Source organism: Actinia tenebrosa, unplaced genomic scaffold (genome assembly GCF_029948245.1).
Source record: "Actinia tenebrosa isolate PJP-AT-01 unplaced genomic scaffold, QUT_ActTen_1.0 PGA_scaffold7__59_contigs__length_16204524, whole genome shotgun sequence".
Classification (NCBI taxonomy): Eukaryota; Metazoa; Cnidaria; class Anthozoa; order Actiniaria; family Actiniidae; genus Actinia; species Actinia tenebrosa.
In genome coordinates, this window is record NW_028292584.1 from 2249222 (window position 1) to 2455620 (window position 206399).

At 37.5% G+C, this 206399-nt stretch overlaps 16 protein-coding genes, 1 non-coding gene and 1 pseudogene across 20 annotated transcripts; 8 read left to right on the forward strand and 10 right to left on the reverse strand.

The window, feature by feature from the left end:
• Window positions 1–32847: 32847 nt before the first annotated feature.
• Window positions 32848–150031, reverse strand: LOC116299709 (delta-actitoxin-Amc2a-like). Its single transcript, XM_089040505.1, has 4 exons — window positions 150007–150031; window positions 34240–34303; window positions 33983–34076; window positions 32848–33245 (listed from the first exon to the last, which is right to left on the reverse strand). Exons 3-4 carry the CDS (start codon window positions 34047–34049, stop codon window positions 33085–33087), a joined length of 228 nt encoding a protein of 75 aa, XP_088896631.1. The 5' UTR covers window positions 34050–34076; window positions 34240–34303; window positions 150007–150031; the 3' UTR covers window positions 32848–33084.
• Window positions 41366–42215, reverse strand: LOC116299701 (uncharacterized). The gene has a single exon (XM_031708418.2). It carries the CDS (start codon window positions 42061–42063, stop codon window positions 41620–41622), a length of 444 nt encoding a protein of 147 aa, XP_031564278.1. The 5' UTR covers window positions 42064–42215; the 3' UTR covers window positions 41366–41619.
• On the forward strand, window positions 48529–49786 carry LOC148905328 (uncharacterized; annotated as a pseudogene).
• On the forward strand, window positions 51119–52219 carry LOC116299711 (adenosine receptor A3-like). Its single transcript, XM_031708430.2, has one exon. The coding sequence runs from the start codon at window positions 51261–51263 to the stop codon at window positions 52152–52154; it is 894 nt and encodes a 297-aa protein (XP_031564290.2). The 5' UTR covers window positions 51119–51260; the 3' UTR covers window positions 52155–52219.
• Window positions 55413–56840, forward strand: LOC116299712 (dopamine receptor D2-like). The gene has a single exon (XM_089040454.1). It carries the CDS (start codon window positions 55438–55440, stop codon window positions 56365–56367), a length of 930 nt encoding a protein of 309 aa, XP_088896580.1. The 5' UTR covers window positions 55413–55437; the 3' UTR covers window positions 56368–56840.
• LOC116299713 (uncharacterized) lies at window positions 63513–64736 on the forward strand. Its single transcript, XM_031708432.1, has one exon. It carries the CDS (start codon window positions 63535–63537, stop codon window positions 64381–64383), a length of 849 nt encoding a protein of 282 aa, XP_031564292.1. The 5' UTR covers window positions 63513–63534; the 3' UTR covers window positions 64384–64736.
• On the forward strand, window positions 70835–75035 carry LOC116299707 (uncharacterized). The gene is made up of 2 exons (XM_031708425.2): window positions 70835–71169; window positions 73636–75035. The coding sequence occupies exons 1-2, from the start codon at window positions 70837–70839 to the stop codon at window positions 74434–74436; spliced, it is 1134 nt and encodes a 377-aa protein (XP_031564285.2). The 5' UTR covers window positions 70835–70836; the 3' UTR covers window positions 74437–75035.
• On the reverse strand, window positions 75120–83336 carry LOC116299706 (voltage-gated purine nucleotide uniporter SLC17A9). Its single transcript, XM_089040181.1, has 10 exons — window positions 82945–83336; window positions 82269–82494; window positions 81411–81510; window positions 80969–81226; window positions 80349–80445; window positions 79821–79908; window positions 79402–79436; window positions 78504–78675; window positions 77713–77742; window positions 75120–76483 (listed from the first exon to the last, which is right to left on the reverse strand). The coding sequence occupies exons 1-10, from the start codon at window positions 83155–83157 to the stop codon at window positions 76344–76346; spliced, it is 1359 nt and encodes a 452-aa protein (XP_088896307.1). The 5' UTR covers window positions 83158–83336; the 3' UTR covers window positions 75120–76343.
• LOC116299702 (solute carrier family 15 member 4) lies at window positions 83760–90288 on the forward strand. 2 transcript variants are annotated; one of them, XM_031708420.2, is made up of 5 exons: window positions 83760–83864; window positions 84179–84541; window positions 85433–86136; window positions 86668–87058; window positions 87665–90288. In XM_031708420.2, the coding sequence occupies exons 2-5, from the start codon at window positions 84244–84246 to the stop codon at window positions 87994–87996; spliced, it is 1725 nt and encodes a 574-aa protein (XP_031564280.1). In that variant the 5' UTR covers window positions 83760–83864; window positions 84179–84243; the 3' UTR covers window positions 87997–90288. The 2 variants fall into 2 exon arrangements, with proteins under 2 accessions (XP_031564280.1, XP_031564279.1); XM_031708419.2 differs by having other exon boundaries at window positions 83767–83864; window positions 84199–84541.
• LOC148905329 (uncharacterized) lies at window positions 88633–92889 on the reverse strand. Its single transcript, XM_089039951.1, has 2 exons — window positions 92776–92889; window positions 88633–92242 (listed from the first exon to the last, which is right to left on the reverse strand). The coding sequence occupies exon 2, from the start codon at window positions 91384–91386 to the stop codon at window positions 90652–90654; it is 735 nt and encodes a 244-aa protein (XP_088896077.1). The 5' UTR covers window positions 91387–92242; window positions 92776–92889; the 3' UTR covers window positions 88633–90651.
• Window positions 93247–100517, reverse strand: LOC116299703 (ubiquitin carboxyl-terminal hydrolase MINDY-1). Of its 2 annotated transcripts, none has more exons than XM_031708421.2 (9): window positions 100195–100517; window positions 99234–100029; window positions 98418–98524; window positions 97235–97428; window positions 96864–97006; window positions 95972–96180; window positions 94985–95104; window positions 94586–94766; window positions 93247–93389 (listed from the first exon to the last, which is right to left on the reverse strand). In XM_031708421.2, the coding sequence occupies exons 2-9, from the start codon at window positions 99951–99953 to the stop codon at window positions 93366–93368; spliced, it is 1698 nt and encodes a 565-aa protein (XP_031564281.1). In that variant the 5' UTR covers window positions 99954–100029; window positions 100195–100517; the 3' UTR covers window positions 93247–93365. The 2 variants fall into 2 exon arrangements, with proteins under 2 accessions (XP_031564281.1, XP_088896076.1); XM_089039950.1 differs by having other exon boundaries at window positions 99234–100093.
• On the forward strand, window positions 100921–147327 carry LOC116299704 (uncharacterized). Its single transcript, XM_031708422.2, has 76 exons — window positions 100921–101676; window positions 103238–103297; window positions 104433–104504; window positions 105293–105358; window positions 106175–106246; window positions 106928–106996; window positions 107096–107167; window positions 107680–107763; window positions 108028–108099; window positions 108570–108641; window positions 109084–109167; window positions 109271–109354; window positions 109598–109672; window positions 109856–109936; window positions 110450–110503; window positions 111124–111195; window positions 111414–111491; window positions 111991–112068; window positions 112581–112652; window positions 113208–113273; window positions 113556–113627; window positions 113818–113889; window positions 114495–114566; window positions 114684–114755; window positions 114988–115059; window positions 115181–115294; window positions 115699–115773; window positions 116017–116100; window positions 116395–116466; window positions 116974–117042; window positions 117373–117450; window positions 118484–118555; window positions 118995–119063; window positions 119973–120116; window positions 121063–121134; window positions 122207–122272; window positions 122426–122497; window positions 122842–123023; window positions 123273–123496; window positions 123716–123875; window positions 123944–124010; window positions 124986–125303; window positions 126155–126333; window positions 126813–126910; window positions 127166–127336; window positions 127770–127989; window positions 128575–128717; window positions 128955–129127; window positions 129744–129991; window positions 130178–130329; window positions 130543–130605; window positions 130845–130941; window positions 131210–131404; window positions 132004–132131; window positions 133886–134101; window positions 134618–134767; window positions 135268–135372; window positions 135737–135844; window positions 136259–136418; window positions 136764–136885; window positions 137837–137892; window positions 137982–138067; window positions 138744–138857; window positions 139276–139451; window positions 139878–139929; window positions 141114–141304; window positions 141801–141875; window positions 142117–142214; window positions 142955–143098; window positions 143435–143515; window positions 144130–144234; window positions 144602–144699; window positions 144870–144940; window positions 145033–145098; window positions 145647–145841; window positions 146445–147327. Exons 1-76 carry the CDS (start codon window positions 101375–101377, stop codon window positions 146535–146537), a joined length of 8412 nt encoding a protein of 2803 aa, XP_031564282.1. The 5' UTR covers window positions 100921–101374; the 3' UTR covers window positions 146538–147327.
• A 387-nt stretch (window positions 150032–150418) lies between the features above and the next one.
• Window positions 150419–153075, forward strand: LOC148905330 (melanocortin receptor 4-like). The gene is made up of 2 exons (XM_089040269.1): window positions 150419–150513; window positions 151577–153075. Exon 2 carries the CDS (start codon window positions 151662–151664, stop codon window positions 152616–152618), a length of 957 nt encoding a protein of 318 aa, XP_088896395.1. The 5' UTR covers window positions 150419–150513; window positions 151577–151661; the 3' UTR covers window positions 152619–153075.
• A 9067-nt stretch (window positions 153076–162142) lies between these two features.
• Window positions 162143–163036, reverse strand: LOC116299715 (adenosine receptor A3-like). The gene has a single exon (XM_031708433.2). It carries the CDS (start codon window positions 163034–163036, stop codon window positions 162143–162145), a length of 894 nt encoding a protein of 297 aa, XP_031564293.1.
• A 1184-nt stretch (window positions 163037–164220) lies between these two features.
• On the reverse strand, window positions 164221–165108 carry LOC148905331 (uncharacterized). The gene has a single exon (XM_089040270.1). The coding sequence runs from the start codon at window positions 165106–165108 to the stop codon at window positions 164221–164223; it is 888 nt and encodes a 295-aa protein (XP_088896396.1).
• Window positions 165109–170650: 5542 nt separating this feature from the next.
• On the reverse strand, window positions 170651–171694 carry LOC116299710 (uncharacterized). Its single transcript, XM_089040460.1, has one exon. The coding sequence runs from the start codon at window positions 171596–171598 to the stop codon at window positions 170720–170722; it is 879 nt and encodes a 292-aa protein (XP_088896586.1). The 5' UTR covers window positions 171599–171694; the 3' UTR covers window positions 170651–170719.
• A 4833-nt stretch (window positions 171695–176527) lies between these two features.
• LOC116299708 (neurotrypsin) lies at window positions 176528–183554 on the reverse strand. 2 transcript variants are annotated; one of them, XM_031708427.2, is made up of 9 exons: window positions 183424–183554; window positions 183063–183325; window positions 182240–182291; window positions 180750–181082; window positions 180133–180450; window positions 179224–179544; window positions 178078–178186; window positions 177679–177907; window positions 176528–177211 (listed from the first exon to the last, which is right to left on the reverse strand). In XM_031708427.2, exons 3-9 carry the CDS (start codon window positions 182286–182288, stop codon window positions 177143–177145), a joined length of 1428 nt encoding a protein of 475 aa, XP_031564287.1. In that variant the 5' UTR covers window positions 182289–182291; window positions 183063–183325; window positions 183424–183554; the 3' UTR covers window positions 176528–177142. The 2 variants fall into 2 exon arrangements, with proteins under 2 accessions (XP_031564287.1, XP_031564288.1); XM_031708428.2 differs by having other exon boundaries at window positions 182240–182332.
• A 3939-nt stretch (window positions 183555–187493) lies between these two features.
• On the reverse strand, window positions 187494–187566 carry Trnav-aac (transfer RNA valine (anticodon AAC)). Its single transcript has one exon. It is a non-coding gene; the product is annotated as a tRNA-Val (tRNA).
• Window positions 187567–206399: the final 18833 nt, after the last annotated feature.

The following is a 206399-nucleotide window of genomic DNA, read 5'->3' on the forward strand; positions in this document are numbered from 1 at the left end:
CTATCCAGCCTACCCCCAAAAGAAGTGATTTTGCCAGCCTCCCAAAAACGCTTGCAAAATTACAAAGCAACTATATCTTAGGAAATCTACTCTAGTTTTTTTAAGTGCACGAACGGAATTGCCCCTGGTACGTTACTAAGCGGACAAGTTTGTCAAAAAATCTAGCATCTCTAGCCGTCAAACTAGGAGTTCTCAGATGTTAAATATTCCGTTCCATAAGACAGCCACAGGTCAACGTTCCTTTTATTGTCAAGCAGTAAAGCTTTGGAACGATTTAAGCGATAGGCTTAAACTTTGTAAAAATGTGCAGTCTTTTGAGCATGCAATGCAAAAAAAGCATCAGTTAAAGGAATTTCTAAATAATCAAATTTTTACAAATGATAATTGTAATTATTACAACATTTTTTTGTACGTACACCTCTTTTTAAAGGGGTTTGATTTGAGATTTACTTGCATGAGCACATATTCTATCGTTTTTACCTATAGCCAGTCATGATGCTTATAGTTTAGGTCTTTAAAATGCATTTGCAAATCTAGATATATATTTTATCTTTCCTATCATACATAATAATAAAACTTGTATTTTCACCTGTTTTTGAAGTGGTTTGATTTAAGATTTGCGTGCATGAGCACATGTGATATTGTTTTTACCTATAGTCAGTACCTTGTTACCTTAGGTGCTGCAGTGGCACCTGTGTTTATGTACGTGTGTTTCTTATCACGGGCCTTTTTGAAGGCAGGTGTATATATCGTATATTTTATCTTAGATTTATATTCATATTAGCATTTATATTTAACTTTTATATCATATTGTAATTTTCATTTCTCAATGCTTCTGAAAAGCCCTGTAAAGGATGAAGTAATAAAGTATGTATGTATGTAACGTTGTATAAATGAAAACTCCTTTAGGAGGTAATGTATTTAACTACCAACCTTTCCCATAAAACCGTTTTACCTAACCACCCACCTCGCCGTTCGTTAATGGATGAAAACCCCTTAGGAGGTAATCAAAGTGCTGAAACTCCAACTATTAATATTTCATTAGCCAGTTGTACGTACAAAACTACAGCTATAAAAATGTATGTGACAATTTTTCCGACATTTCCGACGGTTTCATTAAGCCTCCATTAACTATTCGATTCTGATCGCCCATCCGCCTATCCGCCCTAGCATTTGATACGCGTCTTTATAGTTATGGTTTGACTTAGAGCTTAATGATCTTTCAATCAGAACGTTCAATGTTCCAGGTGTAATTTAGCTAACATATTTCTTGGTAATAAACTTTTACGATAGTAGTAGCTGTTAAGAATATCAGCGATGATAATCCATAATTTCTGATATACTTTTGATATACTTGTATATATGATGTACAAAAGGATCAGAATTTCTGCATATGCCAATATTTAGCATATACCAACTTGTGTACTTCCTAACCTCTTTGGTTAATTGGAGGTGAATATTGTACGATATTCACCTCTGAATCTCGGAATATTGGGTCGGCAACAAAATGGCATCTGCCGGCAATCGTTTTGCTACAATTTCCGATGAGGAAATTGAAAAAATGAAAGTAAATGCCATTTCTATCAATACTGAAAAGGTAACGAAGTATGGCCTAAAAGTTTTGCTAATGGTTTTGCTAAAGGTTTTGCGTGAAATTTGCCACGCAAAATGAAAGTTTCTGTTTGTTTGTTTTTATTGAATTATTGTATATAAAAATAAGTTACTCTGTACACAAGTTGGTATATGCTAAAACAATTATTCGCCTCAGGCTCAGTGAATATGGAGAATATTTATGTATTTACCTCGCCGCTCGAAGACTCGCGTCTCGGTGAATATTCCCCGATATTCACTTCGCCTTCGGCGAATAAATGCTATATATAAATATAAATATAAATACACACACACACACACACACACACACACACACACACACACACACACACACACACACACATACACACACACATATATATATACACTAATTCGCTAAAACTTTGACAATTTAGCGATATATATACATATATAAGTATCCCCTTTTTCCTATTGTCTTTCCTTGAAAATCCAGGTAAGACAATAGAAAAAAGGGGGATACACATATATGTATATATATCGTTAAAGTGTCAAAGTTTTAGCGATTCAGTATATATATATATATATCCCATAATTTCTGATATAGTTTTGATATACTTGTATACATATACAAAAGGATCAGAGCTTCTGCATATCACTGTGTATATATATATATATACATATATATATATATATACACTCGATTGCAGAAACGTTGTAGTATACATTTATACATTTATACAACTATCTAATGAGATGCATAATGCAAAATAACCATTTTTAACGCTTAAAATCAACTGATTTATAATGTGTACGATCTAATAGACAAAAAAAAATAAATTTTGACAGTCATTGAATGAAGCAAACAATAAGTAAAGCAATTTTTCTGTTTTGAATATTATTAAATTTACTGAATAAATTAGATATATGTATAAATGTATACTACAACGTTTCTGCAATCGAGTGTATGTATGTATATATATATATATATATATATTCACTTTCCCTTAATCACATGCGGATTTTTATGAAGGCAGGAAAACCGGAGAACCCGAAAAACACTATTCGTTTGGACATTGAACGCTGCTCTGGTTAAAATTAAGTATGAAGAGAAGAAATACAAAAAAATAAAGTGGCGTCAAAGCTCTTGTTAGTTATTTAGAAATTAACTTTTACCGCCACGAAAATACCGCCATGTATTTCATGTATTCTAAATCCAAGGTAGTGTAGCAGTAGTGCAAGCGCCTCTCACCTCTTGGCCTCGGGTTCCATTCCTGGACTCGGCATCACATGTCAGTAGAGTTTGTAAGTCGATACTCTACCTTGATTCGAGGGTTTTTATCCTCAAGACCCAATGCAATAAATTCCAAATTGATTTGTGAATAGCTGTCAATCATCAAAAAAGTCAACATCTTTACTTGAGAAAGAATTCATTGAAGTGGAAAAGTTTGTTTACAACCTTTTTTTATAGGTCGGGGAAAAATCTAAGTCACAATAATAATCATATATATAAGACATCTTTAAAACTGATTAACAGGTAAAATGGTTTATTTGGATGAACCACATACAGCCTCGTCCCCAGACTACTCCTTCGCTGCTCGGCATGACCTCACGCATTTATAGTTTCTCAGACGAGTAAGCTGGCCTCGATTTCGTTGAATCGAGCGGTCTATGGTCAATACGTACAATATACGATGTGAAGGTTGATTCTTAAATTGAAATAATGGAAAGCGACTCAAAACAGTTTTGTAAAGAAATAAATGCAATTTCTCTATTTGGGAAAATAGCTCCAGGCTTTTTGCCATACTTCGTGTGTTAGCTCTTAACCGTCAGCCATTTGGATTTGGATGAGCTTGCAATGAATAGCCTGGAGAAGTGGCTGAATCACGAATAAAGCGGGCAGGCACGATCCTTCATATATTAACAATAACCTGTCTAGAAACATAAGCGCATCGACTTCTTTTCTCTAATGGCCCTATGTGAGAAGTAAGTGTCGAATAACTGATGCGTTTAGGAAAAGCCTATTAGGCTTCTTATATCAGAAAAGCACCTGGAGATAGTCTCAGCCATGGTTTTTGATTCTAAAAGTTCAAATGCATTTAATTATAAAAGTTATTATTTTACATTTAATTTTTTTATGATATGTGAAATTCATTCTACAACTAAAAGTCATGAATGAACAATTCATGCGGAGAAAGGAAAGAATTTCAGTGCGCGCTCAAAGTTTTTTTCTTTGATAAATAAAAATCGAGTCTGAAAAGCTATATTAAATAGTTTGAATGAGATCCTTTCTTTCGCTGCGTTATCGTAGAGTTTGGTGGATATGATTTCGTAAAAAAAAAACTATGTAACGTTCTGCGTGGCTCAAGAACCTTCTGGAGGATGAGATGGAAATTGGTATTGCTCGTATCTTTATAGCGGAGGAATATGGGGTTTGAGGCACTTTGACTAAGATGATATATATTAATAGTTTCTCTTTTGTGTCAACCAACATAGCTATACCAGGTTTTTTTTTCTTTTCTTATCTTGGAATAAGTGCAAACCATTTGTCTGAAATTCGGCATCAATAGAACCGATATTGTGCAATTTGAGCAAGGGAATGAAATTAGGTGACTCCTCTTAATGGGCTTACATCTATATTGATGGCGAATCTTGTTTCGTATATCGATTGCGCACGCGTTTCTAAAAACATGCGCCAGAGAGACTTGAAACGGCTACAATTTTTCTCCGCTGCATTGCGTGTAACAACAGGTATTCTTTGGCAAATAGTTGACAAACAGTTAGTTAGACAAATAACAGTTTTATAAAGTCGTGATTTGTAAGAAAGGAGCTTCGTGTTGCTGTTTGGACAACGATTTCCAAAGGAACTGTAAAACATGATCAATATATCTCCACGTGGCAAAAACCGTGCTAATGATTTTTCTTGTTATTAGCCCATATGAAATATTACAGCTAATATGTGATGTAAACATTCAAATATTCTAATCGGATATAAGGCTAAATGGTTTATTCTGTGTTTGATAATAATCAAAATTGTTTTAGCTGATAACCAGTCTAGGGCTAGAAGTGCATTAAAAAGCTTTATAAATATAGGAAAACAAGAGCATTTGTCTGACATGCAAATCAAAGTTTAACTAAACCTGATATTGTATTGGATTATCTAAAGAAATCTTTCTTTTTCCAATTAAAGTCAACCAGAAAAACGTAACAAATGTCGCCCATGGAAAACGTTTTCGAAAGATTTTTTTTAAGACCAATACTATCCCCTGGGGTGCCTAGTTTGTTGTTGTGTACAGATGACAAAATTCTCCTAAGCAGGGAAAGGTAAAGTCAAAATTTACAGCAGGCGAAAATTTCGAGCACAGAACTGATTTGCGAGAGAACAAAATGGATCCCCCGTCCGGAGAGCAAATTGGTGAGTTTTTTTGAGGGACTAAATGATGGTGAAATCTTAATTTAAATGTGTGTTGTATTTGCAAGATGGCGGCTTTGACTTTCCTCCCTTGTAAGGGTATTTATACATATCAACAACCTGGGATACCACTGTAGAATTATAAAGGACTGAAAAGGTGTTTTTTTAATGTGAAGTTTTCACTAGATTTCTTAACGGTGTATCTTGGCCCCAAAATAAAAAAGTTAGTTTTCCCCGATTTTTATTTCACTTTTCAGCAAGTTTGTCTACATTGGGCTCCCTGTGAAAATACAAGAAAACTGAACGGAAAAAGTTAAAAAGAAAATGAAGTAAATCGAAAATTAACTTTCATGACAAGAAATTGTTCAACCTTCCATTCTCTCAGTAGCAATACGCTTCAGATATCTCTTATCACTTAAGAAACTTCCGTCAACTGAATACTGTCTCGTAACACCGCTGGACACGTTTCAGTCATGTATTTCAATGGACCAAATCCACTTAGGTGTAATGTTTTCCCATTTCAGACTACAAGCAAGTCTCATTCCCTAGAGTATCATTTTTCGTTGAGCAGTTGTGCATGATAAAACATATGAATATTGACATAACTCAAAACTTAACTTCTTATTCTCAAGGAAATAACACATGGTCTAAAATGGAAAACTTTAAGCCCAAGTGGATTTGATCCATTCACAACAGACAGCAAACATTTTATTCAAAGTATTTGAAACCTAAATTTTGATGACGCATGGTTTGGGAGCTGAATGGTACAGGAGGGATAGTACAACGAACGAATCAGATCACGCGTTATATTACAGCGATTTCGTGATCATACAAATTGCAATTGCAATTGTATCAACAAATATTCCACGAGTTATCATTAATGATCATTATATCAAAAGTCATGACACTCGGTAATGATAAATATATTAGTGTTCAATGAAAATATTATGATGCCCAATAAAGCTATTAGGATCTGATCAACTACTAAAAAAGTAATGAGGCATTATCATCATGGTAACTATGACAAAACTGAATTCTAGGTTAAAACAAACAATATAACCTCAGGTATGACAGGGGGCCCGAACCCCCCGACTCCTCCCCCTTCCCCCCCCCCCCCCCCCCCGACTCCCCCCACCCCCTTCCCCGCCCCCCCCCCCTCCCTGGATCCGCCACTTGTTGGTGCGAAAAAGGATGAAGAACGTGTTTAGACCTGATGCAAGATCCGTGATTCTGAGCGCGTAAAAGTCCGTGAAATAAACCAAGGTTCGCTGATTTTCATGTTCGAAATCCTATCAGCACAGTGTATATTATAGCACCATGCGTGATTCGTTAATGATAGAAAAAATCATTGCAACAATCAGAGAGTGACGTGCCCCACTTTTTTCTACCGAAAAAGGCTGACCTAGATATATTTAAATAGATGATATAAATAAATTCTACAACCGAATACTCACACAATATGGCCTGTTTAATTGATGACTCACTCCTCACTGCACTGCATTCATATTACAGAACACGACGCTTAACCATTTATTCGTTTTTTTATGAAAAAGAAAAAGTGAAATTCCGGGAGAGAAAAACCACATCGTTTTATGCGATATAATCGGTTCCCTTAAAATGATTTCGGTTGCGAATTACTGAGGTCTATCTAAATAACAACGAAGGAATACAAACTCGTTTTATGACGAATGATCCCCGGCCTTCTCAAAATTATTTTGAATGCGAGGGTAACATGAAAATACAAAAAAAACACACTTCATTTTTCAATGGAATTTGTGGCATTTCTCATGTCTTTCCACGATAGCCTTACATTCAAGATAATTCTGAGAAGAGTACATTCGAATGAAGGACTCACCTTTGATCAGCGATGGCTTTGAGGTTCAGACACATAGCGTCTAGAGTAGAAATACAGATTACATTAACCAATGTGTTTTCTAGTGGTCTCTATTTTAGCGCCTGAAGTTACAAAACATGGTAGCTTTAATCCGTCAAATCTATATCCTTGAGTAGGTGGAAAATAATCCAGTCCATTAAGATAAGCCTGTTAGAAAAGATCGATGGAACCACGGAAATGTGGCTCGAGTTGAAAGGGAAGTTGATAATACATGTACATACGTCAATGGTAAAGGTTGGTGTTTTGTTAGATGTTACGGCAAAAACGATATCGTCATTCATATTGAAACGAAAAGAGGCTAAGAAAAGAAGCGCTGATATATTGTTGTCGTGTTTGATGTTATCTTTAGTTGTTTTTAAAACAATTGCTAATAAATTTATAATGGTAGTTACAAAAACTGGTAAAGGGAATAACAAGAGCGATAACAGAAATATTAATAACTTCAAATTTAGGCGCTGCCTAATTAAAAGAGGAGCTTCTATTGTTTTAGGCACAGGGAGCCCAACTTCGACAAAGCTGAAAATTAAATTGGGAGAAAACATTTAATTGCACCCCCACCCTTGAAAAAAGTAAAATAACTACAGGTAATCCATAGAGGTTATCAGTTGGCTAAGCATCTAATACGGCTGTGTATTTTTACGTGTCACAGCCGGTAAAATACAAGTGACGAGTAAAAATGCACAGCCGAATCAGATGCTTAGCAAATTGTAAATTGTTTATCATTTAATTCCGCAAGCTCCCTCTAAACGCTATCGTACTCAATCGCGAGCAGATGAGAAGTGCTGATACGGTCTCATATCAGGCATAGTTTTTTCCCGTTTCAAGCACGTTCTTCGCAGAATTAAATGATAAAATACAATATCAGGTTTAGTGAAATTTACCTTGGATGTCTTTCATTCAAATTCAAATTTTGAAGATTCCCTATTTTTCAGGACAAAATGAGGCCCTCAACAGACTTGAAAACTGGTTAAAAATGTTGAACAAAATAAGCCTTATGAACTTTTACTTCTTTTACAGAACGATGTTTTAGTCCATACGAAGAGTACTTTGTTTTTATATGAACCGTATTTTTGCCGTAATGAATATATAAACTAATAAAGGCTTCAGTAGCACCAGCACCACAAAAACAGTTTAAAAATAATTTTGTTATACCAATTTTTCATTATTTTTTATTCCTGACTTTTACACTAATCCTTACCTATTATTTGAGAAGCTAAAGAAATTCCTTAGTGTAAATTTTGAGAATTGATCATTTACCAGTTTTCATCTCAGTGTTCCCTCATTCGTGAAAAAGTACAGAATGAGGAAGAATTTACAACAGTTTTAGAAAAACGAAGTTTGCAATCAATAAAACTTAGCAAGGACAAGAGACAGATTTCTTAAGGTGACTGCCCACTTTTTGAAAAAATATTAAGCTTTTTTAAAACTTCTATTTTCCGAATTGAAATTAACTGCTGATTCCAAATCTGGAAAGAAAAATTGCGTTTCCGTAATAATGTATAAACTGAGTATCCTTTGTAATAAGAACAGTACAAAAAACAGTAACTAAAAACAGTACAAATCACAATTTTCTATACTATACTGTGGTAAAGCTATGCCACATTGACTAACTGTATATAAGACAACTGACTATGTCATGTCTTTTTTGTTTTGCTTTGTAATAATTCTTCTAACTTTATGTTGATGATATTTAATGCTATGTCAAGGATAAAAACAGAAGTTCTGAACCAGCTCCTTAGCTTCCCCAATAAAACATTTCGAAGAAAGAAGATCCCTCAGGCAGGATTTGTCAGTTTGAGATCGTAAATGTTAGTAGAGTGTCCTCATCAATATTATCAATTTGTGGGATGCCATCTATCTCAGGGCTGTATTCATTTTGCTGAAGGATTTCCTCCTAAGGAATTAAATATAACACATGCCCTTTTCTTCCTAAAGTATGTTCTGTTGCCGAGGATTTGAGTTTATCAGCTTTTTTCTTTTTTTTTTTTTTTTTTTCTTTTTCTTTTTTCTTCCGTGAAACTGATGACTTCTGTTTCGATCCAATCATATAGGTAGCATAGTACTTTTCCATTGCTTTATCCATGTTATCCAACACATCTCTAATGTTTCTTTCAATACCAGTAGTAATAAAGTGCAGTGTTACTGAGTTGAATTTATGATGACAGCTCAGTACAGTTTGGAGTTTCCCACTTCTTTTAGAAAACAAGCTGTCATCATGATCAGTAATCTTTGTTTTTGTTTGTCCACACTTTTGTAGTCAATGGCCTCAGTTTTGCATCTCACAATATTTGCATTGTCGCGATGTATCATGATGTATGGGGATCGAGGGGGGGGGGGGTGGTGATAGTTTTTTCATTTCAAAAGGGGGAGGGGTGAGAAGTTATTTTACGTTTAGCACGGGGGGGGGGGGGGGTAGCTTCAATTAAAGCCGAATTTGGAGAATTTTAGAACCCCCCCTCCCGATAATTATTGCAGTGTCCCATACATTGATTTGTCATATTTTGTAGTTTCGGTGCTGATAAACATCTCATAAAGTCGAACAAAATTCCCTACAAAAATCAAATTTTCATGTGTTAGGATATTTGACTTTTTCTAAAATGTTGATATAACCTAGATTTTTAGGACTGAGTTTATTCAAATAAGCTATTAAAAATAGAAAGTCCCGTGCAAAATTTGAGGGTTTTGCCCTGTTGAAGCTCATGATCGAAAACGCGTATGGTTCTTCAATAACATCTTGTAGATTTTTCAGCGGTTTTTGAGCGCGCGCACATCGTGGGCTCAAATCGAACGTTCAAAAGTAGGCAGTCACCTTAATAAAAAGTAATATTTTTCTTTGTCAGTAATTACTTGTTCTCCTTGACCTTTGACTCTTTTTTTGTTTTTGAAGTTAGTTTTGGAATAACAGGTACTGCGCTGAAATGGTTTGAATCCTACTTAGCTGACAGATCCCAACGTGTACTTATATAAACGGTACATACTCTGAGGATTTCGTATTGCACATGGTGTTACTCAAGGCTCCTGCTTAGGTCCACTGTTATTCACCATCTACGCAAGTAAGCTTTTCGACGTCATTAAGTTTCGTTTACCAGATACATGCCTACGCGGATGATACACAGTTGTATCTATCTTTCGAGCTAGATTCTGCTACAAGTGAGATAGATCTGTTTACTCCTTACAAAAGTGTATTAAGGATATCAAAACTTGAATGGCAACAGATATATTAAAACTTAATGATGATAAGACTGAGTTGATCATAATTGGAACTCGCCCACAACTGAATAAAGTTAATAATACCGAGCTTACAATTGGTCAAACAAGCGTACCAACAGTAACATCTATTAGGAATCTAGAGGCGTGTTTGACTCCATTTTTAATAGTATGACAGTTCATATTAGCAAGATTTTCCAATCCGTTTTATACCATTTACATAACATTAGACCAAGAGAAAATGAACTAAGAGAAGGAATCCCCGTGCCCCATCATGTGCACACTTTGATGCTATTTTTGGAATCTATTCTAAAAATATCATCCAATGATATCATTTATTTGATCGTTTGATTTTCTGCACGCGCATAGTACGCGCGCGCTCTACGCTGTTTGCCAACGTTTTCTTGTGCTTTTCTTATGTTCAAATGTTCAAATCTGCCCTCAAGATGACGATGTAGGTCGAAAGCTTTGGAAAATAAATGTAAAAACACTCCAGAAAATTGAACAAATTACTACTTCAATTTTCTGTCATATTTGCCAAGCTTTCGACGTGCACATTCATATTCAGGGCAGAGTCGAAATAACGGAAAAACCCCAAAAACGTAATCAAAGAACGTAGAGCGCGAGCAGTAAATGCGCGTGTAGAAAAGCAAATGGTTTAAAAATAGCATCAAACTGTGCACATGATGGTTACAAGGCTATATAGGGGGGATTCCTTCTCTTAGTTCATATTCTCTTGATTAGACATATCAGTAAGTTTTTAAGTTATGATAAAAGGAAATATTTAGTACAAGCCATAATTATGTCACGCATTGATTATTGTAATGGATTATTGTTTGGTGTACCAACAGTTCATCTGTCTAAGCTACAGCGTTTACAAAATTGAGCAGCCTGTCTTGTTTGCTGCACTCCAAGGTACAGGCATATAACACCAGTTCTTTATGACTTATAATTGGCTTCCTGTTAAATTCAGAATGAGTTTTAATAATGGTATGTTTGCTTTCAATTGTATTTATGAAACTTATAAGTCTTGCAGTTGAGAAGTAAATCAGTTCAGTTTTTCTTGCTCAATCCGCCGTACAGGTCACCACAGTTGTCCAGCAAAACACCACGATGGTTACTCTAGTCCAAGTAAAGCAACTGATGCATTCTTTCGACCCAGTTTTCGAAAAATGTACGGGCCAAAGTGTTCCGACAATTTGTGATGCCGGCAAGCGCCAACGAAGATCGCTAAATCGACTTCTCCTCAGTCAAATGAACTTTAAAACTTTCTTGTGAATGAAAACGTTTAAGTAACACATTTAGTAACTGCTTCCCTTACATGAATTTTTCGAAAAAGTTTTAAAAATGAAGTTAAAGATACAAACTGAGCTGTTTTTGTTCCGAACACGAGACTTGACTGATTTCCGAGAATTTAGCTCGTAAAGTATCCTGCTCGCACCTTAGGAGAATCTGTGATTTGATCAGAGCGAAATAAATAAAAAAATTATCCTGAAAAGTTGTTCTTTATGTTATAAAAACAATGGTCAATACTATAGCAGTGCGTAAATCTATTGATGGTGCACTTGGATAGTTGGGAGAGCACTACTCTGGTAGCGTGTGTAGCGTGTGTAAATCTATTGATGATGCACGCGGATAGTTGGGAGTGCACGATGGTAGCATAAGAGTTCTAGCTAGAGTTGAACTATAGCTAGAACTCTTACGCTACCATCGTGCACTCCCAACTATCCGCGTGCATCATCAATAGATTTACACACGCTATGCATTGACCATTGCTTAAATACACTTGATTGTAAAAAGGTTGTAGTATACATTTATACATATATCTAATGAGATGCAAGATATCAAATGAGATGCAGAACGTAAAAAAGTAACTTATTTGGTGTTATTTATCTTCTATTGTATCAGAGACATAAGTATTGCACAAAATCAAGTTAAAAAAAGCATTTTCCACAAAATGTAGAAACCACATGACTTCCTTTCGCCACAACAAAAGAAGAAATGATGCAGAACTTTCTAAACACATTTGGAACACACTAGCAATAAGCTTGAAAACCTGTCCAATGAACAAAAAAGAGTGATACATTTAAGAAGAAGGTTCAAAAATTGTCATAGATGGTTTATATTTTTACGCGCGCTCTGTTCAAAGTTTGTCCATTTTCACTCCTCTTGAGCGTCTCTTGCTTGAGCTTCGGTCGAAACTCTTCTGTGGCCTTTTTCTCGTAAATAAAATTATATTTTCGAAAACCAACTACCCAATGATTCATATCTAATAATGGCCAAACTAAAAGAAGAGCGAATTTGATTTTTTGATCCTTGTCACGAATTCTCGAATTTGTTCGATTCTTGTGGACGTTGCCGGTCTCTTAAACCCGTTAATTAGCTAATAGGTTGATCAGAAAGTTTTCAAAGAATTTGGGTAGACGGGAATGGGTTTAATAATGAGTATCTTAAAAAAGTAATAAATTAAAAAGAATTTCAGAAACAGAGTTTGGTAACTATATATGTGTCACCCATCCAAATACTAATTTCACCTAAACGTGCTTGACTCAGTGTCTTGCAAGCCCAAGTTTTTTCCAGTGGGCCACGATTTCAGAAAATTAGCACAACAATAGCCATGAAAACAATGCACCAGAAAGACTAGATTATTTTCCACTTCAAATCAATGTGCCAGTGCGTGGCAGAGTGCAAGGGATTAGCTGTAGATATGGTCTGGGGGCCGGCTAGTCTCTCCCCTGATGCTTCGGCTAGAACACTATCCTGCGTAATCCGTACACCCAAGGGTAGAGGGACTTAATCGCCGTCATGTCCGAAGTCCATACGATGACCCAGCGGATGTCTCGGGGTATGGCATGAAGGCACTACATTTTTCCTTTTGTATTTTGGAATTAATTATCTAATTAAAAATGGTGGACGCGGGTTCGATTCCCATCGTATTAAGAGTACTTTTTCTTCTTCTTTATTTCCTCTAGTCTTAGATATTTCTAAATATTTGTTTATTTATGATTTTTTTAGAAACGGCTTTTATCAATTCAAAAAAATAAGGATTATTATGTTTTCTTTAGAAAGGATGCCTACTTTTTTCGCTAACATTAAGCATTAACAGTTAAGTGACCTTCATTTAAAAAAAGTTGAGCTGTGCTTAACTGGTTTATAATTAAGTGTCTGGGTCGACTGGGAGCAGTTGACTGAGAAGAGCTTTTACTAAGCATAGATTCTGAGTCATATTCTACACACTAAATTGATTTCGTCGTCGTTTACATGTTATAGCACCATACTAAAAATAATTGGTAACCCAATGAGTTTATTTTTTATGGACTGAAAGTGACTCCTGTCCGCTGTATTTCCGCCCGTCCTTGTACACAACGCAAGTAGTATAGGGAATGGGGGTTCCAGCGCAATCTCAACACGGGGTAAGACCCGCGTCAAAAATCCACCTACGGACGACCCCCACTCCAAGTGTGGTTGAGGGCAACAGCGCACTTAAATATGTTAGTCTATATATGGAGTGCGAAGATTGTAAGAGAACTTTTAAGAAAGAAGCGGATTTGAAAAAGCATTTGAAAATGAAGACGAAGTGTATGAGCAGTTATGATTGTGGATGTGGTAAGAAGTTTGAGACTAAGGTTAAATTGTTTTGGCATTGTCAGGACTGTGAGTACGACTACGACGACCTAAAAAGTGCTTGGTATTAGGTATAAAATATTTCCTATTATATAGATGGAATCCCAAAGCAACTTCAGCACGGTGTCAATACCCGGTAACGGTGAGATTGACGTTTGACAGTTTAGGCGTCAGTCAGAAAGGAAGGTTAAAAGGACTCTCCGAAAAGGTATAGAAGAATTAGGAGCCCTGAAAGCGAGCATAATGGTAGAAGTAAGTTTGTCAAAAGACGAGGTAATGACGACAGCAATGTTGCGATCAAAGTCGTTAGTGATATTAGAATCCACGAATCTGGATAGGTCACTCAGTGAAGCCTTAGAAGCAATAATGGAGTCGCTGTCTAACTACACGAAAGAAGGATCGGGTTGGACAGTAGAGGAGGTTGAAGGAATAGAGATAAGTATGGCCAGGTACGTACCCATACGAGGGGGGAGTTACGTACCGCTACCAACGTGGGTAGAAAGGAAGAAGGCTATTGTAAACGTGAAGAATGAAGACAATCGATGCTTTATGTGGGCAATCAGGTCTGCACTGTATCCAGCAGAGAAGGATCCCTGTAGGACAAGTAAGTATCCCACAGACGATTTAGAGTGGGATGGTGTGGAATTTCCCATGCAGTTGATAGACATCCCCATATTTGAGGAAATAAACGATCTAGCAATTAACGTTTACGGAGTCAGAGAGCAGACGATAGTACCGTTAGTTCTGTCAAAAAGTAAAGGAGAGCGCGTACATTTATTCTACCACGGCGGACACTACTCATGGGTTAAACACATTAGCAGACTATTCTACAGACATACTAAGCACAAAGGCAAAAAGTACTTCTGTGACTGCTGCTTGCTGTCATTTACATCCTTAAATGCCCTAAAGAAACACGATGAGATCTGCCGCGGAGTCGAAGAAGTGGCGCAACGGATCCAGATACCCACCAACAAAGAGCTTTCATACGCAGACCATCAAAAGCAGATGCAAGTGCCTTACGTGATATATGCAGACTTCGAAGCGTTGATAACTAAGGAAGAGCAGAAACGTGGTGCCACGAATAAGGTAGGATTACACGAGATCTGCTCCTTTGGTTACATAGTAGTCAGATCAGACGGTAAAGCAAACCCTCCTGTGATTTACCGAGGTAAGAACGCAGCTAATGAGTTTCTAGAAGCATTGCGAGAAGAGGAGGGGGAGATTAGAGAACAATTAAGACGTCCAAAGAAGATGGAATTTACCAAAGAGAACCAGGAGGCTTTTAACAAGGCAAAAAAATGCCACATTTGTCAACATACGCTTCTTCAGTTTGGAAGACGAGCCAAGAAAGCGTGGGATGAAGATGGAAAGTATCTAGGAGAAGCTCATTTTAAATGCGGGAAGTATGCTAAGAAAGGTGAGAAGCCGGGAAAGCCCTCCACGCACTGCATTCACTGCCACAAAGCATTTGTTGAGGATTTCTATGTGGATAAGGTTAGGGATCACTGCCACATCACTGGTAAATACAGAGGAGCGGCTCATTGGAAATGCAATATAAACTTCAAAGTAAATCCAGATATGGAGATTCCGGTGTTCTTTCACAACCTCCGCGGTTACGACTCCCATTTGCTACTACAAGGAACAGACGGCTCCGACGTCAAATGCATACCCAACAACAAAGAGCGCTACATGTCCGTAACTGTGGGATAAGCTAAAGTTCTTAGATTCGCAGCAGTTTATGGCGGACTCCTTGGCAAACCTCGTAAAGTATAACACCAACTTTCCCATTTCCAGTCAATATGGTGCGGAAAGGAAAGGAGTCTACCCATACGAATACATGGATTCCTGGGATCGATTCAAAGAGTCCCTACCACCCAAAGATCGCTTCTACAGCACCCTAAACGAGTCCGGCATAAAGGATGAGGAGTACCAGCATGCGTTAGACGTGTGGGAAAAGTACTCCTGTGAGAACATGGGGGACTACCACGACATCTACCTAAGGTCTGACGTAGTGCTGCTTGCAGACGTTTTCCAAAGCTTCAGAAAGATGGCTATGGAATATTACGGATTGGATCCCGCTAATTTCTACACGGCTCCTGGGCTCAGCTGGAGTGCTTTGTTAAAAAAGACAAATGCGCAGTTGGATCTCCTAACGGAATACGACATGTACCGCTTTATGGAAGACGGTATCCGCGGCGGCGTATGCGGGCCCAGCCGACGTTACGCCCGCGCAAACAACCCCTTAGTAGAGCACGACCCAGAGAAACCAACCACATACATTTACTACCTGGATGCGAATAACCTTTATGGTTGGGCAATGTCACAGTACCTACCTGTGAGAGACTTCGAATGGGATGCAGTGAAGCCGATAGACTTCTACATGCAGGTAGGAAAGGAGGAAGACAAGGGTTACGTTTTAGAAGTGGATCTGGAGTACCCAGAGCGCCTGCACGACGAACACAATGAGTTCCCCTTAGCACCAGAAGCAATAGAGATACCATTTAAGCAGCTAAGTCCGCTGCAAAAGCAAATGTGCCCTGGTTACAAACCGTACAGGAAACTAACTATGAACCTGATGGATAAGAAGAAGTATGTGGTACATTACCGCAACCTGCAGTTCTACGTGCGACACGGAATGCGCGTAGAGAAGATCCACAGAGTCCTAAAATTCACGCAGGAACCATGGATGCGCCCCTACATTGACTTTAACACGCAAAAGCGTACCGCAGCGAAAAATGACTTCGAGAAAAACCTCTTCAAACTGATGAACAACAGCGTGTTCGGAAAGACAATGGAGAACATCCGCAAGCGCGTAAGCGTAAAAATAGTCAGCACCAAAGAGGAAGCAGAAGCATACGTGTCACAGCCAGGCTTCGTTAGATACGTAGAAATGCTGAACTTCTACGTGATTCACATGAAAAGGGCAAATCTCTTACTAAACAAGCCCGTTTACACAGGCTTTACGGTGCTGGATCTATCGAAGCTGCTTATGTATGAGTTCTACTACGATAAGCTTAAGCCAAAGTACGGAGACCGCTGTCGCCTCCTGTACACAGACACCCACTCCCTAATTCTAGAAGTGCAAACGGAAGACGTTTACAAAGACTGCCTCCCCGACATAGACGAGTACGACACCAGCGGTTACCCGAAGGAGCACTTCCTTTACTCTGCGAAGAATAAGAAGGTAATTGGGAAGATGAAAGACGAAATGTTAGGAAAACCCATAGTAGAGTACGTGGGTCTGAAACCAAAGATGTACAGCGTGCTAAAGTTAGACGGCGTAGAAAAGAAAGCTAAAGGCGTAAAAAAGTACGTGGTTAAGAAGGACATTACGCACGAGTCCTACCTCAACGTATTACGAACACGTAAGGAACAGCGGCATAAGATGAACAGCCTGCGCAGCTATGGTCATCAGATACATAATGTCACGCAGGAGAAGGTATCCCTATCCGCATTTGACGGTAAGCGATGGATGTGTGATGACGGCGTGCACACGATAGCATTCGGACATCACACGATAAGCAGTTCTTCCATGACGAACCCACGCGTGGGACCATCATGAAGATAATACAAGATGGGCTGACCCTTCTTAGCTATTACGCTTCGGATCTGGTAAGTTTCCAAAGACCAATTAGGATCCGTAGCTCTTTTGGATCCTCCTTCTAATTCACCCGGTCCGTAGAGATATCGGACTGTGACATTACCTAATTTTTTTTCATGGGGGAAGACCGCCCTCGAACTTCTGACGAAGGACTTGTGTTCCACGTGTTTCTTTTTTATGGCATCCCTGGGTTTTATTCCCGTAGCCCTGGCCGCCTCGTTGTTCAAAGCCGCGACGACCTGGGGGAGCCTCTGAGTCCATTCCCTGTTGCGTTTGGAGGGATCTTCCAGCTCTTTCCAATACTGGTACCCAAAGAGGCGCTCGGCCAGGGTCTTATTGAATCTTTCGACGATGCTCTGACCCCTGTGGTACTCAGCTTCAGCTCTCCTAATCTTAGTGTCGTGGTCTTTCAGGGTCTTAGTAACGACGCCCATGAACTCTGTCCCCGCATCCACTTGCAGCAGCTTAGGCCATTTCAAGACGCGCTTATAAATCCTACCTAGGGCTTCTGCGACTTCCCCAGAATCCTTGCTGGTTATGGGTTCGGCGTCCTTGTATCTGCTTGCGATATCAACTACGGTCAAAGCGTACCTATAGGTCTTTTTTCTCACCTTGTCGTGCGGCAAGAAAAGCAAGTCCGCCTGATGAACTTCATTAGGGGTATTTACGGTAAAGCTGTGCCTGGGAATGTACTTCGGCACGGGAAGATAGACCTGCCAGAGGGTTTGTTTTCTTAGCCAGTTCTTAGCCGTTTCATCTGATACCCTGGCCGCGGTCGCGAGTTTCTTGATGGCCGACACTCCTTTCCAATAGCCTTCGGGTCCGTAGTAAATCCTTTTAAGTTTGTCCTCTACGCGGCCCATTATATGAATTCCAAAACGAGATTGATCTTGCGTCCGTTGAAATCCACCGTCTTTCCGTCCACTTTAATGGTGATGTTTATGCTTTCTACCAAATTAGACAAGTCATAGCTCAAAGAAATGGGAGTGTATTCTACTGGGTCAAATGGATTACCTTTGGGCAGAAACTTGGACATAAGAGAAGACTTTTCTCCATTGTTGTAACTATGGACCAAGTCGCAATAGACTTCATAAGAGGATGCGACTTTCCATTTCACGGGTATGGCCGCGTCGGTAATTGTCTTGCCTGAGGCACATAATAAAGATCCCAATGGGTCAGACTTTCCAAAAGTTACTGAATAGTTTGGCATATTATGTTTGAGGGTCATTTCGTGCGGCAATCCTGTGGTGAGCGTATAACCGTGTTTTGCTAATTCCTTAGCAAGGGTGATTGGTGTGTAATGTCCATCGGGCAGCAATACGCCTTGATAATTGCCGCCGCCTTTATGCTCAGTGACCAAGGCATTGACTAAATTATACCAAGAATTGTACAAAGAACAACTAACCAACCGAACTTTATGGGCTTTAATGGGGGGATTCAGATAAGTGGTAAAGTTATTTTCATCGCTTTCCAAAAAGACGATCATTATATTCTAGGCGCCAAAGGCGCCACTAGAGGCTAAGCACAGCTTAGACTAAATACGCCAAAGCTACGCCTCCCGCCAGCCCTGCGACTCCTACAAAGACCAACTCATTGTCGTTTTGTTTCTTAGAAGGCTGATAGTAATTCTTAAACTGAGGCTTTCTCAACCCCGTTAATGCCGAGGGGTGTGCCTGTGCATAAAGTTTAAAGGCGTAGTCTGTATTTTCGAAGTTCTTATCCGCCTGTATTTTGTCTTGGTAGTTCTTGTCCAACCAATCCCTGTAAGCTTGTCTTTTTTCATTCGAAGCTGCAACGTCTCGCTGATATTTCTCCAGCGCTAGGTCGTGTCTCTTCCTTTCGGCGGCTAAATCTCCGCTGCGATCACCTCTAACTAATCTATCCAAATACTGACCACCATAATTAGCTCCAGTGAATGCTAAAGCTGCAATAACTCCACCTGCGACCACGCTAGCCATTATATATTAGAAAATCACAGGGATTTTCACGAGTTATGTCGTTGGCAGGTACTTTTCCTTCCGTAGGTAATCCTTTACCATGATAGCCCCGCCTACGGCAGCGGTCATCTTAGCAAAGTTAGCGAAGCTCTTGCTTGGGTCTTCAGTAAAGTCTTCTTTGAGCACTTTCTTACCTACCCAACCAATACCCGCAACAATAGAAGTAATAATAGCTGCTTCTTCAACAGTTTTCAATAACGCGGTTGACATTATATTACAAAGCGAGAAGGAAAATCTAGGTCGCCACGGCACGTGGTGATAAATCTACTCCATTTCAGGGATCTTACTTTTTCTAACAGCTGGTTCCACAGGTGCGTGCGCGGGCGCGTGATATGTTGGTGGTTCTACTTTTGGCTTCGTAGCCCGCCATTGTAAGTAAAGGCTGCCTGCTGCTATAGCAACTCCTAACGCGCCAATGACGTACCCAGGATTAATGAAGGATTCCTCTTCTTTTTCCTCCACCTTTTCTTCTTTTTTGGCTTTGTTCTTTTTATTCATCTCCGCGAGCTTCTTTCCGGCAGCGACTCTGCCTGGAGATTTAACCTTGGTAATTTTCTGCTCCTCTTGGGGCTGCTCTACCTTCGACTCTGGTTCACTCATTTATATCTAAGGACTTGAAGGACTTGATAAGTACTTGAGAATGACTTAAGGACGACTTGGAAATAACCTGGGCGCGACCTGACCAAGTACTTAGGGATGACTAAACTAGGTACTTGAGGCGACTTGATCAGGTACCTCAGCAAGTGCCGCCTGGAAGACCTTTTCAACTTCTCTGTCCTTCTTGAAGTCCTTCCAAGACACCAGTACCTCCTTCAAGTCGACATGCTGAGCTACGTGAGGTGCCGCAGAGGCGACTGCCATTAACTTACCGCACTTCAAAGACAACCACCCACAGGTTATCTTAAGTTCTTGGGCGATGACATAGTCCTCGCTTATGTCCTTCCGCAGTTGCTCCACGTCGTCTATGGGCAGCGCAAGTCCGAGAAGCTTGGTGGCCAGCTTAATGGCTGAGTCTGCTACGGCGTCCGTGGTCTTACTTGCAAGGGCGGCCTCGTACCTCTTATGGAACTTCTTAACTTCCTCTTCTGACAACTTATTAACTTGCTCATGGGTAAGTTCCTTGCCTATCATTTCTTTACACTTCCCCGAAGACACAAGGATGTTAAGTTGTTCCTTAAGGTTACTTTCATCTAACTGTGTGGGGACTTCATCTAAGAGCTGCTCAATGTCCATATACATTAGGAATCATAGATTCCAACCGTGTAGGGAAACCTCAAAGAGAAGATCATCTTGGAATGTTGGTGCGTTTTTAAATGCCGCATGTATTCGTGTAACTGTTCCTTGGATATCTCACCGCCGTAGTCGCTTAAGATGGTTTCCAGGTCAGACTTACTTGGAGTATAAAATACTACGAGAGAGCCTATGTTTTCCCTGAAGGGTTTAGAGACACTGGTAAGCTGCTGCGAGAGCAACCAAACGCTGATATTGTCATGCCTACCGCTGAAGGCGAGTTTAACGAGCTCGGAGGTGCGCTTTTTTACGTCGTCCCCACAGGCAATGTCATCCAATATGAGGAGCGTCTGCGTATCTTTAGGGAATTGCTTGTGCCAGAACTTAAGATGGCTGGATAACTCGTTAGGGTCTAAGATATCTACGAAGAAGTCGTCGTCTTTCACTCCTATGCCCGTCCAGGTGCGGTTATTCACGTAGGTGGGGCAAAGCAGTACGATGTAGTCGAAGCGGTATCTAAAGGGTCCTAATAGCTGCTCTACCACGAACTGCGTTTTACCGCAGCCGGTGGGTCCTACGATCAGAGCGTTACAAGGAATATGGTTCGGATCCATTATATATACGATGGAGCCAGTGGAAGCAGTGCAAAGAAGGATTGCCACCGACGCAAAAGATAAAAGAGACACCATAGAAATGCAAAGGGAGGAGATAGACCGGTTAAAAGAGCGCGTGCAGGAGTTGTACGATGAAATGTGCGGTCTGAAGCGTGCAGAACGGTTTGGCGCGCTGATAACGATGGCAACGTGGGCTAAGGAGTCCGTTAAGGACTTCATGCGATATCCCCTGTAGAATGTTGACGTTTAGGTTAAATCTTTGTTAAGGATGCCTGGAAACTATTTAAAAAGTGTCTTAGAATGTTGACAATAAGGTTAAATCTTTGTTAAGTATATATGGAAACTATTTAAAAAGTGTCTCAGAATGTTGACGTTTAGGTTAAATCTTTGTTAAGGATGTTAAATGGAGGCTAAGATATTGTTAAGTATATATGGACTGCTTGTTGTGTAAGAAGGTGTTCAGCACCAAACAAAGACTTCAATACCACGTTCGTCGCGGCGTTTGTACAAAGAAACCCCTTAGCCGCGCTTGTAAGGATTGCGGTAAGGAATTCAGCACCGTTCAAAAGATGCAACAACATCAGGATAAACGCATTTGTGGGCTTTGTAAGGACTGTAATAAGGAATTCCACAACCCCTTCGAAATGCAGCAGCATCTGAAAAGGGGCGTCTGTAATCGAACCAGACAGTGTAGTTTCTGTAATAAGATACTTAGTAGTCGTCAACGTTTACAGACGCACCGGAGAACGCATTAAGTGAATTATCGATTTCTCTTTGGGGCGTATGACTTGGAAGGCGTGGATTGCTACCAATGTGCGGATTTGATGTGTCGCTGCCCGCATAAAGAGGATTACTTAAGGAATCGCATAGATTACCATAAGAAGATAGTCCGTACTTTCCCCTCTTTTGAACGCGCCGAAGGCATTCCGTGGACTAAAAGGGAGTATTGGAGGCAGGAGTGCGATCGTTGTGGTTGTGTTAGAGAAGAGGAACATATCTTCAACTGTCTTAACAAAGATTTAACCTAAACGTCAACATTCTAAGACACTTTTGAAATAGTTTCCGGGGTGTCTTAACAAAGATTTAACCTTATTGTTAACATTCTAAGACACTCTTTGAAATAGTTTCCGGGGTGTCTTAACAAAGATTTAACCTTATTGTTAACATTCTGAGACACTCTTTGAAATAGTTTCCGGGGTGTCTTAACAAAGATTTAACCTTATTGTTAACATTCTGAGACACCTTTTGAAATAGTTTCCACACATACTTAACAAAGATTTAACCTTATTGTTAACATTCTGAGACACCTTTTGAAATAGTTTCCACACATACTTAACAAAGATTTAACCTTATTGTTAACATTCTGAGACACCTTTTGAAATAGTTTCCACACATACTTAACAAAGATTTAACCTTATTGTTAACATTCTGAGACACTTTTGAAATAGCATTTCTTGGGGCCTTAATAGTAAAGCAGGGTTTGTGCAAAGAGTCTCAAATCCTGATCTTATTTTTCTTGTTGTTTGTTAGGGATCAACAATACAACAAGAATAATAGGAACCCCTTTTAAAGGTATATGCTAGCCTACGCAGCTGCCTTTCTGGGAGGCATTCTAATTACCCTTTCAATATATGGACTGTATTACTTGCGAACTACCTGCCGACTGCATTACCCCTCGTAAGCCACCGATACCCAAACCGCGTAAAAAATACACCTGCCTTCATTGCGACAGGGTATTCTCCGAAGGATCCTTTGTGGGGCATTGGTGCTCCGCGGATCCTAAAGCGCCGCGGACTTTAGCAGACGCGCTTAACTACAAAGAGGAGATGGAGTGACTCTTCTTTCAATGTCAAACTTCCATCGGCCATTTACCTTACCATAGCTGCGTAAGTGGGTGAATTCCTCGCCCTGAATTACGTACCGCACGCAATCCGGCGCCCAAAGGGAATATTCCTTACCTTCTAAGTCTTTGAGGACTAACCGTAAACGGTCGATGTCTTCGAAGACGACGTAATTTTTTATTTCGTATGCTTTACCGTGGACAAGATCACGCCAGTGAGTCAAGCTGAGCTTCATTATACCTATGGAATATCTTTAGGTGCGTTTTCAAAGTGGCGTAGGACTTAAACCGCTTTACACAGCCCTTACAGGGAATACGAATACCATCCGCGTAATCCATCAGGGCACGGCAGACAATGTCGTAATCGTTGCTAACCATCGTTAGGTAACCATTTACGTCAAGCTGTGAGATTTTCTTAGATTGCTTCGCGAATAAGACGCCGTTTCCTTTTGGGGTTTTCAACTCAATACACAACCCGCGGTATTTCTTATGCGCATTTAGGATTAAAAGGTCGGGTTGACCGGCTTGGTAGCCTTTTCGCCAGCAGGTTATTCGCTTGCTGTCTGAATCTTGAAGTTCGCCAAGACCCGGCGCTATGATGAAATCGGGGTAAAATCTACGTGTGTAGTCGACGACCTTCGCGTGTAGGTCGGCTTCATTTTCGATCTTGAATACTAACTTGTTTGGGCCGCCAAACCGCCTTTCTATTGCATATTTACCCGTTTTCCTTAGCGCGGGTAGGACTTCCTCAAAGACCCAATCACGAAACTCCACAGCTTTGGGTAGTTTGGAGCTAAATATCAGTTCGTACAAACCAGGTTCGGATATAAACACGGCATTTGGTTGCGTAGTAAAGGAGCGGTGATTCGCAGCCCCTTGTAGATCAACCCATTTTTTCTGGTATTTCTCAGATACGTGTGCTCTAATTGCATCTCTAGGGCGCTCATAACCCAACGCCAAGGCCACCTCCTTTGCTTTGAAGTACAAAGTTTCGCCTTGCATTATGCATTGCAGTTTGGTGTCGTTGTTTTCAAATACGCGAAGCATCGTATATCTAAGAAATATTTTAACACTAATACGCAACGCTCTTTAGCTGATTCATTTCTACGCTCAGTTGCGCGTCAGAGACGACGAAGACGTAGCAGTTTATTTTATCACCGTCGCCCGCGGAGGCATTCTTGGTGCGCTTGATCTCCAATGTTATGCCATCCTGCGTATTTACTAGACGTAAACCCTGACCATGTAGGTCTTCGTCGTTAATGGTGCGCATGTCAATCCACAGCGCATACTTATCCTTAAAGAATTCCTCAGGGCTAATTTGGTCGCCAAACTTGCGCATGGCCTCTCTGTACACGTCTGCGGGCTTTATCCCCTGGGAGTAGACCTTGTTTGGGACTCCGTTGATATTCACGCCGACGTTAGTAATGTTGGGGTTGTGAAAGGCTTCGGAGTCGCGCTTACCGGCCTCGTAGGGTTTGGCAAACACCAACATTAACCCCGTGAGACTTCTTCGGGGGAGGTTAATACTTTGGTTAATAACCTCATCCGTCTTATCCAGGAAGCTGAACGTCTTATACATCACTACGTGGTCGTATAAGAATGCCTTTCCGGCGCTATATTCCATGCCAGCGCTACGGGCCAGCTCTTCGCTGTACACCGTTTCGTACTGTAATTCTAGATTAGTGATAGAGTATGGGGTTGTCGTGGTAAGTGCACTACTTAGCCCACCAATGATGTTATTAGCATCTGCTAAAGTTACTTCAAGCTGCAGTTCGGCAAGCTGTCTTGGGTAATACACACCGTGATTCGTAATCACTTCAAAGTCCAGTGGTATGACATAGTTACTACCATAGGCGGTCTTTATTCGCTTTGCGTCTGCCACTGCGGTTTCTCCGCTGCCGTCAGTAGGTTGCGTTTTCGTAGGTGTGCGGACCTTACGTAGAATGACACTACCAATTCCTTGTTCTATCCTTTGCGCGCGGTCAAAGGCTGTCAACCATAGATCCTTATAGGTGGTATACAGATCGTACCTATTTAAGTCCAGCAAGGATTCCCCGGCGAACTTTACGCGCATCTTAGAAACGATGTTGCGACCCACGTTGTTAACGATAATCCTTTCATCTGTGGGGCTTGACTGCACCGCTAGGTCAAACCTCAAAGCCAAGGTGCCAGGAACTAAGACTAGGTTATCCGTTAGGCGGGGCACGCCTACGTACAGGGTTTCCCCTGGCTTAGCGCTGCTGGGGGTAAAGGTGACCCGGTGAAAGGTGCGTTCTGCTTTCAGCCCGCCAACCTGCTTAGGTAATACGTTGGGATTTAACTTTGAGCTTATCATATATAATGGAAGTAGAAGGAACAGACCCCGACTTCGATCCCACCACTGAGGAAGGTCAGGCTGACATTAACGACGGTGATGAAGAACCGCTGCTTCCCACCCAACAAGTCGACGATTCCCTAAGGGATAGGATTGCAAAGGCCCTAAGACATCCCAAAGCACGCGAGTACACGTTTCCGCGTGAGCACATAGAGCTTCAAAACATGGGCGAGCCGGAAGCAGCCGCGCGGGAAACCGTAGAGTGGGCAGCGCGGGAGCTAGAGCTGCGCTACGACAACTTTGATGCTGACGACGTAAAGCTCACGGAAAAGGGAAACAAAGTCCTCATAAGCGTCCAAGACTTAAGATTTCCCGACAAAGACCGCTGGACAAAACCGCAAAACCTCTTTGATGAGGAGGGCAACGTTAGGGGTGACGTCTTGAGATTAAGAGGCTTTCAGCGTGCTACTAGAAGCCTGTTAGAAAGGCTGCACAACTTAACCGAAAGGACCAACGCGGAAAAACGTGCCGCGGATCTGCAAAGGGAGTTAAGAGAAAAAGATGTAGAATATGCAAAGCAAGGTCAGCTACTTGCCGATGCTGAAAAGAAGTCCGCCCATCAAGATGAAAGAATAAAAGAAATAGGAAATCAGGTGGATCAGGCCCTGCGCGAATTAGACAAAGCACGGGAGGACTTAGGAGAAGCCCAAAGCTCTGGCGCCTCAGTGGAAGCACTGCGGGAAACGTTGGAAGAAAGGGAGGAGGAATACATGAAGCAAAACCAGCGGCTTGCCGACGCGCATAGGAGGGAGGTCGAATTTAAAAATCAAGAAATAAGGGAGCTGGTAGACCAAAGAACCCAAATTCGACGCGAAAGAAATCAAACTCAAAGGGCTCTTAACCTCGCCCTGCAGGAGTTGGATCTAATTAAAGACGATACCGATAACCTACAAACCACCATAGCCGGCTCTTTAGTGGAACGGCGACGGTTAATGGCTGAAATCAATACTAAGGAGGAGCAAATCCGGCAAAGAGATCAGGCTATCGAAGACCTGGAGGGGCAAATAGAGCGGCAGCAAGAAGTAATCGAGGACCAAACTCGTCCCGAAGAGGAAGGGGAGGCAGCCCAAAAGGAAGTAGATACGCTTGAAATACGCCTTGCGGAATTACGGGCGCAAAAGGACAACCTGGAAAAAGAGCTCGGGCTTACCACCAAGGAAAAGGTAAAAAGAGCCCTTTTGAAGTATGGCGTTCCACTGGCATTTGCGGTTGCTATTAGTACCGTAGTAGGAGTCATCCTATCCACGCTTAAGGCTACAGGCGCGGGCGTAAAGAAATTAGGCAATGGGCTGACGGACTTGGGAAAAAAGATGGCAGGCGGTCTTCCTGGGCTGCTGGGTAGCGTTTTAAGCCTGACACTGAAGACCGGCGGCGAACTGTTGAAGTTCGTGGGGAATAACATTTGGATCTTGGTCGTCGCTATCGGCGTGGTCCTTTTGAAGAAGATGCGGGGTTGATCTTATCCTTGTGTATTACTGGCGGCTTATAATCGTCGTCGGGTGCACGGGGTGTTCTCGACTGGGGATAAGTAAAGATAGTATTCCCACCGCCTTGATAATGCGGAACTAGCGGTATGGCAGTCATAGTAGAAATGGTCTTATGATTAAAAGTAGAATCGCTTGGCGCAGCTGATTGTGAAATAACAGCGTTTATCTTAACTTCGACATTAACGTTAGATGTTGCGTCAGTATTGATCTGAAGCTTTGCGTATTGACAATTAGCTACCATGTGAAAGGTTATTGGTACTATATCGTCTAGACTATTTGGCGGTTCATATGAAAAATGAGCTGACCGTCTAGTATTTTTCAGTGTTCTGTATGGTAACAATGGATCGTTATTCTCATCTACTACTCTAAATCCAATACCATATTCCTCCCTTACGCTAATACAAATTGTGCACATAATCAATCCCAACCCACCAACCTTCACCCACAATTCCGTGTCAACCCAATTAGCATTACGCAAGTATCTATCTTCCTCCAGAAAATAAAGGAATGAATCCTCCTTAGTATGTGGGTTCATATATACCAGCAAATAAATTTGCTTCTAGAGACTCATTACCGTAAGAGTGCAAATGGTTGCGTGGTTATATTTTTCATCTCTCTGATTTTCTATGCTATTTATGCAAACGCTCCCGGTGTCATCTACGCGCATTTGCAGCTTTACCTTCCCATGGCAATCGGCGACCATATGAAAAGTCCAAACCGATAAATTCTCAGCGCTGTCGGTGTTCGGCTCTACGGAGAAATGCACAGGCTCCCTGTTGTTTGTCTTCACACGCATAGGCTGCAGTACGCCGTTGTCATCCAGGAACCTAAAGCCGACGTTGGCGTGACTGCTCGCGCCCATGCAAATACTACAAAGGATCAATTTCTTTCCTGAGTAGTTCAAATTCACGGACATGCCCGTGACATCAACCCAAGATGCCTGGGTGTATTTTTTCTCGCCTGTGTAAGTCGTATAGACACAATCTACTCCAGCTACGTAGGGGTTGTTCATCGCCATATATAATAGCTCAGACCAATGCTTGCAGCTGCTAGGCCGGCTTTTAATAAGTTATGGTCATATTCCTCAGGTATCGCAGGCAGGACCTTCTTTTTGGGCTTCTTCTTTACGTTCTTTGGTGCGGGCTTTTCTACGTGCTCCTTCTTAGCCTTCTCCACGAAATGGGGGATGCTTCTAAGAGTGTCAGAGTTCACGTCATTCACCCCAAACTTCATATCCTTGGTTGCTCGCTGCAGCTTGTTGTTGTATCCCACGACGGAATCGGCGTTGATAACCAAATTACTTGGCATTAACCAACAACCAGGACTCAAGGCATAATCCAGTCGCACTTTAGACTGCTGCACTGCAAGTTGATATCTCTGCACCGACTTAGAGATCTCATTCTCGATAACAGCGCTTTCGAAGAGGACAAGGAATACTTGTTGCGTTTCCTGTGACGCACCGGAGGCATCTACGATGGGGCTGCGAGTGCTAACCTGGGCCCCTAGAATGCAGTAAACAAAGGCTTCGATGCTTCGATTAATCCTTGCTAGGTTTTTCAGTCCAATGCCCTTTGCGGCAAAGAAAGGCGCCCAAGGATACTTTTCTTTGCTTTCTATGTAGTAAATTAAATTACCCTTCGTTCCGCTGCCTCCTAAGTCCGAGAATTCGTAAGAGCTAGGATACCCCATGCCCGGCGTTTCTATGCTGGCACCAACATACGAAGCATAGGTGTAAGTCTCTCCTAAACCATGGGCGGTACCCTCTTTGTTACGAAAATCGGGGTTGGTAAGCTTAAACTCATTCCTTAATCGCTCCCATGCGACTTTGTCATATTTGTTATCCTTCGGGTTAAAGATAGTGTCACTAGGAAGCGGCGCTCCTAACTCAAACAATATCCTACGAATAGTAAAAGCAACATGAAATCGCAGGAAAGGAATATGGAACATATCCGCGGCTATACCGCATCCTTTAGTAGCAGCCCAGACGGCAAAGTTTAACTGCTGCGGCCAATACCGCATGTTGGGACCTGATAACCATTCTCTGGATTCTTTCCCTGAGGTATGTTTCATGGCAGTTTCTCTAAAGATGTCTCTGACCTTTGTCTTGAAAGTCGTAGGACCCACGGGGATTTCTAAGGAGGTAACCATCTTAGCAAAGTCATTCGCTCCACCTTTGTTGTCGTAAAATGGGTAATTCTGGGTTGCCGGCAATAGATTCTCTGGAAAATTAGGTTGCCTTTCTTTATGCTTAACGGTCGCCTTTGGCTCCAAGTCCGCATTGCTGTACATCCTAGAGCCGTTATAGTAAATACCATCGGGCCTTCTTTCGAACTTACTAGGGTCTGCATGCGGAAACATCTTCCTAAATGCTCTCCAATTCCAGTAATCCCGGTTGTCGTGATGTGGCTGCTCCTCTATGTTATTCCCAAAAGCGTCGTACATTAGTATATATAATGGATGTTATACCATCAGCACCTAAGTTGTACCCAGATGTTCCCTATACTACACCTAACGAACTAAACGCCGAAAACTTTCGTCTGAATAAAGCGAACTTAATCTTGGCTTACTTGGAAGGACAAGCAAAACACTACGAAAAAGTCCGAAAAAAGTACGTCAGAGCCCGGAGTACGCTACATAAGATTGCGATAACTTCAGGATCCATATCTGTTGTGTTAACGGGCTCCGGCGTTGCTACTTCGCTTACTGGACCGGGAATAATCGTTGGAGTTCCTTTGGCCGGCGTTGGGGCAGCCTGTGGTATTATTTCTGCTGTTGCTACGGGTATTATGAAACAGTTGTCAAGCAAGATATCCAAGCATGACACGACAATAGCTCTGTCAAGGGCTAAAGTAAATACAATTACCGATCTTGTCTCAAAGGCTTTGCGTGACAGAAAGATAGACGACGTCGAATTCTCGCTTATTCTGGCCGAAGAAGACAAATACGAGAAATTAAAGACGGACATAAGGAATAAAAAAACAGTCGTAAAAGATCTTTCCGAGGAATCTCGCAAAAAGATCTACCAGGAGGCAAAAGAAGAGCTTCAAAGAAAGCTTGCTCAGTAAACATCGTGACAGGATTCTATTTACATATCGAACGCCGGCTGTCAGGTTCATATGCAAATTAGTTTCACAAAATATTACACAAAATATTACGCAGCCTGCATCGTTTTCACAAAATATTACACAGCCTGCATCGTTTTCACAAAATATTACACAAATGTGAAAAAACTTGTGTAAAATCATCGCCTGGGAATCCATCCCAATAAGGGGTGGTTGGGGTCTATTTTGTAAAATATTTCGTAAATTACGTCAGGGTAATAAGGAATATCCTTATTCAGCCGACAAAACATCCACTCGGCTTTTGTCATATCAGAAACCTCAGGAATAGACTTACCGGTAATTTCAGACAAAATGTAAGAGATGTCTTTGTAATATTTCCCTAGCTTTAATTTTTTCAGCGTTTTCCGTAGACTTTGTGGGGTTGGCTCTTCTAAATGGTCTATGATTTTCTTCTTTACTTCGGTGTCTAAATATACCGGTCGATAACCTTGGATATGACTCATCCAGTCCCTGAAGTATTTTATTCTCTTATATGGCGTTTTCTTACGACCTCCATTGGCGTAATACTGCTCTCTGGTAGCATTTGGTACGGCATTATGAATATTCTTACCACACTCGTAACACTGTGCTGACGTGTCGTCTTCTATTTGCATTTTCTTACCACAACACCAAAAGGGTTCTGGCTTAGGTATGATAACTTTAGGTCTTAGACAAATTATGCAAAAGTCGTTAACGAACTTCTTACATTCTTCGCACTCCATATATAGACTAACATATTTAAGTGCGCTGTTGCCCTCAACCACACTTGGAGTGGGGGTCGTCCGTAGGTGGATTTTTGACACGGGTCTTGCCCCGTGTTGAGATTGCGCTGGAACCCCCATTCCCTATACTACTACGCATAATTCCGTTTCACGATTGATTTTTGCAAATGCACAAAAAAACGTAAATAAATATCCAGAGTTGGTCACGCTATTTCGTAAAGCCGAGTTACACTTGTCACGCATTTAGCATTCGATTTATTCTCAATAAGTTGCTCTAAGAGGGTATACTGTGTTGCCTGGCGGGTGGAACAGCTTCGAAACGTCAAAATGCTGTTATGTAGCAGCAGCTATAGATTTCGTTTGCACATTCGTGTGCTATTCGTTTATCTGCGCGCGGGCTTCCTTTGCTAAAGCCAATTTTCCAAACAAAAAACAAAACAAAAAAAAACAAAAAACAAAAAACAAAAACAAAAAAACAAAGATGGCGTTGTTCACCAAAGCAGATTTTTTTTTCATATTGTAGTAGAGCAACTTGTAAGCAAATGGAAAACATGGAAAACATTTTCAAATGTTAGCACTTTAACAAAAAACATGGATATACATGTACATTTGTCAACTTGGATTTAGTCTTAGTATTGACTGGCATTAAGTTCTTCTTTTGTCGGTTATTTTCTTGAACAAATCATTGTGTAAAGTTGATTTTTTTAAATAGAAAGTGATCAGAATCGGGTCGGCAGCTTGTAAAATAATTTAAAAGTCGAAGCCATTGATCAGGCACGTAGTTCTTTAAAGTGCACCTACACCCTATGTTTTACATTCTTAACTGTTTGTACTGAACATTTTAAAATGTTTTGTGTTATTTTGGTCACATTTGAAAAAAAAAAAAAATTTTGAATGCGATAAATTGTTTTAAAAATACGAAATGTGTGGGTCAGAATCAAAGCGGGAGTCTGGGTTCGAGTGTGACGTCACCGCAGGCCATGACTCTTTGCTTGGTGCCGGAAAGTTAGTAAACAAATCAATTACTTTTGAGAGACAGACGAGCTTGTTGAAGAAAAATTCGTGAAGATGAGCTCTGATATAGAATCTGTGGTAATCCGTGGTTGTGTTAACCTGTGGCCGAAGTCACACGTTGCTCGACCCAGTCTCCTCTGTAATTACGGCCATGGTCCACTTACTTCGGCTAAAATGGTCTATATTCCAATCTTTGACAAAACACCAAAATCTCCCGTTTTGATGGATCTAAAAAAATTTTTCAGAGAGCTTTTATTGTGACTTAAAGTTTTACCCCAGAACGGAAAAAATAGTGTGTAGGTGCACATTAACACCACTAGTTTATCTCTTAGAACCGATCTTCGATTACAGAAAATACTGCTTTCAATAAATAAATAAAAGCATGAATAGTTAAACGAAATGATCTGTTGCCCATGAAGTTTCATTATTTTTAGAAATCCTCGCTTCGTAGTCATTAACATCTTGCTTAAGATTCCTTGCTTACGATGGTAAATTAATATTTCTAGTTTGGCTGTCTTTAATTGGCTGACATTAATTTCTATCACGTGATATGTTAGCTCCGCCCTCTAATAATCACTTGACAATATAGTGACATTGATTGACAGCTGGCACATATAAACTGTCTGCCTGTAAACTGGAATCCTACAGCAGAAGCCAGCAAAGGTTTCTTGGGTTAGGTCCTGAAGAGCTCTGGGGTAAAACTATAGGGAATGCTCATCGTATCTCATATGGGTAAGAATCTACGATTTTGTATTCGTTTTGGGTGTCAAAAATTCAAATTAGAATTTCGTCATTTCTTGGTGTCTTTTAAGGTATCTCATGGGGATTAAAAATCATACAGCGACGCCCTTTCTAAAAGATAACTGATATTTTTAGTGGTGTTTTTATTGAAATACATTTTCTTGTCAATGTAAATTAATAATATCTTTCAATGGCTTTCCAAAGTTCTTTTCCCCCCTCAAATTTGTTAATTTCACAAATCATTTGGCGAGCTGTAAATATCTAAATCAATCTAGATCATTGCGAGCGACAGAGAAGTGATTCTAACCAAGTTGAAATATTCAATATATTAACATGCACTTCCTTTCTCAACCTTTTTCAAAAGTATTTCAAGAGATAATCGAATGAAATATAAGGCTTGAAGAAATAAGTCGAGTGATTTTAGCCGGTTATACACCTTTATTGTCACACAATTAATTGAGTAATACACATTTATCTAGTATGGAGTAGGGGAATTAATTTGTCGCGTTTGCAAGCAAGCAAGCAAGTAAGCTTGATGACCAAAATAAGTGTACTATATTTATTGCTATAGATAACAGGTTATTGTAGACTACACATCAATTTGACATTTTTGAGTCTTAGTAGATTCAGGCATTTTTTTTAGAACTTCTGCATGGTTCATTGTCCACCCGGAAAGCAACAGACACTACCCTTACTCGAGCACGAATTAGTGTAGTGATATCCTTTAGTTGGGCAGTTTTTTCGCCAAAACCACCAGTCGCCATACGGTCCACCATCATAACAATCACATTTCATGGCTCGGAGTTTCAAATGTACTTCTATAAAACGTAAAAAAATATCAAACAATTAACAAAGGGAACCGGAATATTAGTACTGAATTTGTTTAGAAACGGCAGATTATTTTTCATGTTTTATCGATACCCTGAAACAATCTCTGGGCTGATCAAGGCAAGGACACAACTAACAGTTATAGATCGAATTTGAACTGAGCAAATTGAGTTCTACGAAAGGAAAGCCTTCTAATCAAGGAAGAGAGTTAAAAAATTCTACTCACTTGTGATAAATGAGCAATATTTACCTAGTTTACCTTTCAATTCTAATGTTTACCATAACTTACAAATTCATCGCGCGCTGATTGGTTATTTTTAATCATCAATGAGAGGACAGACAGATAAAGCTGACGTTAACGAGCGCGCGCTCTTTCCGTTGGTTATTTTGATCCGGCGCTACTGAAAAATGAGAAGTTTTTATCGTTTTTGTTATGGTAAAAACAAATAGAGATCAGTTTTGTATGTGTCGGTCCTCTTATTGACGATAAATTTCGTCATCACATTGTCAAAGTAGTATGCGGATCCACGGCTACGCCTCGTTGATCCACACTACTTTGACACTCTGATGACGCAATCTATCGTCAATAAGAGGACAGACACATGAAAACTGCTGTCTATTCGTTAAGTACTCGGAATTTCGTCTTCATTCAAAACGGTTTGTGAACGCAAACCCATCTTTTTCTACAAAAGCCTTTCAAAAACATTTTAGTTATTATATTCAGTACCTTCTTTGGCCGCAAAGACAAGAGTAACACAAAGCACCAACACAGCCAGGAAGACAGTTTTCTCCATTTCGTTTGTTACACACCGAGTTGTTATCTGTCAAAGAAAAATTCAAAAATATAAATTCAACGTACCATGTCGGGCAATTTTAGCTGAAAATGTATTAGCACAACTTTGAAGACATGGGTTTTTCACATCGAAAAATGATCGATGTTTTCTTTTCTTGAACTGACTAAGATAAGAAGATGAAGTAAATTACCTTCTTAATTCTTAGAATCTTCTTTGAGGCAGTAGACTGTCTTGTTTCAGTACTTCTTACCAGTCTTTAAGATGGGTTTCAGGAATGAAAATCATGGCTTGGCTCGTCTATTTGTACTGTGATAATTTAGCCAAGGTCTTTGAGGGTGGGGAACAGTAGGGTTTTGTCAGGTGTTTATGTAGATCTGTTAGGGTGTGTTTGTGGGAGTGTTTAAATCATTTATATATATTTTTAATGTTTTGTTTATTATATATTGTAAAGTATTATTTATATTGCATGTTAACCAATTAAAGAATAGTGGGAAAAAGAATGTTCAAATATAATCTATTATAAATTGAGCGGTCCTTGTCAAGACTCCAAAGAGATTTGAAGGGCCAATTTTAACGACAATATAGACCTCGCCCCTATCCCCCCCCCCCCCCCCCCTCCCGATATTATGATTATACTAGTTGAGCTATAAAAACAAGTCAACGAAAAAGAAAAAAAATACTGAAATTATTCAACAAGGGTGGATGCTATATTTACCCTTTAATTATTCAGTTAGTATTCATTGGAAAAAATTGCTCATACATTTGGAATATTTGATCTTTTCGGTCTTTTTTCTCTCTTTTCAAAGCAAAAGGCTGTTCTTAAAAGTAAAGTTATATAGCACAAGTAAACTGCGTGACAAAACATCCTAAATGAACCGTACATCTTTTGTTCTTTCGCTAACTAGTAGTTAGCGTGTTTTCGAGGCTACAAAAACTAAGAAACCATAAGAGGCGAATGTATAGGCCAACAGATAGTATGAGCTTATAAAATCACCAAAAATACGGTTCTAAATTTTAACAAAATCCTATGAACTATATACCAACATGTTCAGGAAAGCCTGGGGTTTTTAAATTCATTTCTGTTTTTTTGACCGGTTCTGTTTTATTTCAAGGAGAGACGATTTTATGAATCTATGGAATTTATGGATTTATGACCAAAACATTGTGGGATAATTGTTATGTTTTGTTTGTTTTGTTGTTTTTTTTCGTAGAAGAACCACTGAGTTTTCGTATGAGTGGAAAACACGGTACTGACTTACTGCATGTATACATGCCATAAAATTGAAATGGCTTTCCATTGGTTTCCAGTATACAACAGTAGGGTTACGAAATCATATTGTAGTATCGTTTCCCGGGCACTTATACGAAAACCGCTCTATCTAGTTTTGCCGCCGACACGTATAGCCTGGTACCACACGGTATAGTGCGAGTTTGTTATTTTGTTAATCGTTTTCTTTGATGTCAAATTGAAGCTAAACGCTACACGAAAGTCAAAAGAAAATAATAGAAAACGAAATGTTTTATAGTTTGGGAAAAATTTAAAGTAATATCTCGAGTACATGTAGTTCTGCAACGTTTCAGAGCCTTAACTAACTATGAATAAACTTATCTTTCAATTGAAATTTAACAGTAGACTAGTCAAATGTTATATAAAAATAGCATATTTTTATCGCAGTGGATCAACTTAGAGATGATGTTTCAGGGTTCAATGATATTGAGGTAACCAAAACTAAAGCAACAACGAGAAAACGAAGGAATAATAAAGCTATTATTTCTTTAGGTTACAACTATTGATGGTCCATTTTTCTAGACTAGACTAGTCGTTGAAGATTTAATTTCAGTCCACGTGGACTAAGGGACTACTTTGTAAACAGCTTCATTATGACGGCGGAATTATTTTTAGATTAATACGAGTTTCATCATTGCCTTGCTAGTCATATGTTTTAGTTCTAAATGCTTACAACCAAAGTTCCAGTCAATATGGATTTCACTACAGCTGTGAATTTTCTCTCATTCAGATTGATCTTGAGTAGGGGAAATATATACCAATAAATTACGTCAGCAAATCACGTGCGCGATCGAAACCGCTTTTCTTTCAAACCTCCCCCTTGTTTTTTTTTTAGTAAACCTTTGGCTTTGCAAAGCTGTATCCATAACAACACACAACGATACGCGCCAGCTACATGAATTTCGAAATACAGACGATCTAAATTTAGGTAACCTTCAGGATTAGAAGTGAAAAGAATATAATGACATGAAAATTATTAATGATATTAAAACTAACAATAATAACGGCACTCTAGAGCGGGTCTTCCTCAGTCATGGTCAGCATCGAAGAACTCAGGCTCGTGGTTGGACAGCATTGCTTTCAATCTTGTAATCAAAGGCCTTTCTTACTGCGCATGCTCGAAGAGGTAATTGCGCTCTGAAACACTCCAATATTCCCTGCCTTTTGATTCAGGCGGTGGTAGTCACGCACCGCAAAGCCCGCTTGTACAAATCAAGGCCAATTTCCACCCTTTAAACAAAGGGGCCTCTATGGCCCTTTCACTTCTTCTTAACTTTTGCTATCTATAGAATGCCGGTAACTGTGCTAAAGACTTTTGTTTGCTGTATGATTCACTTCTTGTGTTGCTACTATATTCAATGTTTCACGAACAAAACAACCAAACTTGGAAGTAAAATATTTAACAATTGAGTTTAATACAATTTAATGTGAGATTACAAATCAATAGGGGGAAAATGGCATTTTCTGTCTTTATCTACTCGTACTGGCTTTACCGGAGTCTTCGGGGCAGAGGATGGTCACTCGTTCGCAGTCAATCATAGGAGAAAACCTAAAATTTATTCAGAACCGTCGAGAAGGGAAGAGCTCCGCCTTAACAGAGTCTAGTTTGTCAAGGAAAAGAGAGCGTGCCTGACTCGAGAAGGAAGAACAACAGATATATTGGATGGTCGAGAGGACGACAACGTTTATGCTTAAGGTGGCTCGATACAATAATTTTGAAGTACGACTCCTCGACTTGTATTGCAAACTGCGCGGCACCAGATATACCTTGGTATATAACAAACATTATTTATAAGCTAGATACCATCGGGAATTTATATAGGAATTAAACAAAGTAGCGCGCGAAAAAAAATGTTTTAGGTCATTTTTTATCGATTTTTATACTTTCTCGTATTACATAGGACATTATCTTGAACTCGTATTTTTTTTTTATGTGATTTTTTTTCCCGATTATATTTTTACCATTCACTTTTATTTAAATCGGGCTCCCTGTGTTTACGGAGAGAAAAGTTTTGCCTCCTGCGCTCAAACGGCGCGCGCATTGACATTAGGCAAAATGTCAAGAAAACGAGCTTTTCACTTTTTCATAGCTCTGAACAAATTCGGGACATCCTCGTGTAAGGTGGCTGCCTACTTTTGAACGTTCGTTTTGAGTCCACGATGTGCGAGCGCTCAAAAACCGCTGAAAAATCTACAAGATTTTATTGAAGAACCATACAGGGCAAAACCCTCAAATTTTTCACGGGACTCTATTTTTTAATAGCTCATTCGAAAAAACTCCTAAAAATCTATGTTATATCAACATTTAGGAAATGTTTAAATCAGTAACACATGAAAAAATAGATTTTTGTAGGGATTTTTGTTCGAGTTTATGACGGATTTTTTAAGAGCACCGAAACTACAAAATATGACAAATCAAAGTATCTCTTTGTCTTTTTGTCGAAATATCCATGTATTATTGTAGAATGATTGACTAGCCTTCATTCGTGCAGCCATATAGTTTGCAAATAACTATTATCTTATTAATCTTAATTTTTTTCTAATCACTTCCGGTGGCGCAATTTTTACTCCAAAATCTCGTGCGTAGGCTTCCATTAAATGCTGATTATCCCGAAAACAAGGTCGGGACACCCAATTGTCTTCCCAGATTTGGAATCAGCATTAAATTTTAATTCGGAAAATCGAAGTTTTAAAAAAAGTTTAAACCAATTTCCAGTCACCTTAATTCGTTTTTGAAACCACATTGTGATATCTAACTTAACAGGAAAAATCAGGAAAATCTGACGATTGAATTGAAATTACACATTTTGTGCCATATGCTATATGTCCACATTTGTAGCCAAATAACAGTTTCTTCTATTTTCAAAATTAAAGCAAAAATCCGGCCAAGCAAATCGTGGGTCATTTTCTAGAGTTCTATAAAAACTGGGGACGATTTATTAATTTTTCAGTAAAATAGGGCTTCTTTTTAACATTCTTTTTTACCACAAAAAGGTCATTATCTTCCACGCAATCTGACGCCTAAATAAAGTCGAGGAATCCCCCTTTTTTTATTAAGCCATTTCACTTCTAGTATTAATACTGCATTGAATGGCGACTTGACAGTTTTTTCTTCAACCTTAGAACGGCAAATTTGCATACCGCGCAAATATTATCTCCTGGTCAATTTTTAAAATTTTTCGGCTAAAATTTTGTACGGAAGAGTGTAAACGCAACCTCAAACTATAGATTCTTCTGTAGGCCACTCGCAATTTTGCACGTTTAATTGTCTCGATTCGCATTTGTAAAACAGCAAGCTAAATTAAGGAGGCTGGAAAGTGTTTTGTGCCTTCACATTATGAACTAAAAAAAATTAATATGACCATAATATAATAGCAAGTAAACCAGGTAAGCCAAAGACTATAAGCCAAAGATCACAATGAACATGAAAAAATGACGTTAGACGTTGCCATGACAACATCAGAACCCTTGGTATGCCATCAAAAATGTTTATTTAAAAAATCATAACTCAGGAACCAAATGGTAAAATTTTTTAAAAACCGGAATGTTTCCACTTTGTATCGTAATCTTCTTTTTGACAAAAAAAGAAAAAATTCTGTAAAAGGGAATTCGTAAAAATCAATAAAATTTGTTTGGAATAGTTCCCTTTTACATAATTTTTAAAAATTTTCCTTAAGTTTTTGAAAGCATAAACTAAAACCCTCTGCAAAATTCGAAGAAATTTCACCGCAGAATTTTTGAGTTTTTCAGTTTGAACATTAAAATTCATGACTACGAAAATTTTCCTTTTGCAAGTTCTACGTCATCGTACCTAAAGCGCACGCGCGCTCAAGAAAAACCGTTTCGAGCCTCCTTAAGAGCTAAAAGTGAGGGGCTATATATAGCTACGAATGGAGGGACGATGGAAGCGAGGAAAGAAAGGAGAGGGAGGCTATTTTTCATTTGAGCCATTTTAAAGGTGGCAGCTTATGTATGACAGCATATCATATTGTGATTATGATATAGAGAACCCTAGAAAATCCAAAACTGCCCGTATCAAATGCAATGCTTTCTGTGGCAGCTATACAAAACCTGCCACTTGTTGCTTTTAGCTGGACCACTACCATACTAATTTACACTACATGATATTGTTGATAAGATGTTTAATAAGACTACCAGTGAGTATGCAATACCATTAAAAAGTAATATCTATGGAATAAAATATTCATTTTTTGTGATCAAGTGTTGCGACGTCGTGCCCCCTGGTATTTTAAGGCTTGCTACGCCCCTGAAGATAGGGATTCTTGAGTTTATAACTGGGTTGCCTGTTGAAAACCAGTATAAAAATACGTTTTCTTTTAATCCTCAACAAAGTGGAATAATTTACCCAAGGCATTACGGCATACAACAGTTGCGGGCATATGATACAGGGAACCCGTGTAGTTTCATCTATCACTGAGCCGTTGCGACAGTTATCAATCCTTGTCGCTACATTACTGATATATTATTGACGGTAGATTGAAAGGACCTATGTTTTACTTATCAAAGTAGTGTTGTAAGAAGAATTGAAGTTGTTGAGAAGAATTCTACTCAGAAAGAAATATGCAGTCAACGGCTTCAGTGATTTCTATCCACAATCCCTTTTGGTCAAGTGGCGTAGGCTCGAACCGTTCACAAAGGTCAAAAAGAGGATATTTTACTCCCGCTTTTGAATAACTTAAGATAACTGCCTACTTTTGGAAATTGATTTAAGCTTTTTTTAAAACTTTCCGAATTGAAATTTAATGCTGCTTCCTAATCTGGAAAGAAAAATAGGGTGTCCCGAGCGCGTTTTCGAGATAATCAGCATTTAATGGAAGCCTACGCACGAGCTTTTGGAGTAAAAATTGCGCCACCGGAAGTGATTAGAAAAAAATTAAGATTAATAAGATAATAGTTATTTGCAGACTATGTGATTGCACGAATGAAGGCTAGTCAATCATTCTACAATAATACATGGATATTTCGACAAAAAGACAAAGAGATACATTGATTTTTTCATATGTTCCTGATCTAAACGTTTCCTAAAATGTTGATATATAACCTATATTTTTAGGAGTTTTTTCGATTGAGCTATCAAAAATATAGAGTCCCGTGCAAAATGTGAGGGTTTTGCCCTGTTGAAGCTCAAAACGCGTATGTTTCTTCAATAAAATCTTGTAGATTTTTTAGCAGTTTTTTGAGCCCGCGCACATCGTGGGCCCAAATCTAACGTTCAAAAGTAGACAGCCACCTTAAGAACCATACATCAGGTACCGTTCAAAATTTGTCTGCGACAAATCACAACAAGCAAAATTTAATTAAATTTGTGTTTCTATTGATTGATTTTGGCGCCAAAATTAAGAATAACAAATATGTTTCCTTAAAGCTTTCATATTCAATATAGGAATTGAAAACTGCACTTCAGTAGGTTAAAGTGGTAAAAAAATTATGGCGATTATTATCGTGCCCGACAAAGAAGTTTGACTTTGACAAAAAATAAACAATTATTCTATTTAATGACCAAGCGCGATACAAAACCTACAATCACCTTTTTCAGAACTTAGACATGACATTCGCGAAATAAGGAATTTGTTCATTGGCACATTACTGAGAACCTGAACAAATAACTTATTAAAAAATTAAGACTTTTCTTACAAATTACAAGATTTTGAGACCCCATTGTCAAGTCCTACTCAGTTCACTGCGCGCTCAAATGACAATAATGGTGCTTCGTCGACAACCCTTGCATTAAAGCAAAAAGTCTGAAAATATGCATTCGGAATCTGTAATGCGCAGCTTTCTTTTTCTTTTAATAATATTCGATTTTCGAAAATAAAAATTGCTGGTTGCGAAATTTGAGCCTAATGTGTTCTTTTTCACCGCACGAAACTGGTACCGGTACGATACAGAGTAACAGTGGGCAGCATACTGTATCTTATTTAATTTAGTTTTCTGGCCTTTTCCATCTCATTAAGACGCTCTGTCTGGTATTGGCGCAACAAATTTATGAACAAATTGAACAAACCTATTGCTCTTCAACAGTTTTATTTGTGGAATCTGAGCTTGTCTCAATAGGAATTACAGTTATCACATTATCTTATAACAGTACATTCTGCATGCTGAAAATGTACATCATAATTACACTGCGGCACATCCAAAGTGCTAGCAACTTGCTCTTATTTTTAGTCAAAAAGAGTATTACTTTAAAACAACGTTCCTTGTTATTTACTAGCTAGTTTGTCTCAGAATGGTTGAGAGCAGGAGGGGCCGCACAACGAGTGCCTACTTCCAGCCAGTGATAAACAGATTACTCCAATCCTCACCACACAACTTAGCTTGCATCCCTTGGAGACCTTTCGGCACTGGAGTCTTTACTTTGTGTGCTACACTTACGTCAGGTGGATAATACAGATTGACGTACACTGTCCTGTCTGACGTGATTGGCAACCATACATTAGCAGAAGTGATGGTGGCAGCGGTTGAAGTCGCGAAGTTCATATACATCGCGTACGTAATATCACCTTCTTTGGTGAAAATCTGAAAAAAACCTCGATGGAAACTGCACTGGTCAGTAGTTGTAGCAAAAGCGTACAGTAACACGCTTTTAGCTTCAGCTGGAATCTCTTCGGGTATAGCATATTGCTGTGGGATTTTACCGGTAGGCTTCTCAGGAAGGTGTCCAAGGTCTATTACCTCCGGGTTGAATGACTCATCCTTGCAGGACATGACGGAAAATTTCGGAAAGACTACACGGTGGATTTTATGTTGCTCTGGAAGTTTGACTTCACCAAACTGACTTGTCCTAGTCACTTGTTAGAGATCGAGCACCTTGTTTTATACCATTTGCGGTGGTAATGCATTACAGTAACTCTAGAAATAGATCTATCAATCTATCTGCACGCTCGATTTATCATACAATCATTACTGTCTCAAAAACTCTTTCACCCGGCAGAGCGTGAGAGAGCAGAATCATCATCTGCGTCGCTGAACACCTAGTGGTACCTACTATTATAAGTGATCAAAAGGTTGCACAACTATTTTTAGTCAGTGTTGATTAGAGGATTCTAGCACAGTACATTTAGCACCAAAAGGTAGTAGGGGAATACAAAATCTATCAAGATTTCCTACACGTTCGAATTAACATACAACCATTGCTCTATCGAAAAGTCTTTCACCCGGCAGAGCATGAGAGAGCAGAATCATCTTATGCGTCGCTGATCACCTCGTGGTACCTACTATTAAAAGTGATCAAAAGGTTGCACAACTATTTTAGTCAGTGTTAATTAGAGGATTCTAGCACAATGCCTTTACCACCAGACATTCGAGTATTATGGCACGTTTTATTTACTCGATTACGAGCACATTTCATTCAACTGCTGCTCTCAAAAACTGGAAGTGGAATCGTGGTTGCATTGCATGATTAAACAAATATATAGCAATTAGCTATCACTCTCTCGAAATGTCTTTCACCCGGCCAAGCATGAGAGAGTAGAATCATTATATGCGTCGCGGGTCATTCATCACTAGTGCTGAAATATTTTTTAATCTACATATTTGTCGTGGGTGTCTTAAAATAGCTAGAAGAATTTCTCATCCACTTTACACCCATTTGCCTCATTTCTTTACCTCTCTCCTCTCCATTACTTACTTCTTATGCTTCTATATACTATCTACTTACGTAATTAACTTTTTCTTTTCTTTTTACCTTGGACTTACCGTGTCTCGAACCTGGGACCCTTTGCGTGATAGTCTAGTGACTCACCAACTATGCCAACGAGGAATTTGCTGACAAATACTGAATTGCTCTACGTAAATTAAATAAAAAAGTAAAAATAGGGAAACTTCTTATCCTGCGTTATAAATTACTGGAAGGACTCAAACTGTTTGTGTAAATGGCTCCATTTCAGAAGTACAAAGTTAGCAATCTGGTGTTCCACAAGGGTCGGTATTAGGCCCTGTGCTATTCATAATTTTTATCAACGACCTACCTAGCTGTGTTACACAAAGTAAAGTAGCACTGTATGCTGATGACACCGCCCTTTTCTTAGTCCACAAAGATGTCAAGACAATAGAGAGTGTTTTCAACAAGAAATCGATGCTGTTGTTAACTGGTTTTCCCGAAATGGTCTGGCTATAAACTACTCAAAGACTAACGTTATTCTCTTTGGCACAAGTCAGCGACTGGAAAAAGCCCACAAGCCTAAAATAAAGATGAGTGATAGAGATCTACCTCGAAAAGTTTCTATTAAATATCTTGGTCTAATAATGGACGATAAATTGAACTGGTATGAACATATTGACTATATTGCTTCAAAGGCATCACGTAGATTCGGTCTGTTGGGTAGAATTAGAAAATTTATCAACGTGGACACCTGTAAAGAACTTCATGAGTCTCTAATTCAACCTCTGTATGAATATAATGATGTTGCATGGTCTAACACTGATACTAGCCTAGGTCGTCTTTTGAGGCTTCAGAAACGTGGCGCACGCATAATTGTCAAGAGAAAGGTTAGGGATTGTAGTTCAGCCAGTTTACTTAAAGAATTGGGTTGGGTTTCTTTAGCAGAGAGATGGGTCATAAGTGTCTTACAGTTTTCCGCTGCTTGAATGGTTTATATCCTTCATATCTAAGAAATTTATTTCATCGTAATTCAGAGGTTCATAATTACAATACTAGAAGGCGTAATGACATTCATTTACAGAAGATATCTTCAAAATCTGGTCAACGATCATTTTCGATTCCTTCGCTGCTGCTAGATGATATAATGATTTAAGTAATGTCGTCAAATTATCTAAATTTGTTCAAAGTTTTACAACTAATTATTGGCGAGGAAGAAATAATTAATTATTTATTTTATCATATATTACTAGCCATCACAAATCATAGATTTTATGAATATTAAGATTTTTTACACATATTATATTAATTTTAGAATTTTTAGAAAGTTTTAGGGATCTTTTTAGGAATTTTCTTTGCGCATTATTAGTGATTACTAATTAGTTTTTCATTTCTAATTTATATTTGTACTTTTTTTCTTATGCACAGCTTCAGTGTAAATAAGTGATTAGCTTTCTGAATTCTGTGTGAAATGAAATTATTCATGATTATTATTATTATTATTATTATTATTATTATTATTATTATTATTATTATTATTGTCATTACTAATTCATTAGAGAAGTAATTCCAAAAACTCGTGCTTCAGGTTTTATTAGGGTTTCCAAACACTCAAAACCAATAAAAGCACTCGGCCTCTCGTGTTTGCAAACCCTAATGAAAACTCTCACTCGTCTTTGAAATATTACATAAACTGATGCTGTTAACCAATGAATATTTCCACTGGATAAGAATTTGTCCGTCGAATAGAGCTATCTGCCCTTTATACAACTGAGCCCTGTTAAATTTATTTTGATTTTGGACTGCATTTATAAACACTTGTCACTGCAGACTTGTCGTGACTGGACCTTTTCATTGACAAACGTTTTCCTTTCAATTTTTCATATTTTAACATCACAGAAAAACATTTCTTTTTCAATTTTCAATTCAGTATCAGTATCAGTCTCAGTTCTGTTCCATTATTAACAGCAATTAGCTGAGCAACGGGGACTCTATTATTCTAGATTAAAGTTCTTAAGAAGAAGTCCTTTGAAGGCTTTCCTGTCTTTTGCTAATCTTCTGGCCTGATCTTTATCAATGTTAAATAGTTTTTCGATCTTTATCCATGGATCTCTGACATATTTTTTGGTTGGTTTGATAAAAAGTAGTTTTTTCGTAAGATTGGAGTTCGGCCGTCTACATATGTGTGCGATATATTTTAAATATCGAACATATAAGAAATCCCGTAGTGGTGGAGTCTCAATAAATCCTTTCAACATCAGTATTTTTGTATTTGAGTGCAAAAGTTTCTTCACCATCACTATCTGTTTTTCTCTTCCACCCATTTTTCATCATCCTTTTTAGAAGGCCGTACCAGCATGTTTCGAGTTTTTTTCAGTTCTTCCTCATTCGGTAATTGTGCTTCTGAGCAATAAAGAAGTCTAGATCTAATACAGGATTCTAAGATTTTCCTCTAGTTTTCATGGACACTTTATTGTCTGTGAGAACATTCTTTAGATCGTGAAATTTACCAGTTGCACTGATAATTCTGTTGCCAACAAAAGAATCTTTAGGGTCGCTGTAAAACATATGTCCCAGATATTTAAATTCCTTAACATTCTCAATATCGTTTCCAGAAATGTTCAGTATACTTCCTTTGTTTATGAGTTCTAAGTCATTGAAAACTTGTGTTTTTGTTTTCTTGAAGCTAATCTGTAGACCATATCTAGAACAAGTTGTGTGTACAATATCCAAAATATCCTGTAAGTTAGAAAGATCCTTTGAGAAAATTGCAACATCGTCTGCATATAGTAGCCATTTAATCATTTCAGTTAAGTGAAGTAATATATTATTGTTATTATTTTTGAATAGAAGCAATAGAGGGCGCCATTTCGTAATGTCAAATGTACTACTACCATGCTTTTTCCTAACCACAAATTTCTGATTTTCAATCGGAAATAAAACAGAATTAAAACACATCTTAGTTAAAATGATTTGATTTTCGAAAAAGAATGTTGGGTATGAAAGACGATTTGCATTTTCTTAATAAGAATCGTGGTTCCATATACTGTAGTAAGAGCAAACAAATTTAGAAACAATCATTACTCTCTCGAAACGCCTTTCTGCCCTAGAAGCATGAGAGAGCAGAATCATCATATGCGTCGCTGATCACCTCGTGGTACCTACAAAACGGTGTGACACCGATATAGAAAACCATCGAAACGGCTTCATAACAGTTATAGATAATGGTATTGAGAGTGGTTGTCTATAGCTTGATACTACAATCCATTAAATGATCTGGTTAATGACTTTTGATTATAATGGATTATGTCATTAAACCCCTCAGGGGGGGGCGGATCCAGGGGGGGGGTCGAAGGGGTCCACGGAACCCCGCTTGAAGGTTTGATCTTTTAGGTAATAAAAATATGTCTTATATAAATTTTAATTAAAAAAATATTAGTAGTTTTGCGTTGGGTCGCGTTATTATAGCTTGGTCCGTTACTAGATAGTAAATTAGGTGATTAGAGCCATTTTTTTTGTCAAAAATCGACTAAACAAAAGAGAATTATACACAGTTTAAGAAACGGAACCCCCTTTGAAAAATCCTGGATCCGCCACTGGATAAAAAAAAAAAAGTAAAAAATAGGCTCTTATAACTAGAGAAGAATACTTAAATAACCTTTTGTCTGAAAAGCACTCCAGGAAAACAAAAGAGACAACAAACTGGTCAGTCTCGACATTCAAAAGTATGATACATGTTCAAAATTTTTCATATCATGACCGATAAATAAAATGCAACACAATCATATCGTATTCTCGTATTTATTTTGAATCATTTATCAGTGAGTAATTAATATACATATGTAACAGCGCTCCCGGGAAGCGGAAGGTATTGTAATGGGTTTATAAGCCCGTGTAGGTCTCAAGGGAGAGGGTGCGGCATACTTAAGAACAGAGCCATGTGCGCGTTGGGGGCAGTTGGGGATCTTGGATCAAGCGGTGGTAGAAAGCGTTTTAAACTAAGTCAAATATATATATAGGAACAAATCTGTGAACCTGCCATGTCCTACGGATCCGAGTAATTGGAGTGTAGAAACTGTTAAGTGAATAAAACTAGAGGTTACGCATACATTTTAAGTTTCAACTTGGTGCCGAGAAAAGCAAATCAAAACTCAACTAGAGGCCAGAGGAGGGTGATCAAGTGGCACGTAACTTAATCGACCAATCACAATCATGATCACAGGCAACAAAAAATATCACAAGAATTTCATAGTCGTCGTAAAGAATCATTACTTTCCCCTCATATTACTTATCATAACCTCATAGCTTTTAACTGTCGCATGGATTAATAGCAGTGGTTCCTGTACACCAAGTCTCGGTCCCTGATAAGACATATTTCTATGTAAACTTATGACATTAAGATCGCCATCGCTTTCACACGCTGACACTGAAGGTTGAAATATCGTGCATCTTTATCGCTTGTCATCTGGTTTTACGATGGATAACATGTCTGTATTTATAAATATTATGAAGCTTTAATTCCTAATAATCAAAAATATCGAGGTGAACCCCGGTGAACCTCTTAACCGTTTTCGAGTCATTCTGAATGTTGTGCATGGTACTATGTTACCTATCAAGCATATCTTGTCAAGATGGCGGGAATCATCCGCGTAACGCTACTTCCTTTCACATGAAAACACGTCACCAAATCGTTTCAGATAAGAAATGAAATCGCAATTTTGTTATTGTTTTATTTCATTGATTTTTTATTGATTCAATGGGATAATTTATCGGCAGAATACTGAGAATTGTCAGAATCTGAGACTTGTCATCGACCCCGGCTCACAAGTCGACCGTTGTTTATGCTACTTTGTGTGCTGTTACTTTCTACATGTGCATTTTCAATAATCAAAACTTTCCTGTTTGAGACAGTTGAAATATATAATAAGGGAAAAAATACTGTCATGTTCGCGGAATATAAGTATAATAGAAACTAAACTATTAAATTTACAATGCAAAGTTTATATCAATTTATCATATAGACTTTAGACTTCCATATTGACCCTGAAACAATAAGAACGCTTTATAATTATTCCAAACAAAAAGTTTCAATGATAAGAACCTAAGCTTGACAAGAAATGAATTAAAAATGAATGTATGTAATGAAATGAATGGTTTTAGGAGATATTTTTGAAGAGAAAAATCGGTTCAAGGTTTGTCATCTTAGTCGCCGGGTATGTGATTTCAAGCCGATCGTTTGTTTGGACGCTCGATGTTCTAGCTCAATCAATCGCGCTTGTATAAAGGGCCACAGGTTTGTCAGCATATTGCTATTTATTGTTACCCTTGGTAAATAAAGAGTTTATTATTATTATTATTATTATTATTATTATTATTATTATTATTAAAGTTATCAAATCAAATATCCACCACTTAGCACTATTTTAAAGCAAGTAACAGCCCTTGTGGTCAAAGGCCATCTTTTCTCATTTAGTTATCGGATGTTTTGGCAGTGAGGAACCAAAACAATCCTCAGTCGTTCGGGAAGGTTGCCAATGAAGCTAACTTGGCCCCCACTAGTTTTATCGACATAAATGGCGGAGACTTTACCGTACAAGTATGTAGAAATTGAGAGTCTACACAGTGTAGATATAGGAAATTACCAACTGCAAGAAAATCCACACCACACCGGTGAGACATATTTGACATTCATAATACTTTCTCGCCAGGAGATGTTCGCGTCAACGACGGTCAAATGCAAAAGAAGCGTAATGAAACTTTTAACCCACAATGCTCCACGCGACTTGATCACCCTCCTCTGACTAGAGGCAATGTCTCTGGGTCAACTAGATTAAAATCTAAGGCGTTTTTACTTGGAAGCGAGAACAACACAACAAAAAGAATATAGTAAACCCACTTTACTTGGATTCCGTCATGCCATCGAGAGATATCTAAATGCTCCCCCTCTCCAAAAAGGTGTTAAGCTGACAACAGATCCGAAGTTTAGACGTTCAAACCAGATGCTATATATAAATACTTTTTAAAAAAAGAAACCAAATTTTTGATCGTTATTGAATGACGTCATTTTCCCGCCAAAAATACCGAAATTGCAAAATCAAAAACATACGATTGTTAGGAATTTACAAATGTACCTTGCTGTGAAGTTTGATTTTGATCAGTTAGATATTGAAAACGTTTTATCTAAATGACCCTTTTTTTGAGCCAGCTGAACCGGCGTAAACTTATCGACTTAAGACGAAATAGCAAAGAAAAGTCCATTCACAAAGGAAGGTGATTTGCAAAGCCTCAAATCCAGCGCAGTCTTCTTGTTGTCGAGTCCCTTGTCGCCGTTCAGAAATGTTTGTTTTCACATCGTCCTGTATTTCAGCCGACAAGGTCGTGAAGGTCAAAGAGCACTCACAACATCAAGTTTCAAGTTTGAGAGTGATGCAACTGGACGAAACTAAGTGACCATATATGGCACATCATGAAATCTCAAAGAATCATCCAGGTGGAAGCAAGGATGTACGAAACAGACCACCAACATGACGGCTACAAAGCTCTGAAGATCTATTTGTCCAAATTCAACCCAAAGTGTACTGCTTTCTGTCAATATCCTACAAAGTCATGGGAAGAACACGACGAAACATGGTACGACGCGAGACCAATTGGTGTAAATAGCTTTGCCTGTATGATGAAGAATATCAGTAAAGAACCTGCTTTGTCCAAGATTTACACGAATCACAGTGTGAGACCCACCGCAATCACTCTCTATGGTCAAATGCCGGAGTCCCCAATCGTCACATTATGGCAATTTCTGGTCACAGAAACGAGCAATCTGTTGCTCATTAAAATTCCGGCCCTTCAATCTCACAGCTGCATATAGCTGCAGTGAAGTTTTGTCCAAAGCTTTATCCACTGGCGATACTAATAGTCAATCGACCAAACCCATCTCCAAAAAACAGATGTCCGTTTTGGAGGTATAAGCTCCAGCACGACATCACTTAGCTCCATTTTTTCAACATTGCACAATTCAAATATGCAAATTGTAAATTCTTCAAAACGGGCAGTGACTTTTCTATTAGCCGGTTCCATACGAACAGAACTTTTACCAATAACTTTAACCGTTGCAATTTTTCTTTTCCCACTTAAAACAGCTGTGTATTTTTAAGGGCGGCTGTCTGTATCACCATAAATATCACCTTAAGGGTGTAAAATGAGAAAAATCACAATTCCTTGTTAGAGGTCTTGCTGGACTAATAAAAGAAAAAAGGGTCTAAGTCTTTGTAATACAAATATCCTACTTAGCAATAATACTTTACTCTTTGATGTTTCATATTTTACTCTAAGATATCTAGATCGAAAATGGCATAGCTAGCTAAAATGAGGAATAAGAAATTAGCTTTATTTTGTGTAATGAACTAAAATCTTGCGTTAGGGCTGCCATTGTTGACAGAGATGTCGCGGGAGGTTACCGCTGCTCTGATTGATCAAATATATACTTTGGTTATTTCAAGAAAGGTCATCGTTTTATAGTGTTTTATAGTGTTTGAAATCTGCGGACCTAAAGGTTATAATCTTCTAGCAGTAAAGGTGAAGGGAGACTCAACGTCTCTAGGCTTGATCCTATTTTTGAAGTCACATACAAAACAAACAAGATGAAGAAAAACATGCACATCAAAAGTTTTTCAAACGTTGCGTTTACGTTTGTTAACTAGGTTAGGGAGGTCCACGAGGAAAGGTCAGTCGTTTTTCATTCCGCCTGCATGTCGTACGAGCTCTAGACAATTGTTTTTCTATTTATGCAAGAAAATACAATTGCAAAGCTTATATGTTAATGTCGGTCAATCAAATCTCAATACCATATCATGTAAACACAACGGTTTAATGTCAGACCGTCTTCGGTTCCATCTTTATACAATCTCATGTCTGTGGTCTATCCTATCTCTCTATCTGTCTGATACATGCATCTGCATACGATTAATTATTCAGGTATGCGCTACGTATCGATATCTGTAGTTCTTCCTTGTTCTGCGACGTAACATTTATATGTTTAGTTTTAACCCACAGTATTTATATTCTTCTATAGCCCACAATACCTGGTGGCAAGTAACAGAACGTTTTTCTTGTATTCTAATTGGCTGTATTTTCTATCATACGGGATAAAAAACAATGCGCCGTCCTGTGAAAATACATTACGTCACAAACATTTTCATTGCAAGAGCTGAGAATTGCATTGCTGAGAACAACAAAGTCATTCAAGTCAAATGCAAAACGATTGCATGAAACGAAAACCAAAGAACAGTAAAAACCAACTAGCACGATAATGCAACATCCCTCTAAACACGAACAGTATATCTGGTCCATTGTCCTTCTTCTCGAAGCCTTGGTCATCCTAGTTGGTAATGTTGTAGCGCTTAAGATTTTCTTAAAACGAAAATTTCTGATCAACAAACCCTGTTTCTTGCTGGTGAATCTTACATTCGCTGACTTAGTTGTTGGGTTATCATCAACTGTGATTTGGTTTGTAAGAACAGTCCTTCATGGTGGAGGTCAAGATCGTATATTTCTTACTCTTAGTCGACTTTTGTTTTTGATTCCATTGGCTTCATTGTCCTCTTTGGCTGTCATTTCCATTGAAAGAGCTGTGGCTGTTCTTATGCCCTTCCGCCATCGTGTGGCCACTAATCGACATTATTTCGTTGCAATTGGATTGTCTTGGGTTACTTTCGCTATACTTACGATTGTTGGTAATCTTGTTCACATTAAGAAATTCAAAGACGCTATGTACTTCAGCGTGATCGTCTTTCTTCTTCTTATCCTTACAGCATCCTACGTGTCTATCTACATCAAAATGAAATTCTTTCCTGCCCTAGAGCAAAGTAGAACCAGGCAGTATCAGTTCAAGTTGTCAAAAACGCTTTTCCTTACCACTGTTGTTTCTGTTATGGCTTGGTTTCCTTTCGCAATAGTTCAGTGTTACTTCTATTTTTGTGACTATCGATGCAAAAGAGACATTCCTGACATTTGTTTAAAGTTAGCTTTGGTAGCACAGCTGAGTAACTCATTCCTGAACTTGGTTGTGTATTCATTTAGACTGCCTGAGTTTAGGAAAGAATTGAAGACAAGCTTCTGCAGATGTCCCAGAAGACATCGTGTTCACCCTATTAGTAGGGCTGATGCATTTTGCCTTGATACAAGAGTTTCGAATATTAATTGACGAGTCTCGTCTCGCATAAAAGCTACTAAACCAGATACTGAAAGCCCTAGAGATCAGCTATCATTGGATACGAGTTTTCAATTGCTGTATATTTATAGGAAAACAAATATGAAGAGTTCTTCTCTAATAAAAAGCCGATAAAGAAACCTTTTATACTTTTTACTGGCTCTCCCAGTCTGTATGAGTGATTTAGTAGCAACCTTAAAATTAAGCTATCATGATGAACATACACACGTAAAGACATAGGGACGCCAACTTTCGTTCTCATTTATACAGAACATGACTATTTCAGTCAAATCGATAGCCAGTATCAAGATTCTTTTTTACTCCTTTCATATTTAATCCAAAATTCACATTTAATTGCAATATAAAAACACTTTAATCATAGGCAGTTTGGCAACGACGGAGGCAGTTTCAAATTGTCTTTGTCAAATTCAATTTATTCAACAACATAAGGAAAAATAGCATATTCAATGATTGAGCTTATGGGGAGTATATCCGGGATCCAGAGATTTATTTTTACGCAAGCGTAAATTGTTTTGTGTTAAAGTGGCGAGGAGGATTCCCGCAGCGAAATCCGAATCAGTGGAGCCCAAGGTATAAAAGTAATATTATTTTGATATCATTACGCTAATGATCAGAAGCCAGGGAATTCGAGAAGAAGAAGAAGAAGAAGAAGAAGAAGAAGAAGAAGAAGGACAAGCAATATAGTTGAGTAAAAATGTAATATCTATTCCATTTTAAATCTCTTCGCCTATGTATTGAGCTTTTCTGCAGCTGTTCGATGTCAGTCTTTGTTTGATTGTCATCAAGTAACTTCGCAATAGTTTTTAATATCAAAATTTAATATTCCAATCTTTGTTATACAAATAAACATAGTTAAAAGACGGAAACATTAAATCAATATTTGCTTCGTTATCTAAATCATGAACTATATCAATATGACATCACCTGGACTCTACTTTTTCTAAAAGGAAAAATTTAATGAAGGATTGAGCTAAAATTTTCAACATGCAACATGGTTTGAAAACTTTTAGTTTCATAAGAATGATTTTCAAAAGGACCTAGGATTAAACTAATAAAAGAATCAAAATAAGCTTGAATAAAAAATATACTACACAAGTTGATTAAGTTAAACTACGCATGCACAAAAAGCAAAAGCTAAAATATATTAATAACTATTGAGGAAAATTATACTATATATATATATATACACACACACACACACACACACACACACACACACACACACACACACAATTGATTGCAAAAAGGTTGTAGTATACATTTATACATATTTCTAATGAGATGCAGAGCGTAAAAAAAGTAACTTATTTGGTCTTATTTATCTTCTATTGTGTCACAGACATTAAGTATTGCACAAAGTCAAGCTAAACAAGTTTTGACAAGGGAAAACGTGTCAGATGTACTGGGCACATTGGATACTTTGAATAGAGTAGAAGACTATTTGGGATTTAGTCATTGTAAGACAGAAGAAAGTCCGTGGATTCGGTTTGAATATTTTTTTACGGTCAAATTGAACCAGCATAAACGAGTCTTGGTCGCAAACCCCAAAGCAAGCCTCCGTCTCTCTGAGAACCAGTGTTATGATGGCCCCATCGGCTCAAAAACACCACACAAAACATTATTGAACAGAAGATTCTCCATCTATAGAAAAAGTTTGGCCTCGAAAATTTACCTCAGAATACCCTGCGAGCAGAGTCTCCTTTACCTTCCCCCGAGTGAGAGAAAGGAAAGAAGACTCTTTCCTTTCTCTCACTCGGGGGAAGGTAAAGGAGACTCTGCTCGCAGGGTAACCTCAGAATGGAAATATTACGAAAAATGTATCTCTTTCCCTACGCTTCTTAGTAAATTTGCCCCCCAAACAATATGGCGTCGGAAACCATGAAAGGAACTATAAATAAACTAATATAAAACTCGTGTGAGTACTCTTTTATGTAAATTATGACGCAGTAAATTCCTCGTCCACCCACTCGTTGAAGGTTTCGGCATGAAAATCCCTTTTTCATAAAAATATTCCGACTAGAAATAGATACGTTTAGCTAACCAAAACAAAAATCACTACTTAAGTTAATACAATATAACATATAACTCGTGCGGGTACTGTTACTAAAACAAGGAACGGCCTGAAACCACCTAAAACGACCTGAAACGACCTGAAACGACCTGAAACCATCTTGAAACCACCTGAAACCAGCCAAAACATTGAATCGTCCAGTTTGTGTATTTTATTGACTTTTATCGATCGATCAAGCGCTTGTTTTCCTTGAAAGGGATGTACTTCATGGTAGAATGTCATATAGTCGCTCATACGTATAGTCTCCCATAGAAGTATTCCACACTTATACCTCACCTCTCCCTACCTATGATCATCTGTTCCTAGCTATGATCAACCGTCCCTACCTATGATCAACTGTTCCTAGCTATGATCAACTGTCACTAGCTATGATCAACTATCCCTAGCTATTTTCACCATTCTCTACTAATGATTTCCTGTAGCTATATATAGATTAACTTCCCCTTATATACTTTAATGAACTTTAAAACGTGCAGGCAACATGGCTGAATTACGTTAAGCAGGGGTTTATCCAGGATTTGTCATGGGGGGGGGGGGGGGCGTGGGGGTTACAACATACCAAATTGTCACTATGACATCATATCACATACTGCATCAACGGTCAGATGATTTATCTTTGGTTTTGAAAGGGGTCACAGGCACCCCTGAGCCCCCTAGATAGGCCTATGTTAAGTATAAACGCCTATGTTAAATTTCACGCAATAGCAATAGCAATCGAATTAGTGTTTCTGTTGAAAAAGTTACTACACAAATACGGAGAGTCACTAAATGTTTTCAAATTATTATTTATCCAGAAAGTAAGATTTTACGAGTCTGTTTCATTTCCTAACATCCCGGCTTAGAACCATTTTTAATGTAATGTTTACCATCGATAATATAAAACTGTCAAATACTTTAAGATGAAATAGTTGACTATGTAAACATAAGGGATTTTTTTGTTTATAATTAAAAACCCAGACACTTATTAAAGCGTCATTTGCTGCTGCACAATTCCAGAACTTGAACGGAATAAGAAAGAACGTGAAAGAGGCTTTTCTGAAATATAGCTGTCTAAAAAAAGTTTGTTAAAAAAATAATTTTACAAGTTTAATTAGCAGGAAATATCATATGTAGTCGCTTTTGAAACTAGGGAAGATGTAGAAAACAAGACCCAGAATGATAAAGGGGTATTAGCTTTCTGGAAAAATGAAGGGAAAAATTTCTAAAACTGAACAAGTTTCTTGGACAGTGGTCTTCACATTTGAGGCGTTTTTCATCGTCCTCTGCAACTTCTTGGCTCTGTGCGTCTTTGCTAAGAGGAAGTTTCTTTTGTGCAGGTCGTGCTATTTGCTGATCAATCTTACGGTAGCTGATCTTCTTGTAGGAATCTCAGCAGTGTTTTCTGGGTATGAAATCATCAGCTTAGAAAGATCGGAGATAAAATCCTTTATGACCTGTGAAAATAAATTATTTGATGCCTTTGCAACGTTGTTCCTTTTATTCACTGTGGCCTCCTTGATGTCCCTCGTACTCATTGCCATTGAGAGAGCGTGTTCGATCTTTATGCCTTTTCGTCATCGTGTAGCAAAAACAAGGTACTACAACGCCGGGATTGCGTTCATATGGCTTATCAGTGGTATTCCTTCCGTATCCTTGCTTCCTCAGTGCGAATCGCTCCCGATAAACAACAAACTTGTTACATTATCTCTTCTGCTAATCTTGGTAATTCCTTCATTTGTGATTCTCGTATCATCGTACGTGGCCATCTACATAAAACTGAGATTTTTCCCAGTTTTTCAGCACAACAACTCCACTCAGAGGCAAATCAAGCTATGCAGGACATTGTGTATAGCAACAGTTACATCCATTATTGCTGTTCTTCCTCACAACATCGTTCTCACCACCCTTGAACTCTGCACATCCTGTACTCTCTCTGTCAACGCAGTATTGACAACAAAGGCCTTCATCTTTGGAAACTCTTTCATCAACTTGGCTATATATGCCTTGAAGATTCCAGAGTTTTGGAACGAGCTTAAGAAGATATTATGCAATTGCTTCAATAAAGGGGAGAGGCGACAGTCTCGAGTCGTTCCTGGCATGATACCACTGGACACACTGGACACTGGACACCCCTAACAGCACCAGGAAACAGCAAGGAGACACCGAAAACTGTGGCAACTGTAGAAGGTATCCATGATGTTTCCGGAAACTGAAGTAGAAAAGAAATTACGAGAAGCTATAATGATTGTTTATTTGTGAATTTTATAATCTAAGTATTTCAATTTATTTTTTGACACACTGGAAAGGTAGCCCGTTGGACATCTGATAGGGAATACGGACAAAAGTGAAACATGAGAAGATCATGATCACAAATGACGATGAAAAAATCGATCTAGAAGAACAACGACAAGGAAAAGAAGATGAAAAGGAGAATAAATTGGATAGAACAAAAATGAAGAATAAGAAAAAGCACAAAAACACTTGAGATGACAGTCAGTAAGAAAGAGGCAGAAACGCGGACCTTAATTAACTAAAAGATCCAGAATTAAAACCAGATGGTGATGATGACTATTACATATACATTTATATAACGTATTGCTTTAAATTTAGTTGGCATAGTCTGAATATAATGTTAGCATCAATCAAAAGAATATTATCCCAAAGTTGTATTGGTCTATACTCTCACAGTTTCGTTTGCTTCCTATATCGGTAAATCAAATACTTACTGAATTTATTTTAATGTTCAATGTAAAAAGGAATACATGTTACAATAACAGAATTTTCGCTATTATGATTAGAAAAAAATGAGTTAATATTTGTGATGTTGAGGGACGTGTTCTTGAACTCGTAATAAACCCCCCAAAAAATATATATTCTAAAGATATTAACGAAGCCAAATTACTGGGGCAAAGAAAGTTATTGTTTTTTATTCATAAGCATGTCTCTTGTTCTTGCGGAGTTAAATTGAACGTAGGCTAGCTTGTATCTGTCGATAACTTTTGCTTCTAGTTATTTTTTTTCGCGACCGGAAAAAAATATTTTATCAAGATGAGAACCCGTTATACTTTCAGCACTAGACTTTCAAGCTCAAAAAGTGTTTTTACATACCATTTGCTTAATCACTCGCTCTAAGACTCGCCGCCTCACAATTCGTGAATAAAAAACCTTAAGGGCGCACTTAGAAACCTAATTTGAACAGAATTTAACGCTGATTCCTGAGAGATCGTTTTTTGGGAACTTCAGTTAATTTTGAATATTGCCATCATAACAAGTTTACAACAGAACAAAATTAAGGAAACCAAGCTCGGAAGCTAAAAATGATATGGAAGACAAGTAATTTGCTAAGGACATCTACTTTTAAAAACATATGTTTATGTACTAAAATTAATTTCTAACCTAACCACAAAAACACACTCAACGCTTTTTGTATGAGTTTAAAATCATTGCGTTTTTTTCCTGAGGGCTCGTTTTTCAGAACTTCACCAGTGAATTTTGAATATTGCCATCACAACAAGTTTACAAAAGAACAAAATTAAGGAAACCAAATCGGAAACTAAAAATGATATGGAAGACAGGTAATTTGCTAAGGACATCTAGCTTTGAAAAAGTATGTTTATGTACTAAGAATGATTTCTAACAATAGTAGTTCAATAGTAGAAATCACCTGCAAGAGGAAATTGATCAAAATCTTTAAGAAAAAAGTCTTTCCTTGTTGTAAGTAAAATATAGTGACGTTATAAGTGCCTATAACCATTACCTCAATTTTACGGTATCAATTCTATATATGAAGGCATCGTTAAATGATGAAATATTGTTAGATGGTTTGAATGATACATCTTGAAAATAACAAGGTTTATTATTCCAATATGTTAATGAGTGTGATGTAAAAATTGAAAATATATATTGACTTAGGTGTTATATGCATGCACTTTAATTAAGCTTCACTATTTCTTTCAAATTCATGTGAGCATCCCTTTTTCCACGGCTTCAAATATATTTTAATTTATTGTGTTTAAATAAGAATTATACCTTATTTTGTGTTTTGCTCTTGGGGGTACGTTGTGATTAAATATGTTTAAATCTAAAAACATAGATTCATCAGGTATTAAAAACCCATCTACAATATGTTTGACACAGGTATTCGGACTCAAGCAGAGGGGGCGGTGGTGGTGGTGGTGTGGGGGTACGTATGTGAAAAATGATTGATTTTAAGAAAAAAGATGAAAAAGAAAAGATAAATAAATAGCATAAAATAAATAAATATTAAGGCAGTGGGTGATTGGAACAGTTGAGCGTACGAGACGTATATGAGAGTATTATGGATGTGTATCGTAGATAGGTAGCAATGGTACGGTAAACGATTAAGTACATCGTACAATGTATATCGAGTTAAGAATAAAAGTGTTTCGATTGAAGGCAACGTTACGAAACATGAGCTCATGCGTCGCGGCGGTGAAGTAGGGAATACAACACAAAACTATGAAAGCTCTGGGATAGTCGTTCGGTCTACCAAGTATTTATCATCAGGGGTTAAGAAACAAGGTAGAGGTTAGTATTCGACCTACGCGTTTGAAAATTTCTAGCGCCAGAAGCTTAACCCTACGTGTAACGAGACGACTGGGACGCACCAAGTTGGCCTGTGTATGTGTTACTACACTACGACGCGACGCATGAGCTCATGTTTCGTAACGTTGCCTTCAATCGAAACACTTTTATTCTTAACTCGATATACATTGTACAACATACTTTATCGTTTACTGTACCAAGTATTTATCATCAGGGGTTAAGACACAAGGTAGAGGTCGGTATTCGACTATTAGTTTAACTATTGGTTAGCGAAAGAAAAGATCATTTAGGATGTTTTGTCACGCAGTTGTGCTATATAACTTTACTTTTAAGAACAACCTTTTGCATTGGAAAGAGAGGAAAAAGACCGAAAAGAGCAAATATCCCAAATTTATGGGCAATTTTTTCCAATGATGTCTACCTTTTTTTGCGCTAACATTCAGCATTAACAGTTCATAATCTTTTTCTGAAAAAGTCGAGCTGTGCCTTCCTGGCTTAAACTACTGTCTGGGAGCAGTTGACTGAGAAGAGCTTTTACTAAACATGGATTCTCAGTCTTATATTCTATAACATAAATTAATTTCGTCGTCGTTACATGTTATAGCGGAGCACCATACTTGAGAAAAAGAAACCCATCGAATTGATTTTTCATGATGGCTTCAAGGCCACTTCCGTTCGTAACGTACGCAGGACCGTAACCAAAAAAGCTTAAGCTTAAAGCTTAAGGTCCGCTCATCTAGTCCTTCTGCTTTAAAATTGCATATAAATATGTGTAGTGTTTAAAAAACGAGTAGGAGTATTTTATCAGGTATAAAAGCACGAGGCGTAGCCGAGTGCTTTTATACCTGATAAAACACGATCTACGAGTTTTTTGAACTGCTTAAAACACTCATGAAAAATTTATAAGATTTTGGTTCAACTGGAGCCACCATACACGTCACGAACATAGATTTTTATACTTCGATAGAGATTTGACGTCACGGGCATGCGCAACCAGATTCAACAGAAGCTCCCACACGTTGGATATTGCATGACCTTGATGAAGTTCTATGTCTTCATCTAAACTTGGATGTATACTTCATCCCTGATGAAGTCATCCTCATAGTATTCGAATGGTCTTCATATAAAGATCACATGTGTCTTTATCTGTGTAAGTGTGTGTAAGTGTGTGTAAGTGTGTGTAAGTGTGTGTAAGTGTGTGTAAGTGTGTGTAAGTGTGTGTAAGTGTGTGTAAGTGTGTGTAAGTGTGTGTAAGTGTGTGTAAGTGTGTGTAAGTGTGTGTAAGTGTGTGTAAGTGTGTGTAAGTGTGTGTAAGTGTGTGTAAGTGTGTGTAAGTGTGTGTAAGTGTGTGTAAGTGTGTGTAAGTGTGTGTAAGTGTGTGTAAGTGTGTGTAAGTGTGTGTAAGTGTGTGTAAGTGTGTGTAAGTGTGTGTAAGTGTGTGTAAGTGTGTGTAAGTGTGTGTAAGTGTGTGTAAGTGTGTGTAAGTGTGTGTAAGTGTGTGTAAGTGTGTGTAAGTGTGTGTAAGTGTTAGTAAATGTGTGAAAATGTGTGTAAGTGTGTGTGTAAGTTGTCGTTTGCATATAAATATATATATATTTGATTAAATGAAGATCACTTTCCATATGCGTAATGTAGCATTTGCAAGAGTCATTAACCATTTTTTCCCAATTTGTTTGTACACACCACAGAATTCCCGTTCCCAGTTGATTTCAAAGCAATTGTTTTGTAGTTTTGAAAACTACTTGCAAATGCATAGAAATATTATTTTTTCACATTTATTAAAGGTACATTTTTCATTATCGAAAAGCTATATGTTTTGTGTTTTGATCATCGCAAAAAATAAAAATGAACAAATATAAATAAAAGTGAAAAACTAAAAAAAATTTAAATAGATAAAAAGAAACTGAATTGACTAATTATATATGGTTCAAAAGCCCATTCGGAGCCTCAAAAGTCCTTTACTGGATGTGAACTTCATGAGACCGCGAAACATCTTTATGTAAAAGTAGTAGTAGTAATCTTATATTTTGCTTAGTATAACTTACCTGTTTTCAAGTCTGTTTAGCGTTGTTTCGCCCTGAAAAAAAATTGGGAATTTCCAAAATTTGGAATTGAATGAAAAAGTTCTAGGTAAATTTCACTAAACCGGATATTGTATTGCATTATCTGTAGCTATCTTTCGGCGTTTCTCCAGTAAAATTAACCATCAATTCAAAGCTTGAAAATGTCGTCCATAGAAAACTTTATCTAAGGGTTTAAGATTCAAAGACAAAGTAGCCTTCTGGCATGGTTGGCAGTGGTGGGTTCTGTACACTTGTCAAAATTTCTAAGTGGGAGAGCTGGGAGTAGGGTGGAAAACAAGTATTAGGGAGGAAAAGTATGTAGTGCGTTTTGATTGATTTTTTTGCTGGTCTTCATTATGGGGGACATTATTATTATTTATAATAAAAGAAATTACATAATTTTTCCCGATTTTATTTTCGTCTTTAAGTTTTATTTTAATTGTGTCTAAAACAATGGGAGCTTCCCTGTTAGGCAGTGCCTAAATAAATTTATATTATTGATTATTACTTCATCGATTTTGAGAAAAACCCATAAATAGCTATCCTAAGTATTCCTATAGCCATATCCCTAGTCACAATAATACCTTCATACTTTACTATTGGGATAAAATTGACTGATTCTTTGTAATGTAATTATATCTGTATGTACTGTCGCACTTTGTAATAATTGTCGCACTTTGTAATACCTGTCGCAATTTGTAATAACTTTGTCGCACTTTGTCTTTTCCTAGCGACACCCTATCCTCATTAAAGTTTGTTTGCATTACTTCTCGCCAACTCGTTTTAAATGTGGTTGTTTAATTGTTAAAGATGCCTTAGTTTAGAAAGGAGCTTGGGGAAATTCTTTTTTTAGTTAATTTCGAATTTTAAATATAAAAAAATATAATCCTAATTCCAAGAAAATTATTTATCATTATTGCATTGTCATATTTAACAAATGGATCAAATTTGATTTCTTTTCTCTGCTGAAACATTGCTGGAGCGGCTCTTTTTGACACGAAAAGATTACTATAAATCATGAGCCATATCATTGTTTACTCTGGAAAAACATAAAATTTTCTGCCAATCAGAGCACCTCCTGATGAAACCTATATATGATTGTTGATTATCAAATCTTTCGCTTGTTCATGAGGAGTAAATTAGAAATAATATAAGAAACAAAGGCAAATTAAAAATATTTTTGCACAATCCGAGGTCAATTTTTTTATTTTTTTTAATTTTTTTATCATGTTCGTATTGTTTTTGTTTAGTTCATATATTATTATTATCACTATTATTGTTTGTTTTTTTTTGTTTGTTTGTTTGTTTTTGTTTTTTATTTTTCTTTTCTTTCTGTTCGTCTTAAACCAGATACCGACTTTAAAAAGAGAGAAATGGTGTTAAATGGGCCTGTTTTTATTTGAGTTTACAAAATCTGCCCTTCTTGTCTTTCATGTTCTCGCCAGATCGCCCTGATTGATTGTTTATTTGTTTACTGCCCTCACTGACCGAGAAAAAGCCAACATGGATGGCTCACAATTTAGAATATGATGGACTATTTTAGTATTTATAAAAATTGAGAGCGGCTTATACTTCAAAGCCACTGAATAACTCTTACACTTCAAAGTCACCACCTCCGGTCCGAACCTGACTTTGGCCGTGGATGCTTTGTATTCGGTTATCAAGGGCTTAGATGAAGACGAATTGTCACAGCACCTGCAGTGAAAAGAGCATTAATAATCAATTTATTTGAACAAGTTGAACGAAATTACGATCAACTACGATGATTTATGATTTGCATAGCGCCCTTTCTATATAGATATACCGAATGAAAGACGCTTTACATCGAGTGTGAATGTTATTTGCCGCTTACCTTGCTCTCCCACAAGCATGTTATGATGTCTTTGAAATAAATAAAAAAATTTGTTTTATTCTAAAAATATTTGTTATTATTCAGTTTTAATTAAAAATCACATATGTGTTTGATAATTCCAGTGCGAATCGAAAAACCGAGGGCACCTAGATATATTTAAGAATGTTTAATCAGCCAATCAGAAGCGTTATTGTTTTCTTTCCGTTATCTTGTGGCTAGAAAGTCAATTCTGAATGGCGAAAGAAGAATAAAACATTCCTGGAATATTTCTAGATGCCCACGCTTTTTCGATTCTCACTGTAATCAATTTCTTCGCAGCCATTCTTGAATAGCTTATTTCTTGCTAAATCGACTTAACTTCTGAGGAACCTGGCCAACGCTGGACGGCTGTTGGTGGTGAATCGAAGGGAATGAATAGGGAAAAGAGGACGTACAGGACTGAAGATCAGAAAAAAATAAAATAGAGCGGGTACAATCGATTCAAGAGTTTTTCTCTCTCCTCCATGACGGAACCTTATTAAATAATCTTTATTTTTAGACTGTTTACTTTTTCTTATTAGTATGAAAAAAAGTAAAATATGAAAAAGATTAATACGCATAAGACATAATTAAAAAGCTGTCATTTGAGAATTTCACATTGCATCCAGTTGATCTGAGAGAAAATGTTAGCCAATCAGAATCAAGGAAATTTGCAAAACTGAGGTGTCACTTTTCTTCAGTTTTACAGATCATATAGATTAGTTTTGAAGCTCATAAACCTCTTGTTAAATTAGAGAAATCCCATTTTAAGGACGGTTCACTGCCGACATCATCAGCAGTGAAATGGCTGGCAATATTGCTGACAAAGACTTGATCCAAAGTTTGTCGTGGCTTCGAAAATTGCTTCCACTTTGCATTTTGATTGTAGTTGCTAACCTTATCGCTCTTGCAGTTTTCCTGAAAAGGTCGTTGCTTGTCAAGAAATCCACCTACCTTCTGGTGAACCTCACCATCGCTGATTTGCTCGTTGGATTTTCGGGCGTTATATTAGAAGTTTTATGGAAAATATTTCCATCTCTTGAATATACATATATGCACATGATTTACGGGGGTTTTGTTGTGTTTAGCACATCCAGCTCTATCCTGACACTAGCTGTTATTTCTGTAGAGAGAGTAATTGCAGTGTTTTGGCCGTTTCATCATCGTCTTGCAAAACGATGGCACTTCCTAACTACCATTGGGTTTGTATGGCTACTTTCTGTTGTTGCAGGAATTACATATTCGTTTTTTTGCAGAGCGATTTCGAATAAACGTTTGAGTGCGGAAGTCAATTATTCCATTATATCAGTAGCATCACTTTCTACAATACTCGCTTCCTATCTTTCCATTTGGATCAAAATGACATTCTTCACCAAGTTTCGTCGCTCCCGAACAATCCAAGAGAACAGTAAATTAACCAAAACACTATTCATAGTGACTTTGGTTTCACTAGGAACCTGGATGCCAAGAACAGTAGCAGATATTGTCTTGCTTTTAGAAGTAGATACAATAGTTTCTAAAATAGAAGTTTACCAAGTCGTATACATTGTATTTCTTAGTAACTCATTTCTCAATCTTGCTGTTTATTTGTTCAAAATGCCTGAATTTACGAAAGAACTCAGAAATTTATGCATCTGCGGTAAATGTACGTAGTTAGAAAATATTATGCATTCTACGACACCGAAAATCATTATAGCTTTTACCGAATAATTGCTCAGAAGTCCCCCCGCTTTAAATAATGGCCCCGTCTTTTTCCGTGATTTCATTGTCACTAAATAACATCAGAAAGACATAAAAGAACCATTGAGGACTTAAAGAAACCCTAAAGTCAAGGATCATCTCAGTGTCTACAACTCGTACTAACCACTGCGTGTTCACTCCAATATATAATTCATAAAGCCTAAACCATAACTCGGCATTAATATGCTAGTAACGTAGGTTGTGAAGTTATAAATTTCATATTATGTTACTTAATTTCTTTTGCGCTAATTTCTGTCTAAATATTAAAATGCCTATCAAACCTACAGGATCTCTTCCTAAGATGAAAGCCCATATTAAACAAATAAATAAGAATGGCCTTTACTTTCTTTTTTAGTGATATCTCTTTTCGTTTCTTTTTGGATTCTTGTAAAAAGTCAAATCATTATGTAGAGAATATCTCTGTGAGAATTAGCTCAAAATGACTGAATCTTATGTTGGTTATAGTGCGCTATGACACCAAAAGTTAAGACTAAGGCTTAGCAACGGGGCAAACGATGGCATGGGCTCAATAATCCGGTGGTTGTCATAATCTTGGTTATCTAGGCTTCCTTGCTTGCTCCTAGCTTGTTCAAGTTTTAAAATTTAATTTTTTTTTTTTTTTCACTCGACGTCGTAATTGTTTAACTTTCTTCAAGTGGTCCGTTTAATTAGTGTCTCTGCACAGTAAATATTACTTACACTTTCAAATCTTTTAATTTTCAGATTCAAAGTAAAGCATTGGATTTATCTAAAATCATATAAGACCAATACTGAGCATGACTTTAATATATCAAATAATTTGAAAGTTTGATAATTTACGCCAATTACCCGAAAGGTAGCCGTACCTTTCGCCATCTTGAAAGGTAGCCGTGCCTTTGCATGACGATAACCTTGTGATGATAGACACCTTTTTTACTCCTTTGACAATTATTCACATGTCCCTATCATTGCAAGCTCACCGTTTCTTCTCGCTTCGGTGCAAAGGCACGGCTGCCTTTCAAGATGGCGCAGGGAACTGCAAAAGGGACTATTACAAATAGTGATATTTGAAGATGTATTCTGTGAAATAGTAGTCGGCATAACATGAATGACGAAGACCACAAATAGAGCGGTTTGATTGATCATAAGGAATCAAGCTTTTAGTAATACAGTTCAATTATTTTAATAATTAAAAATTCATTAAAAAAGTAAAGAATACTTGATTAAAATTTATTCTAATGAAATGTACTTTTTTATTTGTTTATCTTAATTTTTACTTTTATATGAACTTTTGATCATTCTTAGTTTTAATTAAATACTTGTGCAATACCTATGGTGCATGAGCATGAATATCTTATACACAAAGTATGAGTACTTACGCTTTTTCGGCTCCTCTAAAAATTCATATTACAATATATAATTTGGCAGTGATGCAAATATGTAAAAACTTCTATCTAAGTATAAAATTCTATGTTCGCGACGTATACAGTTATTTCAAAAAAGGTTGGTGAAGGTTTCGAGGCATGTTGCATACCAAGCCTGGCATGCACTATGGGCAATGTGAATATAATCAGCGAAGAATCAAACTTTGTCTGCACGTTTTTCCGGCTATTTTGTTGTTGTTGTTGTTGTTGTTGTTGTTGTGATGGCATTGTTTTCATATGAATATAATGCGCTTCGAGCTTAGTAAGCAAGATGCAAGATGCAAGATGCAAGATGCAAGATGCAAGATGCAAGATGCAAGATGCAAGATGCAAGATGCAAGATGCAACAAAACAATTACCAATGTTTTTTTACAGGCTGAGGGGGCACTTGGATGAAAACGCCCCGATTTTTGAAGTCTGAATAATTGAAGTATTCGAGGATAATATGACTCAATTATAATTATGAAAATCAGATTAGTGAAAATTTTATCCTGGGAGCCACTCGCTGTTGAGATATCTTGGGTTCAAAGCGAAAAGAACAATAGGGTTGAGTAAATGACGTCATTTACTCACAATTTAGATGCTGAATAAAATTGATAATTTTCCCCCGCCACTTTTGAATGTGTAGGAAACATGTTGCTTGGCTACTATATGGGCCATATAGATAAGTTTAAATAAGTTTCAAGTCATTTCCAATTTTCATTGATGTATGTTAAAAAGATGTATGGTCGCTCTAATTCGGCCAAAGGTTGTGAATTATCTATGAGTTTTTGAAGCAGTTAAATTAACTCGCAGATCGTGTTTTACCATATCTAAATGACCACTCGACTGCGCCTCGTGCATCTAAACCTGATGAAATTCTCTTGCTCGTTTATTAATTCGTATTTCTATCCGTTTTGATCAATTACTGAAGGTCATTTACTGTAACTTACGCACGACGCTGGATTTGTTTGTTCATCGCAATCATTTTTGCTGGCAATTTCTCCGCTTATTGTATAAACAACAGCATATAAGATACAAAAAGGCAGAGTTACCATCCTTGGACTTGGATTTGGAAGAAAGGCGTGCATCCATTTTGAGATCAACGTGGTCATTTCTTAGCTAAAATATAATATATATATATATATGTATATACCTTGCACAATATACACAATGCCTTGCATAGTTTATTTTATCATTTCAACGCTCGCTCAGATTCGGCCATTTTTTCGAAACCTAAAATTGCTCGAAGATCAGGGCTGAACATGGGTGAAGATCAGGAAAGGTGATTCAGTTACTGAATTCGTCGGAATTTATACAACTTGGACGAAACTCAAACTTAGAGACATTTTTACTATTAACTTGCAAACGACGGTCTTAATCACTTTAAAATTTGCTTATCAAACAACTGTAAGGTGCTGTCGAAACTTTCGAAGTAAAGCTATATTCAAAATATAATTTTATCTTATCCGTTTCTGTGCCGGAAGAGTTCAAAACCGTTTGCTCATGATAAATATTACATAATATATGATATATGATATAAATATTATTCATTTCTGTGAACAGTATAAAACATTTTGCTCATGATAAATATCAGATCACAATATTCTGAGTTTTACAAGGATGTGCTATAAGAAAGGCTTGAATACTTGACAGGAAGAAGACTTTTAAAAAAATCTCCATCGCATCCTTAGAACATCCTCGAATCATTTTAGATTTTCGAAAAAAAAACCTTGATGGCCGACGCTGAGCGATCGTGCCCGTTAGTTGACTCATTTGCATGAACCCAAGATGATTGCCAGTTCAGAAAAAGCTAAAATTTAATCAGCTGAGAAGGCTTATGGCACGAGAACGGGGTTGAAACACCGGATCGCAATACAACGGTTAGCGCTGTAAATCAAAAACGAACAACACGAAACTTTAAAAATGATCCGCAGCACCGAACTTGAATCTCAACCGAGCTTTGAGCAGCGCATTATAACTCAAGCCAAACCTGCAATTCATCTGCTTTGTTTTGCTTTGTTGTTAAAATACAAAATACTTTACACAATATGCACAGAGCCTTACATAGTTTATTTTGTCGTAGCCCTTGACAAAAACATGTGGCAAACCGGCGTTTGATTCTGTGGAAGGTCTTTGTTTAGGAAGGAATCGTTTACACCACGGCTAATTACGATCAAAAAACATGCATCATTTTTAAATCGAAAACGAATAAACACAAAACTTTAAAATGACGCAAAACTGAATTGGTGTCCCAACCCACCGTTGCACCGCGCATAATTTAAGCCAAACTCGTAAGAAAAAGTTGAATATTGAATAATATCTATTCCTTTGCATTCTTTTTGTTCTGTCTTGTTTGTTTTTTCTTTCTCTCTCTCTCTCTCTCTCTCTTTGATTTTTGATTTCCTGTTCTACTTTCTTTCTCTTTGGTTTAGTTCCCTCGGTGGATGTTTTTGAAGAAGAATACTATTTTTATTCATAACTAAAAGATGATGCTCTTTGTTACCGCATCCCCAACTGTGAATACTCTTTGTTACCGCATGCCCAACTGTGACAGTGTTATTTTCTGATTTTTTTCTTGAGGTTTAATAAAATGTCCTTGGTTAATAATATCATTGACTGCGATTATTTTAGTTCACTCATCCCCCGATACTGGAGAACTCCCCTATGAAATCCAATATTTTTTATAAGCCAAGCTATTTCTAACAAACCCAGACTTTTAAAACCAGGGACCACCCAGATTGTAGATTCTTCTATGAATTACTCCACATTCCAAAGCAAAGCGATGTTTAGTGTTGAGTAGATGATGTCTCAGACTCCGTTCAAAATTATTGCAGTAGACTTTCAGCTGCATGAATCAAAAAAAATTCGGACGAGGGTAATTAGAAGAGTGAAACAAAACCCCTGTTAAAAACTTTTTGAAACAATTTGCTCTCGAAATTTTATCACAAAATTGTTATCAGAGGTACGGCTAACCCTTAACCATTAGGCTAGGTTTGATGATCGAACGTCAATGCTACTAAATCGGCAAGGGTAAACGAGAGTACTCCATGCCGTATGGCGAGAAAAACGTGGAGTAAGAATCAATTTAAAGCGGGAGAGCACTCTTCTAACAAAAAGTTCATTAGGAATTTAAACTATAGAAAAGAGATGTTTTCAACTAAATTGGTTTTTTTTTTTTTCTGTTTTATTTTTGCGATTCCTCTTGCATGGGTTTTATTCCTTGATCAAGACCAGAGTATAGGGCACTCTTGCAAGACAAACAATTGTTCGCAATAATGAGAGTCGGTTTTGAATTTACTAGTAAAGAAATATCGAAGCAAATAGTAATTTAAAATCCACGGATGTACGGTACATGATATTCTCGCGGCAGAACGACTAGTCGCACTAATTTCTGTTTCGGCTTTCCTATCAATTGGATTGTAATAATAACAGATTTTTTATCCACAGATAGGATCTTTTCTGCTTGCTATGAGTTCCAAACAATTAATTTTAATTCACCTTTTGAATGCTAGCCATCACGTGGCTTAAAACGTGTTGGATTGTGTTATGGTCACCAATAATTTTATTCCGTAAATTCTTTCTTTCTCTTTTCCTTTCCTTCTTTCTTCCTTTTCTCTAAAAGCCAAAGAAAACGATTTAAATTCAATTTAATGTATCCTTTTTTCTTTTTCTTTGTTGCCTCATTTTCAAAATGAATGCCATGTGAAGGTTAGTTCATACAACGAATATAGATATAACCTACTTTCACCCTTTATGACCAAATATTTTGAGTTATCATGCGTGAACGTTTTGTTTATCTGACGAGTAACTTTTCGAATTGTTAATAATGGATGATTTTCATCAAAGCAAAAATAGCCTATGTTATGCTCAAACACCAGAGAACTACTTCCAAGCTTCTGAAAGCGTTTTATAGTTGTAATTGACTGTACGGCAATCGAACAGAGGTGAGTTGTCGTAAACCTTATATTTTGTAGTGAAACAAACAAGAATACACTATAATGTTCTTTCATGTGCGTATTTCACAATGACAATTACTTTAGGCTCCGTCGACACGTGTCCTTAAAGAATTCTCGTCCACGCGCAATGCTTTTGAATAGTTTTCGCGGTTTCAAGGATATATACGAATGGACGGAAGGCCAATCTGCAAAGAAAAAAATCCGTTCTCAAAAATCTCCAAAAGTAGTTACCTGTGTACGTCGCTGTAGTTGATTCAGAGAGTAAATCGGAGAGTCAGCGCTCAATTGATTGTGAAGTTAATAGGACTCAAAAGTTAATAGCGCTCAATCTTGTTTTAAAAATTGTAATTTTATGAAAATTATGGTTTTTAGTCTTTGCAAAATTGTGCATAACTCGTGTAAAATTCCAACAAATTTCAACGTATTCTATCATTCTCATTAAATTACGCGTAAATAGGATTAGTCTTGTCTTCCCAGTTTGGTGAGAATCTATCGATCACATTATTCTTATGATTAGTTTTACTCCCTTATTTTGGGCCTTTTTTGCCGCGCAAATACTTGCAATCGGCAACCGATAGGGGCTGTTTTCTCCAAACTCGCCAGACAAACCGATTTTTAAGCAAATAGGAGAAAAATATTATGAAAGACCACTGTTAGAATATCGGCCCGTAACGGCAAAAAAAGAAGAAGAAGAAGAAGAAGAGGAAGAAGAAGAAGAAGAAGAAGAAGAAGAAGAAGAAGAAGAAGAAGAAGAAGAAGAAGAAGAAGAAGAAGAAGAAGAAGAAGAAGAAGAAGAAGAATTAAAAAAAAAAAAAAAAAGAAATCGATTAAACCATTTAAAGCCTAAATGATTGAGCTACTATATGTGCTAGATATAGAAATATACGAATGTTTTGCTCCTATGCGAGCGAGTTAATAACATCCTAAATGTATAAATAAGATCTTAGCACAATAATTATTTTTTTACACCTCTGCCTGCCAAACTTGATTATAGCTTATGAATGTTTGATTATTTTTAGAAAGCCATGCTACCCCACGTGATCATCACGCTGTTATCATGTGTCACCCACGTGATCAGTGAGTTCCAATGTCAAGGCACCTGCTATTCGGGATCTTTCCCAAAGAACAACCAAGTCATCAAGGGAAAACATCTCAGAGGATACTCCTACAAGAACATTACCACTAATGTTCCACGCACGTGCTTCTCGTCCTGTATCAATGATTGTCGTTGTAAGTCGTTCCAGATGAAAGATGTCAGGTGTGAGTTGCTGGATGAGGACAAGGCTTCCAAGGCAGCAGACTTTGTAGATGAGACAGGATACGTGTACTATGATCTACAGCAGACACTCTATAAAGGGGTAAGTTTAGTGGTGTTGACGACTGATTTTACTGTCTTATAAGAGTTAGAATAAAAGTAAAGTACAGACAGTGAGTCTATGAAAAATCATTAACTAACTAATTAGCACTAGTAAAGAAAACCAAATCCTTTAAAATTAGGTTTCTAAAGAAAAATAGACGACTTGCATTAACACCAAATGAAAAAATAGCGTCGTTTATAAGAGGTCGATAACAGTGTCATAATAATTATTGAGCCGTTTGATTTTTTTATTTCAATGGTAGACAGGTTTTTATTTTTCGCTGGTCATTTTTCGCAGGCTTCATGACATCTCAGTTTTGCGTGAAAAAACAGGCAATTGTTTCAAAAAGAACGTCATAAATGAAAAGAGCACCTCAATATTAGTAACAGGGCGATGTTTCAGCCTATAGTGTTGAATATCATAGGAGAAATGGCCACGAAGCATGAAATCCAAATTTTTTTTGCGACCTATACACTGCTCCTTTATGACCCATAACGCATTTCAATTTGACTCATTTGCATTAAATTTGAGGGACACTTCGAATAATCATAATAGTTTTCATGTGCAGTAAAAGATAAAAAGATATTGTATTTTCGCAAAGAGCTCCTCAAAGTTGAGAAGAAGAAAAGAGTCAATAGCGGAGCTTTTGCTCCGTCCGTCGGTGTTGGCACAACTATATGGTATGCGTTTCTGGTTAATTGCAATGCAAAACTCACAAAGGCACAAAAAACATCGCTTTGGGGCAAATCAAAGTCGAAGAACGACAGCAATAAACATTTTTATGTATTGCAAGATGGATATAGACATAATCTTCCATAATTCGTTTTTTTTTTTGGGAACCATCGGATATTTCTACTTTCTAGAAAAAGCAAAAGACAGTTTTATCAACCTCGTACCCAGGGTATTCTCTTTTCGCTTTTTTTTTTCAAAGGCGGTGCCCGAAGTAGCCTTCTACGCAGGAGTTCTTAGGGATCGTTACGTTTACCTCCACAGGAACGTCTGCTTACTTGATCAGGACATTACTTTCCCAAAATTGAACAATTGAAGCTTTTAAAATCGAGACTGATTGCTCAATCTAGGCTGACTTCGCGACAACAAAAATGGCGTCCCTCGTGTGCAATCTTTTCAAAATTGATAACTTATGAGTTTTTATCAGAAACAAGCGATTGAAGTTTACTTTGAATCAGAAACGATATATTTTTGTAAACCTTCCGACTGGTTACAGTAAAACGCTCATTTATCAAGCCCTACCACTATGTTTCGATATTTTGAATATCAAAGAAACCAAGAACCACGTGACAACGTCGTAACCACAACGTCGGCGCTTTTAATTATAATTAATTTATTCATGGTTCATGCAAGTGGCTATAGCTACACTAATTATCGTCTCAAGCAGCATTGCTTGGAGCAATTTGTGAAGTCAATAAATGAAAATGCACCATGAATAAACTAATTACAGCTAAAAGTACCGGCGTTCTCTGCGGTCTTGGCTTGTTGCTTGAGACTTTTGGTGCGACAACGATTTCTGAAATAGGTGTATACAGTATCGCCGGAGTGGCCGTGTTTTATTAGATATACAAACTCGAGGCATAGTCGAGAGTTTGTATATCGGATACACTAACACGGACACTCATACTGTAGCTTGCTTGTCAAACGTCTAATTTAGTTCCTTTCTGTTCCACAAACTTTTTCAAAATCTAAGTGAATCTGGCCAAGAAAATCCAACCTAAAGTTTATGCAAATGACCACAATTTTGTATCAGATTTGCCTTAGGCCCCGTCCACACGTATCTGCAAACTTTTGTATCCGTAATTTTTTTTTTACGGATACGGGTTGCGTCCACACGTGTCCGCAAATTTTACGAAAACGGATACGTGTGGACGGTGAAAACGATTCGAATGCGCTGCGTGTAGACGCAAACATTTTCGTATCCGCGGAAAAAAAAAAAAAATATATATATATATATATATAAGTTTAACATTTTCATGTACTAAAGAGTTTTACGGGTCACAAGAAAAGAGTGACCCATTGATAATAAAAAAACATAATTACTTAACCGCCTCCCTGAATTATTGAAAATGAGAATTTTAGTTTTCTCAATATTTACATCTAGACCATTTGCGTTAGAGAATAGTTCAAGTTTATTTAAAAGGGCTTGAAGATCTGTATAGTTTTTACTGAATGAAATTAGATCATCAGCATAAAGAATACAATTTAATAGTGCATTATCGAAACAGATCGGATCATTTATATTTGTGTCTTTAAGAAAGTCTGGAAGGTCACTTAGGAAGAGATTGAATAGAGTAGGACTTAACATACAACCTTGTAATACCATGCATCACCGACACTAGGACAGTGCATACGAAAAGAGAATTGATAATGATGATGATAAAAATTTTGATCATAGACGTGAGGATACGAATGATAATTGTGGTGATAGTCATAATTCATGTCTTTTGTTGTCAGAACTCCTTCACCGTTCGGTCTTCGGATGTTTGTTACAATGGTTGCTGTAGAACTCAGCCTTGTTTAAACGGAGGAACCTCTGTAGAACACTGTGAGAAACCAAAAGTCAAGTTCAGCTGCAAATACCCAGCCACTTACAAAGGAAACATCTGTGAAAAGAGAGAGTTCAGTTCCTGCATTGATGTCTTCAACGGAACTGCACCAGGTACCATACCAGCAAATGGTACCTACATTATCACCCGTAGTGATACCAAGACTACTGTACCCGTCTATTGTGCCTTTGAAAGTCCCAACCAGGCCTGGACTGTCATCGAATCTTTCTCTCTTCAAAATAAAGATTATTTTAAGAATCAAGGCTTGCATCAGGATTACCCTAAAAATCAGGAATCCTTTAGCTGGAACCACTATCGTCTGTCGCTAGGCAACATGAAGTATTTTCAATCGAGGTCCAGCTTGTTCAGAGCTACATGTGACTATGACAAAAGGTCATCTCTTACTCCTGACTTTCTGCTTGGCTTGTTGAGGGTAATGGACATCACGTCATCAGAACCATTCAATAACAAGTGTAAAAAATACCTTCATATCAACATCAATGGAGATGAATGCTTTAACTGCACTACTAAGTCCTATAAGCCTGCCAATGAACACTTCCACATAGACCCCAGTGGATGCCAGTTCAATCCTACCAGTGACTTTCCAGTTGCCGATTATTTTGGGTTTTACCTTGCAATTGATCCAGTATTCAAATGCACTGCAACACAACAGTCTACCACACAGTGGTGGTTAGGGGAACAGCAATAGGGTGACCACACAGAAAAAATCTACTGACCTTGGAATATGGGAACTTATTACTATGGTAACAATAGTCCAGTATCCAAATACACTGCAACACAACAGTCTACAACACAGTGGTAGTTAGGAGAACAGCAATAGTGTGACCACACAGCACAATTACTGACATTGGGATATGGGAGCTTGTTGCTATGGTAACAATAACCCAGTATTAAAAAACGCTGCAGCATGCACATGTACACTAAACCACACAGTTTTGGTTTATAGGAGAAAAGTAATAAGGTGACCACACATCGCATTGACTGACCTTGAGATGTGGGAACTTGTTACTATGGTAACACTAACCCAGCATTCAAATACAACTGAGTGCAAGACATCTTGTATTCAAGGATGAAAAATTTGAACTTTCAAGGACATTTTCAAAACATTCGATTAATTAAAGATGTTTTGTTGTTGTTGTGCTCATAAAAATTGTATCCTTCATTTATTCGTGGTTACACATATGACATTCCCCACATATTTTTCCAGGGGTAACCAGAGGAAGCCCATTTAAATAAACAACATTTCCATAATAACACTGTCTTTTCAATAAACTAGTTTTTTCCTGATGTTCTATATTTATTCATTTTTTTTCTTCATTATTTCATTTTCAAACCTCACAGCGTTGACAAAGAATATTTTTACTTTTCAAGGAGCATTCAAGGACTTTTTAATGATTTTTACTTTTTCAAGAGCTTTTCAAGTTCCATTGAATTTGTATCATAAATAGGAAGGCTTTTCAAGAGCTTAAAATATTTGTTATTATTATTTTTTTGTTATCTTTTATTAATTTTATAGAAAGTATGGAGGTACCATGGCTTATTAGGCCTTATTCTGAGCACAAAGAGCAATGACCGTGTGGCGTTAGTCATTCCAAGGTTGAGTAAAAGATTGGGTCAAGTTGTATTCACAGTGCATTTTGGGGCTGTTTTAGGGGATGAAATAGACGCCATCTTGGTAATATGTCCCCTAAAACAGTCCCACAATGCAATACCACCTCGACCCAGTCTTTTCCTCAACTTAGGAACGGCTAATTGGAGCCATAAAATTACACTGAATCCAGAAAACTTGCACTTAGGTGTTATATCACTTGGATACTATTTGCCCTGAAATGCTGCACCATGTGTTTGAGTTAACCAATCATATCATAGAGTGAAAACTGTCATTAGCCAAACACGAGATGGTAGACTCAGTATTGAATCAGCCAGCAAAAGTGGTCCTGCCCTGCCTGAGTTAGTGTGTCTAATCTGCACTGTAATATGTGGGAGTGGTTTTACTTAGGACACGAAAATTAGTTAGTACTTAGACTAGAGTGCAAACAATTAATCCGTGAAACACTAATTACTAAGTAGTACAAGATAGTGCTAATTAAACAAAAAAACAATGGCATTTGCATGAAATTGTGCTATTTATTATTGCTAAAGTTTCACGGTTATATTGTTTGCACTCTAATAGAATAAATTTGACTATTATACACTAACTACTAGAAGCTATTTCACAGTCTGAGGAAAATCACTCTTACCAGGCTATTCAACTAATTTTATGATCTTCAATATTGACTAGAATTAGGGAATATTGACCAACTGACAAAAGCTGGCTATAGTCCTTAATTTTTCTCATTCTGGAAATAAGTTAATATTTAATATATTCAATCTGTGAGTTAGATGTGCCCTGACTTAGATGAGCCCAGAGGTCATCCAGGGTATCAATCTGTGAGTTAGCGTTTCCCTGACTTTTATCAGCACAGAGGCTGTTTCAGGGTATTGATAAAATTTGAATGTTTGAAGATTTTGAAGGTCATGAATGTGTTGTAAAATAATCTTGACCACAGTTCATTCATTTGTTCATGGCAGCTTAGCTACTGTGTATATACTAACTTAAGCTATTCTTTTGCTTGATCCAAATATAATATATACAGTGTTCCCAACAATACATATAACTGCTGTTAGCTGGAATACGACATGCCAGCTTTCTGTTGCATGTAGAATATAGCCTGTAAAATAAACACCGATGATTCCTAGAAAAAATAATGGAATGAAACATAAGATGAGATAAGAAAAACGAGACAGACTAAAAATAGACTATCAACAGGCAAAAAAATGGAAGGATGCACAACAACACGAAGGAATTAACAAAAATATAATGAAGAAAACAATTATTGCTATGGGAATTTTTCCATACAGCACTTTCTAATTCACAAACCCAATTGAAATTTAGATACCAAGATACCAAATCAAATCAGAACAGGGGGTACTGGAAAGATGAGGGGAGCAAGTAATCTTGCTTAATTATTCTTTCTCCCAACTCCTCCTGCCATACCATCTCCATTCTGTCTTTTAACCCTCCCCTACTCCGAGCATTAATTGACCTAATTCACTATGACGTTGACCACTGCTTGTTTATGTCGGGGATAGAATCGCCAAATCCAATAGAAAATTCAACTAAATTTGCTCCTAGCGAAACAGTTTAATCTAAAATGGCCTGGTTTTCAGATATAATGTGTGTTAATATGTACTAAAAAATATTCTGAGCGTTTGCTGGCTATTCTACTTCTCTTCGTGGAATGATACGGGATTTAGAACAATTTTCGGTTAGTTTGCGTTGATTTGACCCCGTCCGACGACCATGATCCTTTGCGTTTAAACAATAGATTGTCAAAATTTGTTTTGATGTGACGTCATAGTGAAGTAGGGCAATTAAATATAGACTATTATTTATAATTAAAAGACTCTACTGTCTTACTACTCTTTTACTAGAAACTTACTATGCTTATTTAAACTAATTTAAATTAATCAGTAAATTAATTTTTTTCATAATAAGACCTTTCTCTCATCCTGCACCAGAGGACCTTAAAAAATGGCTGGTCGGTGGTCGGTCATTATGATGGGCTAAATTAGTTTTAGCTCACTAGGGCCTCATTTCTGGCTCAATTGACTGGTCAAAATGACAGCAAGTGATATATTTGACCGGACATATTCTGATTCCTGCCGAATGTTAACTGATGACCGGCAGTTATCCTCGATCCACTTTTAATTAATTAAATGTAGCCCACTTTTAAATGCTACAGCATTATATTGTAGGTTATTTGCATAACTTCTGCTTCCACATAATTTATTTATTCATTCATTATTCTGATTGATGAAATGGGAACAAAATCCAATTCAAGTATAAAAAATGAAGCCATAATTTCAGACACTTTACTTAGTATTAAATGAATATAATGTAACCTTAAACAGATTAAATTACCTGGGATTGATGTTATTGTGAATACCATTCCTAGAAATAAGAAATAAATTAACAAATCAAGTCGCCTCTTTTATTTCTTTAATTTTAATATTTGATCTCATTTTGGGTCCCTTGCAAATGAACCCTTCGACAATGTATACTTTCAGTACTGATTCCATATGAATGGTAAAATATTTCTTGATTTGAGTGATGCGTTTCTAAGTTATAATGGTTTATACTTCCAATATGCTAATAAGTGTGACGTCTATTAAGGCTTAATTAAATATACAAAATCGAACTGGTTCATAGATACAGTATTTAAAAAGCATTATTATTTTACTCATGGTTTACATGAAAGCTATTTAAAATTTTTATTTTCAAAATGGTCAGCATTTAGTATTACTAGTTACAACAAAAACACTCAAATACCTTACCTGATGTCATCATCATTAACATATTGTAAGTATGAACCTTTGTAACTTAGAGATGCATCACTCAAATCAAGAAATATTTTACCAATCAACTATTTACTTTATGCAGAACCAGTACTGAATGTATTGTCAAAGGGTTCATTTGCACTTTAATTGTAACCTGGTCAGACAGAACTCTTATTCTTTATTACCCAAAGGTTTTCTTATCTTACAAGTGTTAGGTACTGACAGTACATTTTAATTCAGACAGGTATGCTTATGATCTGTAGATTGGCTCCAGCTAATAATGAAGTAAAAGAAAATGCTGTGTGCAGTTGTAAAGCACGCGGGGGTTGGCAGAACAAGAGTCTGGTATAACACTACAATTTGTCAAAGACTTACCACTAATAGAGCCAGAAAAATTGGGTGATAAATCTTGTATGTTACATATTGCTCCACTGGTTGTCAGTGATGACAAGCCAAATGCCAAAGAGACGCAAGCCAGTGCTTGCCAGAACTCTGTTGCATATGAGCACAACAGCATGATTAGTCCAGCACCAGCAGTAGCTAATGTCTGTTGAAATAAAAATACCCTGTATGAAGTGATTTATTTATAAGTTATACAGCCTGAATATCAGTAGTTTTGTTATGTCATTTTCATAACATGGTATTTAGGCCAGTTCATTAAATGTGTATGGTCGTTTCAGCACATGTGAGTATATTCATATAGATTTTAGTTACATGTCATTTTAGTATTCTTATAACTTCATCAAGCAAATCTAGGATTTCCGGGCTCACTAATTATCCCAAAAACAAATGCTTTTTAAATCTCGTTTTTTAGAAAATTGATGAAAAGACCCTTTTGTAAACGTAATGTAAGATTACATGAAATGGCACTATTCAAAAATAAAGTTTAAGGTGAGTTTTTTTTTTGGGTATGGATTAGGGTTTCAGGACACTGTGATCAATAATCAATAATTAATAATCCAATAGTGCCATTTCATGTAGTCTTATGTATGAGGTACTAAGTAAACCCTAAATTACCATGTTTTGTGAATATTTTATGTAAAATTAGTTGTAATTTTATTTAGAATCCACCACTTGTACTGGTTAATAGGGGAAAAAATTGGCAAGGGTCAATAACTGAATTGTGAAAGGTTTAAAACCACAGAGAGTGTGGATGCACAGGGCTGCAATATGGTGCAGGAGTTCCAGACCTTTGAATAAGATCCAGATGAAGCCTTTCAATGTACTTAAATATGTACTTATAAGGCACTGATCAGATCAATCACTGACTTACCTCAAAAAACTTTCTCACAAATGTAAGAGAATAACCTGAAAATCCAACATGACAAGATACATTGATGAGCTTGACAACAGGATGTTTTCTTGGTTCGTACTCTAATAGACCCCTTTCGAATTCCAAATTACCGCTGTGTTTCTTGATTACAGACTCATTTGCACAGGGTTAGCCTCAAGTTTGTGCAGAATATTCACGTGTTCCATTCAAGGTCCTTCGATTTTCAAAGTGTTTGTATTGTTAAAGTTGTGCATGAATTCTTTACTTTTCTGTTGGTATTTGAGAATATTTAAACACTGATACGAGTCTAACCCTGTGCAAATGAGTCTGTAATCAAGGAACACAGTGGTAATTTAGAACTCGAAACTGGTCTATTATTGGCTAAAAAAATATCATAATAATTTTGGCTAATTACTTACCCATATTTAGCATTTTGTCTGCACATTTACCTCCAATAATTTTTCCGGAAAAATTAAAAACATATGGTAAAACATTAAAAATCCAACCCTAAAAATTAATGAATAAAAAATAATTAAGATCAACTTAATATATTGTACAGCATGCTGTAAATCTAAAGCAATCACCAGAGCTCCAGCAGATGACAGCTTATTCTAAAAGCCCTGAATTATAAATAAAAGAAACTAATTTTTTAGAAGACTTTCTTAAACTAGGTAGAAAAACATATTAAAATCACATTTTTGTTTTTAACTTACTGCTATTTTCATGAACATGCGAACTCTGTGTCTGCGAGGTGCATGCTGAAATTTGTTTTTTTGCTGCCACCAGTCAAACATGTGAAAGTTAACGACTGATAAGGTTTGAATTGACGGCAGTGAACCAAATTTCAGCATGCACCTTGCAGATACAGCCTGAGTCAACATATATGTTTATGAAAATTGTAGTTTCAGTAATTTATAATTATAATTGACTATGTCTGTATTATTTACCTTGGCATCAGGAAAATTTTCATGAAAATATGTGGGTAACCAGGAAGATAAATTTAAATACATACAATTCTGGGAAAAGTGAACAATTATAATAGCCCTGAAAAAAGTTGAAAATAAGACAGGTTACAAAATAAACAATGGGAGTTAGAAGGAAGATTTTTCTATCAATATATAACACCTAATTGCAGAACATTGTCATATGAAAATAATCAAATAACAAAATAACAATAGATCTATCCCGAATGCGCTTGCCATGATATCAGGGATCGGCTGAGAGCTCTCGACCAATCAGATTTGAGATACTTAGTAAAATGTATAATAATAATAATATCACTAATCATTTGAATCATCATGCATGCCACCACCATGATTATCAAATCATTTACCATGCTATTATCAATGTTCAATTTTAATTTGTGCCATGAGTTATTATATTCTAAGTATAAGAAAACTGTTCATAAAACTTACATGACATATACTTCAACTTGTATTTTACAACCATCACTCCCTGTACAGTGCCCTTCAGCAAAGTTCACTCAACACACATCCACTACATTTTATTTTTACGACATACAATTATTTTCAAAATTACAGACATTAGAAGTAAATGATAAACCTACCATATAGCTGGCTGTCGTACCAGCTTGCCCCAAGGGATGATTGCATTTCTTGGGGTATAACTACGAGATCTGTTTGTCTTACTTTCAAATTTTTTGGACATTCTATACATGTCTTCTTCGATTGTTCTTCTTCTAAAAAGGAAGAATTCTTTCCAAATAACAACCCAAAGTAATCCAAGGAAACCAAAGGACAAAAATACCCATCTCCAGCCAAAATGTATCAACATTAGTGAGCCAACACTTCCTATAAACAATGAACTGAAAAAAAATATGGAAAAATTATTAAAAATTATTTCATTATTTTTTTAGTAAAAAAGGAACTGGAGTAAGTACACTGTAAAAAAAAAAAAAAAAAAAAAAAAAAAAAAAAAAAAAAAAAAAAAAAAAAACAAAACAAAAAACAAAAAAAAACAAAAAAAAAAACAACAACAAATGTACCTACCCTAAAGCTCCTCCAGAACTTATAAATGAATTGCCCATAGATCGTTCACTGGTTGGTAACTTTCTTCCAAGGAGGCTTAGCAGAGATGGAAAGAAAAGCCCTGCAGAGTAATCAGAATATTTATCATCAATTAAATATCAGATTATTAAGCATTATGACATTAGTGGGCGCATGGATGAACATGATCATTTGTACTTTTCTATTGAAGGTCATACCTAAGGGAATAGTCCAGTTTCAGGTTCCAAATTAATGCTGTGTTTCTTGATTACAGACTCATTTACTCAGGCTTAGCCTCGAATCAGTGTCTAATTACTCGCAAACCAATGGTAAAGTAAAGAATGCACAACTTCGACAATACGAGCGCACTTTAAAACTTGGCGGACCTTGACTAAAACATGTGAATATTCTTCACAAAATCGAAAATTTTGACAAAAGCTGCTTCTTGTAGCGCCGTATAGCCACTATGAGAAAAGCAACGCATGTTTTGCCTTGGTAAAAATGTCACAAATGCCCCTCAGAACTTCAATTGTAAATAACACACATTTTCAAGGGTCTTAAATTCAAAACTTTCATGGGGTGTATGTTAACCTGAAACAACCTAGTTACTCCCACCTTCACCCTTTGTTTTCCTTGGTTATCAATTTGGTCTGGCTATGGCCCTGTGTGGTTGATTTAAAAGGAGGGTCATGAATTTCTCACTGAGTGAAAGGGCAAGGCCACAACTATGTTCAAATTTAAATTCAATGCAATGGTTTCTTTTTTCTTTTCTTTCTTTTTTTCTTTCTTTCTCTTCTTTTTTTGGGGGGGGGGGGGGGGGGGGGTTCGAGAGGGGATCATTAAGTTATTTTGTAATTGTACCTTGTGAGAATCCAAGAAATACTCTTACAAAAAGGACCACAAGAATAGAAGGTGCAAAGTACAGTGTAAGCATTTGGGAAGTAATGACTGGAATTGCCAATGTACTAAGAGCACTTCCAAGTAAAGACCACATCAAGACAACATCTCCACCATAAGTATCACTGAGAAAACCAGCTGGCAACTGGGTAGCAAAATAACCCCAGAAAAATGCAGACAGCACAAGACCCTAGTATAACATAATAAATATACAATAAACATGTGAATTAGAGAACACAAGTTTAAATACATTGTGGGGATGAGCTACATGTAGGTACTTTTTCTCTTCATAAAGTACCAGTATTGGTTTATAGTCGAAGGATTTCGGTTGTACATGTAACTTATGAGATACAATGCATGGCTGCATAGTTAATATTAAATGATGGCTGTGAATGTTTATTGGTCATTTACATGTAGAACCACATCTACTGCGATCTACAACAAGACATTTTGACAAATCGAGAAAAAAAATCTAATAATTACTACAAAATAAGATGTTTAAATATTTGAAAAACAAAGATGTTTGACAACGTAAATAAGTACCAATGGACGATACCCAACACCCGTAAGCTTATTGTCAACGTGTTCAGTTTGATGTCTGTTGTTGACAAGTTTTTACGTGTAAGCGATTCGTACTCACCGTTTCGAGTTTATTCCACTCTAAATCCTTTGCAACCTCGACGACACACAACGACAAAGCTATTCTCGTTATGTCTATCAAAGAAACGGCTAAGAACAAACAAAAAATGAATTTGTAGCGGTCTTCTTTGGGCCAATACTCCTTTACTTTGGCCGAGATGGATGAAGCAACGTCTGGCAGACCGTCGTCCATTGAAACACGGACGGGTTTCATTCTATTAAAAAATAAATAAATAGGATCTTAAATACGATATCCACGGGTCTAGAATGCCATAAGGTAGCAACGAAAATGTTAAAGACCGATTGCTAACGATATATTTTCTTTATGGGCTAAGACATTGCGAAACAAAACACGACGCCCGAAGGCACAGATGCCAACGATTGGGTTGTTGTGCGTGGCCTGCCTGTGGAATTTGATGACGTCAAGGGGACTAGGGAAATAATTGCCATTACATTTAATTAATAAAACGTATAATATAGTTACAGGAGTTTAGCAAAAAAAAAAAAATCATATATTGCTAGGGAAAAAATCATATATTTTTAGGGAAAAAATTGACAGCCTTGATCGTTAAGAAATATTTTAGTAGTCAACAATTTGTGTTAATATTCTTCTATAATCCTCAGGTACTTTAGGAATTTACATTTTACATCATTCAACATTTTACATCATTCAACATTCAACATACTATTCAACATCATTCATTGTTTATCTTTTAAATATTATTAAGATTCTTGGTTTGGGCTTCCTTTTTTAATGACCTGTCACATTTCACACAGGAACCCCAAATTGCTTATATTTCGTTATTGTCACATGACGATCACAACCGGCTTTGTTTTTCTCTTTATAAGCCTTATAGGAAACGCAAAAAATTGCGGAAATTAGTCAAACTCAAAGAGACAAAGATCTGGCTCTTCATCAAGGTACGTTTCAAACCTTAAGTGTTTTTTCTTGTTATTCTAAAAAGAAGTTCTATATTTTTCAAGATCTGTTTACAGTTGTGTCTTTATTTGATCTTGAACACAAAGGTTTGTTTGCTCAAATTTTGTCTGGCATTACCTCACTATTACCAAACCTAGCTAGCCTAAGACTATTATAGGTTAAGTAGCTGAGTGAAAGCCTATTCTAGTTTAAATTATAGCTAACTTTGTATTCAAAAAATGCATGTATACGATATTGAACACCCTGCGATTATGTATTAAACCATATGTATGTATCCCAAACTTAAATTCAACAGTTGTTTGTTGAATAATGTAGGATGACATTGATGTATTAAAGAAGCAACAGAAAAAAAAAACAGATATGGATAACTCTGAAAATTCCAACTGTGCTGTGATGAATGATGATGACCAGCTTGCTCCTCTGATAAGAGGCAATAGCTCAAGTGTTAGCACCAGTACTGGTACGTCAAGCACTAAGACCCCTCGCACTCATCTTCCTGGAAAACCATCCAAGATTCATGTGACTCTGTGTATCTTGATAACAGAGTTATGTGAAAGGTTAACATTCTATGGCATTACAGCTAATCTTGTGCCATTTTGTCATGACATGCTGAATTTGGCAACACCTTTACCATCCACGATAAATCTTGTTTTTCAAGGTAATAATAATTATTAATATTACAAGCAGTACTCTTCTAGTTTTACTCCCGGGGGGAGGAGGGGGGTCCTCTGCCAGAATTTGGGTAGGGGTGTTCCACTGGGATTCTGAAAGGGGTACCCTGTTTATAATTAAAAAAAACTCAAATTTGTAGACCCTGCTTATGTAAAGGATATAATTTATTGACATTGAGTTCCTGTTTCAATTATCATGTCATCTCGCGTATCGTTTTTTTACGACCATAATAACCAGTTTCGGTCAATACGAAAACTAGAATCCCTGAATATGACAGGAAACTCAGGAAGAAATTGGAACTTGAGTGAAATTGCATACCCTGTTTATGACAACAAGCTCGAAAAACCTTACTCAGTGGATCATCACCGTATAGTCCGTATATGGGAGTAGCCCCCCCTCCCCCCTGGGGTTTTACTAATTTTGTGGAATTCCTAATTGTGTTATAGAAAAAAATTCCCTTATGTATGTGAAATTCGAATTTTAAAGACCCCCTTACCTCCAGAAATTCCAATTTTCTCCATACAAACTCTGTAATTTTGTTCTTAAAGTGCGCTCCGATTGGTTAATCAGTGTTGAGATTTGGTTAGAAGAACATTTTGAATTTTTCTCAATTAAGGAAGATTTTTTAATGATTTTGCTATGGTATAAAAGCATTAGTCATTGATGTTAGCATGCTTCCATTGAGGTTTGGCTGCACTTTTGTCAGTTGCTTAAGTACTCAAGAAGCTAGAGTAGCACTCGACAAAGCCTCCTGCCACTCTTAGCCTCCTTTATGCATGGCAACCTCCACCATGCACCCAAAACTTGATAGCAGCACGCTAATCAATAACCAATCCTTAAATCTGTGTTAGTAATGCTCTATTCCTTACTTCTGTAGGTACATGTTATCTCATCCCAGTGGTTGGTGGTTTGCTTGCCGACTCTTATATGGGTCGTTTCAATGTGATATACAGCAGCTCTCTTATATATGTGGTTGGAACACTCTTACTAGCTACAGTGTCACTAACAGATGATTCTTATTCAAAACATTTTGGAGAATCTCAAGTTATGGGAAATATAGCAAGGCAGATCTATTTTGCCCTGGCATTATTCTTCCTGGCTTTGGGTACAGGTGGGATTAAAGCCAATGTCTCACCATTCGGTGCAGACCAGGTCCGAGAGGAGGGTCCAGGTGCCATCCAAAGATTCTTCAACTGGTTTTACTGGTTCATTAACATTGGCTCATTTGTTTCCTTCACCCTTGTTGTATGGATTCAACAAGAAGAAAGCTTCTTCTTGGGCTATACTATTACAGCTTGCTCGATGTTTCTTGGTGTCTTGACATTTCTTATTGGTCGTAATAGCTATATCGTACATCCCCCTGGTGGTAGTAATCTGGCTGATTCTTTTAAAGTCATTGGACTTGCAATAAAGAGGAAAATGAAAAATATCCCCAAAATAAAAGGGGAAAGTTGGTTAGATCTGGCAAAGGACAGCAGAGGAGGAAGATTCTCAGCCACACAGGTGGATGATGTCAAGTCCCTTCTAAGAATATTACCTGTTTTTGCAATGTTTGTAATTTATTGGACACTTTATTCACAGGTATTCCTTACATGTATATATGTTTTACAAATGCATAAGGTTTGCATTTTGATTTGTAAAGTATCAAGTACTGAGTAACTTGTACCTATATATGAACATGAAAATTCGTGGATGAAATACAGCACTGCATGGGTGATTGGTTATTACCTAAAGCTTGTGCAACAAATTGATAAGATTACTATAGCAACACACGTTATATTATTTTAATTACAATTCTGCAATGTTATGTTCTTGCAAACATCCCCTACCTTGAACATTGTTGCATGCCTAATGTATTCCCTGCTAGCAGAGTCTCTCCTCTTTATCTCCGCCAAAACAATAGGAAAATAGGCTCTGCTAGCAGGGAAGCCTATGTACTGTATACATAATACATTTAATTGAGGGCTTTTGGCATTAATTTACTGGAGAAAATTGGATATGTTTGAATAAAAAAGGTTTCACAACCCCCCCCCCCCCCCCCCACTTCATTTCTCCTGTATCCCTCTGTATTATATATTTTCTTACTATTTTTGGTTTACTTTAATTCAACAGATGCAGACTAGTTACCTCATCCAAGCTCAATACATGAAAATTAATTTGGGATTTAATTTCAATCTTCCTGCAGCATCTTTATCAATATTTGATATTTCAAGTGTACTACTTCTAATTCCATTTATGGACAAGGTCATCTACCCTCTACTACGCTACATTGGGATTAAATTCACTCCACTGAGGCGGATTGGTGTGGGGATGATTTTTGCTGCTGCCTCTGTTGCTGTAGCTGGCTTTGTTGAGATAAAAAGGAGGAATTGCTATGAAAATGGCGAATTCATCACGCAAAATCTCTTCAATAAGAATTTCAATGCTTCAAACATGACTGTATTTTATCAAGTACCACAATTTGTCCTAATTGGAACGAGTGAGGTTTTTACAAGCATAACAGGTAATAGAATCAATTAGACAATTATATCGAGTAGCACGCTAGTTTATGTGCTAACTGTTTTTATTTGCTATTACATTTATGCACCTCACTAAATGCTATAGTAATTTTTAGGGACTCCCCTCACTTTTATTAGAGGTTATTTTTATTTTCTTATTAGTTGAAATATACTAGCTGGGCTTTAAACTGCAGTTTTAAAAATTCTGCTAACTTGGAAATTTCAACTGTTGGTTATAAATAATGTTGTTTATACTGCCATCAGTCAAAACTATATTAAGGTGTAGTTAACTAATTTTATTATGGACTGCAACAGCAGCAGCAGCAAAAAAAAAAAAAAAAAAAAAGAAAAGAAATTGAGCATACAGCTTGCAACTATGGATTTGAATATCAAAAACTGCAGTCGCTTAGTTAGCTGTTATGAGGGGAGAAGTCTAATTCTGCAATCATTAAATAATGTAAATGAAAGGAATAAAAAAATTTCAATGATCAGTTATTTTTTTAAAATCAAAATGTAGACTAGTATGAAAAACAGAGCACTGCTTGGCCAATCAGAATGCACATTTTTCAATGGTCCACTAGTTTCTTAATATATATATTTTATTTCCACAGGCTTGGAATTTGCCTACTCCCAAGCTCCAAGATGCCTCCAAGGATTGGTAATGGGGATTTTCTTGGTCACCTCTGGTCTTGGGAACTTCTTATCCAGTGCACTAACAAACATTGTATACAGTATCGACAAGAAGTGGTACCCAGAAGACCCCAACAATGGGAACCTTGAGTATTATTTCTTTCTCTTATCAGGGTTAATGTTTGTCAATTTTTTGATTTTTATTCTTGTGGCCCTTAACTACAAATATGTTGACCACAGGAGAGCAAGGAAAAATGTCATTCCTCAAAATTGGGATAACTCTCAATCTAATTCAAAGTCTTTAGAAGCTTGAATAATACATTACCAAATTGTAGGATGAGCATTGTTGGATGTGAGGACTGCAGAATACTCTATAAATACGTGGGTGTATAGGTGGAGGAGGAGGTTTAATAGGTTGAAAATATTTAGTAGATTACGGTGCATAAACGTACCATGAAATGACTATAAGTTCAAAGCTGGATGCATGAAGTTGATATTGGCCCAATAGTCCCTTCCATGGTCTCTTTGCCGCCATTTGAATTACTACGGGGCCACCCCAGACTAAATTACAATGTGCACTTTGCAATAGACTGCCGTCAATCAAACATGTTGACGTCATTTACACCTGGTGAGTGTGGCTCACAATACTTGTTAAAACAATCGATAAGTTTTGGCCCCTTTTGAATCACTCACGCATGTAAATGATGTCAATGTGTTTGATTGATGGCAGCCTATTGCAAAGTGCACGTCGCGATTTTTGTCTGGGGTGGCCGAGTAGCAAATCAAATGGAGGTAATGGAAAAAAATGGTAAAAAGAATCAAGAATCATTTTTACTAATATTTTGCACTGCTCAACTTAATAATGATCATTCATTATTATTGATTTTCCATTTCTCAACAATTGATAATAATTTATAATTATCACTCTACAGATACTGTAGGTATCATGTGAAATGTAATTGATATTTTATTTCTTCTACTGACTATGGGAATTATGGTAGCACATATGAAATTTCCCCCTTTTTTAAAAACCTGTCATTTAGTGCATTACAGGAATTCAAAACAAGGCATGTCCAGCATATCTCAAAACTTATTATTTTCTCAATTCATCACCTCCCTAGATTCATTATATTTTGCTTAGATGTGGAAAGTGTCGAAATTTGGTACTAAAATAATGGAGTTTTATTAAGTACAACTTGCTTTCATTTAAAAATAGCTATTATTAATTACTATTTTATTAGTTTTGTTTTATTAGGTTGGTCACCACTGTTTTTATTGCAACGTGCTGATCAAGACAAAATAAACCAAATCCACTGGCGCAATGTTTTCCCATTTCAGACCACATGTCCATATGTTGTATCCATATTCATGTGTCTTCTCATGCGCAACCTAATAAACAAAGAAATTATACTCAAGGGAATGACATGTGCTGAAATGGGAAAACAGTGGATTTAGGTCTATTTAAAATATCATGTCAAAAGGTTGATGGGCAATGTGATGTTCCAGAATATAATAAATATATATGTATATACCCCACCCACGGAGGGAATTGGGAATTCTGAAGGGGAGGGGGTCAGAGGAAGAACAACAATACAGAGCGTGTATGGAAGAAAATTGGAGGTCCATGGGGTAGGGGGTCCTTTTACAAATTCCCACCATGGTGGGGGTATGGATATTTTCCTGAACTACACAATAGACTACCAACCCTTATACATTCCCACTGTACACACATTTAGTTTTATGTTGTCTAGCAATTTATTTGATTGATGGTGCATTGTAGTCAAGAGAAAATGAACTGTGTGTAGGAGAAGGAAACTATCATGATATTAAGACATCAGTTGATGCTATTTTCAGAATCATTCATTTTGGGTTTTTTCCGGCATGCCTGTACTACTGCCCTGAAATGACCATTTAAGTGATCAAAGCCTTGGGAAATTAATATAAAAAACAAGGAATTTCAAGTATATCAAACTGAAATTTTGCAAATGTGACTTCAACTTCACGTTTTTTATATATTAAATTTTGTTTTATCTTTCAACGTATACAGTAATTTCAGAACAGAGTTGAACTAAGAAAAACTGCAATATAAATGATCAGCCACAAATGATTCTAAAGACAGCATCAATGATTCTAAAAATAGCATTAATTGTTTTTAGAGTGAAGGCATTTAAGCCGTGAAATAAAAATTATTAGTCAACGTGTAATAGTAAAATAGACACAAAAGAAAATGGAATTAGGGTCTACTAATGTGTATTAGTCTAATATGTATTTCACGGGTTTAATGACTTCACTCTACCACAGGGAACCCGGCTATATTTTTTTTTGCTTCTTTTAGAAAATTAACTTTGCTCTTTGTGGGTTTCCTGTGTTGTGATCAGTTTCCTTTTACATAAGCTGTAATCAGATCTGCGCGCTGTAATCAGATCGGCGCTGTAAACTGACAGCCCGTTGGTGTTTTGTTTCTTATGGGTTGCCTGTGGTGTGTAACGCACTTTCTAGTAAACACTCAAAAGAGGAGAAGGGCTGCAACAAAGCAAGTGTCCGATTCTAAAACCCCTGTTTAAATTATTCATGAAGGTAATTTATTAAAAAAAAACCAACGAAATGTTTGCTCAATAAATTAACTTTGGGTCGGGATGTTTTATTTTGTTGAACTCGTAAAAGTAACGATCCTAAAAAGTGATATTTAAAAGCTAAGTTTTAGTTATATGTTCACCTCCAGTTGCTCGGACCGCTTAGCTTATGAAACAGGATGTATCTGGTGTACGTCCGATTTGAAACAAAAGAATTTGACAGCTTGTTGACAGAGAGATCTAAATTTCCATATAATTTCTGGACATTTCCGGTATCGTTCAATATTTCTCGCGAATTCTAAGCGTGTGCCGCAAATCTGATATTATTATTCTAAAAAAATTGGAAATAAACTGTTTCGTTTATTGACGAAATGTTACAAGCTACGGTTTCAGAACTAATTCTCTTCGCAAGTTATATACGAGTTGGTTGTAGGACAAAGGCGTTTTGAGCTCTTGTTGTTCATGTTCTGTTTCAGTTGTACTTGTGCGTTTCTTATCCAAAACAGTTCAGCTTTCTCGATCTCTTCAGAAGATAGAGGTTTTGTGGCATTCTTGAAACTAGGTTTGCTTTTTGGACTTGCGTCCTTTTGATACATAGCCAGTACTCTTGCTGTCACTCTCGGCAATCTGATGTAGGATGAGAATCGCTCGATGTTGATTCTTACTTCTAACGTATCTGATTGGATGTTTTGTGCCATCATAACAGGTTGAACTGTCTCTGGGAGAATTATGCTTGTGGGTTTCTGGGTTATTGGCCATTCACTTACTGGTAACTCCAAGAATTCTGGTCCCTTTTGCCAGGCACTGTCAACATCTAGTTCATCAGGTTTCTTGCCACGTGTTAACCAGTCTGCGATGTTCAGTTCTCCGTCAATCCAATACCAATCAGAGGGATTTGTCTTTTCCTGAATTTCATCTATGCGCGTGCCAGCGAACGTATTGAATCCGTATGATTCTTTCTGGACCATAGCTTGCACAATTTGCGAATCCACAAGATGGTAGAATTTCACAAAGTTGTATCTTGATTCTTTCTCTATGAAGACCTTTAGACGCTTGTTTAGAACTGCTCCACACAATTCAATTCTATCAATTGACATCTTCTTTACTGGGGTCAGGCGATTCTTCGACATGATTAGATTACTCTCAAACGTAATAAATAGTTACTCAACAAAACACAAAATTTGAATTCCCTTGTTTACAGGGTTTTACATTTTGAACATTTTCGAACAACATGACGCAGTCGAAACATGAAAATCATCAAGACTTCCTGCTGGTTGTACTAAAGTAGCTGGTCCGAGCAACTGGAGGTGATGATCATACGATAAAACTTGCTTTGTTGCAGCCCTTCTCTTCTTTTGAGTGTTTACTAGAGAGTGCGTTACCAACGGTTATTGATTTGAATTTAATTGGCTATCAGTTTACAGCGCCGATCTGATTACAGCGCGCAGATCTGATTACAGCTTATGTAAAAGGAAACTGATTACAACACAGGAAACCCACAAAGAGCAAAGTTAATTTTCTAAAAGAAGCAAAAAATATATAGCCGGGTTCCCTGTGACTCTACTAGTCAACATGTAATAGGCAAATAGATACAAAAGAAAACAATAGAATTAGGGTCTACTAATGTGTATTAGTCTAATATCTATTTCATGGGTTTAATGACTTCACTCTAATATAGCATCAATTATTCTGAAAATAAAAGTCTATCATGCTTTGCTGTTAATTACTGTATCACTATTAATACTAGTATAATTTTTTTCAAATAAAGTTCAGAGGATTTTCTGGGACGTATGTCTTTATAGTGAGTCTTATTAATTTTCTATAATTTACAAGACTATAACTTCTGAATTTAACCTTGTGATTAACAGATTATACTCCTGTTTTGTGGTCGCACAATATTATTTTGTAAATTACACTCCACTCAAATCTTCAATAATTGGATTTCATTATCATATTTACCATTATTAAATGCCTATCAGTGATATCCTAAGAGAAGAGAATTAATAAAAATAAAATAAGTACTGATAGTCATGATTTTAGCAAAGTTTCAGAGGCCTGGTAAATTTATAATCAGTGTCAACTGTGTCTGTCCAGTTACATTATTTATATCTACTACTAGATACCAAAAGAGAGAGACTGTTGTAAACCCAAACATAAATTTCCTGAGTCCCTTTCATGAAACACACTCTCTATCACACTAACATAAATTACCCGGCTTGCTTTAATTTAGCTGTACATCAACGCACTTAGCACATATATAAACTCTTAGCCTGAATGGGCCATAGGTCCAGGGGGCAACTCAAAACAAAGATGAGGGAAAATATTTCAATTGAAAATATTATCATTAAATATAGTTCTGTGCGATTGTCTTTCTTTTATAAGTAAAGGTGATTGATGTGCCATCTTAATTCAGGCTTTTTTTTCTTTTGTGGCGAGCTACCCCCTAGATGTCCCATAATGTCTTGCAATCCAAGATTGCTGCCATATTGTTGAAGTAGTCAATTGTCAAGTTCTCTTACCACACATCTACCCTGGATCATCTGAGGTTGTTTTTCTTCCCTTCTGTAGGGCTAAGTGGCAGATGATCTAGATTGGAACTGGTCAGGATTACCATGACGTGACAATGTATTGCAAAAATAACAGCTATAAAATAATCATGATTATGATAATGAAAAGAGTGGACCTGGCCACTTGGAACATCTCTTGATTAGTCCTTATGAGATACAGACTGAAGTGTAGCTTTTTTCCTCCATAGACCCTTACAGAGTACAGCTCAATTGGAGGACATAATAATAGATTTCCAATTCTCATGAGATTGAAATTGTTTTGTTCTGTCCTCCAAAGAGCTTCTTTGACATCAGATGCAAGGGGTCTAAAGGCCATTAAACCCAATATTCAACAGTGTTCCATTTTTATGTTCCACATTTTTGTGCCTGCTATGGCTGCAATATAAATTTTAAATTATGTTACCTTTTATTTCTGCAAAAGGCATTTAACTGCTATTAATCATTCTTCAAAACCTTTCATACTGTAGATGAAAATCTCCTTTCAGGGCATACTTTAACCTTTCCATAAATATTTGAAAACCTTTCTTTTTTTCATTCACTTTCTATAAAATTCTACATATTTTTTCCTGAAAGCAATAGAAAAATAAGTAATATTTTAATACTGTAGTTGAAAAAAAAAATGAAATCAATATATGAATTCTGAGGAGTACTTAGTCTCCTACGCAACCGCTATTAGTGTCGTCACGCCATGCTCACTCCCCTAATAGCGGCTGCTTACCTGAGCACAACATTCGATTCCCTTTGTCTGTGGTTAACCAATCAGGGATCGGTGTGACATTGATTTACCGCTCCATTCGAAGCAGGAGAATAATCAACATTCCCCGAAAACTAACTGAAGGTGAGGATAAATGTTATCTCTGTTCTCAATCTTGTCTGAAGAATAACAAGATTTTTTTTTCGTTTTTAACAAAAGTTCTGAGATATTTCAAGTCTTATCATATCTGCGATTGACGTGGATTTGAATAATTAATCGCAAATTTTGTTCGTTTGCATAACAACGCTTGCTACAAAGTCCTCTTAAAGTTTGATAATTGTGCTCGCGATCAGCTCTAGAGGGGCAGCAAAATCTCTTCAGTTAAAGAAATGTTCTGCAGTTCTACAGTTCTACAGTTAAGATAAGTATCAATAATAGTAGCTTGTTATGAGATTGATCAGGAGTGACACAACAACAAGTGTTCTTGCTCATTCGTAAGGTCATCAACACGGATGGTTAAAGCTTGAAATACGAGAGATTCTCCGAAGCCTGTCGGCAGATTTATAAACACATCTCTTTTCTCTTATACTATGAAACATGTAGCTACCCTCCAATAATTGTTAAAAGTCGTTATTTGAAATGTTGTGCTCCCTTTCTCCAAATACTCTCTCAAAGTGCGCAATTTTGTAGTGATAATGGCGCGAGTTAGTTCTCGATTTTGGGACTAGAGCTGTGATTGGTTAATTTGAAGGAATGGAATGTTGTGCTTGGGTAAGCAGCCGCTACTTAGGGGAGTGAGCGTTGCGTGATGAAACTAATAGCGGCAGCGTAGGAGACTAAGGAGTACTGTATAGTAGCTCATTTGAATGGATGAAAAGATCAAATGAATGAAATTAATAAATGCAAGGAAGACATATAAATGGAGAATAAAGTCAAAAGGAGCAAGGTTTAATAAAATGAAAAAAAGAATGCATGCATGGATGAAAGGAAGGAAGGATAGGAGGATGAGTAGATGTTGTGTGAGTAAATAAATGATTATTACTACTAGATGGATGACAGCTGACTTACATTGCTACTTTGCTGAGCTGTACCCTGTGGTTGTGAGGCAGCATTTACATTTGGCCTTGGAGCTGCAGCACCTACTTGTCCCCTGGTAACATTACCCACTGGTCTTGCCTGATGTTGTTGTTGTTGTTGTTGTTGTTGTCGTCGCTGCTCTTCTTCTTGTAGCTGCATTGCCAATTGCATACTTAAAATAAAAATCATACATGATTGAATGCAATTGGGATTTCAATTTCAACTTGAAATTTATATACTAGGTACTGTAAGATGGTTAATAGAATTTCTCCTATGATTATGCTTTGGAGGTATTTTGAAAGGTTTCTTGGTCAACCCCTCTCCCACCTTCAACTATGATAATGTATTAAAGTATTAGATGTGTGCAAGAAGTACTAATAAGGTTCTTACTCAGACCATTCTTGCGTTGTCATCCCAGTAGGGTGTGGTGGCTGTTGAACAGGAGGTGTAGAACTTTGCCTTGCTTCATCTCTGGATTGTTCTTCTTGAAGGGTTAGAGCAACAAGATAACTAAAATGGAAAACAGTCATGAATACAATTAATCAACCATTTATTCAGTCCAAGGCAGTTAGCAGTCAGTCAGCCTCTAAGTCAGACAGTCAGACAACCAACTATACAATCAATTTCCAGCCTTTCTTCATCGCCCCCCTCCCTGCAGGTAAAGCTCCTCCTTTTTTCTCCTTTCTTGTCAGGGAGAGGACGAAAAAGAAGCTTCTGCCCTGATCGGTTAAATTATTTAAACTAACTGCTGCCCATGATTGTGAATGAAAAAAATTTGAACATTTAATGCATGACAAATGAAGAGTCTGCTGTAAGATTTTAGAAACCACACTACTAATGAGCATATCCTTTTACAGTTATTATAACTGCTGACTATTAAATGACCCCACTATTTCTGATGCCATCAGTTGCCTAGTAACGCTCGCTCATGTACAACAGAAAAGGTCATGGTTTGGGGCAGAGTCTCGTTTCTCTTGCAAATGATGATCCAGCAAAAGAAAAAGACTCTGTCAGCAATGAAAGTCTCCCTCTACCCCCCCCCCCCTCCTCAAAAAAAACAACTTATTCAGTCTACACCTCACCGTACCCCCGTAGAGAGACCATAGGAAACCCTCATCACAAAGGAGAGAACACACCAAAAAACTCAACTCACAGGTACAGTAGGTCATCTGGGAATTGAATCCAGGTGTGAACTACAAAGTGGTAAGAGGCAGCATCATAGCAGCGCAAGCCACCCATTATGCCCATTAATTTGTCTCCTAAGTTGTTTTCAGAAGACCAGTTATCTTTCAACAAATTTTAGTCTTGAAAGTGTGGCTTCACCTTAGAAAAGAGATGTCATTGGCAAACAGCAGAGTGTACAGTTATATAACTTACTCTTGGTCTTCCTGAGTAATACCAGCTGTGGGTGGAGGTTGTTCGGCTATGTTAGGGGCTGCTGCAGGCACTACTGGCTGCGAAGTGGATAGGGTTTTGAAATTTGCATCCACAAAATAACCATCTCCCTCAACATTGGAAAGTGACTCCCACATGACTTTATCTTCAGTTAGGAAGCCCTGATCAGTTACTAGAAGAAACAACTCATCCTAAAGAGGAAAGAATAAAAATTAGTAGATAGAAGGGTGAAAAGTATCACTTCAGTCACAAAATTAATGTTTGGTAACATAGGATGTGATATTCAAGACAACTGTGTTGAACTTCATAGACTTTCCATTTTAGGACAAATGCCATTACTTTAATTGATAAGCTATTTTTTCCCCCTTAAATCATATTCAATGGAGGGATTCAAACAAACACAATGTTACATGTACTTTCAAGGTGTTCAAAGTGAGATAACATTAAACCTAAGCATGCAGAGCCCTATAGACCTCTTGACTTAAAACAACTTTGCAGAGAAATTGAATAAAGGCATTTGCTCCTGTAATATCATTTTATTTATTATATACTGTAGTTAGGATTATACACACATGTCACTTATTGGTTGAAAACTGTGCTTTATTAGTGAACAGAGTACTGCTAGATCCTGCGACCATCTTTCTTTTTGGGTAAATAAATTAAATTCCCAAAAAAATAGTATCTACGTATGATAAAACAAATTAAAACAGCTTTTAACGGCTTTTTATGGCTTATGCTTCTCCTTACACTTCTTTCATGCTTACACCACTTCCTGCGTGCTTTATTACTGAACGGAGCACAGAAAAAGCTGTTTTATTTGTTAGTAAAAGTTAACATGACTGTAGACTGTACAATCCTTGTAAGTCCTACTCACCTTATGTTTAAAGAGAGTGTTAAAGTGGTTGTTCCTGAAGAATACACATAGCTCCTCATCACCTACTTGAGCATTAAGCTCACATAACCCATGATAGGTAAGCTGAGTAGCAGTGTGATTAAGAAATGTCTCAGCAGCAATTCCTAGAAACATTAAGTTTTATAAATCTTATATTAATGGTTATTACTGTAAGTAGTAAGTTATACAACTTGAACAAAAGCATGCTACCTTTGTTTCCAAAAGTGCCATGAATTGTTAGTATTGAATGATAAGTGTATTTGTTAAATTTACTGTGTTTATATCTAGGCTTGAATGACCTTCACATGACAAATGTATTATGTGCAGAAAACTTCTTATTGTGATAACCCTACCTTCAGAGACTAACTCACTGTCTGCTCCATCCTGTTTACTGGCAATGATCTTCTCTACCAGCTGATTATAGCTGAGGCTGTTGATAGCTTTGACAGCTTCTACATTTTGAGGATCTACTAACCAGCCATGCATGAGTTTGATGTTCAGCAAGTCAAATACAACACACTCTGGAGTGAATTCAAAGTCTGTCACCCTGTAAAGTAACAGATGCCATATCTTAGCTATATTATGATGGGGAATGGCGGTGCAACTTTCTAGCAACCTCTTAAAAGATAGAGTCAGCAAAAATATTAACTAGTGTATGACTGCACAACCAAGGGCTGCACATACAGAAGACAAGTACGCAGACTTCCCACTCTTCTGATAATTGTGTAGTTCCAGAAATTATCCATACCCACCCCACAAAGGAATTTGGAATTTCCAAAGAGTGGGGAGGTCTGAGAAAGCACAAAAATTACAGAGTTTGTATGGAAGAAAATAGGAATTTCTGGGGGGGGGGGGGGGGGGGTTGTCTTGAAAGAATTCCTCTGTGATGGGGGTATGGATAATTTTTGGAACTAAACATAAGAAAAAAATCCGTCTTTTTACAGAGCACATCCTATTTTTCGTTGCCTTCACAGGTATAACCCTTGGGCCAAAAAAGGGCTGCCTTTGCAATTACATTATGGAAATGATTAGACCTGCATGTGGCTCAGATGACTATTCTTAGTAATGGCTGTCCCATCCCCAACAAGATGATTTAAAAGAGAGCACTTGTTCATCAGTTGAATTACTGTCAAGAGTCATCCTCTATAGACAGAGTCAATAGATTGATTGATTTATAATTAATTTTCCCAACCAAATACAAAATTCCCTAAAAAATTCATGATCTTGCAAAATTTCTAGACTAAATTTTCTGTAACTTCCACATAAGATCACTACTTGCAACCACCTCACCAAGAATTTATCACATGAATACTTTTTTACACAATTCGTTGCTGACTTTCGTATAATGCTTATGCATTCTACAATTTTTCTCATGTTGATTACACAGTTTTTTAAACTTTCATTACTTTGCTGCTACAGGGAAAGCTGCAATATACATATTAGCAAACTGTATCAGTGAGCAGGTCTACCACATTTACCTGTACAGCAAAAAACAAAGGGATAAAGAATGAAAATGAATAAAAATGTGCTCTTCACCCTGTAAACTTGACATTTACATCTAGTCCTGTCTGTAGCTTGGACATAATTCCAATGGCATCATGCATATTCTGCTCATAATTCAACTGAGCTCCTTCTGGTAGTGTCTATTATGTAAATCAAACCAAAACAAAGTTAAGCCTGACAATGACTGTGAAAAGCTTGTCAGCATGAATAAGCTCATGATGCGATAGAGCAAGGTATATGCCAGTACAAGATCAAATTGTGCTAGATTTTTCTCCATCTAACTGATACCCAAAACATTGTGAACATGGACAAACAACGTCCTAAACTAAATCACTGCACATACATATGACACCAAGCTTTCCCACCACAGTCATGTGAAAACTGCTCTAATTATGCAAAAGTAAGTAAAGATGTCCATACTGTAGTTGGGTTTTCATTTTAGTTTTGAAATCATAGGGGAAAATTATGAACTGCCAGAGAGTCCTGCAGACCAAGTGAACATTTATAAATAACTAAGCTTTGATGGTATAGTTTAAGGCAGAGAAGTCTGCTCAGTTAACAGGGCACCCATTTTCAAATCCTGACCCTCAATGAAACTTGATAAAGTAAATCCACACCGGCAAGGTTCTCCAGGGGCAGATCCGGGGGTGGTGATCAAAGTGGGTGGCTAGTCACCACCCCCCCCCCCCCCCCCGTTTTGCTGAAACTTCTCAGTTTTATCATTAGTAAGCCACCCCCTTTTCCTCACATTCCTGGTAAAACCTTTGTTACAGTCACCCCCCCTTTTAAAATTCCTAGATCCGTCCCTGAACCCTCCACATAAAAGAAATAAGCTTAGTTCTTACGTACCTCAGGTGCTTGTATGAAGATACAATCACCAAGATACTCCATCAATTGATTGGCACTAATGATTTCCTGCATAGATGGAATGCTGATCTTTCTTTGCAGGACTAAAGCATTCATTATAGCTATCAATGGACATGGGCCATTTTCGTTTTGAGTAATAATTGGAGTATTAAGACCCTTCCATTTCATCCACTTTATATGGTACAGAGACTGTATTTTTTCTGGTTCAGTTGACGTTGAAGGGCTCTCTTTTTGTCCCACTTGCGTTTCATCTACTGATAATTCATTTTCTTCACTATTTGGTCGAATATCCTCAATAATTGAAGACTCTTCTTCTCTATTTGTATTTTCATCCTTTATAGCCAGAGAACCAACATCGGAAATTCCTTCAGAAGTTATATTTTGTTCTTGTTTAACTAAGTTCGATTCTTCATTAGAACTTTTGTTTTCAGGAGAAGATTCGACAGCATCTTCTTTGCAAATGGGTTTGGTTCCAGCGTCTTCCTCAGTCGAGCTGCATGCAACATTGTTATTATGCTCACTTCGTGACGAGCTCTGTTCTTCTTCTGTACGTTCTAAATCTGCAGAAACTGTCTCTTCTATACCCTCTTTCTCTAGTACTTTCACTCCACCGTCACCAGCATCGTCAGAATTTGAAGAGTGATTCACATTTTCGACAACGACAGTCTCTTCCTCGGCTTCTCTTGGCGACACATCAGCCATTTTTACCCCAATAATTAAATATTTTCGACGCCTTAACGAATTTTCTTAGCCACGAATTGAATAACAAACGAGTGTCCTAGCAAAGAAAAGGAGCTCTTTAAAAGCACACAGACGAATTAAACTCCAAGAAAATGTTCATTCTGCAAGTAAGTAAAAGAAAAATATGCTGAGCTGATCCAAAAATCACGCACCACATCCGCCTAACGTCACAGTCCTATTTTTCTTTTAAAAAAACCCTTACCTGCTACTACATGTCTCAAATTCTTGCCTAAATTGTCTTTTGATGTCAAAGCTGCTGTAAGGTTTGTGTAATTCTATTTTTTCAGCTTGAATATGTTGATAAGGTTCCTTTGAATGCGCTCCTTCACTCAGCCGAGTGTTACTGGTCTGGATTATTTAAGAAATGACCACAAGTTTTCCTAATGACGTAATTTAAGAATGTATTTTTATGCAGCCACGGTCATAGCGAAAACACCGACTTATAGAATCAGCGTAATAAGACATGAATAATTCAGCTTTTATAAGAGGTAGGAAAGGTCGAAAATCTACATATCTGTCCTTTTGTCCGCCATGTTGAATAACAAGTGAGAATTAGAATCCCCACAATGCATTGCATAAACAGATCTTTTTCGATTCCGCGCTATCAAACAACAATTTTTTTGCCAAAAAAATGAATTATGTGAGCTCAAAAATAGCCTTTTGTTAAATGGTTTGATACATTTTGCACTTTAACTTGCGGTCTAGAAAAAGATAATGAACGTTTATTCAGGTTTCAAGGACAGTATATTTTTGGAGGCTCAATATCTTTGAAGTAAGAAATATGTTATGCATGTTTAATTTTTTGGTTTTTAATCCTTTAAATTTAGGGATTTTATTTATTTATTTACTCTTTCTCAAAAATTGCCAGAGGTAATAGTGTAGGACAATACTATCCCTACCGAGAGGGGGAAGAGTCGCATATTTGCTCATTTCAAGATGGCGGCAGGAGATCATGAATATTTATCATTTGGCACTAACTTATCTCCAAGGAAGCAGAATAAACGGAACCAATGAATTTTATTGGTTCAGAATCAAAAGTCGAAATTTATTAAGCTGGGGTTGCCAATAATTGCAAAAATTACACCGTCCTTTATAAAGGAAATCGTATATTAGTCTGATTGAACAAGACAAAACTGCAAAAGTCACGAAAGAAAGATAAAATAAAGTGCTTCGACTGACGTAAATCTATCAAGACTTGTAAACAATGGCAAATGTAGCTCAACTCTTTACCTAAGCAACCTTGGAATGCCGAAGTTAATAATGGAAGGAAAAAGATTATTTTGGCTCTCGATTTCCTGGCGTTTCTAGGAGATAAAGAACGCGAGAAAAGAGGTGGCACACTACTGTCAAAAGAGCGTAAAAAGAACCACATCGAAATAGCCATGAAAAGCAACAGTCTTCGGTATTTATTTTCAACCCTCGTCTTTGTCTCTCTATTAATCACCCCGACGAAACTCGAGCCAAACCACGGCACTCAGATCTTCTCTGGTAACCAATACTGGAATACTCGCTACCCAAGCCTTGCACATCCATCTGACTGGGAAGGATTTTGGAACGCGCAAACAGATGGGCGCAAAATTTACGAAAGAAGTAACAGTTACACACAGAGTGTTCAATGCACGGGATGTTCTTGTAATAATGCCAAAGGAATACTAGAGTGCAATGGTTATACAGGGAGTACTTTGTAAGTATGATTGGGTGAATTGTTAGTGTTTTTTTTAGCGATATGAGCTTAAAGCTTTATATTAGATTTAAGAGTTTTATAAGCTTAATTTTAAAATACTCCTCGATACTAACAGGTGAGTCGAATATAATTTTTAAATAAATACATTATGTATTCGTTTGCAATAGTTTAACAGGGACGGCATAACCAGGGGGCTAGCCCCCCTCCCACTCTCCCACCCTCCCCACCACCCCTTCCCCCCACTTACAAGAATGGCATACAGTGGAACCCCGTTAATCCCGCCACCGAAGGGACATTCAAAAGTGGCCATTTTAACGGGGTGGCCGTATTAAGCGGGCTGTCAAAAATATGTTAAAAATGTGTTTTATTAATCAGTACGAAACTACTAAACAAATTAAGTGCAATAATGCATATTGTATTTTTAAATAATGTTTCTAAAACTTCTGATGCTATTGGAGCTCAGTTACAACTCAACTTCAGTTGTACTTTAAAACTTTAAATTATACAGTAGTACAGGACTGTAGATATAACAGTAGAACAGAGAAAACTGAGTACAGTAACAACTACTTTTTAAAATAGGCAGTGACTTTGCTCTGTACAGACGAATGAAGCTTCCTTTCAAGCCATACTGACTCGAGGCTTGATATCACACCAGACAGGATCAGTATCGGCATGGCTCGTTTTAATACTGTACTGCTATAAAATAGATGCGGACATACTTTAGCGCATCGCGCTGTACGTGTTTCTCTGTTTGAAGTTGTGGTGTTGATTCTGATTCTATAAAAAGCATTACTGTAGAATGTTAACCGAATGAATAAAAGAATCACAGATTTTGCAGCAATAACTTTACGGTATTTACATTAAAATCTAAACTGTAACCTATTTGTCCTGGCCGTAATATGGGGTCAAAAAGTATGGAAGTTTGTCAATCAGCCACAAAAAAAGTGGCTGTTGGCCGTATTAAGCAGTTACATTTTACAGTAAATGTATGGGCATTTCGTCGGGACCCAAAAGAGCTGACCACAATATCGGGGTGGCTGTATTAAGTGGGTGGCCGTAAGGCAGGGTTCCATTGTATCTTCTTTTCTTAGTTTGAGTTCTGTTATAAAGAAAAACAGAGATTTGCCCACCGCACTTTAAAAAGTGCTCGTAGCCTTCCCCAACTATTAAAGTGTGCCCTTGGCTAATGAATGCCTAGCTAGCTTGACCATCTGAAGCCCATCCCCTCTAGCCTTCATTCCAGAGGAAAAGTTGCGGGCCCCAGCCTCTCCAGTCCCTGGGTCCTGATGTTGTGAATCTGAATATTCTTTTACTTTGGAAGGTAGGTAGGACTAGTCTTGAAACTTGTGAACAGTGCAGTTGTCTTTAAGTCTGGATAACCGTATATCAATGATCCTCTAATAAGTCCCTCATCCTCCCCCTTCTTATAAGCTCCCAGTCCAAGAGGGGGGTCATTAAAGGAAATTTGGTATGTATATTGATATATCTACCAGGTGTTATAAATTATATATTTTTAGTGCACTTTAACTCTACCTGATCTTGTCTATTTATTCTTTATAAGGATTCTCAAGAACAAGAACATACCCGTAATAGATGAGCTTCCTGTTTCCTTGGTTACCATGTAAGTTACTGTATTGATTCATCTGCTTTTTTGGTTTTCTCTTATACTCTCGATCTTGTGTGAAGTTCCATATCCTTGTCACAATCTTTGTCTAACATCTTCATTTAATAAGAACATTAAATTAATTAACTATTATTAAAGTGAGTATTACAAACACTTTTCATTCAAGTGCAATTACTGAGTGGACTGTGAAGCACCGGTATTGCATGTTTATTTTTTTTGCTGATGTCAGAGTGAGAACATTTTTCCCTTTCCTTTTTGAGGCTCACATCATTGGTTTGAGTACAAGTAACAATTTATTAAACTGCTAGTTGTGTATTACAGCCAGATAATTCTACTCCTGAAGCTGTATTTTTTCTTGCCCCTGTGGAGATCATACAGCTGTAGAAAAAAATGGCTTCTTTCACTTATAAAATTATCTGGCTAATACCCTTAACTAGCAGTGTAATAACCTCTAATAATGAATTATTATAATAAATAATAATAAATAACCTCTATGCACAAATTTAATGGAAAGCATGGTTTGCATCTAGTCTTGAAAGTGCTTGCTCACCTCTTACCATTGCATTACCTATGTTTGATTTCCAAATTTGAATGTCATATGAGTTGAGTTGCTTGTTGGTTCTCTTGCTTTACTTCAAGGGTTTTCTCCTCCTTCTCTGGTTTCCTTAAATGTGCAAAAATCAAATTCTAGAATTTCAATTAAAATTTAACTGTTAAAAGCCATGCAGTGGAGATGCAATTGCTAAATCCACATATATACATATACATTTTTTTCAAATTATGCCAGCATTATTTTGTAAAATACGTAGTTACAGTATTTTAATTATACAGCTTCTCATTAATCCCATATAGGTAACTGTCCAATTATTTTCTTAGTTGGACAGGTCTTGTTGATATGGGATTAATTAGGTAGCTACATAATTATATAATAGGTAATGGGATTTCATGGCTCCCCAATCAAGAAATAATCAGACTCAAAAAATTCCTCTGACTGCCAAATTGGACTCAGCCTACGGCCTCATCCAATTTTGTTAGTCCTCGGAATTTTCCTCGTCCAATTATTTCTTAATTGGACAGCATGGAGTCCTATTACATATACTAATTATTTAATCTTTTATTGTAATATGTTTAGGAGTATACATTCCAGTAGTTTAACTACCCTTGGTGAGACTGTCTTCCACAACTTAACTTTACTTAAGAGTCTGTAAGTATTGGTACTCTCTTCGTTGACTATATTTACCATGGTGAGAAAGCCTCCATGGTGCCACATGCATTGTAGCCTACATGTAGCTTTGGTACAAACACCTTTTATTCATCATGCCATGTACTGTAGAGTTGTGTTCCTATCAAATCTTGACTACATTATGCATGCATCATACAGTATCTATTGAACTAGGCCATAGACTAGGCCTATAAAACAGTCAATTAAAAAGTACCATTCATGACAAAAATGCAAAAAAGAGTCCATGAAATCTACAGTCCTCTGATTTTGACTTTTTTTACTGTGAGAAGTACAGTATTGGCATCTTGTGGGTTCCAAAATATAGTCTAACATTGAAGCTGAAAACAAAATAATAGGTGCGAAGTATTTTATTAATTACTGTGTGGACACTCAAACCAAGGTTTTTTTAACATTTTTCGAATTATCCAATCAGAAGTTAGATTCCTACCTACAGTATGTTTCAACATTTTTTTTGTGCGATTCCACAGTCTGTTGTGTTGTTGTTGCCATTAAAGTTGAAAAAAAATTATTTTCCAACATCTACTTGGTCAATGAACACTATTTTAATTTGTTTTTACTTCTGTAAATTATTGCAGAATTTGTTACAGTTTTGCATACTACAGCTGTACCACGTACCAGTCTAACTTACACTGTTTTATGCTAATTTTGTTTTCTTTTTTTTAACTAGCACTATTTTGAACAATTTAGTAATAAGTGTTTCACAGAATATATTGTTTGGACTCTAATATTGTCTGATTACTTTATGGCAGATCAATAACACACAATCCTCTAAAGGATTTTCCTGATCTTTCCAAGAATTCTGCCCTACAAAAGCTGTAAGTCCTGTTTTGTAAATTTTCTACTGAACATTGAAATTTGATGATCATATTAATTTTAAATAAGTTATAATATTCCCAACTTTTCCTATCAATATATTACTCAACGTTTTGCATTAAAGTCAGTTCTAGTTATGCTAATCCATTTCATTGGTCCTTTTGATGTGGTCAAATAATGAATTGGGGACGACTGTTAATATTAGTTAGAGTAAAAACTGTAACTGACCCTGTACTACAGAGCACTTGGCAAATATAGACTTTTTAAAAGGAAGGGGGGCATCACTGATCACTAAGGATGAAAAACAATTTTAATCCTTTTTGGTATTAAAAAAAAATAAATAAATAAATAAATAAAAAATGAATTTTTTTAAAAAATCAGATAACCAAAGAAAATAAGATAATTTAGATTGCAGCTTAGTCTGTGCTTCAATATAAAATTTTAATGTCCTTCACTCAAGCTTAAGAAAAGTAGGGGCATAGATCTCCCTTACCACTCCCTATAAATTAGATCTGCCACACACATAATTATTTTATAAATTGTATTTTTTTAACAATCACTGTTTTTATTGCTTATATCATTTTTGCAGCTATACCTATTTTTTATTAAAACTTTTCTTGTTAAATGTGCCTTAAAGATGTGACAGGCATCTAATTTTGAGTTCCAGCTTAATAGGAACAAGAAAACCTGATGGCATGGTTAATGAACTTTACCAAGTTTTGATTATTTTTACATAATCATATGCACCCATTTCCTTCCCTGCTGGATGTGTTAACTAATGAGACATTTACTAGCTGTTAATTTATTGCGTGTTTTAGTGACTTGTATAATAACAAGATAAAACTGTGGAATCACAACTATACTGCACTACCATCATCCTTGGAAAGAATGTAAGCTTGCCAAAGTATATCTACATATTATCTTTATTTTATTACATTAGTGCTGACAATAGAATGATTGTCACAGATTATATTGACTCCGGGGGGGGGGGGGGGGGGGGTACTCCCCTATATTATCCACTATACATGCACGTGCTGCCTAACAGGGTATGGTTTTCAGTGATTCTACTCTGGAACAGGGTATATAAAATCGTGCTCGCTCTGGGACAGGGTATATGAAGTCACGCTCTCTCCTCTTTGGAACAGGCTATGTATTTTTGCACTAGCGGAAAAGCTTATGGTTTTCAGCTATCTTGCTCTGGAACAGGGTATGAATTTCAGCAATTTTACTCTGAAACAGGGTCAGGGTTCTGAGGGCTCAGCGGCCCATCCCTACCCTAAACGGGTAAGAGTACCCCCCCCCCCCCCCCAGGATATTGACATAATAATCATTTTATGAAATGAGGGTTCAATATTATATATTTAATGAATAGTCAGCAGCTTGCAATTTCCAGCCAGAATTGACATTTAACCAACCACACATCTCTGATAACGTGTTCAATGATCACATGTCTGGATTTTGTCAGCTGCCATGATAAGTTTTATTTTTGACCCTGCTGTAATGTGCATATTTAGAAATATTTAACTTTCAAAATATGTTATGTATTAATCTTATCAAATGGTTTTTTTCAGTATTTTGATTAAGAATGAGATTGACTGGATCCCAGATAACTGGTTTAAACTGCCAAACCTGAAATATATGTAAGTCTATGAATTGAAAACTATAAAATAACTCAAATACAGAATCCCATTCTTGAGGCAAGCCTCATCATGCATGGTATCAATATTTTTTATTTTTAGTGCTTTGAGCTATAACAAGCTTAAAACTTTCCCTGGACATGCATTCATCAACTGTGGACAACTGAAATATCTGTAAGTGACTAATAAAATTGATTCCTTGGTGAAATTTATTTGAAGTGATTTTTTGTTACCTGCAGCACGTTTTTTGAAGTCAGAATACATTCCAGCTGATTGTGCATTATTCATTATATTGAGGACACTCTGCATTATCTATCATGATTATGAATATTATATTAAATACTGTAATTCTAAATCTTGCGTTCTGATTAGTTGGGAGCGCCTGCTTTGTAAGAGCACATGTATTTTTTTGAAAGAAATAAAAAAAATTCTTGCTGTGCTGAACGTGTGGAGTTGGGGAGCTCTTGGGGATTGGCAGAACACTCGACAAGTGTTGAGAAGCACTCCACTATGGATGGTACTTCTCCTAACACTTCTCTCAACTCCTGCGGGCTTTATAACTGCACACAGCATGCAGTGCACCAGCATTTTCTATTTCTTCAACAGTGTATAGATACTATATAAAGATGAAATCAATTTATTAAAATGTTTACTATATTTTTGTGTTTGTGCTTGTGTTTGTGAAGGTCAGTTGACCACAACCAAATAGAAAAGATTTCATATCCAAACCTGGAACCTTTCTTTGGAAATAATTCACAGCTGGTTCACCTGTAAGTATGTGATATATAGTGGAGGAATAAGCAATTTAGATGACATATAAATGGCAGTTGGAACCAAACTTTGGTTTAAAACAAGTATGTAACTAGAGAGGATCGACATGCTCACATTATGAGCCATTAGCTATTTGCATGATAAAAAAGATGCAGCTTTACTATTGACTTAGTTCAATAAAAAATATTATCTAAACATAAATGCATGGAACTTGAATGATTGAGCTGAAATTCATTCTTTTTTTTTGTGTGTGTTACTTTTAGGAATGCAAGTAATAATGTTATAACATCAATTGCTGGAGAAGCCCTCCTTAACTTTATCCATCTAAAAGTTTTGTAAGTATGCAGTTTAAAAGGACAACTTGCATTTACAAATTGCATATTAGTTACCCTCTGCACCTGAGCAGTTGTCTCAAAATGAAAACTCCACATACGTAAAAAGTGTGCCTGGATTTCAGTATTAGAGAGTGAGGTTTCAGCTCCTAAAGTTGACCATTATATTGTATTGTAACAAGGGTCAGCTATGCAGGGGCAGATCCAGTGGGTGGTAAAAGCTAGTCACCCTCCCCTTTTGCTCAAATTTCTCAGTATAAGGTTAGTAACAGTTACCCCTTTTCCTCACATTCCTGGTAAAACCTTTGTACGATCATGTAATAGTCACCCTCTTCTAAAATACCTGGATCCACCCCTGCTATAAGGGATTATGCAGCAATGAATGATCCATTACCTGTGGTCAGGAATTATTATTATTAATGTTTATGATGATGATGATAACTGACTAATCTTTTCCACTTTATATTTTGTAGAGAGTTGCATGTTAACATGATTGAAACCATTGGTGCCAAAGTCTTCTACAACATTCCAGAACTACTGCACTTGTATGTCATTAAAAATGTCAAACAATTTGTGTGTTGCGGGGGAGGGGGGGATGGGTATTATTAGAAAAAAATACATTATTAATAGCAGTTATAGCAGACTAGTAAAGTCTTAAGTGAGGGAAGGGGCTGAAAATTTAGTGCAAATTTAGCTATAGCTATAACCTGCCAGCTTCTCTCTGTGTTGTCAATTGTTTTCTCGTAATACCCAAAATTACAGGTGGTCTTGTTATTTTTTTATTTACTTAATAATGCAATTAATATTTTTATGACTGGGGAAAGGGAAGGGGGTGGTCCTGGGGGTAAAAAGTGGTGTGATTAAAAGCAGACCAATTGCAATCATACTGTTGGCCACAGCCCTGATTTTGAAGAAAGTTTGAATCACGTACTAGAAGTATATTTACCAACTGGATGACTAAGAACATTCAAATTATACCTATACTAGGGATCTAAGAGGCAACAGACTTCAGACGATAACTGCTGATGGGTACAGCTCTCCCTTCATGGATTTGCCCAAGTTAAAGTGTCTGTAAGTTGAAAATTTATTTGAATAGTCACTTTTGATTTGGTCATAACATGTTTTCCAATATTTTTATATTTATATCATCATTCTGTGTTTTTGTCATGTTTAGAATTTTGATGTACCAGCAGAATCGTTACCAGACACAACATGTCATGTATAATGCATTCAATAATTTACCAGAACTTGAAGATCTGTGAGTAAAAAATCTAAATCTAAAATCTTAGTATTTTACCTGCCATATTTACTCGCTTCATTACATTGCTTGTGCTGGGGATGACGGTGGGGGGAGGTGGTTTAGGTGACAAAAGAGCCTTTCCACTCATCCCCAGCTCCCATGCCCAGTGAGCCTGACTATATACCAGGTACTGATTATTACTTCTTGTATTTTTTTTTCTGGAATAAAATCATTTGGGTTTGATTTATTTTGATTTCACAGTTGGCTGACAGACAATGAGCTAACAAACTTCCCTCATCCTGCCTTATCTGGTCGGTCAATGCCCATCAAGTATCTGTAAGTATATAAATTTTTTCTAAATTTAATTTTTCAAATCTTAGTTTCTTATTCATTCATTGATCGATGCATATTTATGCAATTAATTCTTACCTCGTTCTCTAACCCATCCATTCCATTTATCTGATTATTTATTTATTCATTGCATCCATTCGTTCATCCACTCAACATATTGTTTTGCAGGCATTTAGAAAAGAACAAAATAAACTCTTTGACAAGTTTTGCTAGCACAGCTTTTCCTCCTGACCTTCAGCCATTGCACGGGTAAGATTTTTATCTTTAATGATAATGTGCCAAACTGTTAAAAGGCACCAGTTCATACTATAAACCAAATCCACTTGCCTGGGTGTAATGTCTGAATTCCCATTTCATCACGTGTCATTCCCTTGAGAATAAGACTCTTTGTTGTTTGACTCGTTTCTATCAGCCACTCCGCAGTTGAGATTGAGTTGGCAATGCAGTGCATTTTTGGGCTTTTTAAAGGAAATACTTACGTTAATATTAATGTATTTTCCCATACACATCTGTTCAATCAACTCATACCCTAGAGAATGACACGAGTTCTGAAATAGAAAAATCTAATTCCCTATTGGATTTTGGCTATCAAAGATTCTTTTTGGGGGCTTTATCCTTATATCACACAATCGACTGAGCAACCATTCGGCAGTTTACAGTTTAGTACAACACATACCGTAAATGATGTCTATTGTAGGAACATCAAAAATGATAAGATTTGCAGATCTGGTATTAAATCTTCCTCTTGAATATGTTTAACAGTGGTCTCGAAGCAAGTCACAAACCATTTGAGAAGCTAACAACTATACAAAGACTGTAAGTAGCTGATACGCCATCAATCTTGTAATTAGCAGAAAAAAGGTAAATAGAGAGTTTTAGATTGAATTTTTTTTTCTCCCCGCAAGCGGCAAACGTGACCACGTTTTCATAGTTTTCCTGTATTTTACTTTACTATTTACAAACTTTCTCCCCAAGCGCAGATAATCTTTTGTTTTTCTACTACTTGGACTTTTTTGAGATTCTTTTTCAGTCATTTAAAATAATTTTTTACTGGTCAACTAACGTTTCACCTTTGCCGTGAACGTAAATCTAAAACTCTCTAATGTTGCGCTTGGGTACTTACTTTTTACCTCTGGGGTCGCGGGTACGATTTTTGACCTCGACATCTTATGACAGTATACGTAGAGTTCCTTTGATTTCTCCTTTGATTCGACAATTGCTCTCCAAGTTTTTCGGTTTTTTGCCTTCCATAAAACCTAACAAGCTAAATTCCAATTCCATCGGCTAGTTTACAGTAATATCCTGACTTTGACTATCCCAAAGGATTGCTTTAGAGATTACCTGTGCCCTGAATCACTCCAGATATTGCTCAGGGTTCAATAAACTTAAAAGGTTTTGTGCCATTGTCCAACTGATGGATTTTTGTTTTATTTCAGCTTCATACATCGTAACGAAATCTCCACTATCGATAAGGAAGACATATGGTATCTCAGTTCGCTAGAAGAACTGTACGTATCTTCTGATGTACTGGGGCATATCCTGGTGAAGGTCCTGTGTCCTTGTACCCACTCCTCATTAGCAATTTATTTTTAACCTACGTGCAGTTTATTTTTAAACTAGAAGTAGGGAGGGGTGAGATGTTTTGTGGTCGATCTACTTTAGAAAAATCCTAGATGTGCCCTCCAAGGGGTTCTTTAATCGGTTATTATCTGTTTGGTCTTGTTAGATATGCTGACGTCAATAAGCTTTCCAATGCAACTGTTCATCCTGACGCCTTCAGGAATTTAACTTCGTTGACGAGACTGTAAGTAGAAAAGCTTTTTTTACATGAAGTTTTACTTGTCTCTCTTTCCTTGCTTCTCCGTCCTTTCTTCTTTACTCCCTCAATTTTCCTTCTCTCTCAGGTTTTCCAAACTTTTCTTGTCTATGTTTCATCCGTTATCTTTCTAACTTTTATTGCCTTTTCTTCCATGCCTATCTTTAGTTCTTTGTTTTCTTTGCTCTTCATTCGACTTATCTTCCTTGTCTTCAATGCCTTCTCCATCTTTCTTTACCCCTCATGCTTGAAGATATTAAACTTTCATGTCTTCCTTGGCTATCATTTTCCTCTTCATTTAACCATCATTGTTTTCCCTGTCCTCCATACTTGTCTCCACACAGGTAGCCCAAGCCTGGTTTCTGTGGTGTCATGTTATAAGGAAATGTATGGGGATTCATCAAAAATTTCATTGAAACGTGAAATAAAGCCTCGAAATTTTACCCAATCATTGAGAAATAACACTTCTTTCGCTCTGTTTTCTTAGAGATCTAGAAGCAAACCAGTTCCATTACGTACCTCTCGCAATCACCACGAAGCAAAGATTACCACAGATAAGACACATGTAAGTGTGATCCATCCATTATTAGTCACGCATCCAACGAGTGTTCTATATATCATCAATGCTGCGTTCTGATTCTTTCTTTCTTTATTTTGCACTCATGATATATACTTTATACTTTACAATAACAAAATAGATGATAAATTAACAAGTAAAATATAGATAGTGAGAAAAATAATTATGAGGTGCTGGATGACCTACTACTAGGCTATAAGTTATATCCTCCTAGTAGCGTAAGTGTCGGCTTTGAAGACCAAAACATGAAATTTAACTTTGATTCAAAACTTGTTTGAATCAATATATTTGAGCAAGGTAATATGAAGTACTTCATATTCGCTTGATTTGACGGAGTAGTTGGGTTTGACTGAAACCATTATTCCTTTCGCCCTTATGGTCTATGATTCAATAGCACATTTGGGCTCAAGGATTAATTGCTAAATAGACGTCATCATTCCTATCACATATATTTATCAGTATTACATATAATTATCAGTTGAATTTTTCTTTTTTGCTAGTGAATTATCGTACAACAGGATAACCTACTTGTTAAAAAGTGTCTTCAGTGAACTCGACACCCTGACAGAAATGTACGTACTCCATTGAACTTCATTTACGATCTCGAACGTTTCGAAGCCAGAGCAAATATATATGTACATGTAACAATAATTTAAAATAGACTGCTAAAAAAATGCTAATTCATGAGCATTTAGAAAGTGTAAGGGATCCCGAATTTTCTTTTTACCGAGTTTTCTGGATCTGTCTTTATTAGGGATATTTCTGGAGTCACCGTCGGAAGCAAAATGACATCCCCAGGGCTTGGTTGTACGAAGGATTTAGCCGTATCCGGCGGGTAAATCCTTTTCCAGTGAATAAGTCGATGCTGTTATCCAATAAATTTATCTACTGGATAAGATTTATCCGTTGCATAGCGCTATCCAGGCTTTGTACAACCGGGCATAGTATTTTAGTGGTCTTGAAGATGACCACTGAAGTCGAAAGCTTCCCTTTTTCAAAAAGGCAGTTTACGCCCAATGTCTGGCTTTTTGTACTTTTTGTGAACCAGAAAGTTATACTTTTATAATTATACAACTTTTGATCTAGAGTAATTGTACTACTGTATGTTATTTGATTTAAACGTTCAGACAGCTGGACAGCAACAGGATAATAGCCATTGAAGATGGAGCATTTCCTCCAAATCTGAATCGAATGTAAGTAGGTGGGGTTGAATTGCTTCATGCAGCCATTTATTTGTTCGGTTTTTCTGTTGTTGTTTTTTTTTTGTTTTTTGCTTGTTTTCTTCCTTCCTTCCATTCTGAAGTCCTTCCTTCCTTCCATTCTTGAAGTCATTCCTTCCTTCCATTCTTGAAGCCCTTCCTTCCTTCCTTCCATGCTTTCGTTTCTTCCCTATTTTTCTCTTTACTTATACATGCAACGTTATCAGTCGCCCGTCTCGATGAACTATCAATGTATAATCATATTTTACATTTTAGATATCTCTTTAACAACCTTTTCAAGTTCAAGCACGAAAATCCATTTACGAACCTGTCCAAACTAACTAGCCTGTAAGTGAAATCATTAATATCCATGTCCTAAGTTAGTCGCACTTTTTAATAAGAAAAATCCATCACTCTTTTACACTGAACATGGGAGACTGACTCCCGAAACAGGTCTGTAAACTTAAAAGCAGTTGTCCTGACTGTAAAAAAATATACCATGAAGCATATTAACTTTAAAACGTGTTTTGATAACCAGGGAACTGGGAAAGAATGCTATTGATGTCCTTCCTAATACTGCCCTCCATGGTCTAACGAGCCTCACAAGACTGTAAGTACCACTATGTCACCAAACAGAAATATTAAGGATTTTGTTTTGCAACCAATGGAATAGGAAAAAACTAACCAATAGCATTGCTTTAATTGGGAAGGTATTTGCGAGTTATGACGGTTTTTTTTCCTCTCCTATGAACTGTGTTTTTCAGAGCGGAGCTTACATAACCATTTGTTTAGCTAGAATGGGCCTAAAAACAACCTTTGGGTTAATGGAAGTCAGGGTTCGGCTGAATAAAAAGTTCAAATTGTAAATTTTAATTAAATTAAGTTACAACTTGTTAGGTTTTACGGAGGACCCCCCCCCCCCCCCCCCCCCCCCCCTTCCCTCCGCCGAAAAAAAGAAGCAGAAAAAACTCGAACGAAGGGAGAGACCTAACAACTACATTTACATGTGATGTGTACTTCAGGAATAGAACACAAGACACCAGAGGTGAAAAACAAGTGCACTAAAACAACCTCAAATATATAGAAAAGCCAATCCACGAGTCGCAGGTTCCATGGATGTCCCTTCCTTCCTGGCTTTTGCCTTGTGGCTTTCCTTGCAAAGTTGCCGTAATTGCTGAAATTTTTGACTGAATTGTTGGTGGTTTATTTTATTAGAGATTTAAGCAACAATAAGCTTGGTCGCATCATGAAAGTAGCTTTCAAGGATCTAACAAGCCTGCGATACTTGTAAGTGATCATATATTAAATTAATATTTAGGGTAGATCTGAGCTTGCTCGTTCTTTCGTACATTCTTTGCGTCGTTACTATAATAACTTTGTAATAAACTTGACGTTTTCCACTAGATTATTGCGCCATAATGACCTGACATACATCGAGGATGGGACGTTTGCAGTAAGCACACATTACGATGAAATGTAAGTATTAAGACGGGAGAGGCCTAGTCAACATTGCAGTCACCCCCCCCTTCCCATATCTTACCTTATTTACCTCATTCTGTAGCCCCATCTAGCTCATTTTGTTCTGGCTTGAGTTTTACATATTTGCTATTAAAATATCTTACATACATGTGCCGTTGTTATGATGTGACTATCTTTTTGTCCCATGTAATATTTCTTCTTGTATTCATCCTAAAATATTTGATTCCAGACTACTGCATCACAATCGTCTTACTCGCTTGCCTGCAGGTGGAGACTTTTCCAACAAAAGGATAGATCGACTGTAAGTGTTGATAAGGCATGGCGTGGTTTTGTTATCATTAGTGGTCTGACTAAGACTGACTTTTAGTATGTACACGTTGAGATGTGGCAGAACAATCTTTCGTTTTTCTTATTGCTTGCAGGCGTTTGGACAACAATCGTTTGACATCAATTCCTACTAACACATTTATCAATACAACATGTGTTGGTAGCTCGCAATGTAGCTCGGAAGTCCGTGAAGCTTCTCAAAGAGTTTGGTGAGAGTAAACAAAATGCTTTAAGTAATATTTCAAACACGCGAGAGAGTTCTTCCTTTGATTTCCAAACACCGAAAAGTGAGTTGAAAAAACGAGGCGCAGTCGAGTTTTTTTAACTGACTTTGAGGTGTTTGGAAATCAAAGGAAGAACTCTCTCAAGTGTTTCAAATTACTTCTCAAACTCATGAATATTTCTTGGAGAAAATCGAAGAAAACGTTTACGAAATTTAATGCAAATTAAGAACACATTTCCAAACCACCGTCACAGTAGTGATTTGCTTCGTTTTCTCCTCATTAAATATGCATGAGTTTTAGAATTTACTTTACTTTTTTTTCTGGTGAGAGTGAGAGTTGTGGTGCATAATCTATAATAGACTGTGCTTATGTGTATTCTTTCCCCCCAGGAATTTTCGCTTCAATCACATATCAAAGATCGAATCTGGTGCTTTTAACAATGCAGGAGGGCTTTACTGTTCCATGTGAGTTATCGCATATCCTAAAATATTCATAATTCAAAATTCATCATGGGCGTGCTACGAATACGGTTGTTTAACTCTAGGCGTGCGTTTGAATACAACAAATTTCATAACGTAAAAACCTCATGCCCAAAAATTCTACTCAAATCTTTTATTAGGCTGAGTAGTGGTTTCGCGCGTCGTAAATGGTCCAAAAGATTTTGCCATTTCTGCAGCTGTGAATAACGATTATCATTGTCTGTTTAGCCTGTTCACCAATACCGGACCGCCTATCAATCCTCTAACTACCATTGAGAGCCGTGGGTTTGTCAACGTCAAGGCCTGCTACATGTATGTATGACACATATATTCAAAAAATATATACATGATATATATGCAGCCAACTCTCGCCTTGCGGATACCTCGAAATTACGGAAACGTCGCTATTGCGAAAAGCAGAAAATTCTCCGGCAAAAAATATTGACAAAGAAATTGCAAAGAAATTACCGTAATTAGGGCACTGGATGCCAAAATATTGGGATCCAAATTTGACCAGATATCTCATGCCCCAAACTCAAAAAAAATATTTCGCTGCTTTATTCGTTAATTATTTTAAAAGGTCCCTTACTATCATCCTTTTTCTAGAGAACTTATGAACCTGCAACTTAAAAAACTTCACACAGCCTCCTTTGTTAATACAACTACGACTAATGACATGTAAGTTTTTCTAAACCTTTGAAACCATAGATACATTGACTACAATGTATATTCCAAGATGTTTTTTTAAGAGGGCAGGCATGTTGGATTAAGTACTCTGGGAGGGAAGGGGGGGGGGGGGGGGGGTGGCATGCGGAGTATCCTTCACCTCAACCCCTAAACCTTAAGTTTTAAAAAAAATTTCAAGGAAGCTCTGGGCTGTTCAAAGTCAGGTTACGGTTAACTTACAGTGGGGATCGAATAATTTTGGAATTTATGGTATTATGTTTTGCGGTGGGAGAAAACCCCTCAAATGAAGGGAGAGACCTAACAACTGTAACAAACTCTACTCGCTTGTGTGATGCCTAGTCCAGGAATCGAACCTGAGACCCCAGAAATGAGAGGTGAGTGCAGTGCCGCTTCACCACCCTTCATATGAGCGTTCTTAGTGCATTTTAGGGGTTGCAAAAATCGAGTGAAAGTGAAAATAAAGTTAAACAAACCTAATCGTAATTTTCTTGATTGTAGTGAGTTGCACAACAATGTTATCGATGAGATCGATGAAGCAGCCTTTCAGAATGTTGTCGTGAGGAATTTGTAAGAAAAGGAAATTTTTTATTTCATTGATATTCTTATCGTGTACTAGGTTTGTCTGTTTATTTGTTTGTGCGTGTGCCTTTGTTTGTTTGTTTGTTTGTTTATTTCTTTGTTGTCGATTATATTTTTGTGTTTATTAGCTTTATGTACATTATTTATGTGTGTTTCATTGTTTGGTTGTGTATATCTTTTTGCATCCTTGATTGTTCATTGTTCGTTTGTTTACCCGTTTCTTATTTATTCAGTTACTTAATTAGTATTTATATCTGAGCCAGGTTGTTTTATACCATTTTCGCAGTAACTAATTCACAATTTGCCATTTTTCCTTAGGAAATTAGAAAACAACCGCCTACCAGCAATAACAGTCAAGATGTTTGGCGACACAGGCTCGCGAATTAACCGCAATTTGTAAGTATATAGTGCATTTGCTATGTGTTATGTCTCTCTTTCCTGTTTACTTTTTATTTACATAACAGATTCAAGGCCTAGTGGATTTTTCTTTTCTTTTCTTTTCTTTTCTTTTCTTTTCTTTTTTTATTATATGAGTTTCAATAAAGATTCGCCTGTACTGCACCCTATAAAATGCCTAAGAAGTTATTCATCCTCCAACGTTTATGTACTGTTTAATAAACGAGCAGGAGTGTTTTATCGGGTATAAAACACGAGGCGTAGCCGAGTGGTTTTAGACCCGATAAAACACGATCTGCGAGTTTATTAAACGGCTTAAAAAACTCATTGATAATTCATACGCTTATGGTCCAATTGAAGCCACCATACACGTCACGTGCATGAACCTTTATACCCGATAAAGTCCTCTTCATTAGTATTATATAAAGACCACTCGAATACTATGAGGATGACTTCATCAGGGATGAAGTATGCATCCAAGTTTAGATGAAGACATAGAGCTTCATCAAGGTCATAGTCAACCCTAATGATCTTTGACTAACGTGCCTGTCTTTGCCTTGGCACGCAATATCCAACGTGTGGGAGCTCTATTGAATCTGGTTGCGCATGCCCATGACGTCAAATCTCTATCGAAGTATAAAAATCCATATTCGTGACGTGTATGGTGGCTCCAGTTGAACCAAAATCTTGTGAATTGTTTATGAGTGTTTTAAGCAGTTTAAAAAACGAGTAGATCGTGTTTTATCAGGTATAAAAGCACTCGGCTACGCCTCGTGCTTTTATACCTGATAAAACACTCCTACTCGTTTTTTAAACACTACATAATAATAAATATGTCTATATGTGACCGAATATTGTAAATACGTGGTTTTTGATTTCGCTTCAGGCGCTTTCTCCTGTGATTGTACACTGCCGTTTATATTATAACAAAAGCTTGAAGGTCCAAAAATAAATTTCCCAAAAGTCACTAGGGATATTTCATGGTAATGCCCCTCAAAAGCAACCTATAACCTTGATTGATTTTGCTTTTCAGCCACCTTTCCAACAACAGGATCAAGACCTTGACAGAGAAGGCATTTATTGGCCTTACGTATTGTAGATACATGTAAGTAATATTACTTTTTTTTATTATCATGTTAGTATTCGGGGTCTCTTTATCAAAGGGAAACGGCTGATATTGAGGCGATTAGCCCATTTTCTTGCCGTTTGTTCGTTCTCGGTCCTCTTCAGTATTGTTAATTAATAATGTAGATGGTCAAAGAAATAATTTAATATCGGAGAGGCCAGTGAGAGAGATTTCTAAAGGAAACAAACAAAAGATTAATCTTAACATGGTTTCTAGTGAAGTAAACCATACCTTCGCCCACTAAAAGAAGAAAAAACATGGTCTTGTTTTAAACTTGCCTTTTGTTTAGTTGCCTTTACGAGGGTCCGGGGCCCGACCCTTGAGGGATACCTTTGAGGGATGCCTTGTGTTCTAATAAACGACTGTTCTCCAGTGGTGCAAAATCATATTTATTTAATGATCTTGTTTTACGTACTAGATACATGGCTCATAACCGACTTGTAGCAACGCCTTTCAAGCAGTTCAAACACATCAACCCAGAGACACTGTAAGTAATCAAACTGCCTTTGGCGAACTCGTGGATACTACCCTGTGCCCTTTCTGTGCATAGTCGTGTTGACGTACCTTCGTAATCATACAGATCAAAGTAATTCGCTCGATCAAAATGCTCAAATATATCAAATAATTGGTAACCAACTAACCTTAATGAGATTTGAAGCGAATTCCGTTATAAATCGATATTTCAGAACTTTACACTCGGTGTGATGTCGGTTTCGATCGCATATCACTTCTTTTGATTATCATGACTTTTTGTCCTTTGGCAATGGAAAATAAATTCCTCAAAAAACTAATTTTGGCTGTAGTATTTTTAAATATGTACTGAAGAGTGCTTTTTCACGAACCTTTCAAGTCGCGAATCTGCAAAAATCTGAACTGATATACAAATCGACGATACGATTGTATATCAGCGATTTCTTTCTTATATCAAATAAAAATTTGACCCGTTGAAACTCCAGTTTAGGCGATTATTTCTTATTTAACATCAACCTACATCTTTCATTGATTCCTTTGATATAAACAACGTCAGGGTTTATAGAAAATTAATAGCAAATTTGTTTTCTCATAGTTAATAGTCAGTTGCAAATTTAGAAACGATATTATATAATGACATCACACTCATTAACATATTGGAAGTATAAACCTTGATATCTTCAAGATGCACGTCACTCATAATTTATATTATTCACAATCTTATGATGGATGAAGAGTAAATTCTCGTGCAATGTGATTGGTCGGGCGTATGCCTTGCCGTGTCATAACCGTTATCGTGCCGTGAGCTTTTCACAGTCATACGAAAACTGCTCTGCTGAAAATATTAAGTTAGGTGGTATAGGCACTTTAAAGGTGCAATATTCTATCTTACTTAACTGACATGTCTCATATGATTTCCTTTTAGAGATCTACGAGATAACCAGATCCCAACCATTACCCCTGGTGAACTGGATGCCTACACTAATATACACTGGCTTTACCTTCACAATAACAATATCACAAGGCTGGATAAAAACCTGTTTAAAAACCAAGGCGCTTTGTATTTGCTGTAAGTATTCTTTTTGTCCTAGGGAAAATCATCGAATTTATTTCTCGGATATATGCGGTAACTAGTTGCTCTGAGGCTCTTGCGCTCCATCTACTCTGTTTTTAAACTTAAAAGTTGTATTAGCGCGAGAATACGGCCCAGTGCTTCTCTAATGGTGACGGGAACTACATTCGAGAAGAACTGGAGCAAACTTAAAACCAGAGTATACAGTATGTGCAACCATGTGACTCAAAGTCCCTTGAGATATGAATAACAATATGAAACAACCGCCATCTTGGTTGATCTAACAAGAGAAGCTAATGAAGAATGCTTTGTTATCGTAACCGAGAGGGTGTTTATGACGTAACGTCCACATGCTCTATATGTTGTAGACACTAGAGAAAAACGTTTGCGCATGCCTGCCTTTCATCACGTTTTCTAAGAATTTAGAAGAGTTTGAGGGAGAAAAAAAATGTTTGTTTCCTCCAAGTATGCAAAAAAATTCGCTGGTATACTTTTGTGAGGCCAAGATACACTCTTAACAAACACAATATGAAAGCATTGACACTAAGCATTGACGCTAAGTTTTGGCATTTTGTGTAGTCCAATTTATCAGGCATGTTTGAAAGTCATATTTACATATTTTTACGATAGCATGAAGACTAATTTGCATACGGACGCAGAGCATGAGCTGAGACGTCTTTCACTCGTTTCTATGTTGTACTGTTCTACTTATCCAATATCGGAGAGTCCGGAGTAAACCCTCGAATAAATAAAGAGACCCAACCCATCTTTATTAACGTGTAAAGTCGAGTCCAGAGATGGAAGCTGAGACTCAGTGTCGAGTGACAAGTGTAGTGTCATTACACCACCTTTCATGCAATTTTGAACGGGAGTTAAACATTACGGTAGATTCTTAATCAACGAATGGTATTCATGTCGTTTTTCCACTTTTTTTGGTTTTTAGCGATGTCAGTGGGAACGCCATCAGTGTGTTAGAGGAAGGTGCTTTTAACAACATGAATTCTCTCGATTATTTGTAAGTTTATCTTTATATCAAGTACAAAACCTTTTGGGAAATAACCTTTTTTATAAAACGTAAACTTACTAGCATACTATACTATACTACTCACTATCTATCCTGTGTTAGCATAAACCTATTAGCATACTATCACGAATCCTGCAATCTGATTGGCTAACGCACTAACCGGCTAACTATCCTGTGGGCAGTAGGGAAAACAAACGCGAAAAAGCGGCCGTCAGATTTCACTGAGATTGTGATGTGCAAACTAAAAACGGGAGAATAACTGACTACAAGATAACGAAGACATTTTAAAATGACTTCCTCAAAGAACAGAAACAATCCAGAAGACAACTTATTCACATGTATTCAAGAAGAACTTTAAACGGTCAAAACAGACAAAACACTAAAGAAAGTGCAAGTTTAACTGGCAAGAGGCTTGAGCGAATTGTAAACATGGCACGGCTTTGAGTGAGGTGCCAGACAACAAAGTGTTTGTAAATAAATCCGTTCAGTTTATCATTCATTCAATTAGAAAGGTTCCCAAAAACAGATAAAAAGGTGAACATTTTTGGAAAGACAGTTTTGACTGCAATAATAGAGACAAAAAGCTATAGAAATACAGCAAGTTTAAATTCGTTGAGCTCAAGTCGAGTTCGTAAAGATGAATGAAAACAGTGTCGCCGGTTGCAACCGTCGTTTTGTACAGTAAAGTTTTCAGTGTCATTCTTTGTTTTCCATACTATAACATTAGCTAGTAGGTTTATGCTAAAACAATTAGACTACTCGTTCTCGTTTTCTATGAGCCAATAGTCGATTCGGCGTTACGCGCTTCATCGACTGTCTATTGACTCTTAGAAAACCCGATCTCGTAGTCTAAGGGGTTTCGTATAGGATGGGGTAGGGCAAGATAGCCTTACGTAATTTGGGATAGGTAGGGTGGGTTGAGGTAAGATGGGATAAAATAGAGTTGGATAGGGTATAGAATTGGGTTGGTATGGGACGGGATATTATGCGGTATGTTGCACTATGGGATAGGAAGAGGTGGTAGTTGCGATTGGCTGATTTGGAAAGCTGTATTATTTTCTAGGTACCTTCAGAAAAATTCCATCGAATTTGTTCCTACATTTCCTTCCTTAAGAAATCTACAATTTCTGTGAGTATTCTTTAAAGTATTACTTGTAGTAAAATGGGTATGATATATGTTAGCATGATTAAGGAATGTTTAGCATTTCTCAAGGTCCGTATCTTACACCTGGATCGACAGACGCAGTGTATTAATAAATCAAGTATCTTTCATTAATACTAGATACCTATCAGACAACAAGATAACCAATATAGGGCAGAACGCCTTCGGAGAACTGAGCCGTTTGACAACTCTGTGAGTATGCGACTTCTGTTTTCTCTTCTTTGATAATGTTTAAATTGCTTTTTGCGGCGAAACTAACGCTTTTCTACAGACTGTGGTCGTATGCAATAGAAATATCACTTGACTAACGGCTGCCAATTTTTCACACAAACAAACCCCTAACTGCAACCGATTTGTCGTGTGCGAACAATTTTTAACTGTTGATTAACTCACTGCGCATGACCATTGAAATCAGGGAGATTTTTCCTCGTTTTTTTCCTATCTCAGTTTTGTCCTCTACTCTTTATCAAATTCGCCCTTGGTTACAAATTTCAGGGTTCCAAATTAGTAAACCACAATCTTATTGTTATTATTAGCGATATGAGTGGTTCGAATCAACTTCAGTGTGACTGCAATGTGTACAACTCGTTCGTCTCAGTGATTTCTTCCCTCAATGCTGGTCGGGCTGCGGTGTGTGCCGGACCACCTCGGGTAGCCGGCGTAAAGTTCTACCCCGGGGGAAGCTACGAGACTACATACCGTCAGGAATTCACTTGCTGTAAGTTTTTTCTTTCACTTGTCTGTCTGTCTGTCTGTCTGTCTGTCTGTTTGTTTGTTTGTTTGTTTGTTTTTGTTTGCTTTGCTTTGCTTCCGGTTTTGTTTTGTTTTGTTTTTTTGTTTTTTCGTTTGTTTTTTTTGTTTTTTTTTTGTTTTTTTGTGGCAAACAATTTTGAATATTCGTGGTCATGTTTATTAAAGGCTTATTTTATTTTAATGTATATTCATTTTCATTTACTTCTTGCTTTAGCACCAGTCAACATTACTGCGTCCGCACCGGCTGATTTCCAAATAAGGGTAAAGTGGGACAAGCCAGATGAACTATATCCCGTACAAAACACAACCGGAAACGTGACAACAGATACCTGGAACCAGACCAAAATTATCAACGTGACATATACTATCACTTGTTACAGCGCTGATGCCCCTAGCGTGACGGGTGTGACATCTGATACCTTCTACCTTTTTACTAAGGTAATAGTTTTGGTGCCTAAAAACCCCAGACATTTGTGGCTAAATGTAAGCTACAGTTAATTTAGTTTATCGTGATGATGATGATAGTGATTTAGATGAGAATGATGTAAAAGATGGTGATGGTGATGGTGATGGTGATGATGATGTTGGTGATGATATTGATAATGATGATGATGCATGATAATGATGATAATGATAATAATGATGATGTTTATCCAGGCTGACGGAGTCAAGGCTGGTACAGATTACACGTGCTACGTACAGATGACTGTCGTTGCCCACAACGGTACAGTAGAGGTGGGGATACCCCTGGGAGTCGTACTAACACGAACCACGCCCCGCAGTGAGGAAACCTCGTTGACTACTGTGGAGGGGAAGGGTAAGTTTGAACCTCAGTTGGTTGATATCGAGAGAACTTTCATAAGTCATTTATTTATTTCTCCCCAGCGCCGACAACAAACACTTCAATGAACCCTGAGAACTTCTACTTGAATGCAACTTATTATGACTTCCGGTAGGTGTTTTGATATCCATGGCCACGAGGAATAATAAATAATTCACTTTTATTTAAGTGTCTAGTAGTTCTAGCGCTTTCGCACTAATTGGGGACACTTTTTGCTCACGCGCACTACCACTACATTAAATATTCTATGCACACAACCGGAGAACCCGAAGAAACCCTCGTAGCATAGGAGAGAAAAACACATCAAACAAACTCAATTCACATTTGGCGACCGCAGGACTCGAACCAACGACCCGACCTGTTGGACTCACAGCGTTGAAAGACGACGCGAACGCCACCCATGCTACCCATAGGAAGTTGAAGTATATTTTGCAAAGAAGAAGTCCCCGTGGTAATGATTTTCAGCGAATTTCGCAGGGCAAGGTGCAAATTTCAAAGTTTTTAAACCGGTTTATTGGAAGATGATTCTCCGCTCCTGAAAATACTTTGACACACACAGGAGTGGATCTTTAGTTTAGCAACTGATAAATAACTGTAACTACGAACGAGTACCTACTGCAGCCAAACGTGGGTACGAACGTATGAGTATCAGCAGCACCAAATATCTTTAGTGAAATCCAACGAGTGGTCTACCATCAATGCTGCATTCGGAATGGATGAGCTTAGTAAGGAAAAGTGCCCTTTTTAAAAGCAAAAAAAATTGAATTTAACTTTAATTCAAGACTCGTTTGCATCTAAATATTTGACCGACTAGTTGGATTTGACCAAAACAATTAGTCCTCTCGTCCTCAAGGTCTAATAGTCAATAGCCCATTCGTGCTCGAACGACTAGTTGCTAAATAGCGACGAATACTCTGAGCATTTATGAGAGAATTTCAGTTTCTACATTTATTTAGCCTGTAAACAGGCTCTTGAGGAAGAGGTTCTCTCGGCCTTCTATTCCTCCTCCCATCTCCCCTGCCACTAGCTCTGTTATGCAAATCGTTGTGAAATTAAAAACTGAGTATACTACTGTTTTGATTGCAGTTTCTCGGATAGTGATTTTGTTGGTGTCAATTACCGTGAGGACTTCAAGAATCCCCGTTACATCCCCTCCCCTTTCGGCAGCTGGCTGGCGATCTCGTTGACTCCTTCAGCAGACTCATTCTCAACGTGGTTTCGTTCAGACACCGCTCGCAATCGCCCGTATGATGGAACTATTGAACTTGGAAAGACTAGTGAAAAGGATTCCAATGGACAAGCAATATATCGTTATTATAACTCAAAGTTCTTCCCCGTGGACGGACGGGGATTTGGTGCCGAGGGACAGAGAGATTGTCATTCTAATGCCCTGCGGAATTATGGGTAAGTTGGTCAAAAGTGCCAAGTTCAATATGAAAAGTATTTGTTTTATCATTTATGGAAGTTGTCATTTTGTTTATTTCCCATGCTAGCAGGATTTTCTCTTCAGGTGTATTATTCCCTCCCTCATGGACTGATAATCAGTATTATTATATACCAAGTGTCAAAGTTCTATTTTTCTCAATTTCTATTGGTCGAGAGTGTGTCACGTGAACGTGAAGAATTTCGACTGTTTCCTGGCGGCCATTCTGGGAGGGGAATATTATGTTATGGACCGGGAATAACAAAACCGGAAGTCCCGTGATTGAAAAATATAAAAACCGGAAACCAGAAAACAACACATTTGAGCGCTCGTTTGCAAAATTCATTCACACGTTTTCTTTCACGAAACATCAGATTAAACATGGAATCTTCGCGATTTTGTTGTTCTCTTTGACATTTGGTATGATAATAAAGCACTTATTTACTGGGACCTCGGGAAAGCAGTATGTTTTGTGGTCCCTCGACCGCTGATGTTTAAACATTAGCGGTCTCGGGACCACAATACATACTGTTTCCCTCGGTCCCAGTAAATAAATGTTAATTACTATCCCATGTTACCTAACAGCTAAAGAAATCCCGCTACTTTCATAAAACAAGTCCCTTTTGCTAGTTATCCTTATTTTCAAATGCTCAATACATTGTGTAAAGTCATTCTTATTGCACATTAACCAGCGAGCCAAATACCTAGTACCCAAAATTGGTGGTGTTTAGTTGTTATTTTAAAAGTCAGAAGTCAAAAACGTAAACGTTCGTCGATTAATGTATCGTGTGTTTATGAAAATGGCACTAATAACTTTGTGTTTTTTGTATAGTTTCACAACAGTAGTAAGGGGTACATTCACCTTTACTGGCAAGGAGGAGTTTTCGTTCGCTGGTGGTGAGGAACTATGGGTATTTATCAACAGACAGATGGTGGTGCAACTATTCCATAATCCTGGTACATCTGCCACACCCTGCAGAACACTATCGCTAGCCCCTGCTGCCACGAAAGGTCAGTTGGTATTAGAAGAAGATGGGAGCAAGAAAGACAATGTCATGTAACTCATTTGACACACTGACATGACTGTGATCATCATATCCCATGTGCCATTATCATCACAATATATGTACACCATCATTATCATTTATTAACATTGCCAAGTCCATGTGTCATCATAATCTTTATCTATCGTCATTATTGTCTTGGTTATTATTCATTATCACGTGCAAATGATTAGACCTCCATGTGGCTCGGATGACCACATTAATGACTGTCCCGCCCCTAACTAGCGACGTTAAAAGAGGACCACAAGTTTATCCGTCGAATTACGTGTCATCCTCTGTATAAGTTGGTATTAATTTATTTATCACGTGACTATGATCTTTCATCAAATTTCATCATTGCCATCAATATCCTCCTGCAACATATTACCATTGTTTGCCGCGATAATGATACGCATCGTTGTCAGTTGATTTCATTTCTCTATCCAGGCGGTGGTATAGTGGTACCAAAGCAAGGTACAGTCACAGGCGGCAAATGTGTACTTGCGGGCGATGCAACTGCTGAGCAGTTCAACATTTCATTGTTGGTAAGGCATCATTAGGTCTTATTATTCCTATTTCAGATTATCTTTTGTTCCATCAAAAAATAGTATTCGACGTTTATCCATATTATGTGTCTGCTAAAATGGAGGCGAAAATATCGATTAAATCACCTCTGTGCCTTTTTCTCATTTTTATTCTCATCTTCCTTCATTGCTTTATATTCCTCCTGCTTTCTTCCTGATTTTCCCTGTCCATTAGTTTGAAGTATGAGAGTGAACTATTACCTATTCATCCCACAGTTGGGTGTTTCGTACCGTATAGATGTATTCCTGGCTGAACGCTTTCCATGTGATTCTCAGTTCTTGTTTCAAATGAGTGGTTCTTCATTTGTTAATCCTGGTGAATCCATCAAACCTGTGGATTATGTTGTGCATGTCAGTGAGGATACACATGTTGGTTCGGTTATTCAGGTATTTATACTGTTATTCATCCATCCATCCATCCATCCATCCATCCATCCACCCATCCATCCCTCCCTCCCTCCCTCCCTCCCTCCCTCCCTCCCTCCCTCCCTCCGTCCGTCCGTCCGTCCGTCCGTCCGTCCGTCCATCCATCCATCTACATTCCCCAATCTCTTCCTCCTTCCCTCCCTTCCTCACTATTTTCCTTCTTTTCTTCCCTGCTTCCATCATTTCTTAGAACCTTCGTTGGTTGCTTTCTTCAATTTGTTTGTATGTTTCTTCCTATAATCTTTTCCATTCCTTTCCTTTTCTTACTCTTCACTGTGCAGTTTATCCATTGGTGCACTGCTTTGCTGATTTAATCCAATAAGTTCTCATAATTCACTTGCTTTGCATTGTCCTGTTTCCTTGGTTTATGGTTGATTAATGTTTTGTCTGTCAGGAATTTGAAATCGGCGATGCCTTCACAACAGGGTCATACTCGGTAGATCTGCTGACTGGTAACGAAGAAAGACGATTCGAAATTCTAGAAGCGGGGTACAGTTCCCCCGCAGCACCTGTTACCCCTGCCCCACCCACTTTTGTGCTGAATGGAGAGACAATCATATTGTGTGCTAATGCCACAAATGACACCATCAAGCCCATACCTACCGTTGGTCCAGGTATTGGCGACCTTAAAATTTTCAAAATCTACGACTGCGACGTCACCCGGAAGTGTAAATAACCTCGCTTTAAAATTTCGCTCATTCAAAGTATGTCGTCCCTGTGGATGAGTTGACCTTACTGACAATGTTTTGAATCCCAAATGAACAAAACCCCAAAAGAAAATATTTACACTTCCGGTTCACGTCAACGTCGTAGATTTTGCGAATCTTAAGCTCGCTATTAATAAATGGATATGTATCGATTAACAGTATTCGCTTGGCGGAAAAGGACAGTCATTCATCTTTAATGAAGAGGAGCAGATATAGATACGAAGATTTAAAGCGAACAAATGTCCTTAGAAAGGGGGAATCAGACGGACAGACAGACAGGCAGGCAGGTACGCAGACTGGCAGACGGACGGACAGACGGATGGATAAGCAGAAATACCTATAGCTTTGAACAAATTAGCTACAACGTGGACAGGCAGTTTTGAGATAGATAGGTCAAGTATGTTAAGGGATGTCGCAGGAACTTCTTAGATTATTAACCGTCTTATTTGTGACTAAAAGAACAAGGATGACTAATAAACATGCTTTTGTTAGGTTCAGAGACGTTCTCAATATCAACGGCTGTCGGTAAGATGGTACTAAAGGCTGGACTCGATTACGAGGCAACGAAGGAGTATCTGTTAACCATGAGTGTCACTGATAATGGCGCTGGTGTTAGTGGTGAAATAGTGATGAAGGTGAGTGTCATGATCAATGTTAGCTTCTTCATCATCATGGCAACATCGACATCACATTATACCACAGTCAATGTTTCTTCCGTCTTTATCACTATCACCATTACTTCCGTCATGAATCATCACAATCATCGATGTTGATTTAGGGTTTTGGGAGAAATGCAATTGTGACTTTTATTTTAAAATAACAATAGGCTTATTTAACGAAAGATTGTTTGTTTTTTCCCTGTTAACCTGCAGATTTATGTGGAGGATTATAACGACCACTGCCCTATCTTACCCAGTGTCTCGTACGACCTTTATCCCATACCACCACTGAGGAATGAGTCTTTCTTTACTGTAAAGGCAACAGACAAAGATAGTGGTGTTAATGGCCAAATTACCTACACAAGAAGTCAGATGATCTCGGCTGTGTAAGTATTAAATATCGATGGATATCGCAAGGCAGGTTGTAGACTGACTGCCATCACTACCCCTGGAAGGGGAGTTGATGTATTTCGTAAGGATATGGATTGTGTTAGGGCATTAGGAAGGGAATTACTATTTAAGAAGTACTGCATGTCTAGAAGGTAATCTGCAGCCATCAACGCTGCAGTCCACTTTACCCTGCTTGCAGTCTTTTTCTGTCTTCAGGTCTTTTTTCTACCCTCCGTACGTTCGGGCTTAAATGTTTAATCTTGTTCCTCGCAACATAGAACATTGAAAAGCTCAGTGCCTTAATTGGCTGATTTTTTTCTTCGCGCAATATGATTGGTCTGACAGTGCCGTGTCCTTGGCTTGACCGTGTCCACCGGTACACTGGTATGAATATAACAGAAGGCATTTAGAATGTATTTAAAGGGAAGAACCAACGTTTGCTTTAATTTTCCTCTAAGGAAAAAAAACATTGGGGATCGAGGGAGGAGAGGTAGGGCTCTATCAGAACAATAGAGAACCTATATAGTGCTTGATCTACCATTAGTATAAGGGAGAGTGGACAGGGAAATGGTAATGGTAATGTTTTAATTGATAATTTCGTTGTCTCTTTAGACCTACCATCATAGCCAAGATGTATTATGTCCAGAACGGTACAGCCACAGTCTGGTCCAACACTACAGTTGAATGGAAGCGCATGTATTATATCTTTGCTGTAGACAATGGCACACCCAAGCGAGGCGACAGGATACCCATGACCATTAAATTCAATGCCACCTGTCAGGAATTTGCTGATATAACTGTAAATCCATCCTCTGGTGAAGTGTTCTTCAGAGCACCTGGCATGACAGTATCTGAATATCGTAAGTAATAAGAAGACTAGGGACTTGGGGTAGGGCGGAGAAACCAGGGAATAAAAGGGGTAGGGTAGAGTAGCATAGGGTGGTTAGATTTCTGATATAAATATAAACCCGTCCATAGGTGAAGTGTCATTAAGAGCCCTGAGGTGCCATCATTATTTCTTTTCCTTTTTCCTCTTTCATTTTCAGCTAAGAATTCAACAATCAAACCCATGTGTCGTCGTTGTCGTACTGGATTCTATTGCCCTGGAGATGGACGGGAGCTTCCTTGTGGAAAAGCCTCCCCTACTGACTATTCCTTTGGTGCTGCTAAAGAATGCAGCCCCTGCCCTGAGGGATGGGTAAGTTATTCTTGGAGCGTGTGCTAAGGAATGTCGTGTTTAGTCTGGGGGTATTTGCGTTCCGAAGGATGGTAATTTTGCCCCAATGGCTCTTTGTTCTGAGGGATAATCATGAGTCCCGGGGGATGAGAAAGACAATATTTTGTGTTGCTTGTAATAAGTCATAAGATTATAAGTATAGTTTGACTAATAATTTTCGTTGTCCGTTTTCAGTTGTGCAAAAATGGGACTGCGTTACCTTGTCCTGCTTATACCTACGTCAAGTGTAACACAACGGTAAGATAACTCGCCTGTCACGTAAAACAAATTTGTAGGGGATGGCATAACACATAAACCTTATAACAAATGTCAATTGGTAGGATAAATGAATTAAAGAATGTAAAATCGAAGATATAGGCAGTATTTGGGTGGGAAGGGACGAGATGGAAAAATTGATTGGGATAAATTGATGGAATTGATTGATGGACTGAATAAATAATATTGTGAAAGGAATCTTTTCTTCTCTTTCCCTTCAGTGGTGCCCTGATCAGTGTTTTCCATGCGAGAAAGGAACCGTTTGCTTTGAGGGAAAGAAATACGACTGTCAACCAGGAACCTACAGCGATGGAACAGGTAAAATAAGAAACGAACTTAAATCAGCTGTGTTCATGAAAGACACATAAACCATCTAATAGCAAATCAAGTGAGCCCGCTGAACATACCACTGGTCATGATTTAAGGACAAATAAAGGACGTTTTCTGTGCTTCGTTCATTAGTAAAGCACACAAGAAGTGCCGAAAGCAAGAAGATGTTCAATGAATGAGCAAGCCAATATTGTAAGGCGCATAGGGAGGTGAAATATGATAGTTATCACTAAGTGTGGCGATTATACTTGTGCAGGATACCCATGCAAGATCTGCCCTCCTGGGAGCTTCAATAACGAGACCAAAGCAGAAACATGTTACTGTTGTCCTGATGGCTACAGTAGTACCGTCATGAAGACCTCTTGCCGTGCGTGTCTGTCTACAGAAACAGCCACTCACTACACATTCCCTAACTGCTCTCTTTGTCACACATGTACTTCAGTAGCAGAGTGTAAGTATTCCTTGTAATAGTCAATGGTTTCTGGGTTTGGTATGGTATTAACGTTTATACCGCACAGTTTTGGTCACGCATGGTCACTGTCACGCATAGCCAATGTCACGCATAGTTATGGCACTGACAGAATTCCACAATAGGCCATTTCACGGATCCCGTTACTCAGCCTCAGCCTCGTCAGCGTGTAATTATTCTTTATAATTTGACTACAGTCCGCAGTAATGAAAAGAATTTACACATCAACGAACAATTGAAACACCTAAAAATTTCACAGGTTGTAGGCAATTTCTAAAGAATATATTACACACTGACGAGGCTGAGGTTGAGTAACGGGATCCGTGAAATGGTCTATTCCGTTACGGTCTTAGTATTTTAAGAATAATTGCATGGTGCAACAGAACGCCATAATGCTGACAGGTGTACGGTAAGACGTTATTGTTCTATTAATCTTTTTTCGTGACACCAACTTTAGATTAATGAAATTAGCGATGAAGCTTCTTTTGGTTGTGGAAAATATTGACCATCTCCTCCAGGGTTTCTCCAACCAAACCATTTTTAGTAAAAGAGTGTTCTCTCTGTTGTATTTTGTTTACCAGGCCAGTGTCTCGCCAATCCTTGTGCTGAGGGAGTCACGTGCCGCAACAGAGGTGTTGGTAACTACACGTGTGAAGGATGCCCGAATGGATTCACAGGAGATGGGAAATCATGCAAAGATATCGATGAGGTAAGTAACATATGTTAAAATTAATAAACGATTATCGATATCCCCCAGCTTGATTTAGACATTAGCATTGTACACTGTTTCTCAATGACTATTTCATTCGGTAGTGTTTCTTCTTTTTTTTTGGCGTTGTCTGGTTTTCATCGCCGCCATGAATTTTACAAACAAGTAGGCGAAACTAGTAGATCTTTAGGTACAAGAAAGAAAGAACATCAGGCGGCAGTTCGCCTTCAAAAAGTGGACAAGTCTGCCTTGGCTGTCCATGTGAATGAGACAGGACATTCCATCGACTGGAACAGTGTAAAAATCCTATCAAAAGAGTCGAAATGGAATCAGCGGAAGTGGTGGGAGGCACGCAGTATAGCAAAGGATAAGAGCACCTTATTCAATCGAGATAGTGGTAGAATTTTACCAGGAAATTATATTTGCTTGCTAGATGATTGATTGTGACGTTTTTCATTTCCCTGAGGATGGCCGAGTAGGCCGAAAGCTCGAAACATATTTATTAAATTAATGGTTGATAAAACGAACTATTTAAGCAATAGAAAACTTTTTCCGTGTTTACATAGCCTGATAGCAACACGAGGGGAGGTTGGGAGAATTCGAGACAGTTATACAAACCCGAGACGTAGTCGAGGGTTTGCATAACTGTCGAGAATTCTCCCAACCCCCCGAGTGTTGCTATCAGGCTATGTAAACACAGAGAAAAAAGTTTTCTATCGCTTTTATAAAATAAATACTAAGGGAAAACATTACCACTTGTAAGAAAATAAATCTTTATTTGAATTTGATTCTCATATCAAAATACGAATTCTCCATACATCACGAACTTCGATCGTTAGCCAATCAAATTTTGTGTAATAAACGCCAAGGAGGCAAATGTGAAGCGAGAAAGAATCGCTAGCTATTTTAAACATTTATCATTCTAAAACTTTAAAACAAATACAAAGAAATGTCCAAAGATTGAATAGAAATCTTAATAAAAGATTTCAGAATTGATTATCTTTACAAAAGTGATCAAAAGTGGATAACAAGTGTCACTGTGAATGGAATTCTCGGTTGAAAGAAACGTGGTTTTGCTTAATTTGACAGCGAGAAAACATGGCAACGAAGTTGATTGTTTCGTCTTGCCTCGAGAAGATATTTTGTGGAGCTGAAGAGCTATCGCTGGAAAAAGTTTGAAGCTGCTGACTGTTTCCTTGAAATACTTGTATTCTTTATCGGGCGGTGAATTAAAATCATGAGAAAGCACGTAGCACAACCGCAGCTGTCCTGACGGAGGACGTGTGTTGTAGCTCCTTTGGGAATTCTCTTTGCGGTGACCAACGAGAGATTGTCATGATATTACGATCAGAAAGACCTGCATGAGACCATAGGGTTATGCCTGTGGCCCTGACCCAAGTCAAAATTTGGAACTTCGTCTTCAAAATACTTTTTTGGGGGCGTTTTTTTCCTCGAAAGAAACTGTAAATTTTTAATTTTTGAACTTGTACCGGGAAAACACGAAAGTTGTGACGTCACAACTGCGTTTACATACCCTCATGCAAACATGGCTATCAACCAATCACAGCGTGCGTACTATTTAATTTATTTTATAATATGAAGTTTTTCATAGTTTCTTTTGTTATATCAGCCAACATGGCGGCCTTGCCTTTATGTTGTTTCATTTTCTTGGGTTAGATTGCTCCATACCTCTTTCAAAAACAAACCTACAATGAACAAGTAACTAACCCATGTCCCCATTGTATCAATTCCAGTGCAGTATTGTATTTCCTTGTTACGATAACAACACGTGCGTCAACCTGTCTCCTGGTTACCGCTGTGGTGGTTGTCCAGCGGGTTTCCGTGGTAACGCTCCTTCAGGGATTGGTGTTGAATATGCACGAAACCATAGGCAGACCTGTGTGGAGATTGACGAGTGTACAGAGGGTGCACACGTCTGTGATCCCAATGCACAGTGTATCAATACTATAGTAAGTACAAAGGCTGCAATCACGATAATGATGTTGATGAAAATATATTACAATAATAATATGCATGATGGTGTTGAGGATGATGGTGATGACAATGAAAATGAACATCATGATGGGGATGATACATGATGGTGACGGTAATGTTGTAATTGTTGATGTTGATGGTGATAAGATTGAAGATGAAGGTGATGACAATGATGGACGATGGGTGATGGTGATGACGATGATATATGATGATGATGTTGTATGATGCATGATACATGATAGAGTGCATTTTCCCGTGAAATAGTATTAACTAACTGGTACAAAATAGCACCAAAGAAACAACTGAAAACAAAAGAAATAGATGTCTTTAGTGCTATTTAGTTTTAGTGCTATATATGGTTTGCACTCTAATGATGATTTGCGTAAAGACAGTGTTTATAATTATAACGATGATGGTTATCATTTTGGCGTTGGCGTTAATCTAATTATAAACAACATTACAACACAATGAAGCTGCTGTTTGTTTTTTAGGGAAGTTATAAATGTGGATACTGTAATCCTGGGTTTATTGGTAGTGGTTACGCCGGCTGTGTACCTGGTGACTTTTGTACCAATGGAACACACACATGTCACGTGAACGCCAAGTGTATACAGACTGCTGCTGGCAAATATAAGTGTGTGGTAAGCAACAAGGGGTCTTTTTTGGTGTAGCAAGCTGTATTGTAATCTGGGTTAGGGTTTTTGTTTTGCTGGGTATTATTTAGCTTCAAATTCACTATCCTTGGCTATTGGTTTATTGTCTTCATGCTTCAGGTGCACTGCAACACCAAGAAAGAGCAGTAAGAAAATTTAATAAGAAAAGAACTAAGACAAGTTATTCAAAAAATCATTTATTCCGAATCCATGTTTGATTACCATAGCCTTATCTTACTTCATCAAGAAAGGTTGGGTTCATACTGGTCTTTGTACCAAACAAATTCAAATAAGCCACGGGAGCAAAGGAATATAAAGTTAGACCCGAATTTAGCTGCCCCAAGCTTATGGGTTTTTGTAATCATTTAGTACCCAGCATTTATACACCTTTGTGGACAGATGCACCGTGAGGAGTTTAGCCCATTTAAAGCACTACCTAGCTCGCTAGAGGTATATTAACCGATATTTATATACATTGTGTTTTGTAGTGTAAAGACGGGTTTGGTGGCAGTGGAGAGGAATGTAACCCAGATCCTGATTTCGACATGATTCCTGATGATGGTCTAAGTTGTACGCTTCCTAACTGTAGACAGGTATTATATGAATCAGATTTAGGGAATCGTCAATGCTTAGCGTATGTAGATTGTGTTCTGGATGCACGCTTATAGTTGGGAGAGCACGAAGGTAGCGCAAGAATTGCACTTTAAAGCCTAAAAGGAATTTATTTGGGGGAAGAAAACGTGCGAATTGTCTCGCACGATTGTGGTGTTACAAGGAAAATTTGTTTGGGACGGCTTCCAGTACGAGAAACGTTCATTTTCCTGCTACTTAACAATGGTGCGTTAGTTTGCTCAAATTTGTGATTGCCCCAAAACAAAAACGTTATTAAACCGTATTCGCCTTTTTGATTTCAACTTTTTTTAAGAAAATGATCTAAAAAGCATTTCGTATTTTTAGGATAACTGTCCTGTAGTCCCTAACACAGGACAGGAAGATAATGACTCCGATACTGATGGCGATTCTTGTGATGATGATGATGATAATGATCTCATTCCTGATAAACAGGTAAATGTTATTGATTACGATGTACGACCTGCGATAAAGGGTGGAGGAGAAGAATGATCATGGAATTTTGGGAAAAGAAAGGTGTAGGTAAAGCAGTCTGTTGGGGGAAGTCGTGGTCTGTTGGGTGGGAGGTCGTGCTTCAAATCCTGGTCGGACCAGCACTTAGAATTACATCAGCAAATGATTAAATTTTCGCGTGGCCCGGATCGACACGTTAATGGCTGTCCCTTCCCCAGTCAACCAAAAACGTTAAAAGAGGACCACTAGTTTATCAGTTAAATTACTGTCAAGTGTCTTCCTTTAAAAACAAAGTTTGTATATAATTTAAGAAAGAAAAACTTTTCGGGCAAAAAAAGAAAACAAGCTCTTCCCAATAGCTTACATAACATTGTTGTATTTTGCTTTGTTTGGCAGGATAACTGTCAGTTTGAAGCGAATCTAGGCCAAGAAGACCTCGAGGGCGATGGCGTTGGAGATGCATGTGACAACTGCAGGAATGTCACTAATCCAGACCAAAAGGATACTGATGGGGATGGGATTGGGGATGCATGTGACACTGACAGTGATGGGGATGGTGAGTAGTGCTATTGAATTATTAAGACAAAAAGGATACTGATGGGGATGGAATTGGGGATGCATGTGACACTGACAGTGATGAGGATGGTGAGTAGTGCTATTGAATTATTAAGACAAAAAGGATACTGATGGGGATGGCGTGGGGGATGCATTCGGTACTGACAGTGATGGGGATGGTGAGTAGTGCTATTGAATTATAATAAGACAAAAAGGATACTGATGGGTTTGGGGGGGGGGGGGGGGAGAGGAGTGCATGTGACACTCAAGGTGATGGGGAAGGTGTGGGGATGCAAACTGAAATATTTACATTAAATAAATTGTATTCTTAATCTTCCCTTACTAGGAATACTGGATAAAGACGATAAGTGTAAGTACTTGAACGGTAGTGGAGATCAGGTGGATACTGATGGTGATGGTATTGGGAACCTATGTGATAACTGCCCGAACGTGCCTAACACAAACCAGGTAAGCTGGCGCTGCAAAAATGTGATATAACCAAGATTATTGACTGACATATTAAATGATGACGTAATATACATATTTATAATGACGTCATCTAAGAGATATTTTAATGCCGGACTAAGGACTTTAAAGGCTATGACTCTTCACTATGACTCTTCATTAAATTTCTTTTGAATAATGGAAACTGTATTCCCAAAAAAATCTGTTTACTGTGTTAGACATCTTCAGCTAAAGGAAATATTTGTTAACATGAAAAATCAGTATTGCTGGTATTGAAATAAGAAAAGACACGGCGGCTGTGCAAACCATCAATGCTTATTAACAACAATTTGATATTGGATTCGAAACCAAGAAATATACGTATCGAAGTCACCATGACTTCATGTTCAAGTATTTTAATGGTAGTCATGTTCTTAAGATCGGGGGTCTTTATGTTGTAGGCTTTCATCATGTGCTTACCAACAGCAGACGATTCGCGGGTACAAATGTAGAATACACTTCTAGCCATTTGTACCAGCGAATCAAAGATTAAAAATCGTCGCCTGTTGGTTAAGACCCCGATCTTAAGAGCATGTTCACAGTATTGAAGAAGTGCAATGGAAAACTTGACTGTTTGATATTTGAGATGCTATTCATCAGTGAACGTTAAACCAAATCTTAACACCCAGTCTGTTTCGATCCATGCAAAAGTATATATGTAATTTTGCTTGTTTATTAACGAACTTTGAACACTTTAGCTACTGTTCTTTTTTTTGAAATCACTTTGTAAAAATTGCCATTAAAAAGGACGACCATTCAAGTATTTGAAAATGAAGTCATGTTGACTTGGAAACATCGTATATTTGCGTTTTATATTTCTTATTTTGAATTTAAAATCAATATGATTGTTTTGTTATTATTTCAATTATGCTGATTGCATTTAATAATAATGTCTGTATTTACCGTATAATGTAGCTGGATTCAAATCAGAATGGTTATGGCGATGCGTGTGACGGCCCAGGGAAGGACAAGTAAGTTTATCCACACGATACGATACCAGAATGAATTGCGCGATACTTTGAGTGCCAAATATCATGTGATAATTGTACTTATTTTACAGAGACGGTGATGGGGTACTCAATGACTTTGATAACTGTGTTGATCTACCTAATGGTGACCAGGCAGACGCGGATGGGGATAAGATAGGTAACCCAATTCTTTTACAGTAGTACAAGGAAGGGGTTAGCCGTTTCTAAAAAGCCGTTAAATAACTTCCTTTTTACTGCATCTCTGTTCTTATATTTATCTTTATAAAAGGATGAACCACCCAATCTACCCCCTCCGCTTTCACCCTGATATCGAAGGAAAAATGCTCTAGTACCTGTCATTTGTTATGGAGAGAATGTCAAGAGAATGACACGTGGTCTAAAATAAGAAAAGACACGCCCAAGCTAAAGAGTTCTACTAACTAAGAAAAATATTTTTTTGTCTTATTATTATTAGCAATAAAACTTTATGAAAAAAATTCTTAACTAATCTTAAAATACTTTAGTAAATTGTTTGAATTCATTGAATGAAGTATGATAGTATTTAATTACTACGTGAATATCATGTATCAAAATTTTGAAGCGTTGTTGAACTCTTGGAATTAACGCTATATAAATTATTATTATTATTATTATTATTATTATTATAAAAAATCGCAACTATATAGAGTTCAGACAATTAATCCGTGAAACACTAATTACTAAATAGTACAAAATAGTGCTAATTAAACAATAGAAAGCAATGGAACTTGCATGAAATTGTGTTATTTATTATCATTAAAGTTTCACGGATTTACTGTGGACACTCTATAATAGATATTTTGTTGTTTTTTCAGGCGATGATTGTGATGATATCCAAGATGACGATGGGATTACCAATCAGAATGATAACTGCCCACTGGTCAAGAACCCGGACCAAAAACACGATCAAAGAACTTATGATGTTAAAGGTAAAAAAAAATGTAGTTGTGTAGAAACTGATAATGGATTTGTCTCATTGTTAAAAAATACGATAAATAAATAAATACAAATAGTAAGGTTTATTGCAATAGGGTTTTTAAGAAAGAAGTGTGACGTCGAAGGGCAAGAATACCTGTATGTGATGTCAGAGATAAACACATTGTTGTATACATTGTTAACAAGTTTTAGGCCTCCAGCAAAGATGAATACGTGGTTGTTACAAAATAGGTATGACGTCAATTGGGATACCTTGGCTACTTGAGCGTGAATAATCATGTGAAGATTGCCTAGTTACTACGAAAACAAATATAAAATCAGAATTGATTTCTAAGGAGATGTGTCCTTACCATATACCAAGAGATGTGTAAATGTAAGAGCCCTAACAACTGTCATCTCTGCCTATTTTAGCTCGACCTGTTGGTGATGCCTGCATGACAGATTATGATGGTGATGGCGTCGTTGATGATGACGATGCATGTCCACGTGTCAAACACATCAGCAAGACCAGTTTTCTGGATTATTTCACTGTAGACTTGTACCCAGGCCATGGTGATCCTGATCCTGTGTGGAGAGTTGGAAAAAAGGTACCAGCGATTAATGGAAAAAGTTTTTCGTGCAACCTTTTGTTATTATAATTTTTCCTGCTTTTTTGGGAGGTTGTGCTGCTGTTTTTTCGGCATGCTTCTTAAGCCTGGTCCTTAGTGCGACATAGCACAAGCATAAGGATAAGGATCAAAACGTTCCTTTCTTCATATTTTGCTTATGCTTAAGTCATTGAATTTCCCAGTGGGGACTTGCACTCTTATGCTTATGTTTGTGTTTATGTCACTAGTGAGGACCAGGCTTTATCCATACTTAGCTTGCATTCTTCCCAATGACTCTAGAAAGACAACAGCCGTGTCAGTCATATTCTTTAGCACAATATACTGCTTTCTTACGACACATAAAGCATTGGCTCATTTTCATCAAATTTTTGGGTCGCTTCACCTCTTTTATTATTATTATTTAAGGGGGTTGACGTAGAACACGTATCCAATACCACGCATCCCGGCATGCTCATCGGTAAGTAATATCCCATAACTCCTGTATTGTTTTTGTCCGTTTCGCTACGCGCAATTATTATTACTTCTAGCACTTCCCAAGTGATCACTTCTTTTAACGTTCTATTGATAATAGTGATGTAGTTTCATACAAGGGGGTGAATTCGAAATCACGTCGTCTTTCAAACGTATTCTTTAGATGTGGCTTTCCCTTGCTTTCCTTTTCTTTCGTTCCTTTCACCCATTTATTTCTTTAAACCTACCATCCAACCTATAGGCCCTCGCATTCCTTCGCAATGCAGCTCAGTTTATTTTGACACGGTAAAAGCATCTGGTCAAATATGTACAAAAAATATTAGATAATCTAATAATCTAATAAATACGATCAAAATACGTTAGTTACTTAAAAAATAAGTAAAAAAACCTGTTTTCCATGAATGCCGTGCTTAAATAATTAGATTGTGGATTTGTTTAAAAGTTGTCGAAACTCACTAAGCGATTGCGCTTGACGAACTTCGCTAGATAGGCTATTCCATAAAACTGTGCCACTATAGGTAAAGGATATTTTTTAAGATAATAGACCTTTCCCGAATTCGCTTGACTGACCACAAAACAATGGTTTGAAGTCGAGACTAAACTTCATTCTTTTATTCATCAAGTTCAACCTCGACTTGAAACCATTGTTTCGTGACCAGTCAAGCGAATTCGGGAAAGGTCTATTAGTGCGCGGCAGAGGAACAGCTAGTTTGTTAACGGATTTCCGGAGGGAGTAAGAGGTTGTATCATCCCTGCTAATAAATTTGGAACTCAGATAATCGGGAGTAAGGCCATTTAATGATTTGAAAACTAAAATGGCCTTATGTTTTTCTCGCTGGGTATTCAGAGTATTCCACCCTAAAGCTTCAATCAAGTCCCTTGCATGAGTTATCGAAACTGGAAAAAGTCAAAATCCAAAAGGAATCCAAAAGGGATCTATTCCAATTCTTCCTTCTGCACATTCGTCTACCCGTCCGCTCAGCAGTATAGACCCCTCACATGGATTAACTATAGGAAATGTTCGGGGGGGGGGGGGGGGGGGGGGACAATAGGCTGTCTCTTCTGATGCAAAAGAAATGAATATTGTTTTATTGGCCAGAACAATTCCTGTTGGGACAATGGTTCTATCTATCCCATTATTTTATTAATTCTGGTATATTTTATATTCAGGCGAAACGAGATACGGCCCAGTAGACTATAAGGGTACTATGTACGTCAAGGCGTCGTCAGGCTCTGATTACATTGGAGTCGTGTTTGGCTACCAAACAAACAGGAAGTTTTACGTTGCCATGTGGCGTAAAGAAAATATAAACTTCGCTGATGCCGATATTAACGCAGGAATCAAAGGAATTCAACTCAAAGTAAGAATTCTATGAAATTACATCAACTCGAACATTACAGTTTTAATTCTCTACAGAGCTTTTTCCTGTGACGTTCTCCTTATAAAAACTGACTTCGTTATCCAGAATGGGAAGCAGTTCTCCGAACATTTTTCTTGTAATTTTCCTTAATAGTAAGGTCTGTTGTTGAGAATTCCACTGTTTGCAGGTGGAGAATGAAGATTAGATTAGCTTGGCTTTATCTTAGTTGGTGGTGCATCTACACCCGTAGATGTTCACAAATTCAATCGATTAAGATAAGTGCGATTCTCAATATTTTGGGAACTCAGACATTGCAACGGCTTGTTGTAAAATTGGACTTTCACTGCCGCTAGTCAAAAAGATAAAATGTACGGACTTATTATTTCTGATTGACTGCTGCAAAAAAAAAGCATGCAGCTTGCAGCCACTGAGTGCGCATAACATTGGAAACTGCTAGAAGTTGGTTAAAAGTAACCTTGTTATTTGCATGTTTTAGTTGGTTGACTCGAACACTGGTCCTGGCAAGGCTCTTGCACAAGCCTTATGGCACTCTTCAGACACGACAAATCAGGTAAATATCTAACGTTTTAAACATAAAAGAATGAGAGTAGAGGTGGTATTGAGTGCAAATAAGCGTCACAGTCATGAAGCATGTAACGAGACATCTTGAACCAAACCCGTTGCGCGAATGACACGGTTACAGAACACTACTCTAGCTTACTCTGCAACCTTTTCCGCTCGGAATGTGCACGTATAGTGAGTTCAACCGTGCAACAAACTCCTTTTCGAATGTTGTTAATATTTATTCCTAGAGTACAGTTCTTTGGCATGATCCAAAGATGGCGGGCTGGCAGCATCAGACGCCATACCAGTTCCACATCAAACATCGACCATCTGTTGGTATTATCAGGTAATACTTTTAGTCCACGCCTAGCTTCTGGCTGGCTTCGAATTTATTGTCAAAAATATTACAAATGATAGAATATCGTATGTAAAATCCCTTTTTTGCAACAATGAAAACATCAAAACTGAGATCGTATTAAGATTTTCACTAAAATACATTGCAGGCTAGATTTTCACCAAAGTAAATGACCCGTGCAGACCACGCTTTCTTCCTTCATGGATTATTATCTTTATTTTGAATCATCGAAGCTAAGACCAAATTAGTTATTCTGGGTAAACAGTTTTAATGACTTAAATATTAGGCATAATGCAGTCTTGCCGCTTTTGAAAATTGATTCAAGCTACCAAACCAGGCATTTTGTTACTCTTCATGCATGTGTCTGTATGTAAACAATCTTCAAATGCCCAGGATATCGACTACCCAGAAAATTTAACGGTTTTAGCTTCGATGAATTAACCTTTTCAAGCCGACAACGTTTTTTCAATTTGCTGTGTACTCTTATTGATGATAGCTGGAGGCAAATCAACATACTTAATCAATAGTTTTTTTTAACTCTCCAGGTTACCTTTATTCCGTTATTTGATATTTCTTTGAAAATAAACCCTGGCAGTGACCATCCCCCTTTTACTAACCACCCGTATCCTGATTGTAAAGTACCTTTGAGTATACACATTGAAATGGTAATATACAAATTATAAATCAAAATTGCATTTATATAATCAATCTCCTATGCATTCTTATCCTAGGTTGAAGATTTACCAAGGACCAAAGGTCCTCTCAGACTCGGGGGATATCTTCGATACGCATATCACCGGAGGTAGACTGGGGATGTTTGTCTTCGGTCAAGAGGACGTCATCTGGTCAAGGCTGGAAGCCAATTGTGCTGAAAGGTATGACATTTATCCAAAAATATGAAAAAATAACGATAAACTACACACTTTCAGCCAGAATTGAAGCCAGTTCTCATGTGTCGTTCTGGTGGGCTTAAACTCGTGTGGTTTGAAATTATCGTTCTAACGAAAGACTTGGCTACCATGCTGGTTATATATCAAAAGAAACCATTAGATGTTGCGAAGTATGGAAAGACGTAAACGTATGGCAAAAGAAGTTTCCATTATGACCATGAAAAGAAGCTAATTATACACTTGAAACAAACCAGAGTATCGGCTGTGAAAATAAGCAGCATTGATTTTCTTTTTAATATTTTTGTATGACATTTATTTCAGAGCTAACAAAGCACTATTTTTCGACGGGACTGCCGATTACGTACAACTTCCTTCAATTGGTCAGTTAGGCTTATTAGAAAGGTATATAGACGTTTAGACAAGCGTATTTTCGCTGTAGCGTTCTTAATGAACCCAGAGACCTAATATCGTTATTGAGGGACCCAGGGACCCTTTATCGTTATTGTGGGACCCAGGGACCCCTTATCGTTCTTGATGGACCCAGGGACCCTTTATCGTTATTGAGGGACCCAGGGACCCTTTATCGTGCTTCATGGATCCAGGGACCCAATATCGTTCTTGAGGAACCCAGTGACCCATTTTTGTTCTTGAGGAACCCATTTTCGTTCTTGAGGGACCCAGTGACCCATGTTCGTCCTTGAGGGACCCAAGGACCTATGATCATTCTTGTGGAACCCCCAAATATGGATTTCATTATCCATTGTCAATTAAGGAAATGTTGAGCAAGTGAGCTTAAGACCCTTGATTTCGACTGAGAAACGAGACAGAACATCGACGACTTTTAATACTCCAGTGTATTTATGCTTAGCCTCACTTCTGAGGTCCGTAAATAACAGCAAAAATATCAAAACAAGCAACTCCTGGATTCGAGGCAAGCCCGCATGCACTGGATTTTTAAGAGTCTACAATTGGCTTTAATCAGTCACAGAATTATTGCATTTCTTGTATGTTTTCAGTTTTACCATCACAACATGGATCAAGATGGCTACCAGTTACCCTCTCACCAATCAACCTATTATCTGTACACTGGATGCTACATTGTGCTTGTATCTCAAAAACAGGTCATTCCTACTTTTTTTATTAAACAAAGCATTCTTTAACAGTATACATACAAAGTTAAAACAAACACATACAATTAACAAAGAAAAAGGAAAAAAACAAGTAAATAATTATTTATATAAGGGCACTACATCCAATACAAAAAAATGAATTAAATAAGTTAAATAAAAGCAAGGTGTTTGTCCCATTTATTGCTGTGAAATTCAGTTTCTTTCTTTTTCAATAGCAATCCTACTTAATAATGTAATTTTATTGGGGTAGGGATGGAATCACTGGACAGCTTTTTTTTCCCTCTCTCTTTAGCTTTTACTTTACTAGCTTACCCTTATTGCGTGACTTACTTTTGTTGCGTGACTTTTATTCCTGTAGACTTATCTATGGTAACGTGGGGTCCGTAGTCACGGCAGGAACAGAAGCCATCGAACCTGATGAATGGCATCATCTGGCCTTTAGATATGACGCACAGAGTAAGTATCATCTTTATGGGGTCTCTCCTCTGCCTCCTTTCATAAAATCTAACACCATCAATTTACAGGCTGTTTTCAGGATATCGATAAAATCGATGCTCAGCTTTACTTTTGTGATGTTAGATAATATCAATGTTTCAGTGACGCATTGTTGTCTTTAACTCGACCAGGAAATATTGTCACTCTCTTCGTGAACGGCTCTTCTGTAGGTTCAACCACTAATGTACAGAAGCCATCATTGGTGAGCAGCGTAAACTCTTCTACTTATTTTTCTGATTTACTGAAATGAATAAAGTAAAAGTAATTAATAATTTCGCCGTATGTTTTCAACAGACGCCAAGCGCCGCTCTTTACATTGGAAAAGATCAAACACATTACTTGGATGGAACTCTGGATGACGTAAGTAATTATAGCTGCCATGAAAATAAATGGTGACGTAATGACGGTGAAAATTGAGTATGATCGTATCAATTGTTATGTTATTAATGGTCAAGAAGGTGGTGACGTCATATAGCGATAATGATTACGTCTATAGTATAAGCCTTTTCATAGTTTAAGAATCGATCCCACTGCGCATGTGATTTTATCCCGAATTTCTCACCTTCTTTTGACTAAACCTTCTTTTGTTCTTAATTAAACAAAAGAAGGTGAGAAATTCGGGATAAAATCGCATGCGCAGTGGGATCGATTCTTAAACTATGAAAAGGCTTATTGTCGAACTGATGATGTGATTACTCAGTGTGTTACTATAGTGATCGATGTAATTCCGTGATATATCTATAAGGGCATTAAATCTCATGAATCGCATTACCAGAAGTCAGTGAAGCGCAAACACTGTCTTCCTGCTCATCCATCCAGGTGATGCCATTCAGCTTAAAAAAATTGCCCGCTGAGACTACCGTTTATTGATACCAACCCAACCTATCCGTGTCTTCTTTATATGATAGGCCACACTGTGGGGTATCCAAGTTTCTGATGAAGAAATCCAAAGCTACATGAAACTAGCAGGCCTGCAGTGGCCCATCCGCAACTACCTTGTACGAGCCCATTATGACATGGAGGACCTTAAGGATTCTGTCTTGTTGGACAGGTCAGGCAATAACTTCCGTGGCAACCTGTTTGGAAAGCCAGACCTAATACCGGTAAGTATGCCCTGAGATTTGAGAATATTGAAGTGTAACAGTCTTTTCACGATCCTAGTTGAGTGGGTCACGTGATTTGTACTGTGAAACTGGACTCCTCAAACTTTTCCAAGAATTTTTGGCAATTTGTGTAAAAAAATTGACATAAAAGTCGATAGAGCTATGGCCAATATTCTTTCAGTTTTTTGGCAACCTTTGTGCAAAGCCTGTAGTCCCCTCCAGATGTGCGTGATTTGCCTCTTAAGTTAATAGAGCTCGATTCTTAACAGTCTTTGGAACCGCAGTGGAACACCTTTACGACCTACGACCTATAAAAATTCAATTGCAGATATTAGAGTTACACTCTTGCCTTCAAACAATTGTTTCAAGTCGAGCATTTGGGTAAATACAATAAATGTATATAGTTGCCCACTACCCACCCCCCACCCCCACGTCCCCCCCGTCAACTCTAAAAACTCACGTAATTGATAGCAAGCAATTACAACAATTGCTTGAAGGCAGTAGAATGTAACTCTAATATTTGCTATTGCCAGCTAGTTTTCTATTGTTCGCTGAGATCTAGTCAGAAAAAAGGTTTATACTTAGTGTTCTTTTACCTTTCAGAGTACCGTGGACAAGAACCGTTTTTTCGTTACTTACCCACATAACAGACGGCGGCGTAGCATCCTGTCACCATGGCAACACACTGAACTTTGATTGAATAGTGCCTCCCAAGGAGCTGGGTATACTGTGGGCTATTTTGAAAGGATTACATAAAACAACAACCATACGCCAGCAGCTAGACTAAACAAACAAACAACAACAACAACAAAACAATCTTTAAAATGTAGTTATTCTATAATTAATATAGTTCAGTATATCTCCCAAGGAGCTGAGGATACTGTAGGCTACTTTGAAAGGATCACATAAAACAACAACCATACGTCAATAGGTACAAACAAACGAACAACAACAACAAAACAATTTTTTTAAATGTAGACACTTTCAAAGTCAGATCGTCGAAAACGTCCCTTCTTATTTGATTCTTATTTGAGAAGGACATCATTCAAAAAAATGTAATGAAGTCAGGATTTGACGACATCCATGACACTCTCCACTTCAAAACACTTGTAAAATAAAGTTGATATACATTGGTAGTTATAATACAAGATATGTATTTATTGTTTTAGAGCTTTTAAGATGTGACGTATGTCCGGATCCACTGACTTCTCATTAAAACTTGAAATGATAAAGCGAAAAAGGTTTTCAATTAATTAATCGCCATCTCAAGCAATTAGAAATTAAATTAAGACAACGAATCCTCTCATGAAGAAAAAGGCAAATGAAATATTTTTGTTTTGACCCCGGAAGTCGCTTTCAATACGATGGAGGTCACACTTAAAAACTCTATTAGTCTTTAGTCTTTCAATATGCCACCGTGTCATCGAACATAATGGCGGCTATTGTCTGTATTTTTTCTTCTTTAATAAAGATGATTTTTTGTTAAGACCTCTGAATTGATGAATTGCAAGCATTCCCAAGAAAGTCAAAACACAAAAACATGGCGGTCATTGTGGTACCGTTAACAATGGATGCTAATGAGAAATCTTTCGTTAAATGGTACCAAAATGGCCGCGATGACGTAATGCGCAAACGAAGAATAAATTTATTTATTTTGTTTATTCATTCTTTATTTCATTTATTAACTTTACATCTAGATATTTTAAAATCTAATTGAGGGCATGGCGAACAGGACAAGAGTCCCATGTAAAGACCAGCCTAACAAAAAATACACACTAAAAGAAAAAAGGAAAAACTAAAGCAAAAATAACAATATAATGTACAAAGTTAAGAACAACAATTTGGATCATAAGAGCGGCACTTCGAACAAAAAGATTTCCACTTACGCATTCTATTGACATCAAAAGTAGAGTTAAGTTTAGAAAAGTAACAAATTGTTGAAAAGTGCCAAGTTCAAAGTTGTCCTGTTTGAAATAATGCATTAGAGTTCAAAAGTCACATTGCATGTTTCCATGGCAACTGAATTGTTTATGTGTTAGTATTGACACATCGTAGTCTCTGCTAAAGTTTAATGTCAAAATATCACATAGTTAAGGAGATAAACCACCCCCTCTTGATTTGTATCAGACATCTTGACCCATGCCTTAATTAATAATCCTGAGTCGCTGCACATGACGTCACTTCCAGGTTTCCATCGGCCATAGGCTAGGAAAGAGCCAGAAGTGTACGCCTTGTCACTGACTCAGAAGCTTATGCCACCACTGCAGATCCAGGTGAAATTTCCTGTTCAAGCAAATTGGGTGATCCATCTTGCCAAACGGGAAAGAAGATTCATCATCTGTCGAATGAAATACCTTCCACGCCAGGCTACTTTGAGCTGCATGGTGGTCTTACTGCATGGGGCCAAGCTACAAAAACTACTTTGAATAAACTCTTATTATTACAAAAGCAAGCTATGAGATTGATCTATTTTTCTGATAGAAGAGAAAGTGCTATCCCTTTTTTTCCAAAAGCTAACATACTTCCCTTAAACTTACAATACTTGAAATCTGTCTCTGCTTGATGTATGATGTTGTCAATGAACTTGCACCACTAAATATTTGTAAATTGTTCTCCTTTGTAAGCAGTATTCATTCTTATAATACTAGATCTTCTGCATCTAATAATTCATATGCAAAATACTTTCAAACTAATCTTCAAAAGAACTCATTTTCTTGTTTTGGCGTTCAATTGTGGAATCGAATTCCTAATTCTATAAGGGACTTATCAAAACCGGCTTTCAAAAAGTTGTTATTTAAATAAATATGGCTATGATGTTGAAATCTCCAATCTTTTTTCCTCAAGATAAAATAGTGCACGATATAATAATGTCATTATTTGTTCTAAAGTCAATATTTCTTTCTTATATGCTATTAATTTATTTTCTTGTATGTAAACATTTAAATTTTTTCTTCTTTTTTTCTGTTAAACACAAACTTTAACTATTGTAAATTATCTTTAAATATTAATAAATTGTAATTATAATTGTAAAATTGTAATTGTTACCAATCAAGGACACTATTCTTGTATTTTACACCACTGCGGCTGACACCATTGCTCTATACAAAAAGGCTTTAGGGTAGCTAGCTTCCTCGAGCTATGAAGAAATAAATTTAACCTCTAACCTCTACAGCAGCTTCCTAAACTTTTCCCCCTCTTAAATCACCTTGAACATCATGATCAAAACGAACATTTGGACAAACTTTGGTGCTTATTCAATACATAACCACTCAGATACTTTTCTTAGGGATGATTTAACCCCTTCCCTTGGTAAACAGGTAAAAGGTAAAGGCATTTATTTTACTTAGATAACGCCCAATTCTCCCCAGCCAAGGGCTAATGTTTAATACGCTCGAATGTTCGCCCTCTACCCCCTCTTACTATTTCCTTTTATGGGTATTTAAAGCTAATTAAAGCTACACAGAACAGAGAGAAGTCGAAACAGACGTGGAGTCCCAGAGGATCGAACAAAGATCTAGCACTGAAGGCCGCGCATGGTACTAACCCGCTATTCGAGGTTTAAAAGACGGCGAAATCGTTCGTGGTTGAAAGTGTGTTGTGCTTGCAAGATGGCGGCTTTGACTTTCCTCCCTTGTAAAAGTAAATACACGTATCAACGACATTAGATACCATAGGGGAATTATATAGAAAAACAAACGTTAAAAAATGTTGCATGTTTGCTTGCTTGCTTGCTTGCGTACTTTTCTTGCTGGTTTGTGTGTTTATTTTTTGTTTTGCTCTTTTTCACTATATTGAGGACATTATCTCGACTTTTAACACAAAAATAATTAAAGCCGATTTTTTCGGGATGTTTTTTCACCTTTCACTTTGATCTAAATTGGTGCTCCCTGTGGGTCTACAATGTCGACAGAAATTACATTTCATTATAAATAGTTGCTCGAGTTTCCAATTGCGTTCTTGATTATACATACTGTTACGCAGTTAAGCATGAAGAATAAGAGAATAAAGAATAAGGGATTAAATAGATATGCACGTGAAAATTGGGATTACATCACCAGCTCTATATAAGAAATGTTAATGTAAAAATAAAAGAGCAGCAGTTAATACTTGACGGTAATGATGAAAAGGTAAATTATACACCGTGAAAAGATGAAAAAAAACTTACTGACGTTTCGGACGCTAGTCCTTCGTCGAAGTAAGAGAGAAAGAGGTGGTAGAAAGGAGTGTATATACTGTATATAAAGGAGTGTTTTCAGCTAGTTATATCTTCTTATTAATACTTGACGATTCGTTGACATGGTTTTGGGCCCGACGCTAGATTGTCATAGGCAGAGTGACAGATGGTACAATACATTTCTTTATTTCTTAGTAATAAACAAGGATCATCTAATTGATTTTTTCGTAGTTTCTAGTGAACTCTTGAACGTTCTTTTGAACTGAATAATTTCAATTTGTGATGAGTCAATGATTGATGTTCTGAGTTATTGCTTCAACGTTGTTTACCTAAAATATTTCAATATTTTACGCTTCATATTATTACACCATGACTAATAGCACCAGTTATTGGTAACGGGAGAAGCGAGAAGTGTCTCTCAGGTTCAGAGATCAATCTTAAAATTCTTGATGCATTTCGATTTGATTCTCTTCGATTGAAAACAACAAGAATCAGAAGGTAGTTGTCTTATAACATTTTTTCTCGTTTCTAATCTGGCGACTTGCATGTTTAATAAATTGGGGATTCTCTTTGATGGAAAACATAAAATAGTAATGATAAAAGGGTAAATTATACACCGTGAAAAGATGAAAAAACTTACCGACGTTTCGAACGCTAGTCCTTCGTCGGAGTAAAAGAGGAAGAGGTGGTAGAAAGGAGTGTATATATGATAGAATAAGACAAAAGAAACCCATGAGAACAAGGTGGGCAAGGAAACGAAGAAAAAAACAATATAAGACAAAAGAATGGGTTATAGTTAAAAGCAAAGCGTTCATTTATCCCGTTGGTACTAAGAGTGCCCAATAGGTGAATAAGGTGAATAAATACCTCTTATTCACATCATATAAAAACTCCTCTCTACCACCTCTTTTCTGTCAACTTTATCATATATTTTATGTCGTTATATATATTCTATTTTTCTTTCTGAATATGCTATGATAATATAAAAGTTATAGCTAAGATTTCTTTTACTCGCTTTGTCATTTATTTTTGATGCGCATATTGAATATTTAATATCTAAGATTAACTCTCGAATACATTTACTTAAAAGGGCCAAAGATTATATTCCTATCAACTACAGAACTATATTGTATAACTCTCTAATTAAGCCATTGTTTGAATACTGCTGTACGGTTTGCAGAAACTGTTCTATAGACTTACTGTCTAGGGTACTGACTCTCCAAAAACGCTGTGCCAGAATCATCCTAAGCGCATACTTTACTTCCAAATCAACCAGCCTATTTGAAAAACTCAAATGGATTCCCATAGGTGATATTATTCAATTCAAGAAACTGTATATGCTATTTAAAATTGTTCATCAAAAGTGTTCTGCATATTTCTCTAAGTACATAAACTAATGCTTTTTGCATTAATAAGTTTAATACCAATAAAGTCATTGTTATTATTTTTATTAGTGTTTTATAATCTTTTACATCTATTTTCACATGTGTATTTTTTATTTTGTTTAACTTTATTTTTCTATTAATCTATGTTTCTATGCTACTCTTTTCAACGTTTGCAGATTTCTCTCATTGGATATTCTGGGGTTTTTTCTTAGTCCACTAAACAGCAAGCCGTTTCCAGCACAAGAAACAGTCTATATAGCCATGAAACTAAAAATTAATGTGACAGAGTTTTTAAGTCTTCAAGTTCTAACTGACAACGATATTACGTTTGCTTGCGGTTTGACAATAGCAATAAGCATCGTCATACTCATCGCTAACACCATCGCTTTGGTAATCTTCAGTAATAGATCTCTTCGATCGAAAAAGTCAAGTTTATTGTTGATGAACATGACAGTTGCTGATGGGTTGGTTGGCTCAACCTCGATAGTGCTGTGTATTTCTCACATTGACTACTTTCTCGAAGGCGACCCCTCAGTTATTTATCTTCAATTGTGCTCCATCTTTCTTTTCCAATTGAGCATAACCGCCTCAATTATATCTCTCTCGGCTATTTCTATTGAGAGAGTCATCGCTGTGTGTTGGCCATTTTCCCATCGACTTGCACGAAAACAACATTACTATTTGGCTATTGGGTGTGTATGGCTGCTTGCCTTTGGGGTTCCAGTGTCCTTCCACCTCTATATCCGTGATATCTTGTCCCCTTTCATTGCTCGTTTTATCACTTTTACGATCGTAATCGTATCTTGTACCACGATACTGATATCATACTTGTCCATTTGGATCAAGATTAAATTCTTCACGAAGATTCAACAGTCAAGGACCATGCAAGAAAACAAAAACCTGGCCAAGACACTGTTTATTGTAACAGTGGCTTCTCTTGTCACTTGGTCCCCCGTGAACATTAGAGAAGTCTTTCATATAAACATTAAGGGAAAATATTACAAATTGTCCATCCAATTGCTAATTTTGAGTAACTCTTTGATTAATGTGATAGTGTACTCTTTCAGAATACCGGAGTTTAAAAGAAAAATTAATGATGTGTTATGCCTTTGTTGCTTGACCCGTAGATATAGAATCGCTTTGCAAAATGCCCAACAATCGAGAGATCGAGTCAACCACAATGTTCAGGTCATTTATTTAGAAAATCTTTCAAGCTAATAGCTGGAATCTTAGGTGGCATGATCTGGGCGCTGTAAAAGAATAAGAATAATAAAAACCGCTGACTAACCTCCAAACTTTTTTTGAGGAACCATACACATTTTGAACTTCAACAAGGCAAAAATCCTCAAAAGATTGTCAAACCATTTGATTCAACCAGAAAAACCATGGTTAAAAAGTTGAAAGCTGCAAATATAGAAAGGCACTGATCCATCGTTCAAATCACTGGCGATGCAAGCGAGCATTCGCTCCAAGATTACGATGAAGGAAACGAGCAAGAACAAAGATTTCTCTTTAACATAATCAGCAACCAAAAACTCCCCATAAAGGCCAACAGTCAAGTCAGTCAACGTGTCTTTTCATCCGCGAATGAGCTACCAAGTACAGCTTCAACACAATGGCGGTCAAGTATTGCACAGAATGTAAATAATTTTCACCACTGCAGTGTCACTCTCAACGTGCTTCAAGGCCGACAGAGCTCAAAATTTCGTTCATCCTTTCAGTAAAAAAGAATCAGGAGAATTGATTAAGATTCTGATTCTCAGTAGTTCAGAGCTAGAACTTTCATTTTTTAAACGAAAAATCAAGTCTTTCCTGCTGGTTAGGCTCCTTTTGCTTTTGAATGAAAAATCAAATCGCTCATGATTTGATAACTCGAAAAGGAGCTCTTTACACCCCGTTTTCACCCCTGCGGCCCTCGGTCTAGAATTCTAATGCAAAACCGAGCCCGTGCGTTTACGCTGGTTTAAAAAAACAAAGCCCTAAATTCCATTGTTTCGATGCAAAACACGAAATACTAAATTATATGGAATTCAGAGAGGCAGATTACTGTTGCTTTGTTCTTTTGGAAATAAAGTGCTTACAATATATCCGTGTAATTAAAAACCTATCCCGGGTTTATAATTCAGCCCCGTTCTCCCCTGTTGATATCAATTCCGCCCCCGGCTTTAAGGATCTGGGTTTTCCGAAGAATGTAAGAACCTACATCAAACAATGGATTTAGGGCGTGGTTGATTTTTAATATGCATGCAATAACTTCTGTAATATTAGTTTATTATCCTAAGAAATAAGTCACATGCACCAGATGTGTGCATATTATATTACTTTACGAAGTTTAATATTTTGTAAAGCCCAATGATTAAAAAACAAAAATGTAAGCGCCTAGTTTTCCAAAGGCAAGTCAGAATATAGAGCAATAAAAGGATTAGATAACATAATCTTACAACTGATGCTGTCATTATATTCAGACTATAGTAAATAGAATTACCTATATTTTCATTGCTAAGCGCTGATCACGACAACAGTCGAGACAGGGAAATTGGGCAATGCACTTCCGCCAATCAAATAAATTGGTCGGTACTTTTATATTTCTGATCGATTGGCCGCAGTGTAATACCCTGAAAATAACCCAAGACAATAAATGTCGATTTTTTGCCACACGGTGGCGGATGGGCATGAAAACAGCCGTGGATGTTATTCGCAATGTTTCAGGATATTGTAATCGCTAATCACCAACTGCCGTCCACAGTTCGCCTCTTTAACATTTTTGAAATAGCTGTATAGTAATAACACTTTTAATTAAGGAAGTTTGAATAGAAAATTAAAGGATATCCATTTTTAACTCGTGGATACGCGAAGAAACTAGTTATTGTGAGGAGTCTGAGTATGTAAATGTGTCACTCGCTCACTGAGATGTTGGCAGATCGATAATTAAACGTTTATCGATCGTCTTACGTCATCTGCTTACGAACGTTTAACGACACTAACACTAACACTAACAAGCACATAGCTATTTATATGAGGAAATGAAATGCTGATGTTTCATTTGGGATATTTCTAGCACTGTGGACCCACTCACTCTTCTACGGTGGCCCATAACTGTCACGGCAAATCAAAATTCAAACGGCAGTACAAAAAATATTCACGGCAAAATCACCAATTGTCACGGCACTACACAATATTTCACGGCAAAATAACCAATCTTTGCGGCACTACGCAATCTTTCACGGCAAAATAACAAATTTCCACGCAAAACAGAGTAACAAAGCAGAGTCTTCCCGATTAGTAGGGCACTTGTGCCCGGCTAGAAGATAAGAGACATTAATAAAGTTATTATTATTATTATTATTTCTCCTCTCCTCGACCGTTGGGATGGGATCTGCTCGCAGGGTAAAACGAAATCGATTTGGCCTACGCTTATACGAATGATTTCTGAAATAAACGGCCCTCGGCTCGACTTTTAAATCAAAAACCAAATCCAGAATTTGTTTTTCAGAAGACTTAGCAAATAGAGAACCGTCGAAATTGAAGTCCGTCTTTCGTAATTGAACACGTTTATACATGAGAAAATAAATTCATCACAGAATTTGCTTCCAAACTCAACAAAATAGCAAAGAAGTAAACGAAGTAGATGTTAAAAGGAAAATAAAAGGACCATTGATCATCTTTCCAGCTAAAATGAGTATTTAAAATATAAAATCGAGCGAAATGCATTAAGCATAAGGACAAAGGGAGCCCAATCTCTGGAATGTGCAACTAGTATCCACGAGTTCGCCAAAGGGCGGTTTGATTAGAATCTTATCTTATATTTGTCGAATTTAGACTAGGTCAATGCAAACTAACCGTTAGCCACCGCAAGAGACGGCTGCAATCGAAATAGTATTTCTTATTATTTTACAGTAACTTGTTCTTTCTAAGACCGGAGATAGACGTCATTCCAACATAGCGGTCAGTGTTTTTTTTTTTTTTTTTTTTTTTTCTGGAGTGGCAAGACAACAGATTATACTATTCTACATTGTAACCACGAACTTGCCAACAGTAAAATAACAATTGAAACTTTCTTTTCTTATACACTTATTTCAATAAAGTTAGTCGCCTGAAAAGCTACAAAGCTGAGACCAACAAGGATTATGGGTAGTTACATTTTACATGTTTAAACCGCTTTAATAACTGTTGATGGATTTTAGATCTTTTACCAGTTACAGTCTCACCTCTTCTGAGCATCCTCAAGCTGCAATTTGTATCAAAAGCTTTACTCATTTGATATGAAAAGTTTGCCATGATCCTCAGTGATCTCAGCTTTCTAGGTTTTTTGTGACTAACTTTATTGAAATAAGTGTATACATGAAGTTCAAGTAAATAAAGTTTGTCACGCTGTTTTTGATCGAAGCTTTAACCGTACATAAATATTCGTATTTACTCTTAGGAGTCTTACAGAGGTATAGTTTGTATCGAATTCAACGTGTTGTATATGTGTGATCTCCGAACACGATTGTTATTTTGTTTCCCTAATTAGTAGTTTTCAGTTAGTACAAAAAAATATTGAGAAGAAAATAACGTGTTTTGGTTTGGATTGTAACATTCGAAAACTTGTCATAGCTGGTTCAGGCAATTTCCTTTTCGAGTATGACATTTTTAAATACACAGTTAATTAGTGAAAAGTCTGGCTTTATTGTTGCTTGACTATGATTTTACTTGCTTGACTGTGCGCTATATGGATTCCTTCGTCCCTGCCGATTAGTAATTTTGTTTGTAGAAATTTCTCAATGAACTGTTCCTTTCATACCCTTGTTGGTTCAGAATGTGGCGCTTCTTCATCGAATGTGAACAAAACTCAGACAATAGTGTAAGCATTTGCTTAGCGTAAGTGTATATTAGCACTGAATTCGAACATATACTCGCAAGGGTTGGTGTATATGAGTATGATGATGAATTTCGCAAGACAACAACAGTTTGTCCTAAGCATCTTTTCCAGCTTGGTAGAGGACGGTTTCAGAAGAAAGGCAAAGCTCGATCGTACATTAAACAAACTTCAATCCAGAACTATATACCAGCAACTGGGACTGTTAATACTCGTTGATGCAGGTGAGTCTTATTTTGTAACGTATATTTACACATTTGAACTAATTTACAGTAAGGATCTTGGCATATTACATTTGTTTATGTTTACCATGCTAACGCAGGCAAGAAGGGAGGAAAGGGGTACTTTTGAGAATGTCTAGCCGTGAATGCAATTCATTTTGTTTTTGCATCTACTTTGCACAATATTTCACCAGCCATTAACCCCCTAGCTTTGCCTGCCCATTAATTTTGACCAGTAATGTTGAGCCAGAAATGAGCTACGCCTAAGTTAAACAAATTTCACGTGGACTATGATCATGACTCAGTTGATACTCGTTATGACTTTGTATCGAAAAAATTTTTTTTGGTGGCAGGTATTTGTATAAACTGCTGCAAAAAACAAACTTCGCTTGAGGTGCAAAGGTGTTCCAGGATAGCTCAGCACTCTCCATTAAACTATGCTGAGCTAGTGCAGCTTACTTTCACCGTTGGAAATTTCACTGACCTCGTTTGATTTAGAAAGCTCTCTCATGCAAACTCCTGGTTATCAACCACAAGCACATCGCCAGCCACTCAAAAATGAAGAAAACATTCCTGTTCAAAAACTGAATGATTCTTTGATTAGCCGCAATTTGAGCCCAGTGCGACATTGTGCAATTTTTAAGAATCCTTGGTCTGAAGCTGCCGACCGCACTAAGCGGGAACACTTAAGAAGGATGAAACTAGGTATTGATGCGGTAATAGAAACAATAGCACCTGGTTAGATATATCTCGTTCGGCAGTGCTTGATTTGATTCTCTTCGATTAAAAACAACAAGAATCAGAAGGTAGTTGTCTTATAACATAATTGTCCTCGTTTCTAATCTTGGGAATTGGATATTTATAAAACAAAAACAAACCAAAGAAGGCAGCAAGGCACGTTTAAATAAGAATTTAACATAATAAACACTCAAACGGGTAAGTAATTGTTTTAGAATTAAACTGAAAATTTTGTAAAGGTGGCTGCCTACTATATAGCTCTTATTAACCGAGTGCGAGGTCCGTACCGTAAGTTATAGACCGAGTTTTTTCCACTGCCTTATGGCCCAAGCGCGTAGCGCGCGGGCCATAAAAAAGTGGAAAAAACGAGGATCCATAACTTACGGTACGGACCGAGCAAACGAGGTTAATAAGATATTTATTATATGGCAAGGCATTGAGATCAAAAAGAGGCAAAGCAAAAAAAAATAAAGTTGACAGCGCATGTCAAACGAGAATTGCATTGGAAGGGCTTCCTGTACGTGCCAAAAGTCATGTAGTGTTTGAATGGCTCAAAAGGCGAAGTTTTAGTTTACTTTGAAAGAATTTAGCTAAAGTTTAAAGTTTTCTGAAATACTAGTTAACAAAAGTGAGGCTTTATTTTGCAAAACATATAAATGCAAAGCAAAAAAGGCATCAAAAGAAGACCTCACGAACTCAACATGAGATTGAGAAGAAAACTGTCGTACTTCAAACTTCAAGATATTCACAACCAAGATGAAAAATACTACAGCCTTCCGCTTGTTTTCCTGCCTTTTATTGAGAAAAAAACTCAAAAACTGTCTCCAGAAATGAATGAGAAGCTTTGAAAAATTACGGCTGGCTGAACATGGATAGTTTTCGTCAATTTTCAACGTTTTGACTGTTTGAAGCTGGCCGCCATATGTACAATGGCTGAAGTCATGAAGAAGGCACACTTTCGACTCAATTAAAAAAGGTACTTCCAACTCTCCTGTCTAAAAATGCATTCAAATTCAAGTGGGGGTGAAATATTACTGAAATATGGACATACTTCAAGAGCGGATGAGCCTAGAAAACTGCTTAAAACGTTTACGAAAGAAACTATACTGGCTTCTTCACCCGATCGATTCAGATAAGTTCAAACTGGACGTTGTTAGCTCACTGAAATAACAAATTTACGTTAATTCTACGGTAAACCTATCTTTATTTCATTTACTGAATTAACCGCTGTTCACCATCCTTTAGTTCGTAGTTTGACATAGTTTTAGCTTTAGCATAGTTAGTTTTTCTAGTTTTTTCTAGTCGTACAAAATCGCTCAACTAGTGCCGTGTAGAGCCTTGATCGAAAGAGTTTCGCTTGTATGAAAGAGTTGTCGCTTGTTTGATAAGTTTTAAATTAAATGCCAGTGACTTTCAGTTATCTTTAATTATTTATTGAAGGTTTTCCGACGATTTTCATCCAGAAATATATTTTTTTGATCAAGATTTGAATGTTTTAAAAGATCATAAGTACGTACACTCAGTGAACCATTTCATTTTTCGGTCCGTACCGTAAGTTATGGACCGCAAATTGACCAATCATAGCGCGTGAAATTACCTTGCCATATAATAATAATAAAAAAAACTATGACAAAGTTTTTGAGTCACATCTTTTAAACCCAAACTTAATGCTGATTTCAAATTGCTTTCTCGTCTATAATTTAAACTATTGTTTTTCAGTTTTCTCTGTATAATTTATACTATACTGCTTAGCTTACTTTCTGTTTTTCTTTTCTATTAATCTATATAATTTCTGTGTTACTTTTGACAACTTCCGATTTCACTCATTTGATTCTTTTTATTTTTCTTTCTTAGTCCACTAAACAGCAAGCCGTTTCCAGCACAAGAAACCATCTATATAACCATGAAACTAAAAATTAATTTGACAGAGTTTTTAAGTCTTCACGTTCTAACTGACAACGATATCACGTTAGCTTGCGGTTTGACAATAGCAATAGGCATTGTCATACTCATCGCTAACACCATCGCTTTGCTGATGCGTTGGTTGGCTCAACTTCAATAGTACTGTGCATTTTTTACATTGACTACTTTTTTGAAGGAAGCCCCTCAGTTATTTACCTTCAATTGTGCTCCATCTTTCTGTTACAATGGAGTATAACCGCCTCAATTATATCTCTCTCGGCTATTTCTATTGAGAGAGTCATCGCTGTATGCTGGCCATTCTCTCATCGACTTGCACGAAAACAGCACTACTATTTGGCTATTGGGTGTGTATGGCTGCTTGCCTTTGGAGTTCCAGTGTCCTTCCATCTCTATATCGTTGATATCTTGTCCACCTCCAGAATATGTCAAGTTTTCACTTTTACGATCCTAATCGTATCTTGCAGCACCATATTGATATCATACTTGTCCATTTGGATCAAGATTAAATTCTTCACGAAGATTCAGCAGTCAAGGACCATGCAAGAGAACAAAAACCTGGCCAAGACATTGTTTATCGTAACAATGGTTTCTCTTGTCACTTGGTCTCCCGTGAACATTAGAGAAGTTTTTAATATAAACATTAAGGGAAAATATTACGATTTGATCCTCAAATTGCTGATTTTGAGTAACTCTTTGATTAACGTGATAGTGTACTCTTACAGAATACCGGAGTTTAAAAGAAAAATTAAGGATGTGTTATGTTTTCGATGCCTGACCCATAGTTCAGTATGGAATAGGCTTGCAAAATGCACAAAGCGATCGAGAGATCGAGTCCAAGACAATGCTCAGGTCATTCATTTAGGAAATCTTTCAAGCTAATAGTTTAAGGTGATGAGCGCACTCTCTAAAAAAACTATTAAAAAGCGCTCCCAGGAATAACCTTCACAACGTTATACTGAGGAGCCATACACGTTTTGAAGCAATAAAAGCAATAGATAGCATAAACTTTCCAATGATGCTGCAGTTATATCCAAACAGTAGTTACTAGATTTAAGGTCATAAGCGATGTGAACGGCGATCATCATCTGCCTCATCTTCTTATTACTTATTAGTTTTTATTACTCTTTTCTTTTCATTGACTTCCTTTCTTTCTCTTCCTTCTTTTCCTTTTCCTTTTATTTTTTCTTGATGTTTCTTATATAAATGTGAAAAGTTAAAAGAAATTAGCTTAGTTTAGTTTAGTTTATTTTTCACAATATAAACATATACATTTTATAAAACTTTTGTGACTGGCGAAGAAAACAGAACTTTCGTCCCAATTGATATTCCCTCTCCATACAATTTACATACAAGTACAAACATAATTAACACTAAAAAAAAGGTTTTATGAGGAATTGTGCTTATTATTCTAAGCCAAATAAATGCAATTAGTATAGCGACTTTTATAGGTGCCAATGAAGTAAATGGAGAAAAGAAAATTACTTAAAATTATTATGTTTGTTTGCAAGCAATTTTTCAAGTTGCGCCTCCTTTTATCCTCAAGATACGTACTGAAGCCGAAAAAGTGTTATAAAGTTGCACGAAATTTAATTTTTTGCGAATTTTCTGGCGTCCTGGAACGAGCTAACGGACTGTATTCTTTAATTTCATTTCTTCTGAAGTTTTTGATTCTGTGTTGATTTTAATCACTCTGAACGAAAATGTAGCTCCATTGCCGAGATTATAGCCGCTTTTTAATTCAAAATTTAATTAACAAAACAAATGTTGCTTTATATTGTTTTCGTCTTTTAATGATGTTTATTTGTATACCACACCGCCGCGACGCATGAGCTCATGTTTCGTAACGTTGCCTTCACTCGAAACACTTTTATTCTTAACTCAATATACATTGTACGATGTACTTTATCGTTTACTGTACCATTGCTACCTATCTACGATACATATCCATAATACTCTCATATAAGTCTCGTACGCTCAACTGTTCCAATCACCCACTGCCTTAATATTTATTTATTTTATGCTATTTATTTATATCTTTTTCATCATTTTTCTTCAATCATTTTTCACATATTTACCCCCCCCCCTCCCCCCTCCCCACCACTTCCCCCTTTGCTTGAGTCCGAATACCTGTGTCAAACATAGTGTTTGTCGGGTTTTTAATACCTGATGAATCTATGTTTTTAGATTTATAATATTAAACTTTGATATTAAAAATATCAACAAGATTAAATAAAGACTATATATGAAACACCTGCAGAAAAGCTATTTAAAAATATTAACAAGAATAGATATAGAAGTTGGATATGAAACAGCTGCAGAAAAGCTCAATACATAGGCTTTATGGAAGATTTAATTCGAAGGGTTCCCCTTATCCTGGTCCTTCTTCTCATCATCAGCCAAACAATGTTGAAATGTTATTACTTCACAAAATCCCCTCCATTTGTTCGATTTTACAAATAAAGTCAAGAACTGCTTCAGTCACCCTGTCTTAGTCGCCTTACATACTTTGAGTAAGATCAATCTTTCTTTTTTTAAATTCCAATGTTGGATTAACTATAGTAGGACTAAATATCATATCCTTGTTGCAATTGTTTTAACGCTACAACTTGATTGAGGACATAGCCTTATACTAGGTGGGAACATTTGTACACTCTGCCTTTCCACGGTATTTCGCTCGCCCCTTGGGTTCGCTCAGTCACCTCTTCATTAAAGGTTCCAATTAAATTGGCTACCAAAATACTAAGAGAAAGTAGGGTTCTGTATGGCTTCGACTAATTGATAATTGGAAGGGCTTCTTATATTAATCGGCTTGTAGTCATCAAGCTAGAGCAACTTTTACTGAATTCCTACTTGAGTACGACGACCTCTTCTCTGGAGAAGAAATATTCAGTTCATCCTTGCATTTAGATTAAGTTAACGAACAGCTAAAACTCGCATCCAATGGCAATGGCTGCTCTCTAGGGTTTTCAGTATCTTGTTTAGTCGATATTATGTGAGACTCGTTATTCCGTACGTAAGGCTCGACTTGTATCAAGGCAAAAAGCATCAGCCCTGCTAATAGGATGAACTCTATGTCTTCTGAAACATCTGCACAAGCTTGCCTTCAATTCTTTCCTAAACTCAGGCAACCTAAATGAATACACAACCAAGTTCAGGAATGAGTTACTAAGCTGTGCTACCAACGTTAACATGATGCAAATGTCAAGAACGTCTCCTTTGCAATGATAGTCACAGAAATAGGTGTAACACTGAACTATTGGTAAAGGAAACCAAGCTATTACTGAAGCCACAGTGGTAAGGAAAAGTGTTTTTGACAACTTGAACTGACACTGCCTGGTTCTACCTTGCTCTAGGGTAGGAAAGAATTTCATTTTGACGTAGATAGACACGTAGGATGCTGTAAGGATCAGAAGAAGAAAGATGATCACGAGGAAGTATAGAACATCTTTGAATTTGGTATTGTGAATATGAGGACCAAGAATAGAAGGTACAGCAAAAATAACCCAACACAATCCGACTGCAGCGAAATAATGTCGATTATTGGCCACACGATGGCGGAAGGGCATAAAAACAGCCACAGCTCTTTCAATAGAAATGACAGCCAAAGAGAACAAAGAAGCCAATGGAATCAAAAACAAAAGTCGACTAAGATTTATATGATCTTGACCTCCACCATGATGGGCTACTGCGACAAACCAAATCACAGTAGATGACAACCCAACAATTAAGTCAGCGAATGTAAGATTTATTAACAAGAAGCAGGACTTGTTGATCAGGAATTTTCGTTTTAAGAAAATCCTAAGCGCCACAACGTTACCAACTAAGATGACCAAGGCCTGGAGAAGAAAGACAGTGGACCAGATATACTGTTCGTATTTAGAGAGATTGATTCTCATCGTATTTAGTGTTCTCTGGTTTTCGTAATGGAAATGCTTTTACGCTTATGCGGTATATACCGGCAAAGCACAGCCCAGTTTAATTTCAATATATAAATATTCTTATACGTCAATATTTCGAATGGTGTCTTGCCTCTTTTTTATTTTTGTGGAATTGACGACTAAACAAACTCTTGCCTTATTTCAAGAACTGATAATTATATGATTCTTTTACACGGCATACCATCGAATTGCCTACTTGTCACATATCATTTTAGTGGACAACTTTCTTCCTCATTGATTCTTTTTGGACCCGGAACTTGGCAAAAGTGTCGTCGTTAACTAATCACAGTTATTTTTTTAAAAATTAATGTTACATTTGGTTATAAGGCTAAAAATACGATTAAAAAGTCTTTTTTCCAAGATCCATTTTCTGGGGACGCCGGACTGGACTCTTTGTTTTCATTCTTAAGGATTTGAGCAGTCAATGAAATTTTGTTTATCTTCTCCCTATTCACCTTTAGACGTAAGACACAATATTTGTTTTATAATATAAAATATTTAAAGCTATTTCATTTCTTTTTTTTTTTTTTCATGAAATACTTATTCGAAGTCTTGTTTTGAAACCCCCATGCAACTTTATTATTTACTGATTTCATTAATATGATTCTTATTGTTAACACTACAGATCAGGTTGACGACTTTCATCAACAACAAACTCACCAACTTTATTAATAAAGAGTTATAAGGGATATCCGAACACTGCAATATTTATAAGATGTGTGGTTGACATTTGATGGATGAAAGGGGGTTGATGGATAGATAGATAATGGTTTCATTAGATGGATAAGAGTTTTTTTAGATGGAAGGAAGAAAGAAAAAAGGGACAAGGATAGAATTGAAGGAAAGCCTAGAGTGAGGAGAAAAGTAATTTTTGGTATCAAAAAAATCAACACCCAAACAAATTTTTTTGAGGTATAGAATAATTTTGATTCAATTTTTGAATATTAAGAAAATATAGTTAATGTTGAGTATCACTTAAGAAAAGGAATAAAATGATGTTTCAGCCCTTGAGCACTTCAGCAATGTAAAATAAACGTATTTACATGTTATCTTTAACACCACAGAAGAAGCCAACGCTATATTTATGATACAGCAGAGCAAACATAAACATGCCGGTTTTGTTAAAATTTCGTATTCTCTCGTTAACATTTACAAAACATTTTTCGAACTTCAACCCTAAACTCAGGCATTCTGCACAAATATACAAAAACATTTAGAAAGGAGTTGCAAAGAAGACATAGAAATATAGCCATCATAGTAAAGGGGGCAAAATTATTCACATATCCAGCCATGAAAATCAGTTCTTTAATGGTTAATGGTAACCAAGTGGCTAGCGAGACTAAAGTCACTACGAAAAGTGTTTTGGTTAGTTTACTGTTCTCTTGGATTGTTCTGGAGCGACGAAACTTGGTAAAGAATTTCAGTTTGATCCAAATAGACAAATATGAAAAGACTATAGTGAAAACAACTAATACTGGAAAGAGGAACATGATTATTTTTGCCGTTATGCCTATGTTTATGATCTGAAATTCATCGATGAAAGGTACAGCTGACTTAATTGTCATCAAAATCCACAAAGATGCAATAGTTGCGAAATAGTGCCAACGTTTGACAAGACGATGATGGAACGGCCAAAACACTGCAATAACTCTCTCCACAGAAATGAAAGCGAGACTGCAGATCGAGGCAGACACTGTCAGATCAAAGAGAAATCGTTCTCCGACCGAGATGACTAACTCGCTCAGAGAGTTATAAGAAGATGTATTTACTTTTGTGTCCGAGATTCCGGCTAAGCAGCCCGAAGCTCCAACGAGTAAGTCAGCGATGGTCAAGCTCACTTGAAGGTAGGTGGACTTCTTCACAATAAATGACTTCTTCAAGAAAACTGCAAGAGCGATGGTGTTACTGATGATTACGGCTATGCTGACGAAAAGAATCGTTCGATCCAGTATTTCATTTATACTGCTTTGCCACTGTGGAGGATTTCTTTCGTTACTGACGTTTTTAACGATTGACCTATGGACAGCCATTTCGATATATTTTTTGATATATGAAAATCAAGGTTTGAAATTCTCTGACTTGGCGCAGGATAGAAGTAGCTGGTTAACAGGAGCAACGCCAATGCAAACTATATGCAAAAGCAAATTCAAATGTTAGCAAATTAAGATACGCAAGCGCATTCAGTCTTGCGTCTGCGTTGCTGTAGTGTACGTAGTAAGTTTGCTTGTTTTTACGACTGCGTTTTCCTTGGTTAACACCGGTTAAAAACATAAACGCAATAGCAAGTACAAGGATATGATTTTTTCCCCAATGAACTATAGTTGAGTGATTATCTTTCATATTCCGTTATACCCTTATGTTATCGATTTATTATTTCTCAAAATAAAGAATCTCATGATGCTCCGAAAGAGCATACACATTTCCTTGATCAGAATTTTGTCAGTGAAACAAATGGTGCTCTAGTGACATCAGTTTTAATCAATGTTAGATTTTTTAGAGATAACGTTTGGCACAGGTGAATGGACGCCTTTTTTACAATGGATAAATTTCAGTTGCTTTAGATAAAGATCTTTTAATAAAAACAGTTGAGCAAGAGAACCTTGAGAAAGAGCATTTGAAAATCAATAGTAAGATAAAGAAACTTTTAATTTTATCAAATAACGTGAGCCTTGAAAACAGTTCAACATCGACCAGTTGGGAATTCATTTGTTAAATGTTTCATCCCTTGCATAAATATTGAACACTCGACCTCTGTTTCGACACCGTTTTTCGATAGCATAGATACAGTATATCACGGCATATTTAAATTACACAGGAAAACAAAGGTGCACGAAAAAAATTTGCTATAATTTTTTTTGGTTTTCCCCTTCGCTCTATTTTAAACCAAAGTCCAAAATTTTATTAAAAATAAAATTAAAATTGCTGAGAGCAATTGCCGATTAGAGGCTAGACCCGCTTGTGCCGACAACATGTCAAGCTAGTTTGCAACATTTTTATCAAACGATTTTGAACTATTCTATATGCAAAAAAAAAAAATGCTTGCACAAGATATTCTCGATTTTAATATCGATTTTGATGAGATGATAAGCTATTTCGAACGGATAGCGGTGTGAATAAATTCAAAGAAAACCTAGAAGAAAAAAAAATCTCGATTTGATTCCTTCAACTATCATAGCGATCCTACGAGCAAGCCTAGTTACTCAGGACTGTCGGCGGGAATTGATTTCAGTTGTGCGCTTTGTTATTCCAGTAGCCAATAAAAAAACGTTTCCGTTAAATTTTGTTAATGCTTCTTTTTTTGCCGCTATCAGTAAATCCGCCACAAAAATTCCCTTTGGGTCCCAGGGTAGGCATATCATCGAATTACCCAATTGTCATATATCATTTCGTGGAACAACTTCTCATGGATTTATTTTGAGCTCTGCACTCTGTAAAATTTCGCCATCTATGACAGCTATTTTCTATTTTCTAAAATAAATATTACATAAGGTTATAAGGTTAAAAATTCGCTCAAAAAATTGTTTTAGATCCTTATTCTGAGGAGACGTAGTACTATTCGTTTATCAGCTCAGTCACTTTTGCAGTCAACAATATTTTGTTCATCTTCTCCCTATTGATCTATTTTTTGATCACAAAATAAAGAATGCCTTGATGCTTCAAAAGAGCATATATGCATACATTGAATACATGTTCAGGTCTGAAATTTATCATTACGCACTTTAGGTTTTCAGTAATCATTGCTAGATTGTTTAAGAGATAACAATACAGGTGAACAGTGGAAGCCTTTCATAATGGAGAAAGCTCAGTTCTTTTATACACAAACATTGTTTTTAATTAAAAGAGTTGGGAAAGATCACCTTCAGAAAGAGCAATTCAAAATCAATAGTAAGAAAAATAACAACACACCTGTCATGCTAAGTCAAAGTTTACAAACTTTTAATCAAAAGGATTTGGAAAAAAACCTTTGCCGCTATCAGTAAATCCGCGATTTTTTTTTTTTTTTTTTTTTTTTTTTGAAATCTAGATTATAAGATGAACTTCTCTTGTCTGCTAAACAAATATCATCATTGGCGATTAATGACAAGTCGACATACAAATTCATTGCACTATTCAGCTGACATTGTGTCGTAAGCTTAAGGTATTCTTTATTTACCCTTGACAAAGAGTGATATCTGAAAAACACCTTGCTCAAGGAAGAAATGAGGAGAGCGTATTTTAAATATATTAATTTTATGAGTTTTCGCATGATTAATTTATCATGTTCTTCATTGGTCCGCAGCTGTTCCCGTTGGTAAGAGCTTCTATCTACCATCTCGGCTTTAATTGGAACAAAGATTTATGAAAGATTTTGAAAGACGGAAATTCTCAAAATTATCTTTTTATTTTATGGTCATAACAATGTATGAAATGAGACTAATTCAGTCATTGTAAAGCTATGAAGAAATGCAAGATGAGTTTTCGCATGATTAATTTATCATGTTCTTCATTGGTCCGCAGCTGTTCCCGTTGGTAAGAGCTTCTATCAACCATCTCGGCTTTAATTGGAACAAAGATTTATGAAAGATTTTGAAAGACGGAATTTCTCAAAATTATCTTTTTATTTTATGGTCATAACAATGTATGAAATGAGACTAATTCAGTCATTGTAAAGCTATGAAGAAATGCAAGAACCGCTGGACACTGATGTTTAATCTTTGAAAGCCAAGCCTGAACCTTCAAAACTGATGAACTGATTCAACATCGACCAGTAGGGAATTCATTTGTTAAATGTTTCATCCCTTGCATAAATATTGAACACTCGACCTCTGTTTCAACACCGTTTTTCGATAGCATGGATATAGCATATCACGGCCTAGTTAGATTACACAGGAAAACAAAGGCGCACGAAATATTTTTGCTATAATTTTTTTTGGTTTTCCCCTTCGCTCATATTTAAACCGAAGTCCAAAAGCTCATTAAAAATAAAATAAAAAAATGATTCCACTATGCAATACCCCCAGACAACCCCGGACCTGAGGCGTCGTATAGATTTCAGACCTGACGGCAATTAACCCAATAGCATCAAAAGAGAGATTAGACGGACCCAAGACGCTATTAATATCTAAAGTCTTGCGCTAAAAGTTTATGAAAATAATTGATTTTATTATATACCAAGTGTCAAAGTTCCATTTTCCTCAATTTCTATTGGTCGAGAGTGTGTCACGTGAACGTGAAGAAATTCGACTGTTTCTTGGCGACCATTCTGGGAGGGGAATATTATGTTATGGACCGGGAATAACAAAACCGGAAGTCACGTGATTGAAAAAATATATAAACCGGAAAGCAGAAAGCAACGCATTTCAAAATTCATTCACATGTTTTCTTTCACGAAACATCAGATTAAACATAGAGTCTTCGGAGTTGTGTATTAAAAACATTAAAAATCTTATTCATTTCTCCATTTTTGTTTTGTTCTCTTTGACACTTGGTATGATAATAGACTTACCGAATATGTCCCTATCGAATCCAAAAGAAAAACTCAATAACAATCTCCAATATTCCTCTTGATAGCTAAATTTCATAACTAAAGTTCACGTGCTGTGTTAACTATCTTAGTTCTATCAGAATAGTACGCACAGTGTCTCTCGGACAAATCTTCTGGGCTTGCTGACCTGTCGCGTACAATAATAAAGCACTATTTACTGGGACCTCGGGAAAGCAGTATGTTTTGTGGTCCCTCGACGGCTGATGTTTCCCTCGGCTCCGCCCTTGTGAAACATCAGCGGTCTCGGGACCCCAAAACATACTGTTTCCCTCGGTCCCAGTAAATAAGTGTTAATTACTTTTCAATGCAACCTGTTAATTTCTCGTTCGCTCATTGGTTGAGAGCAACTGTCGATTAGAGGCTAGACCCACTTGTGCCGACAACATGTCAAGCTAGGTTGCAAGCTTTTTATCAAACGATTTTAAATTATTCTATATGCAAAACGAAAAAAAAAAAAAAAAACTTGCCCAAGAAGATATTCTCGATTCTAATCTCGATTTTGATGAGATGATAAGCAATGACGAAGGAAAAAAACCTTTGCCGCTATCAGTAAAATCCGCGAATTTTTTTTTGAAATCTAGATTATAAGATGAACTTCTCTTGTCTGCTAAACAAATATCATCATTGGCGATTAATGACAAGTCGTCATACAAATTCATTGCACTATTCAGCTGACATTGTGTCGTAAGCTTAAGGTATTCGTTATTTGCCCTTGGCAAAGAATGATATCTGAAAACACCTTGCTCAAGAAAGAAATGAGGAGAGCGTATTTTAAATATATTAATTTTATGAGTTTTCGCATGATTAATTTATCATGTTCTTCATTGGTCCGCAGCTGTTCCCGTTGGTAAGAGCTTCCATCAACCATCTCGGCTTTAATTGGAACAAAGATTTATGAAAGATTTTGAAAGACGGAATTTCTCAAAATTATCTTTTTATTTTATGGTCATAACCATGTATGAAATGAGACTAATTCAGTCATTGTAAAGCTATGAAGAAATGCAAGATGAGTTTTCGCATGATTAATTTATCATGTTCTTCATTGGTCCGCAGCTGTTCCCGTTGGTAAGAGCTTCTATCAACCATCTCGGCTTTAATTGGAACAAAGATTTATGAAAGATTTTGAAAGACGGAATTTCTCAAAATTATCTTTTTATTTTATGGTCATAACAATGTATGAAATGAGACTAATTCAGTCATTGTAAAGCTATGAAGAAATGCAAGAACCGCTGGACACTGATGTTTAATCTTTGAAAGCCAAGCCTGAACGTTCAAAACTGATGAATCTCTACTTGCTCAAGTCTTTGTTTGTCTTATTTTATTGTTTTAAGATATTGGTTCTAGAACACTCTTTGTATAATAATATTTTTCACTTTCATTAGACTTGAAGATGACATAAAAAGAATTAAAAGAGTTCTCAAATACGCTGACGCTAATAAAAATTATTGAACATTTCTAAACCTTTTGTTATATGAGCCGTAGATGCCATCAATTTGTCAGTACAAGCTCATAATCCATATATAATTTTGTGTGAAAGGAATTTTTGGCTCAACCTTCTCTTAAAAATATGAACGCCGTTGGTCAACTGAAAAAAGCCTTGTAGTAACATATCAGATGCGATATTTAATAATCAATCTTCAGGGATCTCAGTTTTTCCGTGAAAAAGAGGGGGGAGGCCGGGGGGGGGGGATATTCATCAATATTTGGAACTAATCTAATGATCTAGTTGTTTGAATAAGATAATTGTTCCACTTTCACATTTCAGATTATTTTAGATTATTATTTTAATAACAGATTAAGTAAGATGACATCTTTGAATGTTCAAAAAAATTTAAAATGGTGAAGTTGCACTGTATTACAATTTTCTGCACTGAATTACACTTTTTTGTACTGAATTACACTTTTTTGCACTGAATTACGTTTTAACAACACTGCTCTAAGCCAATCAGAACTGAGTAATTTTTTCATGTTATTATATTGCAAACTTGTAGTCTTTATTGATAAAATACATTATTTTGTGGGGGTTTTTTTTTTTTTTTTTTGCGTGCTATGCGGTCGTACAGTTGTTGTAAACACTTGTTTTATTTCAAACCAAATTGCACTTCACTCGTCGATCTTCATTTGCATTTACAAAACATATTCCTTAGTTCTTTCCTGAATTCGGGCATTCTAAATGAATATACTATTACATTCAAAAGAGAATTTATAAGAAGCAAGGATGTTAAGATTGCATACAGAATTACGTCTGGGTTATCGTAAATATTATGCAAATATATGTTATCTTGAATAGTTTTTGGCATCCAAGTTCCTAGTGAAACCAAGGTCACTATGAATAGTGTTTTGGTCAATTTACTGTTCTCTTGGATTGTTCTACAGCGACGAAACTTGGTGAAGAATTTCAGTTTGATCCAAATGGAGAGATATGAGGCGAGCATCGTAGCAAGCGATAAAACTGGTGTACTAAGAGTAAAGAGCCAAGGAAGATGATGTGATTTAGCCGTGTTGAAAAAATTGGACACCATGATGATGATAGTTACTAATCCGCAAACTGTAAGAAGCCAAACAACTGCTATCGCAATCAAATAATGGCTTGATTTGAAGAGGCGATGATGAAATGGCAAGAAAACTGCAAGTGATCTTTCGACGGCTATAAGAGACAAGGAAAGGATGGACGCATTTGACAAAGATATAGATACGCTCACAAAAATCTGCGTTGTAAAGCCATTTGATTGAGGTTGTCGAGAAAAGAAAACTAAGAAAGCACAATAGGCCATACCCGAAACACCAACCAGCAAATCCACAATGGTCAAGTTCACCAGAAGGTAGGTGGACTTCTTAATAAGAAATGACTTCTTTAAGAAAACTGTGAGAGCGATGGTGTTTCCAGCTGTGATCAAAAGCGTTAGTGGAAAGCTTACACGAAGCCATAAATAATTCCATTCCGTCAAGATTTCCAGGTTTTCACTGATGTTCCTCTGGAGTCCACTGAAAGACATCTTAAATTCGAATACAATCAGTTGTTCATACGATGCAAGCTCTGTAGCGGGATAATGCCTTTAACACTATTTGACCAACACTAGTTTTTAATGAGAAAACACCACCCTTATTCGGATCTAAAATTGTCACAAACTGTCAAGCGTATATTACGATTTCACGCGTCTTGATTAAATTATATTTTTAATTACATTTTTTTCCTAGTGACATCTCCCACTACTACGAATGAAAATATTGTAAGTAAACAGCATTCAAAATTAATCCTTATGGAATAAGAGTTCATAGTAAGTTGTTTTCATTATTTACAAATCCCTAACTAGTAATCTTTTGTACGTACGCCAAAACGACAAATAACTAGTTTCCACTGAATATTTATTTGTCTTTTTGGCGTACGTACAAAAGATTACTGGTTAGGGATTTATACCTAATGAAAACAACTTACTATGATTATAAAATCTTTTTAAGTCTCGGCTGAAATAATTTCAGAAATAAGAGTTCCACCTTCATTAAGTAGTCTTTCGGTAGTCTTAACAATATTTCAGGAATTTCAAGCAGGAATATCAGCCTTTTTCCCATTTATTGATCCTCAAATGTACACTAAATAAACAAATAAAAAGAAATATTGAATTGAGATTTATATAGGATAAAATTTTTGGTAGTTGTTGAATTAAGATATGAAAATAAAGATATTTGATATAGACACATTAGTCAGCCAATCAGCTCCAATTATGACTAAACGTAAAACATGAAATTTACAAAACAATATATATATCCCAGAATCACGTGCTACAATTCCTTGCAATGTATGAATTACCACCACTTCTTCATTTGTGCACGTTCGTTCCAATGACTTCAAAAATATGAGTGACCAACCCATCCACCCCCATGTGATGTGGCGCGCTTCATGGCTGCGGTACACGTGAATGTGAATGAATGGATAAATGAATGAATGAATGAATGATGAATGAATGATGGATGGATGTTGAAGTGTTTATCTTGTATTAAATTACCACATACCACTCCAGCATCACGGCTGATATCGCATCCACAACAGTTACCCCAGCCACCATGAGGACATTGATCAATAGATTCTTCGGATCCCAAGCAACGAATGCCTTTAAGCCATATATAGATATAAAGGACCAGTTCCTTTGATGCTAGCAATGATGTTGCTATTACTGTTGATGTTGCTGTTACTGCATGCCTTGGAGTAATTCAACATGTGACGAACCAGGTAAGCCTCATGCATATCCCATCATTTTGTATATCATTTTGCTCATTTGCATACTATATTTGCTTACAAAATTGTTCGCGGGAAATCTTGAAAGTTGTTGTTGGCGTGGATAATCATAGCATATTTAATGGCAGACGAAAAATGATGAAAACGTTTATACAAGCTCAAGGACTAAGGCGATTCCGGACTTGTAAAACTATAACGCAACTATAAGGCGGTCATGACCTAGTTTTGAGTGCAATTGTACTCGAATACGGGAATTATTTTATTGGTTTTATAGGGTCTTAGATAGGTGTCCCCAATTAGTTTATTTTGTAATAAGCTAGAACGATGTGACACATTAATAAATTTATTATTATTAGAGACGAACAACAACCTCCGACTTCTGACCTAAGGAAAAAAAAATTCTGAATTAAATTGTCCCAAGGTTTTTGAAAAGAACTTGCATTGAGTTATAGAATCATTGTACGATGAAAAAATATCTAAGACCAAGAGAATATGAAGTAAGTCTAGCACATCTCCGTGCGCTATGAAAGTTTTTTTGAAAATCGATCATTTTTTTTAAAAACTTCGCAAGCAAACCTGAGCTATTTTTAGCATGCGATTCCTGATTGGTCAGATCGTAGTGACGTCATGGGTACTCAAGAGATCGGCAGTGACAAGCAAGCTTCAAGCAAGTTAACAAAACAAAATTTATTCAGTTTTAGGGAAAATGTGTTAAAGAAATTCCTTGAGAAATTCTGAAAGGTATTTGAAGGAATCCAGAAACAGCACAAGCAAAAAACTACTCAGCCGAGACTATAAAATTCAAGCTTGTTTTAACATCAAAGCAATGTACGTTCGATTGAGACTCATCTTTTGGAGTTGATTGTGGCTATAGATGAGATTGTTATGTTAGTTGTCCGCAATTCTCCACTTGCCTAAACTGAAATACAGTAAATATTGAAGAACACGTACTTCTGACTTGAACTTCAATGTTTTCAAAATGACAAGTTATCTTGTTGACATCCAAGGCTATGTGCACACTATGAAGGATAGCAATCGCTTCGGCTCAAAAAGTATACCGGATAGGCCTTCTGTTTACACATGGAGTGCTTGTTTTTGGAGTGACTTTTGTATTGGATAGATGTTGCTCCGCTCTGGTTTCAAAAGTGATACACTTTGTATCGGATAGGTTTTTGTGCCGATTAAAGTGCAGTATGAACCGCACGATCCAGTATGTAGCCGGAAGTTTAAGTGGTTTGAGTAAAGATAGGGAGTTGGAAACATCCGCTGTCGACAAAATGCTGGCTCATGCTCCGTTTCCCGCCTGTTCACATTGGGACCTGGAATACCATGTGACAATAGCCTAAAATGAAGGAAGAATGGACTCGTTGACAAAAGAGGATTTTCGATAAAGAACTTGTTGAATTCGCTTTTTTACAAACTTTATAAGCTTAAGCTGGGAGAAATTTATAATTTATTGTTGGAATCATTTGTTGAACAGTAAATAAAGGAGAGGTTTTAAAATAGCTGAAAACGGTCAAGCTGCTTAGAATAGAAGAATTAAACATAAAGGCACAAATACGCCGAACTGAGCATCGGGCGGAATAAATCGTAGGTAAAATACTCTTCAGGCAGGTAAAAAAATCTTTTTATTACTTTGAATTCTCAAATACTAACTTGATTCGCGCTCTTTGTACTTGGCTGATAAGTGGTTGTATTTCTTTTTTCTGTTGGAGACTTTATAGAAATTGAAAAGTTACGATAAATACCTGAACATTGACTGACATTATTATTGAAATGATGAAAAAAGTTCTAGTTTTAATATTAAAACGTTTTAATTAATTCACCTTTTCTCGATGGTCTTTTATATAAAGTGACGTATTGTTTATTATTATTATTATTATCATTATTATTATTATTATTATCATTATTATTATTAATGTATATATATTTTTTGGCAAGCTTAACATATTAAAGAAGCACTCAAAGTATAAGTATTAAAAAGTTTTAATATTTTTGACGATCGATTCCCATGATCTGGCGATGATCGATAAGATGGTACAGTTACGGTGTTGAGTAGTAGTGGGACAGGATTTAGATTTATGGTTCAATCAAAGAGGCCTATCAATCTAAAAGGTTAAGTATTTATCGTAGCCATTAAAGGAACGAAATTATCCATATTGTTTGCCATTTTGATTTGTTTTGCCCACTGGGGACGACCACTAGCTATTCAAGATGGCCGCGGTATAAAATTGGACCTCCCAACGGAAAAATCTCCGGTTACGACAGTTTTGGTTTCGGGAAAGGTTAATTAAAGAAAGAAAAAAAAAATTCTGTCAATTTTTGTTTTGCTGATTTAAATCTTTTCAACTAATTTACATATCGTAGCAATTTATTTGAATTCTTCCTTTTATCAGTTATTTACAGAATGATGTTCATCTTCTTATATGCTAAACTGCAAAACGTCAACTGGATTCTGGTCTTTTCTGAACCATCAATCTTCTTGGGCTTGTACAAATTAGTCTTCCAACAAGGTTTCTTTGCTTCGGCTTCGTTAACCCATTTTTTTCTCGAAAATCTGGATGGATGGATGGATGGAGGGAGGGAGGGAGGGACGGACGGACGGACGGACGGACGGACGGACGGACGGACGGACGGACGGACGAATGGGTTTTAATAAACACAGTTGAAACGCCCTTTAGGAATATCTTTTACACATTTTTAAAATCTAGTTACAAACGTTTCCTATTACAGACCACGTGTCATTCTCTTGAAGTTAAGATTAAATTATGGATAGATAATTATGGATAGATATATATATATATTTTTGCAAATAACACTGGGAATCTAGAACAGTCAAAACATAATACCCAAGGGAATGACAAAAAATTATAAAAAATAGGTTGTATTCGCGTTTGTACTGCTTTTCATATTTCCACAGATTCTTCTTTAATCTTCTGTCTGCAATTTCAGTCTTCAGACCAAGTTTCGTCTTCCATCATTGCTATGATGCATTTGTTAGTAACTAGATACCTGAAAACAGGGGGAAAATAAAGGAAAGATTAGTAAACGGAAAATTAGCAATAGCTAAACAAATTATTATAGTAACTTATGTATAACTATATTGGTATATATTCAAACAAAACGTTTTTGGCCTCTCTTTCAGAAATAACCTGAAATGAACAAAAGTGATATTAGAATATGATAACTTATCAATGTGTATAAATATATTGGTATATGTTCAAACAAAACGTTTTGGCCTTTCTTTCAGAAATAACCTGAAACGAACAAAAGTGATATTAGAATATAGAAATGATAGAAATAGTCGTCAAGCAAGTTGTAATTAATTAGTAAATGACAACAGTGTTCACGGTTCGAGTGTCCACACTAATAATATGGGTCATAACTTAATCCAGAGATAGTAGATACTAGAAGAACAAATTGTTGGGGTACATTATTAAGTAAAATACAAAACGAAATAAAGTTGATATCAACAATTAAATATATATTGTTTAGAATTATGAACTATTTCAAGATAAACTTGGCTAAAAATAAGTATACTGGAAGCATTGGAGCATTGCACTTCACCTTTGTACGACCTCCCCCCCATTCCTCTTCCCCGTAGTAGATCAAAACGTATTGATTCCGATCTCTCGGCCCTAGAACTCTACCTGAATTTATACCATCAACCCACCCCCCCCCCCCTCCCCCTTTCTCCTAAAAAAATGGTTACCGTAAGATTGTCAAATATTTACTTTTTTCTCTAAAACGCCCAAGAATTTTTATTTCGTTCAGCCCCTCACCCTCTGGATTTCTTGAGGTCTTCATGGTACAAAAATGAAAAGTAATGTCCCATTTTGAATAAAGTATTCTTATTGTTTAACCAAGACAACAAGATCAATCTGATCCATGTTACAAAATTTCGATTGCTTCAAAATTTTACAACTGTATTTGCTCATGATTCTGATGCTCAAATCATTCGATCATCAGAATAATGATCACATAGACATTGTGACTTGAAACTAGGCATTTTCAGATGTCAAAAATGCCTGGTAACAATAGAAAAAAATTGTATTGAATTTGTAGTCGTAAAAATATAAGTCATTGTTGTATGTAAGATCCTTGAGGTAGAAGCACCGTGCAGTGGATGTGTCGTATGGTTGAGATGCCGCGCGAAGGAAATGTCGTGCGGTGGAAGTGGATGAGGTGGAAGTGCCGTGGGGTGGAAGTTCCGGGCAGTGAATGTGATAGTCCCCATTGCTACGGTAGTGAGTGAGTGATTTAATGTACTGTGACCCAGCCATGTGCCGCATATTTTAACAATCACTCACATACCTTCGCAATTTTTCACTCTTGTCGTAAAAGTAACATTGGCAGCATCTCCATAATTATTACCCTGTCAGGTGAATGGATCATATCAGTGTCTTATGCAGGCAAATATTGACGTTAGTTATAATTTAGTCAATTTGAGATATAATGCGCGTGATGATTGGCTGGCTAACGATGTCTATATTAGAAAATCTTCTTATTTGAGTGTCTTGTCCTTCAAGCACTTTCGCAGTCATTGGGAAAACTTTTCACTCAAAAAATCACACACGCTATCACTACATTCAATTTTCTGTGCGCACAACGATCTACTCAGATGTTGATTGTTAAGGACGAAATAGGAGAACCCGGTGTAACCCTCGTAGGATGGAAAAAGAAGCATATCAAACGAACTCAATTCAAATATGGTATGTGCAGGGCTCGAACAAGCGACCCCCAAGTTTGGGACAACACAATGCTACCCGGAAACACGCTTGCACAAAAAACGTCTATAACATTAAGCAGAGCAGTTTTTTGCTTCTTAATTCATCTACTTACCCCATTCTGTGCCATTGTGACTGCCCTTACAAACACTCGGTATGTAGACCCAGATTCTAACGGTGTGTTATAGTAACCTTGGTAATAGCTGCCATCACCAATTGTAAAATTACCAACTAAATTAGAACCCAGGATCTCGGCCGTCACGTACGGTTGGTTAACTTTCATGGATGATCTGTAGCAGTTAAGACTTGAAACTTCTAGTTTGGTGATAGAAATTTGGAAAGATCTGTGCAAACAAATAAAATACATAATAGTATTTACCAATGATCCTTTCTCATGCCTCTCGATTTCCACCTCGTCTATTGGAAACATTTTATGTGGAACAAAATTCCCCTCCCAAATATCTGATATTTGACATTGTTTGTTTAACATACGCCTCGTGATATTCTAACTCACTTTGTTATGTTTTTCTCTTTTTCAGTTGTTGTCGTGTTGAAAACAAGCATAGCAGTTGTGTATGATGGTCCATCAGATTCGCTGCTTACTACAAATCGTGGAGCTGAGGCTAAGAAAACACAGCAACATATTTATATTTATTTATGGACAATATTTAAGCATAGATGCCCGGTTCAGCATAGCTGGTTTAAATGGGGCTCTGCAGGTAGGCTACTATACTTATTAGTAATAGCATAGCCTATAAGGGAGATTAGTGATTAAATGTCCCCGAAACCCGAGGTAGGTGTTGTTAAAGTCTGGACGCCTTTCGCGCGCTCGTTGATATCAGCTTTAATATCCGTCTGTCCTCTTATTGATGATAAAAATAACCAATCAGCGCGCGAGAAATTTGTAAGTTATTGCGAAATAAAATATATGTACTGGGTCAATGCGACCCAGTCCTGGTCCCGACAATTGTTATATAAGGGAACGGGACTCGCGAACGGTGAATATAAGAATACAATCATGAGAGACGATTAGTCTAATCGTCTTTAATGTTCAAATTGATGAGGGACATTTAGAAGTAATGTCCATCCTCACTATTCATCCAGAGGAATGTTAGCAATTAAACGTCCCCCCGGAGACAATAGATTTCGAGATAATAATATTATCAATATCACTAAGCAAATAGTGCGCTATTGCAACCAAGATAAAGTGTTGGCTTTATTTAGAGGACGACCGAACCTGCCCGTCCCCTTTTTGCGATGAATGCTTTTGTAAAGAAAGTTGTCTTTTCTCTGCCCTATTATAAACTGTTATGCTTATGACTCTAATTTCTGAATACTATCTTGCCTCCCCCTACCCCTTTCGTCATCGCATTTCTTTGTACCATCCCTGGAATCAAAGCTTGGCTTTTTTGTGATTCTTAATGTAAAGGACCCTTTTAAAAATTTTCTTGAATGCGAGTATAACATGGAAATACAAAGGAAATGCCACAAATTCGACCGAGAAAAAAATGTGATTTCTTTTGTATTTTCGTGTAAGCCTTGCATTCAAGACAATGTTAAGAAGGGTTCACACAACAGTAGTCACACAATAGATGTGTACAAGGTTTAGAGGCAATCCATGCACATGAGGATATAGTGCTAGATAGTATAGTAAACTTACCAATTTTACATGTCACTCCAACATCTATAAAATGGCCACAGCCTGCATTTCCCCACGCTAGACGTTTGCAGTTGACAATTGACACTTCTGTCCCCTTACAAAGTATAGTACTCAACCAAACTATGCCTTTAACGGGTGCAAAGTCACTGGTTTTGTATTTCTGTACTCCAGGGTAACCAAGCATGCGACACACTACCTCAGCGTCTTTCATCTCCCATCCAGCACTACATACAGTACCCCACTGACCATGGTACCTGACTTCGAGTCGCCCAGAATTGGCTGACCTTCCTCCAGCTAAACGAACTTGAACTGGTGGAGGATCTGTGGATTTGTACAACATCATCAAGGTCGTTGTGCTTCTAATCATTCATACTAGCGCTTGGAAAAGTTAACTCTATTATGATAATAGACGACTTGCACTAAGAGGTCACGTGATCAAATCCGCCATTGTGGCTGGCATTTTACAGGATTTTAGCTATGCGAGAATGTAAAAAATATAGCGGATTCGGGTATTTTTTGGGTGCCAAAAGGTAAGTTAGCGCACTAAATAACTATAAAAATCCCCTTTTCTTGCAAAAAATATATTCTTAGTAGATATCTAAAGTAGATTTTTTCTATTAACTCGCCAAAAAAAGAAAAAATATGGTATTTTTTGCGCTACAATGTGAAGACTTACGAAGTGTTCAGTATCGTTTTGTTGGCTTCATGACATTTATTGCCTTAGTGAGCCTATGGATGTGTGACACAAGTTAAATAAAACACTGCCTAGTGTAAGATACCGCGTCGGTGCATCTGCAACACATGCAGTGTTGTTTTTCTATCAGGCAACAAAAATTGCGGGGAAAGTCCCAAACATTTCCTAGAGTAACACCACCATAACACTAGTAAAAAAGCTGCTTCATGTCTCACCGTCGTCATGGCAAACCACGCCAGCCATGTCTCCCACTGGGCAAGTATATTCCCAGTACTGACCGTGATAGCATTCTGCAATTGATTTTTCTTTACCGCTGCATCCTACATCATTGAAAAGAGTTTTTCTTCTCTTCTCTCCTTCAATAAGCGTGATTGAGTGCTTGCCTGCTTTGTAACCGAGCATTCTGCAGATCACGTGAACATCTTGTATATCCCATCCAAACCTACATACTACTCCCCAGGTCCCGTTGAATTGGATCTCCAATTGTCCAGCGGACTGATCGCCTATCAGACGTACTTTCATTGCTTTTTCCTCTGAACAAAAAAGCGAAATCAAAATTACATACTTTGATCTATACGCTTGAAATAGCATTTCGCGAGCAATTAGATTGCGCGTTACAACTCGATTACTTTTAAATTGGAATCAAAAGAACTATTTGGTCTGAATAAAGAAAACTAATTTTTATACTTTTTCGAGAAAATAAGTCATGGCTGATCATGACCTCCAAACCCACTTTGTTAAACATGCATTTTTCTTCAGACCAATGTAATAAACGTTAAAACAGTGTCCGTCGAATTACGGGTTTAAACTCAAATACACCAGGTAGTTTTACCTTGCGTTAAATTGCCACATACCACTCCAACATCTCTACTGTGATCACACCCAGCAGTGTTACCCCAGCCAACATGACGACACTGGTCAATAGATTCTTCGGATCCCAAGCAACGAATGCCTTTAAGCCATATTTGACCAGTTCCTTTGATGCTAGCAGTTGTTGCTGCAACTGCCTTAGAGTAATGCAGCATGTGACACACCACGTAAGCCTCATGCATATCCCAGCTATCATTGCATATGGTACCCCAAGTACCATTGTATCTTACTTCTAGACGTCCCTCGTTAGGAGTCTTACCGTCCAAAAGACGAACAGCAACGTCTGACTTGTGACCTGAAAACAAAATTTTTGAATTAAAATTTTCCAGGGAATTAAGTCTGTATCTTCTTAAATTACCGAAACCTCTTTTTACCACAAAAGAACATTTTCTTGCTTTGTGATTGGTCGAGAGCCATGGTAAATAAGTTAGAAACATTTGGTGGAGAAAAGCAGAATATTTAATGAATATTCATTTTTAGATTTCACATATTTCCGATGGTTGCGCAATGTTGACCAACTGTTGAAGTCATCTCGTTGTAAGTAAGAAGACATAATTTGATTTTAGTACAAAAAGAAAAAAGAGAAAAGAAAAAGTTGGATAGAAAAACGGTTTCTAGCCTGCTTGCCTTTTTTATGGGAGAGATCAGAAGCAGGAAAAGGAAAAGGGTAAACACATGTCATTGGCTATAATGATCGCTCCAGGTTCCCTGTTCGGTTAACAGTCACTAATACGAGAACCCTGTTTCCAATGTGTTATACAGTAATTGTGTCTCAGTCTTTTTGTCGTTAAAATACAACCTGCAAAGCTTCTAGTGTGGTCTCTGCCATGTTTACTAAATGCTTCGTTGCACTCTGTTTTTGCAGTATTGTATAATAACTTAAAACACTCATTAATGATTCATAAGCTTATGGTCCAATTGCAGCCACCATACACGTCACGTGCATGAACCTTTATACCCGATAAAGTCCTCTTCATTAGTATTCAAGTGATTTTATATAAAGACACATGTGTCTTTATATAAAGACACATGTGATCTTTATATAAAGACCACTCGAATACTATGAGGATGACTTCATCAGGGATATGAAGTATGCATCCAAGTTTAGATGAAGACATAGAGCTTCATCAAGGTCATAGTCAACCCTAATGATCTTTGACTAACGTGCCTGTCTTTGACTTAGCACGCAATATCCAACGTGTGGGAGCTTCTATTGAATCTGGTTACGCATGCCCGTGACGTCAAATCTCTATCGAAGTATAAAAATCCATGTTCGTGACGTGTATGGTGGCTCCAGTTGAACCAAAATCTTATAAATTGTTCATGAGTGTTTTAAGCAGTTCAAGAAACTCGTAGATCGTGTTTAATCAGGTATAAAAGCACTCGGCTACGCCTCGTGCTTTTATACCTGATAAAACACTCCTACTCGTTTTTTAAACACTACAAACTTACCTTTTACAATCAGAAGAATGATTAACAAAGATAGTAGAAGACGCTCCATAACCTTGAAGACAAAGTCAGAATAATTAACCCAGTTAGGAGAACCTAAAATAAAAGTATTAACAAGTTTTATTTTATTTCAGATTATTAAATCCGACGATCGATTCTCATGATCTGATGATGGTAAGCCTTATATTGATGGTATTCAGTAGTTGCCGAACAGGATTTAGATTTATGGCTACACTGAAGAGGGTTATCAATCTTAAAGGTTAAGTATCTATCGTATACGGGTTCAAATAATAACTAACATTTTCTTCAATTTTATCAATCCAGAATTAAAATTCATCTTCCTATCTACTATACTGAATATTCTAGTATACAAGACTAACTTGAAAGATTGAGAAATTGAGAAGAATTTAGAGAAATAGTAGGCAGTAGTCGGCTGTTTTCTTTGCTATACTGATTTAAACGTTTTAACTAATATACGTATATTCGCAAAACTCTTTTATCAGTTGTTCACAAAATTTAATTCATCTTTTTATCTGCTTAACTGAATATTCTAGCACAATTAACTTGAAAGAGTGAGAAATATAGAATTTAGAGACCAATCTGAATATTATGCTTCAGAAATGATGACAGTGGTGGAAATGTGAGCCAAGCTAGTTGCGTGCTGTTTGTTTTATTGTAAAATGCTTTTGCAAATATATATTACAAATTTACCAATATATACATAGAAAAATATGTGATGCAGACATATCATTTTCTAACAAGCGAGCTTAATTGGTTTGATGAAAATGATATAACATAATTATTCAGTAAAGAATTTCAACCATACCTTGATACGAACACGACCTTTGATTCTCAATGTGACTTTAGTTTGTCTTGGCGTTGAGTGTTAAGTAAGACAGAATCGTGACTCGATATGCTTCAACACATCCAAGATACACCTGGAAGACTATCTTTACTTGGGCTTCCTGTAGGGGTTCCTGAGGTCAAAAATGCATTTTTTTTGGTTCCTTCACAAATCGTCACAAAAGGCTCACGCCAACGAATACTCTTGTATTGTAATCATACATACAGAACTCTTGCGTGTACAATCTGGGGGACAAAAGAACAATAATAATAATAATAATAATAATAATAATGATAATAATGATAATAATAATAATAATAAATCATGAGAAATGTTTTCAAACCTCAAGAAAAGAAAACTTAATTGTTTAGATCTCCGGATGGGGAATTGGTGCAAGGGGTCTATATCTCTTGAGTTGGTAAAATAAATATTCTAAATTTTATCATAGAAATTTCAAGTAAGCAAAATCATATGCGTCTCGTAAAACGAAAGTGCACTCATGTGCTTCATACGACGGAAGTTCTAAAACTTTTACTTTAAATAAAATAAAAGATTATAATTGGAAAGTAAAAGCTACGCCCTTCCTTCCCTAATTGACTGCATTTTTATATGCTTTTTTAAAAATATTTCAAATAATTATGTACATTAATACACAAACAATTGTTAATCAATTTTTTGACAAATGATATGATCAAACTCGAGCTAGTTTTAGCAGTAATTTACTATATAATGATAAACTTGGATTGTCGAATTTGAAAGTCAAAGCGTATTGGAATTTGTAAAAAAATGAAATTACGTGAAATATGCATAATGCATATACATATCAGTAGTCAGGGGGTGAGGGGGGGGGGGGGGGGGGGGGGGGGGGGGGGGGTGAAGGAAGAATTTCCTGAGCAGCCAATGTCAGTGGCTTACACTTCTTTCGAGCTTACGTCACTTCCTGTGTGCATTATTACTGAACTGAGCAAAGAAAAAGCTGTTTTATTTGTTAAATATATATTTTATATTCATACTTGAATCTATTTGTATTTACAGTTGTAGTTGTAGCTGTATTGATATTGATATTGATATCTACGTACTTGAAATGTAAACTATATAAATGTTCTTATTTTATCACTAGTATATTAAATCTCTTTTTTTTTTTTTACATGACGCGGAATGTCTGTCTCTGTATTTCTGCATCATGATCATCTTGAGGTTTGGTGAAGTGGCTCAACTGTTATGATGACATCATCTGAGAAAATATAGTCAAAAAATCAGTCAGCTAAATCATTGAAATAGTGATGATCTGTTAAAAAAATTTTCCTTATTTTCTTAATGTTCTTATTTTATCACTAGTATATCAAATCTCTCATTTTTTTTTACATAACGCGGAATGTCTGTCTGTCTGTATTTTTGCATCATCTTGAGGATAGTTTGGTAAAGTGGCTCAACTGTTATGATGACATCATCTGAGAAAATATAGTCCAAATATCAGTCAGCTAGGTCATTGAAATAGTGTTGACGTGTTAAAAAATTTTATTGCCTGTAATTTAGTAATTTATCACTGTTGTCTTCTCCACATTGATTTGATGGGGTTCCTGCGTAAACATTTTTTTGTGCAAAAAATAAATCAGAATAAGAAAAGGGTTGGGAAACGGATAAAAGCAACGATTGGTCAATGATAATAATATTATTATTAATCATAATCATCATAAAATCATCATCAAAATGACCTGCCCCTGGAAGTGGGTTGGACTAATTTTCGCGGGTAAATGTCGCGGGTAATAAAAAATTAAATAATGAATAAATAATAATAATGAAAACTTTATTTTAACAACTTTTACAGTAATTTAATATCTCTCTACTTAAGAGGCAAATTGACAATTGACAATTTAATTTTTTTTAACTACTCGAATATGACTTTACTGAACACTTGAAAATTTACAAGACTTAAACTTTATCAATTCAGGATTATCCCATGCTTTGTTACGACAACAAAAAATGCAATAAGTGATAATAATAATGATACAATATAATAATAATAATAATAAAATATCTCTAATTTTCACAGTTTTTAATAAAAGATTCACACTTCCCTCGGGTATCACGTAAAATTGATTGGTAAAACAGCGAATTTTGACTAACTTCGACGATTTTGCAATTGGGCGATTTGGATAGATGATAAAAAGGGGGTCGATGGTGACGAGCGTTGCATTTGCGATCCATTGCTGATAGTGGTTAATATATATGCCCACTGAATGATGATTACTCTAACATGAAGATTGTTACAGTAAACAAAAGAATCTTTCGAAATGACCAAACAAAGGCCATCAATTTCGGAAAACAGTACTTTATCCTTACTGCATATTCATTACCGGTGAAGGTGACCGCGACTGCTGGCAATGAGCATGCGAAAAGCATGCGATGCGTCGTCAACCGCCACCAGGGGAGGTGGGTGGGGTGAATCTTCTACTCTCTCCTTATGCAGCTTCCGACGGAATGATTCAAGGATCTGGGTGTGGTGCTTATATATGCAGGGGTCGCAAAGCATGACACCTGCACTGCGCAAACTCCAATGTCCATATATGGGGGTTGCTAAATTCCTACGTGATACGCCAATTATGTATGCAGTGAGAATAGAGTAGAGACAATAACACTTTTTATGTTTTAATAAAGTTAACAATGTATCACGAAGACGCAAGTCAAATCGCGCGCAATGCAATAAGGTAATATCATCACGATAATAAGAAAACCTGGCGGCTGCAGGACTACTTGGCTAATAATTGTAAGCTGTTCGTTCTTCTGACTAACTATTGTGAATTTTTATTCCATAATTCTTCTACTAACTTTGATATCGTCTCGTAAGAAGTAAAGGCTTTCTGGACAAACTCAGACGGGCCAAAGTAGAGAAGAACAGAATAAAAGTCAAAGCATTATACAAATCTCTGACATCTGCTTTTTCTCGTGCTTATAATAATAATACATCTATTTATAGAGTAATTATATAGAGATGTCCATCGTTTAATTAATTGCGAGGACTCTGTGAAAAATGGCGGAAACGAGCTCTGCAAGGTCTATATATATATCTGCAAACTTCCAGTGAACAGCTCCATTTACAACAATTGTATTAATATTAATATAATATTAAAAGTATTAAAAGTAATATTAAGGCCCCGTCCACACGTATCCGCAAATTTTTGTATCCGCATTTATTTTTACGGATACAGATTGCGTCCACACGTGTCCGGAAATTTTTGTGTCCGTATCTGCAAATTTTACGAAAACGGATACGTGTGGACGGTGAAAACGATTCGAATACGCTACGTGTGGACGCAAACATTTTCGCATCCGCAAAAAAGAATTTGCGGATACAAAAAGTTCCGGATACGTGTGGACGGAGCCTAAATAGTTTTGGAAAATAATTTAAACTTCTTTTAAAACTTCGATTTTCTGAATTGAAATTTAATCCTGATTCCAAATCTGGAAAGAAAAATTAGGTGTCCCGAGCTTGTTTTTGAGATAATCAGCATTTAATGGAAGCCAACGCGCGAGTTTTGGAGCAAAATTTGCGCCACCGGAAGTGATTAAAAAAAAAAAAAAGAAAAGATTTATAATATAATAGTTGTTTGCAGACTATATGATTGCACGATTGACGGCTGTAGAAAATATACTCTTGTCTTTCATCGGTCTCTATTAATTAGGAACTTCATGAAGCTCGCATTCACTTACATATTTCTCATATTTCTTGGAAAAAAAAATACTTGATATCATTTAGATCACTAAAAAATGAAAAAGACGTTTACATTTAAATTCCGTCAAAGGAATCAGTGTCTTGTAATGTAAAACAAATTTAAATAAAAAGCTAAATAAATGGCAAATATTTACAGGTGTAATATATATTAATTACTTCTTTATATTTTATCCGTCATTCGTCTTTCGTCATTAAAAAATTTAAAAAATTAATAATAGAAATATTAAACATTTAAAAGAAAGTCTATTTTGGTTTGACGATAGAGGAAGAGAGCGAAACTTCTTTTTCTTGAAAGTCAAAACATAAGATAGTTCGTTAAAAAACATCATAATTATTGAACATTAATAAAACTAGATAAAGGGTAATTTTAAAATGTTGACAGATTCTTTGATTTGTCGATTTGTCAAGCGATACTGATTTTTTGCTGTTGTTAGTCTCAAATTATATTACCCCAAAGCAATTTCTGTGCATTCGCGAGTTTTGCTTTGAAATCTAGCGAGGACCTTGTAGTGTGTACACCGACATACGGACGTACGGACGTACGCACGGACGAATATGGCGTAATCAATCTATGCATGAAAAATCAACTTGATGGTTCACTATTTTTCTTAAGTATGGTGCTCCCCTGCGGTGGTCCTTCGGTCTACGTGGAGTTCCGCTACAACTAAACAAAATAAAATTGTTTCCACTGGGGCTCGAACCCAGGACCTTGTGCGTGTTAGGCACACGTGATAACCACTACACTACGGAAACACTTCACTAATTAGTTTGCAAACTATAGTTCTCACAAAAAGTTTAACTACCAATTTCATTAAAACATATTGAACATATCCCCGCACATGAAAATGTTTGTGATTTTGCTTCGGGTTTAAAATGCGCGGACTGGCAAGACCAATACTTTTCCAATACTAATCCTTATAAAAGAAACGATATTATATTTAATGCCAGAAAATTTCACCTATAGTCTAAATATGCTCTGAATTAAATTTTGCCTTGTTACTAATATCAAGGTGTGCTTTACATTTCTGATTTTCGTAAGGGATACGGTCACGTGACCTTACCAGAAGTTATCCATTTACCCTTACGAAGATCCGCATGGAGTTGTTTTAGTACACGTCAATGCTAATAGAAATTATATATATATATATATATATATATATATATATATATATATTTAATATATATATATATATATATATATGTAATATATATATATTTATATGTAATATATATATATATATATGTAATATATATATATATACACCTACTTGCAAGAACGTTGTCATACGAAAATAGAACATTAGTGATTTAGTGGGATAGGATTGCATTAAAAAACAAAAGAAGATCACTGAAGCTGAACTTTTTCTTTTGTCTTTTAATGTATTCCTTTTTCACTAAATTACTAATGTTCTAATATCGTATGACAACGTTCTTGCAAGTAGGTGTAATTAATTATACTATAATTTACACTTTTCTAGCTTTTTATTTTTCTTTATTACTTTGTTTTTGTGCATATTATTGCGTGCCTGCATTCTCAGCATCAGTTGAGTCGACTAAATTGCCTGGTGCTATTGTGGGAAAGAAACTTTGTAGATTAAAGTCTTCTTTACTGTCTTGCTAAGGCTCGCATTCGCTGTAGTTGTGACCATTTCTCTTCGAGGCGAATTAATGGCATGCTTAGTTTTGCAATTTTTTCGTTTTTCGTCAAAACTATCAACAGTAACCTGAAAATAACATATCCATCTGCAAACCATGTTTAGAGAATTATGATGGGAATTATGATTATGATATGGGAACAAATATTTACTTGGAACAATAACTCAATTATCAAAAATTTCAAAAAACAGGACTATGCTCATTTTTATTATACGACACACTCAATTCCCCGTGTATTACGACCATTTTTGTATTGCTATTACAGAGCGATATTTTCCTTTTCCGTTGTCAAGTCATTGGTTGGAGAGTTTGCTTGTTTACAATAAAAAATGATTGTTTTTCAAAGCACTATTTTTCGTTTTTGTTTTGTTTTGTTTTTGTTTTTGTGTGTGTGTGTGTCGTACAATAAACGATTTATTACACTGCTAGTTATAAAGTTATAAATTATACAGTCGGATAACCCGTGGGGTCGAGAAAAAAATACAGCTTCATAAGTAATCTATAACGAGTACCGAATAACTTCTATAAAATGAATTGTACTCGAGGTCGTGCAATTTCCTATACTAATTGAAAAAAAAAAAGAAAGAAATCGAGGACGTGCGATTTCCTTTAGTATTTTTTACCATGTATTGCGGCGGAGAAACTGGTGAAGGGGCTAACAGAGGTTGGATCACCATACATAGGTGGAATGTGCCAACGGAACTTTTCAAACCCTACCATGCAAAAGAACTACAACCCATATTGCTTAGCCCTCTTTCCTTTATGATTTGATCACTATTATTTTTCATACTCCCCAAAAAACTGGGGGGAAACTTCCATAACAAATCGTAAAGTATTATGTGTATTATAGCTACTTTATATTTTTCACATTAATAAGCACATAAATATGATCACAAACGTGATTATATATGTTGGTTTTTTATGAATGTTATTTGAATTTTGCTATTCATCGCTCAATATTAATTGTTACTCCACATATCGAAACATTGAGCTTGTATTAATACGTAAACAGTTGTAATCGGTTGTTTCGTATTTGGACAGGAAACAAATGGCCTTGGATATCATGTTGTACTGTAACATAGGTAAATAATGTAATCATAGTTAATAGAGGGGAATGGTTAGGAAACCTATTGTTATCAGGTCTTTGTTCGCTTTTGATGTCGAACCGGTCTTGACGGTGCACAATGTTTGATTTACGTACATCCGAAATTGCAAAATAAGTAAACATAAACTTTGTGTACGGGATTGGTGTAAGGAATATTCAAATATCTCTTATAAATCTTTAAGTATTTTGAACTAGCAGCCAAAAGAAAGATTTTGGTCTGTTCGCTCAGCCATTGCCAACGATGGTAAAACAATGGTAAAACAAAGGATTGTGCACTGTCACGCTTGAAAAAAGTGAACAAAGACATATAACAATAGGTTTCATAACCATTCCCCTCTATTAACTATGATGTAATCAAATTTACTGCGTTTTTCGATATTCTGCGAACTTAGACATTTCAACGGTTTTGTGTCTTATAGTACACTCAACAAAATTACTCGTCTCTGATTGGTCGAGAGGAGTACAATTATAGCGTTAATTGTACTCCGTAGGAGTACCGAATTAAGTTGCTATAGCAACGCGGCCAAAACAATGTCAAAACAATTATTTTCTATCATTTTGTACTTTAAAAACATATAAATAAAATATTAAAGCCGTAAGAACTAATCCTTTTTATCCATTTCAGTTGCACGACGGACTGAAAATCGGCCGTCAAATAGACAAAGATGAACGGCGTCGCTTCGCATTTTTTACTGAAATTTTGTTGAGTGAACTATAAACAAAAAATCGCACGATCTTCTCGTACAATTTGGAATTAATAGACACTCGTAATGTTTTGAAAGTTCTTTAATTGCACTCGCCTAAAGGCTCGCGCAATTACAAGAACTTTCAAAACATTACTCGTGTCTATTAATTTCCAAATTGTACTCGAGATCGTGTGATTTCCTATACAAATTGTTTTTTCGTTACCTTCAATCAAAACTAATCAGTCGATACCTTTTACATTTTTGTTTAGCGGCAGTAAAAAAAAAAAAAAAAAAAAAAGAAATTCCAAAAGGCATCTCGGAATTACTAAGTTCGCATATAACTGAGACCGGCTTTCACTTCCCACTCCCCCGTTAATAACAAACAGTTTCAGATTAAGGCCGAGAAAAGCGTAGGGTATTGCGACAAGAAGCTTTTCGAGTTTTTTCCAAATCATAAAATTCGTGAAAGTGTAATATTAAGCCCATATTTAAGTAACATATGCATATGCGAATTAATCTTTCTAATTTGTAAAAATCGATCAAATATCGAAACAGTGTGTTTCTATTATTTCGTATTAATTCATGAACTAATTAAATAACTTCAAATATGTACCCAGAAAATAATCTAACGTACTTAGTAAAAATGCCATTATGTCGTTTTAGCGGTGGTATTAAAAATATATTTCATTAAAAAATGATTTACTGTTAAACGAGAACACGGTATTTTTATATTGATAAGCCGTGAAATCAATGGAAAATAATCATCGCGAATGTTTATACCATTCTAGATGGCCAATGTTTATTTTTTATTTTGATGCTAATTTCTAAATGTTGCTTCGTAAAGGAGAAAATCGAAACATCGCTAACTATCATAACAAGGAATGCAAAGACTAGGAGTGAATCAGATATCTGGGTGCTTTATATCGTAAATGCTTGTGGGGGAAAACGGGTCCTGAAGGGAGAGGAGTTTCTACCATGAGAAACTACGAGATAATCCTCATTATGGCCGTTTTTTATCACGAATGCCGTGGTAAGCACTTTTCGATCTTTAACTAGCACTTTTGCCCCTTCTTTTTCTTCTTGTTCTTCTAGATTCTTTCTTGCTTCATGCAAGTACGTGCATCTATTTTCAAATGTATAATATATATATCTTTCATAATGATAATCCCTATAAAATGCAGTAGGAAAAAAAACTTTAATTTTGCCTAACTAGAAATATATATATCGTGGTAAATGTTATTTTACTTATCTTTATAAAAATTGGTTTCATTGTACGTAGGAATTGTGAAATAATTTTGTGGGACGTTTTCAATCCATATCATGAGACTATCATGGATTAAGTCGTAAGAAATTGATTTTTTGTTATAGACAAACAGAATTATATATATATATATATATATATCTAACCTGTTTTATGAAAAGGTAACCCCCCACCCCCCTAACATGAGCTTGGTTAGGTGGTCAGGATTTCACACTAGAATGCTTTCCAAGTGAAAGGTCAATTCCTGTTTTGGCGCCTTGTGCACACCCCTAGCTCCGCCCTACCTTCCCTCCCCCCCACCCCCCGACCCTCCACCCTTGGTGCCAAAATGTCAGCCATCTATGTAGCACTAATGGGTCTCTCACCTTAATGATCTTGTCACTTTTTCAGGTGCGCATGCACTGACTGAGTGTTGGGCCTGGGAAAACAAAAACAAAAATCAAAAACAAAACAAAGCCTTAAGCCAAGCTTGGCGCTGAGAGTGGAACGCTTTGCAGAGGCAGTGGGGAAGTGTTGACGTCAGAACTAGGCTTGGCTGATCTGATTCTATGCCTTTGAAGAGTACAATATTTCGTCAATCAAATGGCATAGCATGCAAATGCTTGGAGACCAACAACCAAACAAGAATACTTAAAAAGCTGCAACCCACATAAAGGAACCAATTATTGTTTTGGCCAGCCATGCATGGCCCAATTGGCTTATTCATGCAAATTTACTGATAGAAAATCATCTATTCTGGGTAAAAAATGAAGAAATCAAACATGGATTTAAAAAAGGGCAGCTCTAGAGGAAACCCCTTCGGCCTTAACTGCATGGTCCAGTTAATGGCAAGTATTGTACCACAAAGAATGTCATAACTCATTGAAAAAGAAAAATTTTTGTCTGTTAACTTGTTATAATTTTTTCATTCATCAATGCTACGAAAAATTTGCTTTATTTCAACGCTTTAAAAGGGAAAATGTTTCGTAGCATTGATGAATGAAAAAATTAGAAGAGGTCTGTACCTTACCTTTTAATATAAGTGTAATTCATGTTTTTTTCTTCTACTGTGACGTGGTATATCTTCTTAACAGACATAGAGATTTGAAAATATCGCTGCAGCAACAAATTACTTAATAGAGGAAAAGCAAAAAAATAATATTTTTTTATGCAAAGCTTCTCCGACATGCGTACTAGACGTCTTACACAGGGATCCCAACATTTTTCTTTGCTTGTTCAGTTCCTTTCTTTCTTGTTTAGATAGAGAGATACACCTACTTGCAAAAACGTTGCCATACGATATTAGAACATTAGTAATTTAGCGAGAAAGGAAAAAATTAAAAGACAAAAGAAAAAGTTCAGCTTCAGTGATCTTCTTTTGTTTTTTAATATAATTCCTATCCCACTAAATCACTAATGTTCTATTTTCGTATGTCAACGTTCTTGCAAGTAGGTGTATATAAAATCTGATTAAAAATATATAAACTATAAATCACAATACTGCGATGCTACATGATTGAAAAACTAGATATATATACCATATAGACAAAAAGTGGATAGAAAAAAAATAATTATTTATGCCCCCCCCCCCCCCCCCGAACTCCCCAAGAAAGAAAAAGAAATTAATAATGAGAATCCTTAATAATAAAAAAAAGAATGAAAGTGGAAAAATGGACAGTGTTATAATTATAACTGGAATTAGTAAATGTAGGTTAACTAATGATAGAAGCAATATATATAGCGACTTTGTTGAATTTGAAACGAAACAGTTCCTTGATGTAATTCGGCCCACGCGTAGAGGCTAAGGCTTGGTGAACCAGGGACAGAGAATAATATGACCGACGACGTTCAAGAGTTTGTAACTTGACCAAGTGCAATAAAGCATCGTCGCATGGACAATCGTGAGGTACTTTGAAAACAGATCTTAAGCCAAAACAATTTGCTTTCTCAAGCTTATCACGCAAACCATTCGCAACTCCAAGTAGTAAAGGGCTACAGTATTCAAAATGTGGTAGAATAAAGGCCTTATATAGCTTCGCGGCAGTATTGATGGAGATCAAATTTTTAATGCGTCAGCTGATAACGGAAAGCTTAGTGTATACTTTGTTAAGTTTGTTCTTAATATGGACATTCATTGTTAGAGAGCTGTCAATATTAACGCCAAGTCAATCTATTTTTCTTTATATTTTTATTTTCCCTTTCTTTCTTTTCTTCCTTTTTGTTAATTTCTTTCTTTGCTTTGTTTTTTTCCTACCTACCTACCTACGTACCTACCTACCTACCTACCTACCTACCCACCTACCCCTACCCACCTACCCACCTACCCACCTACCCACCTACCCACCTACCCACCCTCCTACCCACCTACCCACCTACCCACCTACCCACCTACCCACCTACCCACCTACCCACCTACCCACCTACCCCCACCTACCACCCCCCCTACCCACCTACCACCTAACCCACCACCCACCTACCCACCTACCCCACCTACCCACACTACCCACCTACCCACCTACCCACCTACCCACCTACCCACCTACCCACCTACCCACCTACCCACCTACCACCTACCCACCTACCCACCATACCAACCTACCCACCTACCCACCTACCCCCTAACCCCTACCCACCTACCCTCACCCACCTACCCACCTAGACCCACCTACCCACCTACCGCACCTACCCACCTACCCACCTACCACCTACCCACCTACCACCCACCTACCCACCTACCCACCGAACCCACCTACCCCAACCATACCCACCTACCCGACCAACCCTACCTACACCTACCCCTACCTAACCCACCGACCCACCTAACCCACCTACCCACCTACCCACCTACCACTACCACCTACCCACCCTACCACTACACACCGAACCCACCGACCCCACCTCCCACCTACCCAACCTACCCACCGACCCCCAACCATTACCACCATACCCCCCTACCCACCTACCCCACTACCCACCTCCCTACGGCCACCTACCCACCTACCCCACCTACCCCACCTACCCACCTAACCACCTAACCACCTACCCACGCTACCCCCCTATCCCACCTACCCACCTACCCACCTACCCACCATCACCCACCCTACCCACCTACCCACCTACCCACCTGACCACCTACCCACCTACCACCTACCCACCTACCCACCTACCCACCCACCTACCCACCTACCCCACTACCCACCTCACCCACCTACCCCACCTACCCACCTACCCACGCTACCCCCCGACCCACCTGACCACCTCCACCTACCACGCGTAACCCACCTACCCACCCTACCATCCCACCTACCCACGCTACCCGACCTACCCACCTACCCACCTACCCCACTCTACCCACCTAACCCACCTAACCCACCTACCCACCTAACCACCTACACACCTACCCACCTACCACCTACCCACCTACCCACCTACCCACCTAACCCACCTACCCACCTACCCACCTACCCCACCTACCCACCTACCCACCTACCCACCTACCCACCTACCCCAACTAACCCACCTACCCACCTACCCACCCTACCCACCTACCCACCTACCACCTACCGCTACCTACCCACCTACCCACGCTACCCACCTACCCACCGTACCCACCTACCCACCATACCCACGCTACCCAGCCATACCCACCTACCCCACCTACCACACCTAACCCACCTAACACCCACCTACCCACCTACCCACCTACCCACCTACCCACCTACCCCTCCCCTACGCCACCTGCCACCTACCCACACTACCCCACCTACCCAACCTACCCACCTAACCAACCTACCCACCTACCCCACCTACCCCCCTACCCCTCAAACCCCTACCCACCTACCGCACCTACCCACACTCCCCACCTACCACCTAACCCACCCTACCCAACCTCCCCCCCACAGCTACCACACCTAACCACATCCCCCCTACCCTACCTACCCAACCTCCCCCACCTATACCCACCTACTCCACCTTACCCCTCGCCGCGCCAACCTCCCACCTAGCGCCACCTACCCTACCCACTACCCACCCCCACCGGGGGGGCATCCCCCCTCGTTCCCCCGTACCCCCCCCACCTCCCAACCCACCCCCCCCACCTCCCCCCGCACCTCTCCCGCCTGCCCTCCCACCTACCCCCTAGGACCGCCTCCCCTCCCCAAAAACCCCTACCGGCCTACCCCCTACCCACCTACCCACCTCCCCTGCCTACCCACCTTACCCAACCCGTACCACACCTACCCACCTACCCACTACCCACCTACCCACTCTAAACCTACCCACCTACCCACCTACCCACCCACCTACCCCCTACCCCCCTACCCGGCCCTACCCACCCCCCCACCTACCCACCTACCCACCTACCCACCTAACACCAACCCACCTACCCCCTACCCACCCTACCCACCTACCCCTACCCCACCTACCCACCTACCCACCTACCCACCTACCTACCTACCCACCTACCCACCTACCCACCTACCTACCTACCCCTACCCACCCCACCTACCCACCTACCTCACCTAACCCACCGACCCTACCTACCCAGCCTACCACCTACCCCTACCACTACCCACCCTACCCACCTACCCACCTACCCACCTACCCACCTACCCACCTAGCCCATCCTACCCACCACCCACCTAATCCACCCCAATACCCCCGCTACCACCACCTACCCACCTAACCCACCTACCCACCCACCTACCCACCTACCCACACCTACCCACCCTACCCCACCTACCCACCTACCCACCTACCTCATACCACCTACCCACCGACCCACCCTACCCAACTACCGCACCTACCCACCTACCCACCTACCCACCTACCCACCCGATACCCACCTACCCCACCTACCCCACCTACCACCCTACCCACCTACACCACCTACCCACCTACCCACGCTACCCACCTATCCACCTACCCACCTACCCCACCTACCCACTACCGAACCCTACCCACCTACCCACCTACCAACACTACCCACCTACCCACCTCCCAGCCTACCCACCTACCCACCTACCCCACCTACCGCCACCTACCCACTCTACCCACTGCTACCCACCTACCCAGCCGACCGCCTACCCGACCCACCTCCCACCTTACCCACCTACCCTACCCCCACCTACCCACCACCCACCTACCGACCTACCCACCTACCCACCTACCCACCTACCCACCTACCCCACCTACCCCTACCCCACACCCACCTCCCACCTCACCTACCCACCTACCCACACCCACCTACCCACCTTTAAACAAACCCATCCACCTACCCAACCCACCTACCCACCTACCCAACCGCCACCCACCTACCCACCTACCCACTACCTACCCGACCTACCCAACCTACCCAACCTACCCACCTGACCCACCTATACCCACCCTACCCACCTACCACCTCTACCCACCTACCCACACTACCTACCCCACCGACCACCTACCCACCTACTACCTACCCACCTACCCACCTACCCACCTACCCACCTACCCACCTACCCACCTACCCTACCCCACCGACCCACCTAACCACCCACCTACCCACCTCCCACCTACCCACCGACCACCCAAAAAACACCCACCTACCCACTACCCACCTACCCACCGACCCACCTAGTACCCACCTACCCACCTACCCCACCTACCCACCCCTACCCACCTACCCACCTACCCACCTACCCACCTACCCACTACCCACCTACCCACCTACCCACCTACCCACCTACCCACCTACCCCCTACCCACCTACCCACCTACCCACCCACCTACCCCCAACCCACCTACCCCACACATAGCCCTACCCGACCTACCCGCCTACCCCACCCACCTACACCACCTACCCACCACCCACCAACCCACCAAACCTACCCCCCTACCCACCACCCACCAACCCACCACCCACCAACCCACCCACCTACCTCCTACACCAGGCGGTCTTCGGGTCCTGCCCTTTTTCTGCCTGCCTTATTTTTTCCTTCTTTGTTTTATTCATTAATCTTTATCTTTCTTTCTTCTTTTCCCGTTTCATTCTCTCATTCTTTCAATCAATTCTTTCATTCTCTCATTCAATCTTTCTTTCTTTCTTTCTTTCTTTCTTTCTTTTCTTTCTTTCCTTCCTTCATTCTAACCTTCTTTACTATTTTCCTTCCTTCCTTCCTTCCTTCCTTCCTTCCTTCCTTCCTTCCTTCCTTCCTTCCTTTCTTCTTTCCTTCTATCTTCCTTTACTATTTTCCTTCCATCCTTCCTTCCGTCATTCCTTCATTCCTTCATTCCTTCCCACCTTTCTTTCTTTTTTATTAACCATTTAATTGTTGGGCTAATTGTTTGATGATGGTGATGATCAACTTTATTTCAACATGCTAGCCTATTCAACAATAAAGCTGATTTCCAGGAGCTAGGGGCGTGCGACCGTTTGAACCGGTTTTTTTTTTCCAAAAAAAACCTCTGACAGCAGGGCCCGACAACATTGGTCATACAGCACTCGGTCACTTGCAGTGTCAACGCTCTGCCACCAAATAAGGGGGTTCTGACCATTTGCCTCTGGTAGCTCGCGCAAATGAACGTTTGCAAATGAAGGCGGTTGGCGTTTTTGACTGACGTTGACTGCTCTTTTGTTGTCCGTTGTTTCACCGTTGTTGCTCGTGAATTTCTGTCAGTTGCTGTTGTTGCTGCTGCTGCTATTTTGTATACTTGGCAAGTCCGTTTGCAGGGATGAGTTCCAAAGAGTTTCTTTACAAATACGACCCTAATAACCCATGGCTCCACAAGAATAACAAAGCGCCATCTGTCAGTTCTGTGGAGAAGGGAACTCGTAGCCGACCTTCCAAGATGAAGAAAGTTTACCTTGCTAAGAAACGGAAATCGAGAATGAGAAGAAATGCCCCCTTCAGAAACCTACAAATCACTACTCTGTACTGTTGTCGGAAAGCTTGCCTTAGTGGAACTACCAGAGCCCAAATTCAATTTCAAAGACAACGTATCTACAGTCAAGACTACCAATGCCTGAACTACACTATTGCGAGCAACATTCAAGTCCAAACCCTATTTAGTGGGCGGAATAAGATCATCTACACACTTCCTAGCCTTGGTATAGTCTGTAAGACTGCCTTTAAAAAGGTGTTTGCAATATCGGATAAAAAGATATGGGTCCTTTTGAGAAAACAAAACGTGGGCGATCCAACATTGCAACACGATCAGCGTGGGAAACACAAGAACAATGCAAGAAGATTACTTCCAGCTGTCGTCGAGTTAGTAACAAATTTCATCAAAGATTACAATCCTGGACCAAGTCATTACAGGCGCCAAAGAACTGCAAAATTATATTTTGACCCTAAATACAGCTTAAGTGGCATTTGGAAAGATTTCACAGAACAGCATCCTGATCTTAAAAGCAATGGCCTCAAAATGAAGAACAAAAGCGCACCTCTCAGTTACTCGGCATTCAGAAACATTTTTATTGAAAAAATGAGTCACCAGTATTCATTCCGGAAAGCCCGAGTCGACACCTGCCAGACTTGCGACAAGTACGGAAAGAAAATTCGAGAACTTGAAAGGGCCATACCCATCGTGGCAGCATGTTTCAGGAGAAAGAGCCCAGAAGAACTTCTAAAACTTAAAACTGAACTTGACGAACACCTAAGAGAAAGCGAAATTAGGTATGGTGCTATATCTTACGATATGAATGTACTAGCCAGTGTTGCCAAATAATAGTTACAGTATCGCAAAAGGTCTACACCTAATATTCCAACTTCGAGTTCTCTTTTGCTCTGTGTTAGCCCTGATTGTGCGTAAAATATTCAGAACTGAGAGCAAAAGCCGTGGAATCCTAATCTAGTGCAGTGGTATTGTTCATGTGTCATTACCACAGGCTGTTACTTGTTCTAAAGAATATATTACATGCTAATGAGGCTAACTTAGAGCAAAATAGAACTCGAAACTGGAAAATTGCCAGAACGCTGCTAATCGATCCCGCTCGAATGTTCTTTTTCTCGTAACAACGTTCTTGCAATCTCAAGGTACTTAAGGCCTGGGTCAAAAGCCAGTTATAGCACAGATCATTTTGTTTTCCCTATTTTGTCGTTCTTAGAGTGCTTTTCATATGACCGTGAAAGAATAGGCAAACTAATAGTTAGTAGTACACTCTAAACCCATTGTTTCTTTTGTTCTTTATCAAAAAGTACAAACTAAATGGTCTATTTTCTGTCACGGTCATATGAGAATCACTCTACTCCATATACTTAACGTATCTAAAAATTCTAGCGAGTAATAAGGCATAGTTGGATTCAAACTCTCGGATAATTAGAGAACGGCAGAGCTTAATTAAGGACCATGAAATAGCAGCAGCAGCAACAACCGCAAGACTAGCAAATCAAGACCGACAACCAATTACACGCACACTTTAGTATTATATTGTTTAGCAATTTGCCAACCACGCAATTATATGCGCAAACTACTTATCAAAGCACCATTTGCCCAAAACTCTATGGTTACCTTATTCTGTTTTAGTTTGGGCTATATTGCTATTTATTGCAAAATTTGAGGGTTTTGCCCTGTTGAAGCTCAAAACGCGTATGGTTCTTCAATAAAATCTTGTAGATTTTTCAGCGGTTTTTGAGCGCGCGCACATTGTGGGCTCAAATCAAACGTTCAAAGGTAGGCAGCCACCTTAAAAGCATAGTCTGCAAATAAAGAAAGAAAGAAAGAGTAAATATCCAGACAATAAGAAAAAAAGTCATAGAATGCACGCGTAATTTGATCAAGGTATATTCCACCGCGATATATATAGTGCACCAGTCTAAAGGAAGAAGGAAACGTTAAACACAACTTTCATTCCATTCGAGAATGCCAAAATCAAACCTCTGGCAAAACTGTAGCGCGCGCCAATGCGTTCTTTAGTAACATGACGTCAACTTTTGAAATAATGTCTGTTACTGCTGTTTGTAATCTTACTAAAATGAATGAAACATCTCTAGTCTTGCATCTAGACTTTCATAAAACCATTCAGCTACCGAAGTTATCCAGCCAAGACGTCTATTACAAAAAGAGATTGACAACCAGACTATTTGGAATATTTGACGCAAATGATAAGAAATTGAACGCATACATTTATCCATCGACCGTTGGAGGAGAAGGACCCGATGAAGTGATTTCTTTTTTGGATTTCTTCTTGAAACGGAGTGAAACAGCTGTGTTTAGACACCTTGTGCTTTGGGCTGACAATTGTCCCGCACAATTCAAAGAGAATTATCTTTTTTTTTATTGCCAATATCTCGTTAAAACGAAGCGATTTTTCAGAGTGGACTTGAAATTTTTGCTGGAAGGCCATACCTATGCAATTTGTGACAGGCGTTTTGCTTCTGTAGAAGTAGCTACAAAACGCTTTGAAACAATCGAAACTCCCGCCGATTGGGTAGCAAAATTGAATGAACAATGTATAACAAACCTTGTGGTACATGAAGTTTCGTTGGACATGGTCAAGTCATATAAAACGTTTTTACGCAATGCGTATGTCAGCCGCCAAGAAGACATAGAGGAAAAAAACATTTTCGGTAAAGAATTTGGCTTGGCTCAACTTTGGTATCGGTGAGTCGACAAACAGCAGTGGCAGGCTTGTTTCTGAGAAACTCAAAGATGGGGAGTGTTTTGCTAGATGTTCTATCAATCCCTATGAAAGACCGATGAAGATCAATTATTTGAAACAAAAGCAAATCCGTCCGCTTAATCTTCAATCCCTGAAAGCGAGGTCGCAAGAACTGATTCCAGTTCCGACTATAGTTAAAGACAACTGCTTGGAACTTGCTACAAAATACCTAAGTTTAGAAGCAAAGCGTTATTACAATTCACTTCCTGCTGAAGATGATGGTGATGATGATGATTAATACACTCATATTGATTCGCGGTTAATATACCTTGATCAGCTTTGCCAAGCGCTTAGAAGAGCTTATAACTTTATTTTCTTTTAAATAAAATTCAATAAATGTTGTAAAATGAAAAAGTGGTTGTCAGCCTTGTTGCCTTTATCAATTTCCTTTTCTCTATTGTGTTTTCTATAGCTTACAACTGTTATCGTCCAAGTGCGACCCTAGAAGTTTGAAGACTCGTTCGCCGACTAGCATTTCGTCGACCGTCAATCAAAGAACTGAATTTAAAAATCAACCATAAATTCTTATTTTGAGGGATATTTCATAGTCTGGATTAGGAATTTTAGAGAATTAGAAGTATAAAATCTCCCATAACTATAAGAATTTATTGTACATTTTCGATTCTAGTTCTTTGATTGACGGTCGTTGAAATGCTGGTCGACGAACGAGACCTCAAACTTCGAGGGTCGCACACTTCATCGATAATGGTTGTAATCCCCTTCACAATGATGCCTTGCCACTGGCTTTGACGTTCGTTGTCTACTAAAGCACAGGGTTCCCAATAGGGAAACCGGAGGTTTCGCAGTTGGGAACCCTGTGGTGCATCTCTATACTGCTTAAAACAGAACTTGCTTGCTATGTTCGAAACTGGAAACATAACAGTGTCACGAGTAACATTCGACCTGCAAGATAAAACAAAATCCCGCCCTCGCACCCTTAGGAAAGGGACATGAATAAAAAACCTAGGATTGCGCAAGTTTTAAGCACAGGAAAAAGACTGGTATGCTTTGGAACCTAAATCACAAAGTATTTAAAATCTCTTTCATCTGCAAAACGTTTCTGCCACTTCAAGTTGCTAATCCCCATGATATTTAGGGCGCAAGATTTGGAAAATGTCTAATTTCTCCGCCATCCTAAACATTGACAACATTACGGTTACTGGTCGTTGCAAAACGCTTCTTGGTCCAACAAGCCACAAAAATAGTGTTTACTAAGAGATAGATTCCTTAATCCTTACAAATAATCAATAATATAAGCTGCAAATCACACAGGGATCCCAATATCATTTTGCAACCAATATTGATTTGTATCACGTGATCGAACTACGCCTTCGATGAGATAGTGTGGAACTCATCGCGGTAGAGCAAAATCAAGACACAAAAACGCCAATTGTTCTTCGTTATTTTGAATTTAGTAGATCATTATTCAGTTCAGTACTAAAACATTTATATTATATTGTCTCTTTCTTTACAGAATTGCACTTGATTTTCTATCAAAACCATGGCGCTGACCTTCGTAAACTCAACATTGCAATGTCCATTTTATGTCGAGGTATGTAACTATTTGATTTGTGGTTGAGTGTGTCTTATGACAGATAAAAGAAATGCAATTCGAAAAGTGCTTATCATAAATTTCTTAGCGTGAAAGGTGTGTCAGTAGGAATAGATTCAGGATTAGTTTAAAGCCCCTCCAATACCGTTTTATACTAGTAAAATGTACACTGTCATAAGCTACTCTGAAACATGTTTGCAAGTAATAAACCTGTGAGGTTTAAGACTATTGTCTTTATCATAAAATTACACTGTTATAGTTTTTATATCGAAGTAAAATTTTAAAAGACATATCATTAGATATTATCCAGTAAACGAACTTAAGAAATGTTTACTTAATGCAAATGTAGTGCAATCTATCTTGTAATCCGTTTCGCATTACTTTTACGTGATCGCGTTCGGAACTATCATGTTTAAAGTTATGTCTGAAATCGCATCTTTAAACGTTACACTTTAAGAAAATTGTATCCCAAACAAAGTATAGAGCTAAATCCCTCCATTTTCGCCCCGAAAATTGACTTTGAAAGGTAGATTGGAATACTTTTCTAAACTACAGTGTTGTCAGTTTGAAAGATCTCAAATCATGTTTGTTGGCAATTAGGGAATTTTCCATCATAGCTTGGAACGCGATCGTGTAAAGCAAGGGACGGTCCGTTATAAAAGTTATGGGGGAAGGGGGATAGGGGGATCCAATAATAATTTGTGAGAACCCAATACTGTTACTATTTTACTGCTGCTGCTTTTGTGGATGTATCATGTAGATTGAGGCTAAATTGAATGATTCAAATGAATGACCTTCCATTGCTTTATGAATAACTGCCATATTCTGTGTTTTTGTAAGACAATGGAAGGTCCTTTTGAGGCATTCCATTTAGCCTCCACCGTTGTACCATAAGTATCATTAGTATATGTAATAGGACTCCATGCTGTCCAATTAAGAAACAATTGGACGAGGAAAATTCCGAGGACTGACAAAATTGGATGAGGCCGTAGGCCGAGTCCAATTTGGCAGTCAGAGGAATTTTTCGAGTCTAATTATTTCTTGATTGGGGAGCATGAAATCCCATTACCTATTAATTATATAGCTGCGTAATTAATCCCATATCAACAAGACCTGTCCAATTAAGAAAATAATTGGACAGTTACCTATATGGGATTAATGAGAAGCTGTATAATTAATATCATAATGTTATCGTTGATACATTTATTGATCGAGGGAGTAAGTGATGGATTGGTTGAGAAATTCATTGGTTAATTGATTAACTGATTGATTGACTGATGATTTGATTGTTCAATTCATTGTAGACATACTATGGCCAGGCCCCAAATTGTGATAGGAAGCTTCTAGAGAGTATTTTGGAGCCAGATGAAGCAAGGCAAACACGACTTGATATCAGAACATTCAAAAGCTGTATCAGTGAAATCGTTGAAAACGAAGATGGTCGACTCACAGTCATCGCCTTCTCTAGACAAAACAATCAGCCAGCGGCTCTTATAACATTAAAAAAACACGGATACAATCCAAATATGCTTGATAGCCTTCCGGGACAGAGCACCAGAAGTGACGTTCTTAACACTAGGAGAAAAGCGCTCTGGGAAGTGCAATACGTCGTTCGTCGTGTGGAGTTTAAATCTCAGTGCTTGGGTGATATAGTTCTCTCGTGTGGCTTAGAAAAACTGGGCGAGATATGCCTTTCGGAATCACGAGTCACAACAAATGTTTGGTTAATTGTTTCAAATTCGTTTTTAAATTCATCAGCTATTCGTTTATATTATCATGTGGTTTTTGAAATGTCAGCCATGTATCAGTCAACACTAATGATGGTTTTATTTGATCTAGATCACAGGAGGATAGATAAAGCACGAAACTCCATGAAAAGGCAGGTAGAATCTGTGTTTCTTCTTCCATATCTAAGGGACCTTAATCTCCAGCCAAGCAACCACGATCCCTCAACCAGCCGAATTGGGCGACCAATTTCTTCAGATGAAGAGGTATAGTTTAATCATTAACATTATAAGAAATGGTGTTTACTGCAATGGCGGTTTCAGTGTTCAGGCTAGAGCAAAATTACCATAAAGGTTCCCTTTCGCCATTTCAGGTGGATGTGGCGTTAATTAGTGATAACGATAGCGACACCAGCAGCCAAACGATCGAGGTTACACCAAGAAAAAGGAGACGGCGAAGAAATGCCAGTGACGACCAGGTTCTTGAAGGTGGTTCCCAAAACCCCGAGAATATCAAAGGTTTGCAGGACGATATACTTTCTTCATTGAAGTTTGTTTCTTTTTCAGAGCATATCAAGTGGTTGCCTTCCCTAATTACTCCCATCGACGCTGAAACAAACGCGATGATACGAAACGCTGAAGCGATGAGGCAAAATGCCGAGGCGATCGACAAGAGGCAATCTTTTCTCCAACATTTGGAAATGGCAAAGCAGATTGAAATCTTCAGCAAAACGAATCGACAGGCACACTTACGATGCAATCTTCGACCTGTGCAATCATGAACTAGGTCTAAGTATTCAGTATTTACGAGCCGTTTTAAGAGTGTCATGGGCTGTTTACAGATTTCCCATTCTTGAGTTGTGTAAGATGTCTTGGAAGGTAGGTATGAAGCGAATCCCAGAAGTTGCCGCTAGTTTGGACCGCGTTAAGTGAAAATAACGGGCGCTTTCCAAGCAATATTACTGCGGCGCAAGCAGATTTACATTCTTTGTGTGTTAGACTTTTTCTTCATTATCCAGAACGATCTTTAGGAGATGGAGATGGCCTTCCCTACACTACCGTGCTGTCAATTAATGGTATATTCCCAAAACGATGGCCCAATAGAAAACCTCGATTCTTACGTGAGTACTTTCTTGGTATCGTCGAATACGAGCAACAGTAGGTACAGAGATGCGAAGCAGAATTGTTGGCTACGACACTCATGAAGCCCCAAGACCAAATGACGAGAGAGCTGTGGACACGCCTCAACCGTTTTGGGAAGAAGGGAGATCGTTCTTACTAATGAACTTCACGGTCTTCTTGGTGATATACCGCTCAAAGTGTCGTAGTGTTAGTTGATTGCTTTTCAGTCGACCTTTATGACAGACTGCTTATCGACATCAGGGGAGTGTATCCCTCTAGCCAAATGGCGGCGGGAAATTTCCATCCAGATGAGTAGATTCGAGCTGGTTCATCGTGCATCTGTCGTCAGGCTACGCGTTTCCAACGCTACATATCTTGTCAGCCAATCTCTTCTACTGAGGACTTTGATAGGGCAAGAGAACAACAGCGTGGTGCCTTTGGAGTTGCAGTACCAGTTTACCACCCCTCTGTGTGCAGACGACATCGATATGAAATCTCAAAGAATCGTACTCGAGCAAGACCGCCGAAGATACGACGAGTAAGATTGGGTATAATTTACGTGTTTTATGGTTGTATTTTGGTTTTAAACAATATCTATACAGGTATCAGGTAGTCCCATTCAGCAGTGCTTGTTTAAATGAGGCCTGAATCCATCCGCGTCATGCCACGGATAAGGAAGCAATGGTGGTTCCTCTCACCACTGTGAATCGTTCGGTTTACAACTGTTCCTAGTGATACGCGCGGCATTGTGGAAGAATATTTTAAGTTGACTTGAACCACTGGCTTTGAAATATAAGTCAGTCAGACACCTGAAACGAGAACAATTCGAAATAAGGAAAAAATCCTTTCGCGCAGTAAATT

Coding starts and splice junctions, on each gene's coding strand:
- LOC116299709 (XM_089040505.1), bottom strand. CDS start 34,049: ATGGAGAAAACTGTCTTCCTGGCTGTGTTGGTGCTTTGTGTTACTCTT. Junction 33,246..33,982: donor TGTCTTTGCGGCCAAAGAAG/GTACTGAATATA, acceptor TACGTTTTATAG/AAGTACATTTGAAACTCCGA.
- LOC116299701 (XM_031708418.2), bottom strand. CDS start 42,063: ATGTCCTGCAAGGATGAGTCATTCAACCCGGAGGTAATAGACCTTGGA.
- LOC116299711 (XM_031708430.2), top strand. CDS start 51,261: ATGCAACATCCCTCTAAACACGAACAGTATATCTGGTCCATTGTCCTT.
- LOC116299712 (XM_089040454.1), top strand. CDS start 55,438: ATGAAGGGAAAAATTTCTAAAACTGAACAAGTTTCTTGGACAGTGGTC.
- LOC116299713 (XM_031708432.1), top strand. CDS start 63,535: ATGGCTGGCAATATTGCTGACAAAGACTTGATCCAAAGTTTGTCGTGG.
- LOC116299707 (XM_031708425.2), top strand. CDS start 70,837: ATGCTACCCCACGTGATCATCACGCTGTTATCATGTGTCACCCACGTG. Junction 71,170..73,635: donor AGCAGACACTCTATAAAGGG/GTAAGTTTAGTG, acceptor TTTTGTTGTCAG/AACTCCTTCACCGTTCGGTC.
- LOC116299706 (XM_089040181.1), bottom strand. CDS start 83,157: ATGAAACCCGTCCGTGTTTCAATGGACGACGGTCTGCCAGACGTTGCT. Junction 81,511..82,268: donor ATTTCTTGGATTCTCACAAG/GTACAATTACAA, acceptor ATTACTCTGCAG/GGCTTTTCTTTCCATCTCTG. Junction 79,437..79,820: donor AGACAAAATGCTAAATATGG/GTAAGTAATTAG, acceptor TTGGATTTTCAG/GTTATTCTCTTACATTTGTG.
- LOC116299702 (XM_031708420.2), top strand. CDS start 84,244: ATGGATAACTCTGAAAATTCCAACTGTGCTGTGATGAATGATGATGAC. Junction 86,137..86,667: donor ATTGGACACTTTATTCACAG/GTATTCCTTACA, acceptor TTAATTCAACAG/ATGCAGACTAGTTACCTCAT. Junction 87,059..87,664: donor GGTTTTTACAAGCATAACAG/GTAATAGAATCA, acceptor TTATTTCCACAG/GCTTGGAATTTGCCTACTCC.
- LOC148905329 (XM_089039951.1), bottom strand. CDS start 91,386: ATGTCGAAGAATCGCCTGACCCCAGTAAAGAAGATGTCAATTGATAGA.
- LOC116299703 (XM_031708421.2), bottom strand. CDS start 99,953: ATGGCTGATGTGTCGCCAAGAGAAGCCGAGGAAGAGACTGTCGTTGTC. Junction 98,525..99,233: donor TCTTCATACAAGCACCTGAG/GTACGTAAGAAC, acceptor TTTACATAATAG/ACACTACCAGAAGGAGCTCA. Junction 96,181..96,863: donor ACACTCTCTTTAAACATAAG/GTGAGTAGGACT, acceptor TTTCCTCTTTAG/GATGAGTTGTTTCTTCTAGT.
- LOC116299704 (XM_031708422.2), top strand. CDS start 101,375: ATGAAAAGCAACAGTCTTCGGTATTTATTTTCAACCCTCGTCTTTGTC. Junction 115,060..115,180: donor AACAAAAGGATAGATCGACT/GTAAGTGTTGAT, acceptor TATTGCTTGCAG/GCGTTTGGACAACAATCGTT. Junction 127,337..127,769: donor ATGTTGGTTCGGTTATTCAG/GTATTTATACTG, acceptor TTTGTCTGTCAG/GAATTTGAAATCGGCGATGC.
- LOC148905330 (XM_089040269.1), top strand. CDS start 151,662: ATGAAACTAAAAATTAATGTGACAGAGTTTTTAAGTCTTCAAGTTCTA.
- LOC116299715 (XM_031708433.2), bottom strand. CDS start 163,036: ATGAGAATCAATCTCTCTAAATACGAACAGTATATCTGGTCCACTGTC.
- LOC148905331 (XM_089040270.1), bottom strand. CDS start 165,108: ATGGCTGTCCATAGGTCAATCGTTAAAAACGTCAGTAACGAAAGAAAT.
- LOC116299710 (XM_089040460.1), bottom strand. CDS start 171,598: ATGTCTTTCAGTGGACTCCAGAGGAACATCAGTGAAAACCTGGAAATC.
- LOC116299708 (XM_031708427.2), bottom strand. CDS start 182,288: ATGGAGCGTCTTCTACTATCTTTGTTAATCATTCTTCTGATTGTAAAA. Junction 181,083..182,239: donor CATTCTTCTGATTGTAAAAG/GTAAGTTTGTAG, acceptor TTTTGTTTTCAG/GTCACAAGTCAGACGTTGCT. Junction 178,187..179,223: donor TGGAGTGACATGTAAAATTG/GTAAGTTTACTA, acceptor GTGTTTTCTTAG/CCTCAGCTCCACGATTTGTA.